Below are 277,412 nucleotides of genomic sequence, written 5' to 3'. Positions count from 1 at the left end.
GAGCAGGCTCCTCATAGCACTGGGTTCTCCTCCATAGATCCTGGCTGAAGGACCCAGGAGCCCCTGTGGAACAGCTGCACCATGCTCAGGGCAGGGCTCAGCAGACTGAACGCCACAGCCTGCATGAGACAGAGCAGCTCAGGTGCTGGTATTGTCCTTTCCAAGACTAAAATTGGTTAATCTTAGCTCACAGTTATTTCTGCTTCGTTTTTTAAAACAATTTTTTCTCCATTTCTCTTCTGTAAAACTTTGCTCCCCTTGGTTGTGACTTACAGGCACAGCTCTCTGCTAAGTGTCAGCAAAACTTTCCCCTTCCTGCTCTCCGTTAAGTATTCCTCTTTTTTTCCACCCAAATATTCAGGAAAAGATTCATTACAATTCAGAAACTATTGAGATGTTGTCCCTGTACTCACTGTGGCTTTTCAAACTCAGTTTTTTGTGCTGTTAGGATTTGACCCAAAGGCTCAGAGCCACAAGCAGCTCCTTCAGAGTAAAATCAGCAAGAGCAGCTTATCTCAGCCCCATGTAATCTACACAGAGCAGCTCTAAACTCCCACACAATTCTCCCCAAATGTGCTGTAACCACCATTTCAGAGGATTCCATCCAAAGGATACACAGAGCCTGGATTCACCCTAATCTAACTTCAGATATCTAATTGTGGAATTTTGCCTTGTGAAACTTCATGGCAGATTCTTGGCTTGCATCAGATCTGATAAACTTCTCTGCCTGAGGATGATGCAGATGTTCCTGGTGTGAGACCCCAGGTTTCAGGGGAAAGCTTGGTTGCCTTTTCCCCTCACTACCATCTCCAGTTCTTTCCTCTTATTTTAATCTCTTCCCAAGCACATGTAACAGCACTGTGACAAGCAAAGCAGCTGGAAGGCAACTCCTGGTGCACACACAGCATCCTTACTAACAGGCAAGAAGGGCTGGTAGATACTTTTGATCAAGATAGCAATTTTCCTGATTCCATTCAATTACAATGTAAAATCAGCCACATTAGGCCAGCAGTCTCAGGAGCTATTAATTCTTGAGAAAAGGATAATGAACCTAATAAAATTAGATCTTCCAGTTCCCAAAGGAAGAATGAGTTGTATACAAGATATAGACTGCCATGGTCCCATTTAATTGCACCACATAGGCCTGGGGCTGATAGCAGCAAGCAGTTTGTCTCAAGGATTCCTAATAGAAAACATCCATTTGCTCATACAACATTGTTTTTAAACCAGTCACTGAGCAGGCATTCGTAATGAGTGAATTGGAAAGAGTGCATCAAAGGAGGGTCCCTGGGATGGGTGGATTTATTTTGAAACCAGGGAGAGCTCAATTATTTGCAGACACAACCTGCTTTGACCCATGTTTCCTCACACCATGGTAGTGGATATAAGTAGTTAAAGCCATTCTTGGCACCGAGTCCTGCAGAAGTCCTTGGCTGCAGCCCTGGGCTCCCTCCCTAGGAGCCATCCCAGCATCACATCCCTCCCCCCGGGCATACACTGCCTTGATTTTCTCCAGAACAAGCAGAACAAGAGCATGAGAATCATCAGGAAGGGATCTCCCAACATAAGCCTGGAGTACAGCACAGCTCCTGTCACTGCTGGCCATTGAAGTGGATTTGCCCCCACTCACAGCAACAGCAAATGCTTAAAGACTGACGAGTCTGCAGCCGGGAAGGACAGGAGCACAGTCAGGAAGTTTCATTTGTCACACACCCCTGTTTGTTTTGTCCTCTGCATCAAAGCTGCCTTTTGTTCTGTAGAAGAGAGTTAAAAACCCAACCTCTGAGAATTTAAATGCAGGGCTTTTGTTTCTTTTCCAAGAGGTTTCATGCCAAAATCTTTCTACCTGATAGATTTTACAGTGCCACAGACAACACTGCCTGCTGAGCTCTCAAGGCTTTAACTGTGAATTGCTGAATATTTGTTTAAAAATGAAGACATTACAGTGCCCCACTTATAAAGATCTATAAGGTCGATGTCGCTGCCCTCCAGGAAGAGCCTTCTGTCTGCTTGCCTTCCTCCACACTTCTCTGTACCTCAGAAGGCCCTTTGCTATTTAGATGACAGCACTTTCCAGATGTATGGGGAGACTTCTGTTGGCTATCTGCTCGATGGCTGACTTGTGGGGCTGAACAGAAGTGACCACGGATGACAGGAGATAGGATGAAGTCATTTCTACTGAGGACAATTGATGTGAAGTGAGTCCTTCTGAAGCTCCGTGCTGGCACTGCCCAGCCTACATGGTGAGCACAGGTCGAGAAGGGGCTGAAACATTTTCATTTTCAAGAGCTGGAACGAAAGGCTGAGATACAGCTGTAACAGAATTCCCGAGATTGACATTCTCTGATCACTTGAGAAAAAAATATTTTGTATTAAATAATGTTTTTTGTCCCAAAGTCTGTTTTCATCCCCAGCCTTAGCAAAACGCCTTTTACTAACATTACTCAGAGGTAAGAAAGTTTCTGTACTGTCCCCTTTTGCAACTTGCCTCTTAAACAGTCTAATCCAAGACCATTTCCCACGTGCTGAAAGCAGCTGATCTTGAAGGCTCAACAATTTGAGAAATTTTCCTCAAAAAAGATCAAAATCGCGACCGATTGTCATTTACCTGGACCTGAGCAAGGCCCTTGACACGGTCCCCCACCACATCCTCATCTCCAAATTGGAGGGATGTGGATTTGATGGATGGACCACTTGATGGATAAGAAACTGGTTGAAAGGCTGCAGACGGAGGGTGGTCATCAATGGCTCTATGCCCAGGTGGAGGCCGGTAACGAGCATCCCCCAGGGCTCTGTCTTGGGAGCGGTGCTCTTCAACATCTTCATCAATGACAGCGATGTAGGAATCGAGTGCACCCTCAGCAAGTTCGCTGATGACACCAAGCTGAGCGGTGCAGTCGACAAGCGGTAGAAGGAAGGGATGCCATTCAGAGGGACCTCGAGAGGCTGGAAAGGTGGGCCCGGGTGAACCTAATGAGGTTCAACACGGCAAAGTGCAAAGTTTGGCACTTGGGCCAGAGGAATCCCAGGCATCTGTACAGGCTGGAAGGAGCAGTGCTTGAGAGCAGCCCTGCAGAGAAGGACCTGGGGGGTCTTGATAGATGAAAAACTTAACATGAGCCAGCAGTGTGCTCTTGCGTCTTGGAGGGCAAATGGTGTCCTGGGCTCCATCAGCAGAGGGGTGGTCAGCAGGGACAGGGAGGTGATTGTCCCCCTCTACTCTGCTCTTGTGAGGCCCCATCTGGAATACTGTCCAAGTGTGGAGCCGGCAGTACAAAAAAGACAGGGAGCTGTTGGAGAGGGTCCGGAGGAGGGCCACTAGGATGATCAGGGGGCTGGAGCACCTCCCCTGTGAGGACAGGCTGAGGGAGCTGGGCTTGTTCAGCCTGGAGAAAAGAAGGCTGAGGGGTGACCTCATTGCAGCCTTTCAATACCTAAAGGGAGCCTACAGAGGGGAGGGGAATCAACTCTTTGAAAGGGTAGATATGTGTAGGACGAGGGGAAATGGTTTTAAGTTGAGGGAGGGGAAATTTAGGTTGGACATCAGGGGGAAATTCTTTACCCAGAGAGTGGTGAGGTACTGGAACAGGCTGCCCAGAGAGGCTGTGGATGCCCCGTCCTTGGAGGTGTTCAAGGCCAGGTTGGATGGGGCCCTGGGCAGCCTGGTTTAGCATTTAACGTGGGGGTTGGTGGCCCTGCATGTGGCAGGGGGTTGGGGATTCATGATCTTTGAGGTCCCTTCCAACCCTGGCCATTCTGTGATTCTGTGATTCTGTAATCCCACTTCCACTGCTGTTTATCTCCCTGTGCTGTGTAACACCACCATGGGGAAGCAATCATAGTATCATAAAGATTGGAGAAGACCTCTAAGATCATCTAGTCCTACCAGTGTCTACAATCGTGCCCACGCAGAGCATCTGCTGCTGATCAAGTCTGCAAAATGGGTGATAAGGGTGTTTGATTCACACCACAAAGCAATCCATATGCTGAGCTGATGCACGATTCAAAGAGAAGCTGAGTCAACAAGGACTGGTGCTGAAGGGAAAGTTTTCCTCCTCATAACAATATGAGTGACTAATTAACAATCAATAAACCCAGCGGGGTTGGACTCAATGATCTCTGGACGTCCGTTCCAACCCCTACAATTCTGTGATTCTGTGAAAGCTTTGCCACATGCAGACCAGTTCAGCCAGAGGATACAACTGGAGGAGTCGCCTTGAGAGCAGATGGAAACTAACCTAAGACACTTGGAGTTCCCTGTACATGTTTCCATTCTGCAGCCTTCACAAGCTCAGCATACAGGGCACAGCAAGGAAATTCAGCCAGCACTTCTAAATTCGTAGCCCTTTCCAGAATGGGAAATGGAAGAGTATGGCTCACCAGCCCAAGCATAGGAGGCTCAGCAAGTGTTTTCCCTGGGAGATCACTGGGTTATCACCATGGGGATCCATTGCTTCCTGCTCCTACTCTGAAGACTTTCTCCAAAATGCTGAGATTGCCTCACAGACAAAGATCTCTGCTGCCCACGTGCTGTTGGAAGCCTGAAAGCAGTGCTGTGTGGCAGCCAGTGAGGCAAAGGCTGTCCTTGGCCTGAAGTGTCAGCCTAGGTAGGAAAACAGCCTAGAGAATTACTCAGCATTTGCAGTGTCAGCAAAATGAGGACCAATATGTGGTGGTGAGATGGACAAGTACAGATGTTTCCCTTTTTGGTGTTCAGAATTTTGAAAGAAAATTGATTTTGATTATTTTTTTTTTTAACATGGAGAGTAGATATGTTTGGTGAAAATTTTCATTTCATAAACAGAACATTTTAAAAAGATGCCTTGGGTGAACACTTCCGAAGTGAAAGGGAGGAATTCTCCATCTCATCCTTTGCGGGGTGTGATACAGGCAGGGATGGACCATGAGGGCAACGAGCAGACGAGATGGAGACACACACAGGAACTGCTGGCGAGGTGACAGTGGGAAAAGCATGAACTGAAGCCTCTTGGAATTCTACCCTGTCCCGTTGCTTCATTAAATTTACAGCCAGGGAATTTAAATTTAATCATGAGGTTGGTTTTCTCTCTACAGCAGCAGATGTACTGTAGAACCGTGAAGAAGTGGAACTTGGGGATATGGTTCAGTGGGCACAGTAAGGATGGGCCAACGTTTGGACTTGGTGATCTTAGAGATCTTTTCCAACCTTAATCATTCTGTGATTCACCAGCCTGTACCTTGAACCCTGCAAGCAGAAGCAGCCAACTGTTAGCACATGGCCAGCAGCAGGTCCCAGCTCCACAACAGGAGCACGAGAATCCTCCTGCAGCAAGCAGAGGGACGCGACAGTGCTTGTGGGGAGCAATCACAGGTTCCTCGAGCCTGGCTGTCTTTTGGCTCAGCACAACTCTTCATGCACCAGGGCCTCTGAGTGCTCTGTAGTAAAAATAATAGCCATCAATTTTCCAGGTAAGCAGATCATTGCATCTTACCGACTCAAGAAATGTGGCAATTAGAGCAATGGCTCCCCTGGCTCCATTTAACTTAGTCACTTCTCTCTTCCTATCAATGCAAACAATGGGCAGCCCAGCTCCACACAGCAAGAAGCCCCTGCATTTTCTCAGAGCCCCTCTACAAATCCCAAGGCAGGTCCCTGCACTGCCTCCTCCCTTGCAGCCTCAGGACTGTGCCACCAGGCTAACTTTGCAGTTTGAAGCAAGCATGGAGCTTGGAGTCATCTTCTCAGTGGTCTGTTAGTTCCTTACATGGCCTCTGTGGCAGAGAAGCCAGTGGTTATGGGATGCAAACTTGTGCCAGAGCAAAACAAATTTGATTGGAATGAGAAAACCAATGGGAAGGGCAAGCAGCTGGCTCCATTTAGAGCCTTATTTTTAGAAAACATCTGTCAAGGGATTCAAAGGAGACTGGCAAGCTCCCTTGAGCACAGATGAGCCCAAGTGGAGACACTGGTCTGCATAATTTGGAGCCATGGGATTTGCCATGAGGGAGCTGTCAGCACATCCTGCCCCACAGATGCTGCAGAGCCACATCAGATCCTGTGGGACAAACCTCTCCTGGCAGGGGGTGCTGGGCTGAAGGGCCTCAGAGCCCTGTGAGAATAGGCTGGGTGGAATTATGGAGGTGAGCCAGACCACCAGCCCATCCCAGCCTACAGAGGAAGAGCATCTGGGGCAGGAATGGATTCAAAAAACAAACACACAATCAAGATTTAGGCAGCTCCTGTGGTCCCCTTCCTTTGTTCAGCATCTAAAGGGGCTGTAAGAAGGAAGAGGAGACTCTTTAATGGGGTCTGTGTGATAGGAGAAGGGGAAATGGCTTCAGACTACAAGGCAGGAGAGGGAGGCTGGAGCTGAGAAAGAAGGTTTGGTACTGAGGGCGGTGAGGCACTCCGTCCCTGCAGGTTGCCCCGTCCCTGCAGACTCATTTGGCACCAAATGGCCTTTGCTGGTCCCTTCCAGCTCAAATCATTCTATACCATTTGCTCTACGTCTCTACTTGCCTTGGTTCCACTGGGATCGCACACTGGATGTCCTGGGAGGTTAACTCCTGGGAGTTCTTCCTGGCACAGCAGCTGCCCTGCCCTGGGATGTCACGCACAGCTGATGCAGGGCATCCAGCTGGAAAATGGTGTGTAATGGTTACCAGCACTGGCTTCCACCCTGGACACAAGTAGCTTCTTTGCAACTGAGAGATTGATCCAGATTTCTGAGGAGAGATTTGCAGAGTGCTGGGGCCCAGGGCAGGGAACAAAGTTCAAGGGAATGGGCAGCGAGTGCACAATGAGTTTGTTTCCTCCTGTCATAGCGAGGAGCGGGACAAAGGCATCACAGAAGAAAATGACTCATTAAGAGGTATCAGGATTTATTTACCTCCAGCTACACAGCAGGTTAAAACAGTGGACAGTGAGGACTGTGTTTAACTCCAGACTGCATCCTGCCTCTGTGGGGATCCTGAGGTTAATGCCTCCATTTAAATGGAAATTGAGTGCCAGAGTATTAGCAACTGTTTGCAAAAAAAAAAAAAAAAAAAAAAAAAGCCCAAAAAATTATAAAGAATCCTTATCAGCAAGCAAGCACAGCATAGTTCTCAGCTAACGTTCCCATTAGCACAGCTCAGTCATGCTCTGGGATCCGGGTCAGCACTGACCATCAGCAGCACTGCTTCCAAAGAGCTGCACTAGGAGCATCCCAGGGCTTGTACCTGCAGGAAAAAGCCAACTTGGAGATGGTCGGCCAAGAGGAACGACAGCCACATTGGAAAGGCTCTAAGAGTTTAGGGCTGCCTAGAAGAAAGAATTTTTGGGGGGGGTGAATAAAAAATACAAAAAATAAAAATAAAAATAAAAATAAAAGTAAAAATAAAAAATAAAAAATAAAGAGGGAGGTTCTTACACCAAAAGATGAAAAGCTGGCAGTTTGCTCTGGTGGATTCATCTGTCTAATTCAGCTCAGAAATTAACCCAGCTGCAAGGTCTGACTGCAGCCCATCAGCACCAGGGGGTCTCATTCTTCCCTTGTTACAGCAAACAGCTCAACTAAAGACAATATTGACCCAGAACTTTTCCTCAAATTCTTTTGAAATAAGCACTGTTTTGCACTGCTGCGGACCTCTGCTGCTTCTGCTGCTCATGAGGAACATCTCTGCCCCCCACAGATACAGAGGGCACTCAGGCCTTGGGGTAGGGCTGCATTCAGAGAATCTAATCTTTCATTTTAAAAAGTTAAGTCATAGAATCATAGAACCTTTTGAGTTGGAAGGGACCCTTAAAGATCATCTAGTCCCTATTCTTTGCTGGGGAGTTGGACAAGCAGCTCAATCAGGTTTCTCAGAGCCTGACAAGTCCTGGAGCAGCTATGGCACATAGGATCTTTCAACAGGAGAGTAGAGCAGAAACAGTTATTTTCCAGCTATTTTGTACAGAAGAGCAAGCATCACTTCTAACCACATACACAGACCCCAAACGTGCGAACAGCTGCGAGCCTTCCTGACTTGGAGGGGAAACCCAAGCCTTGCAGGCTCACATTAATCTTCCCTGTCACCTTCCCAGCATGTTACTGGTTTGTGGTATGAATCCCTTTCCTGGGGAGTTTTCAGCTGAAGCAGTCAAACAGGGATGAGACCAGAAAGAGGCACAGATTGATGCTCAGTTTGCCCCAGGCTGGCACAGGACTGGGGCAGTGATGGGACACACTGTATGGCCAAGGCCATGCCCAGCGCTCAGCCTCCTGCCCCAGCTTCTCCTCATGCTGCATGAGGATGTGCTACCTGAAGCAGCAGTTGGTGAGAGAGCACTATGTGAGAGCAGAAGACCCCCTACAGCCTGAAAACCTGAACGAAAGAGGCAGGCAACGAGAACAAACAGCAGCACTGCCCATTCTCCAGATTGCCATCCCAAGGACCTGGTGTATACAAGAGCAGTTTCAGGCTGAAATCAGCTGACATCTCCTGAGCCCTAACTCACTCCCCACAGCAGGGGATTGGAACTAGATGGTCTTTAATGTCCCCTCCAACCTAAGCCACTTCATAAGACGTGACACAGCTCCTCTCTTGGCTCTGGTCTCAAGTTCTCTCAGACTTCGCTGGGGGAACTGCTCTGGTTCCTGCCAACAGAGGACCAGAATGAGTGACCACAAGGGATTTGGGTGGAGAAGGAGCCTTTAAAGGGAAATGTTTGGAGGTGCTACTACTGCCTGAAGAAAAGTCTAAGAGTTCTGACTCATTACAGAAATATTTACAGCTTCACTGCATTGCTGCAGAAAAACCTCATGCTGCCATATTTAACTTATTTCAGGCTTGGAAGAATAAATCTCATTAAGGGCTGGTGCTTTCCTTTCACAAGGAGAAAGCATGTGTTCGCACTCAAGATAATTACAAACATCCATGGCTTTAAAAATAAACCCATGTGCATCAGCACAAGCTCTGAATCCAACAAGTGGCTTCAGCTTGAGCAGCCCTACCAGGACACTGCTAAAGGCAACAAGGGGGCCAGAACTGAGCACCAAAGGGGAAGCAATCCTAACAGGAGAGCTCACCTCGTAATTGGTGAGGGCAGTTGCCCTCCTCTTGAGTTCTCAGCCTTGTCCCTAAAGTAAGCAGCAGATGAGATGCAAAGGGTGCAGTTGCCAGGTGGCACAACTGCCTGATCTGCCACCCAGAGTGAAGTTCCTCCCTCAGAGCTCTTTGATCAGTTCTCAGCTCCTGCAGAAAGCTGACTCACTGCTGATGACTGAAAGGCACAACGAGAAGAGAGCATGGGATTGGTAACACAGATCTCCCCTGAGAATGCTCTTTGCAAATCCCCTGCTTTGTCTGATCTGAGGATCTTCAGCATCGAGCCCCGAAATAAAAGTTGTCAGTTGATTTGGGATGGATGCAGCATACCCAAAGCTCCCATGTTGCATTACTTTGCCGAGACCCTTGGCTGTATATTTTACACCAAGAACTCCACAGCAGAGCTCTGCTGCCACATGACAGATAATGGCCAAGTTTTTGTGAGAGCCTTTTGGAGATGGAAAGATTTATTTCAACTGCATCTCTGCTCACACCCAACTACCAAGCACACTCATTGAGCCTATCAGATACCCACACTGCTATTTTACGTCTGACTGCTGACTCTGGCACCAATTTGGTGCTGCTGTTGCAAAGCACAGGGCAATATTCTCCTCCACACTTCCGCAAATGCTACTTTAAGCCTTGAACACTAAATTAAGCAGCAATTAAGCTCCTTCTTTACTGATTGCATCTGTTTCGTGACAGTTATCAGTGCTGACTTATGAACAAGTATCCAAACCTACATCAACTTTTGCCAGCAGCTCTTGTGAAGCACCTGATTAGTCTCATAAGCCAGTTGCATAATTTCTGCACTCATCAGGTACCGTGAGTCATTTGGAACTCTGGCTCCCAAAGCAGAGCAAATCTCTTCTTTCCTATAGGGTGTTGCTCACAAAAGGAAGGTTATTCAATGTGAGGTCAAACTCGCTGAAGTAACAAGGACTGAATTTAAGCAGCATGAGTAAACTATCCCTTATCAGTGATATTATTTCTCTTCAAAATTTCAATTTCAGACTGTCTACAGTGATAGTACAAGGGGGAATGGCTTTAAACTAGAAGAGGAGAGATGTAGGTTAGATGTTAGGAAGGAATTTTTGACCCAGGGGGCGGTGAGGCTCTGGCGCTGCTGCCCAGAGAGCTGTGGGTGCCCCATCCCTGCAGGCACTCCAGGCCAGGTGGGATGGGGCCCTGGGCAGCCTGAGCTGGTGGGGGGCAGCCCTGCCCACTGGGTGGCACTGGGTGGGCTTTGAGCTCCCCTCCAACCTGAGCTGTTCTGTGAGTCTATGTTGGGTGCTGCACAGTGACAGTTTCTTCTCAAAAATGAGTTACTGCCGTGTGATCTCACGGGGCAAACTAGACCTCCCACTGAAAGCATCTCATACAGCACAGATCTAAATGCTCTGAGGCATGAGCTCACACTTTCTGTGTTGGTTTTAAACTGCAGATTCATCCCTGGGTTACATATTTTGCTGTTGAAATATGCAGCTCAGGCCATATGGAAATGTCTCCTTCCATAGACATTCCGTGGCTCTGAACGAGGCTTTCACTGCAGAGGAAGTCCCTGCCAGCCCATCTGCACATGACAATCTCAGCCTTACAGTCCAAGGCACAGATGCCTTTACCAACACGACCAAGGTAAGACAACAGAAGGGAAAATGTGCACACAATACACGTTAGACAAGAATATCAAGGAATCTGCTGTCCATCTAGCTTTAAAGTGAGCTATCACATAGCATCCACTGTGGCTCACAATGTCTCTAAAACCATGTAAACTGCATCTCAGCTGGCTGTTGGTATGGGGAGAAATCTCTCATGCAGAACTGGACACTGCACTATGGCTGTGGCTGTGGGAAATTTGTTAGGAGCAAGAATGTGTTGTGTGCATAGGTTTCCCTAAAATATTCTCACTGCAGACCACTGAGAATGAAAAATAGTAACAACAACCAGAACGCATCCAGACACATCTGTCTTGTGCTGTTGGCACAAAATGAAGGGTTTAGAAAAGCTTTTCTTCTGGTTTTATTTAATTCTTTCTCTGTGGTTACTTCACATTGAGGAGCTGAGGAGCCAATTTCCTGCTGGGCAGAGCCTGAGGAGCTGCTGCCCAAGAAGCCCTTCCCAGCCTGGGGGGAACACACTGCCCAGGCAGTAGCTGAGGGGCTCCTCATGTTCAGAAGAGCAACTGGAAGCCGTTCCCCTTGTTCTGTGCCAAGTGCTCCTGCTCCACTTTAAGTGCTTGCGAAAGAGATAATTACAGGCAAGGAGTGCAGACTGCTGCGATGTGCTCAGGGCTTTGCTTTGTATCCCTAACAGATCTTCAAAACCAAGTAATTGCTAAGGAGAGAAGGCTCCACATGATACCACCTTCCTGCTCTACCAAGAGCTACCTCTGCTCTGGTGCATTAAAGAGGATAAATGTATTTTCCATCCCCAGAACCCAGGTTTGTTCCAAACCAATGGAAGGTTTCAATTCCAGGCCACATTTGTGCATCTTTGTTCCTACACCCATGCAAAAACCACAAGTAATTCTGCAGTGAACAGCATAATTGCACCAATATGAAAGCAGATTGGACCAGCACCAGCATTTTCCTGCATTCCCTTATGGCCTCTCAAACACATAATACACTGCTGAAAAATGTGATGTGGTTTGGTTTTGTTTTTCACACTGTCAGGCCTATCTGATGGTCACATAGGAATTTTTGGTTTCTGATCCTTCTGAGTTTGCTCCTGTAAGTACATTCCAGCTCTTAGAATTATCTTCTTGCCGATTGCTCCTGCACATGTGAAAACATCCACACATTTTCCTTTCCTCCTTGTCTACCTGTTGATGGATCTGTCTTTGCCGCATAGCAGAAAGGCTTTCGTGGTTTCTTGGGTTAAAAAAAAAGAGATCTGAATGTAAGCAGCCACCTGCAGTGAGCCAAACAGCAGCAGCCTGCACCATTGCGAGCTGGGATGGGTTTCACTGCAATGCTTCACGCAGAAGTCTTCAGAATAAGAACCATAGAACCATAGAATAGAATCACAGAGCCAAGAAGGTTGAAAAGACCTATAAGATCATCCAGTCCAACCATCTGCCTACCACCAGTGTTGCCCACTGACCATGTCCCTCAGTCCTCCATCTACCCTTCCCCCAAACACCTCCAGTGATAGTGACTCCCCAACCCCCTGGGCAGCTGTGCCAGTGCCTGACCACTCTTCATGAGACAAAATTCTTCCTAATATCCAACCTAAGAGGATAAGTGGGTTTGCCTCAGAGATAAACAGCCAACAAAGCATTGCTCAAAGGAACAGCAGAAAGAAGCTATCTCCAAAGAACAGCCTAAAGCATAAACCTTCCCATGAGCCATACTCTGCATACCCCATGGCTTGCAGCAAGCCCACCCTGCTTACCCTGTGTTTCACTGAATGCATCACCAGGTCCTGTAGTGCTACAGCTGGCGTGGCTTGGTGCCCTGACACCAATGACAAACTGAAGGTCTCAGGCCAAGGCTGGTCACACACACATCCACTACACAGAGGCTGTGGATACGTTTGGCTGGGGTGGCACAAACCTACAGCTGTTTGGCAGACCTCCATGAGGAGCCGCATCAGAGAAAGAGGAATATTCCTGTGCCTTTAACAACTCCTCAGTTATCACTCATACAAACTGCCTTTATTGCCTTACGGGAACATCTCAGACATTAACATAACAGGGACAGAAGAAGCACCCATCACTCCACATGTCACTTCCAGATCAGCTCTCATTATGTGATGACCACTTAGACCAGTGAGCATTTTGCCCCTGAGTTTACTGCAGTCCTCTGAGACTTTTGTAAGGTTCATTTCAGGCCTTGAAAGTGACAGCACTGACTGAGCTATCTGCATTCCTCCAGGTGCAGAACAAGCTTGATGCATCCATCATCAGCACCACTGATCTCAGCTCTGAGAAGTGCTTGCACACAGCTATTTCCTCATTTCCCACAACTGGAGGCTCTGCTGCTTTGGCAAAGGAAGGCTCTCCACAGGCATGAATTTAAATATAAATGGAAAGCACAAGCAATTCCACGCCATGGAAAGACTCGGTGTACTCAAACAGATGGATTTTACAGCCGGAATTATTGCACTTCATTGTTTTGTGCTGGCAAAGTCCAGGCTTCATTATGATACAAAAACAACCATAGGTTGCTGATGGGCTGTCATTTCACAAGAGAAAAAGCAACTGGGCAGCCACAGCGTGGTGCACTCCATTGGGCCCAGAGGACAATGCTCCAAGGTCAGCCTGGGAGCCAGGCTAGTCCAAGTGTTCTGTACTGCTCAAAAGAGACACTTTTAGGAAAAAAAGGCAAAGGATTTGCAAAGCTATGACTCCAATGTAGAAAAACATCGTTATCACAGGAGCACTGTGACCAATCCCAGGGCACAGGCGCACAGCAGGCTGAGGATGCTGCGTGCCCCTTCCTCCCCCTGGCTCCCCTGCCTGGCAGTGAGCAAACTTCCTCCAGCAGAGGTGCTCCCAACCCACAGACCAGGGGACATAAATACTGCTGCTCCATGGCTGAGCAGCCAGCCGTTCCCTGGGCCACTGCCAGCACTCCACAAACTCCTTTTATTTATAGCTTCGGTGAGAATTTGTCTTCCTAGAGCTGCCACTGTATTATATCTATTATTTAATGTTTTGTCTCAGTGATACGCTGTAATTTATAACAGCCCTTAATAACACATTAAAACCTTGTGCTGTGTTATTTTCTTTCCTGTTGTGCTTTTCAAGAGCTCAAGTAGATTTAGGCACAGTTTTGGAGCATCACTGGTACACCCAGCCTGGGGCACTCATGCTCTTGCGAGCTAAAAGCACTGGAGCAGTGGTTTCTTCTCTGTCCCTATACACCAAGTCTTTCTGCTCTTTCGGCACTGGACGAACCACTGACCTGAGGGCTTAGAAGCAAGCAAAGTATCGAGGAATTTAAAACGTGAAATCACTGTTATATTTCCAAACCAAGAGAAATCTGAGAAACGGCACATGGCTGAGAAATGGCAAATTTTTCATAGAATGAAGCTTCTCTGGAATATTTGTTCCCATTAAAATCAAATAAAAGGTTGATGCATTTCTAAAACCTTGAAAGGTTTTGAAAAGGCCTTGAAAGCCTTCCAAACATGGATCAAGAAGATGACATTTTTCTCAAGTCCTTTGGCAAACACATCCCTTTGTAAGGTACATCTGCACAGCCTTTGCTAATTCAGTCATCAGATGACACCTTCCAGACACACCCAGCACCCAGCTAGACTGATTGCTCTTAAAAACCCGTAGTGTCGGCACCTGAGAATTTCTGACGGTTGCAAAGTGCCGTCTATTGGACTGATTACATATTCCAAACCTGTTGCTGTTTCCCCATGAAAGAAAGTAACGACCCAGGGTCAGTTCAGTGTGTGTTAACCTGTGTCCCCGTCTGCTGGTATGGCAATGCAGAACAGCTTTATTACATCCAAAGAAACCAAAACCGAAGCACCATGAGCCCATTTCTGATCAGGAGCAGCTGGTTGCCTTTCCCCTAACTCAGAGCCTGCAGTGCACAGGACCACAAACTCTGCATTCATAGTAATTAAGCAAGCAAGCAATAGTTCTCCTGGATGGCCTGGTGTGTCATACAATCACAGCATGGTTTGGGTGGAAGGGAGCTGAAGGCCGCCTGGTGCCGCTCCCTGCAGCGCACAGGGACACCCACAGCTCAGCAGTGCTCACAGCCCCGTCCAGCCTGACCTTGGCTGTCTGCAGGGACGGGGCACCACCGCCTCTCTGGGCAACCTGTGCCAGTGCCTCACCGCCCTCACTGCCAAACCTGCTTCCTCAGCTCCACCTCAATCTCCCCTCTTGTGGTCTGAAGCCATCTCCCCTTCTCCCATCACACAGACCCACTGCAGAGTCCGTCCCCTCCCTTCTTCCTCATAGGCCCCCTTTAGATACTGAATGGATACAGCCATGAGGACGCCTGGGGCTGAAGCTGGCCATGCAGGGATCTGCAGCTCTGTGCTGTGCCACAAAGACTCTGCTCAGCTTCAGCCCAATGACAGAACTCATTCTCACAGCAGGGATGTGGAAAAGCTCAGGACGTGTAAGTGTGCCTCAGGGTCCTTCTGCTGTCTCACTTGGAAAGGGATCTGGAAATCCACACTGTCAAACAGAGTATGGAGGAGAGGAACCTGTCCCTCCTTCTCACACTCTCCCACTCTGTTCTTCAATGGTTATCCAAGAGGAAACACCACCAGAGCAGTGCTGGGAGCGGGCTGGGGCTCATGCACCTCTGCTGCTGAGTGCTGATTATTAAAAATGCCTCTCACTGCAGCTGTGACATATAGACAAACTTAGATCTAGAGCAACAAGAGAGAAAAAGAAAATGGAGCAGGCGGCTCGTGGTGATGCTGGCAGGTATTTTTTCCTCTTTATTAATATTGTCATGCCCCAGTTTTCTACTGGAATTCCAATGAAAAAAAAAAGTAAAAGAAGACACCGTTATTTGCTTCATGCTTTCTTAGGAAAGCAAAATGTATTTCTGTCGGGTTATCCATCTCCCTGAGGAGCTGCCTACGTATCCCAGAGCAAGGTAAGCAATGTTCTCGTAGGCAAAAGCACCGCTTTGCTAGGAAAGCCCTGACCTCCAGGGGTGCAGGTAGGTAAGGGTGTGGCTACCCTCAATTTTGGACATTCCCCTTTATATGGACGTGTGTCATGGCCACATTTTCAGCCCAACCCAAATTTGTCTCAAAATGCACCAGCGCTGCTCCTGTCTGCACTCTGGGCACTTCAGCTCAGGGAGCTGCTGGTGATGAATATTAATTGCTTTAACATCTTGTTGTGGTAAGGCCAAGCACATTTCCCTGCCTTGGATGGTTGCTAGGGAACTGAGAACAGCAAGTCATGGGTTTCGTGTGCCTCGGCCGCCCGGGCTGCAGCACAGCGTCAAACCTCTGCGCAAGATTCGCCTGTTAATTATTTAGAGTCTAATAGTAGAAAGGAGGAAAAAAAGCAATGCTTTTTCTTCCTCCTCCCAGCCTGGCTTTCAGACTACATAGGGCCATTAATCCCCAGAGCCAGCTCATGGCCATGCATTGCCTTCTCCCACAGCACGACAAGGATGTCCCACTTGCTCAGCACCACAGCAAGGGGCTTTATTTAATTGTAATCATCTGAAGTTTGCACACATAACGCTCTCATTTCCTTTCTAATTTTGGGTGTAAACACATCACTGAGCCAAGCTCGCCCCAGTGCCCACACCTGGCCCTAGGGAGGGATGTCCTATGCAGGACTCTGAGAAAGGTGCCTACATAAAGCCAAAGGCGAGTGTGCTGCATGCACCATCCAGACAGCAGCCAAGCAGAGCAGAGCAGAGAGATGCAGAGAGACTGCAAATATCACCAGCTGGAGAGTTTCCTCTGCTGCCCTGGCTCTGAGCACTGCTGTCAGTCCCTGCCTCGGCTGGAGGGGGATGGGGGTGTTTGGCTTCAGGAATTCTGCTGCCCTCAGCTGTGTGATAAAGCAAGGAAAGGAGCTGGCCATGGGGGCTGATGTGTCAGAAACCAACTCCACATTCCCACCCCACCTCGTGTCCCTCCAAGAGCCTCCAAGAGGAAGGTGTATCCCTATGCCAACTGAGCAGGGCTCCGGGCTCCCAGGGCTCCTGGCCAACAGAGCACCGTGAAGCTGAGCCTCGGGTAAGGATGCAGCTTGACCTAATTCTCAGCGCTAGAAAGCCCAGGCTGCGTCTGGGTCCCACACTAGGCTGCTCCACATAAAATCTGACGCTGGGCTTCAGCAGCATCCCAACACCAGCTGCTGAGGCTACGGTCCACACTACAGCTTTAAAGGAGAATGGATGGGCAAGGTTAGTGCTCTCTCCTTCCCTTCCTCATCATGGTAGAGGGCACAGGAATGAGAGCAGGAATTCTTGCTAACAGATGGCTCGATGTTGTGTAAACAGGTGCATCTGGTGGAGCATCTCTTCCATGGATCCCCCACCCGGCCGGTGTCACAAATAACAGCGCTTTGTCAGCGCGGCGGCTGGCTGCTGCCAGCAGGAGCCTCAGAAATGCCAATTGTAATTACAGCATTTATCCTGAAATACAGCCCTGACCCCATTCCCAATGAGAGGCATCGTGCCACTGACCACGTGAGCCTTGCCGGAGCCAAGTGCTTGGCTCAGAGTCACACAGCACCCTGTGCCCACGTCTGCAAGAGGCCTCCTCACATTCACCGTCACACTGCACAGCGCTGCGCTGCAGCCGCCGCATCTGGGCTGGGAAGGAGAGTGCAGAAATGGCTCTGCTTCTCAAACAGCACATGAAGAAATAGGCTATTTCCAAAGTATCGATTGCCTATCTTCTGCTTCTATTAGTTCAGACAAGGAATGTGCCTCAACAGCAAATCACGGCCCCAGCAGGGCTTACAGCTGCTTGAGGAAAATGAAGGGCCAGCACACTCCCAGGAATAAGTAAACTCTGAGTTTCTATTTGCAGTGGGTCGGTGCATCTGCTCTCTACATCTCACGTCTTTCACCTCTGCAGACAGAAGCTGTCCTGAACTGAATAATGCATCCATCAGTACAGCACTCCCAGCTGCACAAGCCCAGAAATCAAAGCAAAGCTGGCACAAACTGAGCCAAGAAAAGCTCATAGGCTTCTCTAAGTGTAAGGTCATGATTGGTTAAATCCGAAAGTTAATTTGGGGAAGGTGACATTATCCATGCAGGAACTAATTATGTTGATGAAAGAAGCCAATGTGATGAAGTAGTGCAAATGGAGTTTAGAAGTTATTTGTTTGGTGCACTTTGCAAACATTAGCTAATGAATTCTTCATGAAGCAGATAGATTGCATCCAATTTTGCAATGAAATTGCGATGTCATCTCTCAAGAGGTGAGACAAAGAGGTCAAATGGCTTGCCCAGTTCCACAGAATAGAGCAGGAGTAAAACAGGGGTCTACAGCTGTTATCTATGCTAAAGAATCTGCAATGAGGTGCCTTGGTTGTGATTAATGAGATGGTTGAGTGACGAGCATATGGCAGTGACAAGCCCTATCTCTTAGGGGATTAACAAATATCAGAGGTAAAAGCCTGGCGAGGGAGAGCAGCAATTGATGCATCTCTTGCAGGCTGCCAACTGCAACACAACGGGAAATTCTCCCCTGAAGAGCACGCAACTGAAATAGCTGCATCACACAGCAATTTGGAGTGGAAAGAGAAGCACAGAAGGCTGGGGACAAACTCGTATTCCAGATCAGCAGCAGAATTAGGACTGAAGTCCATCTTTTAAATTCCTCATTTAATGTGCTGACCTCTAAGACAGACTGCCTCCCAAGAACACGCACCAGCCCTGCTGCCCTGCTCTGCACAGAGCGGTGTCTTAGGAACCCCTGTTCAGCACTGCTATAACGTGTCCAATAATGAACTGTTTCCATAAAAACAGTTTCCAGTTTTCCAGTGGCTTTAAATACACAGAGGAGATGATTCATTCCTATCAGTAAATAATGCCTGGGACAAGAGGATTCAGATCAAGAGCAGCTATCAATGGAAGGAACACAAAGCAATTAAACGCATGCAAGATGATGAGCATTGTGCTCACAACTAGAGAGCAGTGGAGAGAATCAGGCAAACTATAATCGGTAAATGCTCATTGCAAAGTCCAATTAGCTTCTTGCTGTCCAATTACTTGCTCACTGAAGCTAACATGGGTGGCAGCAACAGAAAAAAAATTTGCCTTCTAACTGCCATCTGTTTGGAGATAGGATGCAAACTTCTGAGAGAACCAGGACCTGACCATGGGAGGTGGGCATGGAGGAGGGCTGCATGCATCACTGCCATGGCAAACATAAATACAAGCAGCCATTTAGCAGGAGCACGATGTGCCATTAGCCAGCGCCATTATGCGCAATTTAAAGCAATGTTTATCCTATTGACATCAGTTATTTTGCACCTACTTGCTGAGAATTGGTTTTACAGGGACCCTTGTTCTTTGGCAATGAGTAGATTGATTATAGTTATTACTTTAATAGTTAGAAAAACGAATTTTATAACACATAGTGCGTGTGAGATCCATGCTGACTTTCCACATGCTTTCACTGAAAGCCATTTAGAACCATTTGGCCCCAAGAGCTGCACTGCGCAGCAGCACTCCCTGAACTCCTGAAGTCTGTCTGTGTTCTCCCCTCTCTGCGCTTCCACAGCCCAGCCCAGCGAGGGCAGATCCTTCACACAGCTCTGCAGACACCTGGCTCTTCTGTGCAGCAGCAGCAAAGGAAACCTGACAGAAAACTGGGTCAGATAAAACGTGTTCAATCTGGAAATAAATGCTTCCTTTTTCAAAGCTTTTTTTTTTTTTTTTTTTTAATACAACTGAAATTAACTTTGAAATAAAACATCATTTTGAAATTTAAAAAGCAGTGATTCATTTTTAAAAAGCCAAAGCAAAGTGCTTTTATTTTTATGCTGCGTTATGAACTAAAATAGACAAAATTTACATGCGTTTCCAAAATGCTTCAATAAATCCAAGCACCAGCCATCAGCCAAGGAGAAATTTGACCACAAATTCCCACCAGCTCATGGCTTTGTCTCTTTGTGTCTCAATTCTGCTTCTGTACAATATGGGTATTTTTCCTCTATCTTGTCTATATGTGCTAAAGCTATCAGAGCTGAGACTGTCTCTGCTTTTAGCCCACAAAGGATGGGGATGTCTCTTTCAGAGCTCAGGAATACAATGACAACGTTTATTTGGCACAGATTTCAGGAGCAACTGACTTACAATACAAGTATACGGGTAGGTAAGGCCTATGTATTCCACCTTTTTTTATCCTAATTTACTGTGGAAGTCCCTGAAATTCTATCAGAAAGCCATGCAATGGCTCAGGTTGGAGGGGACCTTAAAGCCCCCACCAGCTCAGGCTGCCCAGGATCCCATACAATCTGGCCTTGAGTGCCTGCAGGGATGGGGCACTCACATCATTATAGCCCATGCACAACTTCCTGCTCCTTATCTACAGCAGGGTTTCTGTCTCAACATGCTATTAGCAAAATAGTCCTCTATGTTTCTTAATGAACTCTTGGTCCACCTTCCCTGCAGTCATTGTTCTCAAGACCAGCCTGCAATTTCAGTCTGAAAAATAATGGAACCGCATGTGGCTTCAATAAGGAAACTGAATATCTGCTCTTCTGGGGCTCTGTGCATTTTTCACACGTGGAAACACTCAGTGAATGGCAGTAAGCAGATGCAAGGAACACAGAAGCTAAGACGAGCTTCTGTAATTGAGGAGCAGTGTAATGGGAAGAGGCTGATTGTAACATCCATTAATAATGAGGCTGTAATTAGAGGTCACTGGGAGAAAGGCTCTGTGTGCTCCCACCATGGCCCTCCTGGTCACTGCAGGCTGCATGGAGGGCTTCTCTACAGATAGGTCCTACATCACCCTACACTGTTATCTCTGCCTACAAATAACAGAATCACAGGTCACAAAATAGCTGAGGAAGTGTGCTTGCTATTCATGTGCAGATGCAGATGATTACTAACACCAGAATGAGACATAGAAGTTCTCTGAACAGCAAGCCAAAGCACTGCTAACCTGCTTATGAGAAGCTGGCTGACACAATCCATCCACTTCCTGAGGCCTGAGAAGAATATGTGAGTATTCCTTTCTGCAAATCAATAACGCTTCAATAAGGAGATTATTAGAAAAACAATATCATGTTTTCTAGGAAGCTTATTATAAAACACAAGCTGCTTGGTAATGTATTTGAATTGTTCATTACTGAGTATTGCCTTGGGATTGTAATGGATTTTTATTCTTTTTCCCAAGGAAATCAGATTAATCAGATGAGGACGACTCATCTGAATCCCATCACATCAGGGTGAGGCTGTAAGCAGAAGGGAGCTGGGCACTCTGGGGTCCCGGATGATACCTACAAAGCAGATCTGCAGACTGGGACAAAAAGGAGTCAATTCAATATATCTCTGCTGCACTCACAGCAGTTCCATGGGTGTCTGCAGAATTTAGGGGTTCCACATCCTTCCCAAGGGCTGCACCACTCCTTTCTTTCATCACCAGTAAGGTCTGGGTGTCCCGCTGAGCTCAGGATGATGTTCAGTGAGAGTTTTTCAAGTTGCTTTTCCCTGAGCCATTACAAAACGTACAACCAGCACAGATCTGACTGTAGGGTGAATTTGCCACCTTGAAATCAAATTCTCATGGAAATGAAATGGCTGACCCCAAATCTCCTGAATGCTGGATGAGCTCGCATGATAAACAACTTGTAATGGCTCTGCTGGCGCTACCGACTCTTTTAAATGTCACTGCTTCTCTAAATACCTTCCGGGAGATGACTGCTCTATCTGTATTCTGTATTTCTCCCTTTTTAATATCAGTGTCTGCAATGTTGCCATCCTGGAATCCATTGTCCAGGGATTGCAGAGAGCCCCAGACTCATTTTGCTCTGTCACGTCAGTCATTCCTCAATATCCACATCAATGTTTAGCTCAGAAGAACTTTACAGCAAGCTGCCTGCTGCCTGGCAGGCCCGATGGCACAGACTTCCCTCTGCTCCTCTGGAAGGGCCATGCACAGCCCCATGGGGACACGTCTGCTGGTCACTGCTGCCAAGCCCTTATGGTCATCAGCATCACCACCTTGGCCTTGCTGCCCTTTCGAGACCACTTCTTAAGTCAGCAGAATGATCGCGCTACCTTCATGCTTTCATTACACAGATCTGTATTTGGGGTGCTGAAAAGAGTTTCTAATTAACCCCAACCCCCCTCCTCCTTCTCCCCCCAGAAAAGTAATGCCAAACCCATCTTGTTAAACCACATGAGCAGCGCCATGCAGATAACCCAGCACAGTAGGTGCATTCCATCACATAGCAAACCCTGAATTGTTCTCTCTAAGTATCTGAAAGTCTGTAAAACAGCTTTAAATACAATTAGGAAGCAGTGGAAGCAAAATGGCTGGGGTATTTGCATCCAGCTGCTTGCCTGGAGCACGGCTGCTGCGCACAAAGCTCAAGGGTTGGAGTGTTGGCCACAATAGCAGTAACACAGAGCTTCACTGCATTCTGCTTTGGTTTTGATGGCTTTCCACGGTGTGAAATTGGAGCTCATTACATTAATTGTGCTTTCCCGGATTCTTTCACGGGGTGTATGGATGGCAGGAAATGACTTAGAGAACAAAAAACAGTGTAGGAGCACAATATGCTTCAGCTTCTGCTCCCCATGCGTTTGCTGTGAGCTTCTTTTGTTTCAGCATCTAGGATCCATTTCTGGGCTATAGAAGAAAACTGGCTGCCTGGGAAAAGGGAGAACTCAGAAATTCCTCACACCTGAGCAGACAACATATCCCCAGAACTGCCCCAAAGCAGCAGCCAAAGAGCCACCACCACTTCACCTTTGGTTACATCAGATTTCAGCAGCTGCAAATTAATTGGGGTGTAAGAGCAGCATATGAAGGTCAGGAAACTAAAAGCGCAGCCCCTGCCCACACCTATCCCAGCTCCACTCCCCCAAGCTTTTGCTGTGATGCTGCACGTTTACATCATGTCCTTATCACAGATAATGCCATTTATTCTGTTTCTTTCTCGGTCACCATCTCCTTCTCCGTGTTTTTTTTTCTCCTTGCAGTTTTCTCTCTGCTCTCTATTGTGTGCATACAATGGCCCCTCTCTGTTCTCCATAGACAGCATTGTGTTGTAATTGCTCTCCTATCTCTAAGGAAGGGAAAATTCATTCTGATTTGATCACATTATTTTTCTCTGTATAACTGATAAATTCCTCCATTAATCCATCTGTTTGCAGTGGTGTATCTGGATGCAGCGTGAACAAACCTCCTTACATAACAGCATGTCCAATTACAAATTTCCCTGCAACCCATTCTCCTTGGTGTTAACACACTTACTGCCTTATCTCCTCACTCTGAAGTTGATGCTGAGCTTTGGAGAGCTTTCCCACAGCAGTGCCATCAGCTGGGATGGTTCCAGATGGAACCCCACTGACTGTACCCCCTGGGTACAGACTGTACCCATCAGCCCAACACTGCTCACCCACTGCACAAAGGTTTTGTCTGGAATATAATTTAAAAGAGTCCCAGAATGACCCCAGCACAGCGCCAAATGGCTCCAAAGCAGCCCCCAAACGGAACCCAAATAATCCCCCCCCCAAAACAGCCCCCAAATGGCTCCAGAATGGCACCACGGAAACAAACAGACTCATTTCCCTCCCTAGGCACACACAGACCCTCCTCATTGCCCCCTCACTCACACTCACACTCACACATAACCCCCACACTGACATCAGGACCCCCTCCCCCTCTCACCCTCCCACTGCTGTCCCATTCCAGCCCCTCATCCCACTCCTCTCTTTGCTTGGGATTCCTCAGCCTTTCCCCAGCTACAATCCACTCACACCAATTTCAGTAATAACAATATTTTTGCTGCAGAAATTGTATTACAATAGAGCTGCTGTTGTTAGAGCTGTTATTATCCCACGATCACTACCATGATAGAGCTGCGCTCATTACACCAGCAGTAAACTCAGTCTGGTGAGAGCTTAGCACAAGGAACTGGGACTAAAACTGCCCTCTGAGGACTGGAACTTTGGTTTCTTTCCTACCCACCTATTCTACTTCTTTCTGTTAGAAAACAGAAAGGAGCCAAATGGAGCTGGTACCATGCATAGTACTGGGGCAGCACAGTTTCAGCACTGCAGATTAAACTTTCTGGTTTTACAAAGTATTTTATCAACACAGAGTCTTTTATACTAGCCCAGTATAAAAGCTATCAAACTGCATTAATAAACCCAGGGAATTACCTCCTCCCTCAGCTAGGACCCACACTGGGCCTGGAATGGATTCATTTAAAATGGGTTATAAATTTCTGATAAAGGATATTTCAGCCCCAAATTGCACATTTAATGGTGTCTTCACTGCAGTGCTCCACCAATCCACAGGGCAGAGCCCAGGGCTCAGGTCCCCTCCATCACGAGAGAGGCCCCCAATCTCTGCTGCCCCCTACCCCCCCACAGCACTTCACCACAGGCTGTGTCAATGCTGGGAATACAGTCAGCTTCACTTCCCAGTGAATTCAAATACCAGTGCAGAACTGGAATATCAGAACAGGAGAGAGAAAGCAAGTCCTGGCTGGTGCCTCTATCTAAAGCAAGCACATCCAACTCCAGCCCATGGGCCGCGTGGAGCCTGGCATAGCTTGTAGTGCAGCTCCCCCCCTGCTCAGTGCCTTCATGTTGTCAGCTCTGCCCCAACAAATGGCCCAGCACAGCCACAGGCAAAAACCCATCCCTCACAGCACCCACAATGCAGTGTCTGATGGGCACTTTTTGGTATATTTGCAACTTCCTTTTCAGTTTACATAAGCACGTTGTCTGAGAACTTTCAAATGGAATGTATAGAGCTGCAATCAGAAACTCAACTCAAAGGTCTGATCGTGTCTCTCTACCAGACCTCTCTTAAGATAAGGCCTCTCTTACCAGAGATAGATAACCCTTGCTTCACAATCACACCTTATTCACATCATCACTTGTTGGCATTATATACACTTGTAAAATAATATTTCAAGGGATGAAGCACAGGAAGAGTAAGATTTAATCAAACATCTCCGGCCAACCATGAGAACCGTGAGACCTCACTGAGAGCTGCAGCCACTGCCACCAAACCACACTGATGTGTTGCTTCACAACATGGTCACACATCCCAATGGTTTGATGGCTTTGTTGATCTTTTTTGTTTTAATAAAAAATATTAATGATTAAAATACTTTTTTTCATTACGTATATTAACTAGCTTGTATAGTTAATGAGGGCTGCTCTGAAAGTAATGCCTCCTATTTTATGATGTCAGCCCACCACATCAGAGCTGGATGCTGGTGGTGCAGCAGTAGAGGTGGAACCTTCCCACCAAGATCCATTGCATGTTGTTGCCGTGGGACAGATGGCAGCAGAGGGGCAGTCTGACACAATGGTGTCTGACATGGAAGATGTCAGACAGATGAAGCAAAGGTGTGGAATTGAATTCCTCCATGCAGATAAAATGGCACCCACAGTTATAAATCCACATTTGCCGAAGGTTTCTGGAGACCCAACAGTGTGAGCACAGTGGGTGGTGCATTTCAACAGTGGCAACACTGGCAGTGGATCACCTCTGGTGGTTCAGGTTTTGACGAACGTGGCATGTGGGCTTCTGTTCATTGCTGGTGAAAATGCAATGCTAATGGTGGTGACTATGTTGAAAAAGCAGTGTTTTGTAGCTGAGAATGTGCCCTATCAAGTAGTGTTATTGTGCTCTTTGTAGCAGCTGTAGCTTCCATGGACATCAATAGGAGGCACTATTTTCTGAGCAGCTTACGTATATTATATGCAGCACAAAACAATTCCCCTTCGCTCAGTGAGGCTCAGGCAATCAAAAAGATTGGACACCCAAGGCCTAACAAATCAGTGCAGAGGGCAACCAAATATATGGCAGCACCTATGGCCAGGGGAGCTGGGAGCAGTTCGGCTGAGTGCTGCAGTTGCACCTCCTCCAGCTCCTGCCTCAGCCTCTTTCTTCCTTTCTGCAAGAGCTCCATTAGATACTACAGAGAAGTGAAAAAGGAACATGGCCCAAGGCACTGCTTGGTGAGTTAGCAGTCTGAATTCCCAGCTCTAACAGGAAGATAGTGGGAGAGAGAGAAACAAAATCTTGATCTGATCCACCCCTTCTGTCCCCTCACCCCTTTTTCTACCCTCCTGGGTACCCTGACCAATGCTACACAGCCCACACAGGAGCAGGGAACCACCGAGCTGACATGGCACTGGGGAGAGAGAAATGGTTGTGACAGCACGCAGCAGTGGGAGCTCGGTGCACAGTGGGAGCTGTGTGGTGTGCGCACAGGGCTCTGACCAACGCAAAGCAGCTGTTCTGCAGCTCAGCATCTTCAGCTTAATACTGAAGCAGTGCTCACATGCTTATGGGCAACCAGAGGGAATTTTCTGTTTCCTGCTGGACGCTGCTTCAGGTTGGGGGGAATGTTTATGGATAAGTTATTCTGGCTGCAGCGGGAGATAACAAAAGGAAACCTGACAGCCCATTAAATCCAGAGCTGGTGATGGTGGGACTGAAACTGCAGCGCCTGCAGCAGTAAGAGTAGGAGGTAATCTCCAGCCAGAGCAAAAACAGCAGTTTTTGCTATGAAAAAACTGAGGGAAAAGGCTGAATTCCCCCCAGCTGGCTGTGTGTGATTTTATACAGCACTGTGGCACAGGTAACAGGCATGTAAACAGGCAGTACTCACATTTAATAAATAAGGGACAATGGTAATCTCAGACAGGCATCAGGGCAGCAAAGTAGCTGCAATGTAGGAGTGATTCATCATCTACTTTACCTTCATGGGAAGCCTTGTGAAGAAGATGACAGCAGCAGCACTTAAAGACCCCAAGGAGGGCCAGTCCCCAGAGCAATAGTCTGTCATCATAGCAAGGAGTCCTGCTGGGCCGGTGACCCTGAGCCATACTCCAACCACTCTGCACCTGCAACTGCTGCTCTGCTGCTTGGGGATGAAATATGTCACCCTCAGCAGAACATGCAAACAGTGCTAGGAATGGTGTTCTTTAATATTTTCATCAAAGACATCACCAGTGCAAGAGTGCACCCTCAGCAGTTTGCAGGTGACCCCAAGCTGTGTGGTCTGGTTGACACGCCTAAGGGATGTGATTCCATCCAGAGAGACCCAGACAGGCTGAGCTCTGGGCCCAGGAGAACCTCAGGAGGTTCAAAAAGCCAAGTGCAAGGTCTGCACCTGGGTCATGGCAGCACCCACTGTCAGTGCAACTGGGGGACGTAAGGATAGAGCACAGCCCTGCCAAAAAGGACCGGGGGTACTGGTGGGGGGCAGCTGGACATGAGCCAGCAGTTTGCCCTGGCAGCACAGAAAGCCCAGCGGACCCTGGGCTGCAGGCAGAGCAGCGCGGGCAGCAGGGCAGGGAGGTGCTCCTGCCCCTCTGCTGTGCTGTGACAGCTCACCTGGAGCACTGCGTCCACAGGTGGAGTCCTCAGGGCAGGAGAGACGGGGAGCTGCTGGAGCGCGGCCAGAGGAGGGACACAGAAATGGCGGCAGGGATGGAAGCCCTCCCTGCGAGGACAGGCCGAGAGCTGGGGCTGAGCAGCACGGAGAAGAGAAGGCAAGAGAAGGAGAGCTGAGAGCGGCCCGTCAGCATCTGAAGGGGCTGTGAGAAGGGAGGGGACGGACTCTGCAGTGGGTCTGTGTGATGGGAGAAGGGGAGATGGCTTCAGACCACAAGAGGGGAGATTGAGGTGGAGCTGAGGAAGCAGGTTTGGCAGTGAGGGCGGTGAGGCGCTGGCACAGGTTGCCCAGAGAGGCGGTGGTGCCCCGTCCCTGCAGACAGCCAAGGTCAGGCTGGACGGGGCTGTGAGCACTGCTGAGCTGTGGGTGTCCCTGTGCGCTGCAGGGAGCGGCACCAGGCGGCCTTCAGCTCCCTTCCCACTCAAATTCAGTGATTCTCTGATGGCACATTGCTGCAGTGGTATGGAGATGCCCCACATGCAAGCATTTGTACACATGGGCACAGATGTGTATACTTGTCTTTTGGCAAGGGATTGCTATCTTTAAACAAGCAAATCTCTATTGCTATAACTGTGCTATGCAGGTCAAGATCAGCATAAACAGACATAACCCTTGCATGTAAAACAGCTTTTAACTCATTGGTCATGTTCTCCCAAATGACTGAACCTGCCAAATAGCTCAGCATCTACAGCTGCCTGCAGGTTTCACAACAGATTCAGTTAATACCTAGGTACGGAAACTAAATCTCTTAAGTTCTCCAGAGTCTGATGATTCCACCAGGACTGCACCATCTCTATCACCCAACCTCCTTACACAGATGAGCTATCTGCAATAAGAGCTCTCCCAAAGTTCTGCAGGTTGCCTTTCTGCTTGCCCATCACCATCCCTACCTGTCCTGCATTCTGCTGCAGTAGTACATGGGAGTCAAAGCTTGTAATGGCATCTGCTCCCTCTAATAACAATAGTCAAAGATAAAGCCAAAATACCCATAATAATCATTACTTATGTGCTCAGATATTGCAGTACGGAGTAACAAAAGGAAGTCTATAAACAAATCAATCTCAAGTTTTTCTTCTTTGGAGTTCCCTGAGCAGCTCGGTACAAATTCTTACACTCTGGATTAGCAGCACGTGGTTTATTTTGATTCAGATCCATACTTCTTGCACTTCAAACTGCTTCTCAATTGTACTGTATAATATGGAGGTGGAGCAGCCTCTCTATAAGAAAGAAGTTTCTCTATATCCCTGTCACCTCCTGAAGGGTTTTGTTTGTACACAATGGCTGTAGGGTAAGGCAGCAGTGTCCAACAAGGAGCCCTGCCCTCCCCCATCCCACACATCACAGTGTCAGCTCTGCCCCTCTGAGCAGCCCAGCACCATGCACTGCAGCCACTGCCATCCAACCACACTGATGTGTAGCTTCACAAAACCAAGGCCACAGATCCCAACAGTTTCATGTGTTTGTTGCTCTCTTTTTTGTTTTAATAAGAAATATTAACAATTAAAATAAGGGTTTTTTTTACTTATGCACATTGACTATCTTGTATGTTTAATGAGGGCTGCTCCAAAAGTAATGCCTCCTTTTTATGATGTCAGCCCACCACATCAGAGGCGGATGCTGGTGGTGCAGCAGTAGAGGTGGAACCTTCCCACCAAGATCCACTGCATGTTGTTGCCGTGGGACAGATGGCAGCAGAGGGGCAGTCTGACACAATGGTGTCTGACATGGAAGATGTCAGACAGAAGAAGCAAAGGTGTGGAATTGAATTCCTCCATGCAGATAAAATGTCACCCATTGACATCCATCAGAGTGACATTCATTCATGGAAATAAAAATGAGGCATTACTTTTGGTGCAACTTATGTATATGAGGTGCAAAACAATTCCTCTTCATTCAATGAGGCCCATGTAAGCCAAATGTTGGATACCTATGAGGTCGGGGAAGCCCATTATAAGGCAGGTGGGTGCTGCCTACTTGGTGCCTGTCTCTGCCTTGAGGAGCAAATCTCTGTTACTCCAGGAGAGCTGCTCCGGGGGTTCCAGACACAGAGCCCAGAACCAAACCACAGGGAAGGAAAAGGAAAAATCAACACACAAAAAACGGTAAACAGATTTTTAAAAATTCAAGGTTGAATTCCACAAGTCAGTATTTTCCTCAGCTTGTACATGAAATGAATGGAAATGCGCCTCTTCTAATGAACAACAATCATTACCCACAGTAGTTCATTAATTCTCCAATTTCCAATCTCGTTAAGGTCCATGAGTTCTCTAGGAAAGGAGTTTACCCTTTGGAGGCCCTTGGCAAATGCTCTCATGGACGAAGCTGCACCCATTGCCTTCTCAGCTCTACCAGGAGGTGAACCACCAGACTGCAGCTCTGCAGCCTTGCACAGCACAGCTGTACTGGCACTGAGCACATCTCTGCTACGCTCACACTCGTCCTGTGCTGGGTGATGCGGTGGCTCTGACACAGCAGCCATATTCCTCTTGGACTGCCATCGAATTTCTCTAATGCACAGAGTAAAATCTGTTTGCTTTACCCATGAGAATTTTTATTGAAGAAAAACAAATGCTAATGAGTGTTGTTGGTTCAGCAGTGTTTAAAATGCACATCTTTTTTCCCTTTTGGTAAAAAGGCTCTTTTATCTTCCAGATTTTCTCATACTAAAAGACTTAACAAGATACGAAATCTTCTGGACAGCCCCTGTTGTTGAGTGCAAAAACAGCATTAATACAGCCAGCGAGCTTCAGAGAAACCTGTAAGCCATCTGCTGATCTCTCTGCAGGGCTCACCGAGAACAGCTGCCTGTGTCACACAGCAGAGGAGAGAGAGAAGCCACCAAATTTCAGAAGCAATGACTGTGAAGATCATGGGGTGGATCTTCATGGAAGACGTGTTAAGGCATAGGAGAGATGAGGAGGTGGTCTGATAGAGGCAGCATGCCTTCACCAAGGGCAGAGCGTGCCTGACCCATGCAGTGGCCTTCTGTGATGGAGTGATGGCATCAGTGGGCAAAGGAAGGGCAACTGATGTCACCTGCCTGGAGTTGTGCCTTTGACACAGTCCTGCACCACATCCTTATCTCCAAAGTGGAGAGAGATGGATTGGAAGGCTGGGCTATTTGGAGGATAAGGAATTGGTTGGATGGTCGCAGCCAGAGGGCTGCTGTCAATGGCTCCATGTCCAGATGGAGGCCGGTGATGAGTGGTGTCCCCCAGGGGTCCATCTTGGGACCGGAGCTCTTCAGCATCTCCATCAGCGACAGACGATAGGATGGAGTGATATATAGTGATAGAGATGGGATGGAGTGCAGCCTCAGCAGTTTGCTGATGGCACCGAGCTGAGTGGTGCAGCGGACACAACAGCAGGAAGGGACGCCATCCAGAGGGACCTGGACGGGCTCAGAAAGTGGGCACGAGAGAACATGATGAGGTTCAGCAAGGCCAGGTGCTGCTCTTGGCTGCTTTTCCCAGCAGCCAGGCCACCAACAACCTGTGCACCAGCCCAGGCCCTCTGACATCAATCCTTCTTCTCCTCTTTCTCCTTCTTTCCTCTTTCCCAAGGCTCTGCCCTGCAGATGCAGACATTTCCAGAGCCATTCAGCTGCAGAGATTGCTTGTAACCAGACAGGAATCACAGCAAGGAATTAATGTTTCGGAACACAATATTATTGGATTGATTTTAAATAGATGCTTGCCTTCTCATAGGTAATAAAGTGAATGGTGCTAAGAAAGCCGGAAAAAAATGATCCAAGCCCAGCCTGCTTATTGCTTTGGAAGTGACTTTAAATATTTCCCTCCTACAGTCAGCGCTGGAATGTGAGTAGCAAATGACAGGCAGAAGGGAACAGATGAATATCTATTTATGCAGGAAAATGAAATGTATGAATAGTTATTTTGAGGACAAATGTATTTTGACAGGTATCTAATTTCATTCTGCTCATAAAATGCACTTTGTCAAATGCTTCTTTGCATGCTGGAGCTGATGGGGTTTTTTTGTTTTGTCACTGGAGGTTTGTTTGTTTGTTTTAAGTTTGAAATCTTTCTCTGTGGGTAAGAAAGATAGAAAAAATACATTTGTCCAACATCACACAGAAATTATATTTAATGTCATCACAAATGTGTTAAAAAAAAAAAAAAAAACTTATCAAACAACCCAACGCTATTTATTTGGCACAAATGTCAAAAACAACCAGACAACCAGCAGCCATGGTAAGGCATGAACAGAAGGGAAGGGCCCGTAATGGCTTCATCCAAAGTGGGACCCAAGGCCTCACTGCCATGCACAGCTCAGCCCTGCTGCCTGCAGGAAAGCACAACCTGTTGCTCTCTCTGTGTTGCTCCATGTAAGCGATGGGTGTCCATGGAATGCTGAAAACCCCATTCCTTCAGGACCAAGGGCTGATTATCTCAACCTGCCTAACACAAATGGCTCAGGCTGAATTTCAGTCTCTGTTTAATATGTCTCTTTCAGTGGTTATTTCACTGATGATGCATGAGAATTTCACAGCTTTTTAAGCAGGACGAGGTACAAGGATGGATTTACTGCCAGCGAAATACAGGCATAAGGAATTTCAGTGTAACGAGCTGGGCTGTGGGCTGCTGGGCTGGAACCCTGCGGAAGAGTGATCACCCAGGAAACAGGTTTTCCTCAAAGTTCATAAAAAAATTATGATGGCAGTAAAAGTTAATGACCAGATATAACCTGCCAAAAAAAAAAAAAAGGCTGAGAAAGCAGTTGGAGAACCCTCTCACTGCAAACCCGACTTCTCACACAAGAGCTTTAAAGCTCAAAGTTCTTATTCTGTTTTGCTACTGTGAAGCAACTTGAAAACCTTCCTGCTTGGAGCTGACCTCCCAACCAGCAGGATTCTTCTCCATTGAAGCTCAGCAGGTTTGAGATCCTCAAGAGCCCATGGCTGGAGGTTGTACATCCTCACTGCAGTACTATCAGCACACATGAGCTGCAGCAGCACCCAGCTTACAGCACCCACGCACCCATGAGGCGCTCCAGATGGACAGTCAGTCACTCCTACTTCTCAGGAGTGATCCAGATTGCCCTCTCCTTCTGAGTTTAATGCTTAATCCCAAACATTTATCATATTCCACTACAAGCCTCCTACTGCTGCGCCTGTTCGTTCTTCCCAAAAGCTGCTTTTTCTTTTAAAACCATCCTACAATTATCTTCTGCAGAGGCACCTCCAGCTGGCACCGTCTCTGACATTATCCTGCAGATTGTGCATTCGCCCAAGTAAAAGCACCAGACCTCAGGGGCAAGAACTCTCCCCTTCCTGGTGCAGTGAGAAGGGATAATTATGACATCCTCTGAACCACGATGTGCTTGGAGCCGTGCTCTGACAGGTACCACATTTCAAAGAGATGCAAAGAAGATTTCTGTCTCCCAGCCTGTCAGGGAGCCATCACACAGGAGATGGCTCACCAGCCCTCCTTCACTCCTGCAGATGTGCCTTGCTGGGACTGCTGCCCAGGGAGACTTTGATTTGACCTCTCCCCCATCTCTGATTTCCCATCATTTTTGCACTGAAAACTATTCCTTTTGAGATGCAATAACTGCAGAAAGCAATTGCTCTGGGCAATGGCAGCTGCAAGAGAGAACCCACAAGGTAATACATGGGATGTGGGGTCCCAGCTATGGCAGCCCACTCCCTCCCTGTACAAAGCAGCACAAGGATGCCTGCTGGATTTCCTTGCAGCCTGCATCAGAAGGGTCCACAAGGCAGTCTCCATGGTTACAGCACAGCATTGCATAGCAACAAGCTGCGCCGAGCATCATCACGGCATTGCTGCTTCTTAAATCCCTTCCCTGGCGTATTCACCCAGATGAGTTAGATTTATCACAGCTCTGGTATAAACACACAGTGGGGAACATCCACCTATGGATCACACGGTAGGGACCATCCCTGTAAGCAATGTGATAGAATGCAGAGATCCAGGCAGCCGGAGAAGTGCTGGAGCTGCCTGGCGGCAGGGCAGGTTGTGCTGGCACAGCCCCAGGACAATTTCACAGGGATGGCCACACTTCTGCATATACAGATTGTAGAGCCTGCGTGCAATGCGAGGTGGGAGCAGAGCTGTGTCCCAGCTGAAGAACCACATCAATTTCTGAACAAAACCCAGCAGCTCAGGGATTTGCTCCAGCTCAGCACTGGGGTGGCCACACTGTGTGGGGTCGGGAGCACTCTCCTTCAAACGGGAAGTTGTCCTTGTTCCTTTCAGGGCTCCAGAGCTTTTCAGCATTACCATTCCTGGCAAAGAAAACATTCGCTCCCCTTCTGGTGCAGGAGGAGACTGGCACTCATGGCTTGTACATGGGAAAGCAACTCAAACTTCACTTCTGGCAGAGAAATCTATTTTCTCACTACAGTTTGTGTCCACACCTTTGTTTGCTCTGACACACAAACACATCTACACAGCAGCACCTGTGCTGGCCACATGTGTTCAAGCCTCCCACACCAATGCTCAATGCAATTCCACGCATTCTTGCTATTCCATCCATCAGCATAACAGCACGTACCCTTGCACTCCTGCAGCCCTGTCTGAATTCACCCTGTGTGCCTTCCCTGCACACACCTCATGCTCTCTGCTGGCCCCGGGGTGGCACACACACTGGGAGTGTGGCACAGCTCAGTGCTTGCTATCTCAGTCAGAAGCTGCAGGGGAGAGGGTTTTGTTCCATGCTCCTGTGCTGCTGTGCAGGGCTGTCTGACCAGATACACTTCAAGAACACTGAACCCAGCAGAGCTCCTACAGAAACTGCTTCCTCCCCCATCAGCACTCACCTCTGCTGACCCCAGCCCCCTGCCAGCACCATGCTCCAGCTCTGCACACCACTTGTGAGTATACTGACTCCTACCATCTGCTTTATGTTTCCTAAAAAATGGGAGGATGGGGCTTCTTTCTGTAAGGCTGGCATGGAGAATTGGTTGTTTTCCTGCATGCACTGTTAGTGCACGAGACTGGAGCTCTGGGCTCTGCCCTTTACATGGCTCCTGCAAGGAAGCCCTCTCCTTACTGTGCAGAGATATGCACAGATGAATAAGCAATGCCAAATAAGTCAAATGCACACACTGGCCAGTTCACAGGCATCACTGCACTGGGAACAGGCAATTGGGAAATTTCAGCCTGATTTTTTTGCAAAAAAATGCAGGACCCAGCACTTGGACTTTGTTGGGAATGTTTTGCTCAGATAGGCTTGGTCAGTTATCTTTTTTCCACAGAGGCAGAAGAGAGTCTTTAGCTTTCTTTATTTGAATAAAGGGAGCCTACTAGGGGCGTTTCCCCTGTAGGGTTTCTCAAAGCTTCAGACTCTGCAGATTCCCTTTTTCCTAACTTCCCAGTGCATAGTCCCTCCTCCTCTCCTTTCAGTATTGGCTGACAGAGTTTACAGACTTCCTGGTCCTCCTAATACGTGCTCTCCCTTGTACATCACGCTTTTAAGTCTGTGCAGTAAGTCCAAAGTTCGTAAGTTCACATTGCTTATAGAACTCTGTAACTGAAACCTTATTTGGTGAGAATGTACAGGCTGAATGGAAAGGAATTTGCAAGCAAGAACATCTCTTTCATAAGCCTCTGTGTAAATAATTTTATTTGCAAGGCCATCTTCAAGCTTCTTTTATTCCTTGTCTTGTTGAACTTGTTGAGCTCTGTCCCATTGGCCTCAGCCCAGCCATCGGCCTGTCCAGGTCCCTCTGTAGGGCTGCCTGCCCTCGGGCAGATCCACGCTTCCTCCCATTGCAAAGGGAGGAGGAACTGCTGAGGAACAATCACCACCACGGCTGGAAACCACAGTGGTACCCATCATGGGAGTGAAGAAATCCCCACTGTACTGCCTCAGCCTGCCCATGGGGTTGGAAGGCTGTGCCACCATTTGGCTGTCTGAGATGAAAATCCTAGATTGGCATCGGGGCTGGGAGGATTGGCTTGGCTTTTTATTGTTGTTTTTGTCACATAGGTAATTCCCCATATTTAAAAACAACAACAAAAAAAAACTTACAAACCCACAGACAGGTGGCAAGGAAAAATCTTGCATTAAATACTTATTTGTAACAAAGAAAATCTCCTGGGATTAGAGTTATTCTTAATAATATGAGTTTATCTGTAATTTTCCATCACACAGGGAGTGAGATGCATTAAGGCTGAGCTACAGCATTGTTTAGTGCTTCCCATTCCCCATTTTCACATTAAATCACAGCCTCTAGAAATCAGCAGTGCCTATATCTCATGATGACATAGATTAGTTGAGATTTGGAGCAATGCACAAAGCTCTGTGATTATATTAGAGAGTCTTTGGACGGGTTGGATTCAGGGGGCTATCACCAGGCTCCAGCCCAGCAGAGGCACTTGAGCAAAGCAAACAAACCACCACGCAATTCACTTAGAGCGGATTGCTTGAGCAGAACAAAAGGGCAGGCAAGAAAAAAAAAGAGCAGAAACCAGGCTGCCTTTTTGTGAGGGCTGTGATAAAGCCCCCATCTGAGCAGCCCAGAACAATTGTTGCTTAATACACAATTAGTGGGACTTTGGGAAAATATTCTGAGTTGGTTGTTAAGGGAGCTCCAGCACTGGGAAGCTCCACGGGGGGGGGTGTGACAAGCCCCAGTCTGGGGGCTGCCATGTTCCCTTGCTGAAAAGGAAGGGCAGGGGTAAGGGAGGGGGAGAAGGAAGCACCAGCATTGCTGTTTGCTTGCCTGCTGCCTTCTTGTTCAATAGGATCTGTGATCTGGTGACTTCCTGCACCACTGTGCCCCACAGCCCCTCCCAAGGCCGACATTTCCGATGATATCCTCGGGCAATGCACAAATCTCCACTAATGAGCCCGGGTGTTGTAGTGCCCACCTCCAAAATGGGCTCGTTCAGGAAAAGTAGATAGGTCAACCAGATTGCCAAACATGTTCAATAGCCACTGTCTTTAAGTTCAGGTTTCACAACTGATATAAAACATGAAGCACCCAGAGCCCGGTGGGATGTGCAGCTCTGCAAAATGCCACATTAAGCTCCAGGCTCCTGGGCTAATAATTACAAGTCCATTGTGTAGTAATGAATTGTTCTTTACAGAGTAGATGTCTCATCAGTCACCACAACACTCTGAAAGGCTCAAAAATCATTCCTGGATTATGGCATTGAATTAAGAGGAGAAACAAGGAAAGGCAAGCACTCAATCTTGAGGCCTCCAGGTTGCTCCTCCAACACTCTCTTCAGTTTGGAAGGACAGGACAGGATGGAAGTCCCCCAGTTCTGTCCAATCTCTGGCACTTGTGTGGCTCTGGTATTAAGATGTGAGGCCATCTCATGACTTAGGTTGGCTGTGAGGAAGCAATCCTTTGGTCAGGGCGGTGAGGCGCTGGCGCTGCTGCCCAGAGAGCTGTGGGTGCCCCATCCCTGCAGGCACTCCAGGCAGGTGGGATGGGGCCCTGGGCAGCCTGAGCTGGTGGGGGGCAGCCCTGCCCACGGCCGGGGTGGCACTGGGTGGGCTTTGAGCTGCCCTCCAACATGAGCCGTTTTGTGGCTCTGTAATCCTATAATTTCAGGAGCATGAGGGACTTGAGTGAAAAATAAATAAATAAAGCAGGAGTTTAATTTCCAGCTAAATCAGGAACAGCTAACACAGCCAGAAACTGTCTTTCATTCCCCGTATACCACTTGGTTATTTACCTCAATCAGGATAGACTCTGCAGAGAAACTTTTTTTTCCTCCAATGAAAATTCTCTTTGATCAAGTTCAACTTGAATTTTATCCTGGATTTCCTGAGAGTTCAAGCAGAGAAGGCAGAAGGAGCAAAAGGCTCTTTCTGATAATCTCCAACATCAGAAAAATCTAGAAAGAAAGGATGAGATCTCCATCTTGTACAGGTGCCATTTACATCTCCATTTAAGCGACTGAATGACTAGCCTCAATGCAGAGTTTCTCACAGTGGAGAGGGAAGGAGCAGAAAGGTCAGATTTCTTCACTGCAGATCACACCAGTACAGAACACAGCCAAACCAGCCTCCACGTTTGCGCACACCCAACTCCAGACCTTTGCCTGGTGCTCCTGTACCACCCTGCACCACCTCCAGCACCTGGCTGGCCCAGGGATCCCCCCCTCTGCTGCTCTGCCCTCTGGGTTAGCAACGGAAAAACAGAATTCAGTCCCTTAATCACAACTTCATGCTCAGCATTACCAAGCAGTCATTACAGCTGGATTTTTCCTTCCACACAGCAGAGATCAGCATTTTAATACACTTAAGGTTCCCATCAGAGGCAGATTTGCTGAGTGTAATTGCATGTCTGGGTATTAGCAGCCTGCCTTACCCATGTCTGCATCATCATCATCTCAACAAACAGAAACATCCAAACCCAAGCCAGATGAGCCCCAGTAGTGGTTCTGTTCTCAGACCCCATGCTAAGCTCTCCACTGCCATTGCTGTCCTGTTGAGCTCTCAGTGGGAGGTGTGATGCCTGCCGTTACCTCACCAGAAGCACAGGGCAAGGCACAGCTCTCTGCTGTTGTGACTGCCTGCTGCCTCCCAGCCATGCTGAGGCCCAGCAGCAATAAGCACGCAGTGCTCTGCTTGCAGGAACAGCATCCTGCAGGCAGGGCCTCTGTGGCCATTTCATGCTTTGAAGCCATAAAACTCCGTTTCCTGCAACACTAGCCTCACCCTCTCTTGGAAATCAGACAGTAACCGGGAACTCTACTTTCAACCCAGCAATTACTCACACTGACAGTACATTGCTCAGAGCTTCTGTGGCACAGAGCACTGCCAGCCTCAGCCCCACGTGAGCAGGACCACAGCCCTGGGTCCCAACCAGCACTGTCTTTGCTCAGAGCTTTGGGAGCAACAGGTGAGCAAATCACACCGACATACAGGTCAGTTCTTAACCAAAGATACATCCCTTCACCACATCTATCCAAAGGCCAACTCCCCTGCAGCGCACAGGGACACCCACAGCTCAGCAGTGCTCACAGCCCCGTCCAGCCTGACCTTGGCTGTCTGCAGGGACGGGGCACCACCGCCTCTCTGGGCAACCTGTGCCAGCGCCTCACCGCCCTCACTGCCAAACCTTCTTCCTCAGCTCCAGCCTCAATCTCCCCTCTTCCTTGTCCTATCAGAACAGAGACTGCTAAAGAGCCTGTCCCTTCTTTCTGTCCCTTGACCAGTCACTAATCTCCATCCGGACACTGAGCTATTGACCACCACTCTCTGGGTATGATCTCACAACCAGTTTCTTTCCTGACCTCAGAGCATCACTGAGTGCATACCTTGGGAGATGTGTCCAAGTGGCAGTTTGCCTTTCATAAGTTATCACAGAGTAACTCAAAACCCACCACAGGATCATCATTCTGCTCTCCATTCCATCTCAAGTAGGTCAGATGTTGCTGCATTCAGGCTTATAAAGAAACTTTTCCATTACCACGTTCCACCTAAGGCAGAAAAAGCTAATGCAACTGCCTGGAAGGACAAGTAGTAGCAGAGGGCCCGCTTTCTGCCAGCCTGCAGGAAGAAAATTCAGGCAGGCAACAATGCCTAATTGGAGAAGCTTCGTGCTTTGCAGCTAGCCTTACTCAGGAGGAGAGCTGGGGGAGCACTGGAAACTTCTCACCCTGCGTGCAGCACCTCCTAATAACAGCTTGTCACTGAGCACTGATACTGCTGAAAGCATCTTAATTCCTACAGCTCCTCGCTCTGTTGCATTATTAGGATTTGGGGCAAGTTCTTGCTTGGTTAGTTTCCATTGTTGATTTGTGATGCTGAATAGTGAAGCGATAAAGTTCACCCAGTGACAGATTCCACCACCAGGCAGCATCACAGCACAGGGAAGGTGATTAATCACAATGCTGAGTAAAACAAATCATTGCCACATAAACCTGTTACAGATTACCAGAGCACTTAGCTAATTCTTTCATTTTTATCAGCAGCAGTTTCTCTTCCCTTCAAAAGCTCTTACAGGGGTTTACCCTCGTAGAAACATTCTAAAAGCTGCTAAAATAATAGAGCTGTTCAAAACCCTTCACTTCTAGCTGTTACTGCAGGCTCCCTTCATCTCTCTGGCAGTTTCTCCAAGGCCATATCACCATTCTGTTCCCCACTGAGCAGCCAGGGCAAGCAGCAGTCCTGTGACAGCTTGGGAACCTTCACCAGAAGTGTCACTAATGTGGCATTTATGCTTCATTTTTGTTGGTGGTATTTACACGGAGATTAGAGCTCAAGCAAACTCTCCTATTTCCTTTCCAACCCCCAGGATAAACGCTGGGGCCCTCCGCCCTCATCTATTTTGGTTGTTTCTGAGGCATCTCGTGCTGCTGAACCACAGCTGCTCAATTGCACGTGTGGAGTGGGGCTATTTTTAGCTGTATTATAGCAAAAGGAAGCTTCGAGGAGGCAACTGCCTTCATTACGGCCTGAAGAGCTCTTCCCAGACACTAGCCATTGTCTGCATCAATTCCTTTATTAATTTGAGTGCAGTATTTAGACTGGCAAATGTGTACATGCATTTCCAGACTTCGTGCTATCCTCAGCTTAGCTAGATTCTGTTAATTACCCCTGCTAATAAGCAATAAAGCTTTTCAGAATAGAGATTTCCTCCTGCTGAACATTTTCAGGCTCCAGGACAGAAAATGCCATCTTTTAACAGGAAGAACTGAAGAGGAAATGGAGCTTTCCAAAGATATGGATCATGAAGGGAACTGCAAGGGACTGTAATGATTGGGATGTGTTTAATATAAGTTTTGATGCGCTTCATTGTTTAATTTATGCTGGTTACGTTTCAAGAAAAATACTTAATTAAATCCCTCAGCCACACACTTGCCATCGATGTCCATGATGACACACAGGGGGGAACTCAAGGACTCTCCAGCAGTTGTGTTTCCCAAGCAAAGCCAGGGTCCTGGCTCCCTTGCAATAAATGTAATAAATGCAGATCACTTCCAGGGTTGCTTTTGATGATGAAATAGTTCAGTTTTTGTGAGATCAGTCTTAAACAGGAGAGGGAGAGGGAGAGGGAGAGGGAGAGGGAGAGGGAGAAGGAGAGGGAGAGGGAGAGGGAGAGGGAGAGGGAGAGGGAGAAGGAGAGGGAGAGGGAGAGGGAGAGGGAGAGGAGGAGGAGGAGGAGGAGGAGGAGGAGGAGGAGGAGGAGGAGGAGGAGGAGGAAGAGGAAGAGGAAGAGGAAGAGGAAGAGGAAGAGGAAGAGGAAGAGGAAGAGGAAGAGGAAGAGGAAGAGGAAGAGGAAGAGGAAGAGGAAGAGGAAGAGGAAGAGGAGCTTTCCAGTTACTTTGAACTGCAAGTGTACTGATGAGAGTTTTGCAAGCTGCTGAGCTGGAGCGATGTGTGCCCAATGCTGGGAGCAGCCAGTTGCCCCCCCAGATGCTGAGATGTGCCCTTACTGCTGAAGTCCTGGTTAGTGCCAAATCTGTCACAGAACCACTGACAGTCCTGTAGATTTCCTACTTTGCCCTTTTTGCTATTTCTGGTTCATTCTGAGGGTGCTTATCCACCTCTATTTTTTCCAGGGCGCTTGGATGAGAGCTCAGAGCCTTTTCTATAGTTCCCAACCTGCTAAGAAATGTCCCACTCCTTCAAGTTGTCCACACTGAGCGATCGAAGTCTGACTCAAATGTTTAACACACAGACTGTAATAGTAGCCCAGGAGATTTCATCCACACCACTGGAAACAGAAGACCCAAGATGCAAAATGCTACTGAAAATGTTCATAAGAGAAATTTGGCAAAAGAAAAATCCCATCCCATTAATCCAAACCTGGACAGACAAGCCTTTAGAGAATTTTTGTCCAAGGGAAGTTTTGCAAATCATTTACAATTGTACATTATCTACCCGCTTTTAAATTATAACAGTGCCAGAAATGGCTGATCTACTGCCTGCACATTCCCTGGAAAATGTTTTTAATGTAACGAGACAAGCAATCTATCAAGACATTAGAGTAAACAATTTATCCTTCATGGGTAGTTTTGAGGCATAGGCTGAACAAAAATGAAAGAGAGCCCAACAGCTTTTCAGTCAATTCAAAAACATGCTGCAAGAAAAGGTTTCCTGGCATGGGGTTTGTAGGGAAGATTCACTCCCTGTGATGGAGACCATTTTAAAAAAGGACTGGAGAAACCCAGATAAGCCAGAAATGAAAATGCATATACAAGAAAAGTGCACAATTCGTCCCTCCTCTGAAGATAAGACAACACAAACCATTGGACTGAATGAGACTTCCATTTGGTGATCGGATTGGGATGGGTGACTTCTAGGGATCTCAGCCTCCTGCTGAGCACACAGTGATGCCAACACAGGGTTTGCCCAGGAAACAGGTGTGTCCCTGGAGGAGAGTTCCCCTAGAGGAAGGTTGCAGTCTGCCTTTGCAGAAGGAGCAATGGGGAAGGCAGTGTTCTGGCTGTTCTCTGGGTAGCCCCAAAATACCAAAGCTGTGTCCCGGGGTGGCAAACTCAGTGTGGCTGCTGAAAAAAGGAAAAGCTACTCTGTTTCAAGAAAGATTTTCAGAGACAAAATAATTGCAATTTTTAGGATGCTGACCCTTTACAAAAAAAAAAAAAAAGGCAAATGCATGCATATGACAGTCACTGGGAAAATTCATGCTCAGCTGCAAAGAGTTCGTCAAAAGCCACTGAAGCAATTGCTCCTTGATTTGTTGCCCTGTGTTTTCATTTACTTTTTCCAACAGCAGCACTGAATATCAGAGCCACTGGTCCATGAAGAAACTCAGAACAGTAAGAAAGAGAGGCAGAATGTGTCCCTGCAGCCAGCAGAGCGACTGATCTGAACAACCCGTGCTGGGGAAGGGCAGCATAACAACAGGGTGGGTCTGATGGTGGATGACATAGAACATTCCCACCTCTTTGTACCCACCTAAAAGAATCATAGGATGGTTTGAGTGGGAAGGGACCACAAAAGCCATTTGGTGCCGCTCCCTGCAGCGCACAGGGACACCCACAGCTCAGCAGTGCTCACAGCCCCGTCCAGCCTGACCTTGGCTGACTGCAGGGACGGGGCACCACCGCCTCTCTGGGCAACCTGTGCCAGCGCCTCACCACTCCTGCTTTTGGCTGCAGCTGCCATTTACACAAAAGAAGCATCAAACCCAGGCAGCTCCCTCAGCACAGTGCCATTGGATGGGGGATTCCCTGGGAGAAGAGCTGCAGCATTCATCTGCAGAAGCATTCCTTCCTACAGCCGGGGAACAGCGGGCAGTGGCAAAGGGCTGTGACCGAATCCTTGCAGGGAGCTGATGTCACAGCGAGGATGAAGAAGTGGTTGTCTTTCTTTCCCATTTATGCCAAAGCTCTTCTTTGCCCCAGTGGTGGATTATGTGCCCGAACAGCTACAGACAACCTATCACTTTATCTTCCTTCTTATCGATCTCAATTCTATCCCTTTAAGGCTCCTGCCCAAAGCATTAAAGAAGAGCAAAAACATAACAGCATTTCTTCCCTTCATACAAGCACTTCAAAGCCCACAGGCTTGGAACCACTGCAGCAAAGCCGTAAATTATGCATGGAGCCGCCCCGAGCAGCCCCTCCCGAGCGGCGGAGAGGAGGTGCGGAGCTGCACAGCGAAACCCCTGCACCTCCTCATCCCCTTCCCACCGCGTCCCTCTCTCTGGAGCTGCCGCGGGGCTCGGCTGTCCGAGGCGGAGCTGCGCGGTCGGGGGCCGCCATCTGGTGGCTGTCCCGGCGCTGCTGCCGTCCCCGCTGCTCGGCTCTGCTCCTGCCGCCTCTGCTGCTGCTCCCCCCCCCCCCCCCGGCAGGAGGAACCCGAGGAACCTGAGCCATACGAAATCAAACCCACTGACAGCAACCTTGGTTTAGGTGATCCGAGACAGCCAGCAAAGCTTCAACAAGGGCAGAGCGTGCCTGACCCATCCAGTGGCATTCTGTGATGGAGTGAAGGCAGTGGTGAATAACTGATGTCACCTGCCTGGAGTTGTGCCTTTGACACAGTCCTGCACCACATCCTTATCTCCAAAGTGGAGAGAAATGGATTGGAAGGCACCTCTGCTGTGAAGGCAGGCTGAGGGAGCTGGGCTTGTTCAGGTTGGAGAAACTTGGGGACCAACTGTTTACATGGTCTGATAGTGACAGAGGAAGGAGGAACGGCTTTAAACTAAAAGAGAGGAGATGTGGGTGAGCTGTGAGGAAGCAATCCTTTGGTCAGGGCGGTGAGGCGCTGGCGCTGCTGCCCAGAGAGCTGTGGGTGCCCCATCCCTGCAGGCACTCCAGGCCAGGTGGGATGGGGCCCTGGGCAGCCTGAGCTGTTGGGGGGCAGCCCTGCCCACAGCCGGGGGTGGCACTGGGTGGGCTTTGAGCTCCCCTCCAACCTGAGCTGTTCTATGATCCTATGAGATGGCTGCGTACTGCTCAGGTTCTGCTGTTATCTGTACAGTTCTGTGAGAAGCAGCCTCCACAGCCCATGTTTGCTATGGAGAGTGCTCATAAAGGCAGCACTGAAAGCCAGGACTGGTCTTGGCCAAGGCTCTGTGTGCTGCAGCACAGGGTTATGGGAACCGGGTTGAACTTCTGGCTTGCTGGAGTCAGTGGGACTTTTGCCATCAATTTAATTGGAGCCAGAATTTCCTGCCACTAACAGTGTTAAAAGCAGGCACAGATCCAAGGACACGAATTCTGGAGTTTGCTACAGCACTGATGATGGCAGTACGGTCCAGGTTCATGCTGCAGGAGTGCACTTGGTGCTGGGCAGCTTGCAGCTGGAGAGGGGCAGCAGCACAAGCTGGGCAGTTTGCATACCTCCCCTTGGAGCTGGGCTCCCAGCTGCAGGCTTCTTGATGGAGGGGGTGCTTTCTGCTCTCTGAGATGGAGAGGCTCCGAACAGCAGCGAGCTCCAGGTGCTCCCAACACCCTTTGATGGGAAATCGTAATGTATTAACTACAAATCTTCCCATGCAATGTTTGTTCAATTTAATAAGTTATGCTGGAGAATAAATAGGTGATAAATTAAATCCTGGCCCAGCTAGAACTTTTATCTCGCTTGTCAGGTCTGTGTAGTGTTAATTACACCCTGCCTTGGATCCCTCCGGGAGAGCTGGAACAGGGCTGTGGCGATCAGCTGTGACGTCCCATCTCTTTGATTTTTCATTTAATCAGTGCCCAATAAATGTGTAATCTCATCATCTGGACATCTGTGTTTGATGTAGCTGAGGAGTGACCCTATTAAATTCCAGTTGATACTATCCCGTGGATACTCGGGCTTCTTCTTTTCCAGAACCAGAGCAGTGGGGAAATATCAATGTCAGTGAAATGTGTGAAGCCCAGAGACTCTGAGAAGAAGATTTGGGGAATTAAACAGACCAACTCCTTTTAAGAGCATTTCAGGGGGTGGTTTAATGCCCTCTGTGCACTCAGGGCCATTGCATTTAATAGCCACAGATGACTGATAGACTGTCGGATGGATTTCCTGCTCCTTCCCAATGCTTTATCAATCCGAGCCACACTGATCTTTGCTTATGGCCATGAACCGAGGCACTTTATCTGCAACTAACTTACTCCTCTCAGGCTCTTCATCTTAGAAACGCTGCTCTGGATTAAATGGAATCACTGGTGGTAGTTTTCATTTCTGATGAACAGGTGATAAATTATAACACAGAGGAATGAGATTTGCTCTTTATACATGGTCAGTAATACACTTTATCCTTCCTGCAGACAATTTTCTCTACTGAATGTTATTTGCATTGGAAAGAATGGGCTTCATTATTTTATGGGTTAAAAATCTGATTTGTTTGTTTTGTTTCCTTCTTTCAATGAACTTGGTTTAATAAATGCTAATTATCCTTAATGCTTTAAATTAATTACAGCCATTTTCACTGCCCCTCTGCATCCGTGCTGCATCATGGATGGATTGCCATGGCAACGCACTCGCTGGGCTGAGCACCACACTGGGCTGTACTGGGCTGTGGCAGCCTTTGGGCAGCGTGTGGTGCCCAGATCCTGGTGGGAAAACTGCAGCCAAGGGGATCTGAGGAGTGGTGGGAATCCACTGCTGAAAAGAAAAAAGGGCTTAAGTCTCTCCCTCTCTTTGTCTTAGAACCACAGACTGGCTCAGGTTGGAGGAGACCTCAAAGCCCAACCAGTGCCACCCCCAGCCATGGGCAGGGATGGGGCACCCACACCTCTCTGGGTAGCAATGTCAGCACCTCACTGAGGAAAGGATGGTTTCCTCACATCTAACCCACATCTCCAGCCAGATTCCAGGTCCCAGACTGGATGGAGTTTAGAAGTAGAACTACCTCCTTCTGCACACCCCAAAGGCATTTCCAAACATGGAGAGGACTGTGGAGGAAGCTGCAAGGAGATTAAATTGGTGAAAAGCATGAAGAAATGAGGATGGCTGTGCTTGAGATAGCCATGTGCTCCATCCATGTGCTCCTTAAGTGCCTCCTCTAATGAAGTGCTGTCTGATTGGCTGTCTGTGATGGGAACTTGGGCAGGCTGAGCTGATGGGGGCAGCCCTGTCCATGGCTAGGGGTTAGAGCTAGGTGATCTTTAAGGTCCCCTCCAACCTAAGTTGTTCTATGATTCATAAGGTTCTATGATCTGATGAGCCACATCCTCTGTAAAGCAGGCCTGTGCTGACTGGTTAAAAATAAAGCAAGTGTCTGATTTAGTTTTGTCCCTGCAAACAGCCCTTCCCCCTATAGAGCGCACAACTCTCAGCAGGGGCCAGGACTGCAGAAGGCTCCCACTCAGGGCAGCTCACTCTGCCGTCACTGACAAAGCAGTTCGTGCTCAATCAGCAAGTACAGGTGGCTGTGCCCATCCATCCCTTGGAGTCCATGCTGGCTGTACAGCCCCACCTGCCCCTCCTGCCTGCCCACCTCCCCATGGGCACTGTGTTCAGCAAGAGCTGCCCCTGAGCTGCTGAGGACTTTGCTGCCCCATTATGAAACCATGCAGATGGAAAAGCAAATCACACAAGAACTTATCATGCTCCATTAAGGAAAGACATTTCTCCTCTGTTATAGAAAATAATTGCCTGCCACCCAAACCGCAGTGCAGCTCCAGCTACATGGTGCAGTGAGGGCTTGAGAGCCAAGCTCGTGTGTGACGCCCAGCAGTCACTTCGGAAGGACGTGCTTTTCTGAACCTCATGTCCACAGGATCCCATGCAAATGCATTCACATGTTTCTGTGAGCAGCTCTTCACATCTCCCCCACCCTCAGCTCCCCAACAAACACACTTGGCTGTGGGTGTCCAATTGTTTGGCTTGTCTGGGCTGTGCTGAGTGAAGAGCCATGTATACATAGGGTGCACTATAAATAATACCTCCCATTTATTTGCATGGAAACTACAACCAACACAAAGAGCACAATAGCACTACTTGATAGTGCAAATTCACAGCTACAAAATGCTAGTTTTCAACATAATCCATCACCGATAGCAGCAATGAACAAGAACCTGAATGCTGCACACATCAAAACCTGTCAATGCTGCTGAAATGCACCACCCACCCTTCACTGTGCTCACATCCACTCTTTGGTCTCCAGAAATGTTCAGCAAGCGTGGAATCATGAGGAATTCGATTTCACACCTTTGCTTCATCCTCACTTCCATGTCAGACACCATTGTGTCAGACTGCCCCTCTGCTGCCATCTGTCACACGGCAACAACATGCAGTGGATCTTGGTGGGAAGGTTCCACCTCTACTGCTGCACCACCAGCATCCTGTGATTCTGTGATCCGCCTCTGACGTGGTGGGTTGACACCATAAAACATGAGGCATTACTTTCAGAGCAGCCCTCATTAAATATATAAGATAGTTAATGTACTTAATTTAAAAAAAAAAAAAAAAAACTTGTTTTATTCATTAATATTTTTAAATAAAAAACAAAAAAGAAAGCAACAAAGCCATCAAACTATTGGGATGCATGACTTTGTTGTTGTGAAACTAATGCACCAATCTGCTTGGATGGACTTCATCCTTGAAAAAAAAAAGCATTAGTACTTATATACACCTCGTGTCCTGGTGCTCAGTTTGCCCTGGGCAGGGAGGCCAGGCCCTGTGTCCATGTGTCAGCTGTGGGTGACCCCAGCATCGTGCAGATTGAGGACAATGTGATCACACAGAAGCGCTGTGTTTAACTTGCAGGCAGAGCCATGCATCACAGCTGGACAGTTATTGGCTTTGCATTTCCTCCTGTTGTTGTTTATCCAGTTCATTAACCATTTTCTTGAAAATACAATTATCTCTAGCAAAACTTTAATTGCTCTAAGGGAAACGAGCACAAACTCTTGCTGTGGAAAAAGCTCCCTTGTGGTTTTTTTCCTTCCTTTGTTTACTTGCTCTCACTAAGCACGTAACTATTCCTGTGCCCTGGGAGTTCTGTGATGCCAGAAATCTGGGTCAGCTGCTTGCAGGTTTTCTGGTGATGTATAAAGCCTTCGGAGCTGGGGTCCACATTTGTGCTGAACACTCCCTCTGATTTTCCTTTGATCTCACCTATTGTGTTTTTTTGCTTTTGTGTTGTCAGCAAGATCAGCTGCATCCTGCACCATGACTCACTCCAGCCTCTGGTTTCTTGCTCACTGAGGCTTAATTCCTTCACACGTTGCAATGAGATGAAAAAGATATAGAACACAGAATGGCTCAGGTTGGAGGGCAGCTCAAAGCCCACCCAGTGCCACCCCCGGCCGTGGGCAGGGCTGCCCCCCACCAGCTCAGGCTGCCCAGGGCCCCATCCCACCTGGCCTGGAGTGCTTGCAGGGATGGGGCACCCACAGCTCTCTGGGCAAATGAGTGTGTCCAAATCTGTGGCTGTTGCACTGGCTTTGCCCACTGGTCCTGTAGTCAGGGGAAAACATTCTTTGCATCGAAAGCTTTTTCACGAAAGTAAGTTTCTATTGAAAAAATAAGGTTCAGATAGGTTATCAGAAACTTCAGCTATTTCCACTCAATTGTCCTCTTAATGTTCTGCAATTAGCCATTTGTCCTCTTTATATTCTGTAATTATAAAAAAAACTATTGACATTGTAATACTTAACCTATATTAAAATGACATCTTCTTCCCTCTGTTCATTGCTCCAGCCTAGAATAATCATCAGAGAGTGCTAAAATGGGAAAATCCACAAATTGAGAGAAGCTCTGAAAGTAGGTAATTAACAGTCTCCAAAAATGCAGAAATACAATCAAAAGCTATGACACCAGCAAAGGAAAACAAAAAAAAACTGTATGACCTTTGAGTATTGCCCATTAAGAGTGACAGGAGAGATGAGACTCGGACAACCTTGGTCATGGTACCCAGCCTTTATATCCCTGCTAATTTTAAACATCTCTATGTGGCAAGCAGGGCAAGTCAATGCTGAAATGGAAACATTGGGTGATCTCATCGAACCATAGAATCCTTGGAGTCGGGAGGGAGCTCAAAGGCCACTTGCACTCCCTGCAGGGCACAGGGACACCCACAGCTCCAGCAGTGCTCAGAGCCCCATCCAGCCTGACCTTGTCTCTTTCCAAGGATGGGGCATTTGGGTTCATTGATCAAATAAGGAGAAAAAGACAACAGCAGAGAGGGGCAAGAAGAGTCCCGTTTTCCTCTTTGCAACACGAAGATGAAAACATCTCTTTTCCAAGCTGTGATCAGGCACATTCCTTCAGAGCATTCTTCCTTTCCACACTCTGCTTCCTAAGGCAGCTGATGGGATCCTCACTACTGGATCTCGGAGTTCCCCATTCCTGAGACTGCAAGATCTCCGGGGAAAACAATTCCTCCTACAATGACCACATGTGAATACAAAAAAGACGGCGATGCCTTTCCTGATATGGATCATAAAGGGAAGTAGCTCAGCTAATGACACTAAAATGAATGTCCCTGAAGAAGGCAGTGCCACATGGCAGCACAGGGTCTGGCCCCAGATACCCAATGGACTTTGCACATCTCCCACTGTTCCCTCAAGATGAGCTGAACTGATCCTGCTTGTAGCACTTGGTGGTGGGAGCTGTGTTGTGCCTTTGGATTAGGTTGTGTCTGGGGAGCTTAACCACCAATTACATGTGCTTCGCTGCTGTAGACCTGATAATAACAACAATAATAATTATCACTTACAAGGGTCTTTGCATTTTCAGAGCTCTTTGCAACTATTAACTAATTAACACTGTTGAAACCTTTGTTTAATTTAGAGCATCTTTAAATGGAGGTCACTCCTTCAGCACACGATGTGAGCTGTCTGAACACGGCTCTTTCTCACTCAATCTGTGTGCATGGCTGACATCCCATGGGCTGCACCAACAGAGGGGTGGCAGCAGGGCGGTGAGGCGCTGGCGCTGCTGCCCAGAGAGCTGTGGGTGCCCCATCCCTGCAGGCGCTCAAGGCCAGGTGGGATGGGGCCCTGAGCAGCCTGAGCTGGTGGGGGGCAGCCCTGCCCACAGCCGGGGTGGCACTGGGTGGGCACTGAGCTCCCCTCCAACCTGAGCCATTCTACTATTCATGTGTCTGCGTGCCCATTACCTTCTCATTCTGGGAGAGAAAGAGAGAGGATGATAGCAGGTTCAGACAGCTGAGATGAGATGTCGCACTGCCTTTTGATGTTCTTCTGTGGGCTTTTCTCTAGTGCCGCACTCACTGACTATTAAAGCTCTATTGCAGTAAATCAATGCCTTTACAGTGTAAGCAGCTGAAGAAATCTCAGACAATTCCCCTCAAAGCTGTTCCAGGAGCTAAGCCTGGCTTTCTGCCAGCATGAGTTGACTCACACCCTCCATACAAGTGCACCAACACACACCTTGTTTTCCTCAGGTCAGGCACCATGCCAGCTATTCCCCTCCACACACATTCTCCCCTCTCTCTGTCCTGCAAGATTTATGCAGTGTTTAAATAATAAATCGCACGGACGTGGTGGAATTTATAGCACTCAAAGTAGGTCATTAAATAAATCACTGTATAATTTATATAAATGAACCTGGATCTTGCAGTGGGAGGATTTCATCGGAAAATCAATCCGCAGAGTTTATAAAATTGAAGGATTTGCAGTGTTTAAGTACTGTGTGTATTTAGGGTAGAAATATGAGTGATGTATGCAGGGTGACACCTGGGCTTGCACTCACTGGGTGGATGTCTCTCCTGCACTCCTTGCCCCTGCCTCTGTGGATCCACCTCGGGAAATCACTGCCCTCCAAGAGCAACAAAACTTCCCATGAAGCATCAGGGAGAAATAGTCACCGAAACAGGAACAAATAACAGTGAAGGACTGTGACTAAGAGGAAAGAACTGATTTACCTGCAAATCCTTGGGCCACAGCAAACAGGAGAGAAAGCCTGTAACAAGGCAAGGCAGGCTCCCCGCTCTCCTTGCGGTATATAATTAACTGCAGTCCCTCTTCACCTTTGATAAATTGAGCACTGGTGCCCACATGTGCTCTCAAAATAGCATCATTCATTAGTTTGTCACTTCTGGGTGCTGCTAATACAGAGGAGATGCTATATCTTACCCAGAGGGAGAAGGAGCTGTGCCTTCTGCCAGAACTGCACTGGAGCAAACTCATCACTTGGCCCATCAGCCCTGTGCTTCCACTTCTGCAAACTAAAGGGAGAGCAGGAATTCTCTTCTTTGTATCTCCCATATTCAGATGGAGCCACTTTCAAGGGTGAAGCACAGGAAGACCAAACCTGCCTGACCAACACCGTGAGACCACACTGAGAGCTGCAGCCACTGCCACCAAACCACACTGATGTGTAGCTTCACAGCAAGGTCACACATCCCAATGGTTTGATGGCTTTGTTGATCTCTTTTTTGTTTTAATTAGAAATATTAATGATTAAAATAAGGGTTTTTTTTAACTTATGCACATTGACTATCTTGTATGTTTAATGAGGGCTGCTCCAAAAGTAATGCCTCCTTTTTATGATGTCAGCCCACCACATCAGAGGCGGATGCTGGTGGTGCAGCAGTAGAGGTGGAACCTTCCCACCAAGATCCATTGCATGTTGTTGCCGTGTGACAGATGGCAGCAGAGGGGCAGTCGGACACAATGGTGTCTGACATGGAAGTGCAAAGGTGCAAATGCAGATGAAGCAGATAAAGCAAAGCTGTATCGCTGAACTCCTCCATGCAGAAAAAATGGCACCCAGTGGCATCCATCAATGCTTGGTGAACATTTCTGGAGACCAAAGAGTGGATGTGAGCACAGAGAGGGGTGGGCGGTGTGTTTCAGCACTGGTGACAGTGGTCACTTCTGCTGGTGCAGGTTTTGTCATGTGCAGCATGCATCTCTTGTTCACTGCTGGTGAAAATGCACAGCTGGTGATGGTGCCTATGTAGAAAAGCAGTGTTCTGTAGCTGAGAACGTGCTCTATTCAATAGTGTTACTGTGCTCTTTGCATCTGATGTAGTTTCCACAGACATAAATGGGAGGCGTTGCTTTCAGTGCAACCACATGTGTCACCCAGGCAAGCCAAAAGGTTGCACACTCATGCACTAGGCTGTTAACATACAGCATTGCATAATGACTCTGCAGTACAGGGCAGTCTGATGCTTTCACAGCCACAGCTGAGAGGTTGCTCTCTGCAAACAGCAGAGCCTGGCATAACCTCTGATCAATGGCACAGAGCTCAGGGAGAGGGATCCCAGCACTGCTCCCACCCAGAGGCTCTGGGATTTGCCCTCTCTCACCTATGCTGTGTTTCTGCTACAACACTGGTCTGTGCTGATGGATAAAGGGAAGGAATGAAGGGGGTAGATGGAGGAGTCAATAATTGAATGCAGACAGCATTTGCCAATGCACAGTCCCAAGCACAGAGCACTGGGATTTGTACTGATGAGAGCTTTTGTACCATACCCATAGCCAACAAAACTGCTCCTCACCACCACCAGTGCCCAATTTACATCCGTACTGCAAGGATATAATGAGAGAGGGACAATGAGTGCTTCAGGCTGCCCTTGCTGCATTTGTGTAACTTTGAAGGTATCTCTGGAACACAGCATCTCTCTCAAATGAGCCTTCATCAAACATCATTGTCTCAAGCCAGTAAAAACAAAGAACCTCGTTGATATTCACAGCGTGGTGGAGAGTATTTTTGTACCTGTTTTTAATGTTAGCACCTAAGAAATGGAAGGTAATTTACATATAATTTATCAACAGCGAGCAGAGGTGCTCTCTGGTTGGAAAAGGGAGCACACATCGTTCAGCTCCAGCAATTTACTCAATCAATGCTGACAAAGGCTCTGCAGTGCCCAGGGAGGAAGCAGAAAAGACCTGGGGAAGGCAGGAGGGCTGAGAGGTGCTGCTGCGTGTTGGTCCCACCGCTGGACTCGCCATTGTTGAAGCCTGATTTGCAGCCGATGGTTAAACTATAGTTTCAAGAAATGACTCTGCTTTCATCAGCTGAAATGTTTCAGCCAAACCATAAAAGAAGACACATCATCACAACTCATACTCCATCTTGCACCGCATTCAGCCCCGAGACAGGCTATGGGCTTTCAGGAAGGTAAATCCATCTTTACTAACACTGCCAGGAATTGGGCTAACAAGGTTAAAGCCAGCTCCTGTGTGTCCTGAGGGGCCTGAAGAAGTGAACGCCATTCATATCTTTGTACATTTGGGCATCTCAATATACTTTGAGCCATCAGTCCCGTTGCTCAGCTGCCAATGCCCTGGCCCTGCCTTTCCTCCCAGGCCCATGGATTTGTCCTTGGGTTTCCCTGCTCCCCACAGAGCTCCGGGTGCCAGCAGTCCCTCGCTCCACATTGTGGCTGATGGCTCAGACATCCTATTGCTCGTCCTTGTCATAAGGGGAGAGGGACATGCTAGCATTCCTCCAAAACACCATCAGGTATTGTAATCTGCACTTTGCTTCCTGCTGCCCGAGTGGAAAATTGCCTTTTTTATCTGAAGAAGAGACGTGTTTCGCATAGTTAGAGATGCTGGGAAACCCTGTATTGGGAGAGGGAGGCTAAAAGCAAGGATTAGAACCTGCTGGGTTTTTTGCCTGTGAAGAATACACACTTTCCTCTTTAAATCAGGGCTCAAATTATTGGGATAGGCAACCCAGGGAGCAGGTATCTGGTCTGGTTCTCTTCCTTGCAGCCGGCACTGGGACACCAGCAGGCACTCCAGGCCAGGTGGGATGGGGCCCTGGGCAGCCTGAGCTGGTGGGGGGCAGCCCTGCCCATGGCCAGGGATGGCACTGGGTGGGCTTTGAGCTCCCCTCCAACCTGAGCCGTTCCATGATTCGATGAGACTCAAATTCTGCCCAGTGCCCAAATTGCTGATACGTCTCCCTGCGAGCGCAGCTGTGCCCCAGGCAATCTGTTGTGCCTGCCTCCCACTGTCCCCATCCTTTCTATTTCCCATTTGTGTGTCAGTGTGAGCAATTCCTCATCTCCTTTGACTTTGGGTTTGCTGACACTTCCATTAATAACTGTCATACGTGTTACCAGACCCAGGCTTGCACAGACTTCAGATCTTCTGAGGCACGAGGAGGGGGCAGCCCCAATCCCACTGCTCTGCGGTGCCTGCACACGGCAGTTCCCGTGCTGCAGGAGGAGGGATGGAGGAGGAGGCAGGACTGAATAGGCAGCTCCTAAATGGGTTTTTGATGTACATTCTCATGTCAAGCAGCATGGTAAGCCTGGCAGTTCAGGAGTTCCTGGTGTCCTGTGGGGATCTGGGTGCCTTTATTTCACCCATTTGGGAAGGCAGTTTGGTTGCAATGCCAGCTTGCTTTCACGGCTGTGCTGCTCTCCCCAGGACCCAACTCCTCGTCACTTTGAAGATCCTGGCTGTTTGACTGCTTTGAATTCATTTGTTTAATGAACCTCAGGGGGCCACTGCACTAAAGCATTCCCAAACATGCTCAGAGCTCTGCAGTTTCTCCGCTAATTAGGGACTCCTCTGGGGCTAAATACAAGAGGTTCTTCTGCTGCGACTGCAGCCGGCACCACGCCAAGGCAGTGCTGAATCTCCAACCCAAGCAAAGATTTTTAATATTTGCCCTCCCCTATTTTCCCTTCTCCCCACTCGGCACCGCCAGTTTGCCTATCACAAAGTGCACGCATCCAAGTTTAAAACCAAGGAGTCTCACTTGCCATGGGGAACCTGGAAAGAAATCTGTATCTTCTGCAATTAATCACAGCAACTTTATTACTCCTCAAAAAGGAATGAAAGTAAGGAAGGTCTGTGCAGAACCAACACTGCAGTGCTTAGGGCACTGAGAGCCCTACTGAATTAATTGTCAGGCACTTTCATTACTGATTAAATAGGAAATCTCCAAATGCCAGTAGAAAGTGATGATTAAACCACTCCTATAGGACACATCCTCTCTCCTTCCTCATCGCACCAGAGGTCACCTTCCTGTTGGCAAATTCAGAAGGATGAATCTCCAGTGAAGAGGCAGCAGGGATAAACAAACAGACTCAGAGAGGTGGAAGCTGCCTTTCTGGAATGAAGTTGCAGACACCTTCACCCAGACCCCACACTGCAGCTGGAGCTGACCTGGAGCCAACCAAACTGCTCACCTTGCAGTCCCTGGCTCTCCTCACGCATACAAATCCCTCTTGCTTCCTCCCTCCTCCCCCAGCCCAGATTTCCCCTATACCTTTGCCACAACAACTCAAAGAGCCCTTCCCACCGCAGCAAGATCAAAAGAGGTCAGCTCAGCCCCAGCCTGATTTATAGACCCAACCGCAGCACCCTTCAGAGCTGCCCTGAACACGGCACACCCTAGCGTGAAATGTGGAGACGAACAACATGGGAGCTGTGGGCATCTCACACCACTGGGCTGCAGCCATGTCCTTTCTCTGCCATGTTCCTCTGACTCTAATCACCTCCAGAGCTGTCTGTGCCTGGTCGGGATGCAAAACTACAAACTGGCAGAGGTAGAAGGGATCCTCAGGTCCCTCTGGCCCAAGCCCTGCTGCAGCAGGGATAACAGAGCAGTGCCCGTGTCCTCAGCTAGGGCTGTGGAAAGTTGCTGCCATCTCCTGGGCAGCACGGCACCTCACCCATCAGCTGCTTCTCCCTTGGGCTCCCTGAGCTGGGCAGCACAACGCAGAAGCCCTGCGAACTGCAGCGGCCGTGGGCCTTCTGCAAACAAGGGTGCAGCCTGGTAGTGCCTCTGGACAAACACACTGCCCACAAGGCAAATAAAGCACGGGGAGCACTAACAGGGTGCAGCTGAGCACCTGCTCTGCTCTCTGGTGATGAGCAGGGCTCCAGTGTCACCCAGGCACATTCCTTTCCATGGGAAGGTGATGCAGTGCTGGTTTCTGCCCTCGCTCCAGGTCTGCTCACAATGGCACTGAGCACCTGCACTGCCCCAGGCAGATGGCTTTCCCTTTCTTGTGCAAAGTTAGCAGGAGGGAGATGGTGAAACTCCCAGAAACCCCTCATGTGCCAGAGCAGGAGACAGTTAGCTGGCAGCACTGGGAAAGCCAGGTAGGAGCTGTGCCAAAAGCAGACACCACACAGGGCCAGGGGCTTGCAGGTGGCAGCAGAGATGCCCTGGCTGCAATTTCCTCTGCCACTTGTGATGGAGGATGGAGGGCAGGGGCAGGGTCAGTCACAGGACTCTGACTGGCTTAGTGGGGAGCTGCACCAATGCAACCTGCCAGAGGAGAGAACAGAAAGCCAGAAGCTGGAATATGGAAGTGTTGAGAGGTTGTGGAGGCCGGCAGGAAAATTCCCTTGCTAAACTTCTCCCTTTAGAGAAGTGCCCTTTTACAAAGCCTTTCTTTTGCAAACTCCCTCCTCCCTGCCCTGCAAGCCTTTCTGATGCAGATAACAAAGAGGTCTTCAGGACTTCATCTCTCAGAAGCAAATGCAGAGAACAATCCTCTTTTTTTATTCATACCCAGATAAAGCCCCTCCAGGGCTATCAAGCCGGCCAAAAGTCTTTATGGGGAAATACCATCCCAGAGGCTGGGGCAGAGGGACAGGACATTTCCATGGGATGTTTCCCTGCAGCAATCCTGGATTGCATAGGAGAATAGTGGCCTCGCAGTTCCCTCCTGGTAGCTGTAAAACGTGTTCCTCATTGGTGCTGAAGTCCCAGCCCAGAGCTGCTGTGACCCCCAGAGAGCTGCTGTGATCCCAGGACACTGCTGCAGAGCACGGCCAGGTGGGATGTGCCACACACCATGCGCAGCACAAGGGATCTCTCAAAACCAGCTCAGCATCCTGGCAGCAATAAAACACCCCGCCGTTATCAAACAAACTGTTTGCAAAGCAGACCAGTAAACCTCAACTACCTGCTGTTCACCTCGAGCAAATAAATAGTCCAATAAAGCCATAAGGGGTAGATGGAAGCAAAGGCACCACCCATGCCTGGAGCAGGGCCGGCAGCCTCACAACGCCTTTCTGCAGCACCCGGGGGGCTGGGAAGGAGCCCCAGCACTCCGCATGGCCCTGGTTCTGTCCCATTCAACTCCAATGGCATCACCTGTTCAGCCACAGTGCACACGGGACAGCTGGTGCCGGTCCTGCTGTAAATCATGGGAGCAGGTTGTTGCGTGCAGTGGTTTATTGTACCTCTGGGTTTTGCTAAAGGTGCTCCCTCACATGCCGGCTGCTGCTGTGAGTTTCATTTTCCCAGCTCCTGCTCTCCCTCAGGCCAGCAGCACCTCGGGGCTGAAGCTCTGCACCTGCCGCACAGCCCGCACCTCAGGACACTGCCTGCCTGTTCCAGTCCTTGCCCACGGCAGGGAAGGTGCATCTATCCCTGGGGAAGACAAAAAAAGGAGTGGAGCTGATGTGAGGAAGGGAGTAGGGAGCAGACCCTGTCCCAGTGCACCAAGCGGAGGTCAAAGGTCTGCGTGAGCATCCCCAGGGATGGTCAGATCCCACAGTCTGGCTGTTTACGCACCCTGTGAGAACCTCCAGAAAGGCAAAGTGAGGGCCCAGCTCCTGTCACTGCCGGTTCCGGGAGGTAGAAGCCACCTCCTGTGGGAATGCAGAGAACAGCACAAGGCTTCTTGTAAGTGGTCATGGTTCGACCTTGAAAGAAGCCCGTGGAAACTGCAGCTCCAGCTTCAGTTTTGCCCACAAATACACAGAAGATAGGGTGGGGAAGGAGCCACAGCACATGTGCCTGCAAGGAGAAAGAAGGGCAAGAGAATACCTCCTGTCCATCTGCCAAGAGGGGACATGGGCTCATCCCCAGATGAATCAGATCATGAAGCCATTTCTGAGCTAAAAATCTCCATGTTTTTGCTTCCCCCAGCTATCCTCCTGGCTATGTCCCCTCAGCGTGACAGATATCAGTTTTCCCCTTCCCATGGAAAATACAGCTTTCACCTATCTGCACAGTTGAGGAACAAAACTGTAAATCCCCACACAGCACACATCGTGTAACGCACAACTTCCACTGCTGCTTACAAAGATCTCTTTTGCTTTGGATGATTGGTGATGGCTATCACCTTCCTTGTGATATATGTGACACCGTCACATCCTGCCTTTCTTTCTCCAAAATGAGTTGCTCTCTCGGAAGCAAATGTATCTGTTTCCAGCACCCCTTCCTCCAGTGACACCAGTCTGACTCATCCTCACTGGCAGAGAATGGCGCAGAGCTATTGCAAGGAGACCATGTGTGAAACCCCCAAGGGCAAACAGACAGCAGTGAGGCTGTGCTAGCAAAACCCTCTGCTTCCACCTTGCTCTGCTTTTTCCCCTCTCCATCCCCTCATGGCTGGCTGCCTTCCTTTCTTGAGCTCCTCCAGCTGTTTGTTGCAGGGCGGCAGACCCTGTTTGTGAGGTACCATGACCCTCTGGCCTCCTTCCTCCTTTGCTCAGGGACACGTAGGAGAAAGGGAGGAGTGACCAGGAAATGTGGCCATGACCTCAGCCAATTTGATGAGCCAAAAGAACTCGATCTCTCCTTTTCTCCATACCCTTTGCATTAGGGTAAAGTTTACCTCTGACCCATGTCAATGTCACCAAGAACACACCACCTTTCCCAATGCATCCCCTTTTTCTCCCACTCTTCCCTGCTGCTTCCTTCTCACCTGCATTTCCTGAACTCACCTATTGTCTTTCTGGTACTTTCTTTCACTTCTGCTCAGCTTTTGTTTGAAATGTTGAACACAACCACACACATCACAGGAGGGGCGAAAGGGAGCCGCCTGTGTGAGATGGTTTGATGCTGGAAAAAGGGAAGATGAGAAGGGGAAAGGAATGCACTGAGGGGTTTCCCAGCCCAAAATAGGCTGGGCAGAATTCAGATGGGTTCAGCAGAACTGCAGTGAGGGCCTCGGCGAGCTGCCAGCATGGGGCAGATGGAGGCAGGAAAACCATTCCCTGCTGACTCAGGCCTGCCACCAGCACTGATGAGCCCCACACCTCTGATGAGTGCTGCACCCTGGGTTTCAGGGTGGAAAGACACCGCCAGCCCACGCCGTCACCTCCCCAATGGCTCAAGGAGTGCTTGCAAAAGCCAGACTCTGACATCCCTGCCAACAGCCCATGGGAGCACAGAGGGAGAGAAGAGCAAAGCTCAGGCTGCTTTGCACAGAACACTATCCGAGGGGTTTCGCTGAGCCAGCTGTCTGCAGACACCTCTGCCAACATGGGTTGGTTTGGTCGCTAAGGAAAGCAGGGCAGGGGCTGGCAGTGGGAGCACAGTGCTGCTCCGTGTCTCCACGGCCTGCGGTTCCTGCAGAGGTCATGGAGACTCCTGCACAAATGCACACAAAAGCGGCTCAGGGGAGCAGGCGAGCAGGGACTTGCTTTACATTCCTGGGACTCCCCCATGATACACCTGCTGTGGGTTTTACCGCCGCACAGATCATCACCCCTTTATTTTAAACAGTTCACCTAGAGGCCAAGCAGCCAGGAGGAAGTAATCTCTAAAACCACGAGAAACCTCCCACCAGGGGTGTGTACAACGAGCTGGATGGGGAGGGGGAAATATTTGCATTTACCTCATCAAGATCTCCATATAAATGGGCTGGGAAATGTCAGGCTTTCTCAGCTCCCAGGTGCATGAAGCAGGGACATCCAAAAGGATGATGGCAGCTCACTTCTTGCTGCAATTCCTCCTCTTCGGGACTCTGCTTGTCCCTGCGTACCTGCAGATGGAAGGATGTGAGTTTGTCAAGGATCTCTCAGTTGAGAGCAATTTCTCAGTGACCGTGACACCCGAGGAGTACATGGCCAACACAAACTACCAGGGTAAGCATCTTCCATCCCACTGTGCCCCCTCTGCTGTCCCTAACCCTGTGGGATCCTTGAATCTTAAGCTGTTCTTAGATGTGCTCAGAACCTGTGTGGTCTAATGATGCTTTCTTTACTTCAGGCAGGAGATAGCTCTCCTACTTGTCCCCTGTTTATTCCTATTCCATGTCTATACAATCAGCCTCAAATTCTCTTTCCTTCCTTGGGTGTTTTTTCCACCTTAACCTTTTGGCCAAAAACCCCAAAGGGCTCAAAAACACAGAATTTTGAGGGGTACTGCTTTGTGGTTTTGTTCTCTTTCCTCCTTGAGTTTTGCCCTTGTTGGCAGTAATGGCTCTACAGACAAAAAAGATGTTGCTTTGCAGTTGACACACATTCAGCATCAATCACAGAAAATGGCTTTTAATCCTGTAAGAGATTCAGTCCCAGCATACATGGCAACCTTGCCCTGCTTCCCAGACCTGACAACAGGCATCCCTTTGCCTTGAGGTTCAGAAATCCGAACACTGAGAGCAGGGAAAGAAGGTCACCCTGAGCCCTTCCTTTTCTGCTGGGATGGACAGGCACAGCTTCCCTCGTGCCTCTCCCCAGGGAGCACCACTGCAGGTGGCTGCATTTTTCACAGGAGAGGGTTTTGCTTACAGCTGTTACTTTGAGCTCTGATTCTTTCTGAGTGGAGGATTTGGGACTGACACTGCCATCTCACACCATCTCTGGCAGTCCTGAGTGGTTTCACTTGAAGCCACTCTCACCCAAAGGACTCTGAGGGCCAGGAGGGCTACAGCCATGTGGGACACACAGCTGTACACAGCTGAATGCTGGCAGGCAGGTCTCCCTTGCTCCGTGTGCTTACAGCCCCACTGCTGCCCGCAGTAGCAGTGTGGTGCACAGCAGCATTGCGCAGACTTGTCACAGCCGTGAATCAGCAACCTGGGATGGAGACGTGGGGAAAGCGACAGGGTGGGGATGGCACAGTCAGCTGTGGGCTGCTCACCAGCTCATCCCCTGCGCATTTTCCACCCCTGCCATTTGTGTGGGAGCCAGAAAAGGTGGTTTGGTTTGGTTTGGTGTCGTCATCCTCCATAGCAGGGAGTGCAGATGGGGACTGAAGAGATCCCTCTTTTAGGAGGAGGGGGGAGGTGAGGGGCTCTTCTTGCTTTAGCAGGGGGACACCATTCTCCCTGTGCCTCTGTGTCACATAGAGAGCCCTGTGCCAGCAAACACTCCCTTGGTTGAAAGCCCTGAAGGCAGAGGATCTGAGATAGCTGTCCTACAGGACAGACAACTTACCTTGTCTCCCTTGCTCTCTTTGCAGTTACGATAAGTGATGAAGGAAACCACACTGCTGACAGAAATGTGACCATGTATTTACTTCAAGCCTTGTCCCCTGAAAATACCACTGCAGGAATATGGAACGTAACAGACGTGCTAAACTGCAGTGATGTTGACACAGCAATGTTAAGTGCCTCCGAAGATCTGTTGGCAACAGCAAACTGGGCATCTCTAAGCAGTAACATATCTTCCGTGGAAATAAGGTAACACTATGACCACCTTTGAGTATCCAGCTGGGATAGAACTTTCCTGTGCCAGCTCCTGGTAATGCCCACAGTCAGGATCCCACCCCCAGAGCAGCAGCTGTGACAAACCCTTGTGCCTGCTCCAGATTTTCACTTGAGAATACCGAGGAAATATTTCCGGCAAAGCCAGATCTGGAGGTCTCTCCACTGCCAGCCTGCTGGTTTCCTCACATCAATAGGGATGTAAATTAGTACAATGGAAATTAAGGGATTGAACACCCCTTATTTCCATGAACACTAATGGAGCTGCATCAGTGGAAATATTTGCCAAAGGAAACCATAGGAAACCTGAACGGTCTTATCTGCCAAAAGGAAGAATGCAAGAGCGCGTTACTCTAATGATTGCAAGGAACACTGCTGTTACAAGAAACAGGTGGTCACAATACACATCCCATCTCATAATCTGTTCTTCATGCCCTTTTTCCTCTCTTTCCTCCTTCCATAGGGTATACATAATCTTTGACAACACTTCCACCGAGTTCAAGAGTGTGACTCTGCGGGAAGGTAAATAAATAGGGTGCAGTGGGGTGGTCCCACAGTGGGGTGAGCAGTGCCCTGAGCAATGTGCCGTGGTGTTGGGTTTCCCATTTCTCCAGTAGTCAGGAGACAAGGCAAAGACACCAGAGTGGCAAGAAGGTCTTCAGGATTATTGCTGAACTTGAACACTTCCTAACATTTTCAACTTTAAGGGACACTAAACAGCCACAGACAAGTTGCAGGTTGTATATTAGGAAGAATTTTCCTTCCAAAAGAGCAGTCAGGCACTGGAACAGGCTGCCAGTGAGGTCACCAAACTTGGAGGTCTTTAAGGAAAAGGCAGGTGGAGTACGCAGGGACGCGGTTTAGTGGACAGAGGTGTTGGTGTGTGGACAGTTGGACTGGATGATCCTACAGGTCTTTTCCAACCTTACTGATTCTATGATTCTAAGTGCAGAAGGCTATTTCTGCAAGTATTGGCGCAGACTTTATCCCCCTCTTCTCTCTGTCACACAGAAGTGAAGTAGAAATTGTGGCTTGTCGTCACTGGTAATGTTTCTGTAGTCCAGGGGATCCCCTGCCCCCAGGAGCCTCAAGCCTAACTTGATGATTCTCCATTCACATCAGTGGATATGTTCATGCATCCCACTCTGTACGGCAGGTCTGACACACATTTCTGAGAAATGACAGCAAGTAGGTCTGTAGCTGGTCCTCTGCACTTCTAATCTACCCTGGGGGTTTCTTTCAGTTCCACAAACAGATCCAACCACACCCTCGACAACCACCGACTCCGTCTCCGCAATCCAGAGCAGCTTCTTCTTCATCGCCATCACTCAGCTGCTGATGCTCCTCACTACAAGCAAACTGCTCTCTTAGGAGATGGGGAGAGGAGATGACCCAGCTGTGCTGCTCCTCTCCTCACCCACAGGTGGGAGGGCAGGCAGCTGATCTACTCAGGAAAATCACTCACTTCTTATGCATATTAAGATGATAACTGCATTTCTACATTAGATTATAAGGGTTTATGACCACAGAGCTGATCTCCCATTACTCCCCTCACCCAGGGCCAGCATACGCTGCAAAATTAGCAAGTCAGAGATCACTCTGATCAGAACAGCTGGAGAAGGTGATTGAGGAGGGCAGACCCCTTCTAACCAGGGGCACTGGGTGGGTTAATCCTTTCCTCAGCTCCTGGGGTCCTGTGAAGCACAAAAAAATAAAAAGCATGAAAATGCTCAAGAGAAGGGAAAGGCCCTCTGCTCATCCTGATACTGGTGTGTGCTGAGGAGCTGGAAGAGAGGTCTGTGAGCCACAGGCAGAGCAGAGTTGTTCTGTGTCCTGGCAAGTTCCCTCGGTTTGGTTCTGGCTCTCTGGAATGGTGGAGTGGGTGGGGTTTTTTTTTGTTGTTCTCCTTTTTTTTTGTTTTTGTTTTTAATCAGTAGTAGTTTCTGCTGCAGGATGAGATTGGATGGGCCACTGAATGTCTTGATTTTATTATCGTTTGTATTTTTATATGGATGGAGTTTATGAAGGAAATTTCAAACTTCTGGAAAGTAATTACTATTATTTTTATTTTTTTTTCTGAAGTGAATCTAAATAAACCAAAGAATAAAAGCTGGCTGTTGCACTGAGCAGTGTTTGCTGGCTGGGACACGGCCAGGCTCCAGCCCCAACCAGCACAGTCTGCCCCTGCAGCTCATGGCCACGTTTAAGGGGAATTTGCCTTCACCTGTCCTTGAACCCAGCACTCAGCCCTCAGCCCTGCGGACTCCAAAGCCTGGCTGCCTCCCCACAACGCCCCTCTGCTCCCCACTGAGGATCTTGTTGCTCTGAAGCGGACATATCTCACTGGAGTCCACTTTTGTTCAGATTTCGTCTGAAAAGCCACGGCTTGCCTCAAAGAAGAGATGTTCCTCCCTCTCATAGTTAGGCTGTGGTGGAGCCCTGCTGATTTCCACTTATTCCCAGCCCTGGCGTGGGCTGGCCGCTTTGTAAGGTTGGCCGTCCCTAGAACAAAATCAAGCACAGTATTACAGATGACATTTCCACTGCATCGTGCATGGAGTGATCCACGCGCTTGTGGAATGTTTCACAGAATTTCACTGAAATACACCTTTGTGGCCCAGCTACTACAGCTGCCTTCGGTTTTGCAGGCAGATTAATTAGCAGCTCCCAGGTAACTGGAATAATGTTATACCTTCTGCTACAGAAGCACACAGCACTCAATAAAATCCTACTTAGTGCAATAGACTGCCTTTCTATTCTAATCTTCCTGTCAATATGACTATCTGGTCAGATAACAGCTCAGATAATAGGTATCAAATCTGTTCCAGGTAACCTTGTGGCAACACCTCTTACCAGGTGTAGGGTGGGGTGCAGGCTGGGATGCTGAGCACTGGGCTGCACCATTCCCTATGTGCAGAGAATGAGAAACCCCTCATGCTTTCAGCAGCCCCTTCTCCCACAAAATGCCCCCATTTTCCTGTCCTGGATTTCCTGCTGTTTAAGCATTACTAGAACAGCTGCAGCTGTGAGCAACAAAGCTCCACAGCACTTCTCCACCCTTCCCCTGATTGCTGCAGCTTCATGCCACCCAGGAAAGCTCAGTGCTTTGTAGAAATCATGACAACCCCAATTTCTTGGAATGCAGACGTAACCTTCTACTGCTATTTCTCACTCTCGATACAGCAAGAGGAAGTGCATCACTCATTCTGAGAGCAACCTGACCATCAGGCTTAAACATTAACCTTCCTTGCTCCATTTCCACCCATGCAGAACAAGGAGTAGCTCCAGCTCCTGCTCCCCACTGCCCCATCGCTCCCAGCAGCAGCAGCCCCAGCTCCAAGGGCAGAACACATAGAGTGGAAGGGCCATGCCATACCCCTGCATGCTTCTGCATCACTTTGAGAGCAGCCATTGAGTTTCCCAAGCCCCACTGTAGGGAGGGAACAAACAGCTCCTGCCTCCGGCCCAGTGATAGGCTGCTGACCCTCCCATCCTAATGGCTTTATGGCACTTAGGGACACGTACACACCCGCAGCAGTAAAAGGAACATCACATAGCAGGACAAAGCATGCAAACATCAGAAAATGCCCCAACCAGTGCTACACGTCAGCATCCCTGTACATGTGGTTCGACCACGTGTCCCTTCCCTCTCTGAGCACACAGGACACAGTGCAAGGGCAAAGCCTGCTCCCTGCTCCCCAGCACTGCCCTCCCCACTGCACACAGGGCACAGAACCACACGCCATGAGCCTGGAGCTGCAGGAGGAAGAGCTGGGCTGCCCCATTGGACGCACTGTGTGGGTTATTCATTAATGCGGTCATTGTTGGGGCTATAGTGAAATGCAAGCAACATCCTTGGGAGTGGCACTGAACTTGGCTCAGCCCCAGTACTTGCCCACACCCCGCAACACTGCCCCTGTGTGGGGCAGGAAGGCAGGAGGGGGACCTTCCACTCATTCCCTGCTAAATACGGCGCAGCATGTTTCTGATCTTGCCATCATTATACCGTTATTCGTGTTTGCTGTGTGCTGAAGCTGGAAGTCATGCTCCCACAGTAGCTCTCCTGGGACTGGATTTGAAATTTTAATTGCTGTCCCAGACACCCCCATCACCTGAACAGCTCTCCTTTGGCCAATTTCATCACTCAGTAACTAAGTCACAGCACAGATTAATGTTTAACAGTGCTAGCTAATTTTATACAGCCGTACCCAGCCTATCAATTTGGAGGTTGATTCCCACAGACTTTCCTGTATGGACTCACACATTCCTGAAAAAACTGAGTCCCTTATGAGCAGAAGGCATGCACCAGAACCCCTGGGGCATCACAATCCCAACACCGCCTGCCCCTGGCACCCACACCATTTCCCAGTCCCTTCTTTATTTCTATCACTCCAGCTCTGCTGCAATTTAAACGTGACAGATCATAGAATCATTGAGGTTGGAGAAGAACCCTAAGGTCCAACTGCCCACCTACCACCAGTGGTGCCCACTGTCCGTGTCCCTCAGTGCCACATCTCCACATTTCCTGAACACCTCCAGGGACGGTGACCCCACCACCCCCTGGGCAGCTATGCCAGTGCCCAAACACTATTTTGGAGAAGTTTCTTCTGGTACCCAAGATCAGATAGAAGAACCTGAGTACTTCCTTGGACATGCAGTGCAGCAATAGATACAAATTCCCCAGTTATTGCAGGACTTTGTCAGTGTGTTGTACTGCAGTAAAACAAATGTAGGTTATTTTTTTCTGGCCCAGTACCCAATTTCACACTAAAAATAGTACATTGCCATACTCATGTGCTTGTTTATTGTCATCACTGTCAATAGCTGCATTACACTTCCAAGAAAGCCACCATGTGGTATGTTTGGGTTCCCATGACGTACTGAAGATCCAAAGGACTTGTGAATCACACAGCACCATTTATCACAGTGGTTAGCCAGCCTGACATCTCTGGCTGGCATCGCACCAGAGAATGAGAGAACAGCAGAGCCCAGAGAAGGGGCACAGCCTCCCAGGACAGCACCAACCAGAACGAAGGCTGCCATGTCCCACGTGGTGAGAAATGGGGGGCTGCAGTGCCCTCAGCAGCACAGTGTCCCTTTCAACTGAGATCTGAGCACTCCCACCTGTGTGATGCTGCAGAGCACGGCTGTCCAACCTTCTGGCTTCCCTGGGCCACACTGAGTGAAGAGGAAATGTCAGAGGCTGTATACATAGGCTGCACTGCAAATAATGCCTTCCGCTTATTTGCATGGAAACTACATCAGATGCAAAGAGCACAGTAACACTATTGAATAGAGCACGTTCTCAGCTACAGAACACTGCTTTTCTACATAGGCACCACCACCAGCTGTGCATTTTCACCAGCAATGAACAAGAGACGCATGCTGCACATGACAAAACCTGCACCAGCAGAAGTGACCACTGTCACCAGTGCTGAAACACACCGCCCACCCCTCTCTGTGCTCACATCCACTCTTTGGTCTCCAGAAATGTTCACCAAGCATTGATGGATGCCACTGGGTGCCATTTTTTCTGCATGGAGGAATTCGATTCCACACCTTTGCTTCATCTGCACTTCCATGTCAGACACCATTGTGTCAGACTGCCCCTCTGCTGCCATCTGTCACACGGCAACAACATGCAATGGATCTTGGTGGGGAGGTTCCACCTCTACTGCTGCACCACCAGCATCCAGCTTTGATGTGGTGGGCTGACATCATAAAAAGGAGGCATTACTTTTGGAGCAGCCCTCATTAAACATACAAGATAGTCAATGTGCATAAGTTAAAAAAAACCCTTATTTTAATCATTAATATTTCTTATTAAAACAAAAAAGAGATCAACAAAGCCATCAAACCATTGGGATGTGTGACCATGTTGTGAAGCTACACATCAATGTGCTTGGTGGCAGTGGCTGCAGCTCTCAGTGTGGTCTCACGGTGTTGGTCAGAGATGTTTGACTAAATCTTACTCTTCCTGTGCTTCATGCTTGCTCACAGTTGTTCTCTAATACATGCACTGCCAACCCCCTGTGCCCTGGGTTCAGCCACGCACTGCCCGTGGCGCTCTGCTGTGTGTGCGCTGTGAGCGCTGGGTGCACACCTGGAGCCAGGCTGTGCAGCTGTGTGGGTCAGACACAACTGCTGCAGAGCCTTCAGCTCCCAAAGCGCTGCCCTTAGGAGGACAGGAGGCAGCGCCAGAGCTCTGCAGCTCTGCTGTTGCAGAGGATGAGGTCACCAGGGCCCTGAGCCACACCTGGCCTCAACATCTGAGCAATAATGGATGAAGGCACAGGACCATCCTCTTCCTAGCAGCCACAGTTTAAAAGAAAGCAGTCAAAGTATTTTCTAGAGCTGTAACCAGCACATTCCAGCCAAAGGTGAACTATTAGGCAAGCTTCATTAAACCTTTCCAAGTGGTGCTGTTTGCTGTCATTACTCAGCCGCAAACTTCCTTGTAGAGCTCATGAATTATTACTCTGGGTATCACCTTTTAAATTACATACATTTAGTTGTTCTTTGTGGCCATACCTCCCAATGACTCTCAGTACCACTTGGCACATTGCTCATGTGATGGGGAATCACACACAGAGCTGCTCCTGCCTGGGCTGGCAGGTGGGAGGCCCTCATCGCAGCCAGCTGAACTGCACCGTTGTTCCCCAACTGGTTTTACATGCATTCCTCTTCCAGCTCTTTGATTTCACAGTATGCCTACAATTTCAGGAACCTTCAGAAGAACTGGCTGGCGCTCAGTCACAGCCCCATCCTCTGTAAGCACCCAGCTGCGGGAGGCCGTGGAAGCAGCAGCCCCAGTGGTTGGTGCACACTGAGTATCTACATGAGCTTTCCAGTATGGGGTTCTGATGGTGAAAACACCACGCAGCTGCTGATTGCTGCAGTGGGAGCACTCACTGGCTGCTTCCTCCAGAAAAGGAGAGCTTCATGCTGTTCCTACAGAATTGCTAAACAAAAGCACACCTTATCTTGCTGCTTGTGCCAAAAAGCTTTTGGGAGTCTACAGTGAGCATAGTCTCAAAGCACCCTAATATGGGCCAATAAGCCCACTTAGGTCAACTTTTTACATAGGTAGACAGTGACAGGACAAAGGAAAATGGCTTTAAACTTAAAAAGGGGAGATTTAGATTAGATGTCGGGGGCATTTTTCACAGAGAGAGCAGTGAGGCGCTGGCGCTGCTGCCCAGAGAGCTGTGGGTGCCCCATCCCTGCAGGCACTCCAGGCCAGGTGGGATGGGGCCCTGGGCAGCCTGAGCTGGTGGGGGGCAGCCCTGCCCACGGCCGGGGGTTTGCACTTAGATGATCTTTAAGGTCCCTCCAACCTAAGCTGTTCTATGATTCTAAGACATACACACTACCAAGCCACCTCCTCTCTGGAGAGCTGCTTTATTTAGCATAGTACAATTGCAGATTGCACATCAGCTCAGCAATCTGGTTTTATGAAATCAGAATGTCTTGGATAAAGGCAGATGTATCAATGAATTGTGATAACCCAAACTGCTGCAAGATTTCTGGCAGAAGAATTACGTTGGTTGGTTCTTTTGCAGTACGTAACCAAGGCTTCACTTCAGCACACAGATGAGCAGGGCTGATGCTGTCACTGACGTGAGCAGGTGTCAGTTTCCAACCAGTTGAGCTTTGGCTCATTTCACCTCTCAGAAATCGTTTCTTCTCCTTTATAGACCACAATGTTCTGTTCTGTTTCGTACACTTTGACTTTATAGAGCATTCCCACAGGCAGGAGCCTCTTGAGGTTTTCCCAGATGAACACTGCAACGTTCTCTGTGGTGCTGGGAGCGAAACAGCAGCAGACTCAGAACCATCAGTGATGGCACCCACAGCGCTACCCCAGCCGAGGACTGAGCCCCGCAGATCGCTGCCCAGCCCTGCAGGCCCCCAGACCTCCACCCACCTCACCACCTCAGCGAAGTAGGGCACGTCCTTATCCAGGTTTTTGTGGTCGAGTGGCTCAATGATTGCCTGCTACAGAAAGAGAGGTGTCCAGGCTCCAACACCATGCACCGGGCAGCAGTCTGTACAGAAATGTACAGACGTCCCTGCATCCATCCATTAACCTCCCAGCTGAGACATGGCACTGCCTCACATCACTGCGTTAAAACACTTCAATCCTAAATCACTCCTTCATTTCTTCTTTATTTCCCACCATTATTAACTCACCATGTTTCCACCAGACAAACAGCCCATGTCTAACACAGGGGTGTCTGGGAGAGGGGTGCTTTACCTGCATGTACGCTTTCAGGTCTGTCAGGTTTATAACCATTCCTGAGACGGGGTCAATCTGGAGAGAAAACAGAAGGCAGATTAGTAACCTAGCTACAGGCCCTTGTTACCAAGGCTGCTCTGAGCCGGCATGAATCAGGGCCACAAGAAAAATCCCTCTTCACCTTCACATACTGAGTCCCTACTCTGCCCCTGTATGTGCATACAGCAGCTTATGGCTCTGCTCCCTGACATAAGGAGGAAAAGGCTGCCTGCAACACACAGAATATAGAATCAGAAAGGTTGGAGAAAAGCTCTAAAACCATCCAGTCCTTCCACCTACCACCAATACTGCCCACTGACCACGTCCCTCAGTCCACACTTCCTGAACTCCTGCAGGGACGGTGACTCCACCACTTCCCTGCACAGCCTGTGCCACTGTCCGATCACTCCTTCCTAATATCTATCCTAAACAATCCAATCCAACCTCAGCAACCTCAGCGTCGTTAGGGGCAAGGTGAACAGCTGATTGTTGAAAACCTCCCACAGTGATGCACACAGCACAGGAAACCCAGCAACTGAGCTGGATCTGCTGGAGACAGGGCTCCATTGCCCCACTGCCAACTGCTGCAAGGAATGAAGGAACGCCGAGAACACTCACCTCTCCACGCACAGTGACTATAACTGAAATTAAAAAAAAAAGGAATTATCACGTCATGCGTGTGACACCATGAGCCTCACAACAAACCCCACTGGTGATGGAGGCAGTCAACCCATTCAGCAGTACCTCACCAGGTGCAGGCTGCACAACACTTACAAGCACAACCCTTTAAGGAAAAGTTATCCACTCCATTAGGAGTGGTGGTCCTGAGTTACAGAAGCCATTCTTCTGACCCTGGGACAGCCCTACGTCCATGAGGAGCAACATGCACACGTGCACATGTGGAAGCCAATCCCTTACCCTTGTAGTTGTGCCCGTGGCCATTGGGATTGTTGCACTTCCCAAAGAGTTTCAGGTTTTCTTCATCACTCAGTGATTTACTGCAGGAGGCAGACAAGGCATTTCAGAGAGCAGATTTTCATGGTGTCACCCCATCTGTGTGTCCCAGCTCCTCCCATTGCTCACCCCAGGCGAGGCTGGGTGAGATAAGGCCAGGTTGGATGGGAATAAGGCCAGGTTGGATGAGATGCTGGGCAGCCTGAGCTGGTGGGTGGCAGCCCTGCCTATTGCAAGGGGTTGGTACCGAATGGTCTTTAAGGTCCCCTCTAACCTGAGCCATGCAGTGACTCACGCCCCCCCTGAATCCACACACAGCTTCTCCCACCCCAAGGGCAGCACAGCAGGAGTACAGCACAAAGCACACCCTGGCACGGATCACCAAGTCCCACCCCATTCAACCCATGAAGACACAATGACATCGATGACTTTTTTTTTTTTGGCTTTGCTTTTGTGCTTATGTTTGCAGTTCCGTACCGACCGCCTCACCCCAGCTGCAATTCATGCGTGAACAGCACAAAACCATTCGGGTTCCTGGTAGGAAGTGCCAGAACTGTAACCAGCGCTACTCCGTACGAACGAACGAAGCCGGCGGAGCTTCCCCGTGCAACACGAAGCACGGCGACGGGACGGGGCCCGGCAGCACCCTGCGGACCCCCCTCACCTGTGCAGGCGGTGGCAGGCGCTGAAGCTGGCGGTGCGGGACAGCCGAGCCAGGCGCGCTGCGGGCGGTGCCATGGCGGGGCGGCTCCATCCGGGGCCCGGAGCGGACGGCTCCGCAGCGCCTCCCACGATGCCCGGCGCGAAGGGACGCTGCGCCGCTCCGCGGTGCCGTGCCGAGCGCAGCTTCTGCTCTAGGGAACGTCAGCAAAATGCAACCGAGTTTGCTACAGTCTGGGCTGTTAGAGCAGAGGGTTTAGAGTCAGGAATGGAACGGGCTGAGATGGGCATTGAAGAGCGGTATCAGGGGAGCAACACATGCCGTGTTCTCCTGGACAAATTGCAGCCCGTGGCCTGGAGATCTGCGCTCTTTGCTGGGCAAAGAACTGGGTGCACTGCTGGGTTCCCCAGGGGTCGGTGTTGGGGCCGTCCTGTTCAGTGCCTTTACTGATGATGTGCATGAGGGCACTGAGTGCATCCCAGCAGGTTTGCAGACAGCTCCACGTGGGGGGAAGCGTGGATGTGCCCGAGGGCAGGCAGCCCTACAGAGGGAGCTGGACGGGCCGATGGCTGGGCTGAGGCCAACGGGACGGAGCTCAAGCAGCCGAGTGCCGGCTCCTGCGCTTCGGCCACAACAACCCCACGCGGCGCCGCAGGCTTGGGGCAGAGCGGCTGCAAGCTGTGCGGAGGGAAAGGAGCCGCGGCTGTCGGTCGGCGCTCGGCTGGGCGTGAGCCAGCAGTGTGCCCAGGTGGCCGAGAAGGCCGACGGCAGCCTGGCTGTGTCCGCAGCAGCGCAGCCAGCAGGAGCGGGAGGTGAGCGTCCCCTGCACTCAGCTCTGTGAGGCCGCAGCTCGGCGCTGTGCTCGGCGTTGGGCCCCTCGCTGCAATGCAGGCGTGGAGGCTGGGAGCGTGCAGAGAAGGGAACGGAGCTGTGAGGGGTCTGGAGCACAATGGGGTGCGATGGGGAGCGGCTGAGGGAGCTGGGATTGTTCAGTGTGGAGAAGAGGAGCTCAGGGGAAACCTCACTGCTCTCTGCAGCTCCCTGACTGGGGGCTGTGGTGGGCTGGGGGTCGGCCTCTTCTCGCAGGAAACAGCCAGAGGACGAGAGGGAATGGACTCAAGATGCTGCAGGGGAAGCAGGCTGGATATTAGGAAAACCATCTTCTCAAGAGCAGTGATTGGGCACTGGCACAGGCTGACAGGGTGGTGGTGGAGTCACAATTTCTGGAGGTGTGATGTGGCAATGAGGGGAACGGTCAGTGGGCAGCATTGGTGGTAGGTGGATGATTGGACTGGATGATCTTTTCAACCTTAATGACTTAGTGGAGCTTTGTGCAGACCTTCAAACCTACATGCAAGCACACTCCCAGGGCTGTCTGCAGAAACTCCCATTTCTGGATGTGGTCACAGACTCAACATTTGTGCACTGTGCACATTATATTTCCTTTTCCATGGCTTTCACCCTTTCATTCATCCTCGCACAGGCCAGTTGTTCAACCTAATTTGTCGTTTGTTTTCTTATAAGTAGTGACAGCTGCAAGCTGTGTTCCTAAGGCATCAGTGCACAGGGGTGGGCGTGCCAGATTCCCTCCCGGATAACAAGTGCACTCTTATTTATGGAGAAGCGCTGCCTGAAGAGATGCAGAGCTCCGCGGAACCACTTCCTACCCCCAAGTAGCTGAGCTCGCAGCTCCGCAGCGGGGGCCGGCTGCCCTCTGGCGGCCATGACCGGCTTCTCAGCCCTCCCTCCGCCGGGACCCGTACCGGAGATTCCCCCGACGTGTCCCCCCACCCTGCTGCTGTCAGTGGGGGCCGCAACGAAAGGAAGAAACGTAACAGGGTTTTATTTGAGGGCACAGTTAATGTACAGAGACAGCAGTACGAGTACAGCTTCCGTGAGCATTTTCAGCTATTCTCTGGTGCTCTCTGAAGGCAACCTTTGTGCGGTGGGGGCATAATTACAGCCCTACACTGGGCCTAGATGTTAGTAGTTGGTTTTATTCCATTTTTGTGCTTTACATTTTTCAGCCAAAGCCATTGGAACTGACATTTACTACTCTCTTCCCTTTAGAGCACATTGCTTCCCAGACAAGGTAACGGTAGTTTCCATTTTCTCCCTTGCAAGCCTTACGCATGGCAGCCTTTTGAACTGCTGCTATGTGTTCTACCAAGATAGACAGAAAACTAAGATAAAGCAGTGGGCTGTTAGAGAGATTGAGCTGCTGTCTTCCTCAGACCCTTTGCTGTGAATTAGGAACGCGGCAGTAACTTAGAGGCTGTGATAGAGAAGTGGTTCCTTCAGCCTTGGCATAATGTAAAGTTGGAAGGTAAAAGAAAGCAGAGGTTTCTTTCTGAGCCTGACCCTGCCCTGAGTTATAGGAGGTGGCTCTCTTTCCTCTCTCTTAGCGAGAGCTGAAGATCCCATGGAATCCATAAGGCATTTGCACTGGGACTTCTGCTCGCCCCAGTTCTCTGAAGGTCTCTGCATCCAAGACAAGCAGGAAAGCACTTCGGTTCTGCAGGGTGAGAAGAAAGCCAGAATTAATAGCCACACTGAAATCCCTTCAGCTCTCCAGAGCACCACATCTGTCCCACACTCAGGAGCCCAAACACACAGCCAGGCACAACCACGCCGTGCTGACTGAGCCAGTGACACAACAGCACCAGGAGCACTGATGGTCACAGGTGTCACACCAACACTGACGTTCCCAGTTGAGGTTCACCTAGCTGTGCTTGGCAGTTACAGATACACACCATGGGAAGCATGAGTCCAGTGCTTCCTTACTATGCCAGATCTCCTGTAAGTTTATGGAGAATGTTAATTCTGTGCTTGTGGCTGTAACTGTGATAACAGTACCTCTATCAGCAATGGACCCATGAAATCTCCAACTTGATTTTTGTTTGTCCTGAGGAGAGAGGGGGTGTTGGTGTCATCGTTTACACACTGACATAATTATTGACATTAGCTGCTGAAGACTTGTCTGTTTCATTAATATAATTGACCTACTGAACATCTAGATAATAATTCTGAGGCAAATATTCCACCTAGTCTAGCTTTTAAAATAGAGTTTAAACTCCTTATTATGAAATCTGCCATGGGTCTAATTACCAAAATAATTAAATGACCACTAGCATGCATTTTTTCCTTCACCTAAAATACCTATTAAGCTGGATTTTTATTACAACAATGAAGGGCAAAATATTTAAAATATCTTCACAGCAAATAAATGCTAAGAAAAAATAATGAAGTAAATGTAATGAAGTAATTTTTTGTGTAGCAAAAATGAAACAAATGTGGAAATATCAATATTATGTATGTCAGTGTATCCACTGACTAGCACCTGAAGCCATTAGAGTTTAAAGACTGAAGTAAAGTGCATGATGAAAATGAGTAAAGGATGTGGGAAATGCTTCTGAACTTTGATTCTTTTTGAAATGGTATTTGTTTATACACAGCCCATTTGAGTGCTTTTCTAAGAAGATACCCTGGATTAGGTATTTGTTGGGTGAATGACTTCATATATCTGAGTTAGGTCAGAAATAGATATCAAAGAAGAAAAAACATCTGCACCAACTAGAGCGATAGGCAGACACTCCTTTCCCTTTTTCTCTTTTCAAATGATGTGTTACATTGCCCGCTAGTCTGCTAACGTTAGTGAAATATTTTATGGGGACAGATGTGCTTTACTTAAACAAGAGATCTATCTGCCAGAGACCTTTAAACTTTTGTGGTTTAGAACTGTGTGGGTTGTGTAAACTAATAGGAATAAGTTACCTCATCAGGGGAGACCACAACAGACAAGATGACTCCACTGTCTTCTTCCGTGGCAGTAGGCACTGGCACAAAAACAGGCTCTGAGGGGTAGGATCCGTCTTCCTGCCAAATCTATTGAGTACAACAACATATGGACGTGTTTCATGTCATGATGTTTGTCTGCTACCGTTCGCAGAGCTGCAAGTTAGAAAGCTTTATGCAGAGCGACCCAATTGCACCTCCTGCCCCGAGGAACCCACAGTTCAGCCTTCTGAGTAATCCTTTTGATTTGCACTAACAGAATGCTAGTGCTGTGACAGAACGTCCATTGTGCCAAGCACTGTGCAAACAGGCAGTGAAAGGATTCGTGATGCTCATTCCATCCAGCAGCTTGTACTGGCACAGGTACCAGCTGTAGGCTCAGAAAACACCAGCATCCAGCTTGCACAATGAGCTGCACATCACGACATGCCCAGGCAGAGCTGATATGCCTTGCCAAGAGAGATCTATCACCACCACAACCCAAAGGCACAGCTTCTGTCCTTACTGCAGACAGAGCCATGGCACCCAAGCTGAAGGAGAGCACTCTTACTGTAAAATGAGTACCCAGAACAGAATGATTCAAGCCAAGCCATCCTAAGAATTCCTAACTTCTTCAAGCCCCTGGGAAAGTTCCAAATTCATTAAAGCTAAAAGCTTTGGAAATTATTTCTCTGTTTATGGGAGACACAGCCTAAATCCCTGCCTGCACAATGCTAAACCTTCTTTCTTGCCTGAGCTATAACTGCCCTGGTAATGTCTGCTGCTGACAGCCTATGCTATGTGGGTATTTTCTGTTCTGCCTGGTAAGAGGTGACTCTTCTTTGACCTGGGAGAGATGTAGAGTCTTTATGCAACCCTTTCTGTTTCGTCATCTATTTAGGAACCTGGACTGATGTCCTCTCCTGTTTGGTAGGAGTTCTAGGTGAGACATAACATTAGGAACCTCATCTCAGACCCTTGTGGAAAATTAAAAAGCAAACAACACCTAAAGCACATAGTGCCTCATAGCTGACAGAACTTAGAAGCCAGCTGAGCAGAATGACTCCCAGTGCTGACAAAAGAGAAACTCATTTCACCTCACCTGGAAATTCTTGGTCTCCACATCAACCTTCATTAGGCAATCTCCGATGAAATGCCGAAAACCACACCCGTAGAAGTAACGGTATCTCCTACCACTGTAGTGAGAGTAGTTAATCTGGGGGAACTCCAAGCCCCCAAAGTCTTCAAAGCCATCTGGGTGAAGATTTTCATGTGTGCACCAGACCTAGAAGTATGCAATGCAGAAGCATCAGTTTAGCTTCAACTGGGCAGCAGAGCTGACCGGTCCCAGCAACAACACGCATTCTATTCCTCCTAAGGCTGTAGGACTGTTCAAAGCAAAGCAAAGCACAGTTCTGTACACTGGTGAAAGCAATGGAGATTTTGGCAGTGAAGAACTTCAAACCTGACCAGTTGTGGTTAACACACTTGTGCCTTTTTGGTAAGTCACAATCTGCCCTTGCTTTCTCGTATAAGGCAATGTGGTTGTACTAAAACACCAAGTCCCACCCTAGTTATGAACAAACCATCACAGCTGTACATGCAGTTATGTAAGTCTTTAACACAACCTTGCCATCTGAGTCTTTCACAGCCTTTGCCATCGTGTAAGACAGAGGGTTCAGATTCTTCCCCACAGGTGTATCCGAATTCACGTTCAGTGGGAGGACAAAGCGACGGGGGAAAGCTCGGGCTACTGAGCCAAAAATCTGTAATAGAGCCAGAGAGTTACGGTGATGAAGAGAGGAGGTGGCATTTTGTGTAGTCCTGTGTGGAGCCAGGAGTTGGACTTGGAGTTCCCCACGGGTCCCTTCCATTGCTGTATATGGACTCTGACCAAACCACTTGCTATTTATCTGAGCATAAACATTGGTGCTCCCTGAAATGAGAGGAAATATCTGACTTAATTCTCTATACCAGGCTCTGGAGCAGCCTTCCTCACCCCTGGAAAAAAAGCTCTGTTCAAATACAGTTTAGAACCTTTAATGCTCTCAAATATTAAACCTTCTGAATTAAATAAGTGGCAGGGACTCTGTGTTGGAGTTTCTCAGTTACTTTACATGTAACCGGTTTGATGTGAAACTTCATTTTAATCACGTTAATTCCTATACTCTATTTTTAAAGCTTTGTGTTTCACATAGCCACAAGAAACTGATTGGTTGAGGAGCTCTCAGACAAATTAAGAGTTAGTCAACAAGCAAAAGCACAAAGCACAATTTGGGAAAAAGAGATAAATCATGCTTGGGCATGCGTTAGTCTTTGAGTACAGAGTAATTTTAAGAGTCTGTTTAGAAATGACTTGCACTCATGTGTCTGTGTACCGTTTAATGTTTAGGCTACCCAATTTAGAAACATGGGTATTGGAAACCATGATCTAATGTTCACATACAGATACCTTCAAATATCAAATGGCAGCTCTTCTGAGCTCAGAGAAGACTGAACAAAATCTAGAATCCGTTTGCAGAACAAATGGCCATATTAACACTCTGCTGTACTTGAATTAATGTTCACCGTATCTTGGGAGGGAAAAATGGGAAAAAAACATCTCTGTGGAGACACAGCAATGCGCTTTTCAGACTAGAACTGAATTTCTTCCAGACAGCCAGATCACAGAGGAAATTCTGATCTGTCTGAACATGTTGCAGAAACTGCCCCTCACCCACCATGCAGTGGATTTCCAGTAAACACATCCACACTACAAGAAACTGAAGGCACCCCCTTTTTCTCCCCTGTATGGCCTATGTAAAACACGAAGCCTTACATGGCTTTAAAAAGTGCTTTTAAGAGAGGTGGACATGTTACATATAGAAAGGCGCTGTTGTAAAGTGCACATGAGGACCAATGAGGGGTTTCTTGATGTTTGTGCTTAATGATTTACACAATAAGGGGTGGTTTTCTGAACTAATGCCTTTAGATAGCAGGATTTCTTTTTCCATGTAAAAGTAAAACCTAATTTTGCATACTTCCTTGAGGGAAAAATATTTCCTTTTATTACGTGGGGATATGAAAAATGAGTATCATTAGAAAAGAGATTTTTAAAACAGAAGTCTACCTGCTTGATGGGGATCTGTATCACACCCTCATTTTTTAAAACGTTTCAGGGAAATGCTCCATAGAGATTATCTGATAAGAGCTTTAAAATGAAAGAAAAATACCAGTGTATCAAGGGACCATAATGTTAGCTTTCCTGTACAGCTGTGTTCCTTTCTCAAGTTCATATCTCCTGCCTTGCAGTCTGTCCATCATGCTCTCCATTCCACCAACAAAAACTTTGCTTTAGAAAAATAACTCAGCCAGTATGGTGTCCCAGCAGATCCAAAGCAACACAGATGTAGAGATCTTACCTGATCTAAATCTGCTCCACTCTTCCTCATATTCTGCAGCTTGTAGACAGCCAGAGTTTTCCCATCATCCTGGCAGCACAAGTCAAGGACCACACAGCCACGGTCTTCAAAGGCATTGATTTGATGGAAAGTAACAAAGGGCTTAGTATACCATTGCCCTGGCAGCACCTACAGTGACCATAGAGAGATTGACTTTTCCTCTCAAAAAATGGTAGCCACACTTCCAAGACTTTCTCTTCTTGCCCTCATTTTGTTACCCCCTTATTCCTTGATATTTGTATAATGTCCTTGTGTTGCTACAGAATGGCTGCTTTAAGCCAGTACAGGCAGAGCCAGATGAAGAAAAGCCAACACAAAGCAACCTAGGCTGGGCTCCTTGCTGTAATAGGTCTGTTTGTGCTGTCTATCCATGGCTGCACCCACGCATGGATAGGCATCATTCCCAGGCTCTGCCTGACCCTTTTATACTTAATAGTGCCTGTTGGGATCCTCTAATTTCTTACATCTCCTGTTCTTTTAGGGCTCTGAAGATGGATCAGTAAAGCTGAAAATGCATGAACTCGGGCCATTTCTAAGAAATCCACATCTGTGCTTGCAAAGCTTATCCTCTGGTAACTTCTGCATTGATTCATATTGCTATCTGTGGCTGCTACCAAGCACTTTTCTTTCGGGATCTAAGATTCCAGCTACAGTTGCACAGCTGCTGGAAAGGCCGAGGATCCACCTACCTCCCCAGTGCGTTTATCCACCACGTGGAAGCGAGTGTTGTACTGAGGCTCCCAGTTTATCCCTTCAGAAATGGGCTTCCCACGGAATTTGGAAGTGATAATCCGCAACAGATTCAGCTTGATGGGCTGCTCAATGAAAATGATATAATTTTCACTCATCCCTGAAAAGGGAAGGAAGGAGATAGTATCAGAGAACTTGGCAAAGGAAACAACAACAAAAAATACCTTTAGTCAGAGGGCAGTGAACAGCCCCTTGTGCTGCACAGTAGGCTAAATGCATGGAGTATGAGACAGGAAGCATGCTTACCAAAGCTGTGATAGTAGGAGGGTTTCATGTTATCCATTGGAGCAATGGAGCACAACACTTTCGCTCCCTCTAACGTCTCATTGCAGTTCGACTTTTGTGGAGGGACCTCAATGATATTATATGTAGTCCCTGAAAAAAAAAAAATGGGGGTTCAGCAATGCTGAGATGTGAAGCTGACCAGATTCACAAAAATAAAGTCAGGCTCAGTTTCCTTCTGTTTCCTTAGAGTAGGTAGAAATGTAGTAATTATTAACTGGGCAGAAAACAAACAGAAAACCAAAAGAAATAGTTATCAAGTCAGTAAAGAAATCAGGGGATGGCCGCCAAAACAAGATGTCAAATAAGTAGGAGGACCTTCTCGGTCTGGTTGATAACCGCCATCAACTTTTTCCCATCTGTAACATGTTCTTTACACTGACTCAGAGAATCATAAAATAATAGTATCAGGGAGAAAACCAAGTTCATTGCTTGTACATCAAAGCAAATGAAAACTTTGAGCCTTGGTGATGACTCATTTACTAACTCCGAGCATATGGGCAGCTATGAAGGAAATATCTGAGTGATAATCACATGTTTAGTCTGCCCAGCTGAAAACAGCATGTGCTGTAAAGCTAGATGTTGGTAAAGCCAAAAGGAAATGAAGATAGCAAGAACGAAAAACAATCAAAACTGAACAAATGTTCAGGGAATTGAAACAAGCCTTGGGTATAGGGCTCAGTATCTGAAAAAGGGGGTCTTTATGTAACGAGCAGTGAATGACAGCTCTGAACAGCCACGTAGGCGTGACTTGTCTCGAGTTAATGGAATGCTCTTCTCATTTCGAGAAGAAAACATATCCTAGAAATTTCAAGTTTACTGTAAAACAGGCAGTATTTTTCTCCTTATTGTTCTTATTAAAAGCCAATTAATCTAATTTAAAAACTTGCATCTAATGTCAAAGTTCTTTGGATGAAGCATCAACATTGGATGAGACCAAGTATCTTCCTTCTGTTTTTCATAAAACCATGGAAGAAGATCTGGGATATCTGTTGATAACCACAGGCCAAAATCAGAAGCATCTGATACAAGCTGCTGAGCAAAGCCATTTGCTCAGACTGACTCCTTGAAAGAAGAGCTAATCAGATTTGCCATCATTTTGACTCAAAGAGAAGCAGCAATTTCTAGGTCTTTTCAGACACTGAAGTTTTTCCAACAACCTCTCCTTGCAGCAGCAGGGAGCTGCCTGCCCACAGGCCAGGTGTGGCCAAACCCAGTCTTACCAAATTTCCCATAGGAGTTTCCCATGTTGTAAGCTGTCCCATCGGGTGCATAGTGAGGGTGAGCAGTGGCCCCATTCACGGCAACAAACTTGGTCCAGTCTACCTGCAAATCCCGAAGATGTTCAGTCAGAAGAGAAGCTTCCTGTTGCTCTCTAGCAAGCCACAGTCTTTCTAAGCATTAGTTTTGTTAAAATCTGAGGAAGAATAGCTTAATTATTGTGACCCTAGTGTGGGATCTGAATTTAAGCCTTCATTTTACCTGAAATTTAAGCACATTACTCAGTGCATTCATCCTACCAGCCAAACAGGACCAGTAGCAGCAGGCACTTCCATGGGAAATACGAGCATCACATCTGGCCAGGAATGCTGACACTGCAGGAACGTTGTCCATAAAAGCATTTTAATGAGGACTTCATGTAGTATGCACTGCAGGCATGCAAAAAGAGACGATTGCTACCTGCCACCTCCCCCAGAATCACCAAATGTTTTGAAAGCACACACAGCTAATTGAGACTCATTGCATGCTGTCCTTACAGAGATCTCAGTCTAACCCTACTATCTACAGATAGGAGTTGGGACAAAGGTACATCTGTGAACACTGTTAGCATGTGCTCCTTCTTTCTGGTCCGGTTGTAGTTTGGATTCAAACAGCAGAGGGAATGTTTTGGGAAGGAAGTCTGAAGAGAAAATTGAAGGGAGATCAACCCATGCATTGAAACACTGAAACGTGAAAGATACCCTGGTTTTCCAAAAGTTTCAAAACATATCTTTCATGTATCCAACCCGAGGCTCTTCGGAAGGCCCCATTGGAGAAGAATGCCGTGCTACCAGGAGCTCACAAAGCCATGCCCTCTTAAGGCATCTCAATTTAGAGATTCTTAACATTAAATCATCCCTTCTCTTCTTTCACTTATCTAAAAAATGCTAGTCCAGTCTACATCTAAAAAGAAGCTTAAGGGATTATTTTTTTAAACAACAGGATGGCTGAGCATTGAAACCAGGAGCACTGCCTACACTTGTTTTGTCATCACTAGATTGTGGTTTACAAAACAGGAAACAGCAAATCATCAAACTCTCAATTTCAGTAGGCAAGTAGCACACAGTATCTCATAAGCAGAGCTTCTTGATCCTTTAGAAAGGTAGGGACTGCTGCAATGCCTCTCTCAAGGCAGTGAACTGAGATGGCATTTTCCAGTATTGAACAATCTGTAGCAACATACAAGGATGACAGTATAAGTATCCAGGAGCAGCAGAATCCTTCTTCAGTTCTTCTCGCAATGGTTCAGCTCAGCAAATATCCAAAACCTCTAGCAGTGCTGCAGGCGAGTACGTAATTTACTCTGCCATTCTGTAAGTTGTGCTCTGCCCCCAGATACAGCCATGCTGCTGTGAGGCATTGCATAGAACACGCGCTCAACTTGTGGTTTGTTGGCTAGGATGGGGAAGAGTAGTGGCAGCTGAACTTCGATTTAGTTTTACATTGGCTTCACCTCCCACTGGCTGCTGAGGTTTTAGTCAAGACCTTGCAGGGCTGGTTTGCAGTATTTGGAGCTGTGTGTGCATGAAGACATAAAGAGAACAGATGGGAAGACTGAAGAGACTGCAAGAATGCAGATCTGAGAGCAGTGATGCTTACTTCTTCCTGTACGCACGTTATTCTTCATACACAGACAAGTACAGACAAGTAGTGAGTGTGCTGGAAAAATGACTAACGGAAACAGCCCTGCAAGCCTCTCTGCCCTTGCCTGCTACCATGGGGAGCGTCTGGAGGAGAGCTGCCTTTCTGCTGGACAGATTCTTCGAGGAACTCAGGCATACAAGGAGAAGATGCCTTACAGCTATGGTTTAGAGCTGTATTGATCTTTGTTTTGGAATGTGATTTCCCCTCTGCTTCTCACAAGTTACTGAGGGCCTCTAGGAGCAAAGAAGAGAGATCATCTTGTGCCACAAGTCAGCCCCCTCGCCCCACCAGCCCATACCTTTTCCTTCATTTCAAGTGTTTCTGGGTCCACTTTGTACATGCAATTGTTCTCGCCAGTGACATAGTAGTCTCCTTTATACACAACACAGCTCACATTGGCATTGTCACTTGGCTCTGAAACAAAACTCAAACTCTGGTTAAGCTTGCATGACATCATATCAAGCTAGACATGTTTAAACAAATAAACCCATTGGGTGTGACGTTAATCCCCCTTGATCAGAACTATCTCACTAATCTACAAAGGCACCCCAGAAAAACGTCTGGACAAGTGAAATCAGGACAAAAGGACAAGAACCTGCTGCATTTTATCAGTTCACTGCTAGATCCCAACTTCCTATTGATGTTCTGTAGCTTCTTGGTACTAAGAAGACTTCTCTATCCAAGAAAGAGTTTTAATTAGCTCAACAGCTATTAAATTTGGACACTCAGGCCTTGCCAATATTGTCAGTTTGTCCAGAGCCAACCCTCAGCCCAGTATTCACACACTCAAGGCTGCAGTGTCAGGTTCTGGTGTTGCTTCCTACTGGATTTGAAAAACTTCTAAAACATATCTTGAGTTGAAATCAAAGAAAGTGAGTTATTCATTTTGTAAGTTCTGGAAATATATATATATAATGTCACTAATTCCTAGAGGCTTAAACAGGTTCAGTTTCTCATGTCTGTAACAAATGCATTGTCTAGAGGTTGTCCAGCAGGAATGCAAACAAAACTGCAAAACTGTGTTGCCTTCAGGTTGATTACTGTGTTTGAACTTATCATCTTCAAAAACTAAAGGAAGTTGTGGTTCTAGTAAGCGAGGTGTGGAAATGACTCTAGTGAAACCAAGATAACCTAGGTATTCCCATATGCCCTTTGTGTGACCTCTTATTTCTTCATACTTCTCTCCCTTTCCTCCCCAGCCAAGATTGTCTCCTCTGACAGCCATATGACGAGTTCTGTGTTCAATTCACACCATTGGAAATGGGAGGTAAAACTTGAGGCAACAACTTGGGATAAGAAATGGGAAGCTGAGGAACAAGGCAGACCAGTGAGTGAAGGTATAAGCACCTTCAGAGAGAATAGATGACAGGCAGGACAGGATCCATCACCTCAGGAACTTAAGCAGCAGCAAGTTGCAGACTTTAGGTCTGTTCTGGTTTTAGTGACAGACACTTGGCTTAAAATTAAGCCTATTTCTTTCCTGCCTTACACAGTACCCTATAGGTGATGATACGTCCATTCCTGTGCAATACCCTCTGTCACCCTACTTATATCATCCCCTGCACCTTAGCACAGGAAGGGAAGGATTAGCCCACTTACCCTGTAAGCTTAGCAAGGTAAGGTGTTTTAAGGGCAAAGTGTCTCAGGGAGAATAACAGATTGTAATGCCCATTATCAGGTCTGTACAGGGTGTTCTTTGGCGAGACTATTTGCAATAAATTGGGACCAAGGGAGCCAAAGTAGCACTAAAACACTAAAGTGAATGTGCATCTTCCAACTACATCTGATATCAAATTGTTGTTGTTCCAAGGGTCCACCTTCTAAGACTGACCCCTAATATGCCTACACCAGGCTTCTTCACAGCTCCCATCAAAGCTAACCGTCAGTTCCCCAAGAAAACCTCAACACATTTTGCATTTTTTAGGGACCCTCTTACTTGGAGGATCAAAGCGTGACATGAAGCGTGCAAAGACACTCTTGCATGGATCTGGCATTGCCAGTGTCCCAAATTCTGAGACCACAATGCGGTTGTGCTGGTTGTTCATCAGGTAGGAGTTGCTCTGCAGAAACTTGCTCTGGTATGTCACCGTGCCGTTCCTCAGCTGAAAGTGATGCAGCAGGGCCATGCCATCAAACCAGTGGTTGTATCTACAAGTGTTAATAAATAGGAGAACAAGATTTGTGCACTGTATTATGTTCTGCTATACTGTTCTCTCTTGCCTTTATGTTTGTCCATGACTAGCTAATGCCAGCATACCATGAGCATATAAACATAGACAGCCTTGTGATGAGTCTCAAGTGAGTGAAATTAATCAAGTGCATTTGCAGGCATGCAGCCTGAAGTTAGGGACTCACCACCAACGAGATTTGGGCTCCATGTATCACTTCTGAAAATAATAGGGATTTCTGAAAATGCTGTGTTTTGGAGAAATAAATTGGGCTGGTAAGCCAACCACACTACAGATTTCTGCATAAGGAGAAGAAATTGTGCTTTGAAGGAACACAAATTATTGCTGAAAGCCTAACCACACTTTATCTCTCATCTATTTGCAGGGTGCCATTCTCTTCAAAAGGAGAAATCTGAGACTTAAAGGGTAGTCTGGATGTTTTTAAGACACATCTGGCTTAAAAAATGTAATGATTGTCTTTGGCCAGTTGCTGCCATCAAATCTGCAGAAAGAAGAACTGGGTTTGTCAGTTTGCTAGAATGGCAGATTCCAAGCCAAAGGCAAGGTTGCCTATGTAAAATGTTTTGATATGTTATCTGTAAAATGAGCTGGATTTGTCACTAAATCAACTTACCCAATTTAGTGCACTCATCCTTGAAAACCATTCCTTGGATTTCAGAGTGTTCACAGGATGGACTTTTGTTAGTGACAAAGGACTGAAGGCATGTTATAATCCCCATCTCTGGTCCCTCATTACACCATTCTGAGTAGGTCACAGCCTTTCTGTGACTCAGCTTCTTCAGCCTGAATAAGTTAACCATGCTTCCTATTTTCAGAGCTCACTGAGCTCTGGTGAGGGAGCAGATGTTCTGAAAAGAAAGATGATGCAAGCCTTTCCTCTTTGCCTAACTTAAGAAACTACAAGGTGCTCCAAACAGTAGTGAGCCATTTAGGGGCTTCCCATTTGGCTTTAGCTAGCACTCAGACCACAGTCTCGCCAAATCCAGACTTACTTCTCCTCACCAAACTCAAATTTCCCAGGGCCATTCCTCAGAAGATTGCCATTAATCCATTCAGGAATATGTCCTTTGATCTTGGCTGGGATGGGCTCTGGGGTCTCCTCCACTGTCTGTAGTAAGGGAGAGATACACTGCAAATTGGGCAGGGTGAATTGCTCCTTTGATGGACTGGGCAGTGAATTCTTTAGACCTGCAGAGAAAGCAATGAGAACAAAAAGCAAGTAACTAAGATTTACACTTGAATGAACAGGCAATTTCTAGAGCTTGAGTTTACATACCTAGAAGAATACTAGTATTCTGGTACTCAGAATCCCCCAAGCAGCCAAACTGTACAAGATATTCAAACTGAAGTTTTGTTCCATAATATCCCATACATCCGCAGGGAGCGGAAAATCTAGCAGAGCTAGACTGCACTTAACTATACTCAGTTCATTAGTGAGACCTGTTCTGCAGTCAAAAGGAGGCAATAAAATATTTCATGATAGGAAAAAAAGAGATATTTAAGTAAGGGAGCTCACAGTTGGAACTTATTTCAGTAAGTAATTGACAGTAAGACATGGCTATTTGTCAAGATAATCTGTTGAGTTACATTAAACAAACAAACAAGCAAACAAAAACTGTTCCAAACTGATGCATAGAGTAACACAAAAGAGGAGCCCTACAAATAATCTCCCTGTGCTTTCTGATGGTAGCCTAGTGAGGAAAGCAACAGAAAAAAGCTTGTCCCTCAGGCCAAGGCCGTGATCAGAAAGATGCCCTACGAAGCAGTGCGTGCAGCATTTATACCACAGTGTTGCAAAAAGCAAGGCAGAGCTGGGCAGCCCTCAGACAGAAAAACCACATTCTAGCACTAACTCCACCCTGGTATCACAGTCACGGTATGTTAGAAAGACAGAGAAGTGTACGTACTGGAATACTTTCCCAGAACACGTAATCTAATCAGACATCACCCAAGGAGTTTCCAGAATTAAAGCAGAGTGCAGAAAAACAAGAACACATCAGAGATGATTATTCTTGTGCAGGATATGCTGCCCACTTCCTTAATTTTGCTACACTTAAAATTCTCTTAAGGTCTTTCTCCTGTCCAGAGACTAGTGGTTGGCCTTCCATCTTTATAATTTATTCTCATTACTGGTTCAAATGTGGGGACAAATGTTCTCCCTTTTTGCTTTGGGAAGTGTTTTGAAAGTATCTGAATGCAAGAGATTTTGCTCTTTGACATTAACAGCTATGAACTAATTTTGTATTTGAATTGCTAACTGTTGCTTATGGATGAAGTCACCAATGCAGTGACATGCAACTTAAGGAGAAGACTTATTCAGATCCAATCATATTCGATGCTGTTACCGATACTTCTGGATAGGAATTAGTCTGAGCTGGTTTTAACCAAGGGCTTCTGAAACAGCACTGAAAATCTGTGCTACAAGTCTGCTAGTAGTAAGAAGCAGTATATCTTGAAGCTAAAGATAATGCAAGATTTTCCTAATGCTGAAAATTTCACAGTGAAGAAATGTTATCCTACTGTTAGTATTCCCCTTACCCTCAATAGTTAATGCTGGAATTTGGAGGAGGGGATGTATCATGGCATTAAGTTCCTTCAAATCAATGACCTGTTTTTAACAGAAATGTACATTTTCCACTGAGTTTAAAATAATAATAATTATTATTATAATTATATACAAAAGAAAAGGTCTTCCAAAGTCAAAGGAAAAAATATATATATTTATATACACGCACAACACTGCAACTGTAAGAAACAAACCAACCACAGTCTAGCTCACTAGAAGGAAATCCCAGAGAACAAAGAACAACCTTCAGGACTCCCAGTGCAGTACAGTAAATCCAGGCAAGCTATAGATTGTTAGACAAGAAGGTTTTACAAGCTTGATGTCAGAGATTTCAAAACCCTGGAAGAGCACAGGCTGTCAAATATAGCTTGTCATGTTTCCTCTCTACTGCACATGAAGGACTCCGCCAAGTTGGCAGCACCTGTAATGCGGTAAACCAGAAGCTCAGACTGCTGAAAGATGCACAGGTCAGTTCTCAAACTCACCGGGACAATCCGATTGCAGGAGCTCAGAAGGTAATCACTGGCTCTTGCCCTTGCAGACCTCCCCCTCCCTGACAAAAAAAGAAAAAGAAAAAGGAAAAAAAAAAAGAAAAAGAAAGAAAAGAAAAGAAAAGGAAGTGACGAGAACACACATGCATGGAACTGAGCTGAAGTATGCTGTCATGAGAAGTAGACTAAGCAGATTTACCTGGTAAAGAAATAAACAACTGCAAAAAAGGGTCGTTTCTGATGTAGCCTCCTGTTTGCATATTATTAGGCAGAGCAATAGGACAAAAGCATCGGTGAAGCATGAAGAGCAGGGAGTGCTGTGTGCCAAGGGCACACTGCTAGCTATTAGCTCCGGTAGCCTGGTTTGCAAAGCCTCATCAACACAAGGATTGTTATAGCAATCCATTTAGCTACAAAGGGGGATTTACCTAGAAAGTGCACTGTGGTTGCTTTCCCTCCCAGTGCTTCCACCTCCTCACCTGGGCTGTGCTCCATTTCCACAGGTCAGAGGAGTTCTCTGCTGCACTGCTCTATTCTCTCCATAGCCCTGAGCTAAGCAAGAACAGATGAAGATTTAGATGTAAGAGAAACACTGATATAAAGGATTGCTTGGCACACAGAAATCCATTCCTGAACTTGTTCTAGGACAGAAAAGGTCTCAGGCTGAACAGACTGTAGTCTGGTAGTGACATTTTGTTGTTGTAGTTTATTCTAGTGATGGCAGTCACTTTCACCACTGCAGATGCTTCTTCTACCTTCTTTAATCCAAGTGATTAAGTGAAGCTTCTGAACAATTTACCTGTGAGCCTCTGAAATCAAATATTCACATCTACAGAGGACAAGTGATATATTAGAGCAGGAGAAAATCCTCAGAAGACCTGTGTTGGCACACAGTGTTTCCCTGAGCTCACTTCTTTAGAACATCCTGAGACAGAATGAGTGTTAGGCATGCAGGAAATTGAATTGCAAGCTCCCTTCCATGTACTTCTCCAGCCTGCCAATCCTCAAAATCCTCCTTGAGATCTCTAATATGATAAGTCAGCTAGACAAAGAATTCAGGCTGCTGGGCTAAAGCAATTAACCTCAAACCACCAACATCCTCTTCCTCTTAAAATTCAATTAAGTTCTGATTAAATCCCATATGAAGCACTCAATCTGATCCCAACATTAGTGCTCTTAGCATTTCCTTAGACACAAGGAAGAAGAAGCTTTCAATATCAACCAATAGCTGGCAGGTCTAATGACCGTCACCAGTATTTGCAGAAATAAACCTTTAGTAGGCTGAGAAGAAATTTGTGAAGATGTAAAATTGTAAAAAAAAACAAAAACACAAGAGCAACACGTCCATAAGGAGATATTTTCACAGGCATGCAAAAACAAAGATGGCATAACCAAGGATGGAACTACACAAAAAAACTTCCTGGAGGGCTGCAGAATTACCTATGGAAATGTAGGAAGTTATATTTCACAAGAGAGTTTGAACAGGGCTGAAAGAGATCTCCTGCATCATGTCCTCCCATCTCCTGCCCCTGAAAGTTATATTTGAGCTCTATCTTACCTCAAGACTTGGAAGCTTTGGAGACAATTGCCCAGATGATAAGAAAAATGCTATGAATTCACAGAGAGAAGTTATATTAATGGGACAGTTTATCCTCCTTTTTCTTCTGTTAGCACTGTTGTATGACATCAGCATTCTTCCCTCTTGTGTTCTCCGTCTTGTTGGCAGATGTTGTATTTAGAGTGAGCAATCATATCACTTACTAAGATAAACAAACCAAGTTTTCCTCCTCCTATGATAACCTTGCTATTCACATAATGATCTTAGTGGTCCTTCTAGAAGTACAGCCTTATTAGTCTTGCTGTGTGCAAGATGTTCTTCACAATAAGGGTGACGGAGCACTGGAACAGGCTGCCCAGAGAGGTTGTGGGGTCTCCTTCTCTGGAGAAGTTCAAGACCAGCCTGGACATGTACCTGTGGAACCTGGTCTACGGAGCCTGCTTTGGCAGGGGGGTTGGAATCGATGATCTCTAGAGGTCCCTTCCAGCCCTACAATTCTGTGATTCTGTGAATTCATCTTTCTTGAACCTGCATAGCCACTGCTGAAAGATTTCAAGATGTAGTGCAGAAATCATCTGAGATCAGGCTACACACAACAAAAAGCACATCAGATACTGCCTTGCTGTCTGACTACAGAGAGCAAGAAGCATAGTAAGACAAGGGAGCATCTTTCCTTCCGGGTACTACTCAAGTTAAATGAAGATCCCGACAGTAAAATGTACTAAGAGTAATCAAATCATGATGCCCAGATGAGTCAGAACAGACGTTTTCTAGGACAATTTTGAAAAGAAAAAAAAAAAAGGTTTGCTCTGATGAGTTGAAAAGACCCGTGACAAGAAACAAACAACAGAAATAAGCAATGACCTCCCTCATATTCAGCACAACACAAACAGTATCTTGAAATCACATTATGTAAGCCACCTCATTATTGCTGCCCACTGGGAGCAATGTGGCTGGGAAATGGCATTGGGGACCCTCAACTACAAAGCTGTGCTTGTATACGATTTAGGCGGGTGCTGGATGGATGTGATCAGACAGGAGCTTGCAGAGGCTGAATGCAACTTGTGTTTTTGTGCATGGGTGATGAATTAACATTTAACTTTTGCAAACATGGGTGATGAATTAACATTTTGCAAGACACAATCAGTAGCAGAAAACACCACAGGATAATTAGAACATGGAAGTAAGACCAGAATGATCCAGTAATACATATTTCTCCCTGCTGACACAGGAAAGTCTCACATTCACTCAAAAAAAGAAATCAAGCTGCAGGACAGTACAACACAAAGAGCCCAAAGGAAATTGTTTTGTTGCTACTCTGAGCCACCATAGCTGTAGTTAGGGGGAAAAAAAAAAACAACACAGATAAACAAAACCACACCTGCCTAACATGCACTTCCTTCCTGTTACAGGGAAATCTTTAGTCTACCCCCTCGATTTAATAAAAAACACTAAAACCTGTGACATTTATCTGTACCTACTCTGAAATGCCTGAAGCAGATGAAATACAAACACTTCACAGCCAAAGGCACTGCTCAAGATCTATTACAATGAAAGCATTTCATCATTGGACCAAAGCTCACACCTAAATGTGGAAATTCAATGTTCTTCACGTTTGACATTTAGCCACTCAAGACACAAATCTCTGCAAAAGACAAAAGACAGGCTGGCTTTTCATGTTGAGCAACAGATACATAAAATAAATGCTGACTCTGCTAGCAATAGGAAGCAGCAACATACAGTTGTTCGAACCACAGATCAAGATGGAAGAACTTGAATAAGCAACAAGTCAAAGGCTTGCTTGAGCATAATATCTGAAAATCTAAACAAGATTTTAATCTGGCAACTCAAAGACATTATTTCCGGCCTCTAATTTCCATGTTGCTGCCAAACTTTATAAACAAGCTTAAGACCCAAACACACTTTAGCATACCAGAGCAGAGGCATAGCCAAGTACAGTATGTACTTTCTAATGGTGAAAAAAACTGCAAAACTATTTCTACATAAACACCAAAGCCTGGCATTGTTTCATCATGCACTGTCTCCTTCAAATAGAAGTATGCCATGATTTCTCTGCCTGTCACCAATCTTGTCACGGATTGTTTATATCCAGAGGAGGTGATCTGTGTGCTTTGGGCAGGACAGCCTGAATCTGATACAAAACAATGGCTATGTTATCTTCCCTATAAATTACGAATTGGAATTGGAAGACAAGACAAATAGGTTTCTCCAACATTTCTTCCTTCCCATACCAAACTGAACCAAAGTGGCTGTGGCTATGATTTCCCCCATCCAGTCTCTAGCTTTTGCCCCCATCTTCACCAGGGTTGGATCACCAGGGTTGATAACCAGGGCTGGCAGTTAACTTCTGTCCCACTGATTGCTGAACTGAGGCTGTTGCACTTGCCTTGTGTCTGCTGGGAGGTCCCCACACTTGGCTCCTCATTCCATCTAGCCAGGAGATTCCCCATTGCCAGGGACTCAGCCAGCCACTTCCTTGCTAACACATGGTGAAGACAAGAAGAACATTTAAAAAAAAAAAAAAGAGTGACAGAAAACACTGGGGAAAAGTAATGAAAGTAAAGGAGAAAAGGAGAGGATAAAGACATGACAAAGCATGCATAAATTCTGAACTTGGGGTTGGTTTTTTTTGATGACATGAAGGAAGTACAACTTCTTTCTTAAATATTGATCTACACAATGCAATCCTTAGAGAACACCTACGCCATGAAAGGTGCCATGAATGAGGTGTGGGCTAGGAAAATGTATCAGAAAGAACAGATTTAACTCTCACTTTTTTCCTTTTTTTTTTTTTTTTCTTGTGTTTCTCACTATTTCACTCAAATGCTTGAACAAAATAATGGAAAGCATTCTTTCCCACAGTTTAACATTCTCACTTTTTAGCTAAGTTGAGACAATACTGTATCATCAACAAGCTTCACTAACAAAACTTCAGTAAAAGTCAGGGAAATTCAAAATTTTCAAAAGGATGCAAACAATGAAGTAAAGAAATTTTCCAGCTTCTTGTCTTCTTGTTTAATTAGATCATCGAAACAATAAACACAAATCTTTACATGCCTACACAGTTCAGCTCCAAAGAACAACAAAGGAAGAGAACAGCAGTTGTAACTGAATGATATAGCTGTTGCAATCTGTTAACGAGCAAAATAACATCATGAGGGCTTTATTTCCGTCTGGAATGTACACTATGAAACCTTGAAATGATCATAGGTTGTTTTATACAGCAGTCCCAAAGCTAGGCTCTGTACTTAGTCATTTATTTTGCACCACTCTGTCCCTGACTGTTCTTTCGTGTGTGACAGGTGTCAGGCAGGTCCAAAAGCCTTTCAGAACTTTATATCCCCCAAAAGCAATCTGTTAATTCTAAGGGGAAAAGACCAACAACAGCAACAACAAAGAAAGAAAGAAAGAAAAAGCATGGATTCTGGTAAACTAAGTCATGATCTTCCATGTTTTCCTACTTTGTAGTGACAGGTTTCTCCCTCTTAGACTAAAAAAGCGACCACTCAAACTGTGCAGTGACAGCAGAGGCTGCCGAGTCCCGTGGTGATACCAAATCCCACGGCACCATTTCCTCCCATTTGCTGCATTCACACCAAAGCCTCCGTAAAAATGCCCGAAAAAAACGCTCTCCCGAGCTGCGCACACACCTCGCGGCAGCCTCCCAGCGCTAAACCTTCGGCATATGCCCATAATCCGAGAGAGGCTGTGCAGCGTGCTTGCCTCTCACACTCATCTTTTCAATAAATAACAGACAACCTCTGGCTTTCAAACATTTCGAACTGCTTCGTTCCTCCTTCCTGATCGCTATAAACAGAACCGCTCCGCCGCCGTGTGCCAGCAGCGGCTGCCGGCAGCAGCTCGGACAAAACCTCTTTCCAGGATGATGGAAGGATTTGTTTGTTTATGCGTTTTACCTGGAACGAATTGCATCAAAGAGGAGAGCAAATGCCGCAAATTAGAACTCAGGATGCTGACGGCTGACAAAACGATTTTGGAAAACATATTCTGCTCGGAAGAAGGCATCGGATCGGAGGTGGTGCGGGAGGAGAGCGGGGCCGGGGCGGCAGCGCGCAGCGGGGCGCAGAGGGTTGCACCGAGCTGCCTGACATCATCGTTTCAGAATAAGAGCCGTGGCAGGACGCCAGGCAGGGCTGGAGGATGCGCTGCAGCTCCGCTGTGCCGCGCACGGCCGGGCCGCATCCCGCAGGCACCGAGCAGTGAAAGCATCCATCGCCGCGGGGAAACGTGCTGGAGCCGGGGAAGAAAGGGAGCGCATCTTTGTGCGGGTAGCCAGGTAAAAATTTTTGTCAGTTTTCCTCGGCTTTTTCCACTTGACAAAATATTTTGGTTTGTGTCAAAAATGGCAATTTTGCACCTCAGAGATCTCAGGACTTCAGGAGCACTGTTTGAGAGACAAGAACACCAAAACAGGCAGGGCCGGACCAGAGGTGCGCTGCGTCCTGCTGCTTCGTGTTAAGGTGAACCCATCCCTTTCCCTCGGAAAGAGAAAAGTGCTGCCGTTGTGTGAATGCCCTGCTGTGGCCTTGTTAGCTTCATTTTTTCCCAGTAATTCTTAGGAGCCGCCCCAGCCCTCGATGGCTGGCAGGGCAGCACATACAGCACTCAGCGTAACCCATCCCACCGTGCCCTTAAGATGGGACAGATTATTACTCGTCTAAATCTTCTGTTGCAAAATAAGCTGATTTCTTCCCGCCATTTCTGTGAGACACAGTGAATATTTGATTACTGTCCTTTTTATCACTGATTACTGCCCTTTTTTAATCACTGATGCGGATCAGTGTGATCACTGATTATGCCATCGCTTGTTTTCTGCTTTCTCTAAATTGAACTTCAACCCAACAGATCATAGTTTTTTGGTCCATAATTACTCCCTTCTCCCACTCCAGACTCTGCCTAGCCTGCTTTCAATTCCCCAGCTAAGACACGGCTCGTATAGAGCAAAGAACAGCAATGCTTTTATGCCTTACTCACTACTCTTTAGTTACAGCATCTCCTCTCTTTTTCTCTCTTACCCAATGCCATCATAACAGCTCCAGCCATTCCTCTGCTTTGTAAGGAACACTTGATTCCCCTAGATAAGAGTAATGCTTCCCACATCTGTTTTGAATTTTATCTCTATTTTCGGTCCATTCATTATCTTAGTGAGATTACAGTGAATTTTCAACAGACATTACTGATAGGAATTGTGACCCTGTGTAGCTTGCTTAAAAAAAAAAAAAACAAAAACAAAACTATTCTCCAATGTCATTCTCCTAAATCATTCAGGATATTACAGAACAAACCAGGCTTGAGGCAGATCCCTAAAGAACGCCACCCAAGCTGACCTTTCAGGAAATATGAGAATGATTCCTCTGATTAACTTCTAATCTCCCCTGCAGCCCCTGTTTCCTGATGGCTCCTATTTATATATAACAGAATGCACAAGTGTCGGTTACCTTACACCAAGCTACCCTCTTCCATCCCTGCTGTCACATATATATTAAGTTAGCAACTCTGACTAAAATTTTTTTTTGCTAATGCTTTTTTTCCCAGATGCTTTTGAAGTGGTTGTTAGGAAATTTAGTTGAGAATCACCACAGGCTGAGATATAGAGTCATCAACCTACGATTCTTTATCCTTGTTTGTAGGTGCTGCCTTCATTACCAAGTTTTTGAAGATTGATCAAAGAAAAACCTAGAGGTTCTAAGATTATCAAAGGTGAATTTTGACATGCTCTAGCCTAAATTTCATGAGCCCCAAATACAGCTATGATACACGCCACCTAGTTTCTTCTGTTTTTTTCCTTTTCCCTGCATCTATGTACAGCAGAAATTTCATTTAAAGAGAAAAGCCATGAGTAACCTTTCCGGGTGAAGACGCTTCTTCCCTGAACACCTCAGCTATCTCTGCATTATTTGCTATTCTCCATTTCCAGCTGTTAGATAAGAGCAGAGTAGTGAGAACAGCTGAATGTTAGTTTTTTGTCACTTACAATTTCTGGATTCTTAAGGCACCCACAGCAAGCTCAGAAATGCAAGAGTCACAGACGAAAATCCCTGCAGCTTCAGGAGGGCCAGAACTTTGCCTCAGATACTTCCTCAATTTCTAGAAAAATCCATTTATATTCTGTTACTGATCTGTCATCTTAGACCTTCTTGCTAATTTACTAAGGCAATGCAGCTTAAACAACATGGGGAGAAGCTTAAAGAAAATGTAGTTACCAGCTGAGCTTTGCTGATCAGATTTGGCAGCTTTAAAGCCAATTAATTTTCAGTTCAACCTCCTTCAGTAAAACTGGAAAGCGGATAGTGATGGGATAGGTGCCAGTGTGACTTCATCCACAGCTTCATCCTTCTAAGAGAGGAGTTCTGCCATTTCTTACTGGCATTCGGGTTTTTAAATGGAGCAGACTACTGCAACAGTATCACTGTGAATCTGTGCTGTGGTGATCCTCTAAGGTAAGAAACTTACACTATGCAATGCAATGCAGCTTTTCCACATCATATTGAAACTTGAGAGGAGAGCAAGAGCTTTGTAACTCAGTTTATGAGCCACGCAAACTAAGGATGATCTGAATCCAACTGAGCTAAAAAGGGTGTGTGATGCAGCAATCCTCTTTTGGCTTTGATAAAATAGATGGATACTGAGCAGTAATTAAAGTCATATTTTTACTTTGATCTTTATGCAAGTAACTTCAGGAAGCTTTTCACACACTTCCTAGAAGTCAGTTTTAAATTCTGCTTTTATTCAACTTCTTAAATGATTCTATACACATCCAGTGCAATATTCTAGAAAATTCAGCTTCCAAAACTTTCCCCCCCTTTCTTCTACATTCTTCCATTTGGATAGAATTACCAGAATGATTGGTTTAAAAATTACCAGAAGTTGGTAAAAGATTATATATATTTGTGGTGAGATTTTAAGTCTTCAGACACTAAAGATGCAGATAGGCATCTTATGGGATCTCTCAAAATTCCTAAGCATCTAAGGCGCTTACGTGAGTAGGCACTTTGAAAATCCTACTGAGGACGCAACTGCATCTTTAGGTGCCTTGGAAAATCTCGTCACAGATGTCAAGTTTCAGAGTAGCAGTGTGATAGGTGTGATTCAGCTGTGGCCTTTAATAGGTAAAGGGGTGAAAGGAGGACTAAGTCTGAAAATATTTCAAGTGCACAGTACTGGGGAAGGAAGGGATAGGTATATTATGTTATAACAGCAGGACTAGCTCACAATTTTCTTTACTACATTGCCTTCACATATAGTACAAATAATATTTTGCATATTTTATGTTTCATCTTTTTTTTAACAGTCAAATGGCAGGAAAGAAAAATTGTTGAAAAAACTCCATAATCACCCTTAAATAAACTAGATTTGTATATATATATATAATAATTAAAAAAAAAAAAAAGAAAGAAAAAAAAAAAGATCACTGGAATTCTAGATAGTAATAACATCATCTTTTATTTATTGACACTACCAGAAAAGTTTTGACAATGCACTTTTATGTGAAAACACTCTTCATTTCATTTGAAAAGCTGGAGATATATCAAAATACATATTTACATTAAGACTTAAGCTCTTGTTATACATTTCCAAAGTAGTACTCTTAATAGAACTCTCCTATTTCTAAGCTTCTCTTTTCAGTCATGTTCAATTATGTTTGGAGACAACAACGAAAGTAAAATTCAAGGTACATTCTATTATGATTTGGGTACCAAAAGTTAATTTTCTTGGGATGGAAGCATAGGAACAGTCTAAGCAGTGGATTGGCAAATAGGAAATGCTGTTCTAATCTGTAGAATCCCTTGAAGTCATTGTGGGATTCAAAATAAATATTTTGCGTCTTTTGAACTACCACTACTCCTTATAGTGCATATACTTATTAAAACAAATAAGAAGCTAAAGGTGACAAATGTTTCCTGAACTGCTAGAAATATTTACAGAAATATGTATGAAGCATTCATCACATCCAGCATTGTTTATAAACTTTTATGTATCGAAGTTGATTACAATGAGCATTTCTGCAACGTAACAGACTTCATTTAGCTTTGCAGAGTATTTGCAATCATAGCGAATCTCTGCTTCAGACTCTCTTTTTTCTGTTTTAAGTGGTTTTCTATTGTTCTCGCTTCCTTCAAGATTCCATCAAGCTCTTGCACGTAAGAAGCATCCATTGCTGCTCGCTCACTTAATTGGGAAGGAAAAAAGAAAAAACATCAGCGAAAGTGAAATTCAATACTAAGGCTAATGATTTCCTCACTAGTTAGAGCTGCTTTTTTTACTTTAAAATGGAGTCAATCAATACTCAGTTTCTGACCAAATGCTGTTGTTACTCTATTGTAACAAAGAACATTGCTTTTATTTCAAAATCTACTGTTTATAATTGTAACAGAAAAAAAAAAAAAAAAAAAAAATTAACTGCAGCCAGAGTAATCCATCATAGCAAGAAAAGATGCCCAGAGAGGCTGTGGATGCTCCATCCGTGAAGGTGTTCAGGACCAGGTTGTGCAGGGTCATGGGCAGCCTGGTGTAGTACCAGATCTGGAGGTTGGTGGCCCTGCCTGTGGCAGGGGCTTGGAATCTGATGACCCTTGGTGTCCCTTCCAACCCAACCCATTCTGTGATTCTATGACTATGAAGTGCTGTGCAAATGAGACCACAGTAACTTGCCTTAAGATGTGGGCATACTTTGCCAACAAGTTCTTGATTTCTTTATTCATCTCTGTTAAAAGAAAAAGTGACTTCATTCAAACAGTGGAACAAGTCTATCTTGGCATCCAATTACAGCATTCAGCTCGGGTGTGTGAATACATCACCGTTTAGCAGCTCTTCCAGGGGCTCAGGTTTGTACAGGGACTGCAGGCCATCCGAAAGCGCTGGGTCTGCTGTGTCAGCAGAGGACAGCTGAGGGCTTTCTGTATCATCGGCCTGACAACAGAGCACATGAAAACTGTATATAGAATATATATATATGTACACGCACACAGGTTCTATAGCTTGAAACAAGCTCGGCACCAGAATTTACTTGAAGAGTGTCAAAAAGATCTGGAGTTGCTTCTCACGGAGTGTAGGTGCTGCTGAGGCCCCTCCTCACGGCTCACCTCCAGCTCTTTCTTGCGTTTACTTCTGCTTTCATCAGGTTTCTGCACGCTGCTCGTCATCGTTATCTGATTAACAGATAGATAGCCAGGAATAAAGTACAACATCAGCTGCTGTGCGTGGCTGTGGCGCGGACGGGAAACACCCGCAGAGATGGGCGCTCCGCAAGGCCGCTCCCGCCCGCTCCCTCAGCCGGCGCTCGGTTTTCCCGCCCTTGGCGGCCCTAATGGCGGCCGCGCGAGCAGCGGGCGCGCGCCCCGGGGCGGCCGTTGGGACAGAGCCGGAATACAGGAGCGCGGAGGGGGAATTTTTCGCATCTTTCGCTTCTGGTTTTAAGAGAAAAAAAGACACGTACTGCCCGGAGGTCCTCTGAAAGCCAGAGCTCGCGGCAAGAAATGAAACTGCTGGGAGAAGAACTGAACGCTTCCTCAAAGCAGGGGCGCTGCTCAGCTGGCTGCCAGGCGCGGCACAGCGAGGTGATGAGGAACCACGTCCGGATAGACGTCAGAGCGATACGCGAATTAAGTGTGAATTAAATTAACATGCTGGCATGTTTTCATGAGCAGACACCTACATTAAAATAAATGAAGTGCCTTTTACCACATTCTGGATGTGATAGTTGATGGAAAGAGCTCGGAGGGGAAAGAAGAGCATCTCAGCCGTTCCCTCGCGTGCAGCTCCGGTTCCTCTGAAAATGGAGATGGCAAAGCGTCAGGAGAAATAGAAGCTCGGAACCGACATCAGAGCCAGATACCAGCTCGACCTCGGTCCTTAAACACACAAGTGTTAAAGACGGAGAGGAAAGAACTCTGGGACCCAGTGGGATGTTTATGGTCTCAAAGGTCGACATGAATAAGCAGTAATAATAATAACCTATTGCTTCCTACACACACTGCAGGCTGAAAGAGATGGGGCTGCACAAACTTTGGGGCCGAGCATAATAATGCCATCGAATGTTTCCACAGGTCTAAAAAAAAATAATTGAGTGCGAAGAAAAATTATTTTGAATGAGAAGAAAAATTTTTTAGGGGTAGAAACAAAAAACGAAAACTTTCTATTTCCATCGGAAAAGAGCAATTGTAGTTTATAACTTCTGAAAGGAAGTTGATGGCTACTGGGACAATGCTGAGGAACAAATAAGCAGGGAAGAAGTCACTTATGTTTTTATTGACCTATCTGTAGATACTACTGCAGGAAACAACCGCCTAAACAGAGTACCTAGAGGATGGTAGAACTGCAGCTCAAGGTAAACACAACCCATGTGCTCCAAGCGCCTTGTAACAAATCAGGAAATTGGATGGGGATGATGGAATATTGCTGTCTGGTTTAAATCCTTTCAGCGTAACTCAGTGTAAATGGATGTATACGCACATACTATCTGAAAGCAGTGTCACCAAAAATGTGCTTTTCTGTGCTTATCTGCCTGAAACATGAGCCTTTACTTTGTTGGCATACTACAGTGACTGGGCAAAGAAAATTTTTTCTTCTGAGAAATATTCCGTAACACATGAGTTCCCCTTTTTACATGTTATTCTAAATCAATGTCATAAGTTCCTTCCAAACAGCTTAAAAAAAGTTATGCATTTCTCTAACATGCCTGTAATTTTCACCAACAGACACCAGCAAAGCACACTGCTCCCTATGGATGGAGCTAACAAGATCTGCAGTTTTTAGGAAAGTGATCCATTTTTGTTTGTTTGTTTTAGGATTATTATTTTAGAGAAGAGACTGAAAGAAGGTGCTTTGGCCTCAAAATTATATTCCTCATTTTCAGATGTAAGCCCTAAAGACACATATGGATTTCCACACCACCTCCAAGAGCAGTAGCAGGCATGGAGTAGGGAGAATGCCTCAAGTTTTCTCCCACAGTCCTGAGACCAAACCATGATTTCTCCAAGACTGCAGAAGGCTGCTGCTTATCCACTCCCAAGTTTATTTTCCTGGTTTTATATCATGAGTTGTCCTATCAGCACACAGCACTTACATTATAGTTATGGTGTCTGCGCTGCATTTAGCACCCCAGCACTCACCTCCTGAGGAGCATCACACAGTGCGGCTGTGCCACTTACGTGTTAGCAGTGGCTATTGTCACTTTATTTGTTTGCAATTTTGGAAATGACTTTGGAAGTGACATACAGGTGGTACAACTTAGGAGCCATCATTTCATAGAATAGAATCACAGAATCACAGAATGGCTCAGTTGGAGGGCAGCTCAAAGCCCACCCAGTGCCACCCCCGGCCGTGGGCAGGGCTGCCCCCCACCAGCTCAGGCTGCCCAGGGCCCCATCCCACCTGGCCTGGAGTGCCTGCAGGGATGGGGCACCCACAGCTCTCTGGGCAGCAGCGCCAGAGCCTCACCGCCCCCTGGGTCAAAAATTCCTTCCTAACATCTAACCTACATCTCTCCTCTTCTAGTTTAAAGCCATTCCCTCTTTCGTTTCCCCGTTCATCTGGTGCCAGCTGCTAGCCACAACCCCCAGGGCTTTTCTTTTCCTCCACAGGAACCCGTATTGCTCCCCAGAAGGACGTTCATACGGAGGAGGGGAGGTGATGTGGAGGTGTCACATCAGAGCTGTGTGTCCCGGTGCTCTTTGGGAACGAGGGCGGCACACACTGCACCCCACCCGGTGCCGGAGCGTAGCGCAGAACAGCTGCCCGGGGATGGGTGCAGCAGGGAACGGACCGCACCATTGTGTCGGCGTGAAAACGAGATGTGCGCTGACATCTGCGTGAGATAACGGGAGTCAAAACAAAAAAGTTCCCTTCGTAACCTCACATTTACATGATTCGATTTGTCCACCGAGGAGGAGGAAGTGCCACCGAATAAATGCAGACGTACACAGACAACAGCTGGAACAAGCCCTGCATTCTGCCCACCGCCGCTGTTCCCGGACGGTGATGCAACCCGCCTGAAGTCCTCCTCCCGCGGCCGCTCCTCCCGGCTCCGCGCTGTGCAGGCGGAGGCTCCGAGCGCCGCTCCCGGCACCCGTCCGGCTCCGCCGCCTCCCTCCCGCTTACACCGCGCCACAGCCGCCGAGGAGCCCGGTAGGATCGCGGCCGCCGAGCTCGGCCGGAGCCTGTCCTGGGGAGCGGGCGGCCGCGCGGTGGGTGCCCCGGGGCCGGGAGCGCGGCGAGCCGGGCGGGGACGCTCCCCGTGGGCGGCGGCGCTCCCTGCGGGCTGCCGGTAGGGCGCGCCGAGCCGGGCGGCACCCAGCCGGGCTGCGCTCAGCCCCGCTCCCGCTTCCCCTGCCGTCCCGCTCCCGCTCGCGTCCCGCGCTGCCCTTCTGCGGCCGATGCCCCCCTGCCCCCCGCTGCCCCTGCTCCGCTCCGCCCTCCTCTCCCCGCAGGGGCTCGTTAGGAGCGGCAGCCCCTCGCCTCACAGAGGGGCAAAGAGCTGGATCGCGTTGTGGGCTGTGGGCTTTACCCGCTAAAGCGATGGCCGCCTTTTCCTTGAATGCTTTATCAGTAAATCTGGCACGTGCTTTCCCCTTTTCTTTAGAACGAATGAAAAGTCCTTGGTTTCTTGCTTTGACTGCTCCGAATGAGGCGGGCGCTGTTCGGGGTTATTTCCTCGCAGCCCTCGGCTGTGAGTCTCACGCCTGTCCCGCAACCAGCAGCTGGGGCCCGAGAACGTGAAGGAAGGAAACGTTGCCATCCAGTGCACTCCTTACAGTGCTTTCCCAGAGGGACGAGGAAATCGCTGTAATTCCGCCGCAGCAAGCCCTGAGGCTGATGTCTGCTCTTAGTTACCTGGTGGCATTGCTCAGTTAGATTTTGCTTGTTTAATAATTCTTTTCCAAGTGATTAAAAAGAGCCTTGGCAGCGAGTCAGATGTACCGAATGAAAATGAAGTGCTGGTGCAAGTGCTGGTTCTTTCCATTGTTTGCTGGGTTTTACATTTATTTACATTCATTACTCCATCAGTGAGTGAAAGGGAAAAAACTGTTTTGGCAGGAGTTGCTCAGTCTGAATGAAAAAACCCCTGTGCCAAACTACTTCCATAAAGTGATTTCGGCATTCGTACAGTCATATTGCCCTTGTTTGCTTGATGCTGTCTGTCTGCAGTGTCCGTACGCTCTGCCTTCTCTCTACACTGTATGCATGTGGCCCCGCTGCAGCCTCCGTACAGATGCTGGCTCCTGGTGGCCATGGCTGTGCTGGGAAAAGTGGGCAAAGCACCTCACAAACCTCAGCAATATAGAAAAGGTCATTTAAAAACTATACTGCCAGAGAGAGAGAATGCCTGTCTTCCACTGCTGTGCTCTAACTTCCTTTATGCCTATTCTCCCTTTAAGAGTGGTAAATGCTGTTTTAATTTTGAAGAGGAAACCCACATCAGGTTGTTTTTCTTTTGTTGATAAATACATTCTAGTGTTTATTTCTTAGAATTATTGTTTCCCACAGCAGCCATCCCAGCAGCCAAGTCCTTGTCAGGACAAATGTCTCTGTCACTTTTGGTTTGTTTTGTCATTTTTTCCCTGGTGTGCTGCAATAATTCAAGTCATCACATAAGCCAATGAAAACTGTTATAAAATCACAGAATTAGAAGGATTATCTACATAATTCTAATGATAAAAAGCAACAGATAAAGGGACCAATTGTCCTTTATATGCAAACAGTTCTTCAACATATAGAGAAACATGCTGGCCCTAGTACAGCACTGTGCACCAGGGGAGAACAAACCCAAGAACTCCCTCTGCTCACAGAGTAAGAAACATTGCTCTTAGCTCCGAATCCTCTTGGTGTGTTTCTGGCAGTGTGAAGATGAGCTGTGAAGAGATCGCCGTGTGTGCAGTACGGCTCAGAGAAAACCTCTGCCTCTATTTTGAAGGTAATTATTGCCCACTGCTGGAAGAGACACCGGGTTTCTGATAACTGCGTAGGAGATCAAAAGCTGCTGTGCAATTCAGTCCTTTCCTTAAGCGGGCATCCCTGACTTTGTGGAATCCCTTCTTTAACTCCACACCACCAGCATCCTCATAGCAGTTACTGTCCCCACACTCTTCATAGAACCATTGTTCTTAGATTATGCAGCCAGGCTGTTCAGTGCAAAAAGCATCTGAGTCTGAGGCAGCTGTTCCAGTGTGGTGGCAGTTCAGCACCATATTGCTGCTGAACACCTTAAGCTTTGACTAACTTCCTCTGTTCCAATGCTGATGAAACCCAATGTCTTTATTGCTCTGATTTCACGTAATTTTTCCCTAAGCTTCTGCTTGAAATTCTGTCGGCGAATTATTTGAGTCAGTGAAATTGTTACTGCACACTATTCCAGTAAACAATCCTCAGAAGGGTTGGAACACTGTGGGGTGATCTGGAATAAATGGCCAGCTTCCCATCTCTCTTTGGGCAATGCTAGCTTCTTTAGAAGCGATTTTAAATGATTCAAAATTTGCTCATTTGGAACAAAGGTGCTGATGGAAGCACAATTTTGCATGCCATTCATCACCTGGTTACAGGCCTACACTGAACTGAGCTGCTCACCCTTAAGTAGCCCTACAATATTTTGCATGCCTCTTGGTTTGGTAATATCTTAAGCTCTCAGATGTTGTGGCTTCATTGTTGAGCTTGTGCTCCCAAATGAAACGCTGTGTGGTGAGAAGAGCTCTGCTTGGTGTGTTTGTGATACTGGAAGTGTGTGGCTGGCTGGTTTCCAGTCTTGCAGTACAAAACTGTTTAGAAATTGGTTTCTTTTTGTGAGGCAGAGATTAATGATGTGTTTTTTTCCTCCTCATTGCTCGCTTGGGACCAAGATGATGGTAAGCTGAAAGCCCAGCATTTGTTACTTCCTTATCAACTTTAACTAAATTAACCTGCTTAAGTGTACTAACCCACGAAAGCTCTGTGTGCCTTAGAGAACAAATTTTCCAACTGATTAATGGCTACTCTAAAAAGAGCTACAGATCTCCTCCTTCTGAAGTTGCTGTTGCTATATTTCCTACAGAGGTGCAGATATGGGCTTCCTTAATACAAAGAGCTTTTTGTGCAACTGTAATTGTTTGACAGAGGAGAGCACTGTTGCTTCTGTATTACCATTAACAGGTTTTGTAGCTTCTCTGGTTTATATTGGAGACTTCTGCTTTGCCTGAACTGCTACGAGCCAGAGGTGGAAAGAATGATGGCTTCTGCTCTGTTTGTGATTGCTGTTCTATCAACTTGCTGCACTATCTTTAATCACAAAATAAAGCCTGCAGTGATCTGCAAAAATCCATGCAGATCAAAAGCATCATTGTTTTGTTTGTTTGTTTTTAATTATTATTTGTTCCCCTTTGCTTAATATTTCTGCAGAGCTGGAATGTGATGCGTTTTGTAAGGAAAAAACTATCAAACGATTCTTTCGAAATGTCAATAGCCAATTGCTTGTGGTTCGTCCAGATTTAAACATGGCAGCTTTTGAAGATGTAACAGATCAGGAGGTGAAATCTGGTATGCTGCTTTTCATACCTACACCATAAGCACTGCCCCGTTTCTTTATTCTAGATGTGCTTCTGTTGTGTGCAATCACTGAGTTGAAATAGCAATACAAAGAATTAAGGAGAAGAAAGGTTTAAGACAACTGTATTCAGCACTAAAAGCCTGTACTTCTAACAGCAGTATTTAGCCAGGCACTTACAGTTTTGTTTCTGCTTTGTGAGTGCCTCAGCTATTCATTTTGAACTTCATGTACAGAACACACACAAGTGACTTATCACATACATCTGGAAATCAGGCTACATATCCAGTTCTCACTTTGTGCACGAACACAAAAAGATTGGAACATGCCACTTATACTAACTGGCAATTTCATATGCCTTCTTGCAAATTCAAACTTGCACTGAATGACAGCAGAAAGTCAAGAATATGTTAGCAGCAGCCACTGACAAAGTCCTGGCTCTCCTGACAGAAAAAGTGTCATGGAAGGACAGCAGTAAAGACAGAAGCACGGCTAAGAACTTGCAGCTCTCTTCTGAGCAAGCTATTAATAATAACCATCTTACATTTAGGCACTGGAATGTACTTCAACATTCACTGTTACAAGACCACCGCGCCTTCAGCAGGGATGCCTGTTGCATTCAGCGTCCAGGTAGAAGATAAGAGTTACTACATGTGTTGTGAGAAAGAGCAGGGGAAAATGGTTGTTCGATTTAGGGTAAGTATCTGCTCCTGAAACCTCATTGTATGGAACTAGGAGGGAAAACTGAGAACACAAATGAGCTGAAAGAGAACTACTCAATCTTGTTCTGGGACTAACCTGCCCTTTTTTTTCCACAGGAAGGAGAAGTTCCCACAGACATTCCTGGTGAAAGTAACATCATATTTTTCAAAAAGACATTTACATCTTGCAGCTCCAAAGCTTTTAAGTTCGAGTACTCTCTTGAACAAGGAATGTTCTTGGCCTTTGAGGAAGAAGACTCCTTAAGAAAATTAATTTTAAAGAAACTGCCGAGAGAAGATGAAGTCGATGAAACCACAAAGTTTGTAACAAGTCGTAATGAAAGGCACAACCTATGATATATTTCTACACTCTTAAAATGTAATTTGGCTTTTTATGAAAGAAGTCTAATTCATTCAAAATCCAAAGGAAGACAATTGTATATTTAGTATATTTACATATAGCCAGCTACAGTAAGATAGTCCAAAAACAAGCATCTTCAAATGCAAAACAAATGCAAGTTGTTGGGGAAAAGCAACAGAAGAATGTTTTCTAGCAAATGATAGCAAAGAGAATTACGAAGTGTATAAACAAGAACATGCATGTGTTCATAATCCTGTACAGTTTGATCTCAAACATCTTTAGAGCTTGTTGAACAAACAGTTTTGAGGTAAATGTCTCATACATGGAAAAGATCTGTTGTGGGGATGGAGAGAAAACAGCTGAAAAAAAGAAAACTGCACATTTCCTATGCCAGATCGTGAATCTCGCCAATAAACGTCATTACCTTTTTTGTTATTTTTTTACATTATTTCCTGCATCTTCACCTATTTCAGTTACATTGGCATTCATACAGTGGCATTCATGAAGTGCTACTTCAACAGAAGTAGCAACAACTTTTACTGTAAACTTAGCAGCATCTTTTATTAGAGAACTGGTAACTTACCTGAACAATTGGAATTTTAATAATGCTGTTTGTCTTCAGAGAAAATGAAGAAAATGTAAGGGGTTTTGGAACTTGACAGTAAGCTGCAGATGACTACGAAATGAAGCAAACATTTGTACACGCAACGGGCTGTTGATCGCAAAGACGGAAATGGCTGTGGCAAGGAAGCTATCTTTGTGTATGACAACATGGACATGCTGGGGTTGAGCTGTGCACTCTTTCACATTTGGAGCTGAGCAAACACTGGAATTCAGCAAAAATAAGGTATGTGTAACACACTGCAAATATTTACTCTCCAGAAATTGTGTGACTCTCATTTTCTGTGTATAGGAGTAAAGGAGGCATTGTTCCTCCTTTCCTCAGCCAACTGCAGACAGTGATTACCTGGACGTGGTTTGAAGCTGAGGTCCTGGATTCTCACTTTGCCAGGCTGAAGAGGCAATTAGAGAGAGGGTACAACTGTCATATCCCATACAGGCAGAAGTAATCAAAGAAAACAGGAAAGCTTCTGTCATGAAATCAAAAATTCCTCAAATTTACAGAAGAAGACAAATCTCAGCATTTGTTTTGGTATTTAAAAAAATACTAAATATTAAAAAAAAAATTTTTTTAAAAAGCAGAGGCTGGAGATGTAGAAGTGCTGTGACGACTGTCAGTTTTCATACTATGCTGCTTCACCCACCCAGCTGCTGCAGGAATTTCTGAGGCAAGAAAAGCAGTTCTCTGGACTCACATACAGGCACCACTGAATGTGCTGTAGCTTAGAAAGAGTTTGCTAGAGAGGCTCAAATTAAAAAATGCATTAACATACACAGACATGTTTTAATTTGCCTGATGAATATTCAAAACAATGGGTCAAATCAATCAAACTGTTACAGGATCAAACTGTTACAGCCGTAATTTAGGACAAAAGTACATGGAACTGGCAGAACTGGAAGACGTGCTTCCCGCAGAGCAAGCTGTGGTTGTTACCTTCCCATTCTGGCTGCAGTAGCGCAGAAAGCTGGTCACAGCAGTGCTAGCCTCCAAACCAGTTGTCTGGGTTACTGTGTTACCAGAGTTCCGACAGCTCCCTTCTCACACAACACCTCTCAGACAAGAATACCACACACAGATACAACCCACATTTGGGCTCAGAAGAGGAAACGTCAATTTCTATGATAGCTGCTCAGATCCTACAGAGCTAACGAGTTGTGAGTCATGCACACGCACCCTCCTCAATGTGTTCCAGCAATACCTACATCAGACCATAGCAGACAGAAATGGTCATCTCAATCCTGACAGCAAGTCCAGCAAACAGAAGTGGCCAGCTGCACACTATTTCCCACGGTGATAGAATTGAAGAAAAATGAACAAAGAAAGCCCAATCATTTTAAAAATATTTTAATATAAATCACGAAATCTGCAGAATTCAGCAGCTTACTCATTGTGTTTATTGCCTAAACAATGGCAATGTCTGTTCCTCTCACTATTAACAGTACCACAAAAGTACCATCAGAACGTGGAAACAACTGCCCCTCACTACCGTGCAAGTCTCAGCAGAAAGCTGAAAATGGGAACTGCATTTTTCCCTCTGAAGTGATTTCAAATCTAAAGATGTGGAAAAGAATGCTGAGCCTGGAGTCCACCACACTCTAAAGGTTCATGTTCTTCTCTTTTTGGTCACACAGGAAAATCCGTAACTGTGGTTATTTACAAAGCAAAAGATGCTGCAGATGAACACAGGCTATGGAATCCATGTGCTACTTACAGCATCTCAAATTAACCGACAGAACTCTCTAAGTCAATTCTTGCTGTATTTTCATTATGAACATCACTCTTGTATAAAGTCTATGTTAACTCTAGGAATTAAGGACAATTCATATAAAATATTCATATTCATAAAACATTGCTTGTTTTATAATATCTAAACGAATAAAGCAAAGCTATAACAGCTTGAATGAGTATTTGAAGTGATTTTAGAAAAATATACAATATATGCAGAGTAAAACAGCAGTAGTAAAAATCATTCAGAACGACACACGCAATTTCTGCAAACTCTTTATTGGATGGATTAAGAAAAAAGTATTCCCCTTTCTCTTAGGGCCTGAAGAGTTACAGGGAGTGCCTTACACACAGTTCTTTGTGATGTCAGAAATAATGGTTCTATTATCGCTGCCTTGAAAACAGAAAGCAGTATTTCAGAAAAACACTCATGGAAGCTGCCTGAGGATGGTTTCCTTCTACAGCTGTACTTTGTTATTCATGTCACCCCTTCCCATTTGCAGCTTAAATCAACTCACTGGACGTTACCCACTTTAAATCCCAAGACTTTTCCTGCTGTAGCAATAAATCAAAAGAAAGATGGGGATTTGTTTCTGAAAGATGAGCTCCGAATTGGCTGCTATATGTACAAACTATAGACCCTTGATTATTCACTGTTCTTGCATTAAACTTTTTGTTAAAAATATGGTAAAGCAGAGGCAGCAAGGAACAATCATGTTTGCCAGCAACTTGTTGCATCTCAGAGGCTCCACAGCATGGCCACAGCCTTGCAGATACCAACGTCGTAATAGTTGAAGTAGCAGAGGCCAGCGAAGGTAACGGCCGACAGCACATACAGACCTGTGTTGGCCACTTTGATGGGAGTATCCCCATGGACATAGTCAGTTATTACCTGCCCAAGACCCCTAAAAAACAAGAGAAACAAGCAGAAATCAAGAAAGAGCTTACGGCAGCATCCTGCTGGAGCAGCACTGCTATGAAAGTGCAAACAAGTCAGTATTTTCACCAACCAATGTTAGAACTACCTAGAAGGCATTTAGTTCCCACTCAAAGAAGATGATGCAAGTAAGAAAAAAATACATAAAAATATTCCATACATTCTATTGAAATACATAACTATTGGCTCAGAGTTTTCTTAATGACAGGGTGGAAAATGTTGATTACAGCTCTCCCAAACAGAGATGTGCCTTTACAAAGCCATGGGCAACTAATCTGACTTTGAAGGCCTAAAGAAAGCAAACTGAAGGAAATACACTGCCTGAACTCTGGGACTCCATGACACTCCGTGTCTTTAGATTAGAAAGTAGCTAGAAATTAGCATTGTTTCTTTTTCTACATCTGTCAGCCTTGAAGTGAACTCCCTGTTCCAGAGTAAAACTGTTCAGCAACAGGAAGACTGCCACAAACTGATGTGGCAATTCTCTTCCCAAAATCATAGTTGTGTTTACCTTCTGCAATGACAATTTGGTAAAAAAAAAAAAACAAAAGAAAAGCAGAAGCATATTCAATTTTCTTCCTAGGATTTTTCCCTAGCAATACTCTCAGTCCTGCAGCGGATGCCATCACAACAGAACACTGAGCTCAGTTTCATTTAGATGGGGTTCTGAAACCTTAATGATGAGTGTGAGAAATGGGGTGCAAGGAAGCCCTAGATAGAAGAGCAGCAGAAAATGGAAGCGATCTGAAAGGCAACCAACTCTTCCATTATGATGGCTATTGTCTGTAAGCGGGCAGTGGAATATGGGTCAGGAGTAGAAGCAGCCACCCTTGCACTGCCAGCTGTGCTAACTTCAGCCCGAGGTACAGTCAATCTTGTCAAAGGCCATGGCAGTCACTAGAGTGTCTGCCTGCCTCTCTTTCCAGCTGTTTTATGCTGAGAACCAGCTGACTCAGAGCCACATCTGGTTGTAAGACTTGGGCCACCCTCACTCTCAGACCCGACTCTGTTTTGAGGAACCCGCTGTGCTCACCAATGGCCATGGAGAGTGAGTGCTGCAGCCAAGGAGTAGTCCACGGCCGCCCCGGGGTACAGGTAGGCAGCGGGGAGCAGGCCCAGCAGGAGGGCACTGACTGCACGCTCACTGGTCCAGTGCAGGGATGCAGCCTTGGAACTGCCTGCAAGGAAAGTGCTGTTCAGTGCAAAGCTCTGTTCAAGTGCTGCAACCGCACAAACAGGCAGCCTGGTCCAATCTGCCCCATGCAATTTTTTCAACCTGACTACTATGCTTTGATTTGAGCAAAACCAAGATGCTTCTGAACAGAATATATGTTTTATAATGCCTACAAAGATTGCTTTAAATATTCCTCTTTTTGCCGCAGTTAAGAGAAGTTTCCTTGAATACAAAGAAGTAGAAACTCAGCAGCAGAGCTCCAAGCAAACACAGACCATTACAGCCTGCAGTCACAGCCAGGCAGCAGAGGAAGCACTGTGGCAGTTAAGCCAACTTCTTTTACAAACATTTCTGTGCATTTCCCACTCCTGGGTTGCACTGTCATGGCCACAGAGCACCAACCTCCCACTGTTGTGCAGTGACAGAACAGCTCCAGCTCAATCCCCGCACCCCCACGCAGTGCACAGCAGCACGCCCTGCCCACCCCCGACCCCGTCGGGCCGATCCCGGTGACCCAGAAGCTCCGCTGCCGTACAGGTTGCACCTGCAGCACTTTCGCTATTACCGCTGCAGGGCCACACAACTGTTAAGCCCTATTTACGCTTCTGAACTTTTCACAGAAGCGCAGAATGACCAGGGTTGGAAGGGACCTCAAGGATCACGAATCTCCAACCCCCTGCCACATGCAGGGCCACCAAAGTCCCCATTTAATACCAGCCCAGGCTGCCCAGGGCCCCATCCAACCTGGCCTTGAACCTCCGACTCAGGACGCTCTCGACCGCGCCCTCACGCAGAGCCGCAGTTCGGCCCCGGTCCCGCAGACGTACCGCGGCCCTCCGGGGCGCCGCCATGGCTCTGCCGGGCCGGAGCGCTGCGATCGGCGGCGGCCGCCAGCACGGCGGGGCGTTGGAGGAGGGTCCCGCGGAGCAGAGCTGCGGAGAGAGCGAGGCCGGATGAGGGCCGGGCGGGGCGGACGGTGCGGGGCTGCAGGCGGGCACTCACCCGTCGGGACGCCGCGGGGCCGCGCCAGGCCCGCCCGCAGCAGCACCAGCGCCGCCATTGTCCCCTGCTGCCCAAGGGCACTGCGCGCCGGAACCGGACGTTGTTGGCTCACACGCGTTTCCGCTTCCGGGTTGCCAGACGCACAACTGTGCACGGCGCGGCGCAGCGGGCCGCGGCTTCCCGGAGTGCTGCCCGCGAAGCGGCGGCACTGCCGGGCGTTGTGGCCGCAGAGAAGCGCTGCGATAAAGGCTGGCTGCGCTCGTAAAGGAACTTCCCCGCTGGGTCCCTTCCTAGCGGTGACTGCGTTGGGGACGGAGCCACGGCCTGAGGCAGCGCGCAGCCCTTCCCCCGGCTGCCAGCCCCCGCTGCCCGCTCTGAAGTGACACGGGGCGCCGAACCGCAGGGATCCGGGTACTTCTGTTCGCGTTCCGTGCGGGCCGAAGCCGGAGCCGCGCGGGGCAGCGCTTCCACCCGCCCCTCTTCTGCCTCCTTTCGGCCCGCCCCAGCCCCTGCCCTGCTCCGGCAGCAGCACAGCACCACCCCGGTGGATCAGGCCTGGGCTGCCCCTGGGCTTAATTCTGAAACAGTGACAGAAGCATCAAACGCGTCTTCATTTATTTATCTGGTGAAAACAAGGCTTGGCTGTCACCTGCAGGGAAAGCCACTCTGTACCAATCTCTCATTAATGCATCAGGCAGACCAGAGCCAGAACACAGCACCCACCGAGGCTTCTCTGCCAGCACAGGTTCAGCACCCCCAGGAGAACCGGGCACAACCCAGCGCTGCCAGGAGCTGGAGAGAAGTCTGAAACAATCACTCTGGTGTCTTCTCTTCGTAATTGTGGAAGGGGGGTCAGTGCACCTTCTGCTGAAGGAGAGCATTCTCTCACGCTCCCTTCTGTGCCCCACTGACCTGTGCACGATGCCATATAGGTCTTCTGCTGGAGAGGGGAAAACAAAGCTACCACAGGGCTAAATCCAGTGACATTTCCTTTGTTAGCAACTCAGCCAATGGACTTCTTGTCTCTCCCCACTCTTATTGCAAGTTTTGGTCATGACTTGGGTAACAAAAAAACCAAACCCAACAAACCAACAACTCCAAACTGTTAAAACTTAATTTAAAAAAATAAAACGGTGCAAACATGCCTGAATTCCCTTGCAGACAGCCTGTAACACTTTTGTTCATCAACAACCAACCAGTCATATAAAGAAAACCTCAAGTTGGCAGAACTAGCCAATGTGCAAGACAGGTAACTGGTCCCCTGCTTTCCTGAGCATCAAAATAGTGAAAAGCAGGGGAGAAGCTACAGCTGGCTGCCAGGGCTCAGCATCTCCCCTGCGGATGGCAGGATGTATAAACCACAGTGCTGAAAGAAAAATACCTGCCTCTGTCCTCTATCGCGTTGTCTGTGCCGCAGCCCGAGCTCAGCATCTCCCCATCAGTCCTCCTCTGAGCTCTCCTCCGACTTCTCGTCAGCGGCCACTTTCCAGTTCTTTCTCTTGCTCCTCTTCTCTGCTACTTCGCTGTGCCGCTCCGACACAGAGTTGTGACGCTTCTTTCTCTTTTTAGTGAAGCGTTTCTCTTTTTTCTCCTCAGATTCATTGTCCTCAGAGCTGCTGGTGGTTGAGCGGCTTGCATGGGAAAAGTCACTTTCCTGCCCAGAGGAAGAGGTAGGTTCTCTAGCAGGCACTTTCCTGGTCTTCTTCTTGCGCCTGTGTTTCCCCTTCTGAGTGCTTGAAGTCTCCTCTTCAGAGCATTCGCTCTCCCTGGAGGAATCTGACGATGACCTTCCCTGCTCCTTTTTCTTTCTCTTTTTGTGTGATCTCTTTTTTTGCTTTTTCTTGTGTGATTTCTTTGTTTTTTTCCTTTTGTGCAACTCGTGGGCAGTTTGTTTTCTCAGATGAGATTTCTTCTTTCCATTGACAGCATTTTGTTTGTCTCCTTCATGCTGGTCACTGTAAGAAGAACAAAGGATGATAAGTAGAAAGCAAACAGGCAGGCAGAGAGCAGCCAGGACTTGTTTCAAGCAAGCCCATCAATTCAGTTGAATAGTTCAGGGAAGCACACTTAGTAGCTGTATTTTTGTTTCAAATGCTTGTTAACAGCTTGAGTCCACACCTTATTACTATCTCCATTTAAGGTATTTGAGCCAGAACCAAGGAGAACAGATACTGAAGGCCAGTGAGTGATGAAAAACTAATTTATGAAGGGTTATTTCCAATCTGTAAGTCTGACAAATACTGTATTTGATTACTGCTAGGTGAACCTTGGAATGATCAGCTCTAAGATCTTATTTTAGAGCTAAGTCTCCACTTTCCAGGGTGCTGGGAGAGTTGATTCTCTCCAGATAAAGTGCAAATCAGAAAACACGGGTATATTATAAGGCAAAGGGGAACCCTGAGCTGATATCTGATTCATCTGATTTGGATTCAGCCAACTGCTCTGGTTCTCTGTTGGTCCAGACCCCCAACATTCAGAGCATTTTAGTAACTCAAGTTAAAGCCAAACATCTAATTAAGAGATACAACCCTCTCCTGAGACTCAGGCAAGAAGGGAACCACATTAATGGATCGCTTTTTTTTTCAGTGGGTATCTGAAACTCAATAATGCTGCTTTGATATTAAAAGTAGATTCATAATCTCAGTTTGTAAAATTCCCTACATAGCCTGACAAATTTGGGATACATCTGTGACCCCATTAGCCTTACCTATCTGTATCGAACTCTTCAGGGTACAGCTCCTTATAGCCACTGTGGCCCCATCTGTGAGAAAGCAGAAACATCTATTAGCAACAAACTGACTGAAGTTCAGGGAAAAAAACTTCTGAAAAGACAGAGCCACAGAATGAGCATTGGTTCAGACAACAAGAGAGGCATCAGAACCTTCCCAGTACCAAAAAAAAGAAGGAAAACCAACTGATTTGGTTAGCAGTTTAAAAGCACTTTCTGTTTTTAGGCTCCTTCCTACTTCTAATCACAGCAATAATACAACTCATATTTATTTAAAATAACCCCAGAGAGCACTGAATTGCATTTTTAGACTTTTCCTTGGACAAAGTAACAAATACTAAACTTAGATGGAAAATGCAGGGCTGAGCTTTTGCTGCTTACTGTGACTTAAGAATTCTGTTGATAAATACAAATTTGGTAAATTCAAATCAGACACTCTGTGTGTCAGTGCAAAGTGCATCTGACTTACTGAATGAGATCAAACACTACTTCGTAGTAAGTTTCAGTACAGTACTCCAGAATACAAGGGGGAATGGTGTTAAAGTGAGACAGGGGAGGTTTAGGTTGGATATTAGAAGGAAGTTTTTCACTCAGAGGTGGTGAGGCACTGGCACAGGTTGCCCAAGGAGGCTGTGGATGCCCCATCCCTGCAGGCATTCAGGGCCAGGCTGGATGTGGCTCTGGGCAGCCTGGGCTGCTGGCTGGCGACCTGCACACAGCAGGGGTTGGAGCTGGATGAGCGCTGTGCTCCTTTGCAACCCAGGCCATTCTGTGATTCTATGACGCTATGAAAGATGCTCAAGTTACAATTATGGTCACCGAATGTTGATGCCCTCCACAGACCTGTCTGGCATGTTGGCTTCACATTCGTAGAGCTTTTTATTCCATGATCGTGCTCTCAAAAGATCATCTTCGACTGGGTTGAGAAAACGGGAGTTCTTTGTTTTCCAGTCAGCGCTGTGGCCCTCCTCATCAAAGCCATCACTGCGCATCCGACTGCTGCAGAAAGAGAACAGTTGTCCTTCAGCTGTCAGTCCTGATGGAGAAACTTTCTGAGCAAGGGGTTAGTCCAGCGAGGGGAGCAAAAATCCAGCAAGTCTTGGGTGTCCATCTATGCAAGAAGACCAACTATCATTTTAACAGACAGTCATCATTAGAGCTCTTCTACAACCAGTTCAGTAACTAACACCATTTACATTATTTGTAAATAAATTTACACATTTATCACTGCCTACTGCACACAGCACAATTCATGGCATGCAGGGATGCTCAAGGCACTGCACTAGAAGGGGTCACCTCGCCTGTCACAACAAACAGCTCTGCAGGAGACTGACAATTTGCAGTGATACACAGCTGTTATAAACACAGAAAATGGGGAACTCGGGGAACAGAACTGACCTGACTGAAACTGCAGTTTGGTCAGCACCAGCTGAATTTTGAAAATTATGAAGAGGGCCTGGAGCATCTCCCATAAGGAAAGGCTGAGAGCGCTGGGGCTGTTCAGCCTGGAGAAGAGAGGGCTGAGAGGGCACTCAGCACTGTTTATAACTATCTGCAGTGTGGGAGTGAGTTGATAGAAGCAGACTCTTTTTGGTGGCACGCAGCAATAGCACAAAGGGCAACAGGCAGAAACTGGGACACAGAAAGCTCCATGTGAGCACAAGAAAAAATTTATTTACTGTCTAAGTGATGGAACAGGCTGCCCAGAGAGGAGAGGTGGCGGAGTCTCCTTCTCTGGAGATATTCAGGAACCGTCTGGATGCCCATCTGTGTGCCCTACCATAGAGAACTGCTTTAGCAGGCGTTGGACTCAGTGGGGTTCTCTCCAACCTCTACAGTTCTGTGGTTCTTTGATGAAAGGTCAGATTTAAGCCCCGGTCTGAACTCTCGGAGGTGAAAATATAACTATATAACCACTACGGTCTCCATACGTTACTACGAGACCGCGATCACAACACGCCCTCTGCTGTGGCAAAGGGGCTCAGCCGCGTCCCGCGGTGCGGAGCCCACCTGGAGGTGTCCGACAGCACTTTGCTCCGCCGCCGCCAGAACGTCTCCTCCGCCTGCCTCTCCCACTCGCGGATCTTCCACATCTCCGACTCTTCCTGGATCTGAAAATCGCGAAAAGGGAACGGCCGAACACGTTGAGCTCCCGGCTCGGACTGCGAGCCTAGCCGCTCACCGCCGACGGACGGACCTCGGGTTCCCCACTCCCCGCACCTCAACGCCGCCGCTACGCGCGAACGCGATCTGAAAGCCGACAAAGCGCAGCCGGAGCCCCGCCGGCACACCGCGCTGCCCCCGGGAGCCGCGCCGCAGGGGCCGAGCACCCAGCACCGCCGCAGCGCCAGCGGCCGGGCCGTACCTTGTTGTGCGCGCCCGTGTGCCGGATGACGTTCCGCAGCAGCACCTTCCCCACCGGCACCCGGGACATCCTTCCTTCCTTCCGTCCGTCCTTCCTTCCTTCCTTCCTTCCTTCCTTCCTTCCGTCCGTCTTTCCTTCCTTCCTTCCTTCCTTCTTTCTTTCTTTCTTTCCCTCCTTCCTCTTTCCGTCCCTCCCGCTCTCACCGCGCAGCTCAACGGACCCGCGCCCCCGCCGCCCGGCCCGATCCCGGCTCCCGGCCGGAAGTGCCGCCGCCGGGCAGGCCGGGACCGGAAGAAGGGAGGCACTTCCGGTCGCTGTCGCTAGGCGATGGCGGACGCGGTGCTGGGGCTGTGGGCGCTGCTGGACGAGATGGCGGAGAACGAGCCGCAGAAATACCGCCGGCTGCTGCGGGAGCGGCGCGCCGAGGCGGAGCGGTTCTGCTCCCGTCCCGAGCCCTGGTTGTGCGTGCGGACTCTGCCCGCCGCGGGGGAGCGGCGCCGGGGGCTTCGCGCCGCCTGCGGGCCGCTCTTCGTCAACGTCTGCGGCTGGAGGCGGGTGCCGGCCCCTGCCGAGCCCCGGGCCCGCATCCCCGTCATCGCGGGGCCGTTGGAGGAGGCGGCGGACGGGGAAGGTGCGATGCCTTGCGCCGGGCGGGGGGACCGAAGGGAAGGCGGGCGCGGCTCTCCTTGCTCAGGGAACCTCGAACGGGAAGGCGGGTCCTCAAAGCCCTGCCAGTGCCACCCTCGGCCGTGGGCAGCGCTGCCCCCCGCCAGCTCAGGCTGCTCAGGGCTCCATTCCATCTGGCCTTGAGTGCCTGCAGGGATGGGGTCTGCAGACACTGCAGGATGTGTTGCCAATACAGTAATTTTGACACAACTTGTTTTCTGTAGCCTCTTACAGCATTATAGATATTGCATATAACCCAGATGTTCTGCAGAGGAGAGAAGCAATGGAACATTTGATTCATTTAACGCTGAAATTCGTAGAGGAGCGATGCAACCTTATTCTTTCACATTCGTACAAAATTGAATCTTTCAAGCTGAAAGGAAGCCCAGAAAGGATGTGGCAACAACTGAAAGGCAGGCAGCTGCCACCACCCCACCTTGGTCAGAACACAGAGAAGGGTAGGTGGAGAGCTGCTTCTGCTGTCTTTAAGGGCCTGATTTCTACAGCATCCCCAGCCCTCACCTCTCTGACCCCACTTGTTAAGCGTAAACCAAACACTTCTAAAAAAGTGAATTGAGTAAGGGTAGGATTCGTACCAGGCTGCCACCTGCCTGCATTCATCTGTGGTGCTTGTCTCTACTTTCCTTTTTATTAGGGTTAAGAAACTAGTGTTACTGAAAGAGCAAATTCCTTTTTCCTGTAGTCTCTGGACATGGGAGCTCTGCCAGGGTCTGATCCTTTGTGGTGCCAAGTTTCTTTTCCTCTAAAGTGAGTAGAAGAGGTTGCTGCTGTAACCAATGCTCTGAAAACAGCAACTCTTAACAGCTCAGCAAGAAAGCAAGTCGTGAGGGAAGGAGAAGCAGTGGTCTGTCTAACAGAAGTGCCAGTGGCAGAGCTAAAATTTGTGTGGTGTATTTGCCAAGTAGCCAATGTTTCAGTTCTTAGTAACTGACTGATGTAAAAACCTCGCTTTTCTTCAAAGAACTGATGCTCCATCAGCTGCTGCACAGCATAGAAGCTGAGGACTGCAGCGACACTCCTGTCCTGCTGAAGGAAGAAAGTGTACCGCAGTCTAAAGTGCAGCTGATAGAGGAAATCAGCAGTACAGAAGTGCCAGAGGAGCTCAGCACCCCTGCCTATGAAATGACCACTGTGAGGGATGCAAATAACAAGCCAGTAAGAATTACACTGAAAGTTGAGTTGCCTGAGGTTAGCTCTGTTTCTGAGTGTGATCTAAGAATTTCCAAGGTAAGACAAACAAGAATAACCTCACTTTTTTCTGTCTGTATCACGTTCTTAGAAATACTTGTTGCTAATTCACTGCTAAGTAGTTAATCACTTACTTCCTTGTTTTAGGATGACGTGATCATCGATGTCCCTGAAAAATACAAATTACAAGTAGATCTGCCAGAATTGGTGGATGAAGAAACGACGACAGCTGTGTTTAATAAAGGAAAAGGGGTGTTGTTCATCACAGCACCTGTTGCCAAGCCTGGGCAATAAGGGATGCATTCTTTAGTTTGTGTTCTCAGATGACAGAACTAAACAAAAGCCCGGAATGAGAATCCTGACTCCTGATTGGTAGCGAGTTAATGGACTTTCTCATCTTCTGAGGTGAATATCTCAAAGGTATATGTAGAAAAGGAAGTCAGGAGGAATAGTGGCCCACTGAGCTTTGGAAAACATAAGTAAAGACTGTAAATACTCAAGAAATAATTGAATACATTAATAGTTGTATGTAAATGCACACATACACTTATTACATCATTAGTACACAGCAGTAGCAGGCGTTTTGTTGTTGTTGTTCAATAGGTTATTTTGCTTACTGGATTAATGTGGTTAGTGCAGCTCTGGTGTGTACTGCATGCTGCAGCAGCCAGCAGAGGCATCACACACAGTTCTACACGTCCTGCTTACAGCCAACCCCTGCTGACCTTCCCTGCAGCACTTTGTGGTTATGTCACTGACTGTGCCGACCTCGCTTCTTATCAGTTTATAAATCTGTGAATGAGACCACGAAACGACAGGCTTTGTATATCCAAAGCATGGTAAGAATTGAAGTTCCAGGCAGGAAGCGGAAGCAACCAGTAACAATTTTGGAGCATTTCAGGCAGGAAAGCCACCTGCATTCATTTACAGAATAAAAAAGCAATGAAAGGTTACTAAGAACAATTAGTAGTCGCTGCCAGGGGGAAAACAAAAGGGAGCTTAGCGCCTATGGCAAATGCACACACCATCACATTATTGCAGTGATGTATTGTAGGGTACATAGCAAATCAAAACAGACAAAAGCTGCATCTTTAAAATGCAAACTCCTGAAAGACCACGAAGCCCCAGGTTCTCCTTTGTTTCTTAGAAGGCTGTACAGAAGGGATTTGCAGCTATTAGAGCCAGCAGGCAGCACCAGCACTGTAAGCACACACGAGGGAGAGACTTGCAGCCCAACAAATCCTATTCCAGACTCATTTGGGGAGTGCAGCTGCAGGGCGTTGACCGCTCTTACTGCAGGTAGAAAACTAAAGCTTCCATGAGCCAGAACTTGAGCTGCTGCTGAGCAGTGCAGCAGGGAAGCTGGGAAGGCTCAAGCTCGGTGCTGTGTGGTATCCCGTGCTGAATGATCATCTTGGGATATCTGTGATTACAACTGAAGGTTAACAGGGCGAGTGTCGCTGTCAGAGGGAACGGCTGAGCAGCGCTGCCTGTGCCACAGCAGCACAAACAGCCACACGACTCCACAGAAAAGCACTGCGACGTGTTTTAGTAGTTCAAAACATTTAATGGAACACAGGTTCACTAGAGCAAGTCTGGAACCCAGATATTTTAGATCATTAAAAAAACAAACCCAAAAACATAATGCACTTTTTTGCTTAAGCCAGGCATGAAAACCAGCTATCACAGCAACCAGACATTAAATAGTTCCCACAAAAATATTTAATTTCCACAGTATTTTCTTTCAATATCTTTAGTGAGTTTTGTAGCAGAACTTTACAGGGGACACTCAATGTGAGACACAGAGCGACAAATCAGCTTCGTCTCTTTTTGGTTTGGTGCGGTTCAGCTTTTGGTTAACTTCCCCCCGTTCAATTCTCCTGGTCGTGCTGAAGTTCCCCCACCATCCTCCTTTTTGCACAAACGTTTCCATGCAGAAAGTGGAATTCAAGCACGTCCAGCATTGCAGCCCTTTTGGGATACAATGACTGGGGTAACTGGACTCAAGTCCAACAAGCAATTCCAACATTTTACATACAATATATACATGGACAGCAATTCTGCAGTTTGCTGAGGCTGGGACAACACAGACAATTCGGGGCAGAACTGCAGTACTGGTGACTAATGCACTCCTATGGTAGAAAAAGCCTGAAAAAGTTTCTGAATGCTTGTATCACACATGATTAACACCCACTGGTGGGATTAGGAGCATGTGTGATTTGCCTACATGGGTTCCAACACACAAAGTCTCTTGGAAATTCTACAGAACAGTTACTTCCATGGCATCACAGTCTGATACTAACCCAGCAAGAGGCAAAGCAATTAAAGATCTTCATATGAGAAGCACATGTAAGTGAAAGTCTATGACAAGACAGCACGTTCCCCGTGATGCCTGAGATGTGACACCACAGTATCAGTGTTCTTTCACCTTTAAAGTGCTCAGAAGGGATCCCAAAGCTGAGAAGGTCCAAACCAGTGCTAAATTCCAAAAGAGACTTGGAATGCTCACACTTGGCCTTTGAGAAACTATTCCCAGGGGCTTCAGTCCCTCAGTGCATCTGCCATTGCCACCCATCCCAGCAAGAGAATAGAATAAGGGAATTCACCTCCTGTATTTCAGTTTCATCTCATCTGAACTCCTGTGGAGAGATGTTTGCAACTCAAATTTCTGAAAACGGAGGTGGTGAAATTACCTCCTATGCACCCCCACCTCATCCAACCTAGCTTAGAAGCAGACGGCAGCACGCATACTGCCTGGATCATCTTTAAATCTGGGATGCTAAACTGTTTTGGAAGAGTTTGCAAGTTAACCAACTGTATAAACATACAGAATAGATGTAATATTGCCTCGAAAAGCATTTTTGCAAACCTTTTCTCTGTACAGACTGGTAAGAACATTACCAGATAATATAATACATATTTAAAATAAAAAATGAAACTCTTTAATAAGTCTGAATACTAAAGTCTAAATAGCTTGTTTAAAACAGAACAGTGTGACCCAGGAACATTCTGCTTTGCATGGTTCAATTATAGCAGCATGGTTACTGGCTTTTCAAGGAAATTCTTGAATTCAGCAAGCCACTGTGCTCCAACAGCTCCATCTACAACCCGATGGTCACAGCTCAGTGTCACGGACATCATACTGGCCACATCAAATCTGGAAAAAAAGAAAAGGAAAAAAAAACATGAACAGAATTTTCTATAAATCACAGCCAAGGCGGTGACTGAACAAAGCCAAGCAGCTTTAATCAGAGAACTGACAACAACAACGGTGTCTGGAGACAGACATCGAACAAAATGCCCACACTGGAGAGCAGACCATAATAATTCCTTTTCTACAAGGAAAAAACACAACTGTGTGCATAGCCGTTATTTCAGAGTTCAGATCCAGAAACTGAGGGCACAGAGAACCAGATGAATGCTTACCCCTTCTCATTGTCAGCTGGCACCAGCTTTTTCTCTGAGGAACCAACCGCAAGGATGCAGGCTTGAGGCGGATTGATTATGGCAGAGAAATTCTTAATGCCATACATTCCTAAATTGGAAATTGTGAAAGTGCCACCCTGCAAGAAAAAGACATTCACAGAAAACTCAGGAAAGGCGTTTCGTGCAGAACGAGGATGACTGAGATACAACAAGATAGACTTTGCTCATTCTAAACATGGACAGAAGCCAATGGCAGCAGTTAACAGCAACTAGAGTTCCTCACCTGGAATTCATGTGGCTGAAGTTTACCTTCTCGGGCTTTAGTTGCCAAAGAGACCACGTCCTTACTGATGGAAGCCAGGCCCTTTATATGTGCATTAAACACAATAGGAGTTATGAGCCCTGCAGCAGTGCTCACTGCAACGCTCACATCCACTACGTGATTTCTGCAAGACACAACAGAGGTGCCAGTTACGTTAGCAAGACTGAAAGAAAAAAAATTCACAAACACTACGACAATTCTAAGTTAACATTCATTTTGCAACAACTGATTAACCTCAGACACAAGATTCTCAGCACCTGGATTAAACCCCTTCAACCTCTGTACAAAACCTGCTCCCCTCCCTCCTTGCAATATCACCAGATTATCTGCTGCTGTGCCATGAACTCTTTACTGAACAAAAAAAGTTTCTGGCTTCGACCGTACCATAAACTTACTGCCTAATAACTGTGTCCATCCATGAAGAATTTGCCTCAGGCACCTTCAAGCATGCCAGAGCAGAAGCTTTAATTATGAAGTCGTTGACAGAAAGCTTAACGTTATCTGAGACCATCTGTAAATGAAGAGATACAAGCTGTCAGTTTGTCCTTCACACGTTGAATAATTTGGACAGTCACTGCATGGAGCCTTGTTTAGAGAAAATGTAAAAAACAATCATACTGACTGTAAACATTTGTATCAGAAGTGCCAAGGTAACGTAGGAGATGAATACACCTCCTTCATAATTCAAGGCACAATTTTCAGTGACTATTTTTCCCCAATCTTGGCTTAGAATTAACATAATTTTGCTTCAAATTTTTACCCTTTTTTGTCTTAAAAAATTTTTTAATCTTTTTCCCTACTTTTCATCTGAAAGAACAGAACTCCAGCACACAGAGTACAAAGTGGCCCTTTCAGGGAAGTTCGATGTCAGCGCACTGCTCCTCAGTAAAAGTTCTCCTTCTGTCACTGACGGTCCAAAACTGATCTACAGCACGTAGGTGAGACACTGAAAGGACTATTTTTCCCCAGGCCAAACTGGCATATCATCAAAACCAGGGTGGGGAAACCTGTGAGAGAACGCAGCTTCACCATATCTCCTAGCTTCAGCTATCTCAGCACAGCTCGCCAAATACTTCACCTGATTGAGTTCTTTTCGTAGCACCAGTACTTCTCCCATGTTTACATCAACAGAAAGGTAGTAGTGAGGTATTGTTTGTTTAGACTGCATCAACCGCTGAGCAATGACCTGTAGGCACACAACAGAGGAGATGAAAATGAACAAATTCAGAAAACTCCTGATTGTAAATCACGGTGCCAGGAATGGCAAGAACGTTCTCACCCTCCGAATGTTGCTGATCGGGATATCTGTGAAGGTCCCCACTGGTGCTGCTGCAACTGCAGCAGCTGCAGGAACTGCTTCCACTGCCGGAGCCTGCAACCAGAGGAGGACAGCACTGTTCATGGCACAGTCCAGGTATCAATTGCAGAATAACTCAGTAGGTAAGGCAAGCACTGAGGACATGCTGTCTCTTGCTCGAGAGCAATAGACGCTGACTCAATCTCTGCTGACAACCAGGTTCATGCCAAACCCTACCACTGATTATTAAGTGTAGTACTTGAGTGATTTTGAAACGCGACACTGAGGCACACAGCGATGAAGTTCCTAAAATGGTAAATCCTGCCTCTGTGCACCCATCCTCAGTGACCTCAAGTCTACTCACTGGGGCAACCCGTGGTGGCACAAAAGACTCCACATCTTTCTTTGTGATTCTACCATCTGGTCCAGTACCTAAGAGTGTCAAAGAAAAATGTAAGAGGATTAGTTGCAAAAGGGCATTGCATCTCAGGGAGGTTTTGTTCAACTGAGATCGGTGGAGACAGCTGCACAGCTGAATGTCCCCAGCAGGGAAAAAAACAAAGAACAGGCAAATATGTAGCTAGAGGGACAAACACCTCAGGACAGCGAGAGCACCTTACCTTTCACTTGGGCAAGATCAATTCCTTTTTCTGCCGCCAGTTTCTTTGCTAGGGGACTAACCAGGATCCTTCCCTTCCGGGGAGGCGGCCCAGGTGCTGCGACTGCTGGAGTTGGAGGAGCAGCAGGCGGGGGAGGAGCAGCAGCAGCAGCGGGAGCTGCCGCCACCTTAACAGAACAAACACAGCCATTAGTTCCACGACTATTTTGCAAAAGTCTTGAAGGTTTCACTTCAGTGCAATCAAAGAACAGGACTATCTCATTACCAGTCAAGGGAGTAACAGAAATAATCTGTAATCTGAAAGGATTCAGAGCAGTTTCCTAGCACTAGAAATCAAAGCAGAAACTTCCAGTACAGGACGTCAACCAACCTATTTAATTTTACACCGAAACAGTGAAATAATGCAATGTATGCTCCTAATTTTCAGGGAGGCATCAAACTGGTAAGAGCAATAGGTCAAGAAGCACTCATAACTGCTGTTCCAGTTTTTGGAGGGCCAACCCAAGAAGTGATCTCTATCACGAATGCACCTGCTAGCCTTGCACTCACAGGATCATAAACATTACTGGAGTCAGGGCTTCACACAGTCTAACCAGCACCACAGTTCAGATCCAGCCAGTCACTCTTAATCGTCCCCGTAACTTCTCTCCCTGCCTAAGAGGGGTCCTTACTGGTGAAGGAGGGGGAGGAGGAGGAGGAGGAACTTGTGCCTTCATATCAGTTACTGCAGTCTCTTGGTAGTCAGCAAAAGCAGGAATATCAGACTCCTTCTCCACAATGATGCAGAGGGTTGTTCCTAATGGCACATCTCTTGTTCCTTCAGGCACCAATATTTTTGCCAGGTAGCCTTCCTCCTGCACTTCAAAGCCTGAAGGAAAAATAAACAAAATTGTTTTGGTGCCTGTCGCACCAAATGGTAACTCTGAAAGATTAAGTAACTAAAGCTGTGTCCTGTATTTAGTAGACAAAAAATTCTTTTCAGTGTAAAAGGCAGGAAAGATCTCTGTGCACTGTACACTCCTACCATGGATTGATGGGGAAGGAGTTACTTCTGGGAGTTCCAGTGGTTCTCTCTCCAGCAGCACAAGATACTTTTTAACTGCCCTTTTTTCATGCCCTGAGCAGCCAGGGAACAGCTGGCACAGAGGCTCCTCTAGATCCTCCCTCATCCGTTCTTGGCTTTGGAGTTGACTCACCTATTGTGGCTTTATCTGTCTCGATTTCTGCTAGTAAGTCTCCCTCATTCAGTTTCTCCCCGACCTTCTTTTCCCACCTCTGCACTGTGCCCATTGTCATGGTGGGTGACAGAGCAGGCAGAGCAACCTGTAAGCCAGAATACAAGTGCATCAGATTTGGTGACTCAAAAGGAGCAGGGACATAGTTGAGAGCTCTTGACTAAATGATGCCAACCTAAAGAAGCAGCCAACCTTTAACACACTCTTAGATCTGATTCCATTACAGAAGTTTGACTTCTTTTGTCAAGGCAAGAAAACAAGCAAAAGCAAAAACGAAGAAATCTAGGCACCCAATTCACTAGCAGGCAGCTGCTGTCTGTAAGGCTCAAAGGAAGGCTTCAGCAAGTCACTCTGTCTCTGACAAACTTGCCTGGTTCCTGTAACAGCTATACAGACTTGTCTTCCACCAAGCGCTTAAATGTGCTGTAGGTTTAGACACGTACTGTGTACAACAAACACAGCACATATAACAGCTTTAGAACAGAACTGGACAAATAAACCAATTAACCACGTTAAGTAGGTGGAGTTAAGTCAGATCAAGAAACCCAGTTCATTTACAAACTTTTCATAACATCTCAGACAAACCAGCTTCCACGTACCTTAGCTGTGAAAGAAGGTATTGAACACCTTGTGTTTCAAATTAACGTCACAGAACTACCGTGCTACAAATGCTCAGGTAGAACAACAATGGATGCACACTTCAGTACCTAAGCAAATAGATTATCCACAAATACAGCTCATTTTCAGCTGCTCACAAACACATCTGGCATGTTTGGAGTATCTCACACTTCTGGGTTCTGCTGAGATCTGAGCAGAGCCCTCAGGGTTCATTCACACTAAGTACAAGGTCTTTTTTGTATCAGAGCTATCCGAACCATAGGAATGTAGCAATTTCTTTCTCGTTTGCTCAAGTAACCAGGAGAAACAAGCATCTCCTACTAGCAGCTGGGATAAAAAAAAAAATATCATAGTAATAAGAAAACTTTCTGGGACCACCCCAAATAGCTGCTTTAAGCATGCACCACTCTGAGAGCCATGCAGTCCTGTTACAGCTAATGCTCTCCCGCTCCTGACAGTTTTTATGATAAAACATCCTACAGCAAATGATGCCAAAAAAAAGAAGTGTGCAACAAACCTTAGATGGTTAACAATGCTCTCTTACCTGCATGTGAGGAGGATAAGAGCTGCCAGGAGCCTGAGGAGAAGGCGGAGGTGGGGGTGAGGGTGCTGCAGCTGGAGGGGGAGGCACTGAGGCTGCAGGGGGAGCAGATGCTGCAGAATCCAGAGTGTAATTTTTAAAGGCATCAACATGTTCAGGCCTAAAAACAATCAAACAAAAAATCAGTCCGATAAAATCGCCATGGCCTTTAACACAGGGCACCCACAAAGCCCCAAAAGAGAAAATTCAATAAAGGGATAGGAAAATACATACTTTTCTACTGTGATACATATTATGGCCCCAATAGGAACATCTCTTGTTCCCTCTGGTACCAGAATTTTGGCCAAGTAGCATTCCTCCAAACTCTCAAAGCCAACTGTTGCTTTGTCTGTTTCCACCTTTGAAAGAGCAAACAGGACAACGTTATGGAAAGGGAAATACCAGTGAGCTCCAAGCCCTCCAGCATGGCAGCATAGGGTGAGGGAGCACAAAGCACAAATCGCCAGCTGGGGAGAGGATGCCTCTCAGAAGGGCGAGTGCTCCTCCTGCTCAGAAAGACCAAATCCAGCAACCAGTCCTGGAAGAACCACAGAATGGACAAGGCCAGAAGGGACCACAAGGATCACAAAGCTCCAACCCCCTGCCGCATGCAGGGCCACCAACCTCCACATTTAACACAGACCAGGCTGCCCAGGGCCCCATCCAACCTCCAGGGACGGATGGAGCATCCACAGCCTCTCAGCAGCACCTCACCGCTCTCATAGGAGAGAACTTGAAAACGTGCTCAGGCGAGGCTGGGCAGTGGCAGAACCAAGAGCACAGCAGCAAAGGCCCTCAGCGTACCTCTGCGATGAGATCCCCCTCACCGATCTTGTCGCCCTCCTTTTTCTCCCAGCGCGCGATGGTACCCATCTGCATGGTGGGGGACAGCGCCGGCAGAGCCACCTGCGGGGGGAGGGGCGGCGTCAGGGCACGAGCGGCACCGGCAGCGGGGAGCCGGGGCAGGGCGGGACAGCAGGGAGAGCCCGGCTGCCACCCCGGCGGGGCGGGACGGGACGGGGCCGAGCGAGGGAGCCGCGGCCGGCGGCGGCGGGGCTCGGGGAGCGCGGGCGGGAGGGATCGAGGCCCGCGGCTCCTGGGAAGCGACCCCGAGCGGGCAAGGCGGCCCGGGGGCGGGCGGTTCTCACCTTCTGGTGCGCCGGCAGGCTGCAGCGGCGGCACGGCACGAAGCGGGGCCAGGAGGGAGGCGGCAGCGGTTCGCCGCGCCTTCGTGCCAGACCGCGGCCCGGAGCCCCGCCGCCCCCCGCCGTGGCGCGACCGATCCCGGAGGCGGCGCCGAACGCTCGGCAGCCCCGCGCCAACCCCGCTGTCCCCGGAGCCACGCGCCGCCACAACACCCGCCACATCCTGGAGCCGGAGCTGCCGCCGCGGCACCGCCGCCGCTCGGTGACCTCCTCCGTCCGGGCGCGGCGCCGCACGGCTCGCACGACGCTGCTGCGCTGCCGTAAAGCGCGGACGGGGTGGGGGAGGGGGGTGAGGCGCGGTGTGCGCATGCGCTGCGAAGCAGCGCCGTCCTTGCGGCGGTAACGCGGGTCGCGTAGGAAATGGCGAGCGCCACGTCCTGAGCTTCTACAAAAATATAATTTAGCATAGATGGCGTCACTGAGTCAGCTCAAAAGTATAGGGGTAGGTGAGTAAGTTGGCAGACGGGCAGAAATAAACACGAATTCCAGCTAACAGAATGGAAGTCCTGCTGTACGTGCGGTATAATAAACCTGCTGAAGTTACTGCAGCAGATTCCATGTCGGCACAACAGCTGTGCTGCTACCAACGAGGAGCAGCAGCCCACAGAGGCCTTTCCCCCTTTCCTCTGCCCCTTTATTACCACTTCCAAACTCCTTGTAAATCAGCAAACATCAGTAAACGGCTGGGGAGGGCTGCAGAGCCGTGGCACAAAGCTGAACACAAGCAGGCTGTGAGTGCAGCACTGCTGAGGGGAGCATGGCAAAATGGGGCTTCTGCTTCAGTGCCAGCTCTGCGAACACAGGGAGCCACATCCAGGAGCTCGAGAACAGAGCAGTGCATCAGTTCTGTCTCAGGTAACACTTGTTTTGTCCCAGCTTACGTGTGATCTCAGTACTGATTAAAGGTACAGTCTTCAGTCTTCCTCCTTCTCAAGTACGAAGCTCCTTGCTGCTCTGGAAAGCATTTGGCCAAATTTGAGTTTCAGTCAGCATGCTATGTGTGCCCACAAGGTGTCACCTGAACTGCCCTAAGAACAAGCCTGAGACTCCCGACCGCCTCCTGTATCAGTTAGCATCTGTCTTTTCCCATAGGAAAAAGGCAAGGTGTCCAGTAGAAGCTCTGATAACAGCACCAAACAGCACTAGCCCCTGAACTGGCAACTACAGACCTTGAAAACTGTCTCCATAAAATCCTGGATGTGTGGCTCTTGTTGAAATAGAATCAGTGAGCAAAAACTGAAAAAACACTTGAGAAAAAAAGCCTGCAATTGAAATACAATTGGTTCCAATATAACAACCCCACACTGTCCTTATCAACCCACTAAAGATCATGCAACAGAAAACTGTTTCCAGGGAGGAAGCAAATCCTTCTTTTCCAAGCGAGATGGGTTCCCCTGCCCTGCACCCACCGATGAACTTGCCCACTGATGAGCTCTCCTACTGATATTAGCCTCTGTCTGTAAAGAAAAAGTCACACAACAAATCATACAGTGCAGCAGGCGTGCCATCTTGTGCCAGACTGGCACAGGGCCTTGTAAAATCCTTGAGCTCTTTCCTGGACAGTGAAGCAGTGAAAGAAGAAATAGCGTTCTTACTGCCTGCATAAGCTGGCAAAACATAAAATCCAATAGGAACTAGTTGGATCTCCAAAGTAAAATAAAGTCAAACCCAGTGTTGTGTGAACAGAAGACCATACAAAACATCTCAGCATCCACTAGAGAGTAAAACACCGTATAATGCGTGCAGAAATATACAGAAAGCACTTGCACTGGTATAAAAATATCCACAGTCCTCAGACAATGTAAACTGGTACAAAATAATTCCGAACAGTAACATATTTACAAAAGGACACGTTAATATAAAACAGTAAAACCAGGTTCACCCCCTCCTAGCCTCATGCACGGTACAGACATGCAGGCAGCCCATGAAAGGGCCACATGGACTGAGAATGAGCAGAGCCTTGACTTGCCTTTTGAACTTTTAAATCAACAGTGTCTGCTGCAGACCAGAGCCAGTGCTGTGCAAGTACAGCTGACAGGCAGCAGGAGGACAGAGGCAGGCAAAGCAGGGGAAAAACAGAATGAACAAAAAGCAAAACAAACCCCACAGAGCCTCAGGGATCTCAGGGCTCAGACCCTCTCAATCAACTGTTCAATTCCTTGCTCCTCCAGAAAGCCCAGCAATAGGCATAGCAAGGAAATGGTGCTACTGACAGGACTTATTATAAGAGTATTGATGTTTGGTGGCTCTAGCAACCAGCAGACAGTAGCATAGTGATGCCTGTGCACAGGAGGTGACAATCAGTTGCTATGATAACAGAGGAGGCAGCAGGAGTGCAGAGAGGGGTTTAACAAGGAAGGGGGAGGGGCTAAGAGTACCTTGGGGAAGCAGCTGATCCAAAAACGAAAACTTTCACCAGAAAAGTTAAGTACCAAGATCCCACAGTCCCCATGGCAACAAAACAAACCCAGAGGGTCTTGGAAGTACATCTTTGGAGGACAAATGGGAGAAGCAAGGCTAGGAACCAGAAGCCTGAATTTGGCAGAAAGGGAGCTTTGCCAAGCTGGTGATCTTTGCTTCAGATGATGCATAAAACCTCCAGAAGACTGTCTTCCTTCCCCAGGTCTGCTCAGTCTGACTGTCCACAAAGTTCACTCTGCTCCTGCAACACATGCAAGGTCAAGACCAAAGCTGGTCAAACCTTCTGCTTGCACAATCTAGCTGTTTCTTCAGACTCACAAAGGCAAAGCTTCACATTTTTGCCCTCAGAGTAGATTTATGCAGTACTGTGTACAACAAACCAGAGTTGAGATGCCCAGCTCACAGACTGCAGCACATACAGCAGGAATTGAGAAGCAAGGGAAAGGAAAAATGCATCATTAAGGCTGTTAGGGTTTAGTTGACAGGAAAAAGCAAGGTGTTTCTTTCCCACAGATAGCTGTTTCAGTCCCACAACGCTGTCTGTATTTGGCCACAGAAAGCCAGGTGTCCACGCCAGCCGTCCGTGCACACAACGTGCATTACCCGCTGTTTGCAGAGAAGCCCTTTCTCTTGGCAGCTTGCGTTGGACTCCTTCCAGCACACATGCTTTTTGGTCACTCTCTGAGCTCAGCAGCCAGTCACAGGTTTCCATAGTGACAAGACCTAAAAGCTTGATTAATTCTCCCCATGGTCTTCTTCCACCCAGGCCACAATTTTCCCCTCCCATCCAGGAATGATGTCATCATCATGGAATACCTATGAAAAAAGAGTCCAGTCACATCTGAAGTCTGGTCACTGCTCTCCCACATGTGAATAGCATTAGAGGCAGGCATCAAGTCAGAGATCCAGGTTTCCAAGTTACAATTCTACAACACAGCTCACATAACACGCACCTCACCCAACGCTGACACATCTCAATGTTTTCAGATTTTAAGTTGAAAACTAGATCTGGCTCCTTCTTCAACCTTAACAGTCTTTACTATTTTTTAATCAGAAAAAGTGAAATAAACACAGGAAACACATCTCTTATCCATCAGAACACAATTCCCATCTGTTTCTGCAGAATGGCTAAATAGTTAGCTGACCGTTCCCAAGGGAAGGCAGCCCTCTGCACTTGTCTTCATCAATTTGTGAAACAGGAACTACCCTCAATAACCTTTAATGAATCCAATCCATACCAACACCAGCTTAAGCTCAAAGAGGTATAATTCAGCACACAAAGGAAAAGATGCACACAGATAAGATAAACACAGCTCCTCTGAAAGACCTTTAAAATGACGTAGGAGGACATTTTTAAAATAAATGTTGCAACAGATTTCATAAAGCCACTGTAAGAGCCAGAAGTGTAGCCTGTGTTTTGCCAATAGCCTTTGCCTATAGGGCTCTGGAAACCCCAGACAAGCAGTCACGTTTGTATCATTGCTCTGGCTGACGATAAAAACATCTCATTTTTGGCTTCTCAGAAGAAGGAGCTTAACCTACAATTGTGGAACCTGGCTGTCTGTTTGGAGACACAAAGATTGTTTTAGTTTAGAAGTAATGTGAGCAAGGTCTCCAGGGCTGTGTCACAACACTGAACCCAGCAATGGCCAACAGTGAAATTGGACACCTACCTCCTCTTTGACTGTGCCAAACTCCGGATCCAGGGCTTTGAAGTGGTACCGGTGGGTTCCTTCACGATCAATAGCTACCTTAAAATCCTTCAGAGTCACTTCCCCTAGCCTGCAAAAAGAATCCAACACTACCCTTAGTACCCTGGACAGGCTTTATCTCAAGTGTTATTGTATGGCATGCAGGGTCACAGCACAAGTCAGACTAGGCTCTCAGAACATAAGCCACAGGGATGTGAAGAGCGTGCCCCTCCAGGAACACTTCTGTCAACCCCAAGGTCCTCTTCAGAGGAAGAACTTCCTCCAAATTTTATAGGAACCACCTTGAAACTGCCTTTCTCCCTTTCCCATTCGCACTGATTGGTGTGTTTTTTGGCACAGGAGTCCTGTGCTATATGCCAGAACAGAACTGCTTGGATGCCTTCTCTTTGAAGTTAATTAAAAAACAAAAAATTTCCTAGGGGTCTAAAACAAACATATCAGCTAGAGGACTGCTTTCAGTCAGTGGTATAAAAATCCAGTGCCTAAGTTAAAGGGAACCTGTGCTAGTGGTGACCATACCCAGAAGAGATCAGACTATTGTTCTCAAGGAAACAAGTACCTCCCAAATCAAAGCAAGGCAAAACTAAATCTCACCTCTTTGGTATGTTGACCATGAAAGGTGTGAGGGAGCGGTCAGTGAAGTACAACACTTTGGTGCAGGCACTGGTACTCATCACAGGTGTGCTGTGAGAATGAGGCAGTTCTGCAAGGAAAAGAACCCAGAGCACAATAATTGGAGAACAACCTGTCTCACACCACAACAGGAGACAAGAGATGCTCTCAGCATCAAACTTGCCATCAGGAACAAAGAATCTCCAGGTGGGATGAGATTCTTACAGAAGTGGCTATCCCTGAGAAGGACCAGGTATTCCTCTGCTTAATGAAAAGCTTTGGATTTTAAGGTAACAACAAATTCAAATGTGTCAGCTTATAAGATTTTCCTACCAATGCCTTCCAGGATTCCTATTCTACCTATTGAGGAGCTTGCTGCTTACCACCTACTCCACATGCAATGACAGGAAAACCCTTCTGGAAGAGAAGGTACTGGAGTGTAATCCATCCTACTGTCTAGGCAAACTACAGCACCACTTGCCTTCACTTGCAGATACATTGAGCAGGATGGTCTGATTGATCACCATCATTAAAGGAAAAGGTTACCTATCTCCTCCCCACCTGTCCATTCAGCTTGCTCAGGATGAGTGTTTGTGCACATATTTTTCTTCGCTCATTTGTGTTTCTCTCCCCTCTGGATATTGCCTAGTTTCCCCTGCCCTTTCAGTGTGCTGTGCTGATAGCTGAAGCTTCACACTGAGGAACTCTACAATTTTAACTCTCAGCATGCAGAAAGCAGAACAGACACCAAGTTATAGGTTTTCTAACAAATTTTTGGAGCCACCTCTTAGAACTCTTTATACCTGAGAGATTTTAGGTTTATGGCCACAAAACTCAATTTTCCTGCTGCAGGGCAGGGGATGAAGCCTGCTGAGGCTTAATGAGAAAGGGAGAGGTACAGTACACATGCAGAGACCCTAAAATCTGCAGTTTATAGGAGAGCAGGGAGAACTCAACAAATCCTCCCCAGGCTCCCCTTCAGACTTCTATGTTTTTCCCCTCTACTCAGCTCTGGTGAGGCCACACCTTGAGTACTGTGCCCAGTTTTGGGCCCCTCACTGCAAGAAAGACATTGAGGCCCTGGAGTGGGTTCAAAGAAGGGCACCAAAGCTGTGAGGGGTCTGGAACACAGGGCTGATGAGGAGTGGCTGAAGGAGCTGGGAATGTTCAGCCTGGAGAAGAGGAGGCTCAGGGGAGACCTCATTGCTCTCTGTAACTACCTGAAGGGAGGTTGTGGTGAGCTGGGGGTTGGCCTCTTCTCTCGTAACAGTGATAAGACTGGAGGAAATGGCTTCAAGTTGCACCAGGGGAGATTCAGGCTGGACGTTAGGAAATACTGCTTTTCTGAAAGTGGTCAAACACTGGAATGGGCTGCCCAGGAAGGTGGTGGAGTCACCGACCCTGGAGGTGTTCAAGGAACGGTTGGATTTTGTATTGAGGGACATGGTTTACTGAGTACTATTGGTGATAGGTGGATGGTTGGACTGGATGATCTTGAAGGCCTTTTCCAACCTTGGCGATTCTGTGATTCTCTCCTGCTTTTCTCCACATCCTGTACATGCAGGCTACCCTGTTGCTGGATGCTGCAATGCAGCTAAAAGGTGGCCTCTGCCTTTCCCCAGTACGTGGAAACCTCTACAGCTTCCCTCACAGACTTCCCAGGAAATACTTATAACCAAAGCTTGAAACAAACAGCCTTTACAATGAAAAGCAAAATGTGGAGCTGCTGCAGCTGAAGCCACAAAACATGATGTCAGAAATTGTGCTATTCCACATACATGAAAGGAGCCAGATACTGTGGGGGAAGCAAGAAGAGAAGAATCTGTACAGTTATGCATCCACTAGATGGTGCAAACCAGCAGGAAAGATGAAATAACATTACATTTCCAGCTCATCCCATGGGTAATTATTTCTACTGCAGTACTACCCAACTGGTTCAGACATTTCACAGCGTAATGGTGCTTCACAAAAAAGCTGCTATAGACGGTCTCTAATCTCCTTCCTTTGCCTGAACACCAAGCGACCAAAGTGAGGATAGTGAGCTTTGGTGAAGGGCAGAACAGGCGGCAGATTCCCAAGGAGATGCTGCATCCCAGACTTTGCCCAGGAAAACTGAGGAATGAATTCAGAAAGAAGAGGAACTGAAAGACACTTACTGGAGTTTGGAGGCCAGGAGTCTCTACACTCATTTGCTCTGCTTGCCGGCGACTTCCCCCGGATCTAGGATGTGAAACCAAAACAGTGAAAATGAAGTATTACTTCCCAGTTGGGAAGTGGTAGTTTAGTTCAAGGTTCTGTGTGAAGGGCAGAAATTAAGAAGCAAGCAGTAGGAAACCTTTACCCTTCTCTCTTGCCTCTTCTGTGTCTCCATGCGGTGTAACCGTTCCATCAGACTCGATATGCCCTGCTCCAGGCTGTCAATAGTGTGGTGCTGTGGATCGTGGCCACTGAAACTGTTCCTCAGGCTACGAAGTGCATCACGAACGAGCTGCAAGTCATTTGTCTTGCCAAGAGACCAAAAGTTAATCAGATTATCTCCAGGCTGCTTTCTTCCCATCTAAAGCCACAGGCCTTAGAAAGGAGAAATAGCCCTTAACAGATTCCAGGACACGTGGAGCCCTCACCTCAATCTGGCTGGGAAAACATCCCTCCATACACTTACCCCTCGGTGGGCTGTGGGAGCAGCACCTTTTCCTGCTGTCTGGAGGAAGCCATTGCTCTGAGCATTGTGACTGCTATATGCCATCACCTGTTCAGTGGAAGATGCATGTGACGCCAGGAATACAAGTGTTAGGAATGCCCTATAGGTCTCAGTTTGCCAACTTCAAAGTGATGAGAGGGCACGAAAAAGATTTATTTACTTTCTAGTAGGTAAATGCATTCACTTAAGGAGTGTGGAGACAGTCCTATAGGCCAGAGCATAAGTGTGGTTTCTCATGTGTGGGTGAGGAAACACAGGCAGATACAGGAAATACCTTCTTACTGCCTCAGAGGACTCTTATAAAAACTCTAGAGATCACTGTGCAGGCGCTGACAGATACTGGAGCTGGTGTTCTTTCCACCAAAACAGTTCCAAGTTCTTAATAGCTGTGTCACCAGGAAGAGGAGGAGATAAGCAGGTAAGTCCTGGCCTAGCTGCTAGCCTGCATTAGAGTTGGAGCTAGAATCCAGGATTTCACTTAATCCTATGCTCTCCTTATTGTTCCCTTATGATTTTGACACTAGAAGCTATGCCAGAGAGCTCACTGCTGAGAGCTGTGGTAAGATGGATGCTTTGTGGGATTAAGCTTGCCTTGCTTAGGGCACAGTCAATTAGACTATATTGAGCTTGGCCTCTCTGGGATGGATATGATTTCTGAAGACGGGCAGCTAGAGAGTACTGAATGCAAATACTAGTCCAACAGTCTGTTGTGTTGACCAAAGCTTCTGCTTCCCATACCTCTTCAGCTTCTCTCTTCATGCAGTGAGCTAGCAGAGCCTCTTTGTGTTCCAGCTCCCGCTCCAAATCCACCTGTGAAAGGAACAGAAGAACCAGCACAAAATGAGCCACCGAGGGAAAGTACCAGCTCTTAGGATATCAGCAGCCCACCTGGCTCCACACCTGCTGGTAACTGGCCTCAGAAAGTTGCCTAAGCATTTCATCCAGTTTGGTTTGATGCTGCTGTAAATGTCGGTCCTTCTGGCCCAGTTCCTTCTGTAACGGGAATCAAAGCGTGGTAAGGCTCACAATCATCATTACGGCAGGAATATGTACTCTATAGCTTGACCTACACAGTCTGTATCCTTTTAGCTAGATGTTAGATCTGAGTATCAAAGCCTTGTTTGAAAAGGTTAGCTAGAGCCCCCCTGGCCAGTCAAGGTCCATGACTGAGGCCAGACAACTGATGCAGAGAAAACAGAATGATGAGGGATCAGTAGGCAACCAAGTGACAGATTCTAAACTGGCTTCTGCACATTAAACATTCAGCAAGCCAAAAGCAAGACAATGAAAGATACACTATGAAAATGAGTTTGGGGAGGAACACAAGAATTATCTGATCCCTCCTTCTCATAGCAAACATGCATGGCTATTGCAACTTATTCACTGCCCACAGTGCCATTCCACAAGGCTGCCAGGGAGAGAGCAGTCACATTCACAGGAGAACCACCAGAAACAGTCCCCAGCAAAGAGAGAGGTTCCATTACTTTGTATTCTGCCAGCAGCCTGTTTCTCTCTTCTACCTTCCTCTGAAGATCAACCTGCAGAAAAACCAATTAGGTGTGAAGTGTATATTCCTAAAGAGTTAGCAACAAGCTCTTTGTGCCTTGTGCTAACAGGAGGCAGGGTTTGAGGAAGCTAGACTGCTTTCCAGGGCAGCAAGCTTTTGAACAGGGCACTTCTGTCTTCAGGCAGACACCACGTTGGAGCTCCACCTGTCAATGTGCTACTTTTGAGTGCAGGGAGCAGTATAAGGAAGGAACAGCGCAACTGCACCAAAAACATCATGGGAATCTCCTCGTTTCAGCCAAAGGCCTTTGAGTACAGGAAGTGGGGAGTGAGGAATAGGGAACTCCACAGCTGGCTAGTAGAGTCTGCAGTGTTTACTGCACAGACCTTTGACTGGTCTTTCACTATCCCATGACCTCAAAAGCTATGCTGCAACCACAAACCTCATCCTTTGGCTGCTGGAATTCCCAGGGCTGCCAAGCTCTTTCTTTCTAAAATAATCTCAGCAGCAGCATAGTGACTCACATTCTGATTGTGCAACTCTTCCCTGTCCATGTTTGCTCTCAGCAGTTCCTGCTTTAGCTGAAGAACTGAAGCATCCTGTTGAGCCAGCCTCTGCTGTAGAGCATCCTATGAAAAGACATTGATGGGTAAGTGCAAGACAAAGGCAGAGACCTTTCCATGGGAAGTGATCTAGATGTGATCTAGGCCTTACAGGCTAGACTCAAATGTTGTCAAAGGCCTGAGAGAGCAGAAGACATACAGACATCTGCTCCAACAGCCTCTCAGAGCCCTTCTGCCTTGCTCTCGCCCAGTGACAATTTCCCTGCTAACGGTTTAGATGTTTGTGACGGAGTGATTGCTTCTTCCTGAAGTTTCTGCTTCAGAAGTGTCCTGACAATTCTCCCTTATGGAAGAAAACAGCAGTGTCTTTGGAGGGTGTGTACAGCAGCCTACAGCTAGTTTCTCCAGCCACACAACTGCAGCAGCCAGAGGGTAGTAAGAAGCCAATGTCAGGGAGGGACACAAGGAAACAAATTCTCAGCATGATCTAATTATGCAATTAAATCCTCTCTGAAGAGGCCACAGTACTAATTCTGTAATTCCTAACTCAGAAATTGCCCAGAAACAGAGAGTTCCACCTTGGATAGGTGCTGCTGTCTTCCTTCACAGAAAGCTGACAGGCAGCTCTAAAATACCTCTGCTTAGGAGCAGATTATGAGTGTTCATAACTCTAAAGGGAGAAACTGAGCAAAACAAGCCAAAAAGGTGAAGAATGTTGTAGCTGAAGAGGACAAGGATACTCCCTCTTGTCAAGAGTTTGTTTGGCTGATCCTACTGCACCTACTCCAACCCTGAAGACAGAAACAGAACCCAGGATGCCTCACTCCTAGTGACTTTCTCAACTGCAGTCTCTCCCAAGAACCAGAAATAGAGCATAGGATACCCTACCTCCAACTGCCCTAATACAGCTCCTTCCATTCTCTTGGATTCCACAGAAATGTATGATTGCTGACTGCCCTACTCCTGGGCTGCAGCAAACTCCAGAGCTTTAATGTTTATATATTTGATGAAGTGTCCCTTTCCTTACCTTTATCCCCTGTAAGTTTCGAGCTTCTTGTTTGTATTTCAACAGCTCCTTCTGTAAATCCAAAAGAATTTGATTAAATTGCATCTTTTCACCTGTTCAGATTCAACCCATGCCTGTGTTCTCCTTTTCCCACACGCAAATCAAATAAGCAGCTCCTTAAGCCCCTGTTATTATAGGTGTGAGAGAAAAAAAGAAAATCAATTCCTCTAACCTTTAGGTCTTGATTTTCTTCCACACTCTGGTCCAGACGACTTCGGATTATGATCTGAACACAAAAACCCATGATTATTACTGCGTAAAACACCTGCCTGTGGCAGAATATTACCTAGAGCTGCTCATTTAGAGAAACCTAAGTACAACAGTGTGCTCACCAGCTGCTCTTCTGGGCAGGCTCCATGTTCACAAAGTTTAAAGGACCCTTCCTGCTCATCCTCAGGTAAAGAGCCATTGAGCAATAAAGCCTGAGAGGATGAAGGAAAAAAAAAAAAAAACAAACAACTCTTCAGAGGTTTTTAAAGGAAAAACAGGTTAACTACAGACCTGGCTAACAGTCAGACATATCAACAGTTTCTAGAAGCACAGCATTAACTCCATAAGCAGATCCAAGTAGGCCGTGTCTATGGGAAGATGCCACAATCTCCACAGTAAACTGAATCCAGCCTTAAGGATAGACAATCCTGTACCGTAGGAAGTGTGACTGGCAGGACTGGTTTACTCTAGCTGGTGTTTTTTACATTGACCTTTCTGTCTCAAGCTTCTAGGACTCAAAGACATATGGGTACGTGCCAGGATGTTGCAAGAGTCAACAATTTAAAGTAATGCCTTTTTTTTTTTCCCCTTAAATTACTTTTCTACTTTATTTAAACTCTATAGCTACAAACAAAAATTTGCAGCAATACTCCAGTCCAGCTCCAAAAGACTCAAGGTTCTGCCTGCTGACAGAATCTTCCCCCGGAGTGCTGCAACTGCTGCTGAATAGCAAACAGCCAGCAATCTGCATTCAGTTAATGCAAAGGCTCTTAGGGAAACCATTCCCTGAGTGCAACCCAAAGTCTGCCCAGCAGGACATTGAAGCAAGAGTCACATAGGAACATAAAAAGCTGTCGTGGTTTTAGCTCCTTATGGGGCATGCATAGATCAGGCCCCTGTATCTCAGTCAAACTCTAATGAACTGGCAGCTCTAAAATGCTGCACGGGGGGGAGAATAATCAATTAAATCAATTTCTTGGCTAGCAATATCAGCTGCCTCTTCCTACTCCTAGATGATAAGGGAGCAGCAGTGCCAGCTGCTCACCCTCATTCCTGAGACATGGGGCCAGGGATGGAAGAACTGGACGTGCCAGTCCTTCCTATGCTGTCTCTCCCTGCTCCCAGTGGGCACATAATGCAACCGGATTTTACCAGTGCATGAGCATGTATTTTCTTTTGGAGTCTTTTGTGTCCTGCCTATTGTCCACAGGGAAAGCCCCTCCCTGCTGCCTATGCTTCTCAGACAATCTCTGCTTTGTTTACTGGCACATAAATATTTACAATTCAAAGCCAGGATGGTTCCCAGCACAAACAGAAAGAAATACTCCTGAGAGAGTTCAGGGTCTTTACCATATGGAACAGGGGCTCTATTCCCCACACAGAATCACACAAACATATTGGGCTGAGGGTCATTTGGTCAGCAAGGGACTGGAACACGGCAGTGAGAAAAAGGTCCCCCAAATAAATGGTCATTGGCTGAAGAGGGGTCTGTTAAACATTATAGTTCAGCTCAGTTCACTGAAAGACTGATGCACACCTATGTGCCCCTTGACCAGCCTGTGAATCTTCATTGATTTCTCAACATTTCTTGCCTCTCTGCATTACTTCTGATCACAAGTCAGAGAAAGACCGCTCTATTCTTCCAGACTGCTAACAAAACCTGCAGGCTGATAAGTGCCCTGGTGAAGAATGGGAACCTCAATCCATGGGAAAACACTACTGCATCTTTACCATTCTGCATGGTAATGTATCTGCTTTGCATGGCAATAGCATACAGAGGTCAGAGACACAGAGCCACCATCCCCACTAACCGACTGACTTCCTGACAACTGCCCCAGGAGACCTCCCTGGGCCACGACTCTTCCTCAGCTCTCAAGTTCCAGACTCAGCTGCAAGATAATTTACACTCCAGCTACAGCTGATGGAAAGAAAATGAGTGCGTACAGAAAAGCTGTCTGAGAAGAATATCTATTACCTGCAAACCTGAAATCATTTTCTTTGCTTCCTCCATTTCCTTTTCCAAATGATCCTGTTGTTCCAATAGCTGCTCCTCCCATGAATTCTCCAAACATGACCCTAGGTTCCCTGCTTGCCATTCAGGTTGGAAGTGAGATTCTATCTCTTCTGGAAGAAAGAACAACTGAATGTTTCTTAAGGCCATTCATTACATAGATAGAAAAGACTTGCACGACACTAATTGCCTGCTGTCCATAATGTCAATCACATACAAACTGGCATCAAGGAAATTGCTACAGGTGTTTCAAGGTTTCATTCCTCATTCTTCATGCAAAGGAAATTTTCCTGAATATGCCTGCATCAAAGACGATCAGTATCCTTCCCCTCCATTAACTTTGCTGTACCTGCTGAGGTTTGATGACTACTTAGTTGCTACTTAGTTGATCAAAGATGAAACCAGTCAGCTCAAGCTGCTGTGCATCAGCAGGCACACAGCTGCAGTACCCAACTGAATGGGCAGCAAGTACACAGAGTGCTGCTAATAATTTAAAGAGCCTGCCATGGCCTGCCAGCTAATCCACCTGCTGAGGTAGTCATCAAATACTTTTGGAAAAGCACTGAAGCAGACTATACTGGCTGAGGCAGCAAAGTATTTCCTAGGAGAGCTTCTGCCATTTGCTCTTGGGACAGAATCTAACCAGAAAGAGCTGTTATTAAGCTGCATTCTTGGAAAGGAGAAAAAAAAAAGTCACTTCAGAAACTTCTTTGAAAGCATTTCCCTCAATCTGTATGAAAATTTCAAGTGTAAACTGATCATATCACAGGGCATTTGTGGAAATACAGCAATAACTTCAATGAAAATACAACAACAATACTTCAACTCCTTTCAAAGAGTCACTCAACCTATGTGTAGATGCACTGTAAACACAGACTCCTCCACAAAATCAAGATCTGCATCATAGGCTTTACACGTTCACATGCACTGTGTCTTTAGGAATTTTATTTTTTTCTCTCAACACAGCCTGATGATACTGTGATTAAAGCATTCACCCTACAGTGAAAGTTATATGTGATTCTTAAACCTTCTCCAGAGCATTTTGTTTTCCAAGTATCGCTTAGCAAGCCCTCACAAACGTTGCCATATTACTGGCACCACTGTACTGTTAGAAGTTTTTGAGATTTTGCTTTATGTTTAGTTGCCCAGTGTTCCATTCTCTGCAGAGAATTCATTCTCTCTCTACATGCATTTCAGTCTCTGGTGAACTTTTCAGTAAACAAATGCAAACAAATCCCAGTGAAAGTGTGAGCTGTTAAGCGCTATCAGCAAACTACCTGATTTAGTTTCTGCTTCCTCAGTGTGGATAATCACAAATCCTGCTTTCTCCTCTGACTGGGTTACAGTGGATTCGCTCTTCGTGCTATGGACAGGACTGGGTGATGTGAGACTGCAGAGGAAACAGTTATTTCAGTGCACTGATCAACACCACTCTCAGCTAAAAGCAAACATGCAGGAAATCTTGTTAAGAGAGTTTTCTGCATAACAGGCAGGGAAGTCATCAGCAAACTGAAGTAGGCACATAACTCACACAGAGGTAATAAAGGTCTCCTCAGAAGCAATTTATAGCAAGTCTTGCATACTGCAAGCTAAACAAAAAGCCACCTTAGCTTTCTTCGTGTCTCATTTCTGGGCTTTAAAAGCATCAATGCAATAAGAAAACAAACTTGAAATTCCAAAGGCAAAATATTTTTAAATGTCAGATAGCACTCATCCAGGACATCCCTGGTATAAAGATCTTGAAAGTACCCTAATAGCTTCATTGGAGCCATCTCAGATGACTGTGAGGTCCAAACACTCAACCTTTTCTCAGAAATTCTAAAATGCATCACCCAGACAACATCAAAAGGTGGCTGAAGCTCACTGACCCATTCAGCATACCTCCCAAGTCTCAGGAACTAATCCTTGCAAGTGTAAGCAGGAGTTAATTTTTCATTCTCAACATGGAAACAAAGCACAGAGAACAAAAGGGAAACAATGTGGAAGTAACAGAATAGGTTCAGAAAAATAAGACACTCCAGCAGCTTGCCTTCTGCATCTTCCCAGCACTGCTGCTACATATTCCACAGCTCTCCCAGAATCAGAAAAGCTTTGCAATATAGATGAAAACTACTTGCTAGCATCTCTGGCTCATCCATTACCAAAGTTAGCGCTGGCTTATTTTTCATTTACACCACAGACCTTAAAACAACCTACTTTTAAAGGTCTAAAGAGAGTGGACTTTCACCACATTAAAGGAAGAGATGAAGGCAATTTAATAAGTGAAAAAATAATCACCTTCTAATGGGGATCTCTAACAGTCACGGTGCTTGTTCTGTCCTGCTCAAACAGGGTGTGTGTGGTTGTTTAAGGGCTCCAGGCCACCTACCTTTGCCCAAGGGTTTACCTTCAGGAAGACTGCATTATACCAATCCTTAATTAGACACATTTTATATATAACATTTTCAACCATTTGCTTGTTACTGCTTGTCGCTGAATGGATACACAACGTAAAATAATTGTCTGAGAGCCCAGTAAGTATAGCTGGTTTTGTGTTACACAATAAGGATCATAGGTGGAGCTTTCAAATAGCACAAGCACAAAGCAGGAGCTCAGCTGATCTAACATGTCCAGTATCAGAAAGACTTTTTTTTTTTCCTATGAGCCAGAGATCTTCATTTCTCCTCCCCAAGGAGACTCTGAACATGCCATCATCCTGATATGACCACTAGGAAGCACCCTGCTGGTTCTCATGCATGCTAAAGGTGAAAGGATGAGAGATGTCCAAGAAAAACAGTATTAGCATCTATTGCATGAGAAGGTGGCAAAACTGAGATATGAGCAGAGAACGGGAAGGAAAAGTGAATAGAACACGCAGGATAAAAAAAAACAAGGGGATGCAGAACATGGAAATAACATTCCCCCTCTCCCCAAGTTCACCCCTCTCAGAACTGGATCCACAGCCCAAATGAAATACAAGGGCCCTCAGCTGGGGCAGGCTGAACTGTCACCACAGGTTTTCACACCATATATTATTACAGATAATCACTTTGACATTCCTATGCCCACAGTCCCCCTTTTAGGCAGCTTCCTTATTTTAAGAGCCAGAGAGTTCACATGGCACCAGAAACAAATTCTAAACCCACGTCAAACAGTGAAAGTGACACTGAAATGTGCGCAGATGCCTGATAAGCAGTAGCAGAGGTCAGGTGGTCCTGTTCATTCTGCCATCAATGAGTTAATGCTGAAAACATTGCTAAGCTTTTTCTACTAGTTGCCGAGTCACTTAGAGCATAAAATATCCACTTACCCGACTTTCCCTTAAAAGTATATCATAATTAGTGATCAAAGCATGCAGAAATACACTCTGGGAAATTAAAGCTATTTCAGTTTTATGATGCAAACTGTTCCACTTTATTCCTTTGACCACCTCTTGGATTCTTAACCCACAAATCCTTGCTCAGCTGAGTCCCAGAGATGTCAGTATCTGCACAGCCCAGGCTTCAGGAAAACAGCCCCAATGATAAGCTTGAACTCCCACAATTTTAACTCCACCCCTGCGGTTTCAAATGACAACGGCAACAATTGCTCACCATTTGACCTGCTTCCCTCCCATGATCCCACTTTAACCTTTCGCTTCACAGAATTTGTTTCCTGGGAAGCCTCAGGATTCGGGCTACAGACATGCCTCGTTCCTTCACATGCTCAGACTTCAGTGCAGAAGATGCCAGCTCCTGTCAAACTACTGGAGAAATATTTGCAAGCCAGACTGCTTCACATTAGCTGAAATGTTCATAGCCAAAAAAAAAAAAAAAAAACCAACCCAAAAAAAACCCAAGAAACCTCAGGGTCTTTGCAAGAAACCGTCTGATGGCAGATTAGCAGCCCCTGCGCACAGATTTGATTGCAGAGTCAGGAAATTCTGCTGCCTGGGTTTTGCTTTTGCTGATTTTCCTCCCGGGTTGTCTCTTGCTGCTGCATTTTGGTCAGCTGCACACCCAGTTGTTTGCATCACAAGACTGATCTGGTTCGCCAGTGGTGTTTCTCATCCCATTCTGTCCTCTTCAGACTCCAAGCACCTGCTGCAGATGCCAGCGAACAGCCAAGAGAAAGTGCCCCTGCAGGCAGTGGGTTCCCTGCTCCTCCAGACTCAGATATTGGCTCAGGAGACGGCATGCAGTCCTTCCCAGCCGTCCGCACAGCTCCTTTTCCTCGCTGGCTCCAGCTCCTTCTCCCTCCTGCTGTCACACGGCTGTGCGAGGCAGAGCCTTTCTCCGAGATGCCTGCCTCAGGGAGGGGGAGGGAGGGCTGGTGGAAAGGGAGGGAAGAGGAGGAGGGATGCGCAAGGAGCTCGGTGGCCTGGGAATCAGCCTGGTTTTGGTAAAATTTCCATGAATCATTGCTGTTACATATGGTTATTAGATATCTTGTCTCTGGGAATTCTGACATTCAGGCTGCGAACTCCCTGAAGGGTTAATGCAGAAATTAGCTGATAGGAGAGGAAGTGTTGCCCTGGGACAGGCTCAGCAGCAGCACAATTATTAGGAGGGGGTGGCTGCTGGTACAGACCTCATCTCACTAATACAATGGCTTGTTTCCCAGCAAGTTCACAAAGCTAAGCTCAGAAATTCCTCTGTAAGAGAAGAGAAACGAGAATCTAACTTTCACCACAGAACCTGCCACCAGCAGAAGACACTGCCAGGAGCCAGAGGTCACGTTGCTCCTGGCTTTTTTGGGCACATCACTGACTAGAGCTAGAAGAAAACAAGGTCACTGTGAGCATCAACACATCGAAACAAGATACAGAGTTTCGCTGCTGCTGAGTCTTATTTCTAAGGCACCAGGCAGTGACTGGTGCCCTGTAACAGGGCAATATATATATATTCCTGATTTCATAAGACTTGGTATAAATAGATCCTTCCCCACTTGGCAGTTCCTCCTGCAATTCAGCAGCCAACCTGTGTGTTTGTAATTGCTGTGCCTCTGGTGAACAGCATCGTATGAGCCCCAATCTGCTTTCTCCTTGCTCACACACAAGTTCTGTAGCTGGCAGTACTGGAGGCTACAGTAAAAAGTTTTCCTGCCTGGCAGCTTGGATCTATTCCTCAGCTGGGGTCTTGCATGCAAAAAAAAAAAAAAAAAAAAAAAAAAAAAAAAAAAAAAAAAAAAAAAGTCCAAGGCATCATCCTGCCTGCTCTGTCAGCAGCCCTCACAGCTACAGTCTTGTCCTTGGGCGACAGAGACCCCAGCACTCACATCTCTCTCCCAGTCTGTCTCTAAGCTGATAAACACAGCACACATTCTGACCCTCCCCTCTGAGGTAACAAAAATCCGCAGGATAGCTAGGGAATATTGGTATTCTCTAGATACTGTGATTAAAATTTAATTACATATTGCAGCATATTCCCAGTTTTAATTAAAATTGTTTTAGCCCCAGCTTGATCCAATCTCTGATCATTTCCTGATGAGCTGCCAGTAACTCTCTGTGCATCCCATAGCACAGGATTAGCAGAACTGTAGGATAAAAAAAACACTGGATAGCCTGCAAAGGCTCAGGCCCCCCCTTCTGCTCCTTATGCACAGATAAGTGAGCAGACTGATTGCTGAGAACAATTTTGGGTAGTTTCAAGATTTTAAACTCCAGATAAGCAGCTCCTATTAATGAAATGAGGCAACACGAAGAGTGTTTCTGTGCTTTTCTTCCTTATTTCTTCCCAAGCATCACACAGTGTTTCCAGAATTAGACCATTGTAAAGCTTTGCTAAACACATCAGCCCTCACTATTTTGGCCCCAGGCCTCTACTCACCCACATCAGCTCACATTTACAATGCCTGCAAGATGCACTATGCTCCACAATGTAGAAATGTGCTATTTTTTCTCCTGAAAACAAAACACTTAAAAGTTCCAAACAGAAACAGACTAAAAAAGTGCAAGAATTCTCACTAAAAAAGCTAGACAGTTTATTTCAGATTTTCAGCTGGATGGCACAATATTTTCTGAATCCACGGTAAATTTTAGAAGTCAGTGTTATCATAAAGGCTCTCACCATGTTATGTTACGTTATCAGCAACGATATCACCATTACCATATGGCAAAAGAACTCTTGGCACTGCAGGGAAAAAGCAAAGCAATGTAGGATGTGCACACACAGTTTCACTGAACAGCAAAATACAGCCACAAACTGCTGCTGTCCAAGAACGCCTGCCTGACAGGACAGAGGAGCACCTGTAAAATATGGCTACGTTAAAATGAACAGTGAGTGGAGGGAGGTAGCATAGCTCAGTCACTGTCCTGCTGAGATCACAGTTCAAGAATTAACACCAAAGTCCTGTGACATTAACCATGAAATGCTGTGTCCTGGACCAGAATTTTCTTTTATCTCCCCCTGGAACAACACCTTCAAAGTACACTCTCTGCTGACATCATGTGGAGGCACTGGCTCACAGGGAGTTTCCACACCTATTCAGACATGTGTGCCTATGTTTAAAGAAGACCTCACACTAACACACAACAAATTTTGAGTACAAATGGTTGTGTTGTTTTTGGTTTTTCCTTTTTCTTTCATTCTTCTCTGTTGGACAAGTGATCCTAATGCTCAGGTATTCAGAGGCCTCTTTATAGTATGGAGCTGAGAAATTCTGTGTCCTGAGACACTGTCAGTGGCAATCAGCCCTAAGAAAATGAACCTCCTCACACCTGCACAAAAAGGGCAAACGAGAGCCCAGCTGAGAGACTCTCAGGGAGCAGCCCTGGCAAGAGAAGCAATGAAACTGAGTAGGGGCTTACAGTGGGAACAGGAAAGTGTGAATCAAAGAGCTGCAACCATGCCCACACAGCTCTTAGTGTGCTCCAGAAGAGCTTAAATGGAGCAAAGCATTGTACCCAGAGGGAAACCTAATATGTTCAGTCAGTGTGCAAGCTAGTTTCTCACTATCTGGGGAAAAAGAGAAAGGCTGTCCTTTACTAGGAATCCACCCATAGTAAATCAGCTCCCCCATCACAATACGGTTTTTCTTCTGCTATCTCTCCTATATCCATGAAAATAAACATAGACACATGTTCTCCCTTCCCCCTCTCTGCTGAAGTAAATGGGGGCAGAGTTCTGAGTTATTCCCCAAAGCAAAGAGGAGTGAGAAGAGCATGCAAGGCACCAGTGTGTGTGTTCTGACTGGCACACACTAACCAGGTTAACAACTGCAAGTTTTACCACCTCATACTGGAAATGATGTTACATGATGCCATTTTAACCAGTCCTGGCTTCTGCAGACTATTTTTTAGAAAGCGTTCCACTTCTCCCAGTTTGGTGCTGCTTAACTTGTGCAGTGAGGAAACTGAAGGCTGTTTATAGCACAGAACATGTACTCAAGATCCAAGTCCTATTTTAAAGAACAAAGCCAACTCCAATGGAAACCATAGCGAACTCTGACTTTTGAGGCATCAAAGCACTATGCAGGAGATTTTTCAGCCACACAGTTAAGTGTTGCATTTTAGATTGAAAGTGAAAGCCTGGAGGATAGAAGGGTAATAGAGATAACTGTAAATCTAGAAACAGTCGAAACTGCTGGATGAGGACATGATGGTGATGAAGACAGCTGTAGATCTCCCAGGGACAGCCAGACTGGATTAAACACTGGTGTGTTTCTCTGACTGCTGTTCAAATCCACATGCCCCTCACTTCTATTTCCACAGGTAACAACATTTGCTTGGTTTAAGTTCCTTTCCTCCACATTTTTTCCATCACAATAACAAAGGGCATTTTAGGCAGTGCCTGACAAATGAACGTGAGAGGTCATGACTTGGCAATAAAATTCCTTACCTGGAGGACTGGGGCTCCAAGGGGATGTTATGCTGCCCTTCATACTGCTGCACCAGTGCTCGAACACTCCAGTAGGGGGTTTCAATCTCCTCATCCATACTGCTGTTTCTGGAATTAACAATCACAGAATGAGTGATGCCTCATCTAGTAAGGGGCAGAAATTCTTTTGGTCTCCAAGGAGGAAGGGAAGAAAGCTAAAGGCAGGAAGGAGGGAACATCTAGAAAACTTCCTACTAAGAAAGCTTTCTTACAGGGAGCTCTACTTCATCATCTTGGTGAGAGGAAAACAAAGGCAAACAGAACCCCCCTTTTTAAACTCAAGAATCATAGTATCATTAGGATTTAGAGGTGGGTTTTTAGAGTTAGGGTAGTATGGTTAGGTTGAGGTTGGACTTGATGATCTTGAAGGTCTTTTCCAACCTGAGCAGTTCTCTGATTCTCTAATTAGGGTCAAAGATCATCTAGTCCAACTGTCCACCTACTACCAACACCCGCTGGGTCCTCTCCCTCCACACAGCCTTCCAGCCACTCTGCCCCAAGCCTGCAGTGACCAGTCACCAGCTGGATGTAACTCCATTCACCACCACTCTCTGGGCCCAGCCATTCAACCAGTCTTTACCCAGCAAAAATCACACCTGTCCAGGCCAAGGGCTGCAGCTTCTCCAGGAGAATTCTGTGGGAGGCAATGTCAAAGGCTTTGCTGAAGTCTGGTAGACTACATCTACAGCCCTTCCCTCATCCCCCAGGCAGGTCACCTGGTCATAGAAGGAGGTGAGTTTGGTCAGGCAGGATCTGCCTTTCATGAACCCATGCTGGATGGGTGTGATCCCCAGGTTGTCCTGCGCATGCCATGAGACTGCAGCCAAGATGATCCAGATGATGCTTACATAACCTTTCCTAGCACCAGGGTCAGGCTGACAGGCCTGTAGTTCCCCAGATCCTCCTCACGACCTTTATAGATGGGCATCCCATTAATAAGACTCCATTCAGCTGGAACCTCTCCAGATGACCAGGACTGCTAATAGATGATGGAAAACAGCTTGGCAACCACATCTGCCAGCTCCCTCAGCAGCCCTGAATGGATCCCATGGATCCCACCTGGCGCCAGGAACTTCTGTCAGTCCAAGTGGAATAGCAGGTCTCTAAATGTTTCTACCTGAATTGTGGTGGGGTTTGTTCTGCTCCCCACCCCAGACATTCAGGTCAGATAACTGGTCTGAATATTAAAGACTGATGTAAAAAGAAGGTGATGCATTCATCCTTAATTCTGTGACTAGAGAACCACAAAAGCTCTGTAAAGGCGAGGAAAAGAGCAGAATTTGCAAACAGAATAAAGACTGTTTTTCTGTGATGAACTCTTGACCCAATATCTTTGCAAGACAAATCTTTAACATTTAATAAAAGATATTAATTAAAACAAACAAAAAAAACCACAACAATTTCAACCTCATTTCCACACTGTTTAAGGGTACACCCCTAAGCCAATATAACATGGGCAAATGACCTTCAGCTGTGTATGAAGCTGTGTGTGAAATGAAACCCTCAAAAGACAGCCATCTGGCCTTCATTTAAATGTCATTACTATTATAATCCACATTGCACCTTTTGCAAGTGTTAAATGTGCTTTCAGAATTACACATTCCTTCCATACATGGATAATTTCCCCTCATTATCACCAGAACTCCTCCATTTACATGGTAGGATGCATCATCTGATTAACAACACACAACACTGCATCTGCCAACACAGCAGTGAGTAGAACACTGGGGAGAACAGCAACATCGAATGCGGAATAAACGTGTACAACAGGACCAAACCCACAGTACTGGCAATAACTCCTCACAGACCTGTAAATAGCATCTGCAGATAAGAGGTTAGTTTTGTTTCATTTGAAATGGGAACCCTGCAGGAAGAAAGCACAAAGATGGCACTGTGTTCAGCTTGAATTGTGGAAGATGAGGCAGCAGAAGTTCCTCTGTCTTGGACATAAAGACATGTTCTTTTTCAGTGAACACAGGCTCAGCAGTTATTTGCTGTAAAATCCAAAAAAGACCTGAGATACCTGTAATTTTCATTATGAGGCATCCAGTCTAGACCAGCAATCCCCTCTGTTAGGCTGCCACCAATTCAGGGTTTAGTGAGACAGCAGTGGTTTGTCTCTTGTTTACACAATCTGAGAGCTGCCCTATGTCAGGAATTGTCAGGATAAAGAGGCATCTATTTTGAAATGAATCGTGTCCACCTGCTAACACAGTCTGACCACACATAAGTAGGAAAAATCCATTACCTCTGTCTGTGCCGGAAGACATCCCGGCCAGACTGCAGTACGTCTTGGCGAACATCTGCCAGAGCAGCCACCGCCCCCTGGGCCACTGCAGCAGCTGAGCGGGGCCTGTGACTGGAAAACGATGCTGCTGAGCTCTTCCCCGTCGTGCCAGCAGGGCTGTGATTCACAGCTCTTCCGGAGCCTGGTTTGAAATGAGCAGCTAAGGCGAGGATCAGCCTCATGATAGATTTTAAGTTACCGTCGACAATATCTACAAAATACAAACAAAGCCAAGGACAGTAATGTTAATGTGATGTCACAGAGCTGCATCTGACCAACAAGCATGAATGTAACTGAGTGAGATCACACCAGTAAATAAAGACTGCAAAAGAGAAACTGTGTTCTAGCACTGACGCTTAGCTCTGCTTGTTTTATTCAGAGCAAACTGACTGCCACCTACTGATTACATGTTTCAATGCTTTGAGCAGATTTGAGCCTTCCTCCCCGTGGCCATTTCCAACTAACAGTCCAGCAGGTTAAATGACAGAACATTATAATTTCTGAAAGCCTTAAAATAATATCACAGGCACTGGAAGTATGAGGGCTGGTTATTTGCTTTGGTGTCTGAAAAATAGAACCAGCAGGAAAAAAAAGACACAGACTGTCACCTCTTTATCACTCTGTTGCTAAACTACACGGGAAAAAACCCTCCTCCACAAATCAACATCTTGTCTGTTTCATATGGAACAAAAATAGAACTAGGCCTTCAACACTTAGAATCATTTGTGACAACTGGCAGGCTCATACCTTTTGCTGATGTCTGATGCATACGAATCTTTTTTGATGCCACGAACTGTAAGACTTGCTCCACATTTTCCCTCATCTCCTGCTGACTGGTAGGGTTGACCTGAACACCACTTAGCTTCTCACCAGCTGAAGAAGCAAAAAATTTTATTACAGAGAATAGTGTTTGGTGTCACTTCAAGCACTGATAATAGATGTAGGGGCTGATTTTACGTCTAGTCAGGGACTGGAGGAAGACATGCATTTCTTGTCCTGCTTACTCCTTGTACCAGGAATAGCTAGGTTGGAAGCAGACTTTACAGTATATTATCAGCAAAGAAGCATTTTCAAGTGTACTTCCTTATTCCATGACTACTCCTGATCCACTGACCTTATGAGTGGAAATATTACACTGTTTTGCAGAGAGAGAGACAGAATTATCCCTCAAATCTGATTCTGCTCTCACTTCTTATGAATATCAGAATCACAGCAAGCAGATCACTCTTCCAACAATGCCATACGCTAACACCAGTCCTTTATAAGATAAATCCTTCTATAACTCCATTCCAGCCTTGTGGGAGTTACTGGGTCCTGGAAAGGATTCCACGTGTCTGTCACGTGATACCTGAGAGACCACAAACATAGTTCAGAAGGTCTGCAATTTGGCTGTGTTGCAGCTGTCTGCGAACACATATGGCCTTTAATGGAATTGTCTTTATGATTTGCTTTACGATGGTTTTCTTTCCAAGTAACCCTCCCCCCAAGCTCCACTGCCATCATTAGCACTCTCCAGTTTGCCCAACAGATGTCAGAGCCAAGACCAGCCCATTTTGCTGGAGATCTAAAACAGCAAGATGAAAAATAGTGCCATATGGCATTACTGACCTACAATCTCAATAAGTGAGGCAAGGATGACTCCATCTCTGAGATCTTGTCTCAGGTCTTGGACTGGCTTTATTGTTGGCTTCTTCTTCAGCTGGGAATTTACCCAGGCCACATATGCCTGTAGCTGTTGCTGAAAATGGAAAACAAAACATTTGCACATCACTGCCATTTCAGAGGGGAGTTGCATAGTTGTTACTTTTCTGAACCCCAAAGCCTGCTGAGCATGGCCCTGACATCACGGCACACTGTGGTGCAGCTCGCTCCATGCCAGGGCAGGAAGAGCAAGCAGGCAGCACAACAGTGCCAGAACTGATTTGCTCACTGCATTTCATGGCCCCACTGCCGACTGCATTTTTTCCAAGGTATCTATAAAGCAGAAAACCCACAGTGCAGAAGCAAGAAAAATCTGTGCTATTTCCTATTAAACTCTACTATCTACCAAAATAAACGAGGATGGATTTCCTGGAAAATAAAACAGCCTTCCCCTGCAGCACACCCTGTAGCATGGATCACTCATGGGAACATGCACCACTCAGCAGGGAAAGGGTACCCTGTTGTACAGCTTCTTCCCCAGCTCCACTGCCATAGAACTGCATCAGCATTTCTAGAAGACCAAGTTCCTGTCTGCACAAAGCCCTGTACTCCAACAAACAGGCTTGCCACAGCACTTAACCATCTGCAAGACATGACAGCAAAAAGCACTGCCTTTCCAGTGGGTCACACTAGGTGCTGCTTCATTCAGCTGTGAGCATTGCCAGCAAGGAAGAAAAATCAAGGTTCAGGTGAGTGGGAGAAGTGCAGGGACAGCAACCTGAAGGTCCTCAATGCCTTTCCTTCCACCGCACCCCTGCAGCACTTCCACAGCCAACAGGGGCTCTGGTGACACTGAAATCCCTTTGGGCTGGGCTGGTGTAGCACACAGAGGGTAAACAAACTGATCCATTTATGGGATTACATCCTGTTTCACTAAGCTTCCCATTATTCTGCCCATGCAGCAGGTTTTAAGACTTCATTCCGTATTATCTCAGCAATGTCAGATTTTATGCTTTTACAACCCATCAAAGTCACAATCTGATCATGGCTTCACTTGTAATTATCCTGACATAGGAAATCCAACATTAACCACACCATGGCTCAGTCTGCTGGCTCAGAAAGGTGCTTGGACCTCCATGAGGCTGTTGCTGCTTACTCAGCGGAGATGGAGAGTGGGATACAGGATGCGAGCTTCAGGGATTGCTGCTGGCTTTTGGAAGGAAAGAAAGCAGAACTGGAAAAGCTGGTGCACGCTTGCTGGAGCAGACGTGGCCTTGTCACATGGACTGAGTCTGAAAGCTTTTCTTCCGTTGTAACGGCAACAGTGCACATCAGTTTTGCCTGCTCTGTTTCAGAAGTTACTTTCTACTTAATGGGGACTGTGAAGAATCAACAATTGCTAACTTCTCTCCTGTACAAGTGAATGATTCTGAGTCGATTACCAGAACAGCGATGATCATTCTTGCCAACCTGCAAGAAGCTGTTCTGCGTCTTGCAACAGTATTTTAACTGATGCTGGATCTGAGCGCCCCCAATCTCAAAACAGTCTGATTCCAGAGCTAGGCAGAGCACAATCCTTCTATTACTTATATTCAATAAAGCTTTATTCAAGCAAGTACCAGTAGAAATAAAGTAGGCTTGTTTACAATAGCACATTATTATAGAATTATCCAGATTCAATACTAAAGACCTACTGAATGGAATTGCATGAAAATTGTACCTGAAGCCTGTGTAATTTGGGGAAGTAATCTCCTAACAACTGGGCTGACTGCCTTGCTGTCATTTTTCAAATCATTTTACAAAGTTCTGAACTGGAATGTTCTCTCATATTAATTCCACAGAGGCAAAATCCCTTCTCATCTGCAGAAAGCTTGCAATTTTACACTGGAGTTTATTTGACTCTTCCATTCAAGTACTTTTTCTAGTCCATGGAAAAAAAAAAGACTTTATTTTCTCTCATTCCTCATGCATGCATAAGAAAGCATTTTGGCAATCTTTTAGTCTCCATGTCTTCAAAGCACAAGAATTAAAATGTTATCATTAGAACAAAAAGAAAATCACTGGGACATTTATACTTTTAACAGTGCTGCTAAAAGGAGGACTTGAAGGCAATGGAAGATGAATGTTACCACCACAAAGGAGAGAATTTCATAGCAGTAGCTGCTGTAACACTGGAGGCTGACATTTCATTAGCAGACTTACAGTACATATTTTTTCCACTAAAGCGTAAGATTTTCCTGTGTAAGCTCAGATGGTTGGAGTGATCATTATTTCCTGATTTTATATCCAAAAACTAAAGAGCTAGTGACTTGACCAAGAGTCCTAAATTGTTGCAAAGCAAAAATGCCCCAGGTATCATCTTCCAGCACATACAAACAAAAAACAAGACTTGCTACACTCTATCCTGCCAGGAGAACAGCAGCTCCAGACCATTCACCTCAAACAACTCCTGGCTGACAGCTATATCCAAGAGCAATCAGAGAGGGAACAGCAATGCTTCATCCTAGCTTGTCCTTTCTTTTCCCTGAGTAACTCTGCGCTCAGCCATTTGCTACCAAGGAGATTCCTGCTACTTCTCTACATGCTGGTCTGAATTTTTGTTCCCCTAAATCCTGACTTAACGGAGAAGACACTAAGCTCAAGTCCCACACCAACATTTCTTTCAAAAACAGGATTTTCAGAGGAAAAACAAAGCAGCCTAAGGTTTGCTATACAGAGCAGAGGTTATCAGGATTGTGGTGGACTTAAGCTTAATCCTATTTATGTTAACAGAGCTTTGCGTTCCAAAAAAAGGCTAGGTTTCCTTGCACTCTGAAACTGGAAGACTAACTCTCCTACCTGCAGGAACTTGGAGCCCAGACTGCTTCAGATTCAGATCACTGTAGAGTGCTTGCGTCTAAATGACTCTGGAAGCCCTAACAGACTTCTCACAGTGGAAAAGAATTTGAAAGCTGGATACTAGGGGCCACCTGCAGTTGGAAGGAGTTCAACAACATGCAGGTATTTCTGTTAGCAAATTACAGGTTCTTTAGCAAACATACTTTGCAGTGCAGGATTTCATTTTATAACACTTCACTAGCACATACTCTGAAGAACGCTCCCAGACCTCCTGCTTATTGGAAAGCATACTGCTGAGATCAGGAGCTACTTCGTGCTTTCTCTCCACAGCCCATTATATGGTGTTGTCAGGGTCAGCATTTTATCTCATGCTCCGTGAGCCCTTACAGATAATTATAACTGAGAGCCATTAACTAATATTTTCCACAGGTGGAAGAAAAGCAGCAGCTTATTGCAAATCTCCAGCCAGTTCTAGATCTCTTTGCTGTTCTCATTTAAGCAGTGCAATTCACCACCTGCTGCTTAGGGCTCATGTTTCTTTCAGCCATGCATCAGCCCAGTCTGCCTTACAGTAAATATAGGTAGATCATGGTGCTTTGACATACTGCTCTGTCCTTTACCTTCAGTGCCATCTACATGGCTCTGTACCATGTTAAATTTTCGCCTCCTTTGAGATTAGGGAATTGCACTTTTTGAAGGTGTCCACGTATTTCTTGGTAAAGTCATTTGTAGTTGGCAGATGCTTTCAGAGGGCCTAACATCCTTGCTGTCATGTTAGATTCCCAACTTCTATAAGAGAAGTCATCTTTTCTACACACACAGTTGACGAATATGGATCTATTCTTCCTGTTAGACTTAGGGACTCTGTCTGGAAGAATAATGCTTCTTGTAATCTTCGTTCTGTTTTTTTCTGTTATAGCCTGTGGATGCTGCCTTAACACCAGCTCTAACAAGGTCAAAGATAATAGCCCTCGTTCTATAAGAATGGTCTCAGTACAAAAGGCATTTAATGTGCTGTCTGTTTAGAGCACTGAACCAAAAGTCTGCAACAACAGAGTTCAAAGGACAGACTGATTGCATCAGGATGTAATTTTAAGGCTTTGTATAATTTCTAAGCTTTCTGACATTATTACCTTGATTAAATGAGCTCTGAAATTTGCCACCCAGCACCCCTCAAGTCTGAGGTTTCTTTTGCTTTCGTTCAAGAGGCCTTTGTAGAAGCAGACTATAAAAACTTATAAGCAAAGAAAACGATGTTTCTCACTGCTCTCAAAACCAGCAGAAGATGCTTTTTTTTTTTTTTTTTCCTCTTGAAAATCACTGATTAAGTATGACACTTGTGTATGTTAACCTCCTCTGCACAGATTTGGAAAGCACATCCTTGTATTCCAAGGTATCCAGTCACCAAGAGTCACCTGGGCCGAAAGGATGCTTATCAAAAGAACAGCAGGCCCTGGGTTAGCAAGGCAATTCCTGCCATACCTCAGTCCATTGTGTGAAATGAAGTCTGACAAGAGACTGAAAGTCAGTTTTTATGGAGGGGGAGAAGGACTTTTTTCCACAGCTGAGCAGCCTAAGGGTAAAACCAGATGCTCTGAGTGGGGCTAGCCCTGAACATCAAATTGTTCTTTGCTCTCACTAATATACGGATTACGATTAGCTTACACTAGGGAAACACAGCTGCTCTTGAGAACAGGAAGCCTCTGCAACTTAAACTAAAGCAATACGTTACTAGCTAAAAGCAAGACTGAGATATTCTGTGGAGGAGGGAATGGAATATTTATACGGTCAAGCAGAGCAATCAGAGGAGACCTGTGGCTGGCATGAAGCTGTGAGGCTCACATTTCATACTCAGTTTGCTTTTCCCTTGATGACCGGTGGTGTTAAGCCCAGGAGGGATATGCATTTTCTGTAAAGAATGGAGGGAGCACGGGAGCAAACAGACAAGGTGGTGTCTGGGCCATGAAGGGGTGAAGAACCAGGAAGCACAAACAAAATATGAAATAATAGAACACACCAAGAGACCACCCCTGCCACCGTGTGAGAACAGACATAGCAGCCACTGTTTGGTTTCATCATGAGCCCTCACGATATTCCTTCCTCCTCAGTTTACTGGCAGGTTATGGTGCTCCAGCATGGTCTGCACAATGAGTGCAGCCAGGCAGCGGCTGCCCCGGCATTCCGTACTGAGTGCACACAGTCTGACCAAACCAACTTCTTGTGCTCCCTGAACAGGAAAGCCAATGGCAACCTGCCCTCCCCATGCAGTCACAGGATTCCCATCTCTGCAACTTCTTGGTAGTTCTCACTCCTTACGATTTATCTGTCTCCCCAATACTACAATAATAAAAAAATAAAGAGCACTTCAAAAAACATATTTTCCAGAGTCAGGTCAATTTCTGTCTCTCTGAAATTCAACCTACAGAAGATGATGGGAAACACAAAGACACCATGCTCTTTGTCAGCTTCTCCCAAAAGCTGTGTGTTTACAGGCTTTCTAACAGCCGTCAGATTCAGAGACCTCACATACTCAAGAAAGGAATCCATTCCATACAATAAGCCATTCTCCATAACTCACTGCAATTTATATTATTTTCTTGTACAAATGTAAAAGCTCTGTGGAGAAAATAAAATCTCCAAGATAAAATCATCAGCTGTAATCCAGCCACAAACTTTTCAGAACTACTGCTGGTTTGCAGTCCCCCCGGGGAGCTGCCCCATATTGCCTTCTGTTAGTAAACAGCTCTCCCTGCTCCCTGGCCGGAAAATCTTGCTCATTTTTCTCTTTTTCTTCTCCACAGAGGACTGGGAGACACGGCAGTTCCTAAGAGATGCTGCAGAGAAGCACACTGCCTCACCCTGGAAAAGTCCGCGTGGGATTTGGGGGCATGCATTTACCTCTGTGAAGCCCTCCTGCAGAATATCCAGTAAATTCCCCCTAGCCAAGCAGGCAAGCATTCTCCAAGAGCCCACTGAGGGGTGAGGGTCTCAGAGGGTGTACGGCAGATCCTCCAGCTCAGGGCACAGCCTCTTCCTCCTCCTCCCAGAGACAAAGAGTTGGAGCTCATCAGGAACCGCATTCGTATCCCATATGTGCAGCCCGTTAGTGCACGCAGATAGTTGAGCCAAAGTCAGGGCTTGCACTGGGCATGCTCACGAGAGAGCTGCTGGGGGAGCAGCGAGAGATGTCATACGGTTCCTATAGAAACGCCTCAGCTTACAAGATGCAGCCCAAGCGCTGCGCTGGGGAAACATCTGAAACCTATTTCCAGCAGTCATACTCACACGAAAACTGCTGCGGAAAAGAGGTTTTCAAACCCACCAAACACAGCCAGCCCTGTCCGGCGTGGGGGCAGGGAGCGAGTCAGCAAATAGCAGATGCCTTGCTTAGCTAGAAAGAGAGAGGAAAGACTGTAAGAGCTGGCCAGCTTAAACTCTCAGCAATTGCTTCACAGCCCCGAAAAAATGGCACCATTTTTAGCAACCCTGTAGAGACAGGAAGCTGCAAATGAGGCCACAGTGCAGCAAATAACATTTGCACAGTGCTGGGCTCCACTCTAGCCACTGTGGCAATGAAGATGAAAAAAGAAATAAGGACAAAAGCTTTAAATTAGAATTAAATACAAACCCCAGCAAAGTTTCTAAATCGATAGTAACTACATTCATTCCAGAAAAAAATGTATCAAATATCTTCAGGCAATCTCCCAAACTTCATCTCAGCTTACAAGAAGTGCCCTGAAAAAAGAAGGAAAGCATGGAGAACCCCTCCTGCCAGGGGCTGTCTGCCAGTCCTGCTGGGCAGCACAGCAAACACTGCCCAGCAACGCACCACGCCTTCAGGGCTCTGAATACCTGGCAAACCATATCTAAGGGGACAAACAAACTTGTTTTTCTGCCTAAGTATGGAAGGCTCTGGAGGAAAAAACCATTACATAATTTTACCATTCTAGTGTTTTCTCTGTCAGATATGGAAGATGTAGGTAAAATACAGAAAAACGAGCAGCAGCTAATTTCCTTCTACAACCAAGACAAGTAACTGAAAAACAAGTCACTCGCCACTCGTGACATGAGTTTTAATATATTCCTGTTTGCCTTTCCTATTTACTTTTCCAGATTCAGTAGGAACTGAGACTTTTGTTTTCTTTAATTGCTATGTCACATCTGTTAAGCAAAACAATACAGTACTGTGAATCTTTGCAAAAAATCTTGCAAGGAGGCAATGCTGGTGGTTAGCACCTTGAGCCAATTTGCTCTGGAGACTCAAAATGACTCATAACACCATTAACTGGATGACAGGAAATATTTCTCCCCATTTATACAGTGCAGACAAGCAGGTTGTGCCTTACAATTTCAATTACACTTCATAGAAAACCTGAGTGAACGGATTCTCCATCAGCAGGTGACTTCATTTGAAAAACAAAACTAATTTTGAGCCTTTTCTGTGAACTTTATAATAATCTCAAAGAAATTTATATTTATTAACTGTTTCTCAATGCTGCACAGCAAACATACGTTCATGGAAGACATTTACAGGTAAGAATACTGAGGTCATCCCTTCCCTCCATCCCTTCAATTTCTGGAAGTAAACACACACACACAGACAAATCCAGATAAACTGCAGAAGTACTACAGTGAAACCAAATGTACTTTGGTTGTATGGAGAGGTGACAGATGGCCGCGAGGTGTTCTCTGATTGTGTTTGGAATTGGTTTTATGAATTTGATAGCAGATTAAGAATTATGTGCTCACAATCCCTACAAGCTCTAGATACACTTGTCCTTTGAAGAGGAGATAAGCCACAGGCAGACAGTCCCCCACCACAGACTTTGTACTGGAGACATGACCCAAATTTTCAGGATTTCAAAATGGGATAAAGAGATAATCTGTGAAAACAGCAGAGAAACAAAAAACGTAAAATAATTTAATGTGTAAAAGGTATTGTTTAAATCATAATAAGCTGATAGTCTGCAAAAAGAGTTCACTGATGATGGACCTTGGTGGCATTCAGTGGAAATGACTTAAGAAACAACAATCTTTGTTATATTGGAAAGCATTTCTCTCACCCTACTCCCCATTCTCCCATTTCCTGGCACAAAACAAAGGACTTAAAGCTAGATGTGTCACTTGTAGTATGGTAGTGCCATCCCTGAGAAATGCAAAAGATCGTCAGCTGAACATATTGGGGGAATTGTGAAGAATTTCACTTGGATTGGAGTGAATGCTCGGGTCGGACACCCTCCTCTGCCTTCCTTTTTGGATCAACAAAAGCTGGGACTGAAATCTGAAATTCAGGTGATCGCTTTCAATTTCATAATGCTACCAAGGAGCTTCCACCCACTAGAACATGGCAGCGGGTGGCGTTCTCCTTACTCATGGCAGGTCCAGGGACAGACCTGCTCACAGCCTGCTGTCCATCGGAGATTTTGTCATCAAAAGATTTGTTTCTACATTATCTCTGAAACAGAACTGCTTTTCTTAGACAACAGGAATATCAGAGAATAGAAACTAGGCCAGTTCTGATGGATAGAGTGAGTGGCAGATATGCTGGGCCATTCTTCTATTTATTGTGGTAACACAAATGGGGTACATGTGTGTGCTGAAAATAAGTTTTAAAAATTAAATTCCCTTTTTGCATTTCACTCTTTAATATCAGGCTTCTTGTAGCAGGGATATTTTTCTTTCACTTTATAGGCATCGTAAAAGATCCTTTTGAATGTTTTATTTGCAATAAGAAAAAAAAAAAATGGTCCTCTCAACTAAAAATAATTCATTGTAATTCTTACTTTCCAGAAAGACTTTTAAAATTCCTGAAAAACAATTCCAAAATGAAGTGAATGGGAGGCAGCGATGCAAAAAGGATCTTGGCTCTATGGCTCCTGATTGCTGACCTTCAGAACACGCAGCGCAGGTTTGGTTGGCAGCATTGCCCTCTCCTGGCCGCTCTCAGCATAACCGTCGTGCTGAATGCTGGGCAAGACGCAGGACAAAGCACCTTGGAAGACACCAAGCTGAGCGGTGCAGCTGATACAACAGAAAGAAGGGATGCCATCAAGAGGGACTCTGAAGGACTTTAAAGGTGGGCCCATGTAGACCTAACAATGTTCATCAAGGCCAAGTACAAAGTGCTGCACCTGAGTTGGAGCAATCCCAGATATGCACACAGAATGGAAGGAAAACTCCTTCAAAGTAGCCCTGTGCAGAAAGACCCGAGGGTCCTGGCAGATGAAAAACTTAACATGAGTGAGCAAGCGTCTGTTTGCAGCCCGGAAGGCCAATAGTATCCTGGGCTGCATTAAAAGAGGAATGGCCAGCAGGGCAAAGTGGTGGTTGTTTCACTCTGCCTTGTACGGCCCCTTTGGAGTACTGCCCTTAGCACAGAAATGATGTTGAGGAAAGGGCACAGGGCACCAGGGTGCTCAGAGGGTTGGAGCACCTTCCCTACAAAGACAGGCTGAGGGAGCATGGCTTATTCAGTCTGGAAAAGAGAAGGCTGTGGGGAGGCCTCACTGTGACCTCCCAGTATGTAAAGAGAGATTATAAACAGGAGGGAAAATGACTTTTTACATGGGTAGGCAGTGATAGGACAAGAGGGAATGGTTTTAAACGAAAGGAGGGAGATTTAGATTAGATGTCAGTGGAAGATTTTCACAGTGAGGCAGTGAGGCGCTGGCACAGGCTGCCCAGGGAGCTGTGGGTGCACCATGGCGACATTCAAAGCCAGGCTGGATGAGGCCATGGGCAGCCTGAGGCAGTCCTTGATGTCAGCAACCCCGCCCATGGTGGGGGAGTTGGGACTAGATGATCTTCGAGGACCTTTCCAACCCAAGCCATCCTGCGATTCAGTGATTCTATGATTCAGAAGCACAGCTCACAGGGTGCCCCTCCCAACCTCCCCACAAAGCTCCCGCAGAGCGGTCTCACTCACAGACGCCGCAGCACGCTGCGGTGGGGGATGGAGCCCCGCGCCCAGCCGCGTTCCCATGCCAGGTGCCGCAGCTCCGCTCAGCGCAGCAGGGGCGCGCCAGCAGCACGGCCCGCCTTCTGTCCGCAGTCCTGAGGGGGAGAAGCAAAGGCATCAAACACGAAGGGCGGGAACGGACTCGGCAGTGCGGTGCCTGGATGCACCCCTCTGTACCGTCCTACAGCAGGCAGCAATTCCCCTCTGCGGTGGGATCCAGGGCAGAAAGTTGTTGCCTTCTGTAGAAAAAAATATATTTGAGTTTTAACGTCCGTGGATCTGGGGGAAGTTACACATCTTTTGTTTTCTTTCACACGTAAAGCGAGGATGGTGGACAGGATTCCTTCAGAACATGTACACAGGATTCCCGATGACGTCGGCTTGTAGCACCCGTGGGACCCAACTATCTCCCCCACTCCTGGAGGAGGAATCCGAATCAGCACTGCCAACGCAGCAATGGGAATTGCTAATTTAAAACGGAACGAGTGACAGGCCGGGCAGCCGGAGCGCGGGGAAAGAGGGGAACCCCAGAGGGCAGGATGGGGCCCGGGAGCTGAGGAGCCCCGGGGAGGGGGTTCTCAGAGAGAACGGGGCTCCGGGTCGGATCCCAGCCCGCTCCCTGCCGCCCTACCTGCGCCCGGCCCGCGCGCGTCGCCGCTGCCATGGGGACGGGTGGGGGCGGGGCGGAGCGGCCGCCGGAGGGCGGGAAGCGGGCGGGGGCGGGAAGACGTGAGGCGCGTCCTCCCGTCAGGACGGGAGGGGAAAGGAAGTGTGAGTCGATCAGCTCGATTCAAAAATCTTATCTTTAATGTCCAAGGAGTGTTCGATATATCAACACTCTTGGGAAACGTAGGAGACAGGCTGCTGGAGCCTGTTAATCAGTGCAAAAACAAGGCTTTTAGGAAAAAACTTCAGAACAGACTTCGGCTTCTGATCAGTTCGGGGCCTGGCAATCGAGCCGAATCACTACCGCCGTTCAGGGTGCTGGGCCACCTCCAGGCCACGGCGCACCTCAGCAGGCTGCCCTCCGAGGGGCGCCCAGTGGGCACGGCGGATGGGCTGCGCTCAGATACGGGGATCTTTGGCAACCTAAATGGCTCTGTGTCTTATTCTGCAGGCGTTCCAGTAGCCAGCTGGGCTCAGCTCAGTAGCGTGGGCAAAAAGAGAATATCCTGTTCAGGTAGAAAAAGAGACTGTTCCCATTCATTATTTAAAAAAGTCTGGCCTTATAATAGCCCTGATGTTGTCTGCTGGACAGCGCGAGTAAGAAGACCTGCTCAGATAGAAAGGTTGTAGGACTGGTCCTCACAGCACTTCTGCCTTAGCACACAGTACCCACATCAGCTTTATTGTTACAAGGAGGAGCTCCCTCATGGTTTTTCTTTTACATTTAAATGAGCCATAATATGCAAAACATTGCACATTTATAAAAGGTACCAGATGTCCATTTTTCAACACTGGCAATAAACAGGTTGCTCCAGGACCTGTGTTTGGCCGTGCAGACTATTACCTAGGAACAGACTGTGCCAACTACTGACTCAGGGCCTGAGGACACTGCTTGGGAGCCCTCTCAGCTCCCAACACCACAACTGTCAGACACAGCCCTGTGGTAGAAGATTGTGGACAGTTGCTGTCCTGCATTGCTAACACTATTTTAAACCCATAAGCATATTCTCCAAAGTGTCTTCAGGAGCTTTAGCAGAAGACACCACATGGCATGTACTCTATGTTGCAAGGTTTTATAACTAAGGCTGATAACACAAAATAAAAAATGAATGGAGAAAAAGTGCAAAGCCCTCTTTAAAATTGTCCAGGATTCATTCACAGCGTCTCAGGCATGCAAACAGCTACTGCAGCCCAAGGACTGGGTAACTACCCTGAATATAGGCAGTGGCTTTAAATGGCTGCCTTTCAGATAAGCTGCAGGTTTTCCTTCTTTCATTTTCAGAGAAAAGAGCTCACTAACCAATTAACCAATTAAGCATTGACCAGTTAACATTCTTAGTTAATTGGTACCACCCTTCAATGGAAGGAACTGTTCTGTACCCCTTGGTTAATTCTGCATTTCCGACCTTGGCCTCAGTGTGCCGTGCATGGTGGGAAGACACTGCTTTCTGAGAAAAGGAGATGCACGATGTGCATGACTGCAGTGTGCAGCGGCTGGTACCAGAGGAAGACCTTACAGCAGTTACAGCTAGAACTTCCATGCAATTTCCTCCTGCTATCAACCACATTCTGTTCTTAATATGAGCATAAAATCCCATGGCAACATCTCCCTTGCCCCAGAACAGAATCTTGTATGCTGCATTCCCACACAGAGCTGTGCAGAGCCAAGGGGAACAGGTTGGTTTTTGACCAGCAGAACCAGAGGCGACTACTCCTCATGTGAGAGTAAATGTGTGTGTTCTCGTGCAGGTGGAAGACGCAGCCGCTCTGCTCTGCAGGCAGGCTCGATGTGTTCATGAAGTTAGCCTGAGCCTGCAGCATCTTTACGCCTGTGGAATCCATTAGCTGCTGAAGGAGGCAGGGGCTACCAAGCTTTTTAAACCAAGGTCCCATTCTTGCTGTCGTATTTCAGTCTGGGCCGGGGGAAGTTGAGGGTGGCATACTCTGTGGCATTCTGCATTTGCAAGTTCTTCACCTCTTCCACAGAGCGCTCCCGCACCTTGGTGAACACCTGGATGTCTGCATAATGAATGCTGTCGTCCTGCTTTGTGTTCTTAGGTTTATTCACAGTAGCATAGACTGGAAACTCCGTGACATTTTCATGCGCTGGAGGCTTTGGGAAAAAGAGATCAGAGTCAACTGGACCTGCATGCCCTACATGCTGCCCCTGCACTGCCCAGCCCACTGACACCTCAGACTCAGAGACAGGCATCATCCTACTGCATCTTTTACAGATCAGTGAGAAAAACTAGGCCTGTATCACTGTGCAGCAATGCACGTCGCTCCCACAGCCCTCCCAGCCTACACTGGATGAGATGTCACAGCTCTGAATGAACAGCCCATGTGCGCCTGACCCCTCTAGGCTAGGAAGCGATGGTTAACCCCGTTCTGCCAACATCCAGTCAGAAAACAACCCCATGAAGCTGTTTACCTTCCTGCCAGGCTGGTGCTGTTGGCTCTCATGTCTCACACTGGTTCCTGAAAAAGAGACACCGGCGGATCAGGTTAACACAACTGTTTATTGTTCCAGTTTTGAGTTCCAAAAAGCAGCATCTGGCACATGGGCTCTCTCCCCTGGATGCGAATCAAATTTCCACCCCATCTGACATCCTCAGCCCTCATGCTGTCTCTGAGGCCTGTCTCCCAGAAGAAAGCCTGGGCTTGTTTCTTTGGAAAAAATAAGGTTTCCTGGGATGACAACATGCTGTGTACCGCAATGTTCTTGGCAGAACCCAGAAGGATGTACACAGCACAGAGAGCTTCCTTGTCAGGCCTTTGGAGAAGTCAGATCCAGTTTTAACTTTGTTATTTCCTCTGCTGCCTGCAAACATATTTTGCCCAGCATGGTCCAAAGGCCACAGGACACAACTGGGCTATTAGTTCCTCCCTGCTTTATTCTAGGCACTGATGTCAGATGAATGTTTGCAGCTCTTATGGGAGTTTGATTCAGTTCCTGCTGTGCTGCACAACAGGGTACTTACACATTTTTATGTGCACAACTCAGATATTTTAGATATACCAGTGAAGCCCATTCCCATCCTCTTGCCAAATTCCATGGCTTATATCGCCCCTGCTTTAAATTTCAATGAAATTTGCCTTTTGCCTCTGTCAGATCTCTCTTGAGAAAGGTCAAGTATGGAAGAGTTTGGGAGAGGGCCTCAGCTAAGGGATCCATCTGCAGCCAGCGCTGATGAATGCCAGCTATCCAGGGACTGATTTACTTCCACTGTTCTTGCACTCTAGAGCATCTTCACAAATCCTTACCTTGCTTTTCCTTCTTCCTTTTAAAAAGCGAAGGACAGTTCCTGGAATCAGAGAGAGATGTCAGCCTCAGAAGCTTCACCATCTGCCTTCATCACACTCAGAAGCACACCCCAACATTCTGCATTTGTTCAGGGAAATCCAAGAGCCCCTCCTTCCCCTCCCCCCAATCCAACCACCCCTATTTGGGTGTCTGGGACTGCCAAGTTCCACTCAGAGCTTTGTGAGCATCTGTGCAGGCTCCAGCCCTGCTGAGGGAATGAGACACCTTCTGAATGTGAGTGAATTTTGCAGGGAAAAGGTCCAGGGGTCCCTCTTCAATGACTCCTCTACTACACACTACAGACACCCCCAAGACTCCTTGCCTTTCAGCCCTGTCTGGCAGTCCTGTTACGCACAGGCATCAGTGTGAAGGAGAACATATTTCACTGCAACTATGTTTCCACAGCTGTATGATCAAAGTTACAGGATACTGAGCATGATCCCCCTTAGCATGAAACATTTGTCTTAGAACAAGAAGCTCTGATAGCCCATGCTTCGGCTTCCTTGCCCACCGAGCAGCTAGCTGTGCACAGCCAACATGCTAATTTAATCTTTCAGACCGTGTTTTTCCTGATTGCAGTTTTCCACTTAAACACAACCAAACCAAACAAGTTGCACACTTTATATAAGCCAAGCCAAACACAAATCTTGTCCGTACCTGTGTGACCAGAGAGAGAAAAGCCAAACACAACCATGTCCCAGCCATGGCGCAAATAGGAGCCAAATTCATTCTGTATGCAACAGCAGAGCCAAACTTCCACAGTCTGGTGCTGGCCGGGCAGCATGGCCAGAGCAGAGACGTGTCACATTCCAGGCCAGATGCATGAGACAAATGTTGTCTTTGCAGCATGAAGCAAATGTTATCCTTGCAGAATGCTCGTATGGCTGGAAGGGAGCAGGTGCCAGCCCTGGTGCAGCTGCTCCTTTGCACACACATGCACTTAACAGAGCCTGCAGCGCAACTGAATGTGAGCAGCCAGGGCTCTGAAGGGGGCTGGAGAGCTCCCAGAGATCAGCCACGGTCCAAAGCATGTCGTGCATTTGCTTGACAGATCTGCCACAGGTAGGAGCAAAGAGGTGCCTGAGGCACAGCTTTAGAGGCAGTTTTGGGAGCAACAGAGCAGGGCTGAGTGTGTGGTAATAGCTTGCTGTTCTAATGGCAAAAGGAGAAAAGGAATGACAAAGAACCAGGAGACCTTCAAAACAGATGGTAATTATTAACCAGGAGCTGGGAAATCAAGGGTAGCTCTGGGGAATGCAGGGGCTGTACAAAAGGATTCAGCTCTGCTTCTTATGGTGTTGTCCTGGTGTGGTTCCCACCTGTAGATCTCCCTCCACTGTTGCCATGAGCCCGCAGGGTTTCCAGGACCCTCCCTGCCTGGCTTTGTGCTGGAGCTTTTGCATCTTTGCAGTCAGGTTGTGGGCTGCAATTAAAACAGCACCATGTGAAGTAAGTTCAGCAGAGTCCAAAGTCTCTTTGCTGGGAGGCACGTTCCAGCCCCAGCTTTCCCAACCGCCTTGGCTTGTTTTGGTTGTCTTTCTTTGCAGAGTGAGCGTTAGCAGCCAGCGTGTAGTCTGTTCTGAGACTGTCTGCAGGCTAATCACAGCCAGGCAGGAGACAGCATCTCTCTGCCTCAGATCTGCAGTAATTACAATGGATGTGGCAAGGGAAAGGAGCAAGGCAAACCTCTCCCCTCTTCTTCTCAAAACCAGGTCAGACGTGCTGTAACTGACAACCTGCTGGATGCATGCTGTATTCTGCATGACAGCATGTGTCCCTGCTCCTGCACCGCTGCTTCTCCTTTCCCCATGTCATTACCAACCTAATTTCTGCTTCATGCTGAGCCCCAAATTCTGGCATCCTTTGCTGCCCATGCAGAGTGAAGTGAGAATCCTGCCCAGGGCTGAACTTGCAGAGACACCCAGACCCCAGGGCATGCTTTCTTTCACTGACAGCTTCTGTTCTGAAGAAGTTTGCTGAAAAGGATTTTCTTAAGATTTCAGGAGCCTCCTCCCTTCCCTACAAAAGGCAGGTACCTACCTCCCCTTTTACAAGTCTCAGCTTTAGTTAGGAAGCCAGCTCTTTGCTGATGCTGAGTAAATACCTAGAAATAAAAGCATTACTGGTGCCCAGAAGTACCTGAACTAAGATAAGCAGCACCTTTTTTCCCTCTGTCACGAAGGCAAAGCCATGAATCACGCAGACCTCTGCAGTGGGGCTTCAGTGCACCACAGTCTGCTCTTGGTCATGGTGGTCTGTGGGTGTCCTACAAGCCATGTTACCTACAGCACAGACTCATTTACCTTCCACTCTCCTTACTTATCTGTTCACCGCCTGTGCAGCGTAGGGAAGCCTGCAAGCCTGAGGCCCTTCCTCAGCCAGGTTCTTTCCTGTGCAAGACACAGTGAGAAGCTCCTGGGAGAGCTCCACTTCAGTCCCTACATGGGGCAAGAGTTAGCATGAGAGCCCCACAAGGGCTGCTGGGGCAAAAGGCTCTTGGGCCAGAGCTTAGTCCTCTACTGCCAGAGGGGAGCAGGGAGACTGTGGTGACACCACCAGCAGAAACACCCCAGCTTCTAACTCTCCATTTAGGAAAAACACCCAGAAGGTCGCAGCAGTCCTGGTCCTGCAGCCTTGGGACAGCAGAAGTTGGCACTGACCCTGAAGTGGCAGTTGCAGCCAGGCTGCCACCACACTGCTCCCCAGGCAGAGCGGAGAGCTGCTTTCCTGCTCAGCCCTGTCTGGGCAGCTGACCATCCAGCCTGGGTTTAGGCTTTCTTTATGAGGCAGAAGTGTCTGCGCATGGCCTGGCATTGCTCAGACCTGGGGGTGCCACACGGTGTGTGCTGATGGTGCTTTCTGTGCTCCAAGGGGCCTGTGTAGGCTCTTGTTCACTGCAGCCTGAAGAGAGTGCCTTGGGCACCTTGTTTAACCCCTGCCATAGGGCAGAGGAAGTGGAAGACAAGGAGATTTCTAGAACCAGCTTCCCCCCTTCCATCTGCAATTCCTATTCCTGAACCCCGGACTCCGGGTGTACAAACTCTCTCTTCGGCTCCAGCCACTAGGTGATGCTGTGCCTCTTAATTATTAAAAAGCTCCGATGATTTTCTATTATTGAGCAAATACAGTGTTGGAGAGAAAGCCTCCTGCGCTTCACCTGATACCTACAGCTCTCCCCGCGCTCTCAGCACTCCGTGTTCCCACCCGGCACCACCCCGTGCGCCGCGCCGGCGAAGCGTGAGAGCGGGGGCTGAGCCGCCCCTCCTCTCGGGAGCCTGACAGCATCTGAACGGCGCGGCCCGGGTTGGGGGGGCCGCTGCCCTTAGGGGCAGTGCCACAGCCTGCAGGTTTTACCTCCGCTGGGGAACTTTTAAGGATTTCAACTCGATCCTCGCAGAACCCAGCTATAGCACCGACGAGGCGAGCCCCCCGGCCCGCCCCGCCTCGGCAGGTGCGAGGAGCAGCCCCGCTGCAGCCCTGCTGAGCGCTGCCCGAGTTTGGCTCCGGCCGCCGCCCCCCGCCCCGCCGTACTCACCACGGGCGCCCGCAGCTGCAGCGGTTGCCCATGTCGCTCCTTCCTCCATGAAGCCGGAGCGTTCTCTGCACGGGCACGGCTTGTATTTCCTGGTTCCCCGCTCGTCCCCTGCCTATTCCAAGGGAGTGTCTGCAGGATCAGATTTCTCGCCGCCGCGCCGGGCCCGTGCGTGCCATCTACCGGGGGGCTGCCGCCGGCTGCCCGGGGCTGGGAGGGGCAGCTGCCGTCCCCCGGGGCCAGGCCTAGGGCTGGAATTCTGCCTTCAGCTGCCCCGCTCCTGGCATGCCGGCAGGGAAGGAGTGCAGGAGGGATTCAGGTGTTCCTGCGCAAGAGGAGCTCTAAAGTGGGAGCTCAGGGAGAACAGGAGCTGTCAGTTCTGTTCATGCGTATCAAGTGGGATGTCTGGAAAATGTGTGGCATCACCTGGGGAAGGGAGTGGATCACCTGCGAGGGAGGCAGTGGCCCAGCAGAAGTGGGAGTAGGTTTATAGAGCACATCTGGTTGTTGAGGTAATACTTAATGTCAAAGTATTGTTGATTTTGCACTGGAACAGAAACTGTGCCCCACAGCCTCAATTTGGCAGTTCTGAGTGGGTCTGAACACTCCAAGGGATGTGCTGACAGCTGGGGGAGCTCCCATTCTCCCTTCTGGTGGGCTGAGGGGAGGCAGCCCTGCTCCCAGTCTCCCAGCATCGCTTGTCTGCCTGAGCACAGAGCAAAGCCTGGGGCTTCCCAGCAGCGGAAGGAGGAGGAGAATTCTACCATGCTTCAGCCAGGGGCATGGCTGCTCTCCTGGGGGAGCTGCACTGCAAGCTGCACAGGGTCTTGAGCTGAATCTGCTGCTCTGTGCAGCTGGGCTACTGAAAGTCCTGCAACCTGGGCCTGACTGATGCAGGCGGGTGGGCTTCAGCCCTGCCCCCAGCAGGACCAGTTCTTGGGCTGCTGCACAGGCCGGGTGGTCTCAGGAATCTGAGTACCGTTGGGAAACTGCAGACTCTGTGTCTCAGGGTTTGTCCACAGACGCTGTTGATTCAGTGAGCCACTGTTTTGATTTCTGGGATAACTACGTTGCTTTGTGGAGAGAAAAAACAAAGAGGCTGGGAGCCTTTTCCCATCAGCCCCAAACACAAACGCTGGAGCTGCTGCTTTGAGCTCCACTGGAGAAACAGAAAGGCATTGAAAACATTGGCACAGCCGGGGAGCCCTTGGCTGCCGCTCCGCATTCCCCTGCAGCCCGTCAGCACGACGGGAGCCGCCTGGTTCCAGCACCGAGCAGCAAGCGTCGGGCGCAGCCCCGGGTGGCACCAGGCAGTGCCAGTCCCTCCCTCCCCCCACCCCGGCAGCTGCCCTCGGCCTGTCTGGGTGACAGGCTGCGAGCCTGGCACAGCGCGAGCCTGCGAGTGCCCAGCGGTGAGGAATGAACTTGCTGGAGAGAGCGGATGGGGCTCTTAAGAGAGGGACGAGAACTGTGTAATGGTTGTATTGCTGTGCGTTTGCACTGCAGTGTGTCACAGATTGGGAATGTGCTGCGATAGGTACGGGTGCAAGGCAAGCTGGCATCACCGCAGAGGGAACTCTGAACTGCTATAGGCATTTTTCTCTTAGGACCCGTGCCCTGCATAGACCCAGCCCAGGCCCTGTGACTGCTGCAGGGGCTTGGGTGGATGCTGTGAGTGGGACGGGGTGTGTGCTGGGGGCACAGTGGGACAGTCCGCTCCTGAAGGACCTGTCAGTTCTTGCTCTTACAAGCAGGTGACTGGAAGTCATTAATGTGGGATTATCTCTGAAATTATTACTAATAGCCTAGACAAAACCTGTTGTAAAGGTGATTTTTATTTTGGCATCATCTGAATTATTTACTGGCCCTCCTTCCTCACAGAGAGGAGTGCAGAAGACTGCAGCCACATTCTGACAGGAGGAAGCTTGTCCATGGGGACCTCGGAGCTTTTCTCTCTCCTTAGGAGGGCTGCACTGAGCTGTGCCAGGGTCCCCATATTTGGCCGGTGACACAGCATTCTGGATGCTTTAATTGGCACCGACAAGGATTGTGCCTGACGCCTGCTGAACCCTGGGGCTGGCTGCGCAGCAGCTGCCGCTGACAGCAGCACACCCGATCCCCAGTCCCACGTCACAGGGCTGTGAAGACGTTTCTCATGTAGCTGGTAGCATCACCATGTCTGCTAAAGGGGCAAATCTCTCATTTATGGGACTTTTCTCCAGACGAGTTCAGAGTGAACTCTCCACTGCTCTGCTCCTTGCATTCCAAGCTGCTAAGGCATCATCCGTCCTTCCTGCTGCACAGTAATGTGGGCAGGAGCAGTGTGAGTCCAAGGCAAATGAGTGAAGCTTGGAGGCAGATTTATTCCTCTTTCCATTCAAGAGCTGTGGGTACTTAACAGCATTGCATCTGCACAAAGGCCAGCACCAGCAAGGTGCTGGGATTGCATGGGCAGGTGCACAGCCTCAGAGCATTGGGCGAGAGCAGCCCTTGCAGTGTGGGGTGAGAGAAGAGCATGGTGCTCACTGGGCACCCAGGAGAAAAACTTGCATTGGAGTCCCTTCCATGAACACTTTAGTCCCCCTCTTTTTTCATTTCCAAGCCCCTTCTTCTGATCATCAGCCTTAAGAAGCAGAAGTCTGGCATATGCACAGCTGTGTTCCAGCCCTTCTAAACACTGATGGTGAGAAACAGAGGCCTGGCACAGTGACTCCCTTTTCTGCCTCTCCCCCCTCCCTGCTCAAACCCAGCTTTGGGGCCTTTAGGACTCTTCTTTCCCTTTTTCTTCCTCAGACTGTTCTTCCTGCCCCACTGTCTGCTCCTGGATTATCTTCACTTCAATGATCCTGGCCTTCACTTCCTTTCCTGTTCGGGGTGCCACAATGTTCAGAATGCCATCGTGGGACAGGGTGGCTCTCATCAGCAAGGGGTCGACGTCCAGCGGGAGGATGTAGGTCCTGGTGAACTCCCGGGAGATGAAGCCGTGGCGGTCAGCCCTCTGGGGGTGCTGCCCCACCACCTCCAGCAGGTTGTCCACAGTGCGCACTGTCAGCTCGTCGGGCAGGAAGTGGCAGACGTCCAGGAACACCTCGTACTTGTGGTCGTTGAGGCTGACCTCCGAGGTGCCTCGATCCAGCTGCTTGTTGATCCGAGGCCTGATGTAGTAGCCGTGGTACAGGGCAGGAGCTAAAATCTCACATGGGGACACACCTAGGAATGAGACCCAGTGGGAAGTGGGGGATTTCCCAGGGAAAGGGATGGAGAAGCAGGGAGGCTGGGTCCTGCAAACACCTTGATATTGCTGCTGCGTCAGTTCTGCAATGGGGACAGAGGCTCTGCCATTTCCTACCCTTGCATCTCCAGAGTGCACACTCAGTACCAAAGGCTCCTCTGCCATAAGCTGAGGGCTGACATCCAGCTAGGGCATCTGCTGGGTGGACTGGAAGGGACTGGTGGGTGCATTGGGTGCTCAGCATGCAAAGCCCGCTGCTGGGGCTGGGCATGGAAAATGCTGATGGTGAAGACACTGCCCTGAAGAACTAAAGGCCTTTTGTTTGCCATTGTCCAGAGGGCTTTCCTTGGATCTTTTTGCCTTTTCACGCTGCTGTGCCGATGCTGAATGGTTCTGCTGCTGCCCACATTCCTTCCTCTCTGCCAACCGTTGCCGGGCTTTGTGCTTAACACCCCAGCTCAGCTTTTCTCACTGCTCCCGGCTACAAAATCTTCCCCTCCCCCTCCCCCAGCAGTAGTTTTCTAAACTCCCTCCCCCCCATCCTGCTGTGGGCAAGGTGGAACTGCTGCTGACACACCTCTCCCATGAGCAGGGTGCAACCTCCCCTGGCAATGGAGAAGAGCACTGGGACATGTCCTGCACAGTCACAGCCTCTGTGGGGTGTGGTGAGGTGGGGGGGGCATGAGGGGACAACGCTTTGCTCCCTGCTGCAGAGCATGTGCATGAACAGACCCTGGGGGCACAGGAAAGGGACAGGGGAACCAGCACTGGGCGTGGAAGGAGGAGGTGGACCTAAAGAGAGCTCCTGGCTGTGCCTAGGCTATCCTTCTGGTTTTGCCTGGGTTCCCATGCTTGGGCTTCCTTGGCTCCTGAAGCTCCTCTCCAGAGGGACTGTGCCAGCCTCCTGCACCCAAAGACAGAGAGCTGCCGGGGGTCCCATCTCCCTGCTTACCTTCTCCAAAGTTCTGGTCGTAGATCTTGCTGGGGTTGGCGAACTCGTACTCTGAGCTCATGGGGTAGGCGTGGGGCACCGTCCGCGCAGCCATGGAGAGCTGAGGAAGGGGCCTGTCCAAGCACTCGCTGCCTCTGAGAGCGGAGGCTGCAGATTGCAAGGTTTTAGTTGGGTGAATTCCACAGGGAGGAGTGTGTGATAAAAAGACAGACCAAAATAGCCTTGCACCAGGCCCCGGGCCGCCTCGCCAGGGTGACGAGGGAAGCGCCTCATTGCATTCCTGTAGAGCTGCAGGCTCTGCCTGTCAGCGGGGTGCAATCCTGCACCTCCTGATTCCCTGCCTTGGGCAGGGGACAAGAGACAGGAACTGGGCCCCCAGCTGCCCCTGCCAAGCCAGCAGGGGACAGGACAATGCCTAATGGTGGCTGGTGCTTGGTGAGGTTGTGTGCAGTCATGCAAAGCCATGGTTGTGAGCTTAGCCCTCAAATCAGCCCCAGAGAAAGGGATTTGTTTTCCCCTGAAGCTGAGTCTCTTGTTCCTGGGAGTGGTAAGGTGCTGCAGACTGTTAAGTGGCACTAAGCAGACCCTGATGCTGACACTCCAGAACTGTGCCACTGTGAGCCAGCTGTCTGGGCTGTGCCTTGGCCAGGGCTTCAGTGCTGTGCAGTGGGATCAGAAGAATGCCTGTGCTGGAGGTCACACATTAAGCAGGGTCTGAAGCTGGCCTAGATCCACTTTTATTGAACTGGGAGGTAGTACCCAGTTAAGCTCCTCATACTCTGAAACCAGAGATTTCCATGTCTGCAGTGCGAGAGAGCAGGTGCACTACTGCTGACGTAATATGGAACTGGACAAAGTACAGCTGGGGCTTCTGCAGAGGGTGAATTCTCCCTAATCTTGCAGGCAAGTGAACAGGAAGAGGGTCAGGCCCTTTTGCAGGGGACTGATGGTGCTAGCAGTGAGAATGATGTGCCCCTAAGTCAGAAGGCTGTATGTAAGTTGCAGATACTCAGAGCTCTTGTACTTTAAAGACAGCTGCTGGGCTGAACCCAGTCTCATGATCTGAACTGATTGCTGCAGGGCAAACAGAACAAGGGAGTTTGCAAACCAGAGAAGGCAAGCAGCAGTGCAGCTCTGCAGGGCTGCTGTTTCCTGCTTTATCTCTGCTTGCAGAGTGCTAGGCTCTTCTGTTCTCTCCCGCAAAGTGGTTTCTCTAGTGGGCAAAGAGGAAGAGGTATCACCTGATGCCCTGTGGAAATCATCCTTAGTGTGCACACACCAGCAGGTGCTTATGTAGGGTGCTCACTAGTCTGTAGAGCTGCACACCAGAGTACATCACAACAGACCTTTTGGGGTCCATGTTGCCCTCCAGCTATGGCGTGTGGCTTCCTTCGCTTTAAGGGAAGGCAGAGCCTTTCCTAGGCGCGTGGGTGCAGTGGGGAGCTGCAGCCATGGTGCCGTCACAGGGAACAACAGCCCCTTGTCCTTTTCCATGTCAGCCAAAGATAGGAGCTGCATTGATCCTGCTGGCATCCGAAGCAGCTGGGAACATCCGCCAAGCCTGCTTGGGACTCAGCAGATAAACAGCACGTGGGGCGCGGGGCGGGCAGCCGGGCAGCTTGGCTTCTTGCTGCCCCATTAGTCTCCTTGTCTTCTTCTCCCCTTCCCCCTCCTCCTTAGCAATCTGTTCAAACCCCCAGACACTCCTGGGCACTGCTGAAGGGACCAGTCCCGGATTGGGACAATAAAATCCCTGACACCACTATTCGGGAGGCCTCGGGGGGAGAGGCCCCGCCAACCACGCGGGTATAAAGCTGCCCCCTGTGCTGGGCACAGCACTGCAGCAGTCGTTTGCTTGGCTCCTCCGTCGCGCTCCGATGGATATCACCATACACAACCCCCTGATCCGCAGACCTCTGTTTTCTTGGTTGACACCGAGCCGTATCTTTGACCAGATATTTGGAGAGCACCTGCAGGAGTCAGAGCTGCTCCCTACTTCCCCCAGCCTCAGCCCCTTCCTGATGAGATCCCCCTTCTTTCGGATGCCCAGTTGGCTGGAGACGGGACTCTCAGAGGTAATCTGCCCTGCTTTCTGCTCTTTGTTACCGCTGGGTGCACATCCTGATGGGTCTGGAGCTGGGAACTCAGGAGAGCTGGGACGCTGCTTGTAGATTGTTAATAGGAAAAGCCTGGGGAAAAGGGTGCTGAGTTTTTGCCTCTGCTCCTCTGTGTTAGGTAAGTTCCTCTGCACGCTTTGCTAATCACTTGTAACTGAGAGTAAGTATTGCCACAGCCATGGGCACAGAGACAAACCGAGCTGTGTGTGTGCTGTGAATGACTGCAGGAACTGACAGGAGAAAGGAGGAAGCCTGATTTCTCTGTCTGCCCTGAAAAATTTTCCATTCTGCTTCCTCCTGAGAAGTAGAGGAGCAGTGGGACCCCCATGCCAGGCAGCATGGGAGCCCCCCGGTGCTGAATAGAGAGGCCAAAGCTAAAGCATCTCTGGCAGACAGAGCAGTTTTTTCAGAGATATGGGACGGGAGGGCCTTTAAATGGTCATCTGCTTGCTTCAGGGGCTGAGGCACGCAGCTCAAATGACCTTGTTCAGTGTGCAGGTCAGCTGTCTATTTGCAAATAACTTATAGAGCTACTCAAAGCCAACGGAGTGAGAGGGAAGTATTTTCTTACTCTTTGCTTAATGTTTCCCTTGGTTTAGTCACCTGGCTCTGGTCATCTGCTGAAGCAGCCATAATAAGCACCACAGGTAATAACATCAACATCTGACTTTCTCATTGGAGAAATCTTCACAAATTATCTAGCAGAAGGAGCAGGAAGCCTTCCAGGTAAAACTGAGGAAACCAGTAAGCTAGAACTGGCATGGAAGCTGCCTCCATGTCCCAGAACAGAGCTGCAGGAGCCTCGTGTGTTTCCTGACCATGACCACAGCAGGAAGGCAGAGAGAGCCAGCTTGCACTGCTGAGTCCCACTGACTTATCCAAGACAGGCAGAAAATGCAAATTCAACCTCAGGAGCCAGCAAAAAGCAGCATTTGCTGGAGATGACAAAGTGCAAAATGGAAGGTAAGGAGGCAAGATGAGCAGCAAGTGACTCAGAGTTTCAGCAGTAGCCCTGCTGCTCAGATAAGAGAGGTGAGGCAGTAGTGCTGCTTAGCTGACACACGCTATTTTTGTTTTTAAGGAGTGATGTTGCAGGGAAAAGCCTGCGAGTGACACACATGAGCTGTAGTCAGCTGCACACTCAGTTTCTTTTTCCAGAAAGACTTAGCAAAATTCAGTTGCAGAGACTGGAAATCTCCAGACACCTCAGAAAAAGTTTGGGGAGTCAGTTTTAACAAATTCAAATTGAGAAAATCTCTTCCTTATTCCCCAGAAAATGTTTATTATATGTTTATCCTGAGAGAAAGCATCATGCTTTATGTGCTGTAGTGGTGGGCATGAATGGAAGAAGCTAACAAGAGACAATCTGAGCCAGATAAGAATCCCAGGACTGAATGCAGGTCAGGCAGGGCATGTGGAGATAGCCCAGTGTGAGCGTGACCTGCTGCATGCTGAGAGTCTGATGAAGCTGAAACCTTTGCCTGAAGTTGTCTCCTTGTTTTACAGATGCGACTGGAGAAGGACAAATTTTCTGTAAATCTTGATGTGAAGCATTTCTCCCCTGAGGAGCTGAAAGTGAAGGTGCTTGGGGACATGATAGAAATTCATGGGAAACACGAGGAGCGGCAGGTACTTCTTTAATTGCGTCACTGTTAGCCAGTGTGTGCCTCCTCATCTATGGTTAAACCAGGAGGCTGCAGAATAATCCTCTTCTTTGCCCTTCTGAAACACTTGCAGTGTTTTTGATCAACCAATCCTAATGGACGATCTCTGTGCAAACCGATCCGATTCCAGACTGGGCAGCAGCAGAGTGGAGATTTAGTGCTGGTGTTGCATGACCTGAGAACTGAACTGGAAAATCAACTTTGAAGTGAGCATTTCTGGGCCTCCCTCTTTCTGGGAAGAAGACAGGAATGCAGAGAGGCATTCAATAAGTTAACAGTGAGCTGTAATAATTAAACCACATAATCCATGCATTGCCCTGTTCCATTAGCAAGAGGCTATCTGTTCCTGAAAAAATACCAACTTACAGTCCTTAAGGGTTGTGCTCTGCTATCAGCCGTCCCACTGCTTGCTGGCTCAGTGGCAAATGGTCAAAGAGAGGCCAAAAGCCATGTGTAAGGCTGTACATAACAGGGATTGCCCATCCCCCTCTACTTGCAAGAAGGAAACAAATCCTAGAGATAAAGTAGCTGTATCAGTGTATCCATCAGGTCCAAAAGCTTCTGGGAGCCCAGATCTGTCAGTCAAAAAATTCAGCACTATTCATAGATGCTGGAAGCTCATAATTCTGAAATAGCTTCTGCAAGGTTTTTTTTGCTAGAGTTGAGAAGAACTCACCTGGAAGCTGTGTATTCTGAGGGCCTGGAGACCCTCAGGAGGAGGGCCTGCTGGCTCTGGAGGTAGCTGTAGGTCCTACATTTTAGCCATGGCAGCACAGCACTGTGAAACAAAGCTGGCAGGCACAAAAGCTGGTAGAGGAAGCCTCATCCTGCAAAGGGTGCCCGCACCACCTGCAGGGGCAGGCCATTCTCTCGCTTCAGCCGTTCTCAGATCTTTACAAGGGAGATCTCATAATAAAAACTCATTTAACTTTCTGAAAAGTTTTCCTTTGGGAGCTGAAGCTTCCTGAACTCAGACTTTATGCTAAAGACCCATGGTTTAGGTGGAACTGAGGGAACACTTCTAATCAGCGCTGTTCCTTCTCTTCTCCTTTTGAAGGATGAGCATGGCTTTATTGCCAGGGAGTTCAGCAGGAAATACAGGATCCCAGCTGATGTGGATCCCCTGACCATCACCTCATCGCTCTCTCTGGATGGTGTCCTGACAGTGAGTGCACCAAGAAAACAAAGCGACGTCCCTGAGCGAAGTATTCCTATCACCCGTGAAGAGAAGCCTGCCATTGCAGGATCCCAGAGGAAGTAGGCTGCTATGTGATGTCACGCCAGGGCCATTCAAGAGCACTTCTCATTGGATGCCAGCTCTGCTCAATGGGCACTCTTATTTATTTATGCTGAGTAAGTTTACTAACAAATAAAACGTGAATAAGCAGTCTGTAGTTTTTGGTTTGGAGCACTTGAGACAAGAGAGGTGTTGGCTCAAGAAAGCCATGTAAGTTTGCAGCATAGGGAAACATATCTGGCATCATTCTTGCTTACAGCTTGTGTGGCTGGTGTGTCCAGGAGTGCTTGTTTCTGTGTTCAAAAACACTTTGCTGGTGTAACTTCATTTACTCTAATGTTTTGCAAACATCTAACTGCATGAGCCTTTCCTTTCAGTGTTTCCTGAGGATTTCTGGGTGTTTCACAAGCAATAGAAAAGTTTCTCCAGTGGAGATTAGGCTGGTATGACAACTTCATGACAATCGAAACCCATTCAAAGTGTGGGTGTCAGATAACAGCTGAATGGGGAACAACTGTATCTTGTATTTCTAGAATGATCCATGCTACGCAAAAGCATTCAAGTGCTGCAATCACTTGGGAGCAGTTGCAGATGACAACTGCATAGCTGCAGTAAACACAGATACATCCAGAGAGGAGAAAAAATGTCCTGCTCTAATGGTGCAAACCACATCACTCTGAAACTATGTTGTCTGTGCCCTTCAAACAATAAATAGCATCTGAAGTCTAGAGTATTCATCTGATTTATGCTAACACTGTTGTATGGTACGAAACAATACTAAGTCCTTCTCGTGTGTCAGAATCTGCTTAGCACCTCTCTTCAAAGAGCTATGAGCGGAAAGGAAAGTCTGTATTACTGGAACATAATTTCTGCAATTCCTGCCCCCCTCCCCTCCCCCCCCAAAAACAAAAAACCCCGAAAAAATGCACCAGGTCTATTGCACAGGTCATTGTACTCAGCTATGACTGATGAAGTGTTGGAACAGGCTGTCCAGGAAGGGGGAGGAGGTGTTTAAGGAAGGGGTGGATGTCGCACTGAGGGACTCAGTGGGCAGTGCTGGTGGACTGGGTGATCTGGAAAGGTCTTTTCTGACTTTAATGATTCTATGATTCTGTGACCCATCTTCTATGTCTCTTATACCTGCTAAGACAAGAATTATAAGAGATCAGTCAAAATCTCAGGTGAACTCAGTGGGCAAACTTCTTCCATGGCTTTAAGGGAAAGGACTACAATGAGAACTCAGTGAGGTGGGATCACTGTCAAATGCACCAGAACCCACCTGAATGCCAAGCTCTAGTTTAAAAAGTTCTATCAGGTAAGGTGTTAGTTGAGCTTCAGTGACAAAGTGAAGCATGACAGAAACTCACGGGTTAATTACAAACAATACTGCTGAGAAAGCAGGAGCAACATATTTCACAAGATGCTGTATTTGGCTGTAATGCAGGACAGGTTGTTTTGGTTTGAGGGATATCTTTGCAGCACGGCTAGCAGACAGGCCTCCTGTTATCCTGAAGGCATAGTCTGCAGTCCCCTTCATCTCTGTTGCTTTGTCTGCATCCTTTTTGTTCCTTCTCTAGGTGCTGGACATGAGCAGTGGCTGTGTGGAGGCCTGTAGTCGATTGTGTAGCAGGACTGGGCAGTTGATTTGAACAAAGGAGGTTCCAACTCAGGCTGGTGGCCCGGAAACCAATGAGGTTCTTGTTCAAATCCTGAAAGGAGAAACAAAGCCAACTTGAGAAAGAATGTCTAAAATATATATATCCAAAATATATCCAAGTGTATCCAAAAAGTGTAAATGGGGGGAAATCCTTTCTACAGAGCAGGGGTTTGTTAGAATCACAGAATCATTAAGGTTAGAAAAAGCCTCCAAGATCATCTAGTCCCACCTACCACCACTATTTCCCCACTAAACCATGTCCCTCAGTGCTATATCGACCCTTTCCTTGGTCACCTCCAGGGGCAATGACTCCACCACCTCCCAGGGCATCCTGTGCCAGTGCCCGACCACTCAGAGAACAAAAGCCAGCTCCTGCTGACACAGACAGGATCCGTCGGCCTTCCTGGCCACACTGCTGGCTCACTGCAGCCAAGCGCCGACCAACAGCCGCATATCCATTTCTTCCACAAAGGCTCCAACTCAGAAACAAGAAATGGGGCTTTTCAATGGAGATCTCTCAGGAATAAGTGTGATGAGGGCAGCTAGGCAAGAACACATGAAATGCAAGTGCCACTCCCTGAAAGACTCGAAAGACCTGTTCTGTGATGGTGCAGGAATACAGCTCAACAGAGAAAACATCAGTCTGTCGTCTCTGGGCAAAATGTCATCCAAAGATCTTCTTTAACCTTGCTACAGAACAAACATTTTGTTTCTATTCTGCACACATACTTCCCGTTTTCTGATCCTTGTCCATGTTGTAATCTGAAGAATACGTCGTTTCAAAGCAGTGAGCATACTGGAAAGAAAAACTCACATTTAACACTGCCAAATATAAACTAAAAACTTCAGCATTTTGCACCTTACAGGAGGAACAAAGTACCTGCAATCACACCCCTGCTTTGAAGTCAGTCTGAGGTAAGATCACAAAGCTTGGGTGACTTCTTTGCATTCACCATCTCAGGGCAAAACGCTGAACAGCAAAGGCACCACAGTTTGACTGGAGCCACTACTAAGAGCAAGGCTGAGATTAAATGAAGAAGCATTTCTCACGGCTTCTGCCCTGCAGTGGAACTGTTGTAGAGTGCTCAGCCGAGGAAAGGAATTGGCTTTGCATTTGTAAAATCCATTAGGAAAGACCAGGAGCAGGGCAGCAGAAGGGGAGCTATTCATGGCAGGTTCACCTCTATGACATTCAAAGCTGATGGAATGGATAAGGCCCTGTGTATGTGACAAATTCAGTGACCAAGGAATACCTCAGCTGAGATTTGCTACGTCCGTGAAAGGCCCAGCACATACTTGGGAAGGAAGTGGTTTGGGTTGTGTGATGTTCCGGATGTCGTAGCGCTCTTCATTCCAGTTCCCCATAAGTACTTTGTGCGAGTAATCGTTCTCATTGGTGGTGCACCTCCAGCCAAACTGGGAGAATTTGGAGGTTTCTGTCCACACCTCCCCATGGCCAGTGGCATGCTTTAAGGAGCCACTGAGGAAGTTGTACATGGTCTGGATTTGATCTGGGAACAGAGTCCAGCAGTGAGCAGCCCAGACTTAAACCACTCCTAGCAGCACGGAATGTCACACCTTCACTTCCTTGGTAACCAGGCAAGGACCTCACCTTTCTGGTTGTGACGGAAGCATACAATCCTAGAATTGTTTGAGTTGATAGGGACTCTTAAATGTCATCTCGTCCAACTCCCCTGCAGCGCACAGGGACACCCACAGCTCAGCAGTGCTCACAGCCCCGTCCAGCCTGACCTTGGCTGTCTGCAGGGACGGGGCACCACCGCCTCTCTGGGCAACCTGTGCCAGCGCCTCACCGCCCTCACTGCCAAACCTTCTTCCTCAGCTCCACCTCAGTCTCCCCTCTTGTGGTCTGAAGCCATCTCCCCTTCTCCCATCACACAGACCCACTGCAGAGTCCGTCCCCTCCCTTCTCACAGCCCCTTCAGATGCTGACGGGCCGCTCTCAGCTCTCCTTCTCTTGCCTTCTCTTCTCCGTGCTGCTCAGCCCCAGCTCTCGGCCTGTCCTCGCAGGGAGGGCTTCCATCCCTGCCGCCATTTCTGTGTCCCTCCTCTGGCCGCGCTCCAGCAGCTCCCCGTCTCTCCTGCCCTGAGGACTCCACCTGTGGACGCAGTGCTCCAGGTGAGCTGTCACAGCACAGCAGAGGGGCAGGAGCACCTCCCTGCCCTGCTGCCCGCGCTGCTCTGCCTGCAGCCCAGGGTCCGCTGGGCTTTCTGTGCTGCCAGGGCACACTGCTGGCTCATGTCCAGCTGCCCCCCACCAGTACCCCCGGTCCTTTTTGGCAGGGCTGTGCTCTATCCTTACGTCCCCCAGTTGCACTGACAGTGGGTGCTGCCATGACCCAGGTGCAGACCTTGCTCTTGGCTTTGCTGAACCCCCTGAGGTTCTCCTGGGCCCAGAGCTCAGCCTGTTTGAATCTCTCTGGATGGAATCCTGTCCCTCAGGAGTGTCAGCTGCAGCACACAGCTTAGGATATTACTGCAAACTGCTGAGGGTGCACTCGATCCCACTGTCAGTGTCACCAGTGAATGACAGCGAGCACCAGTCCCAGCAATGACCCCTGAGGGACACCACTTGTCACCCAGACACCGAGCCATTCACCACCACAGCCAATGGCATCAGAGGACTGCATTCATTCTAGATGTGACAGAGCTTTTTGGGTGGTACAGTAAGCATTTATTTTCCTAAAGAAGGATACTGAATTTCTCAGCTTCATAGGTAACCACGGGGTGACGCAGCCACCTTACAAACAGAGGAATTCATTCATCCAGGCCGAGGGCGCCGACGCCCGGACCGGAACCGCCTTTCCCGGCTGAGCCCCGCGCCGCCCCCGCCGCCTCCCGAGCCGCTCGGGGCGCACAGAACGCGGCGTCACCGGGCGGAAGCGCGGCCATCGGGGAGCCGAGCGATGGCGGAGCGCCGCGTTTTGCTGCTGGGCGAGGGCAACTTCTCGTTCGCCGCCGCGCTCTGCGAGACCGACGGGACCCGCGTGGTGGCAACCTGCTACGAGGGAGAGGAAGAGGCGGCGGCGCGGGGCCGGGCCGCGGAGAGCATCCGGCGGCTGCGGGAAAGGGGTGGGCGGGCGCAGCGCTGCGGAGCCTCGCGGGTCTCGAGTGCCGCTCGGGGTGGGGCTGGCCGGCGGGATCGGTGTCCCGCAGGAGGAGCAGCGCTGAAGGAACCGTTAGCAGAAATCTGCGGCGGAGCAAAAGGAGCGTGGGCTCCCTGCTTCCCTGACACGTGGGAGGCAAGGCCACGGATGGGCTCTAAAGTGGCCAGTCCTGGAATGGTTTGGGTTGGAATACATCCGAAGAGGCCTCCTGGTGCCACTCCCTGCAGTGCACAGGGACACGCACAGCTCCTGCGGTGCTCAGAGCCCCGTCCAGCCTGACCTTGGTTTTTGTTTACTTTTGAAGGAGCTGAAGTTATGTTTTCTGTGGACTGCACCAAGCTGAAGGACTATTTTTTACCAGCAAAAAGAGAATTTGACTGCATTTATTTCAACTTCCCTCACTGTGGGAGGAAGACTGGGGTGGTGAAGAACAGAGAACTGCTCTCAGGCTTCTTCCATAGGTGAGTCAAGCAGAGTTAGTGCTGTGCTCACTGACTGCAGAGATCACAGAATTGCGAAGGTTGGAAAAGACTCCTAACATCACATAGTCCAACCATGCACCTACCACCAATGCTGCCCACTATCTGTATCCCTAAATACCACCTCTCCACATTTCCTGAACACCTGCAGGGACAGTGGCTCCCCACCCCCTGGACAGCCTGTGCCAGTACCTGACCATATTTCCAGAGAAGAAATTCTTCCTAATATCCAACCTGAGCCTCCTATGGTACAACTTGAGACTATCACCTCTCATCTGGTTGCTGTTACATGGGAACAGAGGCTGACCCCCACCTCACTACAGCCTTGCAGGGCAACATACCTTCCTAGCACCGCTGCAGCTCCTTGCAGGTGTTACATGATTTCTGGCTGTGCTAACACAGCGCCTCTTGTTGCCTGCTTCCCTTCCAGCTGTGCAGAAATGCTGACACAGGATGGAGAGGTCCGCGTGGCTCTCTGCAGGGGTCAGGGTGGCACGCCTGCTGATCAGCCCAGGAGAGAGTGGCACAACAGCTGGCAGGTGGTGGCGGTGGCAGCAGGAGCTGGCTTCATCCTGAGCGATGTTCATCCCTTCCGAGCAGAGACTGCCCATGGCTATGAATGCACGGGGTACAGGTACCTGCGGCGTGGCAGATACATGTCCTTTCATCGTGCCTGTCACACTCATGTGATCTTTTAGTATGTTGTTTATTGGAGAGAGAAACTATTTAATTTTCCGTAGAACAGCTGCAGTTCATCTTTGCCTATAAGCAGAATAGCCCAGAAGAAAATGCAAGCTTCTTGAGAAAGTACTCTTGAAAAGATCAGATTATCTTAGAATTTTAAAGGTTAAAATGGTCCATTTCAGAGTAAAAGTCAATCTTAGCCTAAAGACAATGTGGGGACTGTGGCATATGTGTCTGATTGAGATAGTCACAGCATGGTGGATGTTGGCAGGGACCTCCAGCAGTCAGTTAATTGCAGTTCAACTGCAGAGCTAGGTAGAACAGATCACTCAGAGCAAGATGCAGACCACACAATTTATTTGTGCAGATTATTTCAGTATTGGACCATCTATCCATATAAATATGCTAAGTTGTATTTTTGTTGTCTAACAAGATCAGGGATTCAGCAAGAGTCGTGTTAGTGTTAAGGTGAATTATCTTTGTCACCCTCCCTTATGTCACATTAAATCTAGGAAAGAGTCAATGATTTTGCTGTGCTTTTATGTATTGCCAGGAGTCAAGATAAATCGTTCTGCATAGAGGGTGCTTTAAACCACGTTTTTACTCGGAGCGCACCGCTTCTGTATTGCAAGCCTCTGATCTGTGAGACAGAGCTGAACGGACAAAGAATTTCATTTCAAGTACCGCAAGTACTTGTGGATAAAATTAACAGGTAAGTTACACAACTGGTGTCACTTTGGCAGTAACGTGCGTCCTCTCAGTGGGAATGACCAGTATGGGTCTCTGATAAAATGGAACTGCTTCACATTCCTTCCTTTTCCCTGTACAGGATTTTCTTTCCCATTTCTTCTTGAAGTCTGCTTTGTGTTGGTTGTGGTTATGGACTACTTAAAAAAAAGCCTATGGAAGAAAAAAGGAACTCCGTGGTTGAGGCCAGGCTACTGTATGCTTGCTCACACAGATAATGAAACCTTTTAATCTATTTTACCGTAGCTTGGAAGAAACAAGGAGCTGACTTTGTGTCTGCTGTTACTGCAATACTAAGGCTAACTAGGGTAAAGAGTGCTCATCATCACATACTTGCCCTGCTGCATGCCTTGGAAACTGTGCAGGGCTAGGAAAAGGTGACTGGTTTCCATAGCTTGGTAATGCCAGTGATGACTGGAAACTTGGTGACGCTGACAGTTAAGTTCCATTCCTTTCCACCGGCTAAAGCACAGGTAGCAGTAGGTTGCAGCCTAGAGACATGCCCAGCATCCTGACAGCACATCAGTGGTTGCAGTGCCCCTGGTGAAAGACTTGACTAGTTGCTGAAAGCAAGCTTGATGTCTGATACTGCTTTGAGTAAATTGCCATGCTCAAGTTATGATGATAGGAGGGCTTTGCAGGGAAATCTGTCTGCTGTGTCTGTAATTTGCATTTTTGTTTTTCACAGGGGTTTCCTAGAGCGAAATTCAAACCATCCAGTACAGACAATAAAGGAGAAGCTCACTGCAGCGCTCAGCCAAGCCTTTCCACTGCAGAGCATTGACTACTGCCTTTCTCTGCTCCTCCAAGGTCACCTCAATGCTGCTTGTCACTCAAACATTTTTTGGATCCTTCCAAGACCAGAGGAGACTCCAAGTGCTGAAGAAATGGCTGGTGGGCAGGCAAACGCAATTTTATTTTCCCATGTTGCTTTTCATGGGGACACAGATCAGAATGTACAAGAGGGATGTCAAACTCCACAGTGGTGTTATCTTAGACCTTCCCTTCTGCCTTATGCTCAGGCACTAATAAAAAGTGCAGCTTTTGTCCCAGGAACACTTTACGTTTTTTCTGGCCCAGTTTTCAGGAAGTGCCGCATCTCTCCTTACTGTATGCCTGTTTTTCATGAGATGGTTTTTGTGTGTGCAGTTAACCGAGGTTCAGAGAACAGCTGTATACAGATGGTAGTGGACAAAATTAAAACCAGCATACATTCTCTTCACCAGAGCATTTCTGATTTTAAGTTGAGCATTAGTCTGCAGGAAGCAACGAGCTTGGGAACAGCTGAACTCAATGACTTTGCTGCTTTTGAATCTCAGCTTGGTGAAATGCAATTCTTCCTCTGCATGAAGGCAGATACTCGGGACTCCTTGGAGAGGAGCTTTTGTGTGGGTGCAGTGCGGACAGCTTCGTATGAGCCAGCAGGCAGCGATTTGGTTGTTGTCTTTGTTTCACTGAATCTGGACCTTGTGGCCATGCTCATCTGTGCCATAGATGACTGGCGCATGCTCTGGACATCAGACGCACGCTTCCTCCGTCAGTTTCCTGCAGGAGAGCTACGGATTTTCAGGAGCTTCTCTCTCTACCCACCTTCTTATGTGCATGACGTCAGCTTTTGGCTTCCCGATGGGGAACAATTGGATGATGTTGCTTTTCACACCATTGCTAGAGAAGTATCAGATGAAGCGGTGGCATCCATCCATTTACTTGATGACTTCCAGCAGCCGGGGACAGGCCGGAACAGTGTGTGCTGCCGGCTCACCTTCCAGAGCTGCGACAGGGCGCTGGGCCGCAGGGAGGTGGCAGCCATGCAGCTGCGCTTCAGGGAGGAAATCTCTCAGCGGCTGCGTGTGGCCCTGCGGTAGGGTTGTGTGGTGCTGGGGCAGGGCTCCATGTGGCCCTGCGGCAGGGCTGTGTGGTGCTGGGGCAGGGCTCCATGTGGCCCTGCGGTAGGGCTGTGTGGTGCTGGGGCAGGGCTCCATGTGGCCCTGCGGCAGGGCTGTGTGGTGCTGGGGCAGGGCTCCATGTGGCCCTGCGGTAGGGCTGTGAGGTGCTGCTGTCTGCAGAACGTGGCTGCATCTCACAGTGCTGTGTGGTGTTGCAGCGCCTCTTACAAAGGTGGAGTCCAGTATCTGCCTACATTGTAAATGTGGAAAATAAAAAGTGGACACCTCCATGCTGTGCGCGCGTGTAATGAAAGCTCGTTTCTTAAAGTAGAGCCTTTCTTTGATAGGGTAAGCTGATCATAAAAGATAAAAAGAGATATCGGCCCAAGCAAGTCTGAGAACACTTCATGAGGCTGAATGTGTGCAAGTTTGTGGGGCTAGGAGATATCATCCATGGTTCTGTAAGAACTGGCTGATGTGGTTGCCAAGCTGCTCTCCATCATATCTGAAAAATTGTGTCTGGCAGGTGAAGTCTGCGGTGACTGGAAAAAAGGAAACACTCCTATTCTAAGAAAAGAAAGGAAGAAAGGAAGACCCAGGAACTACAGGCCGGGGAATCTTACCTCTGAGTGTGGGAAGATCATGGAGCAGATCCTCCTGGAAGAGCTGTTAAGGCACACTGAGGTGAGGAGGTGATCCGAGACAGCCAGCACGGCTTCACCAAGGGCAGAGCGTGCCTGACCCATGCAGTGGCCTTCTGTGATGGAGTGATGGCATCGGTGGGCAAAGGAAGGGCAACTGATGTCACCTGCCTGGAGTTGTGCCTTTGACACAGTCCTGCACCACATCCTTATCTCCAAAGTGGAGAGAAATGGATTGGAAGGCTGGGCTATTTGGAGGATAAGCAATTGGTTGGATGGTCGCAGCCAGAGGGCTGCTGTCAATGGCTCCATGTCCAGGTGGAGGCCGGTGATGAGTGGTGTCCCCCAGGGGTCCATCTTGGGACCGGAGCTCTTCAGCATCTCCATCAGCGACAGACGATAGGATGGAGTGATATATAGTGATAGAGATGGGATGGAGTGCAGCCTCAGCAGTTTGCTGAGTGGTGCAGCGGACACAACAGCAGGAAGGGACGCCATCCAGAGGGACCTGGACGGGCTCAGAAAGTGGGCACGAGAGAACATGATGAGGAATGTGGAGCTGCTGGCGCCTCTGCTGTGAAGGCAGGCTGAGGGAGTTCAGTTTGTTCAGCTTGGAGAAGAGTCACTGCAGCCTGCCAGTACTTGGAGGGAGCTTACAAACAGGAGGGGAGTGACTGTGTACAGAGCCTGATGGGGACAGGAAAAAGGCGAATGGCTTTAAAGTGAAAGAGTGGAGATGTGGGTGAGCTGTGAGGAAGCAATCCTTTGGTCAGGGCGGTGAGGCGCTGGCGCTGCTGCCCAGAGAGCTGTGGGTGCCCCATCCCTGCAGGCACTCCAGGCCAGGTGGGATGGGGCCCTGGGCAGCCTGAGCTGGTGGGGGGCAGCCCTGCCCACGGCCGGGGGTGGCACTGGGTGGGCTTTGAGCTCCCCTCCAACCTGAGCCGTTCTGAGATGACTCTACGATACAACAGCGATGTGCTACAGACGGTTACGGTGGAAGCTCCGGTTGCACTGCAGGCACGCACCGCACGGCGCGGCTCCCGCCCGTTCCCCGTCGCTCGCCCGTGCCGCGGAGCAGCTCCCGCCCCCGGCAGCCGACGCAGGCGGAGCGCGGCCGTGCCCACACCCGGCATGGCGGCCGCGGCTTCGGCTCCGCTCCCGTCGCGTCCGCTGGAGGAAGCGAAAGGGCGGGCGGCTGCCCGGAGTCGGCATGGCGGCCAAAGGGGCCCGGCAGCGGCCGCGGGCAGGAGGAGGAGGAGGAGGAGGGGGCGGAGGGGAGGCGGCCCGCTCGCGGCCGGAGGCGGCGGGCTCAGAGGACGCTCGGGCGGAGTACGTGGCGGCGCGGGGGGAGCGGGGCTGCGGGACGCGTTGTGTGCGCGGGGCGGGCGGGAGGTGGCGGGGGGCTGCGGGTGGAGCGGGGAACGGCCGGGCCGGAGCCGGCGACGGGAGGAGGGCGGTGAAGAAGGCGGGGGACGTCCTCGGGGAGATGTTCGGAAATGCTGCGGCTTCTCGAGCCCTTGCGTGCTGTAAGGGACTTCCCGCGTGCGGGCCCCTGTCAGCCTTTGCCCGGCGTCACGCCGCGGGTTTGCTCGTGTTACTGCGTTTGCAGCGCGCGCTTTGTGTGTTCTCTGCACCAGGCCGTCCGGGAGCAAGGCGGGGCAGGTGTGGGCCCCCGAAGGATCCACGGCCTTCAAGTGTCTCATCTCGGCCAGGTTCTGCGCTGCGCTTCTCAGCAACATCTCTGACTGCGATGAGACCTTCAACTACTGGGAGCCGGTGGGTGGTTGCTGCTTCTGCAGTGCTCAGGTTGGAGGGCAGCTCAAAGCCCACCCAGTGCCACCCCCGGCCGTGGGCAGGGCTGCCCCCCACCAGCTCAGGCTGCCCAGGGCCCCATCCCACCTGGCCTGGAGTGCCTGCAGGGATGGGGCACCCACAGCTCTCTGGGCAGCAGCGCCAGCGCCTCACCGCCCTGACCAAAGGATTGCTTCCTCACAGCTCACCCACATCTCCTCTCTTTCACTTTAAAACCATTCCCCTTGTCCCCATCAGGCTCTGTACACAGTCACTCCCCTCCTGTTTGTAAGCTCCCTCCAAGTACTGGCAGGCTGCAATGAGGTCTCCCCACAGCCTTCTCCAAGCTGAACAAGCCCAGCTCCCTCAGCCTGCCTTCACAGCAGAGGTGCTCCAGCCCTCTGAGCATCCTCGTGCCCTCCTCTGGACCTGTTCCAGCAGCTCCGCATCCCTCCTGTCCTGGGGCCCCCAGGCCTGGGCACAGCACTGCAGGTGGTATATTTCCAGCCTGTGATCTGGCCTGCACAAATGTAGGCATTCTGACACCCTTTTGATAAACTGTATTCAAACTGTCTGTGGTGTGAAACACTTTATAAATGCTTGTTAATTTCCATTTTAGACACACTACCTCATTTATGGGAAGGGGTTTCAGACATGGGAGTACTCTCCAGCCTATGCCATCCGCTCCTATGCGTACCTGTGGCTTCATGCCCTACCAGCCTTGTTCCACGCTAGAGTCCTGCAGACTAACAAGGTAAATCACATACAGCAGAATTGCTTTGTGGTGAATAAATGCACCTTTAGTTTGTAGTACACAGCTGCTTTGTTTGTTGTCAGAATTAGGAAACAAATGAGTGCTTTTATAAACGCTATGTCTACAAATGCTAACGTCTCTGTAAGGGTATGCAGGGGTTTGTGAGGCAATTTGAGAAGAGCAAAGGAAGAGTGAGCAGGCATTTGCAGGGAAGCTCTGCCAGGCTCTGTATTGGTCTAGAAATTGTCCCAACAGGGCAGGTGTTTCCTGCCTTTTGTAGTTGCTTGGTAGCCATGGGCTCTCACTGGTCCCTGTGAGCTGTCACTGTTATCCCTTTGTCTTAGAAGCTCCTGTTGTTTTCTGCTCCTGCTATCAGTGACTGTTTTGATTTTTTATTTTCCTAGTAAACTATAAAAGAAAAAAATAGTATTTCACAAGATAGAATAAAAATAATTCAGGAATGTTTTAGAAAACAACAGTAAGAAAAAATTAGAAAAAAACAGATCGGTGGGCTTTGTTTCAGTTTGCTTTCTTTGTTGTGAAGGATGTTAGACTTAGTGGGCAGGCCTTTTGCTGCCAAGAGCTTTAGCCATCCTTTGGTGCAGGATCTGGACTTCTAGAAAGAGATTCATTCACTGCTGCTGGAGCTGCTCCATCCTGTTAGAACCTGTGCTGTGTGGACTCACTTGTTAGCAGTAGGTGTGTAAGCTTCATTGCAAACCTTGTTCTGAATCTGAGTGCATCCCCTAGGTTCTTATCTTCTATTTCCTACGATGCTTCCTGGCATTCCTGAGCTGTGTTTGTGAACTCTACTTTTATAAGTGAGTATTAGAATCTGTCTGTTGAGAATATTTTGGAGCAGTGTGGGTAGCATGCTGTTACTGCCAGAGGAAGTACGCTCTGAAGCTGATGTATAAATGTGCAAGTGGGATTACTTCACAGTGAAACTTCAAAATACATGTTTGCAAGGTAACTTAATGAGATGCTGCTGAGCATATCGTAGCTTATGAGTTACCTTGTCTAAGCTGAGTTTTTTTTTTTTGCCTGCTGCCTTTTCATTTGTGACTTCCAGACTATTGTGTTGCACCGTGTTTCTGTTGGCCACGGTTTTGTTTAAAGAATGTGAGCGAGGCCTTTGTGCCCAGAGAGGAGTTGAGATCGGTGCGAATCTTAGAATGATGATGATGATACAGTTTCTTCATTAAACTTTTTGAGTGGAAATTACTCTGGTAGAAGCCAAGTTTTGCACCTAGTATAGCTTAGGAAGATCTTAAATACAAAGCAGTCTTCAAGGCAGTCTTCAGAGCGCTTTTAGTGTCTGAGTAATGAGAGTTGCTCACCTTAAAGCTCTTGGGATGCTCTGTGGATTGTTTGTGGCTTTGCATGCATTACTACTATTATTTCATGTACTGGGATCATCTTTGTGGTTTCAGATTCTCTTTTGCTTCCTTAGGGCTGTGTGCAAGAAGTTTGGACTACATGTGAGTCGTCTCATGTTGGCTTTCTTAGTACTCAGCACAGGGATGTTTTGTTCATCAGCAGGTGAGTTTACATAGCAGTGACACCAGCAATGATCTTGTCCATAAAAACCAAAGGCATTTTAAGAGAATTTCTGTTGTTCTATATGCAGTGGTCCAGGGTACTTAAAGAGGGTATTGGCCTGCCTTCCTTGAACATGTTCTAATCCAAGGAGGATTTTGTCTTTTTCATCCAAAGAGGGGCTTTGTCTTTTTGTACTTTGGCATTGTCACCTGCCTTCGTGTTCTGTCCTCTGGCTGGCTGTACTCCGTTGCCAAGCCAGCTACTGTAAGGCTGATAAAGCACCTGCTGTAGTATTGAGTGAGGTGAAGACAGGCTTTGAGGAAAGGCTTGTTCTGTTGTGCACATGCAGAAACCAAAATGGAAATATAGCTTATGAGTACTAGTATTTCCCCTCTTGTCTTTTATTTTTTTTAATGGTGAATGGTGAAATGACACTGCAGGAACAATGTAGGAAGTCCTCAGTCTCCCTGTGCTTCACTCACTTTTCACCAGTCTGTACCCAGTTGTCAAGTCACATTTCCTGCTGCTGCTTGAGCAGATACTTTCCATTTTCTTTTTCAGTCTAGCAGAATATAGAAGGTAAAGCAGGTGTTGTAGGTGATGTTCCATGCAGCCTTAGGTGCTGTCAACAGGTAACCAACCACTGCTGGGTTGCACTGAGGAGTATTTCTAGCCTTGGCGGAACTGGAGTCCTCTCTGAAATGTGAATTTGCAACATAGCATCCCACCTCCAGTGGAGCGAAGGAAGTGTTATTGGCCTTATTTTGCATCACGTAGTTTTGTATCATGGGAAAGCTGGGCTAAGCCTTTTCTTTCTTTCTTTTTTTTTTTGTTTTGTTTTGTTTTGTTTTGTTTTGTTTTGTTTTGTTTTGTTTTGTTTTGCAGCTTTCCTCCCAAGCAGTTTCTGCATGTATACCACGATTATTGCCATGACTGGTTGGTATATGGACAAGACCTCTGTAGCAGTGCTAGGCATAGCTGCTGGAGCACTAGTGGGCTGGCCTTTCAGTGCAGCTCTTGGGTAAGGAGAGGAGAACCCAGGAACTTGGCATTTTGTCTGATGTTTCTTGCCTGTCTGGGAATGATAATCTCCAGTTGATGCTTGGTCTCTGTTTCAGGCTTCCCATTGCCTTTGACTTGTTAGTACTGAAGCAGAGGTGGAAAAGCTTCTTAAACTGGTGTGTGGTGTCATTGATCCTGTTTCTGGTAAGTCCCTGTAACAATGCAGAGACAGAGTGAATTGGGTTCACAATAGAAGGAACAAGTTCAGTTAACAAAATCACTCACAGCTGTTGGGAGATCCAGCTAAAAGCTTCTGGCTCCCTGCAAATAACAGATGCTTTCTTTCAGGTGCCCCTGGTAGTTGTGGACAGCTATTACTATGGGAAGCTGGTAGTTGCACCTCTCAACATTGTTTTGTACAACGTCTTCACCTCCCACGGACCTGATCTCTATGGTGAGTTTAAGATAAGCTGTGGGAGGCGATGGTTTCCTTGCTGCTGTCAGGGGACAGTTACACACCAGGTTTTCATGGCTGATCTTTTTCTGATGCACTCAGAGACATCCTGCAAGCTTTGAAGGGTTGCAATTCCAGCTCTTTTACCACAGGATGTCTCTCTCGAGCTGGAATTTGGCAAGGCACCGTCAAATATCTCGAGCTGGTTCTCTGTGCTTGTGAGTTAAGCAGCCTTTATTCACTTTGAAGCCCTACCGGCCATCATGAGATGTCTCAACAACACAATATCACAGCAAAGTGGTGTTAATATCAAATTTGTCTGGATGTAACACAAGTGTAGTAGGCACCAGTGGTGCGTGAATGTGTGTATTTGTCAGCTTTAACCCAGTTCTTGGCTACCGTTGTTCTTCACGGTCAGGCTGCAGAACCTTGGAAGGATAAATAGCAGTGCAGAGCCCACAGTTCCTTCAGTTCATATCAGGTTCCTGATGTACATGTGTTCTGTGGGGTTAAAGGCATCTTTGGGACTCTGGAGAAGAAAAAAAGGGTAATAACCTGTTGGAATCATGCTGCGTTTCAGCCAATTTGGCTCACAGAGGCAACACCTGATCTCCCCATTTCTTTTGGATGAACAAATTGAGCAGAAAACAGTCGTTCTGAAGACTGATAAGTTAGAGAGAGTCAGTGACAAGTAATGATAACCATGCTTAGGCTTCTCCTGCCATCTTTTTAGAAGCTCTTTAAGGAAAGAGCTTTCAGGATACTCTCCTATACACTCTAAAGCTTATACTCTATATAATATACTCTTATATACTCTAAAAGCTTATAGATAGTCCCTCCTTTTTATTTTTTTCCTTAAGCAATGTAAAAATTACCTACGTTTACAGGGGAAAAGCTGGTGCTTTGCTTAAGCTTATGAAGGAGACAGAGCTAAAAGCAGTATTAATGTTTCATTTTGTCAGGTTTATGTTAGCAAAAAGTGAGAATTGATGCAGAAGGCCGTTTCAGACAGTGCAGACATGGAAATTACTGCTGTGAGAAATAACTAAGCTGGTGACCTCAGTGGAATTCCTGAAGATCTTAAAAATAATTGGTGAATGTCAAGGAGCATCAGCGTTGTCATCAATGATATCTAATCAGTAGGCAACTCATCTGCCTTTCAGGACTTTCCTGGTGTTGGCCCTTGGAATACTGGGTGACCTAGGTCAGGTGTGAATCTTGGTGGCAGTGCCATGGAACTTGTTTGGGAGCTGCTGCTGCACCGAGTCATTCATACTACGTGCTTTTAGAGATGGAGAGTGGGGGTGTTGCATTTCTGGTAGGGCTCCAGAGAGACAAGCAGAGACTTTGGGGTGCTCAGGGCAGGTTCTTTGCAGCATCTGTCATACTTTTTGGAGACATTCTAGGGAGGATTTGGCAGTGGTTGGTAGTGAGGCTTTCTCTGGCAGTGCCCTGCAGGCCGTATTCAATGGTTTGTTTGAGGGGCTGTTTTGGGTGGTGCTGAGTTCCTTGTGCTGGGACACAACATGGCAGCAGCTGCTTTGCTGTGGTCCTTTATCTCTGCAGGAAGGCTCTGAAGTCTGTCGCTGTGAATTTTCTGCAGTGAAAACTTCAGGCTCTGCCTTTGGATTTTGGAATGAGCCTGTGCCTGACATTTTTCACATGGAGCATGAGTTGTTTCCAGCAGCCTCCAGGGACCAGTTTTTTTCTGAAGGGTTTTATTCATAGTTTTGGAAATATCCAAGCAATGTTTGTCAGGACAGTATTCTGATAACAGCAGATTTTATTCACAGTTGCAATGGCGGCGTCCCGCAAGCAGGAGCGCCTATGGACACAACATGGCAGCCTTTAGACCCTGCTTTCTCCCCATTGCCTCCCCCCCTCCTCTATTTCCCCACTGGTTCACAGTCTTACAGAAGGTTTACATTTGCCATTTACTTGTTAATTTATTTGTTACCTGGTGTCAGTCAGCAGCCATCCTGTTGTTTCCAAGATGTCTCAGTGCTCTCCTTGTCGTATCAATGCAGTGATTTTCTTTAAAGTCTTTGTTGAACAAAGAGCACTGGGGATGATGCCAGGCCTTCCCAACGTCTCTTCAGGCACTTCCTCGGGCAGGCCATCACTGTTCTCTGGTTTGCTCTCGTGCAGGATATTCTTGCAGTGTGTATGACAAAATATACAGATACACACCTATATACAGAGCGTGCGTTCCTGGGAAGGTTCGTCTAGAGGATCAGTGATGTAAACTGTCAGAGATCTTCCCCAAGTTAAGTAGAAGGACTCCCAAAAAGAACTATGTTAGCGGAGATCATGAAATAAAAATAATATTATCCAATTCTTATGCAGAAACAACATTTGATTCCCACAGTAGTGACATTCGCATGACATCCTCTGGCTAGAAAAAGATTTTGCTTGAAACTGCTCTTCAGTGCAGTGTGGTCAGGACAAGGTGGGTTTGGAACTTCAGAGCGCTTCATTGTAAGGGAAGATGGAAGGCTGTCCAGTGCCTTGCGGGTTTGCAACTGGGATTTCTCAGCTTTGATGTGATGGGAATAATTAACCTATATCATCTTCAGTGTAAGCACTGTAGTATTTTTTTGGTTTGCATAAAGGCTTGAGTCTAAGAGAAAAGGTTGTGTGATTTTTGTTTTTTTTCTTCAGCAGCATCCTACTTCTGGACTAATATCTCTTATTCAGACTCTCATGTACTGTTGTGAGACTGAAAAGAATTACGAGGCACATGGAGGGAGAGAGAAGATGAGCTAATAATTCACTTCCTTAAGGATCTCTGCTTCCCTAAACCTGAACTTGTAACTGCTGTTTGCTTTTAGTGCTAACAGCTGCATGTTTTGTATATTTCAGTTGCTTGGAATTCTGATGTTAATAGAGCATCTTCTAATCATGTTAACTGTAGGAGCTGCAGAGGATTGTGGTTTTTCTTGCTGCTCCTCAGTTGTCTGATTAATTGCAACACAGACCCTTCTCTAAGTGGCTGTAGGTGCAGGAAATTGCTGTGGCATTTGACTCTTGTCACAACAATGCAGTGATTTAAGCACCATCCTGTCAGTCACTGGCTGGTTGAGCTAATCACACTGCAAAAGTGCAAGGACCCAGCACTCCTTACTGTTCAGGATTTTAAGCATCGTGAATTAAGCATCCAATTAAATGATTGTTAGCTGGGAATTTCTGCCAGTCCTTGCAACTAATAGTGTGTAGTATTAGGAGGTGGAGTTTTTTGCTCCTGTTAAAAAGTACATTTAAAATCAGTCGAACCAGGGAAGCCTAAAAAAGTTCTGCTGCTGAGGAGGTAACGGAGCTGGCATCTGGATGAACTTCAGTTGTTGGGGTGAAGTGTGAATGTGAACTCTTGTTCCTCTTAGTCCATTTTCTGTTCCTGCTGACATGGTGTATAAATGCATCATCACTCCAAGCTGATAATCATTTATTAGCATTGTGTGGTTTTGTGTTGTATCTTTTATTTCTCTACAATTAGAATGAATTTGGAGTAGAAATTCCTGATTTCACAAGTTTCAGCCTCTTGTTTTGGAGGCTTTCTTAGGGCAGGGGTGAGTTCCGTGTTGCAGAACCTGTTTGTTGCTGGGCAAGTCTGACTGTTAAAGTGGCTTGTGAAACATGAGCAGCACGTGTGATGTTGACTATGATCCAGTGGGAAAAAAGTGAAGTCACTTATGACAAAGAAAACAATGATCTTTTGTGCACACCTTTTCCATTCTTTGGTTTCAATATACCTGCAGTGCAGAGAACTGCTGTCTGCTGCTGAGTATCTTCCTTGTGTCAGGCAGAGAAGGAATGAAGTTGCTATAACATCCAGTTCTCATGCATTCTTGTGCTTAAATACTCTTTCCTTTTCTCTTCTTTCAGGTACAGAACCATGGTCCTTCTATTTCATCAATGGCTTTCTGAATTTCAATGTGGCATTTATTTTGGCACTGCTTGTGCTACCACTGACTTGTCTCATGGAGAGTCTGCTTCAGAAATTTCATGGTGAGTGCAGGACGGATATGAGAGACAATAAGGAGGATTTGCCAAAGAGCAGCTTTTTTTTATTGGAAGTGAAACCAGGATCAGGGAAAGTTTAGGGAATGAGAGCAAAATTCCTAGAGCTCATTACTTGGTTCAGTATTGACCCCACAATGGAATTACTGTGTAGAAAGAAGAGGCAGTGAGATGCCGTCTACAAAAGGGCAGGAATGTGCTTTTCCTGTTTAAGGATGACTCCTGTGTTCTCTGTCTTCACCTCAAGAATAATATTGTGTTGTCAATGCTGAACTATTCATACCCAAAATAAGCTTAACAAGTTCTACAGTACACGGTCTTCAGCCAGGCATACAAATGCATTAGCAATAGCCCTGTCAGAACTTTTAAGGTGGGAAGAAACTACGTTGCCATTTCTGTCTTTGCAGCTGGAAATGGCAGCCTTTCCTGCACACTTCTCTGAAACTGTCTTTTGTTATCAGTGCCATAATGATTACTGCAACATCTGGGGAGAGCAGAGTTGTTTCCAGCTTTTCCCTTATTGGTGCTGAGCCTGCCAGAAGGCATTCTCTGGAGTCTCCTGCTGCCCATGTTGGGATTGAGCCTGGGCTCTCTGTGCTGTGAATGGGCACTCTCTACTTGCAGAACTGAGCCCTGGCAGACAGTCTTGCTATGGTCTGCACTGGGAAGCATTCCCACAGGCATGGGTATACTGAAAGTAGAGAAAGGAGGGACTAGAATATCCCTTACTTCCTACTGGGCTTTCTCTTAAGTAAAATAACATCAGTTGGAATACATGGTGTCTGGCAAATGACTATATAAGGAAAGATGTGTTGAAAGCATGAATTTTCCCTTGCCATTTTCCAGACGAGGGCTCATTAAATGTCAACTGATGCTTCCAGTTTCATCTGCCCAGCTGGGGCTCTGCCCTGTGATTTTTTTACTGAATACAAGAAACAGTACTACCATAATCTTTGCTGATAATGTGTGTTAGTGGCCATTTGCAAATATATGTTCTTTGGATGTGACTGACAGACTGTCAGAAACCAGTAGGAGTTCAACAGGAGATCGTGTGAATGCAAGATTTTGGTGTTCTTTTAACAGTAGGAACCACTCTGCTGAGCGCTCTGTTCTCATTGTCTGTGAAACATTGTTAGCTTAATTGTTTCTCTCTGCTGCTGGCAGTAGCAAAGGGGCAGAAAAGGGATTGAAAAATGTTAGGTGCTCTGGGACCCATCCTCATTGTGACTAAAATTCAGGGTAACTTTTGTTACTTTTGAATCAGTTATTTCCTGCATTGACCAGAAGATACCTGAGAGACCTCTTGTGCTGTTATTTTTATAATGAAGCCAGGAGGGTTGTGGAAACACCAGAGCCCAAAATGCCATTTAAAAGCAAAGAATAGATCCAGAGGAGATTCATTCTGATCTCTGCATGCGAAGCGTAATGCACAACAGGACAGGCAGTTTCTGCTTTCCTGCCTGCCTGGGAATGTCAGCTCTTGCTGGATTTTGTCCCTTATGTGGATTCAATGACCCGTCCACTCATCTCTGCATTTGTCTTCAAGAGTCTGTGTGTTATGGGAAGCTATGACAGTTATCTGAGTAGAATTGTGTGCTGACTGGATGTATTACCTGAATTTTAGCTGCTCAGAACGCAGTGCGTTTGCCTGAAGGCTGTGAGTTGGTTCAGAAGAGTGGGCTTTTGAATGTAAATGTGATAATGCACCCGATGGGTGTGCGAGCAAGAGGAAAAGTGGTGTAAACATGCAGTGTTGCTACTCTGCTGAGTTCTTGTTTCTTTCAGTTCAGAATCTGGGCCGTCCCTACTGGCTGACACTAGCTCCGATGTACATTTGGATCATAATTTTCTTCAGCCAGCCCCACAAAGAAGAGAGGTTTCTCTTTCCCATCTATCCTCTCATATGTCTCTGCAGTGCTGTAGCTCTGTCTGCTCTTCAGGTAAGTTTCTGGAATGTGGGTTTTATTGTTCTGAGCTCATAGCTTTAGGGAGCTAAGTGCTCCCTTTCTTAACACTCTTTCCGAAAGCTTGGGAATATGTGTAGAGTATGTGTGGTTGTGACACAGTCTGTAATGATTACATAGTTCAGGAATGTCCCATGCATAACTTTTGGTCACTTTTAATCTGCTAACTAATTTTCATTTTTGGACCATGTTTCATAGATAGGTCTTGAGACTCTGGAAGCAAAATGCATTAATACTGAACTGTGTAATGTTGATTTTATAACATAAACCAGAGTCTCCCTGTATAGTTTGACTGAGAGTATGTCAAAATCTGTTAGCCCTCTGTAAATTGTGATTACAACAGCAAAAATACTTGGGATTTCCCTCTCTGGATAACATGCTGAAGGATCTAATCTAATAACCTTAGCCTCCAACGCAGACTTAATAGTCTGTATGGTCTATGAACATCCCCATCTGGGGTTATGTCAAGTGACAAACAGTTGAAAATATTTCCTCAACTGATTATTTCATGATGACTTTGAGTCCTTCCTTTTTCCAGGGGGAATTGCTGGTGAGGAGCTCTTGTGATGTTGTGGTGTTGACATCACGTCCAAGAGATGTCACAGCGATTAGGAACTTGCTGGAGTAGTCTCACTGATTTGAAAAAGTAACCTTGCTTAGGCGTAAGAAAATTGTTTTGGGCATTTGAAGAATAAAAACCTATATTGAGTAAAAAGCAGCTGTGATGTATCACAGAGTAAAGCATTCTATCAGCCTTCCCAAAGCTCCAAATTAATTATCTCTCCTCTGTGAAAGAGAAGGATTGCAGTTATTCATCCCTGTTAGAGCCCGTTGCAGCTGTTCTGCCTAGCTCTGTTTCTGCTCTTGCACTCAGCTTCCCTCACCAGCACAGCTGGTTGCTCTTCTGGTTCTTGATCTCTCCTTACATACTGCTGCTTTGCACTGCTAGGCTGGAACTTCCCAGATGCATTTCGGTCCTTGCATTTGTTGCAGGATCAAGCTCTGTAATGTCAGAAGTTTTGTTTCTGAGAATTACCTTGTGTTTGTTGGAATGTTCACCAGATGACAGCAGTTTGGGATGCTTGCCAAATACAGTCTTAGAAATCCCTAGTGTGTATTTCTAAATGAATACTTTAATGTACTGTTTGACATCCTTTTGTCATCAGGGTTGGTCAGTGCAGGCAAGTCCTGCAGGATGTCTCTGGAAGGGTCTGTGCTGATGGTTCACTTGGGAACAACCAAGCTAGAGCTCCGGTGGAGGGTGCTTTACAGCTTGACTAGAGGCCTTCCTAGGGGGAGCAGCTGAAAAATTTATAAGTACCCTAGATTCAAAGTTAAAAAACTTGACTGAACCGTGTAAATTTCTGTGTATTTTTTATGTGTTAGAATGAAAAATGCTGACACGGACCAAAGACCTGGTGGGAGATGTAGGCAGTGCTTAGAGGTCCATTTGAAAAACCGTTTTGATAAAATTGCTCAAACTCTGAAATGTTTATATGCTCTTTTTTCCTCTCCTCAGAAGTGTTACCACTTCATATTCCAGCGCTATCGCCTGGAGCACTACACGGTCTCCTCCAACTGGTTGGCACTGAGCACTGTCTTTCTCTTTGGCCTTTTGTCACTGTCACGCTCTGTTGCCTTATTCAGAGGTTAGTATTTTACCCTTGTTCTGGGTATTGGTGTTGGCAAGTCACACGGCCAGCTAAAGTTATGCTGGTCTAACTAGGTGAGCACGGTAGGGATAAGGAAATATGAAAGCTTGCATCTTATTCCAGGGAGAGGAATGGTGTCCTCATTCGTGTGTGTACATGCATGTGTGCGGTGTGCATTATGTGTGTGTCACTAGAATTGTATCAGTTAACAATTTTCTGACCTTCGCCTTCAGCTGGTACAACTGTAATGATGTACAGTGTGCACCCAGACCGGCATGCAGATGGGGACTTGAAACTTGCAGACATACAATCTGACTTGAAATAACATTTTCCCATGAAAAACTTGTCATTGTTCATTTGTCCTTAATGGAGACGCATTAAAGTCCGTACGCAAGTCCTTTCCTGAATCACAGCTGTGTAGTGTGATTCCACCTCATTGAAGTTAGTACTTTTTGCTTGATACTAGCCACTGACAGTCAGAACAGGGGAATGTGAGGAAACTTTTGTAGTACAAGCATCCCTTATAGGATAGGGAGCATTGGATTCCAGTTACTTCTTAGTACAGACAAATTATTATATTCAGTAAGTAACCAGTTTGAAAATATAACTGAACGTTTACTTGTAGTGTGTTAAAAAAAGTCATGCAGATATTGTCTATTTCTTTAGCTTTATTTACAAAGTGCTGCCTCCCATAGGCTACCATGGGCCTCTGGACCTGTACCCAGAATTTCACAGGATTGCTACGGACCCAAGTATTCACACTGTGCCAGAGGGGAGACCAATTAATGTCTGCGTGGGGAAGGAATGGCACAGATTCCCAAGTAGCTTTCTTCTGCCAGACAAGTGAGTTGTGTAACGTGGAAGTTATGATTTGGTGTTGGTCCTTAAGGGTTGTTTCACACAAGAAGTATTTTGGGAGTAACCTTCAAAATCTTGTGTCTCTGACAACAGCATGTCCGAAACAGAAGATTTAGAAGTTTGGTGTCAGCAGACTGTTGGTTACAACTTAGCGACAGTTTTGTAGTGTGATTGCTCATCTAAAAGAGCTGTCTGTCCTTGGCAATGAAATTCCCTTTGTTGTGCTTCTGTTTGATTCTGTACAAAATGTGACTGCCTCCTGCAGTTTCCTGCTGGGATTTCTGACACTGTTCTCTGCAGTTGGCAGCTCCAGTTCATCCTGTCAGAATTCAGGGGCCAGTTACCCAAACCATTTGCCAAGGGACCAATGGCCACGCGGATCATTCCCACAGACATGAACGACCAAAACAAGGAAGAGCCATCTCGATATGTGAGGATTACATTCTTGTTTTACGTTCCTCACCTTGCTGTGCCATTCATATTAATGCAGTGCCTAGAATGTGGTTGGGTTTCCCATTTTGTATTCTATGGACAGTACAGTTACAAACCAAAAATGGGCTCTCTGCAGCACTTGGATATTTCCTGATTGATGTGAGTTTGGCTTCTGTTTGCACTTCACCTTCTTATTTTCCATTTGAAGAGGATGGGAAAAAGAAAAAAGGAAAAGGTGATTCCTAGTTATTGCAGTTTTGAGTTCACTACAATGTTACTGTGAGCACAGGAAAGTGAAGTGACTTAGTTTGAAATTCCCAACAGAAGATACTTGTCACTGAACAGAGATTGGAATTTTCTTTTGTACGTTCTTTTAAAATATGAATATATTTGACATATTTGCAACAGAGGAAGAGGTTCTTAATTTGGGAATCAGTGAAACAACTGTGTCAGTGATTTCTCTGGGAAGCTGTTAATGTACATTGGTATTACTGACTTGTTTTTGTATTATCCAAACAAAAATAGTTCATGCTTATTTTTAAATATTTTTAAATTTTTAAAATATTTTTAAATTTTTGTTTGCTAATTTCTTTAAAATTATGTAGCAGATTAAATCTTAGAAGTGCACTGAATGTTCTTTGTGGTACAGATATTTAGTCGTCTTTTCTTTCTCAAGAGTGAATGAGGATTTGATATTTGGAGAGGGAGGTGATTGCCCCCCTCTACTCAGCTCCCCATCTGCAGTGCTGTATCCAGGCCTGGGGCCCCCAGCACAAGAAAGATGTGGAACTCTTTCAACGGGTCCCCACAAAGGTGATCAGAGGGCTGGAGCAGCTCTTCTGTGAAGAAAGGTTGAGGGAACTGGGATTATTTAGGTTGGAGAAGAGAAGGCTCCGGGGAGAACCTCATTGTGGCCTTCCAATATTTGAAGGGGGCGTATAAACAGGAGGGGAGCAGCTATTTGTGAGGATGGATGGTGATGGGACAAGGGGGAATGGTGTGAAAGTGAGACAGAGGAGGTTTAGGTTGGATATTAGGAGGAAGTTTTTGAGCCAGAGGGTGGTGAGGCACTGGCACAGGTTGCCCAAGGGGGCTGTGGATGCTCCATCCCTGCAGGCATTCAAGGCCAGGCTGGATGTGGCTCTGGGCAGCCTGGGCTGCTGGTTGGCGACCTGCACACAGCAGGGGTTGGAACTGGATGAGCGCTGTGCTCCTTTGCAACCCAGGCTGTTCTATGATTCTATGATACTCTGTCAGTACATTAGGAGCACTCCTGTAATGGACCAGGTCTCTCCTTTACATGAGCAGTGTATCCTTGTTGAGGACAGTGGACATGCACTGCTTTATGGGGCTCATTACTCCGGCCAGTTAAACATTTCATGAGCACTTGTGATCCCCTCAGAGGAGTGGATGGAAGGCAGCACTGTAACACAGGATTTCTACACACGTGGGTAGAAATCTTGCTGAGTGAAAGCTCTCTTATTTTGGGATTCATTAGATAGGTACTGGAAATGGAAGGAGGCAAATCCCCACCTGAGGAAAGTTCTCTGCTATGCTGCATTTAATTTAGGAAATCTTCAACTGTGAGATATTTATAGTGCAGACAGCTGGCTGGCACATACCCTGTTACTGATGGAATGAGAGACTTTTGTTTTGTGGTTGTTTCATAATATCATCCTTTACTATTTCTCAAGCAAGCAAAAGGGCCTGGAATATGTTTAGAAATTAGCTATTTCATGTGAATTTTAAACAGGTTTTTATAACTTTTGCTTCCGAGCTGTTAATAGCAGGAGAAACAGGATCTTTCCCCAAGAACTGTAGGCATACCCAGATTAAAAAAAAAAAAAAGAAAAAAAAAAGTCATTAGGAACTGCAAAGGACCATCCTAGCAAATATATCTAAATAGCATGTGTGCGTTGGCCCTTTAAAAGAGAGGAAAACAAAAACCACAACAGTTCAGAAGAATGGTCTGAGTAATGGGCAGCTTGAAACCAATTAATGTCTGCAGGAGTGAGACTGATTTCAGTGTTTCACCTGTGAGCATCTATTACTGTTCTGCTTGAGAATTGAAGAGCAGAATGAATCTTCAGTCTTCTCCCCTGTTGTTTGGAATGTGAGCAAACCAAGCTCTCCATCACTTAGTTCCATCAAATAAAAAGACTGGGAGGAGAAAAAGGAAAGTAGCACTGAAGGGAGTAGGGTGCAGTTAGAAGTTTGTTTCTCATTCAATTCACTGAGGCTGATTTTCTGCAGAGAAACACTTCAAGATCTGTGCACCACTAAAATCTTGTGTACATCCTCAAATAGATGCGTAGCTGTGCTGGCCCTCTGACCAGGATGAATGTTGTTATTGCTTCACTGTGACTTGTAAGCAAACACTGTGTTCTACATGAAATGGTAGAAGTGGGAGTCTCTCTATGTGGCAGGTGATTCCTAAGCACTGGAGGTGCAGCATTTGGAGTAAAAGTCAGATCAGCCTTAGTACTCAAAGCAGTTACTTTTGTTTCTCCAAGAAATTCTATGTAACTTAGAGGAAATATATACATATGTGTATATGTTATGTATGTATATATTGGTTAGTGGTTTGGGTGTCCTCTCCCAGGGCCTGGAACGTTCTTTTGATGCAGTGCAAGAAATGTATTCAACGTTCTCATTAGCTGAGCTTCCCGTGGTGTCGTTCATTTACCGTTCAGTTGTGATGCCACAGAGCCATCAGGTGGCAAAAAAATCTACTTACATTTTGGGCAGTCAGAAAATCAGTCTTTCTTCTCTTCCTTGCATTTCACAGGGGTGAAGCATCAATGCAGCTAAGGAGGCTGTCAGAGTGCAGTTGTTTATTGACCAGGAATTACAAACTATCTTCTGTTCCACTTAACCTGAGTAAAGATTCTGCTTAGGTTTTTTTCTGTATCTAAAAGTATCTATTCTAGTACTCCTTTGTTTCCCAGATCAAAATATCCTGATCAGTGGAGGATGCAACCTATAGTTACCACGTTGTTCTGTATTCCACTGGTGCCTTTTTTTCAGAAATTTCAAAGCACCACTACAATTTAATGTTCAATGCTCAATGACCAGAATGGGAGCTGTTAGACCCTTTGGTATGTGGGAGCACTGACATGTTGCAAGGAGGGGGGTAGCAGGCCAGGAAAACCAGAAGCATCCAAGAGTTCTGGACATTCTTAGCTGACAGAAAGAAACACTAAAGATGGGACATCCAGGATAGGCAGATGTGGGAGGCCATGACTGCCTCTGAGATCACTACTGTGAGCTTTTGCCAGAAAGATCAGTCTGTGTGCCAAATGTGAGAATGAGTGAACCTAGTGCCAGCACAATATGCAGGTACAGAGGCAATAAGTGCTAGGAGCTGCTTTGCTCCAGTGGCTGAGTCATGATGCCACCAGAAGATCAGCCTTGCTGCTGTACCTGTGAGAGGTTCCATTCACTGGTGCATTGCAGTGGTGCAGCCACCCTGATGCAATGTAAACATGGCCTCGGGCTATAGAGTTCTCAATTCATTTTTGAAAATGACTTATGGTGTCACTTAGAGACAATTAGATGTTCAAGAGGAGGATATGAGCCTTTATTTGTATGTACCTGTCTTATTCTCTTGATCTTTTTGCTTATTGCAGTGGTTTCTGTACAAGGCAACCTTGTGTTGAGCTGCCTTGTACAGAACTTATCCTACATCTCGTGCTTATTGTCAAAAGGAAGTTTGTCCTGATAGGAGCTCAAATCTTCTCTATATCTGATAGTTGATATTTGTCTCAGCAGCTTGCATGTATGTCTGCAGGGGAACATGGAAGGAGTGAGGAAAACAGGCAGGAGGAGGGAGCTGTTGCCTAAAAAGGACAGTGCTGTGTATGAATTAACAATATTCCCTGCTCATACCCAAGAGCAATTCCCCACTGGAAGGAAACAGATTGAACAATGCGAGGACACTGAGGACACTGCCCACAGCTCATTTTACTGGGGAGATCACACACACACAAATCATTGATGACATTGCTACCTTGAATACATTTTCATAATTTAACCAAGTGTTCCCAAACATTTTGGTCAGGGCAAAGCAGTTAATTAAGTCATAGGCAGCTGACAAAAGCATGACTGCACTGACAGCAAGTGCATGTGGTCTGAGAGGTGCAATGTGGTGTCCATCTACTGCAAGAGAGATGGTGAGGGTCACCAGGGGTACAGACCAGGTTATTCCTGCACAAGCCCAGCGTGATTTGCACTAGATAACATGCTTGCTGTTCTGCAACTGCTTGCTTTCCATGGCTTGGTCAGTACCTTGGGACTTGCGGAGTTAACTAGTTATGGAGTTTGTGTAATCATTTATTGGGTTTATTTTCCTTGTTCGTGGTGTAAAACAAGTAGGAAAGAGTAAAAACTGAGACAAAAAAATAAATATTCAGTTTAGACACCAGGAAACCTTTCCAGCAATGAAGATAATGTCTTTTGTCTGGGGAGTTCATTGAGTCAGCACTATGAGAAGTCTTTAAGAGTTTGTTAGACAGCCTCAAGTCAAACACCAGCAGAATTATTTCTACTGCCTCAAATTCTCCCTTTGTGACTTGGAGGTTCCTCAGCAATGTACCTAGCAGTGCTACTTCCTCATACAGACAGCCCAGGCTTCTCCTCCTGTGGTAGCAGTAGTGAGAGCTTTTATTCCTCAGTAAAAGTTTTACTTGAATACACTAAGAATCTTTTACCATAAAGTATTTCTTATGCTGCTAGAAATTTTAAGCCCATTCTCATAGGTGTGTAACAGCTTTTATGAATAAAAATTCCTATATGAATGCATGCAATCATTAGCCTAAAGGAAATAAACAGCAAGAGTCTTTCTTTTTACAGATTGACATTTCCAAATGCCACTATCTAGTGGACTTGGATACAGCAGCTGAAGCCCCAAGGGAGCCAAGATACTCCTCCAACAAAGAGGAGTGGGTAACCATTGCCTACAAGCCATTCCTAGATGCTTCCAGGTATGTTTTATTGTTTGAAATTAGTGACAGACTGACAGATCTGTGAACTGATTTTGTGCAGTAGTCTGCTTACAGCAGCTGTATGCAGGAAAGAAAGATAAAATGGCAAATGCCAGCTTAAAATCCTGTTTCATCTAAGGGCAGCTTGCTCGCCACATTATAACCTTTGTCAAAGATGTATGTGCAGTGTTAATTACTTAGGTTGCTTTAGAGGGTGAAGCAAGCCAGGAAGAGGAGGGGAACGAGGATTATTTTTAAAAGGAGTCCATCCTTTGTGCTTCTTGCTGATGTAATGTTTCTTCTTTTCCTTTCTAAAGAAGTAAGGTCTACATCATCTTTTCCCAGCAGACTTCTGAATCTGCAGTCTTGTTTCAGCCAAATTCGATAGATAGATGTAAGTCAGTCTCAGAGTGAACTCCTGTATGTTTTATGAAGCTGGCAGATGAAGAGAGGAGGCGGCCACAGTGAGTGCAAGTGACCAGGGTGTCACCTTTATTAGACATTGGAGAGCTGCTGTAGCAGACCTCTGTCAGAATCAGCTCTTTGTTAGTCCTGCAGGGGTTGAAATTGCTATCCTCCAGGCAAACTGTGGAATCCAGTTTGTGAGAGTGAGAGTATTTCTAATACATTCCTACAAAGACAGAAACTCTTAGCTCTTTGGAGATGGGTATTTAGCCATTTAAAGCTTTGGCCATGTAGCTGTCATATCGGGGCAGACAGCACAGGATTCAGTGCCCTCTGGTATTCTATATGAGACATTATTACTTCCTCTTAATAGATCCCTCCAGGGAGTAGGGCTGGTGAAAGCAGTTAGACAGTGAGAAATAGTGATGATATGCTTTTTCGTGGGGTTACTCTCATGTTCCTGGCTTGCTGACACGAATGAGTTTCCTTGCCATGGCTTTTTGTTTGCCTAAAGACCTGCTGCTGTGTTAGAGCAGGACTTCAGGAGAGGAGAATAAGGTGGCCAATGACTCTCACTAATGAGGCAAAAGAAGCATTTGCATGAGTATTGCAGAGGACTCCTTTTGCTGCTCTTTACCCCCAAATGTCTGAAGCTCTGTGCATTTCTGCTTTAAAGATACATACAGGTGCTTTTGCAGTGCTGCCTAGGATCAGCAGGAGTTACTACATTGGAGAGAAGTGCATAGCTTGGTAGTGAAGCAAGTCTTTGTCATTCTTCCCTGCTGTAATGCTATTTCCATGAGTTGTTCTACGAATTTTTTCTTCCTTTCTTTCTTTCTTTTTTTTTTTTTTTAATTCTTCTTCTTATCAGGGAAAATGTATAAAATGAAATAATTGCCCTATTTAGAGCCAAACACCAGCGCACTGCCAAGCATAAATGTCTGGCTGCTCAGGATTGTGGCTGAATCCAGAAGAAGCTGAGCGCTTCTTGATAGTAACTTATTTTTAAGCAAAGCAGCAGAAACTTGTACGATCATTTTGATTTGAGTAACAGGTTGGGTTCTTGTAGCGAAAGTAGAATCTCATCGTGGGGCAGCAACTTGTTGCAAGGAGTCTCAGATGCTCAGACTGGAGAGCATGCTGACTGAGGAAGCAATGAGATGAAAGGGCTGGAATGAGACATTAGGTGCTGGAAATTTATGAGCTGGAAAGATCCCAGAGCCAGTGGGTCTGTGGGGAGAGATCTTCCCCAAGTGTGACGTGAAGTTTTGAGGGAAGGGTCAGTGGAAGTGCATCAGGAGCTTCATGCAATGAACCAGGCTGTGTGTCTCTGAACGTTTCCCTCCCCCTGCCAGCTCAGTGGAATGATGCAGTTCTTAAAGCTGGCACATGCTTCCCTCCAGTGAGTGGGAAATGCCCCTTGCTACCTAGCAAGTAAGTATAAAAGCACTGTGAAAATGCAGCTTTTTTTGATAAACGGGAGGAGGGAATAGAAGAGTGTTACTTCAAACTGAGCTGTGAGGGAAGCAGGCAGTGGAGATTTCAGGTCTGCAGCTCAGTGTCTGCAGACAAGGAACGTTTAGAAAACAGAAGTTTAGAGAACAAAAATCCCTGCAGATCTTGTTCTCTGAAAATAAACATGCTCCTGCTGAACTGGAGGCTTCTGGAACTCACTGTCTCACATTGATGTCAGCAAGTGTAAATCTCAGCTGGCTCTGATAATTGATGCTGTTAATTGAATTAGAGAGCACTCCAAGCTGCAATTATGCTCCTCAGGAAGCCGCTTTGTCCAGGTCCATTTAATTCTATATTGGATGAGCACTCCAATCCTGGCACAGGAGAGGGGGAATAGCTGACAGCTCCCTGCAGAGGAGCCCATTTTCCAGCTCTTTAGGCTGAGCTGCCGCTCACTCCAAACACTTGTGCTTTCACACATAGATGCTCCATCACAAAAAAAAAAAAAGGTATTCTTAGTGTAAGATTAATGATTCAGTCACCTTATGCTAGAATATCATTACCCTGGTTTGATAGGTGACCTTCTCATTCCCCTCAGTGATGGTTTCCTTATTTCATGAAATGGTTTCCATGCTTTTATTTTACAAGTAGCTGGATCACTCATCTGGGGCATAGAGATTCTCAGAGAGCTTTGGTCATGAGCTTCTGTTGCACACCTGTGTCCTGAAGGTGTGAGGTCTGACTCGTGTGGCATAGATTGAGCTTCTTACTGCCTGTTCTTTCTGGCATTCCCTTCTCTTCTTCCTTGTGAAGCTTCATTCTAAATTGTCTGGAGTGAGAAGTTTAGGTTGCAAGACGCAGTTAGGAAGAACCCCCCCCACCCTCATATGTTTCCAACTGCTTCCACTCCATGTCAATCTCTGCATTTGGGAGTAGTGACATGAACATCTTCACTTTATCCTTGCTTCCACTGGTGTTAGTAGAACTGTGCTCCCAGTTCTGCTGGGCCTACTGTCTGCAGTGCACCTCTGTCCCAAGTGGAAACTGCTCTGGGTGATGCAGCTATTGTTTCTCTAGAAACAAATAACCTGACCCTGCCATCTTTGAAGCTCTCCAAGACCTGAGCAGAATTTGCCTGTTGCCTGGCTCTGACCTGGAGACAGCCTTTCTGTAGCAGTGTTCTATGTAGCTTGGAGTGACTGTGGACTTCATCTTGCCACCAACACATTGCTTATGAGCAGTGTGCTGATTGAGGCTACACACTCATGACCTCCTGGGGCCAAATTTAGAAGCAAATGCAAATAGAACATTATATATGTTAACTGCCATCTTTGTATATATGTCATCTGTCATCTTCACCCCTTCCATGCGCTATCTGTCTGATGAAGTGAGGTGGCAAGAGGTAAAGATTTGTCTGACTTCAGAATTGTCTCATGCTTTTTGTGCTGCAGAAGCATCATCAACTGTGAACTTCTTACTAGAAGCAAGGCCTCCAGGACTCTGCTCCTTTGTTACCAGCCGCAGAGAGCACTACCTTGCCTTTGTCCATCCTGGAGTCTTTATTTTATTGAGAAAGTTGTTGCTTAGCAGGCACAAAGACTGAGCTTATCGCTGTGGTGTGATATCATTTGCCATGACGTTTTCAGGGATTCATATTTTTATATGTCAGTTTCAGGCCCCTCACTACAAGAAAGACAGCGGGGCCTTGGAGCGTGTCCAGAGAAGGGCAACAAAACTGGTGGGGGATCTGGAGCACAGCCCTTATGAGGAGCTCCTGAGGGAGCTGGGATTGTTCAGTCTGGAGAAAAGGAGGTTCCGAGGAGACCTCATTGCACTCTTAACTACCTGAAGGGAGGCTGTGGTGAGGAGAGGTTTGGCTTCTTCTTGCAGGTAACAAACAGGACCCGAGGAGATGGCCACAGGTTGTACCAGAGGATGTTTAGGTTAGACATAGGGAAAAACTTCTTCTCTCAGACAGCAGTCAGGCACTGCAATGGCTGCCCAGGGAGGTGGAGGAGTCACCGTCCCTGGCAGTGTTCAAGAGGTGCCTATGAGATACGGCTTAGTGCTTGTGGTAGCAGTGTTGATGGGAGGATGGTTGGACTAAATCTTGTAGGTCCTTTCCAAGCTTGTGATTCTATGATTCTGTGAAAAGAGCAAAACTCCAAAATTTCTGTGTTCATCAAAGTTTGTCTGCCTTCAGGCACTTGTGGAAGAATAGATGATCAGAAAGATTGGATAGAGAAGAGGCAATGCCAGGAGTTAAACATGGCCTTGCTATCTTTCACCTTCAGGATGTGCCCTGATGAGTGGGAGGCAGCTGTATGATTCTGAAGGCCCACAGGGCTGTACTGTCTGCTCTTTGGACCCTGATAACCTGGAACTAAGCTGCTTTTGATAAATACCCTCCTTTTGATAAATACCTCACTCTAACATCCTATTGGAATGGTTAGCAGGCAAGCTGACTCCCTCAAGTTGGTGATGCTGGCACAAACCAGTTTTGGTCCCATGGACAAGAAGAAAAAGGGACTGGGCTTGGTATGCTTGTTCCATTGGCATTCCTTACATCACTCACCAGCACAGATATTTTGCAAACTTTCTTTTGTGTTGCTTTGAACTAATGAATATGTTAAGAATGATCTATTCCCTTTCTGGTTTCAGGTCTTCAAAGCTGCTGCGTGCGTTCTACGTCCCTGTCCTCTCAGAAAGGTACACACAGTATGCAAACTACACTATTCTGAAATCCCGCAGATCGAAACAAACCAAGAGAAAAATGGGAGGCTAGCAACACACCTGGGTAACAAAACCAACTGACACTCTGGGACAGCTGCCTAAGCCTTCTTCAGTTTCCTTTCTGAAAGATTGTGCTTGTAAGATCCACTAATAAAGATTTCCATGAAGTGATTTTACTCTGCAAGCTTCCTGCTGTAAGGATACATCATCTGCTTTCAGTTCGCAGAGCCAGGTGTCTGCTATGCCTGCACAGAACCTATTGGTTTAGAACCAGCTGGAACATCCAGCACCATCTACAAACATACTATCTCTGCTGCTCCCTACCTTTTATACCAGAAAAAAGAAAAATGGAAAATAAAAAGAAATTACAATATCAGGTTCTGTTCCAGGTTGTAGTCTGGCATGTGGAAAATCCAGCTTTACTCCCCATCTCTCTGATGCTGCGCAGAGAAAGCAGAGAAAGCAGAGGTTGAACTGTAAGAGAAACTTGGAAATGTAGGGAGAAGCATTCTGAATCCTCTGCCTTTCTTTGGAAAGTCTTTCAATGGCATTGTGCTCTGATAGAGACAGCTTATATACATATGGTAAGAGCAAAGGCACTTTGGTTGATGGCAGCCTGGAGAATGCAGTGTGCTACCCCCACTGTATGGGGAAATAGACTGAAGCTGGGACTGTGAATTTAAACTTGGAAGGTTTAGGGGGATCATTTGCGATGTTGGTGTCCTGGCCTTGCTCAGAGAATGGACTTTACCCCCATGTGGGTATCCTAAGAGTCAAATGTGGAGCTCAAGGATTTCTGCTGTGCAGTTGGTGTGCTGCGTGAGTTGGTTTGGGGCTGTGCTCACAGCATTCCCTCCCAGACTTCAGCCTGCACTTCCCCTTGTGCAAACACACGTCAAACAGGGCCCTGCAGTGCTGAGCCAAAATCAGATCTGTGGCCCTGTTTGTTTCCTCTCCCCTTGCTAATCTCTGACCTTAAATAAAGAAACAAAAATATTTCTTTATTTAATGAAGAATCAGCTTCACCTCTCCCTGGTGCTGTTTGTGCAACTGTTCTATGCTGTTGTAGCCCTTAATCTCATGTTTAATGTGAAAAGACAGTGCAGTAAAGATGTGTTTTAAGTGGCTGTGGCTGTTCCACCTTCCTCTAGTTTAATTCATAAGTCAGGGCTGTTGTACACTGCCCAGTTTGAATGCGATTGCGTGTGCAAAGAGGTTTGTTCCAAAAGGTGAAGCCATGTCCAAAAAATCCCCAAGCACATTTGTAAAGGGGTTTTGTAGTTTGCTTTTCTGATTTCGTTAGCAAACTTGTGGGGAGGGCCTTCACATTTTTTGTTTGTTGTTACTTTGACCTTTATTAAAGCAAATGCATGATCTTGTTACGAGGAGACAGGTTTGGAACAGCTAATTTATAATCTGTATTAAAAAAAATAAAATCTCGTGGCTAGCAACCTTGGGGATGAACGATCAGACCAGAGACTGCTCCAGGGGTTCCTAGCCCAGGGCGGGAGGGAGGCTGTGCCATACCTGCTGGGGAGCGTGCTGGGACAGTGCCTGCAGACTTGGATTGATTTTTGTAGCCTTCATCTCTGTTCTTCAGGGGTCGAGGTGTGTGGAGCAGGCAGCTTCCTGTATTGCATTACAGCATGCAGATCTCTGTAAAGCATGGTGTAATGCTGCAGGGATCAGAATGAAATTTGGTACCTACTACAATGACGTTCAGTTTCGAGTCTCTCTCAGTATTTGGGTCCACCTGACATCCAGCAGGAGGTACTGAGTGGGTCTGCTGTGTGTTTATTTTGCTGTAAGAGGGGCTTCAAGTGGTGGTGGTTGAGAGAACCCCTGGTAATGGAATTCTGTTCTTCTGAGCTCCCATCTCTGCAGATGCTGCTGGGGGAATGAGCTGTGAATTTCTTTTTCCTCCAGCATCTGTCCAAACCTAATTATCATCCCAGCCCTGCTAAGATTCCGCATTTTCCTATGAGTAACTTCATGTGTCTCCACCTGCTTGCCTGGAGAAGAACTGAGGAGGCCCCATCTGTCTGCTTTGCAAGCTCCAGCTGTGTCTGTTAAGCAAACAAGGTCAGTGTGGATGCACAGGGTCCAGCAGCAGCACCCAGGAGGACTCTGGATACAAACACAGTGCTGTTGCTGCCTGCTGCCCAGCTCTGTGTTGGGGCAGCAGCAGTGCAGGGTTGGGGTGCTGCAGCCAGGGCATGTGGGGCCAGGGAAGATGCTGAGGTGAAGGTGGAGGCTCCTGGATCTCCTCCAAGCATGTGCACGTAATTAGGTGGGTCTGACTAGGGAGCTAGGGAGCTGTGTTCTCTTGCAGTACTGTTGCTTGCCCTGGACCTCTATGGATCCTGCTTGGAAGGCGAATTACAAATATATAATGATTATATATATTATAATATATAACGATATATATATATCATATATATATTATATATGATTATAAATATATCAGAAACAGCCTTCAGACAACTTCTGGTAGGACAGAGCAATCTTTTTATGTTCCATGCAGCACAGAGAAGGTTGCTCTGGCCTTCTCTGGTTTCTAATAGTCCCCTGTGGCACTGGTGTAATACTTGTCCTGCCAAGAGTGGGTAGAGGTGTTCTCAGGAGGTTTCCTCTGCCCTGTGCTTAAACAGGCTGGTTGGAAAGACTGTCTGTAAGATACTACTCTGTAAGTTATTATTCTGTTAACTTCTGTGTCTCAAAGCTTGCTGGGGACACAGATGGACTTGTTCAAGTCCAGACAAGTCCCGAGCAAGGCTTGTGAAATCCTTTGTCTGGGGGAATGCAGATGGACAAGGCCAGGGGCAACGAGAGCGAGATGAGCTGCAGCTAAATAGCTGTGAAGTGCTTCTTTGTGTGGACCTATCTCCGGATGATGGCCATCTCAGGGGGTACTCAATGACTCTTGCTCGAAGCCCATCCTTGTCACGTAGGCAGGAGAACAAGGAGGATAAAAGAGGAACTGAAAACCACGAGGATAGGATTTCTGACAACAGATTCCTCAAGAAGAATGGAGGTTTCTGACAACAGATTCCTCATGAAGAACGGCAGGTTTCTGACAACAGATTCCTCAAGAAGAATGGAGGTTTCTGACAACAGATTCCTCATGAAGAAGAGCGGAGAGAGAGAGGAATTCTTGAAGATAGAGGGATTCCCGAAGATTGAGGTGATTCCTGCATACTATCGAACTCTCCGGAGCCTGCTGCCTGACCGCTGTTGCTGCTTCAAGAATTGGCTCCTCGACTTCCTCGTCTACCTGCCTGCTGCCCAGTGCCGGCCACGCTGCTGCTCCCCGTCTTCTGCTGCGTTCTGCCCGGGACCTTCAAACACCGTGCAACGGGACGCTGCTGGATCCTGCTGGTGACTATCCCCGCTTTACGCAACTCCTGCTTCTTTTCCATCTTTTCTATCGCACTCCTTCCCTTCCCCGTCTCCCTTCCCGTCTTAGTAATAAATTGGATGGAACAACATATGAACCGTTGTTTCTTAATCTCACACCGGGTATACAGATATTAAAGAACCTCATCTCCCTCCTATAAATTGGAGCGAGACACTGTCTTAGAGCAGAAGGAGCAGGGCAGAAATCAGATCACTGCCATTCCTCTGCCTCAGAACACGTGGTCCATATGCTGCCCTGGGCTGCAAAACCCAGCCCTGTTTCTCCTCCATACAACCAGGAGGCTGTTTGGACCTTTCCTGTTTTCAGTGCCCTCCTTCTCCTCGGTTGGGGCAGTTCACTTTTAACATGTTGTGTCTGAATCAGCAAGAAGCAACAGCAGGGCTGCTGGATGAAGGCTTTGTGGTGAGTTCATTGGCTGTTGCCCATACCCGACTGGGTTTGAGCCCAGCCCAGCGGTCAAGGCACAGCAGTAGCAAATCTAGAGACTTGGGTTTTCACCTTGATTTTGGGGCAGTTTGCATTCCATATCTCTAACATTCCTTCCAGCTGCAAAATCTTTGAGACAGGTGCAGTCCTTGCTCACATGTCACAGCGCATTGCAGTGTGTGTTCCTGGACTCTGCTCAGTACTGCTGCAGCTGTGCAATCCTCAGCTCACAGCTTCTCAGGAATATGCTCTGGGGACTTCCAGAGCAGAGGGAGGATGTGCAGATGCAGCATTAGGAGCAGTCTGTGTCTTTTCAGCTGGGGATATACAGGGAGAGTGGGGTAAAGTGTGGGGATGGAGGAAAGGAGGAGGTGGAGCAGAGAACTGTGCATGTGTGAGGAGGTTGCTTGGCTCAGGTGATGAGGAGAAGATTGGGAGGGACTGCTGACAGAAAAGCTTAATCTACTCTCGGCTTCCAAGCATTGTTATGATCCTTCAGCTTTTCCTGCTTCCCATGCAGCATCCTTGGCAGGCTGATGGCCACCTGCAGCTCTCAGGGATGGGGACAGCAGTTTGCAAATGGAGAGGTTTACTGCAAAGAATAGACCTGTTCTGTTAGGCTGACCTGTCTCTGGAACCTGTGGCTGTAAGAACTCACCCGTAAGTGGGGTCACACAGGTAGAAATCTTTGCTTTCAGTCCCATTCATCCCTTCCAGGCTCGCTTAACTGCCTCCTTTCACTTAGCCTTCCTGTCTTCAATCTAGCAGAATTGACTGTCAGATACTTTATTTCTGTTGGTCCAAAGCAAATAGTTGTTCTTGTACAGGGGCTGATGCAGAAGCCACAGCTGTGTGGGCCTTATCCAGCAAGAGCAGCTCTGGAGTTGGGAGCTGCTGAGAAGAAGACGTGCAGTCTTCCACCACTCTTTTGGCAGGGAAATGGATAATCTAATTTGTGTGAGAGTGGATAACAAAGCAGAACTGATAGCTGTAGGATTTTTTTTCCTTTTTTAGCATCATAAAAATGCCCTGGGTTTCTGGTCACAGCATATATCTCATAGTATTTGGGCAGGGAGGTATTTTCTTCTAAATGTAGGCAAAGAAGAGTTTACAAGGTGCTTGCCTACAGACACAGGGCTGATAGGACTGCATTTTTACGCACCCCTGTTTACTCTTGGTGTCATGTGAATTTATTGTGAGTTTGCAGCCTGTTTGCTAGACTGGGGATGCTTTTGTTCATGAGCAGAGCCCTTGTGCAGCTCAGAACTCCAGTATCACATTCCAGAATTTGCTAAGACATTTCCTTGTTCAGCCCAGTGTCATTTCCTCTGTGCCAGATCCACCCTCACAAGGAGGAGAATGAGCTGGCTTTTTCCAGTCAATATTTGTTCTTCCACGCAAGCTGTTTGAATACTGTCTCTCTTGTTTTGGTATTTGTTTCTTCTGTCTTGCTGGAGTCTTACCCCAAAGTCTCCCACATTGGCAGCTCTTGTTTGTGTAGCAATGACTCAGAGAAGGCAACGTAGTGGGAGCTTTCCAAAGGTTGCCAGATTTCTGTTGCATATGGAGCATTTTCCAGCTTGTCTGTTTGAAGAAAGAAGAGAGTTTGGGAAGAGGAATTCACAGGATCATTTACTCATTCAGTCCTGCGGTGAAGTCTTGGTTCTGCTGCAGTTTTTGAGAAAACTCCCATTGTCTCTAGTGGAGTTTGTGTACGTTGTTATCAGAATGAGGACATCCCAGGCTTGTTTTGGACATTCTCACCTCCCCACTTTCCTGCCTGTTTATCTGTGCTCCATCCCTGTGTCTTCGGTCTGCAGTCCATAGAAGGGCCTCATTGGAGGGCAGCTCAAAGCCCACCCAGTGCCACCCCTGGCCGTGGGCAGGGCTGCCCCCCACCAGCTCAGGCTGCCCAGGGCCTCATCCCGCCTGGCCTGGAGTGCCTGCAGGGATGGGGCACCCACAGCTCTCTGGGCAGCAGTGCCAGTGCCTCACCAGCTCACTGCATGTGCTGGCGGTGAGTTCTGGCTACATTTTTCCATGTCATCAGATCTTCGACTTGTGCACTGCTACCATGCTAACCTGGTCTCTGCTGGTGATAATCAGTGCTTGCATTCCTTGCAGCGTAAAGGTATCAGGGATGCTCACCAACAATATTTTTGGGGGAATATTGTAGAAAACTTTCCCCAAAGCAGTCATTATTCATTTATTTATTTTATGTGTCTATCACTTGCTTTATCACTGCAAGCTTTTGATGCAGCAGTTCCCTCTATTTTCAATTATTGTGACACTCAGTTTCCCTATTACTGCAAATTTGTATAATCTCTGTGCAGCTTTTTAAAGAGAGGAATTATATTGGTTGCCCTGTCTCTCATGCATTCACTGTTGTTTTTATGACTCACTAACAAGAAGCCTCGTTGTGCAAATCATTCAGTGTCATAATATTTGGCTCTGGTAGGAAACTTTTTTCCTCTGCTGGTAGGGGAAGGCATTGCATTCTGCTACGTAGCCAAGTTAAATCTATCTTTGTGCCTGCAGAGCTGAGGCAAAAAAAAATCCTCTGCACTGGACCTTGTGCTCTGTGGCTCCTGCCCAAGTGAGGCTGCTCCTGAGATTTATAATAGGTGGGGCAGTTAGCTTGTGGGAGTATATTCAAAGCTTCTGTGTGTGCACCACAGGTTTGAAAGGTGATTTGCAGTACTTCATCTTGTTTAATGTCCAGATAGCCAAGACTGGGAAGCAGTTTGATGAGAAGCTTGACTTCCTATGGGGAGAATCATGGAACCTTTTCATGTACTACTTATTTCCTTGCAGGAAAAGGAGGAGATTCACACTCATCCATCCCCAAAGCCACACTGTCATGACTTTGTCTTTTCAAGGCTGTCCAGGTCCCTCTGGATGGTGTCCCTTCCTGCTGTTGTGTCTGCTGCACCACTCAGCTTGGTGTCATCCAAAAATTTGCTGAGTGTGCACTCAAACCCATCTTCTGTGTCATTGATGGAGATGCTGAAGAGCTCCGGTCCCAAGATGGACCCCTGGGGGACACCACTCATCACCGGCCTCCACCTGGACATGGAGCCATTGACAGCAGCCCTCTGGCTGCGACCATCCAACCAATTCCTTATCCTCCAAATTGCCCAGCCTTCAAATCCATTTATCTTCAATTTAGAAAGAAGGATGTGACGTGCGATCATGTCAAAAGCTTTGCAGAATTTCAGATGATAGATGATATTAATTTTTCTTCCTTAGTCCACCAGCGCTGTGACTGTTCTAAAAGGCCACTGTAATGGTGAGGTATAATCTGCTCTTGGTGAAGGCATACTGACTTTCTCAGATCACCTCCTTGTCTTACAGGTACCATAACATCTCTTCCAAGATATGTTCTGTGATATTCCCAGGCACAGAGATGAGTCTCGCTGGCCTGTAGTTCCCTGGGTCTTCCTTTCTACCCTTCTTAAAAATGGGAGTGATGTTTTCCTTTTTCCAGTCAGTAGGGATCTCGCCATGACTTCAAATATGACGGAGAGTGGCATGGCCCCCACGTTAGCCAGTTCCATCAGGATCTTTGGATGCGTGTCTTTGGGCCCCACAGACCTGTACACGTTTAGTCTCATCAAGGGGTCTTGAACGTGCCCTTCTCTTACAGTAGGAGGGATTTTGTTCCCCTGACCCTCACCTCCAGATACGTAGGGATCTGAGAGACATGGGAAACTTGGTTGCTGGAAAAGACTGAGGCAAAGAACATGTTTGAGTACCTCAGCCTTCTCCACATCTGTAGTTGCCAGTTCCCTCTTATTTATCTGAAGGTGTGCACTGTCCTTGACCTTTCTCTTCTGATAAATATACCTATAGAACCCCTTCTTGTTATTTTTTACATCCCTTCCCAATTTCAGTTCATTCTTTGTCTGGGTTTTCCTAGTCCTATCTTTACATGTCTGGACAGTATCCCTGTATTCCTCCCAGGCCATGCATCGCTCATTCCACTGCCTGTCCGTTTTCTTTTCATTGCTCTGTTTAACCAACAGGTCCTTGCTCAGCCGTGCTGCTTTCCTGCCTCCACTGTTTGATTTCTTATACTCAGAGCTCTTGTGCTCTCTGAAAGGTGTCCTTAAACAGAGCTGCCAGCTCTGTTCCATTCCTATGTCCCTAAGGACAGTTTCCCAGGGGATCTCATCCAATAATTCCTTAATCAGCCTGAGATTTGCTCAGTGGCAGTTCTTTGCAATCTATCAATTTCTTAACATACAGGGCAACAGTTCCCCTCTTCCTTCCCTCTTATCTCTTTTAAAGTGTCTGTAGCTCTCAACTGCAATGCTGTAGTTGTGTGATTCATCCTCCCATGTTTCTTTGAGAGCAATTGGGTAATTTTTTTCTAATTGCTCTATGGTTTCTAACTCTTCAACATCTTTCCATGATACATGATGTCTTTTTATATATTTTGTAGTCCTCACTGCAGCTTCATTCAACCCAACTTGAGAAAATAGAAATGGATAGTAGCTCTCCAGCTTTATCAGGTATGATGACCTCTTCTTGACATTGCATATGCAGGCCTTTGGCAGCTGCAAACCTCACTAGATTGTCACAGAATCACAGAATGGCCAGGGTTGGAAGGGACCTCAAGGATCATCAATCTCCAAACCCCTGCCACATGCGGGGCCACCAACCTCCACTTTTAATACCATGGACCCAGGCTGCTAAGGGCCCCATACAACCTGGCCTTGAACACCTCCAGGATGGACGGGGCATCCACAGCCTCTCTGGGCAGCTGTTCCAGCATCTCACCACTCTTTCTGTAAAGAACTTCCCCCTGGCATCCAACCTGAATCTCCCTTCCCTCAGCTTAAAAACACTTCCCCTTGTCCTGCAGTTATCTTCCCTTTCAAAGTGTTCATTCCCCTCCTGTTTGCAGACTCCCTTTAGGTACTGAAAGGCCGCAATGAGGTCACCCCACAGCCTTCTTTTCTCCAGACTGAACAAGCCCAGCTCCCTCAGCCTGTTAAAAAATTCACTGGAATGCTGATGATGTTGAATGATGATGATGGTGTTGCTGGAAGCCACTTATGTGTTTTTGAAGGCCAGCTGATTGTTGCTGGAGGCTAACTGGGTGTTGACAAGCAGTTGCACACTGTTGGAGGCCAACTGGATGTTGCTGAAAGCCACCTGAGTATTGCTGCAGGCCACCTGGGTGTTGCTGGATGTCAACTGGGTACTGTTGGAGGCCAACTGGGTGTTAACAAGTAGTTGCATGCTGTTGGAGGCCAACTGATTGTTGCTGGAGGCCAGCTGGGTATTGACAAGTTTTTGCACACTGTTGGAGGCCATCTGGGCGTTGCTGGAGGCCAACTGGGTGTTTCCAGAGGCCAGCTGAGTGTTGACAAGCGGTTGTATGCTGTTGGATGCCAACTGGGTGTTGCTGGAGGCCAGTTGGGTGTTGCTGGAGGCCAACTGGCCCCTTTTGGTGGTCTGGGGGCTCACAGCTAGGTGGGGGACCTTCTGTCTATGCTGGTGGCAGTGAACCTTCAGGTTGCCGCACATGGTGAACTGGTTGCCACAGACACTACAGCTGTAGAGCCGTTCACCCATGTGGGACCTCAGGTGGATCTGCCAGGCGCTTTCGCTCCCAAAGCCCTTCCCACAAAACCCACACTCGTGTCATGTCCCCCCCATATCCCCCACACTGAAATTTGGGGGGTGGGTCAAGACCACCATCATCACCCCAACTCCATGGTAGGGTGTTGCCAAGAAGAAAGCAGTGGCATGAGGTTGGTTTTTGGGGGGAAAAAGTGGGAAAAAAGGTTTCCCCATGATGAAATGCAGCTTTTTGTGAGGGGGGGGAGGTGAGGCAGGGAGGGCATGGGATTTTGGGGTGCTCAGAGCCCCCAGGAGGAGGACCTGGTGACAGATGTCTTCAGTCCGCTGCACCTGGTGGAGCTGACGCTGTTGCAACACCCCGTAGCTCATCCAAGTGGCAAACAGGTGCTTCAGTCCTCTCATTAAGAACTCTCCAATTACTTATACCCCTCACACTTTTCTGGTGTCACTGATTCTATTACAGATACCAATTGGTTGGTCCAGTTTAATGTGGTTGTCCTTTCCACTTCACCTCTCCTTTTTCCATCCCCAGAGCCCCATCTCCCTTGTACAGGGGCACTTCTCTCTGAGCGCAGAAAAGAATCCAGCCTCCCTTTTCTTGTACTTTGCTATAGTCTGTCACCTCAGGGTTGAAAGCTAGCTTAGTTTCTTCCCCTTTGCAGGGACTCACCCATGCTAACTGCCATGCAGCAGGATAGATGCATGTCTTGATCATGTCTGTCTGAGCATATGAAAGGTCAGCGACAGGTATATGGCTTGGAAGATGATGGTGAAACAACTGCTATCAGGTCAGCAGACAGAGCACAAGAAAGTTAATGGGTTGGGACATCTGCTTGAGGTGTGGCTTCTGAGATGGTGGACCTTTCCTTGCAATAGGAAACAGAAGGAAAAAGGTCAACCATCACAGAGTGCAACTTTGAAGGTGAAGAAGAAATGTCCCTCAAAGGCTGATGCAGTGGTGTCAGAAGTCACACAAGGAATCTGTGATCAGCTCATGCCTTTGTGTTTCAGTGACCATTTGGTGAGGATGGAGAGATACTGATGAGGGTATGGAAATTACACTGAGAGCAAGTTGGAAAAGTGAGGAGGATGGCTACAGCCTGCAGGGAATGGGGGCATGTGTGGGACAGTGTAGGACAGTAGTGGTTACGGTGGAGTGCACCAGTGAGGCTGGAAGGCCCCGACAGCACCAAGGTTTTTGTCCCCTTTGCTCTGGCACCTGTTTCGTTATTGAAACCCATGAGGAGATGCATGGTCCATATGGCACTGAGACCTTGTTGTTTCCTGGCAATACTGAGGGAAGCCTGGAGGTGTTGTTTGATTCTCCTTCATTCAGTATTGCACATCCTACATCCCACTGCTCAGGAAGGGCCATGATGAGGAACAGAAATCTCCCTTCCCAAGGTCTGGGGGGCAAGGCTCAGTTTTTTTGCTTCATCAAACAAAGCAAAGGCTTTCAGAGGCATCAGAGCTGTGTATCAAGTGCCCTTGCCTTCCTGTAATCATGGCCTCCAATTATCTTTTCTAACGAGTCCATGGCATGTCATTAATGGCCCTCTCTGGGTCCCATTAATACTTCAAGACACTTTAGCATTTCCTTCTGACTTTATCTTCCAGAGTGGTGACGTCAGTTTCCTCTCAATACCTGAGGCTCATTGACTTGTCACCATGGGACTCATTAAAGTGCAGAGTGCCTTGACAAGCCACTTTCATTTAGTCTTAGAGATGTATGGTTAATTAGATTTCAAGAGTGCAGTTAAAAAGGAAGTTTTCAGTGACTACATACTAAAAAAGAATGTTTTATTTTTCCAGATGTTTTTCCTTGCTTTTCATTTTAGACAAATAGTGATAGCAACATTCCCCAACTGATATTGATCCAGGGTGTCTCCTAAGGAGATCTGGGCAGGTGGGAAAAACAGTCTCTTGAGGATGGACTCCGTATAGATAATCTGATTGCTCACCTCCCCAGGTGTGCCATTTCTCTCATTGGTCACCTGAGACTTGCTTCACTTTTCTTTACCTCTGATTTCTCTGCTGTTGTTAAAGCTGGATGTTACAGCTCTTTTCCACCAACTTTTGCCTGCTTTCCTTGGAGAATTGACTGCAGACAGCCACAGAAAGGTTTATTTATTTATTTAAAGTAAAACGGATAAGATCTATGAGAACAAGAAAGCACGGTCCTCAGCTCTGTGCCAAATCCAAGCTGTCTCTAATGAAGTTTGTTTTTGTCACCCAGTGCTGCAGAGGTCAGCTGGGTTCTCTTAGGGATCCTTGGCAGAAGGATTGGCCACAGTGGCATGGTTGTAATTAGAGAGTTATTATGTATGTGTGTAAACATATATATATACATAAAACGATCAGTGTTGCTTACGAGCTACAATTTCTAGCACTTGATGTAGCTGCACACCATTTTTAGAATTCTCAGTTGCATAAACTTTTCAGCCACCTGAACCCTCTGCAGATGGCATACAATTCTTACTCGTCAGCATGCAAGACATCCACAGCCTGGGCTCAGACTGTGTTAGAAGGACAATGAGCTCAGTCCTTAGTCCTCAGAGGAAGAAGGCAGCAGGGGAAGCACCCCTGGCCACAGGGGAATCGTGGACCTGGTCATTAAGTGGAGGCTGTGGGCTAAGTCTAGGACTTGTAGCTGCTTGATTTTACAGACCGTGCTCCTGTGCTCTTACACTTCCCTGTCCAGCCAACAAATGTCACCATATCTTGGCAACCCAGCACTAGGTTTTTGATAATGCTGGTGGGTGCAACCCCTGCCAAGGGTGTCCCACACCCCTGTAGCATCCCAGCGCTTGGCCTGGTGTTGTGCCAATCATCCCACGACGGAAAAAAAACAAAATGTTGCCACTGACACCAGCCTAAGAGTCACATACTGATCAGCAGTGCATACTTGTTTTCTCTAACATTATTTCCTTCTCACGGGAAGAATAGAGGAAAACCATTCCTCAAGTCATGTAAATACAAACCAGAATTCATTTACTTAAGAGCAGATCAGATTTAAAATAATATCTCGTATCCTATGGGACTGTCCAATAGAGAGTGGAGCAATAACTATCCTGGAAATCCTCCACTGCTCTTTTTTTCTTCACAATACGTGTGTCTAGATTTGAAGTAGATTTGCCATCACATTTTCTCATGTTCTTCTCATGGTAACTCAAGGTAACACAGGTAAAACCACATGGTGGCACAGAAGGTGGGGGGAATTCTTACGTGTGAGACTGGGGATAGGAAGCAGCTGCTAGGAAAAGAATCAACTCTATTGAGATTGTTGTAGGGCCCTTTATTTTGTTTAGGTACTCAGGAGAATGACAAGCGGCATTTCTCTTGGAGAATGTTTTCACAGAAAACCAAAGGGGAAGAAAACCAACATGAGCAGATGACAGGTCCTGACAATCAAGAGTTTTACTATGAATGATCTGCAGAAGAAGAAAGACAGATGTCTATTTCTGAAAAGTCTGCTCATCTGTTTCTTCAGGGCACCCCTGAGCTCCCGGTTCCTCATGCTGTAGATGAGAGGGTTCACTGCTGGGGAAACCACCGAGTACAGCACTGCCACAGCCAGGTCCAGGGATGGGGAGGAGATGGAGGGTGGCTTCAGGTAGGCAAAAGTGCCAGTGCTGACAAACAGGGAGACCACAGCCAGATGAGGGAGGCACGTGGAGAAGGCTTTGTGCCGGCCCTGCTCAGAGGGCATCCTCACCACAGCCCTGAAGATCTGCACATAGGAGAGCACAATGAAAACCAAGCACCCAGATGCAAAAGAGAGACTAACCACAAGAAGAGCAACTTCCCTGAGATAGGAGCTGGAGCAGGAGAGCTTGAGGATCTGGGGAACTTCACAGAAGAACTGGTCCACAGCATTCCCTTGGCAGAGTGGCAGTGAGAATGTACTGGCAGTGTGCAGCAGAGCATTGAGGACCCCAGAGCCCCAGGCAGCCGCTGCCATGGTGGCACAAGCTCTGCTGCCCAGAAGGGTCCCATAATGCAGGGGCTTGCAGATGGCAATGTAGCGGTCATAGGACATGACAGTAAGAAGAGCACACTCAGCTGTAGTACAGAAAAAGAGAAAAAATACTTGTGCAGCACATCCTGTGTATGAGATGGCCCCACTGCCCCAAAGGAAACTGGACATGGCTTTGGGAAGAGTGGTGGAGATAGAGCCCAGATCACAGAAGGCAAGGTTAAGGAGGAAGAAGTACATAGGAGTGTGCATATGATGATCACAGACTACAGCCATGATGACGAGACCATTGCCCAGAAGGGCAGCCAGGTAGATGCCCAGGGAGAGCCAGAAGTGCAGGAGCTGCAGCTCCCACGTGTCTGTGAATGCCAGGAGGAGGAACTCAGTGGTGGAGGTGCTGTTAGACATCTGCTCTGTCCGGGCACAGGGACCTGTCGAGGGAGGGAAGGGCCATAACAAATTAGGAGATGCTTCTCTGATCAAATCCTGTAACTCTTCTCACAGAAGACTCCCTATGTACCTTGTCTTTCAGAGAATATTGTGTCTCTCTCTTGATTAAGCCCTGGTTGGCTCTAAGGTGATCACAGGGAACAGGAGCACTGCAGGAGTCTGTTCAGCCTACAGCAGTAGTTAAATAGGAACATGCACTGACCTCAGAACATATCCACTCATAATATCAAAAACCTTACCAGCATTGTCCCTACCAATTAATCCAACTACAGAACAGCACCATAAGGTTGGATTTCATTTATTTTAATTTAATTGCCTCACCACACCAAAGGAGTGTTAAGGCAGAAAGCATTGGCATTGCTTTTGCACTCCAAGTGAAATCTTTTGGGTCCCACTAGGCAAAGGGACTATTCATTACTGCAGAGTGATGCAGAGCCACTCTGTCCATCAGCCCTGGTCTCAGCTGTGCTGACAGCTCTTTGAGAAGGAGGATGATTGCTCTTGTGTGCTTCCTTGTGAAGAACCTGCACACTGCTGAGAGCAGACAAATCCAGATTCCAAATGCAGAGGAACAAAACACTCACCCAGCCTCATTTTAGCTGAGGAGGATCTCAGTGCTCCTCACCTCGACACAGATAGAGAGGACTCATTGTAAATTCCCATATGGAGCCATGCATGGCTTTAGCACCAAGGTGACTCCTCCATGGGGCTAAGAGAGAAGGCACAGATACTACAAGAGAGGTGAGCCCTTCTGGAGGGCAACCTGCATCTCAACAAGAATCCCAGGGAAAGACAAGGGAACGTCTTGGAGACAGGACGTCTTGGAACGTCCTGAAGGAAGGAACAGGTCCTTGTGAGCACCAGAGAGCAGTGCCAGAGATCCTGAAGATCACTTCAGAAGAACCTCGATGGCATCATGAAGGTGATGCTAGAGTGCTCTGTAGGACAAAGTGGAGTGGGGAGGGAACAGGAAATTTCTGCAGTTCATCACCAACAATACTGATCTGTCAGTGCAATGCTCTAGGAATTACATCCTCCTGTAGACTGATATTCCATGCCCACGACACCTGCCTCCCCTCCATAACAGGAATTTGAAGTCACAGACTTCAGAAAATACCTTCCCCTTCAAGTATCTCATGCCTTCATCTTCTTCTTTAAACATACCCTCATAAATGTAATTCTCTACAACACCTCCTAACCTAAGTTAGAGGAAGAGGGAAAGCCATCCTGACAACAGTCACTGGATGTGCCAGCTTTGCCCTTTGATAACCCCACATACATCGTCCTTCAACCCAAGACTCACTGTGCTAGGATCCAACAGTTCATCCTGTTCAGAGCTGTTCTCTATTGCTGCACTCCACCCAGCCTTTAAACCTCTCCCATCTCTCCTCTCTCCACACCTCCTGCATGCTGTGGCCCTGCCCTGCTGCGAGCTGCATAGGAGCTGCTCCTGGGATTCCATGGTAAATAATAGAGATAGGGAGTAGCAGAGAACTGTACAAATACAAAAACTCCTGGTGACACTTCATGTGCCAGACCAGATTCTGGTCATAGAATTATTTAGGTTGGAAAATGCCTCCAAGACCATCATCTCCAACAGTTAAAGTAACACTGCAAAGTCCACCACTACACCAAGTTCCCCTAAGCACTACACTGCACATCTTGTAAATACTTCCAGGAGTGCTGATACAGATACTTCCCTAGGCAGCCCGTTCAGATCATTGATAAAGATATAAAAGAACTGGCCTAACTACTTAAGTCCCTTCACCACAACTATCTGGGCCTAGGACCCAAACAGATTTTTACCCAGCAAAGCATATGCCTATTAAAGCCAGGAGCAGTTTACACAGGAGCATGTGGGAGCTTCTCCAGGAGCAGTTTTACAGTCTTTCCCACTAAACAGACCAGTTTTCATAGCAGGAAATCTGGCTAGACAAGCAGGATCTACCTGTCATAAATCCATGCTGCCTGAGCCTGTCCATCTGCTTGTTCTGTATGTGCTGTGTGATGGCACATGAGAAGACCTATGCCATAACCTCCCCCAGCACTGAAATCAGAATGACGGGCTTGTAGTTCCCCCCGTATTTCTTCCAGCCCTGCTTCTTAGCTGACCTCTAGTCAACTGGGACCTCCCCCGATAGCCAGGATGGCTGACAAATGAGAGAAAATGGTTTGATGAGCACATTAGCCACCTTCTTTGGTACTCTTGGGGGGATCCTATCTGGTTTCATAAACCTGTGTGCATCTAAGAGTTGTTGCAAGTCGCTATCCATTTCTTCTTGCAATATGATGGCTGTTCTTGCTTCTCATCCCCATCTTCTAACTCAGGATGCTGGATCTCCAGAGAACAACTGGCCTTTCTACTAAGGACTGAGGCAAAGAAGGCATTAAGAATCTCATCCTTCATCACTGTATTTACCCCCACAACCAATAAAGAATAGAGGTTCTTCTTAGTCCTTCTTTAGTTGCTGATGTAATTACAGAAGCATTTTTGGGGTCTTAAATGGCAGTAGCCAGATAAAGCTCCAGGTGGGTTTTGCCCGTTCTCATTTTAGATGTACTGAGGGACGTGATTTAGTGAGAAATATTGATGATACATAGATGGTTGGACTGGATGATCTTAGAGATCTTTTCCAATTTTGGTGATACTGTGATTCTATGATTTCCTCACTGCATAGACTCATGATCTCTTTGTAGCCCTCTTAAGTGGCTTGCCCCTTCTTCCAATGACCATGAACTCTGTTTGTTCCTGTTTTAGCTCTCTGTTCAGCTAGGCTGGTCTTCTTCCCTGCCAGTTCATCTTTTGGCACGTGGGGATGGCCTATTCCTGAACCTTAGTATTTCCTTCTTGAGGAGCATCTAACCTTCCTGGAGACTTTTGACCATCAGGAAAATACCTGAAGGACTCTGTCAACAAGTCTCCTAAACAGACTGAAGTTTGCCATCCAGGAATCTAATGAGGCAGTTCTACTAACTTCCCTCTTCACTTTTCCAAGGATCAAAAACTATTAGTTTGTGACTGCCATGCTCAAAACAGCCTTCAACCTTCACATCACCCACAAGTCCTTCTCTGTTCACAAGCAAAAGTTCCAACAACACATCTTCCCAGGTTGGCTCACTCACCAGCTGTGTCAGGAAGTTATCTTCCACACATTTCAGAAACCTCCTAGACTGTTTTCTCCCTGCTGTATTCTATATTTCCACCAGATACCTGGTCAGTTGAAGCTCCCCATGAGAGCAAGGGCTAGCGATTGTGAGACAGCTACTTATACAGTGCTGCACCTGTCTCTTCATCCTGGTTGGGTGGTCTATAACAGACTCCCACCATGACATCTACCTTGCTGGCCATCCTGGTTCTTAATCATAAATACTCAACCCTATTGTCACCGTCATTAAGCTACAGGCAATCAAAACACTCCCTAACATATACGGCTACCTTGCTGACTCTCCTCACTAGCCTATCCTTTCCAAAATATTTACAGCCATCCACTGCAGCACTCCTGTCATGAAAGTAATTCCACCACGTTTCTGTGATGACAACTAGATCATAGTTTTCCCTGTGGCTCAAAGGCTTCCAGCTCTTCCCATTTGTTGCTCACATTTCACTTCATCTGGGTCAATGATCTCCCTCCAAGAAAGTGATGAGAAGCCCTAATTCCTTCTCTTCTCCACTGAACAATCCCAGTTCCCTCAGGCGCTCCCCATCAGACTTGAGCTGCAGACCCTTCACAGCTCCACTGTCTTTCTCTGCAACTCCGTCCCGTTGGCCTCAGCCCAGCAATCGGCCTGTCCAGGTCCCTCTGTAGGGCTGCCTGCCCTCGGGCAGATCCACGCTTCCTCCAACATGGTGTTGCCTGCAAATTTACTGAGAGTGCACTCAGTTCTGACATCCAGGTCATCAATAAAGACATTAAACAGAACAGATATTAAACAGATCCCTGGGGAACACCGCTGGTTACCGGTCACCAGCTGGATGCCATTCACCACCACTCTCTGGGTCCAGCCCTCCAGCCAGTTCTTTACCCAGCACTGAGGGCACCTTTCCAGGCCATGGCTGCAGCTTCTCCAGGAGAATTCTGTACAAAGTATAGCTCAACACCCAGGACTTAGACGATACTGAGGCTGTTATTCTCATTGCTATACATGCTTCTGACACCTTCACTGACGTTTTTGTTAGAACTGATGAAGGAACACCAAGGGAACAAGAAATTCACCTTGGGCTACCTCAGATGCTCTGGAGTACCAAAGAAATAAAGATTCATTTCCCTCACAGTCAGACTTGGAAGTCAAACTGAATAGAGAATAACACCCATGTGAGTTAGAAATGTTATTCAAATAGAGGTGTTTTAGGGTAACTGATACATTGCCATGGTGTGATACAAAACAGGGTGCATCTGGTATGAACCAGATACATCCTGGAGCAGCTGCTGGAGTCAAAGCAGACTTCTAAAAGTTAGAAGAACTCAGAAGTTCCCAGGCAATGTTATTGTCACGATATACTCTTAAGTGAACCACCAGTTCCTTTTTGAGTAATACAGACTAGTAAGCAGGTAAAAGCATATTTTTTTTTAATCTGAGCTCAAGGATCTGTTTACCATGAAGGGATTCATACCATGAAATGACCAACCAAGGATATCAGAAATCATAGAATTATATTATCATAGAAAGTTTTGGGTTGGAAGAGATCTTAATGACCATCTAATTCCAACACCCCTGCAATGGATGGGGACACCTTCCACCAGACCAGTTTGCTCAAAGCCCCATCCAATCTGGCCTTGAACAATTACAGGGAGAGGACAGCTGCACTTCTCTAGGTAAGCTGTTCCTGTGCTAAGCTGTACTGGGGGACAAAGGAATGGAGCAGAGCTGGCAGCTCTTTAAGGAGAGTTTTCTTAGAGCACCAGAGCTCTCCATCCCCAAGCATGTGAAGTGAAACAGGGGAGGCAAGAAACCAGCATGGTTGAAGAAGGACATTCTGGTCCAATTGTGAGATAAGGAGGAAATGCACACACTATGGGATCAGGGGTAGGTGGCCTGGGAAGAATATAAGGATGCTACCTAGATGTGCAGATCAGGAAAACCAGGCAGCATGTGGAACTGAACTTGGGAAGGGATGTGAAAGTTAACAAGAAGGGATTCTACAGGTACATCGGTCAGAAGGGAAAGGCTGTGGAGCATACACCCCCCTCTGGTGCATGAGAAGGAAGAAATGGCAACAATAGATACAAAGAAGGCAGAGGTATTTGAGCTCTTTATCTCAGCATTCAGAGGCAGCCAAGCATCTCTCAAGTCCCTGGACATCCACAAGAGGACTGGGGGAGCAAAATCCCTCCCACTGTAAGAGAAGAGCAATTTTGAGACTGTCTGATCAGCACCAGCTTTGTTTCAGAAGAAAACAGGGAGTAAAACAAAGTTATATTCTATAGTTGCTTTTACTTGTGACAGTTTGCATTAGCAAACAGTTTCGAGAAATGGTAACAGGGAATGTAGCAATTGGGCAGATCAGGGCAATGGGAAAGGGGTTACAACAAAGGTGTGATGACAAGAGAGAGGTGCTATAAAGGCAGCAGATTGCTCACCAGTACCTGAAGAATCTGGGTTTGCAAATGAAAGCTTCACCAAGGAGGGATCTCCAAGAAGAGATAGCAGTCAGCAGGCAGGCACAGTCAGCCCTTAAATGAGGTCTAAGAGAGGTGCAGCCAGGCTCCAATCCCTTCCTATCACACAGGTAAATTGCCTTCACCTGTGCTCCCAGGGCTGACTGGGTCTTTTGCCCAGATACTCAATCAGTGGTTCAGGCTGTGACTCAGCATTACCATACAGGGAGCTATCCCCTTCATCAGTTGTCCCGGTGTATCCCTTGCATGGATACACCCCCTGTAGCATGGGGAAGTTCAGATCCTGAAGATGGTGGGCTCTACAAAACAGCCTAGGAGAGAATTCACTGCTTCCAGACATTCATCCAGATGGAACTCTGCAAGCAGAAAGAGAATGTTGAGAGGGTACACTACTCAGAAAGGGAAGATAGTGTGTATTGAGTCCCATAGACTGCCACACAGGAGAAGGGGAAAGAGGAACCATGGAAATTGGTTGTGCATTTTCCAGGAAAGGCCCATAGTATGAATTTTCTAAGCAAAATCTTACCAGCTCTGTCCCACAGCCAACTACGAGCTTTGGCCTCCAGAAGTTCTGACCAGGACACCCTCCATTTATACTGGTGCAACCACACTAAGGCCAAAACTGTGGCAAAAACTGGCTTTACATCCTATTTGGGAGTGAGGGGGATGGGAAGAGATTGAACAATTAGTGGGAAGAAAGATAAATAAACCTTTGGACAAAGCTTTGTCTGAAAAAAAGTCCTCTGCACACACAAATTTATCTAGGCTTTAAAACCATCAAAGCCAGGAAGTTTCCAGATCATAGAATCATACACTCATAGTCTCATAGATTTAGACATGGATTTATAGAATCATAGAATGGCGTGGGTTGGAAAGGACATTAAAGATCATCTAGTTCCAACCCCCTGGCCATGGGCAGGTCTCCCACCCACCAGATCCCATCCAATCTGACTTTGAATGCCTCTAGGGATGGAGCTTCCACAGTTTCTATGGGAAACCTGTGCCAGAGCTTCATCACTTTCTGAGTAAAAAGTTTCCTCCTAACCCCTTATCTAAATCTCCCCTCTTTTAGTTTAAAACCACTGCCTCTTGTCCTATTATTATCAGACCATGAAAAAGATACCTGTGCTGATCCAATCTTTCCACAAGTAGAGAGGCTCTATGTACTGAAGGTTTTCATCTCCTGTCTGTTCAACTCATATTGTAAACTTAGAGCTAAGAAAAGTTCAGCTTGTGACATTTCCCCACACTTGACACTGATCTACTTACCTTACTGAGACTTTGTCCCTCCACATCAGCCTTCCTGATCCCCAAGGCAGAGATCAGGGCTGAGGTGAGGGCCCAGGACCCATTTGCTTTCTGGAGTGCCACTACTATCCTGGTACTGGAGAAGTTACACAGTTTTGTTGACTGTGGTGAAATTGTCCAGACCCAACTGGTGTTAAAAGCTGTTGGTTCTTCTATCATCTGCTCCTCAGGAGAAGACTCCTGCTCTGGAAAACAGAAATATTCACACAGTCCCTTTGAGATAAGCACTGGCCAGTCAGTTCAATAAAGGAAACTTGATGGTTGACGTTTTTTACAGGGGGAGGATGTCTTCATCCACAGGAAGCATCATGCCAGTGGGCTCTGATCCTGTTAGGAGATTTCAACCACCTAGGCATCTTCTGGAAGAAAGTGGCACAGCAGGTTGCAAGCAGTCTAGGAGACCCCTGGGACTCCCACACTCCTGGGTTGTGTTGAGGATAGATTCTTAATCCGGAGGATAGAAAGCCCAGTCAACAAGAAGAGATGTGTTACTGTGTCACAATACAGAGAACTCAGTGAAGTGGGCTGGATGTAGCATGGCTGCAGTCATCACGCCCCAGTAGAAGTAGTGATTTTGAGGAGTATAGGCCAGGCTACAGGGCAAGACCCTTACCCTCAGGTGGGCAAACTTTCAGTTGTTTGAGCATTGATGGATGGGATCTCCTGGGAAATTGCTTTCAGAAGTAAAGAAGCAGAAGAAATCTTGGATATATTTAAAGATATTTTTCTTAGGGTACAAGAACTCTCAATTCCAACATGCAAGAAATTGGGCAATGGAAAAGAGAGACCAGTGTGACTGAGTCAGGACTTCCTCATGATGCTAAAATTAAAAAAATAAATAAATAAATAAATTGTAGACAGTGGGTTGTAGATCCCAGGAAGATTACAGAGATACAAACTGGAACACAGGAGGTTCCTTCTGAACATGAGGAAACATTTCTTTGCTGTGTAGGTGACAGAGCACTGAAATAGGTATTCAGAGAGGCTGTGGAGTCTCCCTCTGTGGGAGTGCTTGAAAGTCTTCTAGATGTGGTCCTGAGCAATCAGATTTAGTGACCCTGTATGAGCAGGGAATTGGGACTGGATGACCTCCATATGTCCCTTCCAACCTCAACCATTCTGTGATTCTAGCCACTTGTTTGCATCAAGTATGACCCATTCTTCTTAGCTTCCCGCCTTATATTTCCTTAATCCATCCACCTTATTTTGTCAATCCATAGAATAAATTCAATCTAGAGAACTACCCATCAGATTTCTACAATTCTGAAGAGGTTGTGTTTCTGCAGCAGTACAGTTTTCCTCCTATCTGTTCCCCATTCTCTGTGTGTTTCTCTACAAACATTTGAGATGCCTCCAATATCACATAGCTTTTTCAGGGAAACGTGAGAACCTCCTCTGTCTCCTAAACATCTGCTTTATCCCTTGTGCCCTCAATTTCCTTCTGGTGTGCACTTATTTTGCATTCCTCATTAGAAGAGCAAACCTATTTGCAGAAGTAATGTAGGCTCTGATGGTTTTCAGCCTGTCCACCAGGGCTCCAGTTTATCCCTGATAGTGTCATTGCTGTCCACATGAAAGAGCAGTGATAGGCCCATGAGCCAGAAGAACCTTGACAGTCTCTGAGAGTTCCTTGGTCCTGACCTCTGAGAAGCAACATGCTTTCAGAAATATCAAGCTGAGTTGCCAGCTGAGTACCCCCACACACTGCAGGAGAGAGTTTCCAGTAACTATTACATGCCTTTTCCTCTCTACTTGGACAACAGATTCAGGCTCATCTAATTCTGGATGCCTCACCTGAAAGTCCTTTTTTGTCCTCATCAGTGTCTCAGGTACTCTCTCTATTCTGCAGTTCATAGAATAGAATCATAGAATAAGTCGAGTTAAAAGGGCCCTTAAAGACCTTCTGTTTCCAATCACCCCAGCCATGGGCAGAGTTTCCAACCATTGGCTCAGGCTGCCCAGGGCTCCATCAACTGGCCTTGAATGCCTCCAGGGATGAGGCATCCACAGCTTCTCAGGGCAACCTGTTCCAGTGCTTCATCACACTCTGAGTAAAGAATTTCCTCCTATTATCTAACTCTCCTAATTCCCTTCTCTTAGTTTAAAACCATTCCCCTTTCACTATCAGACCATGTAAAAAGTTGTTTTTTATAAGCTTCCTTTAAGTACTGTAAGGCTGCAATGTGACCTCCTTGAAGCCTTCTCCAGGCTGAACAACTCCAGCTGTCTCAGCCATTCTTTGTACTCCAGCCCTCTGATTGTCTCTGAGGCCCTCCCATGTATCCACTCTAACAAATACCTTTTCTATCTTGTGCTGGAGGCCTCAGTTGTGGACGCAGTTCTCCAGATGGAGCCTCACAAGGGCAGAGCAGAACAGGATAATCACTTCCCTCATCCTCCTGGCCATATCTCTTGCGATGTAGTCCAGGACACTGCTGGCTTGTGTCAGTCTTTTCATTCACCAGAACTCCCAGGTCCATCTATGCAAAGAAGCTCTCCACGAGTTCTTGTCCCAGTCTATACATGCTGTGGATTTCCCTGACCTAGGTGCAGCACCTTGCAAGACTGGTCTTACTGAACCTCATTCAGTTCATTCAGCTCCATTTCCTAAGTTTGTTTGGGTCCAGCATCTTTTGGTGTCATCTGCAAACTTGCTGAGGGTGTACTCGATCCCACTGCCTGTACCATTGGTAAAGATGCCAAAGAGTATATGTCTGAAGATGAACACCCATGGTCAACACTTGCCACTGGCCTCCACCTGGACATAGAGCCATTGACAACAACACTTTGGCTGTCACCATCCAACCAATTACTTATCCACTGAATAGTAAATTCTTCAGATCCATATCTCACCTAAATAGAGATAAGAATGTGATGTGGGACCATGTTAAAGGCTTTGCAGAAGTGGAAGTAGATGACATCAGTTGCTCTTCCTTTGTCCACTGGTGCCATCACTCCATCACAGAGCGCCACCAGATTATTAAGACACTATCCTGCCCTTGGTGAAGCTGTGCTGGATGTCTCAGATCACCTCCTCATCTCTCAGATGCTTTACTATATCTTCCAGGAGGTCTATTCCGTGATCTTCCAGGCACAGAAGTGAGGCTGACCAGTCTGTAGTTTTGTCAGTCTTCCTTTCTACCCTTCTTAAAAATAGGAGTGATGTTTCCCTTTTTCCCTGTCACTGAGGCTTTCATCTGACAGCCACAACTTTTCAAACGTGACGGAGAGTGTCCTGGCAACCACATCAATCAGTTCCTTGAAGACCTTATGATGGAAATCATCGGCCCCCATAGTCTTGTACATAGGCCACTCCAAAAGTGGCCTCAAACCTGTATTTCTCCAATTTGAAGATAAGGATGTGGTGCAAGACCATGAAGATGTTTTGTAACAAACTTAGAATTGTAGAATATTCTGAGCTGGAATAGAGCGACAAGAATCATGATAGCTGGAACTCAGATTAGTTCAAGGAACTAGCTGGTTCTTAGTTTCTAGCCCAGAGTCGAGAGGTAGAAATTTTTTTTGGCTATCTCTCCATCCATCCCCAGAGCACTGACAATCAGGAGTTCTGGTGACAAAATAAATACTGAAAGGAGAGTTTAACCCCTGCGCAATACATCAGAGAATCCCCTGATAAGAACTTTCTCCTTACTTTTACAGTGTGCTGAAAGCTGGGACAATACCTCCGTGTGAGAGGCCTTGGGACTCAGCGTCTCGAGACAGAGCTGGAACTTCTGGACCATTCAAAATTTGGTGGACTTGAACCATACAGGCCTGGAGCCACACAACCAGAGGAACTGGCAGGGAACCAGATTGCAAGAGAAAGAAAGAAGCATGGAGGAATCTGCAAGCAAAGAATCTGGAGGAGGAGGCAAGAAGAGGGGAAGTGGAAATTAGACTCACGCATTTTAGAGAGGCAAAAAGCTGGTCACACCCACAGATATGGGGCCGCTGATGGCAAGGAACCATCAGACCAGCAAGTCTCACTTTCCCCTCCCAGTCCTATCCCTGCTTTTTGTGGCCTTACCATGGTGCCCAGTATCCCTCTGTTCCATGTGTACTGCCACAACTGATGTGAAGGCAGACGGGACCCCCAGGCTGAGGCTGAGCTTAACTGCACTGTGCCAGATGTCCTCCATCTCTGACTTGCTTGACCCCTGCCAGGTCAGTTTCCAAAACAGATGCATCATGGCTATGCGGTGCACAGGAAACCTGCTGGGGAAGGGAATTAGTCCTTGTTTCCATGCTGAGGAGGAAGGTGAGACATGGATGAGACACAGAGTAAAGAGCAGGAGCTCATGGTCACCCAGATCCTCTCCCTGGTCAAGGCAGAGTGGGACAAGGTGTGAGCACTGGGTATCCAGAGTCTCTTCCCTTCTCAGGGTATGCATACAAGTGATATTTGCTTTCCCTCTTCCAGCCCTAGACAATATCCCTCTGCCTTGTGGGCAACGGTATTACCCCTCTTACCTGTCATCTTCTGATGGGGACATTGAGAATCTGAGTGTGTAATGAAAGGGCTGGCTGCCCACACGATACTGAAGGGTCACAGCTGCCACATCTGCCTCTGGATCCTGGTGGCACAAGTGAAAGAACCACAGAAAAGTTCACCTGCAGGGCACTGGGGGACTGGCTACTTAGGTTCACTCACTGATACACTAAATTAGTAGATATCCATTGTAGGAGCAGAGGCAGTAACACCTCTGAGGGAAAGAAAAGGACTCAGAGACATGATATTTTTCCCCCCCATCTAGCAGAGGCGAAGGACTCTCAACGTTGAGGAGGTGAAACAGGGAGCAGGTCCTTTAGTTCTGCCCTGGACCCGAGCAGTCACTTTACCTGTGCTTGCCCATGGATCAGGGCATAGACGATGCCCTGATGTCCCTGGAAGATTGTCTCAGGAGCTTTTCTGATCACTGTCACCTCCAGGCCTGGTGGAAGATCCCAGTGCAGTGAGATCTCACTTGCCAGGGGCTGCAGGGCCTGCTGCAGGCATTTCACTGCCTGATGAGGGATGCAAAGAGAACATACCACTGGAGAGTCTCTGAATTGGGGTGGATGATGGTATTCAGATTTCCTTGCACATCTAGGAGAGCTGTAGGAAGTGTTCAATAGAACAGGGGGAACACTGAAAGCAGAAGCATCTGGATCATTACCTCGGATGTCATGGTCATCTTGGAGTGGATGCACACACATTTGCCTTTGGTCTCCAGAGCAATGGCCTGGGAAATGTAAAAGCTCTCACGCTTGTCTGTAGGAAAACAGAAACACCTGTACAGAAAATGAGAGGAAGGTTAGAGAGGGAAGAGGAAAAACACTGAGAAGAGCCTGACAAATTCTGAGAGAAGGTCTAGGTCTACTAGAGGAAGAGTATAGATGGTCTTGGGGAAGTAAGACAGGTGTGTGTGGATGTCACTGATGAAATCCCATTAAGGCAAAGAGAAGAACTGTAACAGATGAGAATCTGGGAGGATGTTTAGAAGACTGACGGGGGAGTCACTATGCTGGGGGACAGGAACAGGGCTCTCTCAGTACCAGTGGTAGTCCCGGTAACGGTGAACCTCAGCCATGATAGCTTGCTCTTCACTGGAGACCTTCCTTTGGATGAAGATGAAGAGCTGAGGTAGAGAAGAGGGGATCAAAGATTTCATGGGTCCCCACAGAAGAAAGTCACCCTTCTAAAATGCAGACAGCCTTCCCCAGCTCACTCCCTTGCTCTCTGTCTACTCGCCTTGAAACAGGGAGAGAAAGAGATTGTGTATCTCCTGTCATTAATATCAGGATATCTTTCAGCCCAAAGTGGCCCCCACAAGGAAGACCCATCTTCCCCAGGTGCAGGTAAATTCCACAGAAACTCTCCAAAGCTGCCCACCCAAAGATGATGTCACTTGCTGCCATGAGAATGTCCCAGTGGCAACTCTCAATATGAAAGTTAGCAGAATGACTCATGCTGAGCTCTAAAATCTACCCTTGCCCCACTGTTTACACCCATTCACCCCAACAACCCTCTGTTCCCTGCTACCTGGCGAGGCAGTCCATGAAGGAGAGGAGTGCTGTAGATAAACCTTAGGAGACCCAAGAGATCACAGCCCCCAAGATCAGGGCAGATGGAAGAGATGTGTCCCACAGCATTGTCCATGGCTTCCTGTGTGTATTCCACACTTTGCCTATGGGAGAGCATGCAGTGTATTAGAGAAGAAGAATCTGGTCCACAAGTATCCCTATATGACCATTCCCTACCTCACTACCAGTATTCTAGAAGCAACCTGAAAAGAGAACTACTCTATCACTGCATCTAAATGATCCTGCTCTATAGCTGCCATGTAGAAAGTGTTTGTCCTACACTTTCACTTAGAAAAGTCATACTGCATTTGCCCTTGCCCTATCATCACCCCCAACTCACGGATAGAAGACTTTGAAAGTGGCCCAGAAGTGTAGATGTTGAAGTAGCAACCCAGAGGCAAACTCTTGAGGAGGAAGAGCAGTGTGTTCTGGGGACAAGAAGAGGGATGGGTAGAGCTCAGTTGAGGAAGCAAGGCAGAACCTCTGCCCCCATAAAGCAGCTTGACTGCCCACTACCTGGGCGTAAGAAATAAGGGAAGTCCATAGTGATGACATCCTCAGATGGTACCTGTGCATCCTGGTAGAGGCTGCAGTCCATGAGAAAGAGGAATTCCCCAAGGTGGCCTGGGCTGGGCATCACTTCAGGAATGCTGGGCTTCAGTGTCACCATCACCACAGGGTCTCCCAGCAGAGAGCCTGAAGCGTGTGGGGGGAAAAAAGGAGGATTCTTAGGTTGCAGCACTTTTCCTTGTCTCTTTGCTTTTCTCATACAGATTGCCCTCAGCTCCAGCTTATGATACTAAATGAGAAAGAGCTGTTGAGTCCCTCCATCATTGTAGAGACACTGTGATATACTAGAGTGCTGGGCAACCACCAACAGTATGAAATTTAAGGAGCAGACTGCTGGATTCTGCAATTAGGATAGGATCATCTTTGATTGATGTACAGACTTACAGATGAGAAGATGGAGAACAGCCCTATAGAAAAGGATCTGGTGATTTTGGCCAGTGACAAGCTGATGACCAGCTATGCAGTATGCCCTGGCTGCCAAAAGGGGCCAGTTGTAGCCTGGGGTGCAGCACGTAGCCATGTCAGGGAAGAGTTGGGCTGGGGGTTAGGAACAAGTTCTACAGCAGAGGGTGGTGGGCACAGATCAGGCTCTGCAGGGCAGCGGTCACAGCACCAAGCTGCCGGAGTTCAAGAACCATTTGGACAAATCTCACAGGCGCATGGTTTAATTTTAGGTAGTCCTATGTGGAAGCATGAGTTGGACACGAGTGAGGGCCCCTTCCAACTCTGGATACTCTGTGATTCTATAACTTGACAAACTTACTGCCCAAATGTTCCTCAGATTCTTCAAGTCTCCTCAACACCTGGTGCTCAGTTCTGCCCTCCACACTCACCAGGTGCAGCTTTGGGGTCTCAGCTCTCCACCACAGCACTGAGATTGTGAAGCCCTCCATAATACACCAACAATTCCAACTTACCAGAGAGACAGGGCGATGATGTCAATGAAACCTGAGAATAAGCAGGGCATGTGTAGGAAAAAGAATCATCAGCAGACTGCAGACCCTTCTTTCTTTCCTCCTTTGAGACTGGCGTCTTTCAGGGCCAAATCTCAGCAGACGTCTGATCTGGAGCTGTGTACTGCAGAGTGGTGCAGCTGCTGTTAACATCAATATGTGACACATCATGGGCTGACTGCAGACAGATTCTGAAGTGCAGGTCTTCTGATATCTCCTCTTCAGATAGGTGCCGTCCTGTAGGGACAAAAAGTTGAAAGGGAAGAAGCCACGGCAGCAGACAGCAATTATGAAGTGATGAGAGAAGCCTGGACAAATTGCAAGAGAGGTCGAGTAGGAGAAGAATACAGGTAGTCTTAGTGAGGTGAGATAGGCATGTGTGGAGGTCACTGATGAAGTCCCATCAAGGCAAAGAGAAGAACAGGGAAAGACAAGGATTTGGGAGAACGTTTGGAATACTGACAGGGAGAGTCACCATGTTGGGGTCAGGAACAGGGTTCCATCATTCCCAATGGCCTGGGTAACAATACTCATTTAAGTTCTTTCTTCAGAGGGAGGTGAGGCGCTGACGCTGCTGCCCAAAGAGCTCAAGGCCAGGTGGGATGGGGCCCTGGGCAGCCTGAGCTGGTGGGAGAGAATCAGCAAATGGCTGGGGGTTGGAACTAGATGATCTTTGATGTCCCTTCTGACTCAATCTATTACATGGTTTTATGATTCTATGATCTGTCATGGTGGGCTGTGCATAGGGATCTGCAGGGATCTCCTGTCTGGAGGTATATAGGGATAACTGGAGGACTTCTGACTGGCAAGTATGAGGGAGAATTTTTAGGTTCTCCAACCGTGCTGTGTGTGTAGGTATGGGATACTTCCCAGAGAGATACTTGAGAGAACCTTGCTCCTCCCAGATGGAAACACTCCTGGGATCACTCACTGATGAATTTTTGTTGAGGAAATAGCTTCTTTGGCCAGCAAAACTTGGCAGCTCCATCAGGATGCAGTGGAAGCTCCTGGGCATAGCACAAGCTGATGGCCACCTCTCTGTTAGGAGGCACAGTCCCCAGGAAACAAGCAAACACTGGACCCAAAAGATCCCACTGATCCTGCAGATATCTCAAATTCTCCATACCTGGAGTGGCTTTGTACAGTTGCTGTGCCTGCCACAAAAAAATTGGGAAAAACATGTTGCTGAGGTCTCACACATTTCATTCTCTTCTCTCCAAACTTAACTCCAGGTCCACTCCACCTCCCCCTCACTCCATTGGAGTACCTCCTTCTTGTCCCAGAGCATTGCTTCAACAAGTGTCCCCCATGGTGGCATGGAAGGTGTGTACAACAATGTCAGAGTCCACAGGAAAGATGAACATGATCTCCCTAGAGATTTGCTGTTTATTGCAGAAGAACATCTCAGATGCCACATCAGCCACAAAGTCCTGGATTGTTACATTTACTGTCACAGATTCAAGCTCCATTTCGGGATAGGAAGAAAAGAACCATGTTCTTCTTGAGAACAAGCCTGAGGAATACACAGCAGTTGTAGAACTCCCTGAATGCCTGTAGAGAATTTAATTTTCTAGTGTCTGCTTGCAAAGATCTACAGCTGTGTGCTCACACCTGCCAAAGAAATGCTGATGCAGAGCTGACAAACAGCAACAGAAGGTTCCGAAGGCAGCCAACATATTTCCCTGGGACCACAGATCCTCATCTATCTAAGCCACTACCTTCTTTGAGACTAATGTTTCAGTGAGATTAACTTAATCAGATGTACTACTCATTTTGCACTGCTGGAAAGGAAGGGGAGATCATATCATGGGGGCTTAGCATAGCATCAAAGGCAGTCACAGAAAATCTGTATCATCTTCCCACTTCTTGATGGCTTCTCTGGAAAGCCCTCAGCACTATGGGTAAAATGAGCCACGCTCCTTTTGCTATGCAACTCAGAATAAGTGAAGGCTGCTTACAGGCCACGTCCTCGAGTTCTCAGAGCATAGTAAGGTGTGCTTCCCTCTCAGCCATCCAAGAAAAGAGTTCCTTTCCACATCACTTTCCCAGCAAAAATCTTCCCCACTCTTTGCAGACATCACCCTCCTGACCCCAGCTCACCTCCATACCTCCTCTGCTTGCTCAGGGTGCCACTTACTCTCATCCTGACTGGTTGAAGACAGGTTCTGTGTGGAAAAGAGCATAAATGAAGTTACGAGGATCTAATGACAAAAAGTGGGCCCCTTCCACCAACATACATCATGGCCAAGATGGCTCTTGCCATCACATACTGTTTTGTCCCTCTCTCGAGAGCCTTTGAGCAGATTAATAGGAGTAAAATGCAAATTGCAGGTGCCAAAAGTATCTCTTGGTTTCAGGGTGTGGTGGTGCTTAATTCATGTAAGACCACAGGGAAAGTGGCAGAAATGGTGGGTCACAGCCTGAGACACAAGGCAAGAGCTTGGGCCTAAGCACTGACAGCTGCAGCCAGACAAAACTAGCCCCAGTGCTGACAGGATGAAATGGACAGAGGGCTGGACAGGCAGAACAGATGAAGCATGGTCTGGGTGGCTGCGTGGATTTATGTGAGGAAGGTGGCACTGCTGGCTGGCTGGGGAGGGCTGTATTTAGTGTCAGCAGGTCTGAATGGTAGGAAAATGTGAAGATATAGGAAACTGGGCAGGAGAACAGATGAATAAATTTGTAGCTGGATACATGGATGGCCATCCAGGGAAACAGGAGGCAGATAAACACTGAAGGAGTTGACAAGCAAATGTAGAACGTGAGGGAGAGGATGCTAAATATTGCCAAGTTCGTGATTGACAGGTCAATTCAACACCTAAAGACAGGCATCTAGAGACAGCTAGTCCCTGTACATATCACTGATCTGAACTGCTCAGAGCCTCAGCTCAGTGGTCATAGCTTTGCATCCTGGAGCCATAGTGCAGGTGAGCGGCCTCACAGAAATAAGGAAATCCAGTCTGACTGCCTCTGCAGAATGATGCCTGTCTCCCATAGGTCCTGTGCTATACATGTTGGCACCATGTGTCTATTTTGGAAATGACAGAATGTCCAAACATCCATGTTTCATGCTATCCTTCAGCAATTTTATGGTTCTATCATCCTCTTTATATGCCCTATTTCTTTACTGTGCTAGCTATAGGAAAAGTCATTTGTAAATGATGCTCTAAAGCATTTGAGCGTCCTTCTTACTGGGATAAGCAGCTCCCAGCACACTGCAGTTCTCAGTGAGAAATGCCTGTATGGGAAAGGAATACTGAGGAAGACGCAGTCTGAACTCCTTGCTGCGGGGGCAGCTGCAAGGTATTCAATCAGAGGACCTTCTGGGGAATTGGAAAAGGAGGAGGAAGTGCCTGAATGGCTCAAGACACAAGAATAAACTGGTGAATGTTACCACAAGAAGGGGACTGACAAAGCATAATGTTTCCTTGCTCATCGTAGAATTATTGATCAACTTTAAGGAATCTATTAAGAAAATAGATACATCTGTACACCCTGGTTCTGTGTAATTCTGAATTGTTGAATATCACCATCTCTGTGCATATGTCTCAAGGAGAATTTCAACCTTAACTTGCATATCTTTGTCCTCAGCTGTGGAGGTCCCAGACATGCAAGCACCACAAACCAGTTCCATTTTTGCACTGAGGGCACATTTGCTCCTTAGTCACATGCAGAAGCCCTGAGAGCAGCAAAGGACAGACATGCAGATTCACTGCCCAGAGAAGCATAAAGTCATACTGTTCCTGTAGCCCTTGGCCTGGCCAAGCTGCCTTGACACGGCAGCACAGACAGACAGAAGCCAGTAAGCCTTTTGCCGGGGTGCGGCAAGCACAGATAAAGGATCGCGCACATGGAAACAGTGCAGGGCTGGAAGGATGGATGCAAAGAGGAACTCACCAGAGAATGCAGCCTGCAGCGGGAGCAGCGAGCAGACGGACACAGGAGCGGCTCTGGAGCACAATCCTCCCTGCTGTAACACAGAGGAGGAGGGCTGACCTCTGCAGGAAGCTGCGGGCAGAGATGGAGCTGCATGCTGCAGCGCTTGAGAAGGAATGCAGCCAAACGCTGTTCAGGGACGTAGGGCTGGGAAGCAGTGCTGCTACTCTGCCTTCCTGCAGAGATGGGTGGAGGGCTGGAGAATGTGTTTCCATCGGAGTCTCAGCAGTCACTGTATTTTAAGATATTCTTTCACAGTGCTTTCTTTTTATTGCAGCATCTGGTGGCTCAGAGAAGACCCTGGCAGCACTCCAGGCACAGCCAGCTACAAGGACTGCAAGTCTGAAGGAAATCTGTGTGTCTACATCTGGTGGCCTGGAAACTCCTCCTGGTGTCTTCCAAAGAGACAAGAAAGATAAACCTGTATTTTAGCTAACTAAGGGACTTACCACAGAGAGCTGCCTTGTGCTTTGGATGCAACGTACAGAAGTTCTGCTGCTGGATTTGTGGTGCAGTGCATGATGTATGTGTAGATGCCAACAGCTCACTCACAATCAGGATTAACTAGAATATTCTGAGTGCACTCACCTAAATGATCAAGGAGGAAAGGAAATGAGTCCAAACAGATGGAGCCAGACTCTTCTCATTCACACCCCATGACAGGATGAGAGGTAATGGGGAAAAAACAAAAGTGGTGGAGTGAGAGAATAAGATGTAAGATAACAATTCAAAGATGGAACCCATTTGAGAAGAAGCCTGTCAAATTCTCTCCCACTTGGAATTTCTGGCAGCTGCCATGACAGTGGCAGTCTGTGATGCCTTCTCACAAATGTGGGAAGCTCTGGCTTTTAGAATTCTTAGCCAGGACCAAGGGCTCAGCAGGTTCTCTACTTCTAAAGAAGGCAGTTCATACATTTGCAATTGTATTTGTTTCTACTATTTGTTCCTAGGAAGCAGCAAGACAGTTCAGTGAAAATGAATTCCTAGAGAGGTATTTCAGTGCTCATTGTGATATTTTATTTCTGTTGAGGTAAATCCACCAAACAACACATATTGTTCCTTCCCACTCTTGGAAGACAGAATGCTGAGTTTGCTTCAAGTTGTGTCTGTGTGCTGGATGAAAGTATGAGGCAGAAGAATGCTGGGAAATCTGGCCAACCTGCTCTCAAGTACCAGGTGAAATCATTTGCTGTGCAGGAGATTGGGTTCTCACAGAGAAAGAGAGCAATTTTCCTCCCTCTACCTAAATGAATACTCCTGTGTCCTGGCATCTCTTACAGGTAAGTGCTTTCTGTCACTTTGCCAAAAACTGTTATTTGTGGCAAAAGGAACTAGTGAAAGAGAGATGCAGAATACCAATGGCATTATCTCCTGGCTGATGAGGTATCTGTCCAAGACAACTGTAGTCTCTGCTGCAATGACTTTACTGTATAAGAATGTCTTTGTTTTTGTTTGCCTGTTTGCAGGTTTGCTTCTTTCCTTGGAAAGAAAGACTGGAATGTAGTTTTTCCTCTTGCCTTTCCACCCCTGTCAAATAATGAGATGCTCATCTATTAAAAGATGTTGTGGGTCAGGGTGGAGAAAGTATCTTTCTCAATGAAATAATGTATATGTCTTCCATGCAGCAAGGTTAAAAATTCACAAAAGGAAAAAGCCTCCATCCCCAGAGTGATACAAGGTGATGTATCAGGAATGCTGAGTTACTTATTAGTAGTTCATATACACAAAAAGAGGACAGATGAAGCACAAAGTTACTAAGTACACTCTGAGATACATCCAGTTTACTATTTGTTTAAAAGCTTATCAGGGCAATTAAAAACAGTCAAGGTAAAAGATAAAAATACACTACGTTACCACTGCAGCACGACAGCAGGACTAGGGAAAGCCTGGCTTTGTTGTTCATGATGATGGCATATCTAAGGGGGTTGCATATGGCCACGTAGCGGTCATAGGCCATAGCTGCCAAAACGTAGCATTCGGTGGCCCCCAAGAAAATGACAAAGTAGAGCTGTGTGGCACAGCCCATGTAGGAAATTCTCCTGCCCTCTGGCAGGAAGCTTACCAACATCTTGGGAATGACAGTGGATGCTGTGGAAATATCCAGGAAGGACAGGACCCGGAGGAAGAAGTACATGGGCATGTGCAGGGTGGGATGCGCTGTGACCAGGAAGATGAGGAGGTCCCCAGTGAGGGACTCTCTAGCCATCTAATCTATGAGCTAAAAGTCAGCCTACTCCATTTACCGCAACAGTGCAGACAACTGTCTTGCACAGAGACCTTTAAGACACGGTGGCTGCACTGGTAAGGCAAATGCCTTCCTTTGTAAGTTGTAAGTGTAGGCAATAAGGGAAAATGAGCATGATCCAGGAATAACAAAAATAGAGGTGATGAAAGCTGTCATGTCAACCATACAGGTGGAATTGAAGGAAAGAGTAGTCCAAGAAGCAATGCCACAAAAAAACATGACTGAAATTATAACCAAAGAAAGTAAGCGCTAACCAGAATGACTGGAAGAGGAATGGCTGGAAAACCACAAACCCATCTGCAAAGGACTAGCTGAGAGAGAAGGCTGCTCATGCAAGTGCTTAGTGCAGTGGGAAGCATGCAGCTAAATAGCAGTCAAACTCTGACAGACTGCATGAAATATTCACTGAAGCTCAGGCAGAAAATAACACAAATCTGTAGAACGGAGCTGGTGAAGCAGATAGTTTTGCTGATCCCTATGAGGAGTATAAATGCTTTGGGAACGTGGGCAGTAGTTACCAAATCTCCAGGAAGGAGAGTTTATGGAGAATAAAACAATGAGTTTTTGGAGGTATGGACCGGATGAGCAGATTATTTGGGTCAAAAACTGACTGTGTGGCCAGACCCAGAGGTCTGTGATCAGTGCTGCAAAGTCAGATTGAAGACCAGTAACAAGTGGAGTAGCCCAGGAGTCAGTACAGGATCTGGACATCAGAGTAGAGCACACCTTCAGAAAATTCACAGATTACACAAAACTGTGTGGGGAGTGGCTGACCTGACTCATCAGGGGGCTGCGTAGCCATTCAGAGGAACCCTGACAGGCTGGAAGGGTAGGCTGACAAGTATGTGAGAAGTTCAACAAGAAGTGCAAAGTCCTGAAGCTGGCAATGAACAACCCCAGGCACAAGTGCATGATGGGGCCACTCAGCTGGAAGGCAGCACTGCAGAAAAGTTCTGGTGGACACCAAGCTGAACAGGAGTCAGCATGGTCCCTCACCACTTAGAAAACTAATGACAGTCTTGGCTGCGTTAGGCAAAATATTGCCAGCATTTCAAGAAAGGGGATTCTTCTCTACTCAGCACCAGCAAGGACACAGCTGGAGTACTGCATCTTGTTCTGAACATTTCAGTATAAGAGAAATCTGGACATACTTGAAAGACTTCAGTGTAAGGCTGTGGAGGTGATCTTGGGATTGGAGCACCCCTTCTATGAGGGCAGAGAGTTGGGATTATTTAGCCTGGAGAAGAGGAGGCTCAGGGAGGATCTTGTCAATGTCTAACAGTACCTGAAGTGAGGATGCAAAGAAGACAGAGCCAGGCTGTTTTCAGTACTGCCAGTGCCAGGACAAGAGGGAATGGGCAGAAACTGGAACACAAGAGGTTCCATCTAAACATCAGGAAACAGTTCTTTACTATGCAAGAGATGGAGCTCTGGGACTGGTTGCCCAGAGATGGGGAATCTCTTTCCTGGGTGATCTTCAGAAGTCACCTGGACATGCTGTTGGACAACCTGCTCCAAATGTCCCTGCTTGAGCAGAGAGAGTGGATCAAGCAACCTTCAGAGATCCCTTCCAACCTCACAGTAGTACATAGCAGGAGAAAGAGATAGCAGACAAAAGTTGAAAAGAGTGTAGTGAGGCACTGAAACAAGTTTTCCAGAGAAGCTATAGACACATCATTCCTGAAAGCAATCAAGATCAGGTTGGATAGAGCCCAAGGCAACCTGCTTTATTGAGTGGCAAGTAGATGATCTTTGACATCTGTATAATCAGTGAATATTATAATTAAGAAATAAACAAAAGAGGTAGGCAAAGCAGGTCATAATAACAAAAAGAGAATAGATAGGACACTTACCCATATCCTGGGCTTGCTTATAAAACTCCAGCAGAGTAGATCTCCAGAAGCAATCCTTCCCTACTGGCAGTCAGCTCTTAAATGGGTGTAGGAGAGGTGCAGCCAGGCTGCACCCCTTCCAGCAGCACAGGAGAATTGCCTTCACCTGTGCTCCCCTGGCTGACTCAGTGCTCGCCTCAGGTGATCAATCAGGTTCAGGCTGTGACTCAGCAGCTCCCATACAACGTCTCTTCCAACCGAAGCTGTTCTATGATTTGATGAAAAAAGAGGTTCCACGCACTGCATTGGAAGTCAGGCACTAACAGTTGTAGTCTACATCCCTGGAGATTTTCAAGATACTCCTAGATAAAGCCCTAAGCAACCTGGTCAGACCTCATAACTGACTCTGAATTGGGTAAGAGGTTGTCCTAAAAGATCTCCTGAATTCCTTTACAGCATGGATTATCATATCAAGCATATGACCCAACTAGTAAGAAACATCAGCAAAACTGTGATAGAAAACCTCTTAGGAGCTTGATTGCTGACCTTAGCAGATATGTTTGCAAGCAAGGGCAGACTTTCTTTTCAGATCAGGGCAAACTTGAATGAAACTTCAGAATCCCATCCGGACCTCTGTGTGCAGACAGACTAGTCCTATAAAAAACTCTGAACGTTCTGCCAATGTTGCTGAGAAACAAGTCAAATGGCACTAAGGAGTAAAAACGATTGGACTTTCCTCAGGCATCATTAGCACTATCAAACTTCCGTGAAGAAGTGAACTGTCTGAATGAGACAACCTCCTCCTAAAAGGAAAGCTTTTAGGGTAAAGTGGAGTTCCCTGAGCCCAGCCATGCAATTCAGATTGCTTCAAGGCACCATGGGCACACTGAGATATGACAACTGTCATGGCTTTATGTTTTTTTGGTTTTCGGTGTTCCGAATCAAAACATCATGTAGTGTACAAGCATTAAGGTGTTAGTGCTCCAATTCCAGGTACCATCCCTGTACAGCACGGAAGCCACGGGATCTGGCCCTTCGGGTGGGCGCTCTCTTACTGCTTGGCAGTGGGTGCTGGATGTGCTTTCCCAGCCGTTCCAAGCTTTTCAGGTTTGACTTAGCCTCAGGAACTCTCTCTCTCCTATCTTATTTATTAGTCTCAATTTCAATAATTTCTACTCTGCCCTGGTAAGACCTCATCTGGAGTACTGTGTCCAGTTCTGGGCACCCCAGTACAAAAAAGACAAGGATCTCTTGGAAAGAGTACAGCGGAGGGCCACGAAGATGGTGAAGGGCCTGGAGCATCTCTGCTATGAGGAAAGGCTGAGTGATCTGGGTCTGTTCAGCCTTGAGAAAAGGAGACTGAGAGGGGACCTGATCCAGGTCTATAAATATCTAAGGTGTGGGGGGCAGAATGGCGAGGCCAGACTGTTTTCAGTGGTGAGTGGAGACAGGACAAGGGGAAACGGCTGGAAACTGCAGCATAGGAAGTTCCGCACAAATATGCACAAGAACTTCTTTACAGTGAGGTGACGGAGCACTGGAACAGGCTGCCCAGGGAGGTGGTGGAGTCTCCTTCTCTGGAGATGTTCAAGACCTGCCTGGATGCTGACCTGTGCGACCTGCTGTAGGGAACCTGCTTTGGCAGGGGGGTTGGACTCGATGATCTCTGGAGGTCCCTTCCAACCCCTACGATTCTGTGATTCTGTGATTCAATAAGATTGTATTACATTGTGTTACCTTGCATTCCGATATCATAGTTAGTAAAATCAGTTTTCCTCTGTTGCTGCTGTTTTTTTCTCCCTTCCTTCCTTCCCATTTTGTGGGACCAGGTGGGGGGAGGGTAGGGGCCTGCTGCCTCCTGTCATGGACACAGATTGAACTAGTTAACTCCGTGACAACAGAGAATCACCTGGAAACTTTGCTCTTCTATGGCAGCATGGGGAGTCCAGGTGGCATATGGCAGAGAATGAACAACGGGAGCAAACACCTGAATATGAACATTTTAATTTGTACCTGTAAACGGGATTCAACTCAGCATTATTTTCCCTAAGTTTAGATAGTCATTATATTGTGTATTTTTTTTTTTTTTAAATTATTATTACGGTATTTTATTTAAAGATTAATGTGTTTGCCCACTGTTAATATATATCTTTGGATATGTGGAATCATTTATTCTGCATTTATATTAAATGCCTCAAAAACAAGCGTGTCTGAGAGGTTTATTATTGCTGCTCTGTTACATTATCTCCATACAGTACGTGTGAGTTTCCTCGTGGAACGACATATGGATGTCTATGGGGCCTGGAACTTTCTGCTATATGATGCTTATGGCTTTCCTTGATGAAGATAAATAAAATCATACACAGGAGTCCATGAATCTCCTCACTGAAAGAGAATATTTTAGATCCCTTGGTCACACATAGATGTGCGCATTTTAGGACTGCCCCAGCAAACTGATCAGCCTCATGTAAAAACTCAGAGGAATGGTACTGGAGGCAACAAATCATTAAGGTCCCTGCAGTCAGAACAAAAGCAGTTCTGGGATTTGGGTTGCCACAGATGATCTGAAGAGCAAAGAACAGGAAAGTAAGAGACAAAGCAGGTTAACTCCCAGCTCTTGTTTACTTCTGGAGCTTAGAAGAAAAAACAAATGTGGGGTTTTGCCTTCTATTTGTGTCACATCTACTCTGATGAAAGGAACCAGAGAATTCCCATCTCATTAGAACACTGTTGATCCACGTCTCCATCTGATGGGCCCCATAGGAGCATGAGATTCATCTTATTTCCAGGGAAAATAGATCAAGATCTTTCACTTGCACTTCATAGAAGTGCCCATCAACATTGATCAACTGCTTTGTCACAAGAATTGATCTGATTTTCTTATAGAAGCTTCAGGTATCGGTGAAGCACTGACTGTGGAAATCAAAGATCATTATTCTTAAAGTGAAAGCAGATGTATTCAAAACTTATCAGGTAGTGTTTTTTCTGGTTGTTGTTGTTTCTTTATTTGCTTTTAACATATCCCTACCTAATAGCAGGAGCTCCAAATCTGTTTAAAGTCTGTTTAAAGCAGTGCTTCAGTGGCACATATTTTTATCCACATAGAGAGGCTGAAATATTGCCTCCTGTGTCTTTACATGAGATCAAGGAACAAGGCTCAACTGATTGATATGAATGGTATATGTGTATATGTATGATGTTTTCCATTCACTCTTCTTGTAATACTCCTTCTCCATCTCAATGATAATAAGAAAAGTGATCAGAAGATCCATGATAGCTGGACATGGAAATAGCACTTTTCAGTGTATGGTTAGACAAGAGTTCTTTTTGAATTTGAAGGATATTTACTATCCTGAAAATGCCAGATGTTTTTGTTTTTGTTTCTTCTTTGGAAGCCTAAAATCATCGATGGCTCCATCTCTCACTTACTTGCTTCCCTGTTCATGTCAGAAAACTCAGTGGCTAAAAATTGGTGTCAAGTAATAGAAGCCAACAGAGTAGAGAAGCTGAAGCCCTACTGATTAACTGACTGCATATCAGTGAAAAAACCTGGAATATCTGTGGTCTGAATCGCCACATCACCAGGTGTGCTACTGTCTCTCCAGTGGAAATTTCTAACGTGAGAACAGAAAAACCAGTGCATTCAAGAAGAGTCTATTAATGGAACTGACTGTAACACCTCTGCAAAAGAAATCTCAGGTAAGTGGAAACGATTAACAAGCAACTCGAAGCCTTTGCGCTGTGCAATCACTTTTTTTAATTTTGTTTTTTCTTTCTTTCTTTCTTTTTTTTTTTTTGTTTTCACATCAAGGAGAAAAGAAATGCACATATGCTGAAGTCCTTTCCCAAGAGCGTTCAGAATACTGCAAGAAAAGGTATTGAATGTGAGAGCCTAGGATTAAGTAAGTAGAACAAATGATTAGCTTACAATAGAATTGTGTGCATTGCTCTTGCTTTGATGATTTGTCCTGTATGTGCTGTGGTTTGTGTACTGGATCCCCGTGTGTATGAGGAAATTGTACTTTCCTACCACATTTCCATGATATAAGGATACCTTTCTGCTACCAAAGAACATTTTGTGCCTTGAGATTCACTAGTGCATTCTGGTGGAGGGTTCTCCCTGTAGGTAACAGAGCTTGAACCTGGAGAACACAGAATGACCATTTTCTCCTCTGGATTTCTTCTATCTCTTTGTGAATCAGTTTCCCACTGAGGGCAATAACAAAACATCAACCTACCATGAGTGCCACAGTGCTGCATGAATAATCCATCTGCATTGCACATACTGAGGCACTTCTCAAGGTAATGAGCCAGTGTGACTGATTAAGCAGACAGAAGTGAGCTTCACCCTTTATACTTTACTAGTTTTCTCTCTTTATATTTTCTCCCTAATTATCCTATAACAGACAATAGGCAGAGGTTATCAGGCTTTGCTTTGTTGTGCATTAATTTTGTTCTGTTTGGGTGTGCATTCCCTGCGGTTTGGCTTTTTGAAGTCTCTGTGTCCCACTGGCAGTTGGGGAAGGCTGTGAATGTGAGCCAAGGCATCCTAGAGTTTGGGATTCCTTCACTTTTGCATATGAGTTTTTCAAAACCAATAAACAAATGTCTTAGAAGAAGACTGTTCATACTACCAGTCCTCTCAGCAGGGAAAAATAGATCATTGCAGACTGCAAGCAGGCATTTTTGAACTTCTCCCCAGTGTAGTAAAATTCTCTTGCTTTCTTTGGACTGTAGGTGTTTTGGTTGCCAGCTGTCTTGAAGTGCTCTGGTCTGACCAGCCCTCTGGTGCTCCATCCTTTTGATTCCTCCCACATGAAGCCAGCAGAAGGACCAGAACCACAAAACCATACTTTTCTGACAGAATTTGTCCTCTCTGGATTGTCCAGCCACCCAGAGCAGGACAACTGGCTGTTCTTCTCTTTCTGTCTGATTTATACCTTCACCCTCACCGGGAACCTCCTCATCTTCCTGGTCACAGCGCATCCCACCCTGCACATGCCCATGTACTTCTTCCTCCGGGTCCTGTCCTTCCTGGATATTTCCACAGCATCCACTGTCATTCCCAAGATGTTGGTAAGCTTCCTGCCAGAGGGCAGGAGAATTTCCTACATGGGCTGTGCCACACAGCTCTACTTTGTCATTTTCTTGGGGGCCACCGAATGCTACGTTTTGGCAGCTATGGCCTATGACCGCTACGTGGCCATATGCAACCCCCTTAGATATGCCATCATCATGAACAACAAAGCCAGGCTTTCCCTAGTCCTGCTGTCGTGCTGCAGTGGTAACGTAGTGTCTGTGGTGCAGACAGCTTGGGTGTTCACCTTGCGGTTCTGCGGACCCAACAAGATCAACTACTTTTTCTGTGACATTCCTCCACTCGTTATGCTCTCCTGCACTGACACCTCCTTGTATGAAAAGCAGACACTTACCACCGCTGTGCTGGTCATCTTTGCACCGTTTTGTCTCATCCTGGTGTCCTATGCCTGCATCATCTCCAACATCCTGAAGATTTCCTCTGCAGAGGGCAGACGCAAGACCTTCTCCACCTGTTCTTCACATCTTATTGTTGTAACTCTTTATTATGGCAGTGGGAGCTTGATTTACTTACGGCCCAAAGTCAATTACTCTCAAGACGTTAAGAAATTTTTTTCTCTCATATACACAGCTATAATTCCAGCACTAAATCCCCTGATTTACAGCCTGAGGAATAAAGAAGTGAAAGGAGTACTAATTAAAACTATAGCTGACCCAAGGAAGAAATAAACCTTTTCTTGTACATGAATGTGGAGCTTAAAAATGCTATTTCTGGCATAGGTCACTATGTAAGGCTGCTAGCTCACTAAAACCAGTCAAATCCACCCCCATGCCACAGCTTATTTGGACACTTGGGTCTGAAGGTCTTGCTTTCATTGCAGGAGATTCAGCTGACCCTGTCACTTAAGAAATATTATTTTACTGTGTGAAAACTTGGTCCTTATCTTGTTTGTAAGCTCTCTGCATGCACTGAAAGAATCCAGCCTCCCCTCAGCCTTCTTTTCTCCAGGCTGAGCAAGCCCAGCTCCTTTCCTCATAGCAGAGGTGCTCTAACAAGGCCGAGGAACTGATGCTCATTCCTTGCTTCCAGAAAGACATAAGCATTTCATGCAGCACAGTCACCAGGAAGGTATCTTGGGACTTGAGACAGAATAATTAGTATTTTGCATCTCTCATCCTTTCTTTCAGATCTAAAGTACCATGACTCCGTTAATAAATTCTACTGAATGTTTCTCTGTCATTTCTTTCTCTCTGGAAATCATTATTATTTATATTTCAATTCAGAAAACCAGGAGAGCTAAAAAGATTTTCAACAATAACAACAAAACAAAGCTAACAAACAAAGAAAAAGTAAAGCTGACTGCATTTAATACCTGTAATTAGCAAAGACTCTTTGGATTAATAAGTGGAAACCTTGTAGTAAATTCCTGTAGATGCAGAAAGCATTTACTCTCTTTTGTGAACATTTCTTTAACAGTTTTACTAACATTTACTAACAGTTGCTATTCAATCTGTGCTGTGGTCATCTGCTTCCCTCTTAGAGGTGTTTATGGTTGGTTTGTTCACTGTTCACTTTGGAGCCAGGCAGCACTTTGGAAAACATCACCCACAACCCATTATTAAAGTTAAGAGAAGGTTCTGCACATCTGTGCTTGGGTCCCAAGAGTTCCTTTCTTGAGAAAAATTTTGCTGAAGCCATTCCTTCTAGTGACACCTCTGAAAAACACAAAGGCTCCCAGAAGACCAAAGACAGGTTTTCCCAGGCTACTTGGACTACTAGGAAACTTAATCTTCACCTGGTGAAAATTAAGGCTGATATATGACAAGGGAACCAAGACAACATTTCGGCTTCTCAGACTGCTCTGATGGAGAGAAGACAGGGTGCTCAAGAAGGTGGAAGGGGGCAGAACCAGGACAGATGAGCTAAACTGAAAGAAATTCTGCACTAGGAGATGTCCTACAGAACAACAAAACGGGGGAGAAGTTGGCCAGGGAGACTGCAGCTCTTGGGGACTGGCTGGGCTTCTGTCTGCTGGTACTGAGAGATTGCCTTGTGTGTCACTTGTTTTGTGTGTTCTTTTTTTTTTGCCCCCCATTTTTATTTTCCTAATAAACTCTCTTTATCTCTACCTACAAGTTTTGCTTTTCTTTCCCTACTCTCTCCCCCATGCACAGGTAGTAGTGTGGCGCTGAGCTGCCTGTCAGCTTAACCCCGACACATAGGCTGCCTAGGTCTCCAGATGCTTAACACGATATCCTGATATCTCAATAAATCTCCACCAAACCTTGATCACCTCTTTGTTGGAATATATTTACATAAACTAAAATAAAAACAACAAAACCCACAAACAAAACTGAAACATCCATACATAAATTCTGTAGAATTACTGAAAATTAGAAATTCAGACATTAACTGAACCCAGAGTGAACTACTAAAATGAGCAAGGGATGCTTTTATTGGTTTTGTTATTGTCAATTTTCTTTTAAATGCAGGTTCATTGTTTAGTCAGCAGCTGTTTTGTTTCCAAAGCTGTTATTACTTTGAGAGGCAGCATTGTTATAGAGGTCATTGTCTGACCTCTATGTTGTTTCAAATTTCATTCTATTTGTCCCCTACAGGCAATTATTAAGTTGACAGTATTTTGTTTTTATATTTCTCTGTAACAGAGAACAGCTATGTAACAGAGGAGTGAGAGCTTTCAATTGCTCGTTTTGAAAAAGATGTTACTGAGAAATCTCTTTTGGAATTCTTCATCTCTGTGTTCCTCAGTGTGTAGATGATGGAATGTGGCACCGGGGGTGGCTGTTCAGAGACAACATGGCTTTTTGACCACAAGTTTTTTGAACAGCAGTGCAGAGAAAGATGCCAGGTGCAAAATGGATGCTCACCTCTGTGACCTGGGCTCCATATGTGAGAAAGGCTTTGTGCATCCTCTCTATGATACGTGCCTTGATTCTGGTCAAGGTGACAGCTTACAACACAATCAGGGCAATGAGTTGAGGACTGTTAGCAGACCATTCTTGGACTCCACAAGCCATTCAGCTGCATGAATATCCATACTGGCCAGTTTGATCACCCGTGTGACATCACAGTAAAAATTGTCTGGGAAATTTTATCCATGGGATGACAAATGAATGACAGTTCTACCTGCACATTAGAATGAGCAGTGACCCTCCCACACTGCTGCAACCAGCTGGAGCTGTAATTGCTGTGATTGAAGATGTTTGGGTACTGCAAAGATATATGGAGAGCCACATACCGATTCAGAAGCATCACTGTGAGGACAACAACCATGGAACTGTGAGGACAACAACCAAGGTGTGTAATTGAATCCCCTCAAAGTCAGAGTTTGGGAGCTCATTTGCATATCAGAGGCATAAATTATCGGTTGCAGGGGACCTCTACATTGCACCTGGTGTGCAGTAAGTACAGGAAGTGACTTACTGACATTTCTGTGGGAAAATCTTTCTCATAATCAGGATAAATGCCAAAACACACCTCCATCCCAATGGCTGCCCAACTCCAAGGGGCAACCACTGAGAGTGATTAGAAAGAATATTACACCAGCTAGAATCACAGAACCATAGAATGTTCTATTCTCTAGTTCAACATTGCTGGCCAGGCTCCTAATGCAGTAACAAGCAGACATTCATACAAAGTTAACATATTTGCAGCAAAATGGAAGAAAGATGTTGAAGTAAAAAAAGTAAAAAGTCATGTTACTTTCTCCTGCCTCAAAAGAAGCAAAAGAATTGGGATGAATGAAAGGATTTAGATCAATAGAAAGACTTTTAAAATAAATTTTACTTTCTAAAAATGGTTTTCTTAATGAGTGATTAATCAAAATCCAGTTTAATTCAAAATGTATGAAAATGAAATTAGTTGATGTGCTCCGTGAGAAATACTAATTTGTTTTCTATGGCTGTCATATTGTTGATTCTTGGTTAATTTTGTTGAGATATTTAAATAATTTATTTTTTTTTCCTGTTTCCAGTGTTCTGATGACTTCATTGGAAAATTAGACACTGCTATGGGATTTCTTTGGGGAAAAATCAAAGTCTGCATATGATCTAGGCACATTTATGTCCCTCAGAAGACAACTGGAGAAAGCAAGTTATTTCTGAATATACTTCAACTGATGCACTCCAGAGAAAATCTGGGATGAAATTAGCCATTCCTTGGGATGTCTATACTGACATTAACTACATTAACTACAAGGATTTTAAATTGTTCAATTGAAATCTTCCTTCAGATGTGACTGGTCTGTAATTAGTTTCCTTTTATAATCAGTGGATGTGATTTTAGGTTTTTAGCAACTTTAGACTGCAATTCATCTAGCTTTGTTTGGCTGTCTGCATTAGAAGGAAATGCACTGTACCTTGGAAGGGTCTACTTTGCTCATTTGGAGAGGCTGTACGTTTCACTATTTCAGAACAAGATAGTTACACTGTAAACCACAAAGATTAGCCTACTACAGGAGACTGGACTGATTCTTTACAACTTAAATTTAATCCAGGTGCCAGTTGTTAGGGAGAACATCTGACGACATGTTTACTTTCTGTTCAAAATTCCAGTATAATTCTCAAGTCAGTGGGAATCTAAATGACTAGTTTTCAAGAAATTCACTATGAAGAGATCCATAAAACCAGCTAATGGTCACAGGATGTGCATTTCAGTAGCCTAAGCATAGCCCAAGTTGCTTAAATACTGCAACATATTGGCATTAGTGTGTTTATTGCTGTCTGCTTCTCAGGGCTTGCAAGAGTCAAAACGGAGCATGAAAAGTATATGGTAGTTAGAGAGTTTATTCAGCTAGGATTGTCTCAATCCCACAAAGTCCAGTCAAACCTCTTCTTCTTCCTGCTGTTCTACATGATAATTCTCCCACGCAACATCCTTATCATTCTCACAATTCAGGATTCCCAGCTGGATCACCCATGCATTTTTTCCCGGCTAATCTGGCATTCAGGGACATCTGCTACTGTTCTGTGACCCCACCCAAAATGCTGGCTGACTTTTCCTCAAATCCCAAGACCATCTCCTACAATGCCTGCATGACCCTGCTTTTGTTTCTTGACTTCCTGGGAGCAGCAGAAGCTTTCCTGCTCTTGGCCATGGCCCATGACCGTTACGTTGCTGTTTGCAAACCTCTTTGCTACACCAGGCTTGTGAACAGAACTGCATGCTGTGCCCTGGTTGGAGCTTCGTGGGGTGGTGGCTTCGTTCATGGCATCATTCTGTTTGCTCTCACCATCAAACTCCCCTTCTGTGGACCCAACGTCCTGGACATCTTTGTGATGTGTGTCAGCTGGCTAACTTGGCCTGTGCTAACACACGGTGGAACTTCTGATGTTCCTCAACAATGAAGTTGTCATTGTCATGTGCTTTGCACTTCTCCTCGTCTCCTACACAGTCCTCTTGCTGAAGCTCCAGACAGTCCAAAAAAGGAACAAAATAACCTCCACCTGCATTTCCCACATCATCATAGTTTTTGTCATGTTTGGCCCACCTGTCTGTATCTATGTCCCACCCTTTGAGGCTGTCCTAATGGAAAAGGTTGTTGCTCTTTTCCATACGGTTGTCTTCCCCTTGACTAATCCTATGATCTACACACTGTGTAACAAGGAGATCAAAAGCTCCGTGTGGAAGTTGGTCAGCAAATACATACTAAAATAAAATATATATTTTGAAATAAATAAATGAAAGTTTATTTGTTCCTTGTTTTGTTCATGCAATTTTCTTAGGAAAAAATCCATACTGTACGTTATGTAACAGCATAATGTACAAGTGATAACCTTCAAGAAGTCCTCTTCTATGAAAAAAATCCCTAGAGTGATACTAAAACCTGTATGGAATAAGATAAGGAAAAGGAACCAACTCATGCACCATGAAGTTATCTCTTAAATTCATTAGAAATGATCTGGTAGGTGTTGAGACTTCATAGAACTATTACTGGACTACTGGTTCAGATTCAACCACGGTAATTCATGATTTCAGTTTATAGTCAAACTTTCACTGTTGATGCTGCCTTCTCATTGGACTCATTCACGATCCCACCATTAATGAGTTGATTACATTTCCACAAAGGGAGAGTGTGAAAGCTTCTGGATGATCCAGTGTGTAGGCAAACTTTGCAATTCATATAGCACATGTAAGGCGTTGCAACCTGTTGAGTAAAAATCAAAGACAACGTAGCTATAGCTTTACAGGACATGCTGATCATGAACTTTATCCATACAGTTATAGACACTTGCAGCATAGATGTCTATGTCTGAATTAGTCACTAAGGATTCCAGCAAAACTAACAGGCATTTCTAGTGAGAAATTTACCTAACCCTTTCTTAAATTTCTATTTTGAGAAGTAATAAACCATGCCTTAAGCGTTTTTGTCTTGCCCCTTGTACTTGTCCTGTAATCTGCTTTATAGTTTGACCCCAAGGTGGTCTGCCAAATAATTCTTTTTGATGGGAAACTGTGCTCTCAGAGAGCATGGTTTTCTTAATGCAGCATAACTTCCTTAGGCAGTGTAGATGATGCAGTGTGAGCTAAACATGTCTCTGTCCACAAAGTCTTCCAATAATAGTCTTCCAATAATATCTCAGAAGACATTGCATCCTACAGGTCATGGAGTGCTCGGTTCTCACATAACAACCTGGCATGCTGTAGATATCTAAATGCAGCTGCCCTTTAAGTAGGGTATTTTTGTTCTGGCTCCTTTCTCCACTGACTTTCTACATATCACCAGGTGAAAGAAAATGCTATAAAGTCAAGAGTGCCTTTCTCAGGAATGCACTCAGCTCTGAGCACCACCACTTATACACGGACTTCTGCCACACTGCTGCCATCAGCTACCACTGTCAGCCTCCTCAATGCTTTCACCATGACATCCTACAGCAGTGCACCTGCTCAGAAGTAATACTTTAAATGCATTCTTCCATACTTCATTACAGAGGACTGAAGAGGCTCATTTTTGTGTGGTGCTAATGACGGTCCATCCCCAACACTGCCTTTGTGCACTGCAAGGCCCAGCTGGCATTCTGGCAGCATGCTGGCTTCTGCTCCCTAGCGCAGGGAACCACACTGCACTGCTTCTGAGGAGAGAAAGAAAAGAAGGTCCATGGAAACGGGCACCCAACATCTGCAAAGAGATGAAGCATTCCAGATTGTGCCAGAGACATGAGATCACAGTGCTGAGCCATTAGTTATCACTAAAAGAAACAAACATTTGGGAGAGTATTCACAGCAACTGCTGCAATTTCTGGTCACATCCAGCTTTCTTACAGTTCAGGTGGAGAAGACAGGTGCTCACAGACATCAGTTCAGGGGTTAAACCAACACACCTGCAAAATGCCAGCATTATTCAGGAATGGACCTGTGTCTTCAGGTGCCACAGTTCAATCCATGCAAAGTTACCGTGTAGAGCCTTAGCTCTTGACTTCCATTTCTTCCCTATCTTTTACTACTGCAGGCAGCTAGAACAAACCTCTCAGGCGAAATCCAGGGCAGCAGGGGCCTGGCAAACCATAACCAGGTGCAGCTGGCAGGAGGGCAGTGCCCACTCTCAGCTCCCACCCTAGGCTTACCCTCTGCCCCCTGCCTCCACTTCCCCCATTCTCATCGCTGGAGTCCTCTTCCACCCTTCCCCTTCAGTTCCTCTGTCACTGTCTGTCCCTGTTCCCCATTCTGACCCCCAGGGTTCCTTGTCCATCTGTCCCCGACTCTGATCCCTTGTGTCCCCTTTTGCCACCCCTCCCAAGTCTTCCCATTTTCTCCCCTAGATTCATCCCCCTCCCTCCTTCTGTCTGACCCCCAGAATTCCCTGTTCCCTCAAGTACCCCTGCTCCACTTCCCCCATTCTGATCCATAGAATCTCCTACCATCCCCCAGTCCCCTCAATTTGCCCCCTGAGGTCCCCTATCTTCCCTTACTCCCCTCACTCCTGACTCCATTTTCTGACCCCTAGAGTCCCCTGTACCTTCATGCCCTCCTCCCTGCCCTCTGGAATCCATTTCCCTATTTTGACCCCAACTGGACCCCCTTTATGTTCCATTGAAGCCCTCCCACAGCCCCCAATTCTCTCACAGTTGTCTCTGTCACCATCTCTTGGGTGACACCATTCCCTGTGCTCTGACCACCACGTGGGGACAGGCACAGGTGGCCCCATGCTGTCACTGAGCCTCTCACTGTCCTCTGTCACCCCTCCAGGCCTGCCGACAGCCGGACCCGGTGACACCGGAGCCCTCTGGCGCTGTCACCATCGTCTGTCATGAGGATGGGGACGCACACTCTGTGAACTCTGTGCCAGCACCAGAGGGGACCAGGGGTGACATCAGTGCAGAACAGCCCTGATGGGGCATCATTGTCATTGGGTGTCACCCTCACACAGAGGGGACAAAAGGACCCCCCTGGGGACATTCTGTCCAAGTTGGGGACACCACGAGCAGCTCGAGGACTTCCCAGGGGAAGTGGGGACACCGCATCACGGTGTCACATCCCCAAAGTTGGGGATGCCCCAAGAGTGTGACACCCTGAAGTTGGGGACACCCCTATGTCATCCTCACAGTGTCACACCCCAAAGCTGCGAACAAATCTGTGTCACCCCAATGGTGTCACACCCCAAAGTTAGGACACCCCACAGTGTCACAGATATATTTGGGGACACCTCCCTGTCACTCCAATGGTGTCACAGCCCAGATTTGGGGACACTCCCACAGTATCGGACCCCAAAGTTAGGGACATTTTCATGTCACCTTGACAGAGTCACACCCCAGAGTTGGGGACAGTCCCACAGCTGGGGATGCCGCCACATCCCCCAAGGTTTCACATCCCAAAACTGGGGCCCCTGCTCACAGACCACATTGTTCCCATGGGGTGGGGGCAATATATATATATATATATATATATATATGTGTGTGTGTGTGTGTGTGTGTGTGTGTGTGTTATATATGTGTTATACATATATATGCATAACACATATCCATATCCAGACCCTCATATCCATTCTATATCCCAAATCCACCCCATACCCACAGCCCATCCCCTATCCGTATCTCCTTTTCCCATCCCACGTCTCATTCTCTATCCATATCCCAGACCATATTCATCCCATGTTCACATCCCACCCCCAATCCATACCCCTGTATCCTATCTCAAATCGATCCCATATCCATATCCCAAAATACAAAGAAATGCTACCAACAGAACACCAAAGAAATACGATTTAACATCATGGCAAAGCAGAGATGACAACTGACAAACAAAAAACAAAAAAAAAAAGAAAAAAAAAGAAAAAACAAAAAGCAAACACAAAAGAACACACAAAAAACACTCAGACATCATTAAACAACAGCCTGGAGGCATCGGCTCCAGGCCAGGCAGAGCACAGGGCACATCATGGAACAGATGACATCAGCAGGGCTCCTGGAACCTTTATGCTGTCACAATGCGTTTCCATGAGGACAGAGGGCCCTGCCCCAGGACAGCTGGCAGTTGGGTCCAGGCACCTCCTGGGTGAGCTGTGCTGCCGGCAGCTGCTCGCCATGCCCTGTGCCTCAGAGCAGCCCTGGCAGCAGACGAGCTCAGCTTCATCCTGCTCTGGGTTGTGGTGAAGTGTAACTGTTCGGTGTGATTGGTGAGTACTGAAATACCCTTCTGGGTTAGGCTTTAGGCTTCCTAGATCGGTTAAGGCTTAAGGCTTCTGTGCCAAGCGTTATGCATCTGGGTCAGGTTTAAAGGTTACCCTTCTGGGTGAGGGCAAAGTGCTAAGGCAAATGGTTGTGGGTTTGTATCAATGGTCTCTCCCTAAGGTTAGGCAAACCTTAATCCAAATGGGAACCCTTAATTCATAATCAAAACCCAAAAAGGCCAAATCAAAAATGGGAATCAATAACACCCCATATCCAACACGGTAACCCTTTACCCCTCCAGAACGGCATAACTCTTAATCCCAACTTCTAACACTTAGGCCTAACACAGAGAGAAATCGATAACACAAACCCAAAATGTTGCCACTGCCTGTGAGGATGAAGGCAGAGCAACGGATGTAGTCTACCTTGATTTAAGAAAAGCGTTTGACACTGTATTCCATGACATTATCATAACAAAGCTGAAAAAGTGTGGGAAACAGCAGTGGACAATGAGCTGGGTAGAGAACGAGCAGACAGGGAGAGCAGTGAGACAATATAAAAGCTAACAAAATCTAAAGGGAGAACATGGAAAAAAAACAAAGAAAACAAACCAGAATTAAAGACAAGAAGCAAAATAGAAAGTAGGACAAAGCAAAACAATGCCAGAAAACCAAGAGCCAAGGAACAGAATGAACAAGAAAAAGGAAAGCAAACCAAAAAAACCAAACAAACATCAAATTAACAATGGAGAGCAAAGCCAAAAGAGCAGTAGAGAAAGCAAAACGAAGGGAACAAAGGAAAGCAAACCAATGGGACCCAGTGGAAAAAGAGACAATACACAGAAAGAAACAGAAACAACCAACAGAACAAAGAAATGGGATTCAATGAGACGGCAAAGCAAAGGTGACAAGAGCCTGTGGTGCAGCCAAAAGCTCACCATCCGTGCCTGGGAGGAGGAAAGGGTAGCTACTGGGCATGCTGCGACCTCCAGCAGAGATGCACTTCCTCAGCTGGCGCCCGTGGAGGAGTCCGCGGCTGCAAGCAGGACAAAACATCTCTCTGGAGGAAGGGAAAGCGCTTGCGGTCATGCCGAGGAGGAGGTCAGGGTAGCTACCGGGCATGGATGCTGCCAGGCACCCGAGGAAAAGCCTCCAGTCCACAACAAGGACAGAGGCTAGGACAGCCAAGATGTAGGAATAAACAATCCAGAAGGCTAACATCAGGTAAGTAAAAGCAAGGTAAGTGCAAGAAGGAGGAATGTAATGAAAGCCAAAGAAAAAGAGGAGAAAAGCGGAGACAACCTTTGAAAGCGATGAAAATAATGCAAAGGCATGGTGTGGAAAGAAAAAGAACCAACCAAAAAGAAAAATCAGCAGTAGAAAGCAAAGCCAACCGAGCAGGAAACAAAAGCCAAAAGGAAAAGGAAAAGAGCCAAGTAAACCGGGGAGAAAAGGACAAACAAAGAGCAAAGGGGTGGACTGCAGATATATGGCAAAGCAAAAAATTCAAAGCAACACAGTGAGACAATATAAAAGCTAGCAAAACCTAAGGGTGGAACATGGAAAAAAAAAAACAAAACAAACAAAACAATCTAGAATGAAAGACAAGAAGCAAAATAAGGGTGGAACATGGAAAAAAAAAAAAAAACCAAACAAAACCAACTAGAATGAAAGACAAGAAGCAAAATAGAAAGTAGGACAAAGCAAAACAATGCCAGAAAACCAAGAGCCAAGGAACAGAATAAACAAGAAAAAGGAAAGCAAACCAAAAAAACCAAACAAACATCAAATTAACAATGGAGAGCAAAGCCAAAGGAGCAGTAGAGAAAGCAAAACCAAGTGAACAAAGGAAAGCAAACCAATGGGACCCAGTGGAACAGAATGAACAACAAAAAGGAAAGCAAACCAAAAAAACCAAACAAACATCAAATTAACAATGGAGAGCAAAGCCGATGGAGCAGTAGAGAAAGCAAAACCAAGTGAACAAAGGAAAGCAAACCAATGGGACCCAGTGGAACAGAATGAACAACAAAAAGGAAAGCAAACCAAAAAAACCAAACAAACATCAAATTAACAATGGAGAGCAAAGCCAAAGGAGCAGTAGAGAAAGCAAAACCAAGTGAACAAAGGAAAGCAAACCAATGGGACCCAGTGGAACAGAATGAACAAGAAAAAGGAAAGCAAACCAAAAAAACCAAACAAACATCAAATTAACAATGGAGAGCAAAGCCAAAGGAGCAGTAGAGAAAGCAAAACCAAGTGAACAAAGGAAAGCAAACCAATGGGACCCAGTGGAACAGAATGAACAAGAAAAAGGAAAGCAAACCAAAAAAACCAAACAAACATCAAATTAACAATGGAGAGCAAAGCCAAAGGAGCAGTAGAGAAAGCAAAACGAAGGGAACAAAGGAAAGCAAACCAATGGGACCCAGTGGAAAAAGAGACAATACACAGAAAGAAACAGAAACAACCAACAGAACAAAGAAATGGGATTCAATGAGACGGCAAAGCAAAGGTGACAAGAGCCTGCCGTGCAGCCAAAAGCTCACCATCCGTGCCTGGGAGGAGGAAAGGGTAGCTACTGGGCATGCTGCGACCTCCAGCAGAGATGCACTTCCTCAGCTGGCGCCCGTGGAGGAGTCCGCGGCTGCAAGCAGGACAAAACATCTCTCTGGAGGAAGGGAAAGCGCTTGCGGTCATGCCGAGGAGGAGGTCAGGGTAGCTACCGGGCATGGATGCTGCCAGGCACACGAGGAAAAGCCTCCAGTCCACAACAAGGACAGAGGCTAGGACAGCCAGAATGTAGGAATAAACAATCCAGAAGGCTAACATCAGGTAAGTAAAAGCAAGGTAAGTGGAAGAAGGAGGAATGTAATGAAAGCCAAAGAAAAAGAGGAGAAAAGCGGAGACAACCTTTGAAAGCGATGAAAATAATGCAAAGGCATGGTCTGGAAAGAAAAAGAACCAACCAAAAAGAAAAATCAGCAGTAGAAAGCAAAGCCAACCGAGCAGGAAACAAAAGCCAAAAGGAAAAGGAAAAGAGCCAAGTAAACCGGGGAGAAAAGGACAAACAAAGAGCAAAGGGGTGGACTGCAGATATATGGCAAAGCAAAAAATTCAAAGCAACACAGTGAGACAATATAAAAGCTAGCAAAACCTAAGGGTGGAACATGGAAAAAAAAAAACAAAACAAACAAAACAATCTAGAATGAAAGACAAGAAGCAAAATAAGGGTGGAACATGGAAAAAAAAAAAAAAAACCAAACAAAACCAACTAGAATGAAAGACAAGAAGCAAAATAGAAAGTAGGACAAAGCAAAACAATGCCAGAAAACCAAGAGCCAAGGAACAGAATAAACAACAAAAAGGAAAGCAAACCAAAAAAACCAAACAAACATCAAATTAACAATGGAGAGCAAAGCCAAAGGAGCAGTAGAGAAAGCAAAACCAAGTGAACAAAGGAAAGCAAACCAATGGGACCCAGTGGAACAGAATGAACAAGAAAAAGGAAAGCAAACCAAAAAAACCAAACAAACATCAAATTAACAATGGAGAGCAAAGCCAATGGAGCAGTAGAGAAAGCAAAACCAAGTGAACAAAGGAAAGCAAACCAATGGGACCCAGTGGAACAGAATGAACAAGAAAAAGGAAAGCAAACCAAAAAAACCAAACAAACATCAAATTAACAATGGAGAGCAAAGCCAAAGGAGCAGTAGAGAAAGCAAAACCAAGTGAACAAAGGAAAGCAAACCAATGGGACCCAGTGGAACAGAATGAACAACAAAAAGGAAAGCAAACCAAAAAAACCAAACAAACATCAAATTAACAATGGAGAGCAAAGCCAAAGGAGCAGTAGAGAAAGCAAAACCAAGTGAACAAAGGAAAGCAAACCAATGGGACCCAGTGGAACAGAATGAACAACAAAAAGGAAAGCAAACCAAAAAAACCAAACAAACATCAAATTAACAATGGAGAGCAAAGCCAAAGGAGCAGTAGAGAAAGCAAAACGAAGGGAACAAAGGAAAGCAAACCAATGGGACCCAGTGGAAAAAGAGACAATACACAGAAAGAAACAGAAACAACCAACAGAACAAAGAAATGGGATTCAATGAGACGGCAAAGCAAAGGTGACAAGAGCCTGCGGTGCAGCCAAAAGCTCACCATCCGTGCCTGGGAGGAGGAAAGGGTAGCTACTGGGCATGCTGCGACCTCCAGCAGAGATGCACTTCCTCAGCTGGCGCCCGTGGAGGAGTCCGCGGCTGCAAGCAGGACAAAACATCTCTCTGGAGGAAGGGAAAGCGCTTGCGGTCATGCCGAGGAGGAGGTCAGGGTAGCTACCGGGCATGGATGCTGCCAGGCACCCGAGGAAAAGCCTCCAGTCCACAACAAGGACAGAGGCTAGGACAGCCAGAATGTAGGAATAAACAATCCAGAAGGCTAACATCAGGTAAGTAAAAGCAAGGTAAGTGCAAGAAGGAGGAATGTAATGAAAGCCAAAGAAAAAGAGGAGAAAAGCGGAGACAACCTTTGAAAGCGATGAAAATAATGCAAAGGCATGGTCTGGAAAGAAAAAGAACCAACCAAAAAGAAAAATCAGCAGTAGAAAGCAAAGCCAACCGAGCAGGAAACAAAAGCCAAAAGGAAAAGGAAAAGAGCCAAGTAAACCGGGGAGAAAAGGACAAACAAAGAGCAAAGGGGTGGACTGCAGATATATGGCAAAGCAAAAAATTCAAAGCAACACAGTGAGACAATATAAAAGCTAGCAAAACCTAAGGGTGGAACATGGAAAAAAAAAAACAAAACAAACAAAACAATCTAGAATGAAAGACAAGAAGCAAAATAAGGGTGGAACATGGAAAAAAAAAAAAAAACCAAACAAAACCAACTAGAATGAAAGACAAGAAGCAAAATAGAAAGTAGGACAAAGCAAAACAATGCCAGAAAACCAAGAGCCAAGGAACAGAATAAACAAGAAAAAGGAAAGCAAACCAAAAAAACCAAACAAACATCAAATTAACAATGGAGAGCAAAGCCAAAGGAGCAGTAGAGAAAGCAAAACCAAGTGAACAAAGGAAAGCAAACCAATGGGACCCAGTGGAACAGAATGAACAACAAAAAGGAAAGCAAACCAAAAAAACCAAACAAACATCAAATTAACAATGGAGAGCAAAGCCAAAGGAGCAGTAGAGAAAGCAAAACGAAGGGAACAAAGGAAAGCAAACCAATGGGACCCAGTGGAAAAAGAGACAATACACAGAAAGAAACAGAAACAACCAACAGAACAAAGAAATGGGATTCAATGAGACGGCAAAGCAAAGGTGACAAGAGCCTGCCGTGCAGCCAAAAGCTCACCATCCGTGCCTGGGAGGAGGAAAGGGTAGCTACTGGGCATGCTGCGACCTCCAGCAGAGATGCACTTCCTCAGCTGGCGCCCGTGGAGGAGTCCGCGGCTGCAAGCAGGACAAAACATCTCTCTGGAGGAAGGGAAAGCGCTTGCGGTCATGCCGAGGAGGAGGTCAGGGTAGCTACCGGGCATGGATGCTGCCAGGCACACGAGGAAAAGCCTCCAGTCCACAACAAGGACAGAGGCTAGGACAGCCAAGATGTAGGAATAAACAATCCAGAAGGCTAACATCAGGTAAGTAAAAGCAAGGTAAGTGGAAGAAGGAGGAATGTAATGAAAGCCAAAGAAAAAGAGGAGAAAAGCGGAGACAACCTTTGAAAGCGATGAAAATAATGCAAAGGCATGGTCTGGAAAGAAAAAGAACCAACCAAAAAGAAAAATCAGCAGTAGAAAGCAAAGCCAACCGAGCAGGAAACAAAAGCCAAAAGGAAAAGGAAAAGAGCCAAGTAAACCGGGGAGAAAAGGACAAACAAAGAGCAAAGGGGTGGACTGCAGATATATGGCAAAGCAAAAAATTCAAAGCAACACAGTGAGACAATATAAAAGCTAGCAAAACCTAAGGGTGGAACATGGAAAAAAAAAAACAAAACAAACAAAACAATCTAGAATGAAAGACAAGAAGCAAAATACAAAGTAGGACAAAGCAAAACAATGCCAGAAAACCAAGAGCCAAGGAACAGAATAAACAACAAAAAGGAAAGCAAACCAAAAAAACCAAACAAACATCAAATTAACAATGGAGAGCAAAGCCAAAGGAGCAGTAGAGAAAGCAAAACCAAGTGAACAAAGGAAAGCAAACCAATGGGACCCAGTGGAACAGAATGAACAAGAAAAAGGAAAGCAAACCAAAAAAACCAAACAAACATCAAATTAACAATGGAGAGCAAAGCCAATGGAGCAGTAGAGAAAGCAAAACCAAGTGAACAAAGGAAAGCAAACCAATGGGACCCAGTGGAACAGAATGAACAAGAAAAAGGAAAGCAAACCAAAAAAACCAAACAAACATCAAATTAACAATGGAGAGCAAAGCCAAAGGAGCAGTAGAGAAAGCAAAACCAAGTGAACAAAGGAAAGCAAACCAATGGGACCCAGTGGAACAGAATGAACAACAAAAAGGAAAGCAAACCAAAAAAACCAAACAAACATCAAATTAACAATGGAGAGCAAAGCCAAAGGAGCAGTAGAGAAAGCAAAACCAAGTGAACAAAGGAAAGCAAACCAATGGGACCCAGTGGAACAGAATGAACAAGAAAAAGGAAAGCAAACCAAAAAAACCAAACAAACATCAAATTAACAATGGAGAGCAAAGCCAAAGGAGCAGTAGAGAAAGCAAAACGAAGGGAACAAAGGAAAGCAAACCAATGGGACCCAGTGGAAAAAGAGACAATACACAGAAAGAAACAGAAACAACCAACAGAACAAAGAAATGGGATTCAATGAGACGGCAAAGCAAAGGTGACAAGAGCCTGCCGTGCAGCCAAAAGCTCACCATCCGTGCCTGGGAGGAGGAAAGGGTAGCTACTGGGCATGCTGCGACCTCCAGCAGAGATGCACTTCCTCAGCTGGCGCCCGTGGAGGAGTCCGCGGCTGCAAGCAGGACAAAACATCTCTCTGGAGGAAGGGAAAGCGCTTGCGGTCATGCCGAGGAGGAGGTCAGGGTAGCTACCGGGCATGGATGCTGCCAGGCACCCGAGGAAAAGCCTCCAGTCCACAACAAGGACAGAGGCTAGGACAGCCAGAATGTAGGAATAAACAATCCAGAAGGCTAACATCAGGTAAGTAAAAGCAAGGTAAGTGCAAGAAGGAGGAATGTAATGAAAGCCAAAGAAAAAGAGGAGAAAAGCGGAGACAACCTTTGAAAGCGATGAAAATAATGCAAAGGCATGGTCTGGAAAGAAAAAGAACCAACCAAAAAGAAAAATCAGCAGTAGAAAGCAAAGCCAACCGAGCAGGAAACAAAAGCCAAAAGGAAAAGGAAAAGAGCCAAGTAAACCGGGGAGAAAAGGACAAACAAAGAGCAAAGGGGTGGACTGCAGATATATGGCAAAGCAAAAAATTCAAAGCAACACAGTGAGACAATATAAAAGCTAGCAAAACCTAAGGGTGGAACATGGAAAAAAAAAAACAAAACAAACAAAACAATCTAGAATGAAAGACAAGAAGCAAAATAAGGGTGGAACATGGAAAAAAAAAAAAAAAAACCAAACAAAACCAACTAGAATGAAAGACAAGAAGCAAAATAGAAAGTAGGACAAAGCAAAACAATGCCAGAAAACCAAGAGCCAAGGAACAGAATAAACAACAAAAAGGAAAGCAAACCAAAAAAACCAAACAAACATCAAATTAACAATGGAGAGCAAAGCCAAAGGAGCAGTAGAGAAAGCAAAACGAAGGGAACAAAGGAAAGCAAACCAATGGGACCCAGTGGAAAAAGAGACAATACACAGAAAGAAACAGAAACAACCAACAGAACAAAGAAATGGGATTCAATGAGACGGCAAAGCAAAGGTGACAAGAGCCTGCGGTGCAGCCAAAAGCTCACCATCCGTGCCTGGGAGGAGGAAAGGGTAGCTACTGGGCATGCTGCGACCTCCAGCAGAGATGCACTTCCTCAGCTGGCGCCCGTGGAGGAGTCCGCGGCTGCAAGCAGGACAAAACATCTCTCTGGAGGAAGGGAAAGCGCTTGCGGTCATGCCGAGGAGGAGGTCAGGGTAGCTACCGGGCATGGATGCTGCCAGGCACACGAGGAAAAGCCTCCAGTCCACAACAAGGACAGAGGCTAGGACAGCCAAGATGTAGGAATAAACAATCCAGAAGGCTAACATCAGGTAAGTAAAAGCAAGGTAAGTGCAAGAAGGAGGAATGTAATGAAAGCCAAAGAAAAAGAGGAGAAAAGCGGAGACAACCTTTGAAAGCGATGAAAATAATGCAAAGGCATGGTGTGGAAAGAAAAAGAACCAACCAAAAAGAAAAATCAGCAGTAGAAAGCAAAGCCAACCGAGCAGGAAACAAAAGCCAAAAGGAAAAGGAAAAGAGCCAAGTAAACCGGGGAGAAAAGGACAAACAAAGAGCAAAGGGGTGGACTGCAGATATATGGCAAAGCAAAAAATTCAAAGCAACACAGTGAGACAATATAAAAGCTAGCAAAACCTAAGGGTGGAACATGGAAAAAAAAAAAAAAACCAAACAAAACCAACTAGAATGAAAGACAAGAAGCAAAATAGAAAGTAGGACAAAGCAAAACAATGCCAGAAAACCAAGAGCCAAGGAACAGAATAAACAAGAAAAAGGAAAGCAAACCAAAAAAACCAAACAAACATCAAATTAACAATGGAGAGCAAAGCCAAAGGAGCAGTAGAGAAAGCAAAACCAAGTGAACAAAGGAAAGCAAACCAATGGGACCCAGTGGAACAGAATGAACAAGAAAAAGGAAAGCAAACCAAAAAAACCAAACAAACATCAAATTAACAATGGAGAGCAAAGCCAATGGAGCAGTAGAGAAAGCAAAACCAAGTGAACAAAGGAAAGCAAACCAATGGGACCCAGTGGAACAGAATGAACAACAAAAAGGAAAGCAAACCAAAAAAACCAAACAAACATCAAATTAACAATGGAGAGCAAAGCCAAAGGAGCAGTAGAGAAAGCAAAACCAAGTGAACAAAGGAAAGCAAACCAATGGGACCCAGTGGAACAGAATGAACAACAAAAAGGAAAGCAAACCAAAAAAACCAAACAAACATCAAATTAACAATGGAGAGCAAAGCCAAAGGAGCAGTAGAGAAAGCAAAACCAAGTGAACAAAGGAAAGCAAACCAATGGGACCCAGTGGAACAGAATGAACAACAAAAAGGAAAGCAAACCAAAAAAACCAAACAAACATCAAATTAACAATGGAGAGCAAAGCCAAAGGAGCAGTAGAGAAAGCAAAACGAAGGGAACAAAGGAAAGCAAACCAATGGGACCCAGTGGAAAAAGAGACAATACACAGAAAGAAACAGAAACAACCAACAGAACAAAGAAATGGGATTCAATGAGACGGCAAAGCAAAGGTGACAAGAGCCTGCCGTGCAGCCAAAAGCTCACCATCCGTGCCTGGGAGGAGGAAAGGGTAGCTACTGGGCATGCTGCGACCTCCAGCAGAGATGCACTTCCTCAGCTGGCGCCCGTGGAGGAGTCCGCGGCTGCAAGCAGGACAAAACATCTCTCTGGAGGAAGGGAAAGCGCTTGCGGTCATGCCGAGGAGGAGGTCAGGGTAGCTACCGGGCATGGATGCTGCCAGGCACCCGAGGAAAAGCCTCCAGTCCACAACAAGGACAGAGGCTAGGACAGCCAGAATGTAGGAATAAACAATCCAGAAGGCTAACATCAGGTAAGTAAAAGCAAGGTAAGTGGAAGAAGGAGGAATGTAATGAAAGCCAAAGAAAAAGAGGAGAAAAGCGGAGACAAACATTTAGAACTGATGAAAATAATGCAAAGGCATGGTCTGGAAAGAAAAAGAACCAACCAAAAAGAAAAATCAGCAGTAGAAAGCAAAGCCAACCGAGCAGGAAACAAAAGCCAAAAGGAAAAGGAAAAGAGCCAAGTAAACCGGGGAGAAAAGGACAAACAAAGAGCAAAGGGGTGGACTGCAGATATATGGCAAAGCAAAAAATTCAAAGCAACACAGTGAGACAATATAAAAGCTAGCAAAACCTAAGGGTGGAACATGGAAAAAAAAAAACAAAACAAACAAAACAATCTAGAATGAAAGACAAGAAGCAAAATAAGGGTGGAACATGGAAAAAAAAAAAAAAACCAAACAAAACAAACTAGAATGAAAGACAAGAAGCAAAATAGAAAGTAGGACAAAGCAAAACAATGCCAGAAAACCAAGAGCCAAGGTACAGAATAAACAACAAAAAGGAAAGCAAACCAAAAAAACCAAACAAACATCAAATTAACAATGGAGAGCAAAGCCAAAGGAGCAGTAGAGAAAGCAAAACGAAGGGAACAAAGGAAAGCAAACCAATGGGACCCAGTGGAACAGAATGAACAAGAAAAAGGAAAGCAAACCAAAAAAACCAAACAAACATCAAATTAACAATGGAGAGCAAAGCCAAAGGAGCAGTAGAGAAAGCAAAACGAAGGGAACAAAGGAAAGCAAACCAATGGGACCCAGTGGAAAAAGAGACAATACACAGAAAGAAACAGAAACAACCAACAGAACAAAGAAATGGGATTCAATGAGACGGCAAAGCAAAGGTGACAAGAGCCTGCCGTGCAGCCAAAAGCTCACCATCCGTGCCTGGGAGGAGGAAAGGGTAGCTACTGGGCATGCTGCGACCTCCAGCAGAGATGCACTTCCTCAGCTGGCGCCCGTGGAGGAGTCCGCGGCTGCAAGCAGGACAAAACATCTCTCTGGAGGAAGGGAAAGCGCTTGCGGTCATGCCGAGGAGGAGGTCAGGGTAGCTACCGGGCATGGATGCTGCCAGGCACCCGAGGAAAAGCCTCCAGTCCACAACAAGGACAGAGGCTAGGACAGCCAAGATGTAGGAATAAACAATCCAGAAGGCTAACATCAGGTAAGTAAAAGCAAGGTAAGTGCAAGAAGGAGGAATGTAATGAAAGCCAAAGAAAAAGAGGAGAAAAGCGGAGACAACCTTTGAAAGCGATGAAAATAATGCAAAGGCATGGTGTGGAAAGAAAAAGAACCAACCAAAAAGAAAAATCAGCAGTAGAAAGCAAAGCCAACCGAGCAGGAAACAAAAGCCAAAAGGAAAAGGAAAAGAGCCAAGTAAACCGGGGAGAAAAGGACAAACAAAGAGCAAAGGGGTGGACTGCAGATATATGGCAAAGCAAAAAATTCAAAGCAACACAGTGAGACAATATAAAAGCTAGCAAAACCTAAGGGTGGAACATGGAAAAAAAAAAACAAAACAAACAAAACAATCTAGAATGAAAGACAAGAAGCAAAATAAGGGTGGAACATGGAAAAAAAAAAAAAAAACCAAACAAAACCAACTAGAATGAAAGACAAGAAGCAAAATAGAAAGTAGGACAAAGCAAAACAATGCCAGAAAACCAAGAGCCAAGGAACAGAATAAACAAGAAAAAGGAAAGCAAACCAAAAAAACCAAACAAACATCAAATTAACAATGGAGAGCAAAGCCAAAGGAGCAGTAGAGAAAGCAAAACCAAGTGAACAAAGGAAAGCAAACCAATGGGACCCAGTGGAACAGAATGAACAACAAAAAGGAAAGCAAACCAAAAAAACCAAACAAACATCAAATTAACAATGGAGAGCAAAGCCAAAGGAGCAGTAGAGAAAGCAAAACCAAGTGAACAAAGGAAAGCAAACCAATGGGACCCAGTGGAACAGAATGAACAACAAAAAGGAAAGCAAACCAAAAAAACCAAACAAACATCAAATTAACAATGGAGAGCAAAGCCAAAGGAGCAGTAGAGAAAGCAAAACCAAGTGAACAAAGGAAAGCAAACCAATGGGACCCAGTGGAACAGAATGAACAAGAAAAAGGAAAGCAAACCAAAAAAACCAAACAAACATCAAATTAACAATGGAGAGCAAAGCCAAAGGAGCAGTAGAGAAAGCAAAACGAAGGGAACAAAGGAAAGCAAACCAATGGGACCCAGTGGAAAAAGAGACAATACACAGAAAGAAACAGAAACAACCAACAGAACAAAGAAATGGGATTCAATGAGACGGCAAAGCAAAGGTGACAAGAGCCTGCCGTGCAGCCAAAAGCTCACCATCCGTGCCTGGGAGGAGGAAAGGGTAGCTACTGGGCATGCTGCGACCTCCAGCAGAGATGCACTTCCTCAGCTGGCGCCCGTGGAGGAGTCCGCGGCTGCAAGCAGGACAAAACATCTCTCTGGAGGAAGGGAAAGCGCTCGCGGTCATGCCGAGGAGGAGGTCAGGGTAGCTACCGGGCATGGATGCTGCCAGGCACCCGAGGAAAAGCCTCCAGTCCACAACAAGGACAGAGGCTAGGACAGCCAGAATGTAGGAATAAACAATCCAGAAGGCTAACATCAGGTAAGTAAAAGCAAGGTAAGTGGAAGAAGGAGGAATGTAATGAAAGCCAAAGAAAAAGAGGAGAAAAGCGGAGACAACCTTGGAAAGCGATGAAAATAATGCAAAGGCATGGTCTGGAAAGAAAAAGAACCAACCAAAAAGAAAAATCAGCAGTAGAAAGCAAAGCCAACCGAGCAGGAAACAAAAGCCAAAAGGAAAAGGAAAAGAGCCAAGTAAACCGGGGAGAAAAGGACAAACAAAGAGCAAAGGGGTGGACTGCAGATATATGGCAAAGCAAAAAATTCAAAGCAACACAGTGAGACAATATAAAAGCTAGCAAAACCTAAGGGTGGAACATGGAAAAAAAAAACCAAAACAAACAAAACAATCTAGAATGAAAGACAAGAAGCAAAATAGAAAGTAGGACAAAGCAAAACAATGCCAGAAAACCAAGAGCCAAGGAACAGAATGAACAACAAAAAGGAAAGCAAACCAAAAAAACCAAACAAACATCAAATTAACAATGGAGAGCAAAGCCAAAGGAGCAGTAGAGAAAGCAAAACCAAGTGAACAAAGGAAAGCAAACCAATGGGACCCAGTGGAACAGAATGAACAACAAAAAGGAAAGCAAACCAAAAAAACCAAACAAACATCAAATTAACAATGGAGAGCAAAGCCAAAGGAGCAGTAGAGAAAGCAAAACCAAGTGAACAAAGGAAAGCAAACCAATGGGACCCAGTGGAACAGAATGAACAAGAAAAAGGAAAGCAAACCAAAAAAACCAAACAAACATCAAATTAACAATGGAGAGCAAAGCCAAAGGAGCAGTAGAGAAAGCAAAACCAAGTGAACAAAGGAAAGCAAACCAATGGGACCCAGTGGAACAGAATGAACAAGAAAAAGGAAAGCAAACCAAAAAAACCAAACAAACATCAAATTAACAATGGAGAGCAAAGCCAAAGGAGCAGTAGAGAAAGCAAAACCAAGTGAACAAAGGAAAGCAAACCAATGGGACCCAGTGGAACAGAATGAACAACAAAAAGGAAAGCAAACCAAAAAAAACCAAACAAACATGAAATTAACAATGGAGAGCAAAGCCAAAGGAGCAGTAGAGAAAGCAAAACGAAGGGAACAAAGGAAAGCAAACCAATGGGACCCAGTGGAACAGAATGAACAACAAAAAGGAAAGCAAACCAAAAAAACCAAACAAACATCAAATTAACAATGGAGAGCAAAGCCGATGGAGCAGTAGAGAAAGCAAAACGAAGGGAAAAAAGGAAAGCAAACCAATGGGACCCAGTGGAACAGAATGAACAACAAAAAGGAAAGCAAACCAAAAAAACCAAACAAACATCAAATTAACAATGGAGAGCAAAGCCAAAGGAGCAGTAGAGAAAGCAAAACCAAGTGAACAAAGGAAAGCAAACCAATGGGACCCAGTGGAACAGAATGAACAACAAAAAGGAAAGCAAACCAAAAAAACCAAACAAACATCAAATTAACAATGGAGAGCAAAGCCAAAGGAGCAGTAGAGAAAGCAAAACCAAGTGAACAAAGGAAAGCAAACCAATGGGACCCAGTGGAACAGAATGAACAACAAAAAGGAAAGCAAACCAAAAAAACCAAACAAACATCAAATTAACAATGGAGAGCAAAGCCAAAGGAGCAGTAGAGAAAGCAAAACGAAGGGAACAAAGGAAAGCAAACCAATGGGACCCAGTGGAAAAAGAGACAATACACAGAAAGAAACAGAAACAACCAACAGAACAAAGAAATGGGATTCAATGAGACGGCAAAGCAAAGGTGACAAGAGCCTGCGGTGCAGCCAAAAGCTCACCATCCGTGCCTGGGAGGAGGAAAGGGTAGCTACTGGGCATGCTGCGACCTCCAGCAGAGATGCACTTCCTCAGCTGGCGCCCGTGGAGGAGTCCGCGGCTGCAAGCAGGACAAAACATCTCTCTGGAGGAAGGGAAAGCGCTTGCGGTCATGCCGAGGAGGAGGTCAGGGTAGCTACCGGGCATGGATGCTGCCAGGCACACGAGGAAAAGCCTCCAGTCCACAACAAGGACAGAGGCTAGGACAGCCAGAATGTAGGAATAAACAATCCAGAAGGCTAACATCAGGTAAGTAAAAGCAAGGTAAGTGCAAGAAGGAGGAATGTAATGAAAGCCAAAGAAAAAGAGGAGAAAAGCGGAGACAACCTTTGAAAGCGATGAAAATAATGCAAAGGCATGGTCTGGAAAGAAAAAGAACCAACCAAAAAGAAAAATCAGCAGTAGAAAGCAAAGCCAACCGAGCAGGAAACAAAAGCCAAAAGGAAAAGGAAAAGAGCCAAGTAAACCGGGGAGAAAAGGACAAACAAAGAGCAAAGGGGTGGACTGCAGATATATGGCAAAGCAAAAAATTCAAAGCAACACAGTGAGACAATATAAAAGCTAGCAAAACCTAAGGGTGGAACATGGAAAAAAAAAAACAAAACCAAACAAAACCAACTAGAATGAAAGACAAGAAGCAAAATAGAAAGTAGGACAAAGCAAAACAATGCCAGAAAACCAAGAGCCAAGGAACAGAATAAACAAGAAAAAGGAAAGCAAACCAAAAAAACCAAACAAA

General features: G+C 46.7%; 20 protein-coding genes, 2 long non-coding RNA genes and 1 pseudogene across 46 annotated transcripts; 9 read left to right on the top strand and 14 right to left on the bottom strand.

Annotated features, from left to right (window-relative positions):
- Nucleotides 1-55,924: 55,924 nt before the first annotated feature.
- On the bottom strand, nt 55,925-58,407 carry LOC128087570 (uncharacterized). Its single transcript, XR_008209900.1, has 3 exons — nt 58,105-58,407; nt 56,948-57,024; nt 55,925-56,803 (listed from the first exon to the last, which is right to left on the bottom strand). It is a non-coding gene; the product is annotated as an uncharacterized LOC128087570 (long non-coding RNA).
- A 622-nt stretch (nt 58,408-59,029) lies between these two features.
- Nucleotides 59,030-63,553, top strand: LOC128087612 (uncharacterized). 3 transcript variants are annotated; one of them, XR_008209906.1, is made up of 5 exons: nt 59,031-59,250; nt 60,569-60,788; nt 61,276-61,334; nt 62,056-62,235; nt 62,895-63,553. XR_008209906.1 is itself a non-coding variant. In XM_052697329.1 (4 exons), the coding sequence occupies exons 1-4, from the start codon at nt 59,034-59,036 to the stop codon at nt 62,181-62,183; spliced, it is 612 nt and encodes a 203-aa protein (XP_052553289.1). In that variant the 5' UTR covers nt 59,030-59,033; the 3' UTR covers nt 62,184-62,530. The 3 variants fall into 3 exon arrangements, 2 of the variants coding, with proteins under 2 accessions (XP_052553289.1, XP_052553287.1); XM_052697329.1 differs by lacking the exon at nt 62,895-63,553 and having other exon boundaries at nt 59,030-59,250; nt 62,068-62,530; XM_052697327.1 differs by lacking the exon at nt 62,895-63,553 and having other exon boundaries at nt 62,056-62,530.
- Nucleotides 63,554-68,196: 4,643 nt separating this feature from the next.
- On the bottom strand, nt 68,197-70,842 carry PTS (6-pyruvoyltetrahydropterin synthase). The gene is made up of 6 exons (XM_052697324.1): nt 70,709-70,842; nt 70,009-70,088; nt 69,709-69,731; nt 69,070-69,126; nt 68,740-68,810; nt 68,197-68,617 (listed from the first exon to the last, which is right to left on the bottom strand). The coding sequence occupies exons 1-6, from the start codon at nt 70,780-70,782 to the stop codon at nt 68,476-68,478; spliced, it is 447 nt and encodes a 148-aa protein (XP_052553284.1). The 5' UTR covers nt 70,783-70,842; the 3' UTR covers nt 68,197-68,475.
- A 1,689-nt stretch (nt 70,843-72,531) lies between these two features.
- Nucleotides 72,532-92,715, bottom strand: BCO2 (beta-carotene oxygenase 2). Of its 4 annotated transcripts, XM_052697005.1 has the most exons (13): nt 92,598-92,710; nt 91,067-91,159; nt 85,037-85,232; nt 83,792-84,003; nt 82,154-82,269; nt 80,175-80,277; nt 78,916-79,044; nt 78,609-78,769; nt 77,881-78,048; nt 76,108-76,245; nt 75,582-75,764; nt 74,480-74,590; nt 72,532-73,220 (listed from the first exon to the last, which is right to left on the bottom strand). In XM_052697005.1, exons 1-13 carry the CDS (start codon nt 92,704-92,706, stop codon nt 73,107-73,109), a joined length of 1,833 nt encoding a protein of 610 aa, XP_052552965.1. In that variant the 5' UTR covers nt 92,707-92,710; the 3' UTR covers nt 72,532-73,106. The 4 variants fall into 4 exon arrangements, with proteins under 4 accessions (XP_052552965.1, XP_052552966.1, XP_052552968.1 ...); XM_052697006.1 differs by lacking the exon at nt 91,067-91,159 and having other exon boundaries at nt 92,598-92,715; XM_052697008.1 differs by lacking the exons at nt 91,067-91,159; nt 92,598-92,710 and adding an exon at nt 87,301-87,320.
- A 154-nt stretch (nt 92,716-92,869) lies between these two features.
- LOC128087481 (uncharacterized) lies at nt 92,870-94,464 on the top strand. Its single transcript, XR_008209871.1, has 2 exons — nt 92,870-92,977; nt 94,332-94,464. It is a non-coding gene; the product is annotated as an uncharacterized LOC128087481 (long non-coding RNA).
- Nucleotides 94,465-96,125: 1,661 nt separating this feature from the next.
- Nucleotides 96,126-98,744, bottom strand: TEX12 (testis expressed 12). 2 transcript variants are annotated; one of them, XM_052697012.1, is made up of 6 exons: nt 98,383-98,744; nt 98,138-98,236; nt 97,785-97,850; nt 97,500-97,611; nt 97,350-97,405; nt 96,126-96,866 (listed from the first exon to the last, which is right to left on the bottom strand). In XM_052697012.1, exons 1-6 carry the CDS (start codon nt 98,434-98,436, stop codon nt 96,726-96,728), a joined length of 528 nt encoding a protein of 175 aa, XP_052552972.1. In that variant the 5' UTR covers nt 98,437-98,744; the 3' UTR covers nt 96,126-96,725. The 2 variants fall into 2 exon arrangements, 1 of the variants encoding a protein (XP_052552972.1); XR_008209870.1 differs by lacking the exon at nt 98,383-98,744 and having other exon boundaries at nt 96,800-96,866; nt 97,350-97,611; nt 97,709-97,850; nt 98,138-98,339.
- Nucleotides 98,745-100,568: 1,824 nt separating this feature from the next.
- Nucleotides 100,569-106,465, top strand: IL18 (interleukin 18; the record flags this gene model as incomplete). Its single annotated transcript, XM_052697038.1, is given in 7 exon segments — nt 100,569-100,780; nt 100,782-100,886; nt 102,540-102,613; nt 103,533-103,538; nt 104,068-104,205; nt 104,763-104,908; nt 105,031-106,465. Coding segments are annotated over 7 exon segments (921 nt in total), but the record flags the coding sequence as incomplete, so codon positions are not given.
- Nucleotides 106,466-107,884: 1,419 nt separating this feature from the next.
- On the bottom strand, nt 107,885-110,850 carry SDHD (succinate dehydrogenase complex subunit D). Its single transcript, XM_052697013.1, has 4 exons — nt 110,735-110,850; nt 110,560-110,664; nt 109,592-109,736; nt 107,885-108,526 (listed from the first exon to the last, which is right to left on the bottom strand). Exons 1-4 carry the CDS (start codon nt 110,790-110,792, stop codon nt 108,361-108,363), a joined length of 474 nt encoding a protein of 157 aa, XP_052552973.1. The 5' UTR covers nt 110,793-110,850; the 3' UTR covers nt 107,885-108,360.
- A 479-nt stretch (nt 110,851-111,329) lies between these two features.
- On the bottom strand, nt 111,330-116,073 carry NKAPD1 (NKAP domain containing 1). Of its 4 annotated transcripts, none has more exons than XR_008209867.1 (6): nt 115,828-116,073; nt 115,473-115,573; nt 114,306-114,461; nt 113,442-113,495; nt 112,116-112,689; nt 111,330-111,674 (listed from the first exon to the last, which is right to left on the bottom strand). XR_008209867.1 is itself a non-coding variant. In XM_052697011.1 (5 exons), exons 1-5 carry the CDS (start codon nt 115,894-115,896, stop codon nt 112,173-112,175), a joined length of 897 nt encoding a protein of 298 aa, XP_052552971.1. In that variant the 5' UTR covers nt 115,897-116,073; the 3' UTR covers nt 112,059-112,172. The 4 variants fall into 4 exon arrangements, 1 of the variants encoding a protein (XP_052552971.1); XR_008209869.1 differs by having other exon boundaries at nt 112,120-112,689; XR_008209868.1 differs by having other exon boundaries at nt 111,330-111,671; nt 112,120-112,689.
- Nucleotides 116,074-116,154: 81 nt separating this feature from the next.
- Nucleotides 116,155-119,883, top strand: PIH1D2 (PIH1 domain containing 2). Its single transcript, XM_052697010.1, has 4 exons — nt 116,155-116,458; nt 116,718-116,951; nt 117,476-117,741; nt 117,850-119,883. The coding sequence occupies exons 1-4, from the start codon at nt 116,155-116,157 to the stop codon at nt 117,994-117,996; spliced, it is 951 nt and encodes a 316-aa protein (XP_052552970.1). The 3' UTR covers nt 117,997-119,883.
- Nucleotides 119,884-120,621: 738 nt separating this feature from the next.
- On the bottom strand, nt 120,622-127,328 carry DLAT (dihydrolipoamide S-acetyltransferase). Its single transcript, XM_052697004.1, has 14 exons — nt 126,948-127,328; nt 126,604-126,705; nt 126,034-126,158; nt 125,764-125,920; nt 124,563-124,689; nt 124,038-124,234; nt 123,368-123,533; nt 123,112-123,179; nt 122,730-122,822; nt 122,529-122,636; nt 121,846-121,961; nt 121,412-121,574; nt 121,129-121,265; nt 120,622-120,859 (listed from the first exon to the last, which is right to left on the bottom strand). The coding sequence occupies exons 1-14, from the start codon at nt 127,311-127,313 to the stop codon at nt 120,730-120,732; spliced, it is 2,055 nt and encodes a 684-aa protein (XP_052552964.1). The 5' UTR covers nt 127,314-127,328; the 3' UTR covers nt 120,622-120,729.
- Nucleotides 127,329-128,252: 924 nt separating this feature from the next.
- DIXDC1 (DIX domain containing 1) lies at nt 128,253-157,610 on the bottom strand. Of its 7 annotated transcripts, none has more exons than XM_052696998.1 (21): nt 157,307-157,610; nt 151,538-151,667; nt 150,677-150,802; nt 149,891-150,140; nt 148,223-148,276; nt 147,604-147,711; nt 141,085-141,197; nt 139,772-139,917; nt 137,919-138,008; nt 137,759-137,812; nt 137,548-137,598; nt 136,482-136,586; nt 135,935-135,988; nt 135,339-135,443; nt 135,189-135,260; nt 134,412-134,498; nt 134,091-134,252; nt 133,906-133,969; nt 131,732-131,840; nt 131,099-131,207; nt 128,253-130,241 (listed from the first exon to the last, which is right to left on the bottom strand). In XM_052696998.1, the coding sequence occupies exons 1-21, from the start codon at nt 157,364-157,366 to the stop codon at nt 130,161-130,163; spliced, it is 2,130 nt and encodes a 709-aa protein (XP_052552958.1). In that variant the 5' UTR covers nt 157,367-157,610; the 3' UTR covers nt 128,253-130,160. The 7 variants fall into 7 exon arrangements, with proteins under 7 accessions (XP_052552958.1, XP_052552957.1, XP_052552959.1 ...); XM_052696997.1 differs by having other exon boundaries at nt 139,772-139,920; nt 157,307-157,606; XM_052696999.1 differs by having other exon boundaries at nt 135,351-135,443; nt 139,772-139,920; nt 157,307-157,604.
- A 4,541-nt stretch (nt 157,611-162,151) lies between these two features.
- Nucleotides 162,152-169,413, bottom strand: CUNH11orf52 (chromosome unknown C11orf52 homolog). The gene is made up of 4 exons (XM_052697265.1): nt 168,872-169,413; nt 165,297-165,337; nt 164,464-164,510; nt 162,152-164,145 (listed from the first exon to the last, which is right to left on the bottom strand). Exons 1-4 carry the CDS (start codon nt 168,901-168,903, stop codon nt 163,909-163,911), a joined length of 357 nt encoding a protein of 118 aa, XP_052553225.1. The 5' UTR covers nt 168,904-169,413; the 3' UTR covers nt 162,152-163,908.
- Nucleotides 169,414-170,685: 1,272 nt separating this feature from the next.
- HSPB2 (heat shock protein family B (small) member 2) lies at nt 170,686-173,235 on the bottom strand. The gene is made up of 2 exons (XM_052697262.1): nt 173,053-173,235; nt 170,686-172,078 (listed from the first exon to the last, which is right to left on the bottom strand). The coding sequence occupies exons 1-2, from the start codon at nt 173,144-173,146 to the stop codon at nt 171,630-171,632; spliced, it is 543 nt and encodes a 180-aa protein (XP_052553222.1). The 5' UTR covers nt 173,147-173,235; the 3' UTR covers nt 170,686-171,629.
- A 1,411-nt stretch (nt 173,236-174,646) lies between these two features.
- CRYAB (crystallin alpha B) lies at nt 174,647-178,798 on the top strand. The gene is made up of 3 exons (XM_052697263.1): nt 174,647-175,127; nt 176,676-176,798; nt 177,891-178,798. Exons 1-3 carry the CDS (start codon nt 174,930-174,932, stop codon nt 178,092-178,094), a joined length of 525 nt encoding a protein of 174 aa, XP_052553223.1. The 5' UTR covers nt 174,647-174,929; the 3' UTR covers nt 178,095-178,798.
- A 625-nt stretch (nt 178,799-179,423) lies between these two features.
- Nucleotides 179,424-181,297, bottom strand: CFAP68 (cilia and flagella associated protein 68). The gene is made up of 3 exons (XM_052697264.1): nt 181,024-181,297; nt 180,457-180,523; nt 179,424-179,779 (listed from the first exon to the last, which is right to left on the bottom strand). Exons 1-3 carry the CDS (start codon nt 181,222-181,224, stop codon nt 179,604-179,606), a joined length of 444 nt encoding a protein of 147 aa, XP_052553224.1. The 5' UTR covers nt 181,225-181,297; the 3' UTR covers nt 179,424-179,603.
- A 1,219-nt stretch (nt 181,298-182,516) lies between these two features.
- FDXACB1 (ferredoxin-fold anticodon binding domain containing 1) lies at nt 182,517-186,941 on the top strand. The gene is made up of 6 exons (XM_052697375.1): nt 182,517-182,820; nt 183,160-183,316; nt 183,765-183,968; nt 184,572-184,730; nt 185,454-186,683; nt 186,816-186,941. Exons 1-5 carry the CDS (start codon nt 182,655-182,657, stop codon nt 186,628-186,630), a joined length of 1,863 nt encoding a protein of 620 aa, XP_052553335.1. The 5' UTR covers nt 182,517-182,654; the 3' UTR covers nt 186,631-186,683; nt 186,816-186,941.
- A 1,545-nt stretch (nt 186,942-188,486) lies between these two features.
- ALG9 (ALG9 alpha-1,2-mannosyltransferase) lies at nt 188,487-212,721 on the top strand. Of its 2 annotated transcripts, XM_052697047.1 has the most exons (15): nt 188,488-188,621; nt 188,930-189,068; nt 189,703-189,837; nt 190,588-190,658; nt 191,291-191,379; nt 192,265-192,400; nt 192,498-192,585; nt 192,730-192,835; nt 196,718-196,840; nt 198,638-198,792; nt 200,336-200,465; nt 201,164-201,311; nt 201,627-201,756; nt 206,610-206,740; nt 211,262-212,721. In XM_052697047.1, the coding sequence occupies exons 1-15, from the start codon at nt 188,503-188,505 to the stop codon at nt 211,383-211,385; spliced, it is 1,824 nt and encodes a 607-aa protein (XP_052553007.1). In that variant the 5' UTR covers nt 188,488-188,502; the 3' UTR covers nt 211,386-212,721. The 2 variants fall into 2 exon arrangements, 1 of the variants encoding a protein (XP_052553007.1); XR_008209872.1 differs by lacking the exon at nt 201,627-201,756 and having other exon boundaries at nt 188,487-188,621; nt 211,262-211,385.
- An 11,226-nt stretch (nt 212,722-223,947) lies between these two features.
- LOC128087501 (olfactory receptor 14A16-like) lies at nt 223,948-230,970 on the bottom strand. 3 transcript variants are annotated; one of them, XM_052697050.1, is made up of 3 exons: nt 230,781-230,970; nt 225,266-225,363; nt 223,970-225,176 (listed from the first exon to the last, which is right to left on the bottom strand). In XM_052697050.1, the coding sequence occupies exon 3, from the start codon at nt 225,151-225,153 to the stop codon at nt 224,122-224,124; it is 1,032 nt and encodes a 343-aa protein (XP_052553010.1). In that variant the 5' UTR covers nt 225,154-225,176; nt 225,266-225,363; nt 230,781-230,970; the 3' UTR covers nt 223,970-224,121. The 3 variants fall into 3 exon arrangements, with proteins under 3 accessions (XP_052553011.1, XP_052553010.1, XP_052553009.1); XM_052697051.1 differs by lacking the exon at nt 225,266-225,363 and having other exon boundaries at nt 223,948-225,176; nt 230,775-230,970; XM_052697049.1 differs by lacking the exon at nt 225,266-225,363 and having other exon boundaries at nt 230,781-230,969.
- A 183-nt stretch (nt 230,971-231,153) lies between these two features.
- LOC128087647 (von Willebrand factor A domain-containing protein 5A-like) lies at nt 231,154-245,849 on the bottom strand (annotated as a pseudogene).
- Nucleotides 245,850-251,537: 5,688 nt separating this feature from the next.
- LOC128087502 (olfactory receptor 10A7-like) lies at nt 251,538-254,886 on the top strand. Its single transcript, XM_052697052.1, has 2 exons — nt 251,538-251,622; nt 252,458-254,886. Exon 2 carries the CDS (start codon nt 252,536-252,538, stop codon nt 253,484-253,486), a length of 951 nt encoding a protein of 316 aa, XP_052553012.1. The 5' UTR covers nt 251,538-251,622; nt 252,458-252,535; the 3' UTR covers nt 253,487-254,886.
- Nucleotides 251,543-258,463, top strand: LOC128087504 (olfactory receptor 734-like). The gene is given in 5 exon segments (XM_052697060.1): nt 251,543-251,622; nt 255,425-257,679; nt 257,682-258,044; nt 258,047-258,091; nt 258,094-258,463. Coding segments are annotated over 4 exon segments (882 nt in total). The 5' UTR covers nt 251,543-251,622; nt 255,425-257,546; the 3' UTR covers nt 258,435-258,463.
- LOC128087503 (uncharacterized) lies at nt 258,443-276,828 on the bottom strand. Of its 7 annotated transcripts, XM_052697053.1 has the most exons (5): nt 276,637-276,828; nt 274,535-274,771; nt 273,063-273,299; nt 271,871-272,107; nt 258,443-259,849 (listed from the first exon to the last, which is right to left on the bottom strand). In XM_052697053.1, exons 1-5 carry the CDS (start codon nt 276,818-276,820, stop codon nt 259,821-259,823), a joined length of 924 nt encoding a protein of 307 aa, XP_052553013.1. In that variant the 5' UTR covers nt 276,821-276,828; the 3' UTR covers nt 258,443-259,820. The 7 variants fall into 7 exon arrangements, 6 of the variants coding, with proteins under 6 accessions (XP_052553013.1, XP_052553016.1, XP_052553018.1 ...); XM_052697056.1 differs by lacking the exon at nt 271,871-272,107; XM_052697058.1 differs by lacking the exon at nt 273,063-273,299.
- Nucleotides 276,829-277,412: the final 584 nt, after the last annotated feature.

This window comes from Tympanuchus pallidicinctus, unplaced genomic scaffold, assembly GCF_026119805.1.
Source record: "Tympanuchus pallidicinctus isolate F22 unplaced genomic scaffold, pur_lepc_1.0 scaffold30, whole genome shotgun sequence".
Lineage (NCBI taxonomy): Eukaryota > Metazoa > Chordata > Aves > Galliformes > Phasianidae > Tympanuchus > Tympanuchus pallidicinctus.
The sequence above is the reverse complement of the archived record's forward strand: the minus strand, read 5'-3'. Positions and strand labels throughout refer to the sequence as shown.

Excerpts from the sequence above, each read along its gene's own strand:
- LOC128087612 (XM_052697327.1), top strand. The coding sequence starts at position 59,034 with ATGTCAGGCTTTCTCAGCTCCCAGGTGCATGAAGCAGGGACATCCAAA. Across the intron at positions 59,251-60,568 it reads GGCCAACACAAACTACCAGG|TTACGATAAGTGATGAAGGA; the intron begins GTAAGCATCTTC and ends CTCTCTTTGCAG. Across the intron at positions 61,335-62,055 it reads GAGTGTGACTCTGCGGGAAG|TTCCACAAACAGATCCAACC; the intron begins GTAAATAAATAG and ends GGTTTCTTTCAG.
- PTS (XM_052697324.1), bottom strand. The coding sequence starts at position 70,782 with ATGGCACCGCCCGCAGCGCGCCTGGCTCGGCTGTCCCGCACCGCCAGC. Across the intron at positions 70,089-70,708 it reads GCCTGCCACCGCCTGCACAG|TAAATCACTGAGTGATGAAG; the intron begins GTGAGGGGGGTC and ends TGCCTCCTGCAG. Across the intron at positions 68,811-69,069 it reads ACCTGAAAGCGTACATGCAG|CAGGCAATCATTGAGCCACT; the intron begins GTAAAGCACCCC and ends CTCTTTCTGTAG.
- BCO2 (XM_052697005.1), bottom strand. The coding sequence starts at position 92,706 with ATGCCTTCTTCCGAGCAGAATATGTTTTCCAAAATCGTTTTGTCAGCC. Across the intron at positions 76,246-77,880 it reads GTGGAGCAGATTTAGATCAG|ATTTTTGGCTCAGTAGCCCG; the intron begins GTAAGATCTCTA and ends GCTCTATTACAG. Across the intron at positions 73,221-74,479 it reads TTGTGGTCTCCCCTGATGAG|AACCGAAGTGCTTTCCTGCT; the intron begins GTAACTTATTCC and ends CTCACCCTGCAG.
- TEX12 (XM_052697012.1), bottom strand. The coding sequence starts at position 98,436 with ATGCTCTTCTTTCCCCTCCGAGCTCTTTCCATCAACTATCACATCCAG. Across the intron at positions 98,237-98,382 it reads ACTATCACATCCAGAATGTG|CCAGCTGAGCAGCGCCCCTG; the intron begins GTAAAAGGCACT and ends CGCGCCTGGCAG. Across the intron at positions 97,612-97,784 it reads AACGCAAGAAAGAGCTGGAG|GCCGATGATACAGAAAGCCC; the intron begins GTGAGCCGTGAG and ends CTCTGTTGTCAG.
- SDHD (XM_052697013.1), bottom strand. The coding sequence starts at position 110,792 with ATGGCGGCGCTGGTGCTGCTGCGGGCGGGCCTGGCGCGGCCCCGCGGC. Across the intron at positions 109,737-110,559 it reads CGGCGCCCCGGAGGGCCGCG|GCAGTTCCAAGGCTGCATCC; the intron begins GTACGTCTGCGG and ends CTTTCCTTGCAG. Across the intron at positions 108,527-109,591 it reads CTCACTCTCCATGGCCATTG|GGGTCTTGGGCAGGTAATAA; the intron begins GTGAGCACAGCG and ends CTTGTTTTTTAG.
- NKAPD1 (XM_052697011.1), bottom strand. The coding sequence starts at position 115,896 with ATGTCCCGGGTGCCGGTGGGGAAGGTGCTGCTGCGGAACGTCATCCGG. Across the intron at positions 115,574-115,827 it reads ACACGGGCGCGCACAACAAG|ATCCAGGAAGAGTCGGAGAT; the intron begins GTACGGCCCGGC and ends CGCGATTTTCAG. Across the intron at positions 113,496-114,305 it reads GAAGCCAACATGCCAGACAG|ATGGGGCCACAGTGGCTATA; the intron begins GTCTGTGGAGGG and ends GCTTTCTCACAG.
- PIH1D2 (XM_052697010.1), top strand. The coding sequence starts at position 116,155 with ATGGCGGACGCGGTGCTGGGGCTGTGGGCGCTGCTGGACGAGATGGCG. Across the intron at positions 116,459-116,717 it reads GGAGGCGGCGGACGGGGAAG|CCTCTTACAGCATTATAGAT; the intron begins GTGCGATGCCTT and ends TGTTTTCTGTAG. Across the intron at positions 117,742-117,849 it reads GTGATCTAAGAATTTCCAAG|GATGACGTGATCATCGATGT; the intron begins GTAAGACAAACA and ends TCCTTGTTTTAG.
- DLAT (XM_052697004.1), bottom strand. The coding sequence starts at position 127,313 with ATGCGCACACCGCGCCTCACCCCCCTCCCCCACCCCGTCCGCGCTTTA. Across the intron at positions 124,690-125,763 it reads CTTATCCTCCTCACATGCAG|GTTGCTCTGCCTGCTCTGTC; the intron begins GTAAGAGAGCAT and ends TCTGGCTTACAG. Across the intron at positions 122,637-122,729 it reads CGATCAGCAACATTCGGAGG|GTCATTGCTCAGCGGTTGAT; the intron begins GTGAGAACGTTC and ends GTGTGCCTACAG.
- DIXDC1 (XM_052696997.1), bottom strand. The coding sequence starts at position 157,366 with ATGCTTGCCTGCTTGGCTAGGGGGAATTTACTGGATATTCTGCAGGAG. Across the intron at positions 139,921-141,084 it reads GGAAGCAGAAACTAAATCAG|AAGAGATAGAATCTCACTTC; the intron begins GTAGTTTGCTGA and ends TCTTTCTTCCAG. Across the intron at positions 135,261-135,338 it reads ACCAGCAGGTGTGGAGCCAG|GTGGATTTGGAGCGGGAGCT; the intron begins GTGGGCTGCTGA and ends TTCCTTTCACAG.
- CUNH11orf52 (XM_052697265.1), bottom strand. The coding sequence starts at position 168,903 with ATGGGCAACCGCTGCAGCTGCGGGCGCCCGTG. Across the intron at positions 165,338-168,871 it reads TGCAGCTGCGGGCGCCCGTG|GAACTGTCCTTCGCTTTTTA; the intron begins GTGAGTACGGCG and ends CTCTGATTCCAG. Across the intron at positions 164,511-165,296 it reads AAGGAAGAAGGAAAAGCAAG|GAACCAGTGTGAGACATGAG; the intron begins GTAAGGATTTGT and ends TCTCTTTTTCAG.
- HSPB2 (XM_052697262.1), bottom strand. The coding sequence starts at position 173,146 with ATGGCTGCGCGGACGGTGCCCCACGCCTACCCCATGAGCTCAGAGTAC. Across the intron at positions 172,079-173,052 it reads CGACCAGAACTTTGGAGAAG|GTGTGTCCCCATGTGAGATT; the intron begins GTAAGCAGGGAG and ends TCTCATTCCTAG.
- CRYAB (XM_052697263.1), top strand. The coding sequence starts at position 174,930 with ATGGATATCACCATACACAACCCCCTGATCCGCAGACCTCTGTTTTCT. Across the intron at positions 175,128-176,675 it reads TGGAGACGGGACTCTCAGAG|ATGCGACTGGAGAAGGACAA; the intron begins GTAATCTGCCCT and ends CTTGTTTTACAG. Across the intron at positions 176,799-177,890 it reads GGAAACACGAGGAGCGGCAG|GATGAGCATGGCTTTATTGC; the intron begins GTACTTCTTTAA and ends CTCCTTTTGAAG.
- CFAP68 (XM_052697264.1), bottom strand. The coding sequence starts at position 181,224 with ATGTACAACTTCCTCAGTGGCTCCTTAAAGCATGCCACTGGCCATGGG. Across the intron at positions 180,524-181,023 it reads CCAAACCACTTCCTTCCCAA|TATGCTCACTGCTTTGAAAC; the intron begins GTATGTGCTGGG and ends TTTTCTTTCCAG. Across the intron at positions 179,780-180,456 it reads CAAGGATCAGAAAACGGGAA|GATTTGAACAAGAACCTCAT; the intron begins GTATGTGTGCAG and ends TTCTCCTTTCAG.
- FDXACB1 (XM_052697375.1), top strand. The coding sequence starts at position 182,655 with ATGGCGGAGCGCCGCGTTTTGCTGCTGGGCGAGGGCAACTTCTCGTTC. Across the intron at positions 182,821-183,159 it reads CCGGCGGCTGCGGGAAAGGG|GAGCTGAAGTTATGTTTTCT; the intron begins GTGGGCGGGCGC and ends TTACTTTTGAAG. Across the intron at positions 184,731-185,453 it reads CTTGTGGATAAAATTAACAG|GGGTTTCCTAGAGCGAAATT; the intron begins GTAAGTTACACA and ends TGTTTTTCACAG.
- ALG9 (XM_052697047.1), top strand. The coding sequence starts at position 188,503 with ATGGCGGCCAAAGGGGCCCGGCAGCGGCCGCGGGCAGGAGGAGGAGGA. Across the intron at positions 189,838-190,587 it reads GAGTCCTGCAGACTAACAAG|GTTCTTATCTTCTATTTCCT; the intron begins GTAAATCACATA and ends TGCATCCCCTAG. Across the intron at positions 191,380-192,264 it reads GATGTTTTGTTCATCAGCAG|CTTTCCTCCCAAGCAGTTTC; the intron begins GTGAGTTTACAT and ends TTTGTTTTGCAG.
- LOC128087501 (XM_052697051.1), bottom strand. The coding sequence starts at position 225,153 with ATGTCTAACAGCACCTCCACCACTGAGTTCCTCCTCCTGGCATTCACA.
- LOC128087502 (XM_052697052.1), top strand. The coding sequence starts at position 252,536 with ATGAAGCCAGCAGAAGGACCAGAACCACAAAACCATACTTTTCTGACA.
- LOC128087503 (XM_052697053.1), bottom strand. The coding sequence starts at position 276,820 with ATGCCCGGTAGCTACCCTGACCTCCTCCTCGGCATGACCGCAAGCGCT. Across the intron at positions 272,108-273,062 it reads CCTCCTCCCAGGCACGGATG|CCTCTGTCCTTGTTGTGGAC; the intron begins GTGAGCTTTTGG and ends TGGCTGTCCTAG. Across the intron at positions 259,850-271,870 it reads CCTCCTCCCAGGCACGGATG|AAGCAGTGCAGTGTGGTTCC; the intron begins GTGAGCTTTTGG and ends TTCTCTCCTCAG.